Raw genomic sequence first — 285069 nt, forward strand, 5'->3', positions numbered from 1 at the left:
TAGAAGCTGTGGCAATAACAAAAAATAGCTCAGTTTTAAAGATTTGTTTGTTTGTTTGAACTGTACTGTGAGGATTTTATCATCTGCTTCTTTAAAAGATTCAGAGAAATCTTTGTTTGCAAGGATCAAGGCCAAAAAACAGCACTGAATGCCCTTGATTTCTGCTCTCTGAGATGCCATAATATTAAAAACTCACGTTTCTCTTCTGCAGTGGAAGCACTGCATGGACTCACTTCCAGGAAATCCTCAGGAACACAACCATTGTGAGCAAACACAGTTCATCTCTGCATCTACAGGTGTTAATGCAAATCTGTGGCATGCAGAGAGAGAGAAACAGATAAACAAGGTCCAGACATCCTGCTACCGTCTGTGAACCTGAGCATGTTTAAGAAAGACTCGGGTTAAGTGGAAAACTTTGTCGCGCTTTAATTTTGTTCCAAATCGCGGTTGCTGCCGTGTTCAAGCTAAAGACAAGAATGACCATCTTCAGTGTTATCACTGGTCAGATGGCATCGGGGTGAATTAACATGGTCAACTTGCACCTTTGTGATTTCACCTTTAATGCTGCACAGTACTTACAGACTTTGGCTCAGCATATTGCTGCCATACAGGTGAGTCTTTTAGAGAAGACCTTGCTTATGTTATCAAATCACAGTCTAGATTTTGTAAAAGTCCAAGAGATAAACTGGCGTGCCTGCAGTTCAGACCTCTAGCTCAGAAAACATTATGAAATGAAGAATACTGTAAAGAAGGACCCCTTTAAAAGTTGCTTTTAATATTATAGCAGATGGTCTCCACACTTCCTAAATGTTTATAGAGTGCTGTTAAAGAAAAGGAGATGCAGCTGCTAAAAACACAACAACAGTATAAAATGTCTTTATACTAGTTTCAGTTGAACTTTAAATTAATTATTTGACATTTTATACAGCAAATCCAACATGTTTGGACGCAGAGTAACAGGTAACGATGAATGCGTAGTGTTTCTGATGAAAATGTAGATTTAAAAGTACAGTGTGTAGTTTCAGCGTAGGACAGCAGTTTTTTTATTTTTAATTTTAACTGATAAAAGGTCTTAAGATTTAAAGAATTGTGTGTCTGTGTGCGTGAGTGTCAGTTATCTATCGGGTGTTGTGTTTTTTTCTCCAGAAACTGAGACTAAATGACTAAAAAATATCCACCTGAAATTCGAGCTCTTTCTATTTTCTCTCTGCCTCCAGGGTTTCACATAAAGTTTTACATATCAAAAGTGGAATGTCCTTTCATCTGCTTGCATGTCTTGTTAAGCAATATCAAACACGGCAAATTCTTTCTACATCCACATATAAAGGTTGAAAAATCCTAGCAACACATCCCAGCTTGTGCAAAAGAGGCCTTTTCTTTTCTTTTCTGTCTTTCTTTCTTTCTCGGGGAACTGTTAGCAATATCACCGGGCAATTAGCAAGGAAACGAGAGAGAATTGGAGAAGCCAATTACTTCTGCGAGTTAGCTAAAGGCCATTTTAAACTGTGTGCCCATGACATAATAATGTTTATGGTAAATATTATAGTTGGAGACAGTGAGTGCATGGCGTGAGAGGCAATGAAAAAAAAAGGGCATCAATCTCAGATCGAGAATAATTTATTAAGATCTGAGATGCGGCAATTACGTGGAAAGGACCAAAAAAAAAAAAAAAAAGAAGAAGCCAACTCTCCAGGAACCGCATACATGATTGCAATCTTGATTAAATCCCCCTGGATCTAATGAGTTGATTTTCTGCTGTTAATATTGCATTGGCTGATGATGGATTCGTTAAGATAATGGAACGAAGCTAAAATATAAATGACTCCCTGTCAAGGAGCAGATTTTCGTCATTTTCTGTCTGACACCTCCGCCGTGGGGATTTGGTGAGGCCTTTTTGTGTTTAGAACCATCAGGATCTGGAATACTAATTGCTCATGTGTGGACGCTTCTAATGCTTCTCCTCCTCTCCGCGCCCCCTCACCACCGCCGCCACCCCCTGCCTATCCTCTTGGTAAATATCTGCTCCACATCTCTACGCAGAAACAAAGAGAGCAGCTTCTTTTCTTCAGTGCTGATGAAAGTGTTCCTGTGCACGTTTGATATATTAAAACATATAACATGATACACCAGTTGCCACATAAGTCAGCTCATGTCCTGCGAGCAAAAACTGTTAAGTCACAGAGATATGACACAGTGCCAACAAAAACAGAAAAATAGCTTTTTTAGTAACATGGCCTCGTTCGGCGCATGCAGAGCAGCTGAGCCAGTCTTTTTGTTTTTTGCTCCGTCGCCCGTCTAACGTATAGAATATTGATCACATCAGACATGAACTACAATCCTGCGTGTATAATTTTACTCCCAAATGTGGTGGGAACCTGTAATAACCTAGAGCAATGCTCGGATATGAATGTCCTGCGGTGACGAGAGCGTCATTTCCAAAGAGAAACCCCACCACAGTATTTAGAGCTACAGCGAAGCGAGTTTTCAGTCGTCTGATTCCAGGGAAAAAAATCACACAGTTCATGTAAAAGAATCTGATATGTAGCTCAACGTAACACACCTACCAAATTCCAACCAGTCTTTCTTTCATTTTCGTAATTACCATTGTCGTCGAGTTTCATGCTTTGGCCTGACCCTTCCTTTGTGGCGATTATGATATTGTTTCTTTTCTTTTTGTGTTTTTTTTTTTTTTTGTGCGTTAGTACAGGGAAACCCGTCTGATTGGGCCATCCGCGAGATCCCTTTTCTTCTGCGTGTCACTTTTTGTGTCCTTTAACATGGTTTTACTAAAAAGTCTTTTTTAATCAATCAAGAAGCAGGCAGAAAATAGGCTTTGTCATGGCTAGGCCCAGGGTCGTGTGATGCCTGCTTTGCCTGGTGACAGGTCTTCAAAAGGGATAAAAAGGAATATTTTGGGGGCAAAACGGGGGTTTCCATGGCACCGGCACTTGTTGCACATGGATCACCATTCTTTGGTTCTGCATGAGATTGAGGTTTCAAAGGGCTGGACAACAAAAATTAGGCGAGGAGGGGACAGCGGAACTGTGTAGGTAGCTGCCCTCAAGCCCCTGACTCTGTCCTCTCCTAGGGGAAAAGGAGAATAGGAGCCAGAAGTGACAGAACAAAAAGGGGCCTACTAGGTGCTGTCAAATATGCATGAGTAAATGATCAGTTGCTCACTCTGCAGCGCGTTTAAAAACTCAGAAGGAAACAGGCTCGAGGACATAAAGTACAGACCTATTCAGTGAGAAGTGTATTCTTGTTGCGGCTTCCACTTCGTGTAATTAGAGGTTGTTTCATGTAGAATGAGGTCACGTAAACTAGTAAGTTTCTGAGTTTATGTGTGGGAAATGAAACCAGGAAACTCAGACAATGGACTGGCAGTCATTACAGCAACGAGGGTTATTATTTAAAACTGTTCCGTTGAGCTGAGTAGCTTTTCATGTGTTCCTGTTATTTATATTGGTAATAATTGCAACATTACAGAGGGATATATCTGCTCGTCTTGTGTACCATCTTTAAGTTTAGAGAAAGCTTTAGTGTATGCGGTTGTGGTTTGCCTCGTGTGCGTATACATATATATATATATATGCCATCGGCATACGCATGCATGAAAGCAGCTGCACAGTTCGTAGATGATTAGCTTGGAGTTCCTTGAACTTCTGTAAAAATGTTGTTCGTGCTGATTACCTTTGTGCTCCACCTTGAATTTCTCTAACAAATACACATTATTCTGACTTTGGGAAATGCCATTGCGAGGTCAAGGTTTTTTACGTGTCAGGAGTCCTTTAAGCAATTTGCAATAATTTCCATAGCATCATCACTGCCACCCCCAATAACAAACAAGGTTACACACGTGTTGCTCGCACAATCAACGCCGAACATGTTTTGGTGTTGGAGGGCTTCAGCTTGTTTGCACTTGGATAAAAAGAGGTCAAAAGCTCCAGAAGCACATTTACCTGCAGGTACTGATCCAGACCGAAGACTTTTTTGGCATTTCGAAAGAGTTGCATATCCCTGCCTTGCTATAACGACAACTTATAAGGGTGAAATTTGCAATGTAGGGATTGTGTAGCTGCATGCTTTTCTAATTTTTTGTATGTTTATATATTTATTTTGCTATTTCAGGTTCTCAACAATGAGATTCCAGTATGTTTAAAAGGTTGCTGCAGTTGGGATATGTTTCTTGATAGGATTTTATCATGCTAGGCATGCTCTGTTTCCTGATGAATATATTAAAATTATTACTGTGCAAACAGAGTTTCTAATTACTGACCTGCTTGCCATTGTACTGTGCATTCTGTATGCCCCCCTTCTTCTCCATGCCTTGTTTATTTATCTGCACCAGTGAATACAGAATAGTCTGTGCAATGTCATTTCCATCCACATGAAAATGATTTTGAAAATGCCAATCTTGCCTATTATACAGTGTAATTACTTGTCTGCTTTTTGATTTTATCATATCTTCAGCCAGTGGGAAGATACTTGGAGAGGCTAAACATCTTAGCAAAGCTTGTCAGCAGATGATTTGGAGTGGAAAAAAATATCCCAATGAAAGTGCTATCTGTCACATGTACAAAACCGATGACTGTAGTTTACTGAAGGGTTTACCCAGTGTGTGTATAGCTTCTTTTAAGACTCGGGCATCGAGTGAAGGCATGCCATTAAAGGCATGTATGTAGAAGGTGAGGTTTTTTCGGGACAGCTAATAAAAATCTTTGAGACGCTAAATTTGTGATTCTCATGAATGACGTTTTTGCCAACTACTTCCTCAACAAAAACATTCTTAAAAGGCATTTAAAATATGGGTAGATGGCACTACCTTAATGCATTCTTGCACTGTGCTCAAGCGTCTGTCTTTTACCTTTGTTTCCACTCAGCAGGTTTTTCAACTCACATGGCCAAAAACGATATTTTTCAAGTTCAATTCGTTTGTCGCCGCTGCACCTCCGACATGCCGTCTCACTGTTTCCTTGGACATAATGTGTAAATATCTGACCCTATGTATGCGTGTGCACTGTCACCCATGTTACCGGAGCATTTGCACTACATCCCAGAAAAGGGCAACCCTGTTGTTTACTTGTCTGCTTGCAATGTTGCACAGGGGGTTGATCAGCAGAGTTGATAGGAGCTGCAATTTAAAAAGAGGACACTGCAGCTCTGAACAAAAACAATTAAAGGAAAATGAAAGACGGCCCCCAAGGGTTAAAAATAGAAAATTATCAACATGCATGCTGGAATCCACTACCCCGCACACCACCTCGTGCACCAGCACCCACCCCCCCGTCAAACTTACTGGGCCTGCATTGTTATGTATGATCAGATCTGCCAGTTCTTCCTCTAAGCTCCTTGTCACATTTTGACTTAATGAAGTGCAACTTAGAAGGGAATTGGGTTCATCATGCTAGTCGCACGATGCTCCCTTGTTGTAGCAAACAGGAGTGGCATGGGACCGAAGCGCTACAGCGCGAGTCGTTATCATTCCGGTCAGTCTGTTTAACACAAAATTAAACAAAGAACTAATTAGTGCCTCATGAATTAATAACTGCACTGTTGCCGAGAAGAAGTTAGGTTGCTGAGGGGAGATATAAAATAAGTAGGAAGATCAGGTTAGAATTATTATTACTTTTTCTGGGATGCATGGGCTCTCAAGGTTAGGAAACTTTTGAGAGGATTTAAGAGTGACTCAACTGGTTCTGCCAAAGTCAGTTTCTGCCCTGATTTAAAACTTTGTCTGCGCTTATTGATGTCATATACGAGGGTGTGTTTGTCTCCGCATGAGAAAAAGCAGCAGGTTCATGTTTTAACAATGAATGTCATTTTTCCACAATATGAATATGGAGATATCTCATCACATACTCTGGCCCCGTCAGCTGTGTTCGTTATCTAAGTAGTATTTGAATCTCTGTATCTCTGCCAACAAGTAAGCCTTGCCCCCAAGGTTTCAAAGGGAAGTGATTTGTTTTATTGTTTGCTCTATAAGACTGTGTCAACTCACCTTCAGCTAAGACGTAGGAAGCTACTATTAGAATACTCCAACTTAATTTATTTCTGGCAAACGGCTGAAATATGAACAGACGTGGTTCATACACGACTGTACTCTGTACAGTTGCTCCCCGTGCTTCAATGGGCTTTGCAAACTATAGTCTCCTCCTTCAGTCACTGCTTTCCCCCAGCTGGGACGTCAGGCCCGGGTATCTGTGCACTATTATTCTGCATATCAAAAGGAAAGGAGTGAACAAAAAGTACCCATCTTCCTCTTGCATCATCTGGAGGCTCGTTACATTATGTCAGCCACTGCAGATTAGATTGAGCTGGGTAAATGTATGGATTTCTCCAGAACACGTATGCACGTGCATATACATCGGAATAATCAGTGCCTGGGTTTATTTATTTTTTTTAATGTTTTTCCTTTGCTCTTCTTTTTAGATGAGGTGAGCTCCTGTACGCAGTGACTCCCCAGGAAGAGAAAACGAGGTAGGACAAATCCCCAACATGACTGATTACTGTCCCCACCATCTCCCCTGTTCATATCTCCAACAATATCAGGCATCTTCATTAATCCCCGTGGATCAATGTGTCTGGGGGTTGTAAAAATTGACAAATGACTTATTAGAATCCCACCGTTTTATTTTCCAACTGATTAACTCACAGCGATGTTGTACACTATACAGGCTCACTGATGTATCTGTTTTCCAAAGAGGGCCCCCTCGCTCTCTCTTTCTCTCTCTCTCTGTCTGTGCCTTTCTTACTATGGGTGATCTATACAGAACCAAATGCACTCCTAACACTGTTTGTGAGAAACCCCGTCAGGCTGACTCAAAAACTCCTACAACCGAATTATTCTTTTTCCTATAAATACACCCATTTTGTTTCCTGACATAAACAGCTGTTGAGAAGTGTGTTAGCTGACTTGCTTATTTACATATAGAATATAAAAATACAACTAATAATCTATTAGAGAACTGGAACTTTGCACTGGCGGTAATAAAATCAGCACGTTATAGCGCTGCGGTTTCTCCATTTTTGCACGCTGTACTCTTCTTATCTGGGGAACCGTTCTTTTATGCCTGTTTTATGTTTAGATGTTGTTGTAGCAGCATCCCACCTTGTCATCTCGACGAAATAATATAATTTTTTCCACTTTATGGCATTTATTACTGTAACAGACATTAGACACAGACATCTAAGTACAGATGACATCCACCAAATTAACAAGAGTATAAAACCTTTTGTTGCTGATAAAAAAAAAAAAAAAAAAATCTGCCTCTGTACAATTTGACTCTCGAGAGGACACTAATGACTTGTGACTTGAAGAAACTGGGTTGCTTTTTTTTCCCTCTCCCTGAGATGAAACCTTCTGTGCTAATGATGTTAGCTGGTATGAGCACAATGCTGATGTGGGAGTCTGTCATAAGGATGCATACAACAGCCCTTGCCCCTGGCCTCCTAGTCAAGAGGGATCTAAACATTCAGAAGTGACAGTCTGGGCTGTCTCATGTCAAACCAGAGACCCCTCGCTATCACCGGGTGTGGGGGGGCGAGGGGGGTTGGCATGGCCGGGAATTGAGGTGGAGGGCTACACCAACACTCCTTTGTTTCTGGTGGTGTCACTCACGCACTAGAAAGAAGACACACTCCCTGTATCAATCAGAACCTAAGATGCACACCCAGCGCACTTGGATAATTCACAGCAAACAGGAGGGTCAGCTGAGATTTCCCTTTACACAGGTATGCGCACTCGGGGACATCTTTAAACAAGTTCCTTTGGAAGTCGAAGCAAAGTTAAGGTTCGACTGTTGTGCAGACTACTTACAGACTCCTGCCTCTGACCGCATAACAACAGCATAACTGGGTACAGTTTGTTTAATTGGCTTTTGATATACGTTAATGCAACTAATCATAAAGGCCAGCTTGCTCCAACACGGGGCTGGCATGACACACACACACACACCACCCCGCCCCCTCCTTCTCTTTTTGGCTCCCACAGACGTAGAGGCTAGAAAGTGGAGTCCCTCTCTTAGACAGTGGGAGGAAAATTAAACTGCCAAAATTGTTTTCACTGGTTACAGGGGGTCTCGGGGGACCTCAAGGCTTTTAATTGAGCTCACTGAGCAGAAATTTGTATGGCTGCTTACAAACAACATTGATGTCTCCCTTTTACTTCTCTTTGGTCGCGGTGATAGATGAGGCAGACTGGGTGTGATTGTTAAGTAAGGTGACGATCTGCTAAATTGTTTGTTCTATATTTGTCCCCTCCTCCCCCCCACCAGCACTTGTAGATCTTTAGAGAAAATTTGTGACTGGTTTGAGAACGATAGATAATTGAAACTCAGGCTCTTTGTTTGGTGTTTTGTTAGTTTTTCAGAATTTGTGTGTAGGAGGGCAATGATTCTGTAATAAACACGAGTTCATTCAGTCACAAATAAAAGTAAATAAAGCCCACAGTTCGCCGTAGGAAAGATAATTTGTCTCACTGAGAAAAAGAGCAACAACTCGTGTAACTCAATTTAGCATTATTGTATCACTCAGTATAGTATAATAACAAAAAAGAGAGGCTGCCTTTTCGTTTTCTGCGCTTTTCTTTCTCCTGCACTTTTTTTTTTGTCCTTTAAAATTTTTCCAGTGTGTCAAAACAAGCAAAGGCTACATGGAAACGGCAGCCCTGTGTAAATATTTATGATGTAACATCTCCATGTGAATAGACTTTCTTCCCAATCCATCCATCATTACCGGCATATCGTGAAAGCCCACCTCCCGGTGGCGGCTTAGGGCCTTAGGAAGCTCAGACAGGAGCGGCGTGTCCCCCTCTCATTCAAAGTATTTGTTTTTCTTTTGACTTGGGGCAGCCCAGCTGTGAGGGCATTTCATGTGTCAGCCCCTCCATTTTCATTCAGGGCTGACTTCAAAGCCCATTTTGCTCCATTGTTTGTGTGACGTGGCTGCTGGACCTGAAAATGCCCAAACAGAAAAATGCGATGTAGGTCAGGTGCCCCTGGAAAAAAAAAAGTGATTCTTATGGTCAAAACATAAAGCCCTGGTTACCGCCTAACACTAGCTCCTCTGCCTGTTGTTGCTCACATTCCTCTTTATTTGTTCACAGAGGAGCTAAATGGAAGTTAAGAGTAAGAATAAAAAGGCAGTGCTTCAGAGTGCTTGGCAGAAAATCAATGTTTTAAGTCTAATCCTTTTTTTTTCTTTTTCTAATTTATAACATTCCGCTCAGGAACAAAATGTCAAATAGCTTACTTGCTGAAGATGTTCGCTAAATTATATTAGGTTGGAGATTGCGCTGAAGCTCTGATATTTTTTGGCTTTATTTGCTCCCGCTGCTGCGAGGGAGACTAACAGAGAGACACAGAGTATCTGTTGGGGCCTGTGCGTGCACACTTCTTTACCTTGTGCAACGGTCTGAAATGTGAAACATGTCTTCATTTGGTACAAACAAAGTGGGATGAAGGATCTGCTGGAGTTTTTTCAGGCTCGACAGTCTTTAAGAATGTGAAGGTGCAGTAGATTTATGAGGTTGTGTGTTTGCAGAAGTAGGTAAGTCTACTGCCTTACCTAAGTGGATTACAAGGTTTTAGGCTTTTCTTCTTGCACAACTTATCGGCAGAAAATAGGCGTTGCAGACGTTAGCGAAATATTGCCACCCAGACTCTCATAACATTATCATTAGCCATGGAGGATTGCTGAAATGTGATTAATACATCACCATTTTGACAGAGTGAGGCTGAAAAGGTAATATGGATTATTACAACGGTTGTAGAGCTCAATACCGCCATCCAAGTTTATCCATTTATCTGCAATGATGAGACTCCTTTGTGTTGCATGGGATTGTAACATCTATCTAAATAACAAAAGATATCTCTCCCATACACAATTGTTGTGCTGTTAATATTCAGCCCATGCAACAATGCACATGGGAATGGAGTGCGGAGACAAAACTTGACTCAGAACGGGGAAAAGACCGTAGAACGTTATGAGCATTACGAATCGATGCTCAAGCCTCTAGTACTGGCCACTTTTTCCTTGGCTTAGGTATCTGATTACCTTCAAACAAAAATATTGCTCCTGTATTGTTCAATTACAACTGGTTGAGTGCTGGATGATGCAATTCACTATCTGAGAGCTATTTTTTCTTTCTTTTTGTATACACTTTGTGTGTGTTTCATTTAGTTGGCCTTGGACGATACACGTTGAATAAATGCCATTTTTCTGCCGTTTCAAGTGCCTCTTTTCTCTCTGGATCCATTCAAGCTTTCAATACCTTTTCTCCCCCACTCTTCTCCTGTCTCTTTTTTCCACGAGCAGGAGGGTTTTACTTTACTCCTTTGTCATCCTAATTGATTGCATTAACCTTTTGAGTATTGAATTTCCTGTGCATCACGCCGAGCACAATGTGGAATATTATCATAATCCTTCCAAGTAATGGACACAGGGCAATCAACAATGCTTTAGGAAAAGTACATCTTTGAAAGATGGAGCGTCATATTATTTTCAGCCCAAAGACCTGGATAGAGTAAGACTTTTAAGCTTTAAGAAACTTTGTCAATAAGTGAAGTATGCTTGTTTTTAACTAGTTAAAGAGGTTAGGAGGGCTGCTGCCAGTGTTTGTTTTGCAGGAAGTAAAAAATTACCTGTGTCTAAAGACTCACGCAATAGACTTTAGATTCACTTAAACACAGTTTTATCATTTGTTAGTGTGAAAATAATTTTTAAAAACACAGTTTTAAGAGTTTTATTTTTGCCTGCAAGAAATCGGATAAGCGGTGGGGTATGACTCGAAGACTGACATTATCATGAAATTATCCCAAATTAACAAAATTACAAGGTTATAGTTGGGCTCGCCATTATGTAAAACACTGGGAGTTCCAAAGTTCGCCTTCCTGTTGGGATCCTGTTGTCCAACTATATGCACAATTTTTCTAACAGAGCAATTATGTGTTGGAATTGGAGGGTCACTTGGTGTGTGAACACTGACTGTTGTTTGTCATTGAGAAACAGTAATGTGGACCCAAAAATCAGAGTGACTGCCACTGTGAATGGCTTTCAGCAGTCCCGACTTTTCTTAGAAATCTCCATCTCTTATAGGCTTACTGTCTAAATCTGGAAAGAATTTAATTGTGGCATAAACAGCACGACAAATTTTGTGCTGGTTCCAGATATTTTGGAACTCCAGTGATGGCGTGTTTCTGACTGGGACTCACCATTACATTGAGAAACTGAATGACATGACAGTTATTGCTAACTAGCCAGGTAGCATAATAGTCAGCTTAAGTATTCAGTACATTCAATTTATTTTTAAGATTTCAAAACAATTACACATTTTTGCTGCTCTTTCTAGCCAAGTTGCTTCTATCTTCTCATCAGATTTACTGTGTCACTGTTGGCTTTCCTCAGGTAGCTCCTCTAACTATAGCGATAATGAACCAGGACGATGTTTTACCTCAACAAAGTGTCACAAAATGTTTTTTAAGATGACACTTTGGTGCGTTGAACCAATGGCAGCTCTTTGAGTGTATGCACTGCCACAAAATGGTTTGCATAGATGATGAGTGGATGATTCTTCTGCTAAACTATAGCAAAAGTAATACAAGTGCCTATTGCTGAGCACTGCTAAGTTTTCAACTTGCTACAGTTGAAGAGAAATTAACACGTTATTGAAGGCAAATTATTCACGAATAACTCGAGAAAAACAGGCAGACATTTGGAAGAATCAGTCCAAATAGAGTTGGTTTCAAAGCATTATGGGGTCACCTTGGTTTGAAGCAGAATAAGGGAAGACAAACCAACTAATGCAAACGACCTGATGAGTGGAAGTATAGTCAAATCCTGAAATATTAACGGTCAGCCTGTTAAGGAATAAGGGAGCACTTACACAGATGTGTTGCTTTCCTGATCCTTTTTGTTGTTTGTTTATTTGTTTTTTTTTGTTTATTTGTTTTGCTCGCGTAATCGTCATGGCATTAATCACACGTTGATCACAAGGCAAGCTAGCCAAGCTTCACTTAGCAGGTAGCATTAGCAAAGCTAGCTGCCTGAACCAGCGACGTCGCTCCATGATTTCATTGGCTATCGGCTGCACTGGCATTTTTTTTATTGGCCGACGCCTGACTTCAGAAGTAGAATTTCTCTCAACTTTCAGTGCAAGCAGCACAAGCAAAGTAACGCATCATTATTGTCATTATTCAGTTCAGCAATGTGGGACGTGACACCATTCAAAGTGAATGAGAAGCGAGAGCACTGAAGCCTAAAAAGCATCCGCATGAGTCGGGCTTGTATTTAAATTCATTGTATTTAAATGAAATGCCTTTATTTAAATAAAATTTTTGTATTTACAGAACTTATTTTATTGATTTTTAAAAAATATATCTTTAATTTTGATATTTAAATGTTTTTATTTTTGTATTTCTATATACTAGGTGCCAGAGATATTTGATAAAATACTATAAAAATAAATGCTAAAATATGCAATTATACAATACCAAGTTGCATTACTTAGTGATTGTTTGTTCGGGAGGTTCGTTAGACTGACAGTGAATTAAAATGAGGACCCTAACCCTGCATTAAAAAAAATGTAATCCTAATTTTATGTTTTCATTTTAAAGTTTCATGTTGATGGGTCAGCACAGCCAAGCTTTTGTCCCAAGGTAACCCTGTGATTTAACACAGACTTTAATCTCTTTACCTGCTTTACAATAGGCTGTTTTGGTTGTGCAGTGGGGGTGTAAGTTGATTTTCCCTGTTTTCTTTTCCTTCGAACTATCCAGGGAAAATCTTTCCATATTGTGTTATTATTATCTGTCTTATCTGGCCCAGAATGATATAGATAAAAATTTGGGCAGGGACAGTGAGATAAATGTAAATGGACATCATTGTATTCCTTGTATGAAACTGCACCTAGGCTATTTTAATAATATTAAGGCCCCAAGCCTAAAACCTACAGAAGACACTCCAAGGATAACAGTACAATAATTGCTTGTTAACAAGGATGGAGGTAGCCTGTTGGCCTATTGAGTTTAATCTGTCGCTTTAGCTATTTTATTTAAACGCTATGGTAAAGGAATAAAAAGTAGTTTATGTTGCAAGACCAATGTAATACCCATAACTGTCTTATAAAGGCTTAATGTCAGAAGGCTTTAGGGGAAGTGTCAGTAGAATAACACTGATCAGCCTTGAGCTTGGGAATTAGCGACAGCAAATCTTAGAGCATAACGTGACAACTGGGAGAGTTTGGAGTGCTCAGAAACTTTTGCTGAACAAGTTATTTTATGTAGCTTATTACAACGTATTGTATTTATTCGGAATATTATACCTGCAAAGGCCACCACACTCGATGGAGTGTTGCAGAACAAAAGCATGACAGTAACCTGCATTTAGTCAACAGCCGGTATTATGCTGCATGTAGCTGAACATTAGTGGTAAGCAAAGATATAATTTTTTTCTTGCAGTGGAATGAAATGTTGTTGATCATCTACCATTCACGTCCCCCATATGTTTATCGCACAAACAGCCTAGTTGTTGTGTTGCTGACTTATACAGAGTGTTGTTTGCTTCTGTGTAAATATCAGCATAAATGCATTAAAGTAATTGATTGTTGAAAAACAGACAAAAACTGTTATCATGTTTCCCTGGTAACGGCAAGTATTATTTGGGCTGTGTTGATGAACTGAAGCAAAACACCCTGTAATTCATATCAACTCTATTATGTTTTTCAGCTCAAATAGGAAAAATCAATTGAAACAAGCTCTTATGCATGGATAGATGCTCGTTATGATCAATACTATTTTCACAGGGATGGTGCCTTTGAGCTTGATTGAGGCCAGCTTATACAAAGCTAGCCAGTGGTGCTCGGGACAAGTGTAGACACGCAGATATTCAGAGGGGATACAGTCACTATTTGGCCACATCTTTTGGTGCATCCCACCTGAGTTATATTGATCAAAACAGAATCATGTGATTGAGTGTGGATGTGGGTCAAAACATAAGTCAAGGTCAGTCAGTAGCACAAAGCATAATCCCGGTCCATCCTTTGTATTCCATCAGGCATCACTGGTATTCCACTGGGAACCTCTGTGCCCTCGGCATATGAAAACTAAAGTCCCCCCCCCCCCCCCCCCCCCCCCCCCCCTCCAGTTCAATTATACAAACCCATGAGCTTCAGAATATTGACATATCTCTGTATTCTGAAAATGTCATGGATAACGATCAGGCTGTTCACCAGAAAATGTTTCCACAGAAACCAAGATTTTGAGTCAAGATGTAGAACGTATTGAATTTGCAAACCGGCTGTAAGGTCAGGGATACCTGCCTGCAGGTGCGTTTGATAAGCACGAGAGCTCGTTTCTTCCAAGGCTATTGTTATCGCACATCCTTAGCCTCGCGCGGCGTTCGCAAAATAATACATATCTTAGTGTAAACCAGGTGTTTTGCAGAAGCTGTGATAAGTGGGTTGAGTGGTGTGTAGAGGTTACATAACAGATCTAGTTATGCTCAGTGATCACTGTTAATTTCCATTATCACCAGCCCGTTGCACAGAGATAGACTTTATCCACAGATATAACAAATTGTAAAACTTGAGAAATGTATTTCAGTTCATTGGTCAGACAGAGCTGTCTAATTGCTGACTATTGTAAAGAGGACAAGGTTGTTAAGTTTTCTGAATCAATTAGGACTTTTCAAATTTAAAAACTAAAATAAAAAAAACAGAACGCGGTCAACCGCTCGTGCAAAAAACATTTACCGCATGGAAGAAAGTGGCTTATTTCTGTCTTACCTGTTGCACTCCCGTTTGTTAATTTGTGGCGAAGATATGTGGAGAATTTCAAAGACACAGTTTATCCCAGCGTGGACGCACTTTCTATGAGCTGCCCTTGCAAAAAGAATTGGCTTGCTTATTCACATACCATAACCTGGCTCATTCACAAAAACATATCAACTCCCCTCCAATAAAGTGGACAATGTGGACATTATTTCTCCTGCTTGGTGTTTTGGTTGCTCTGTGTTTACGTGTTTAAAGCCTCAGTCTTGCTGTATGCAGCGACAGCTACAAACAGAATCTTAATTGATCTAATCTGGTTACTGCAAGCTATTTTCAACAGTTCCATTAGAAAACTCCCATCCTCCCCCACTCTTTCTCTCTCCCTTCACCTCCCACACTCTCTACCCCCCATCTGCCCTGACCTACATGGTTGTCACATGGCCCCGGCTCCCTGGCTTGGCATTTTATGGAAAATCTGCAGGAGATAAAGCCACAGGGTTTAAAGTGTTATCCCTGCCTGTCCTTTGAGAAGGGCTAAACACTGAATGAGGTGTTATTGCATCAATGCTGTTGGACACACACAGGCACCAAAGAGGATATCTTCCTCCCTCCTTCCCTCTCTCTCGCTCTCCCCATGTGTGTGTCTCTCCCTCTCTCTCCTCAGTTTGATTGGATTTAGTAGAGTGTCACCACTGTGACTTTGGGGGATTTCTCTTTCCCTGTCACTGTCTTCTGCATGCTTGCTTGGGTTATTTACTTAACTTGTCCAGAAAATGGACTGTGATCTGCAGCTTAACGCCAAAGCTAGGGAGAGACAAGTGCCTCGTGGTAGTTAAGATATGCTTGACAGGCACCTAGACACTCAGTTGACTCTCTGGCTTGCTTACTCCCTCGCTGGTGCTGAGGGCTTAGTTTTGCATTGTGACCGAGTCCCCTTCACACTGTTGTCTGCCTGTAAATTTTCTGCTGCCCTTGCTATTCAGCCAATTACAGCAAAAGAGCTTTAGTGATTTTTTTTCTTCTTCATTTTTTTTCCACCCTTCTCCCCTTCTCCTGGTGTTTTTATATATTTATTTTACAAGGGAATGACAAGCATTGCTGAAGGTTAAAAAAATGCTGAATTTCACAGTGCGTATAATGTCATCCTTTTTTATTCTGTAGCCGGACTAATCAATAAAAACCAGCTTCATCTTGTGTGGAACAAACACATACGGCGCAGGTTAATATAACTTCCTGGCCTGCTGCGTTTAAATTTTGAAGCTTTTGTGCTCCTGTCTCACCTTTAAATGAATGAAAGAACAAGGAGCAGCTTAATACAGATTTCAGTTATTTGTAAGCTTGTAAGCTTTCGCTTAATTTAAATATGAAAGATGTAAATATTCATGAATCCCAAAGGTGAAGCACATTCATAAAAATGAGCAGTTTACTTTTTGGAAAAGTGAAGATGCAAACTTAATGAAAAGTTCCTTTTGTGTGGGACTTGAATGGAAGAAACTGTTCACCAAGTTTAAGATTGTCAGAGGTTTTTCCCTTTTGCATATATTTTAACCATTTTTGTTCTCCAAATATTCCTCTGCTCTGTCCCTGGCCGCCAGCCTTACTACTCATAGCTATATATTCAGAAAACTGTTTCAAGAATACACACCCTTAAACCTCTCTAAACAATAATGAGGTGTACTGGATTTCAGCGCATACACCATATGTTCCTCTCAGGTAAGGTTTCTAAGTTGTTTAGTTTCTTTGGCACTAGGTCGTGCTGCAAGATAAGATGCGTGTTAAAGGCCTCTGAAAGACTATCAATGCGATGTCAAATGTAATGTGGAGCCACAAAGCAGTTAAAGAATGCATCCAGAGTGCTCTGCCATGTTGCATTCTGGTGCTAAAATGACCAGAGCAAATATCTTCCCAAAATACTGGATAAGATAAGGCAGTCGGCACAGCTTTGCATCACTGTGGTGGTTGGTTGTAGTAACGCCGGAGCTATACTTGACGGGGGTGAGTGCAGACTTACAACAGTCCCTCAGTGACCAAAAAAGGAACGCCATATAGGTTTTATTGTTCTATCTCTCATAAAAACAAAACCAGAAGTTACACAAGTGATAATTGTGCATAAAAGAAGTGACACCACAAAATGCGCAGTGTTCCAAAACAAGAGAACAGAAGAATAAAAGAGTCTTTCCACCAGTGTAAAATGAGCCACGCCTAGCAGTGGGAACGGAAAGCAAAACTGCTTAATGTGACAAAATAAAGACAGAAACACTCCAAGGGAAAGTTAGAATTAGGATCCTGAAAGATTTATGCCTCCTTTTTATTTATAATTTGTTTTCTTTTCCTTATTGGAATTGAGTTGCAACTGAATATTTGATGAACACAGCCTAGAAGTAAGGATGTTATGTCAGCAAGGAAACAAAAAGTAAAGAGAAACAACCAAGAAATGTATTTTGCAAAGTTTGCACTTTGGAGTAAACTAACATGCCTTTGCTTTCACAAGTGGCTTGTTAATTGACTGGTGGGTGGGGGGAGGTTTGGGGGGGAGGGAGTTCGCTATCTGCAGGTTGTGCTGAGCCCTAGCGAGGCTAGCTGCGCCTTTCCGTATGCACCGCGCCGAGTGCTGGGTACTCTCCGTGCACAAAACACCATCTGCATTTTGCTGTTAACGCGCCTTCACATCCAAGGGAGGATTAGGAGAAAATCCCCAGGTTTTTTTCAACCAGTTGACAAATATCAGATTTGTCTCTAAAAAATTAGCTCCATCTATATCTCCCACCATATGACACACAAAAAAGATTATCTGTAATACCCAGCCAGCTTGGGTGGGGAAAAAGCAGATTAAAGTTTCAGTTTGGTCATATTTACGCAGCCTCTTCAAGTGCGAGACTGTCTGCGATCCACAGTCGACAGACCTCTTCGCAAAGAGTCCTCCCCTCGTGTGTACACCCACCCCCAAGCTTTACCTTCCAGAAACAAGATGTCTGCCTTGAAACAATTAGACATCATACTTAAATAATTCATCATTTCCCAGTGACTCTTTCTCTTCTACGTGTCCTTTAAACAGAGAGAGTGAGCTGCCAAAAGGGCTAAAGTGAATAACAGCAGCAGGTGCCTTTTCAGATGGAGCTTTGTAGTCTGCAGTGGGTGCTGAGCTGTTATTTTAGTGGCCCACTGGTGAGGAGCAGGGGAGGGCTGGGAAATGGACCTGCTAGCTGACCCCCAGACCCCAGAGCTGTCCTGTTAGCACTCCCCCCTCCGCTCCACGTTACCAGGAGTAACTCCTGGCTTAAGTTGTTTTTTAAAATCTAACAACGCAACATGCAGCTGTGTTCACCTGTGAAGTTTAAGAACCTCGCTTCCTAAAAATAAACTCCTTTGACCCTCAAGGAGGTCGTTTGCGTCTGCAGTGACAGATTGTAAGGCTGGGCGTGCATGATTATAACACATCAGCATGCATCAGAGGGATTTAAACATACGAGTAAGATGCTCCTCTTTAAGCCTCCACTAAGTCAGTGTGTTCTTCCTGACCATTTCATTATCAAATACATAATCGTCATCTGCCGAGGACAGAACCGAAGGCCTAAGGCCCTACCTGGTGTCCTGGATGTTGACTTCCTTGCTTCCGCTCAAGACCACTGCCCCACCCAGAGGTTGCTTTATGAACACAGGAGCCCCATAAATGAAATTAAGGTGTCAATTAGTCAATTACAGCATAATAACTCTGAGGGCAGACATTTAGAGACAAAGAGAACCTCAGCTAAGTTCATTTCCTCCAGCCCAGGAGCCTAGCGTTTGGCACACGTCACTCCCCACCCAGACTCGCTGAATAAGGGCCCCAGTGCTCTCCCTAATGTTATTTTCCCCTGGATATCTTTTTTGATCAACAATTTCCTTTCATGGGTTTGTTTTTCAGATGCAGGGGATGCACTTTTTCTCTCCCCAATTTGGCTAGGGAGAATTTTATAATTTAGTAATTAAAATCTTTGTTAGGCTTTAGAAATTGCAACTAATTGAATTTAATGGGAAGATGAATTTCAATTTTATTTGATTAGCAAGACCCCTGGCATAGGTATTTATGGAAAAAACTCTACAAAAATATGCTGTGTGGGCTAAGATGGCATAATAGAATTACAGATAATCGGATTTCACTGTCATGAATTTCACTCTAATTTCACTATAATTTTCCATTAGATAGCTGGTTTACAAATATTTGCTCATCTGCGATGGGAAAGGCTATCTGTCTAAAATGATTACCGAGCGAGCCTTCAGAAATATGTCCCTTTTTTTTCCTCCTCCCTTTTAAAACCAGATTGCGAGGGATCAAAATTAGGAAGATTGCATTATGGATGTCTGCATCCGGGAGAGCAATGGGGGAGATATGATGATTACGGCCGGGGGATGAAAGCGGTGTCAAGAAAAATGTATGACTGAAAAACATAGGCCTATTCTATCTACCGAATCTCTGCTCTCAACACAGTGCCGCCGAGCAACATGCTATATCGTGATTCATGTAATATCAGCGCCCCAAATATACCTTCTACTTTATACGCGTTAATTGCTTTCAAGTATGTACCTTTAATGAGATTTTCATTGCGCTTTTCCTAGCGTATGTATGTCAACGCATATACAGCTACACAGCAATTATGAAAATCAAATGAGATTCGAAGGAATCATCGTCATGAGTCATGCAAATGATGATCATCAAAATGTGGTGTGTTGCGATCATTGCTGTTGTGGCTGCTTCTGCGTGTAAGTTTAATATTCCGCTCCTTCTCCGCTTAAAAAATAAATATATAATGCAATATAAACAGACGTGAGAGGGAATAATATTCCACATCATAGACAACCTCGAGGAACACCGAGGTGAACTCTTGTTGAAAAGCCCCTGCTTCAGAATTAAGCTTTTACACGTTCAATTTCCTGCCAATTTTCAACAACATGACAGTGAGTATCAGGAATAAACTTGCTTCATTGTCTGCTGAAAAACAAACTCTTTTTAATTTGTTGTGTTCAAACTTTAAGACGCAGAGTCGGAGAGGTTCACGCCGGACTGTTGCTCCTTCTGTCTCTCACACCCCCACCTGTGCACTCCACCCGTCATGACAGACCCCGGTACCCCACGCCGGCTCACACCCACTCCAGCCTATTCGCTCAGTCACTTTTTTGCCCCCCGAATTGCCAGAGACAGCAAGAGGGGTTCAAAAACACAATCTGACTTTCGGCAAAGGTCAGATTTCTCACTCGGCATGTCTCTGGGCTTTGGGCACAAAAGCCGCTGAATTCACATCTTTCAACTGGGCAATAGCTTTTGTCCTGGGGAATGGAGGACTCGGAGTGGGCCCTGCACCAGACCAGCCCCTCCTGGAGCGCACGGTCAGGGGCAGCCAAACGTCTGGCCCCAGCGGCCCTTTGACTGATGTACCCCTACCATGTCACATGCATAGGAGCGCGCGCACACACGCTCACACGCATACACACTCCACCTTGCCCTCAACATTCTCCCGCATGCACCATACAATACCCTCACGCCACATCAAACGAAAAGCCCCACAGCTCCTTTTGAAAAGTAATGGTTTCGCCCCCAAAGATGGCAGCTCGAGGGTCCAGAAGGCTGTAATGCATGGACGACAGACCCTGCCTCCTGTGGACATTGTTACATGAATAGAATTCACCCTGCACTCGCCCCCTTGATATCAAGTTTTTTGAGATACTGTGGAAGTTTTTATTGTTATGCTCCACCTATGTGAGACAAAAAGCATCACAGCGTTAGATCCAGGCAGATGTTCTCGCCACTTCAAAAATATCTACCACATCAGTGGCATGCGTTCATTTTTAGTAACTATTATATTTTCAAGTTTCAATCTAGCAATTCACACAGGCCACAAATCCATTAACAACATATATATTTATTTATTTGTACTGACACAAAAGATTTCTATCCAGCAACAGAACAAAAGAGCGGTCGCCAAGTCAGGTCATGCACAACAAAAACAATTCGATTTCATTAGATCACGGGCTAATAAAAGTAGTATTTACAGTACAAAGTTAAATCGAGGGTGGAACCTTTTGATAGAAACTCTTTTAAGGTCATTTTCCTTTATGTGGGTTAGGAAGGAGGAGACAAAGCCTTATTTTTTTCCATTATTAGCCAGGATGAGTCATCATAATTTCAGAATCAACCAAAACCAGTTTTATGTACATACTTCAGACTAACAGCACTCAGGAACTGAAGCCCGACCTATGTATTATTGTATTATGGTCCAAAGCCATAAAGTTGTTCATTTCCTCTTTTCTGTGTCCAGTAAATGCTAGTTACACAACACCTTTATTCAGTGTAAACCTGCCGTGGAAAACAGGAATATCCAGTTACCTTTGAAAGTTGAGACTTTCTTGTTATTTTGTGTCGCTCTGTAAATTCCACATTCTTGACACACCACCATGTTTACAGTATATGGGCATTATGTACAAATGGTCCCGAGGCGCTTTGCATGCTGCTGCGGAAGAAACTGCCAGGCAAATAAAGGGTTTGTCTTATAAAGTATTCATTGTCACCTGGTAACGGCCGTCGTTTATCATTTCACCTGAAATTACAATGAAAACTGATAGCTTATCAGAGGGAGGGAAGGAGAACCAGAGCGCTCTGAGTGAGAGACAGAGAGAGAAGCAAAGAAAGTATACCATGCAGGGCTGAAATGGAGAGGATTGCTATATTGTGAGGGAGTGAAAGAGTTCTTCGCTTTAAGCTAAAGGGCTGGAAAATGTATTTTGTGAAATCTTTTTCTAAGCTTAACGCTTCTGTGATAGACATGAGGACAAGCATATTTACCAAATAGAAATGTGCCTGTCTTTATCCTGCCCTTTGACTATGCACACATCAAACGTACAGTCTATGATTTAATAAGTGAGGACAAAATTGTGGAAATATTCTTCCACTTACTGTAGTTGTACTTTATATATAGAACGCTAATTAAATATGTGTTTAAAAGCAGCTTTTACATGTAGTCACACTGCATTGGATTTAAATAATTAGCCTCAAAGTATAATATGTTTTAATAAACGTATACTCTTATTCTCTAGAAAGCCCTTTTTCTTTTTCTCTTTTTTTAAGTGTTGTGTGCCCCCCCCCTTCGCTCATTTGAATAGAGGCAGTGGAGGCTCCACCCAAGAGAGTTGAAAGGCTAGAAGACCACAAAGATGGAAAGGCCAGCCCACTGAGGGAGGGAGAAAAAAAACTGCTCCGGTTCCTCTGCCATAATTTCCTATCAGCCTATTCAGACAACATCACCAACAGCTTTGTCTGTGTGTGTGTGTGTGTGTACGGGAGCAAAGCAAGAGAGGGAGGCAGCGCACGAGAGGCAGAGAGAGAGCGCCACAGAGAGAGAGAGAGACAGAGCAGGGAAGGGGGAGGCTCCATATTCTTTCACCTAACCCCCCCATCACCGTCAAACCACAGGAAGGAGGGGCCAGACCCTAAGCTGCCAATCAAATCCGCTCGTGGCAGCCGGCATTATCTCAGCAACAAACTATTGACAGATTACATGTCAAGGAGTTTAGTGCTTGATTGAAGGAAGCCTCTTTTTTTTTTTTTTTAAATCTAGTTACTTTTCCGCTGTATTCCCCCCCTCCAACAACCTACATTCGAATGACTTTCCAACAGAGTTGAGTAATATTATGAAAGTTACATGTCTGAGAGGATTTAACTTCGACTTCCCTGAATATGGTGAGTACTCTTCTTCTTTTCTGTCTTTGTCAGATGTGTTTTATTAGCTGACAGTTTAAGGTGTGCCTTTATCTCTGACTAAATATACAGAGAGGGGAAGTTGTTCACGATTAAACTATGTGCCAGCTCGTACGTATACCCAAGTGTTGCGACACCATTATTTATAGCTCTTTGACAGTGCCCAAAGGTGACTGCAGTATCAAATATGATTGCCTGTTTCCTCAGCACACGCTTCATGACACTGTGTTACATTCAGTACACATGTGAGGAAAGTTCACACAGCAAGTTTCATTTTCTCTTGACAGAGTACGTCTCTCTTCTAGAGAGCAGCACAACTCCCTGTCAGCCTGTTTTTTCTTTTCTTCTTCTCTTGCTTATTAGTTCTTCCTTTCAGCTATACTTTTTTCTTTTTTTTTGATAAGCCACAGTTTGAGTCTGTAGAAATAAAGATATTGGTTTGGCGCACACGCAGGAGCTGGCAATGCCATTAGGGTAACCTGAATGGCCTAAGGGTTTGTTGCTAAGGGGACAAAGCAAACAAACTGTTGTGTTGCTTATGTTTTCCACATGTAAAGGGAACAGCAGCAGTGTTAACACCTTGCCAGGTACTTCTAAATAGTGTACATACAGTGCACAGGCTATTTTCATGCATTAAACAGATAAATTAAAAGCATTAGAGGCGAGGTGAAACTGTAACAAAACGATCCATTCGTTTGAGTGATTTCATACGATGATTCTGATTCATCTCTCTTTCTATACACACACACACACACCTGTGAGGCAGGTTTTTTTTTAATAAAAACCTGTAGCTGCCAGGTTAACATCAGTGATTCTGCGCGTACTTTTAGAAAGATAAACTTGTCCTGTTGTAACTGGATTATACGTGTAAGCGTCACTCTCCTCGCCACTTATAAGACGGGGTTTTTTTAGTGGGATTTAAAAGAAGTCACATTTTATGGTCACATTTAGTTCTTTCTGTTTTGCGCGTGCAGTGTGTTCTCGTGTGTTTTCCATTCGCTTGCACACCAAGTGGTGTCTTCCTTTCATTGTGTGTGTGTGTGCGTGCGTGTGTGTGTGTGTGTGTGTGTGTGTGTAATAATACTCTCAGTATATTTCATTATTACCACATATACATGTTACTGCTCGGTAACTGTACAGCAAGTTCTTTTAGACTTAATCGGTCCTCTTTGATCAGTCTTATCTACCCTATTTTTAAAACGCCTTATTTTAAACTCACACGGTGTGAAAATATTTAGCAGACGTTGTGGTATTTTTTTTTTGAGTAGGGTATTTTTAAACTGATGTCAGTGTTGTAAATTACAGAAAGGTTACCATGAAAATATATTTATTCTTTTTTTGTCTTTTTTAAAATATTCCCTGAAAAAAAAAAAAACTACGCAAGTCATATTTCGAGCGAGCTTTGCACGAGGCTGTTATTTTTAATATGTTTGTCAGTTATGTCTGTTTTTATTTTCATCCTCTTCTTTTTGTTTTTTTTCTTTTCTCCCTTTTTCACGGCGCTGCGTTGCACTTCAGACACTTTTGGCACGACATCGGCTTTGACTTGTGCATCGCAGGATTAATGTAAATTAAAGATGGTTTTTTGCCTTATCAAATAAAACGCTGACAGACTGTACAGTAGACCACTGTGACCACAGGGTTTCACAAACACTCAGGAGAGGCAGACAGGAGAGAGCTCGGTTATTATGTCTGGTTATTTAAGGTGTCCTGCATTATCGTTTGAAATAACAACAAACAAGTTCAACTGTTATTGTGACACACCCTAATTTCAAACTTTTCGTCAGCTTGGAAAATGTTTTTCTCCCCTCTTATGAGTCATAATGTTGATTGCCTTCTCCCTCACTGAGTCGTCTCATTAACCCTTTGTGGCCCTCTCCATCGTTTACGGCCCTCCACAAAACTAGGATGAAATGAGGGAGAAAAAAACAAGCCCAGGTCTGAAGGCCCTCAATAACCTTTTATCACAATTTAGCAATAACCCGAATCAATTTGATGTCTTAAGCAATAAAATATGCTGTTGCACTCCTATTTCTGCAGCTCCTTGGATGACAGTAAATTTACATTTTTTAATTAAACTAGCTGGAATTTTTATTAGGGGGCCGGGCTATGCTAATGGAAATGTTGTGTACAGCAGATTAACAGAGTTTTGAAATAAATTTAACAGGGAGACGTTTGGAGGGAAAAAACGCGAGTCATTGTCTTTAACCTCTTTCGTGCCGATTTCTCCTGGGGGATCCTTGTATTCTAAGGAGCCTTGTCAGGGAAGAGTGCTTCTCAGCAACGAGGTGATTAGTATCGCCTTGTCAACCGAGGAAAAACACTCGCATTCTCCACATTTATTTATTTAATAAATGTTTAAAATTATACCAAAATGTGAGATTTTTCTTATCGTTCACTTATGTTATTTGAATGTAATGAGACCTCACTCTCTGCTACTGAATTTACAAATAGATGTGTGTTGTTTAGGTTTTTTTAAACAGCATCTGTTTTGTTTTCTTCTCAATGTTAAAAATGAAGATATTTTATTTTAGCATTTTACTGTATATTTAAAAAAAACTTTAAAACAACAAACCCCTTTTATTTTCCCTTACCCTTTAATTCTTTTTAGATCTTCAAATTCATTTTCTCTATTTTACAAAGTGTCACATGCAGTAGTTAATGGCAGCGTATAGTGTTTGTGTAGTTTTATGGTCCGCTCTCGGTATTTGATTGATGTTATGCGAGGCTGTGTGCGTTATCCCTGGTTTTAGCAGAGTGGCAGGGGTAGAGAAGGGGGGACACAGACAGCAGACAAGGGCAGGGAAATGTGTGTGTGTGTGTATGTGTGTGTGCCCGTGCACGCTGGTGTGTGTGAGTGTGTGTAAGGATGGGGGGGGTGAAGAAAAAGAGAGGGACAGCTGAGTCCTGATTGAGCCCGTGCCCAGTCACCAGACACAAACCACCCCACACCATAATTACCTTAACCCCCATCTTTTAATACACAAATCACACCAACTGGCCTTTTTTTTTCTTTTTTTGCCTTCACCGACAGGAAGAGGAAACATCAGAGATCAAATGATCAAATAAACTCCAGATGCACGTGGGCTGCTATGCATCTTGCCGCAGTAGCCAAAGTGTTCAGGGCTACTTGATATGGGCCAGGAGTAAGGCAAGTGGCATCACCACCCCCTTTCTTCACTCCTGTGCACTCATGCAGTGGCCAGCACCTAATTAAAACCTCAAAGCTCCCCGTCACCAATCTGGAGTAATGGCCTAATTAATACTTGGTGAAGAAATATTCCAGAATGATAAACAGGTTGCACCTTGGGTCTTCATTGCCTTTATTATCTAAAACATAACTTGCTAAGTTTTTATTGTCACGGATATTGCGTGTTTGTGAAGCTGCTGTACTCAGAATAGGAGTAGTGGAAATCCTGAAATATCCTTCGTAATTATGTTCCCTCAAAATGGAAGGCAGTCACTTATAAATTATACTGTAAATTAGAAAAGCACATAAAAGAAAAAAAAATGTTTTTAATATTTCCCCCCCACACACACACATTTTTATCATCATAACCAGGAGAAAATAAATCTTTTTTCTTTTTTTTTATCTCTCAGCTGAATGTGCCGTGTCATGTATTCTGGTGCGCAACAGAGTCAGGAGAGATGCATCCAGTAACTTTTTCCCCCCCCTAATCTTACATATGAAATTATAATTTCATGCAAAGCGAGGGAGTAGAATAATCTCTGCTTGTTGATATGCTATATAAGAGGGGAAAACGGGGAAAATGAAGAGGTAATTAGCAGAGTGCAAGACTTTGGCGCATTTGTCTGAAAGCATGGTCTCCACTGGCCATGAATGAATTTGCATGCTTCGCTTATCGGGGCGCACTTATTAGGCCAGCTGAAAGAGAGATTAAGCCGGCACAAAATGTGGTGACTAATCCTTTTAAATGTGGCAGGGGGTCTTTAAGGTGCGAAGCAGGCCGTACGTAGGTTAGTGGGCATGGAATGTGGCGGACCGCAACTTCCAGCTGAATGTGTGTGAAAGCAGTCAGCAAACGTGGGGTTAACTATCTAATGACAAGGACAGTGATTGACATGGGTAATAGATTAATTGTCTATCTCCTCAACCTCTTATCTCTGGTATAAATACAGCAGGTGGGGTCAGACTGGTTTGAGATAGTAAAAGAAATACTATCAATTGTTTTCCTTTACATATATATATATATATATATATATATATATATATTTACCACTGAGCACAATTGTTGGCAAGTTTAGTCAGTCATACATGTATGGAAAAGCAAAGCATAGAGAATAGTAGGTCTTCACACCTTGCTGCTGCTTTTTAGTGTTGAGTTTATCTCTCAGTTCTCTCAGTTTCAGTTTTCTGTCACCTTTCTCTTGACAGGAATTCTGGGCCTGCCGGGATATCTCTGATTTTATTTTCGATCGGAGGAAAAGAAAAGAAAAAAACAAACAAAACAGGAACAAACATTGAACCTTTTTTTTTTTTTCCTGTCACCTTCACTGCGAGCAACAAAATGTTTGCTCTGCCGGGTTACAGAGCCAATACTCCTGTCCTCGACCATAATTGACTGCAAACAGGAGCGTAGTGACGTTTAAACACTGCCCTGCTCTGTCTTTTGTGTCACCGACGCATCTTCCGCACGGTCCCCAACCCGGCACCCCTCGAATCCAGCTCCCCTTCTGCTGCCTGCGTGTGTGTTTTCATGTGACATTCTATTCACTTGGGTCAGTAGCAAGCAGCACCAGCAATAATTACTGTCTGTACATGATAAATCTGAAGCCCAGCTGTTCATTTCTGTCACAACAGAAAGAGAGGGGGAAGGAGAGGGGGAGAGGAGTTCAGGAGTATGCAGTTTGCCGGATTTCTTTCTTTCTTTTTTTTTTTTTTTTTTTGCCGGGTAACTTGATAGGATTACATGATTCTAGAGTCCACACCTGTTAAGAGGCTGTTAGCAGAACAGTTGGCAGTCCCGTAGTCACAGCTTAGCCTTTTTTCTGTCCATTCTGTATCGCCTTCAGGGGATTTCACCCTGCATGTATGACGAGAGTGTGTTTCTCCAGGCTCCTGCCTCGGGGAGGAGCGAAGAGGGGAGAGCGCTCCTTGTGACACGCGAGCGGTGTATGTTTGATGTTAGAGTGCGTATCCTACGTTCGTGTGTGTTTGTGTGTGTGCGCGCGCGCGCACGTGTGCGAGACCGGGTCGGCTGACATCTCTTTTTTCCCCCTCCCTCTCCGGAGAGATGTTGCCTGCCAGCAGTCGTGCTTCCCTCTCCAACCTCAGTCGCACCGGAGCCACCCGGGCAACAATGTATATACAAGTAACACGACAGCAAACAAAGAAAATTCATTTTGGTTTGTTTCTCACAAGGGTGTTGGCAGAGTCGCAAAATGCCCAAATACAGGTTAAACCAGACAATTTAAATGATGAAGGGTTAGGTTGAGACGTTTTGTACATATTTTAGGAGTGCCAAAGCCGTGCTGTCAATTAGAAATAGTTTTGGAAGGAGTGGAGAAATGAGTAATGCATAAAAAATTGTTGCCTGTTTTCGCTTGTTCGGTTATTATTAAAGTGGGGAAACTGTCCGAAGCAGCACGCTCACGTATAGGGAATACAGTCAGAGGGAGAATTGTTGACAGTCATCAGACTTAGAAAATGACATTACAGTAGGGTGTTTGGTGCTTTGGTGCAACGTGTCTCACTGCCTTATTTGGCATTCAGCAGCTACCCAGCTCTTGGGCTTCGTCACTTTCTGTGGGCCCTCAGCACCTGTTCCCCCTATTGTACCGGAATTTTCTATATTTGGCCAGAAACTGGACTCTCTCAATTTGTGTGTAGATCACTGTCAGTCTGAGAGCAATAAACTCCATAATCTTCAAGGTTGTTTTCTTGTTTTTCTTCTGCCGTTTCTCAGTTTTGCTTTGCTTTGTTTTTTTCAGACGACAATAGAAGAAAACATCATTCAACTCGGGAGGACTGCGAAGCGTTTCTCACCAGGGCTTTTAAATGTCATGCTGTCCCCTTGCATGTTATTGACACGTTGCGCTGCCAAAAGTGCAAATTATCTAGCCTCTCGAGCGCAGGAGAAATAAAAAAAAAGGAGCAAAGTTAATAGATATCTTGGGCTAACTTTTAATTGTTCTGATATGTAATCGCTAAATGACAATAAAAAAAAAGGAGCAGGGCCACGTTAAAAGCTTTATCTCTCCTGCTCTGTGCCCAAAGTGTCATGTCCATAACAGCACCACCTGATCTACAGAGTAAAATAACCGCTAAGGCTTATTGTTTGGACAATATTGGAGCCCCCCCCTCTTCCCTCCCCCGCCTCCCTCCCTCTTCAACACTCACCCCACCCACCCCCGCTCCCCCCCCGCTGCTCCTCTCCCCTCTCCCTTGATTCATTTCACCCACTGTCCTCGGCTGCTGGAAAATGGCGTTAATTTTTTTATTACCTGTTTGACTCTCCAGCCTTATTACTGTAGCCCCTTAATGTTCTCTGTAACCGTGGAAACCAGATGAATAAATGTCCGCCAAAGAAAATGAGATGATTAAACAGGTCACCCTTGCAAAACAAATTCGCTTGGTCGAGCGCAATTTGTGTACCAAGCGGCTGTCTTAACAGTTTGCTAACAAGGGGATTGTTTGCCAGACTAACTGACAGAGAAGGGAGGGGCGAGGGGGGGGCGATGAAGATATCGGGGGAAAAGGGTATGATTGAAGAGATAATATTTTAGATCACTGTGTTATTTTGTCTCATCTCTTTATTTTTCATCAGAGTGAGAAGTCTGCAAAACGGGCGAAGTTTAACCTTCCTTTGCCGTGTATTACTTCAATATTAGAGAGACAGTCAGACGCCGCAGAAACGACTGTTTTTTTTCCCCCCGGCTCTGCTGTATATTTAACCAGCATTTACAAGTAAGTCTAAAGCAGCCATCCATATTATTGTCAGAGGCATTTGGTCTGTGATCATCCGCAAGTGCACCAGCAAATAGAATTCCCCTCATTTATGTGGCAACCAATCATTACTGCTAATTGTCCTTGAGGCCATCTGTATAGAATGGCTCGTCCTCAATTGGTGTTGGAATGGTACTGGTCATGGATTTACTAGTCCAATAATGATACTTAACTCCTCCATAGTCAGCGCAACCGAGCCGCAACTGCAGTAATACACATGAAGGAGGTTTTCTTCTCAAATTAAACAGTAGCCCGAACAGCATCCTGCTACAAAGTGTTACTTAGTTTCTTTCCCATGATGCTCCCGCCCTTCCCTTCCCTTGTCCAAGTGTAATGTTCTCATATAACTTGTTTTAAGCAAAGCTCCCTGACAGCCATATGAAACGTCTGGTGTTTTCATCTGGGAAAATAAGAGAGTAGGTCGGGCAGATTTAGCCATGTAAGGATAGGGCAAACATGCAGACTTGGATTAGAATCAGGCCTGCGTTGCCATTCTGACCACAAATCATAAATGTCGGAGACATGGCGGTGGTGTTGTTTATGGAAGGATGCCACGCTGCGCCACTCAAGGGTGTTGCCTGTTTGCATTGATGCACCACCACCACTTACCGCCTCTCGCTTTAAAACAACTTCCGCGTCCCACTCAGCCCAGCCATTTTGTCCCGTTACCAAAGCAGATCCCGACTGTTCGCCGCAGCTTTAGCCTCAAGTTTAAGCAAAGGAGGGGCTGTTGCTCAAAGCGGGACTGTGGCTTCCCTAAGTCGTTTGTGCGACGGAAGATGGCGAGCTAGAAGTTTTTCCACTGACTGAGGGGGTATTTCATCCCAATACGGGGACACTATAGCTCAAAACTGAAAAGCACTTATGCATTATTGATGTTTTAATTTGTGCAAATGCCCAAGTCTTTGTTAAGTGATTATAGTGCTGGGGAGATAACAGGGGAGCTGCTTCTCTATGAAACAAGAGCTCGCTCGCTGGCCGCACTGGGAAGCCATTGGACTAAATCTAACAAGTCCACGCTCCCACTCGGCGGAGGGAGAGAGAGCGAGGCGGGGGTTGGTGAGGGAGTGACGAGAGTTGACTCAAAAATATCAACGTGTCTAAGATAAGGAAAAATTCAGCCGTTGATCTTTTGTCCTTATTTCAGCTACACCTCTCCTGTTTATGATGTTGGGTTTATAGGTCTTTTACATCCCTTATCAAAAATTATTTGATGTAAATACAATGGAACTGACCTGAAAAAGCCCCATGTGTAAATAGTCCTCGTGGCACAGTAGAAACTGACCTTGGGAGAAGAATGCAAAGTTATAATGCTTGCAAAACAAGCCAATAAAATAATACCCCGCTGAAAGAGGGGGAGTTTGGGTAAATATAAAAGAGGAGAGAAGCAATTTTCTTTTGCTGCAATGATTAACTCAGAACAAAGGTTATCAGGGATGACATTTTTTTAAACTCTGTAATTTATGTAATCACCTGCTACACTTACCTGCCAGATAATCAGTGATGGTAGGAAAGGTTGAAATTTTCCCGTTGAAACAAATGTTTGTGCATTTATGCTGCGAGCTGAGCAAAAAGCATTTCCCCCCCATGTCCCTGTGGAGTCAGTCTCCAACTACATCTTAGATCATTGTCACCAGCACATAGAAATCTATGTTTCCTCTATTGTGCCATTTGGTGTCTGTGATGCTTGTCCAAACTCAGCCTCAGCCTGGCTGCTCCCACACCTGCAGCTGTTCACACAGCTTGCCTTCCTCCAGCACCTAATGCATGTATAACCTGTAAATTATGCTGTATTCATTTAGCTCAAACTGCATTAATATGGGCTCTATGAATGTCAACCCATGAGATAAGTGTCTTACTTTTGGCTTTGGTTTCTGTATTAGTCATTCTCTTTTGTTCTCCGGCTTTATTCTTGCTTTATTCTTTTGGAAAATCTGCTTGAGTGTGTGGAACCAGGCTTTGCCTTCTGCTTTGAGGTCCCTGGTGGAGGTAAAACACAAGAGCACGCGTGTGCACACGGGTACACACACACATACACCCGTCCACAGTAGGCTCTCAGGCTTCCCCAAGCATTTACTGCTTTATTAAGCTGTCTCATGAACCCACTACCAGAACATGAGAATACAGGAAAAAAAAAAGAAAAGCCCATATTACTTAGATGATTTGATGTCATTTGTGGACTACAAAACACTAGGCTTTATTGTGTGTGCAGGGAGAAAGAGCGGGAGCAGGGAAAAAAAGAAGTTGGCTTAGAAATTCAGAATTTCAATTAGGGTACGTAATCTGAACCTGCCGGCTTTGATAGAGGCTTTTTTTTTTTTTTTTTTTTTTTACTAAGAATACAGCAGCACTTGTAAAACATTAATTAAGCAGGCTTGTTTTTTTAAAGCATGGAGTAAAGTGTGCTTTATGCAGTCCTTTTCACTGAACAAAAGGCAGTTACCTCACACAGAGGCCCGCTTCACCCAAAACCATTTGGAAAAAAGGGCAATTTGAATTGAAGAAAAACACAAAAGACAAAAAAGACAAGCCACTGAGAGTAATGTTCTGAAAGAGATGATATCATATGAGAGCGCGCAGCCTTTTGCTGAAGAATAGAAATGTATCCCTGCCTCAGTGAAACCTAAGCTTGGTACAGGAAAACGAGCCCCTATTTTAATGACTTTCTACCTGACAGATGACTTTAGACTGCCTTTTGGATCACATTGCTCTGACTTTGTCTCTTACATCACCAAATCATTGATTATTAATAGTTTATATGAATTGTTAATTTGTGGTAATGTGAGTTTTTTTTCTTCTTCTTTTGACAACCGCCTTCTAAATGTAAAGAACTAAAATAGTGTCAAACATATATATCTATATATCTATATATATAGATATAGATATATCTATATATATATATATAGATATATATATACATATTTACTAATTTTTTTTCATGGTGATGGTTTGTGGCAAAGCCATAGTGCTTCTATTTGTAGAGCATGAGTCCATTTGCAATTTTAACTCTTTTTCTGGTTACTGTGGCTATGTGGAAGTGAAAGCTGACATGAACGCTCTAAACAACACTGATTAGCATTAAAGAGGATTACAGTTCATTCACACGCTTTGGTTTTATTTTCCGTGAATGTATCAAGATAAAAAACAATGCTGTATATTCCCAATAGATCATTTACTAAGTCCTGGAGCAGATAATAACCAAGGTGATTCTTTTTTTTCCCACCTATTATAAAAATATGGTTTTATGGTTTCTGCTTCTTGGAATTTATAATAATAAAAAGAAAAAGCAGCAGAAAAGGATAAAGTCCCTGTCCCACGTTTGCACATGGTGCTGTATATGCATTATCCGCAGACTATTGTAAATCCTCTTGCAGAGGGTGATGAGTACACATACAGATGATACATTAAAACTGCCATAACTCGCACACCCAGCAAAGCTAAAAATCAATTGGAATGGATAGTTAAGCTGGCCCCTAAAAATCAATGAGCAATTCATGTCCTTGATCACAGAGTGTCATTCCTCTCAATGTTAGAGGCCGATGAGGGCTGAACATACACACGAGTACCACGAGTACTGGCATTCAGCACAAATAGGCAGAAAACATGCACACGCGTTCTGTGTACTGATACAATCAAGTTTACAGTAAATTAAATGCACCCTTCAAGGACGCGATCATTTTAATGTACTTTTTAAAAGCCGGTTTCAAATGCGCTCAACGTAAGACGGCGTCGTTCTTTTGAATGTTTAGGCAAACACGACTTAGTTTTGCAACTTTTTCAAACGTATGCTGTGATGGCGTTAAATGAGGTTTGGGCCACATATCGAAAATAGCAGGGAGTCAAATATCAAAGCTCGTTTTGTTGTTTTTAACCATGCAAAATGTTGCAATCCAACGACATTGTACAGCAAGCCTGGAAAATAGAGATGACCTTATAGCCATTACATGGTGGGGGCAGAGACGCACTCGCGAACACACGCATAGTCGCAGTCACCGGCTTTCCATGTAGGAAGAGTAGAGAGGCGATAAGGTTGGCCAAATGAAGAGGATGAAAATTCTGTTTCAAAATAGCAATTTTGCCCTTATTAATGCCATTAGTGTAACAGTCATAATGGATCAAATCAACGGATGACCGAAACAACTCCCCTGTCTCTTTGCTATGACGGGATCACGTCGAGAACAATTTAGGCATTTTGTGTTGATGAGTGAAGTTTCGAGTGCTGTAGCGTCCTGCAAACCTCCCCTGAATTATGCCCATAGTTGCCCGCTTTATCGTTTCTCCTTGCATGTCTTCTTCTTACGTCCAGTTTTAGTTTCTTTAAATTTGGGCCACATATCAGTAGAAGTGACCCCTTTGTTGGGAACTACTGTATTTTTAACCCTGATTTAGATAATGACGCTGTGACAGTCATTTTTGCTCCTGGGCCATTTGCTGCTTTGAGGCCTCTCTTGTCACTCACACTTTGTATCCCTTCGTTACCAATTATAGCCACACTGACCAATTCAGAGGAACGCCACAATAGAAGCTGTCTCAGTGCAACACTGTATGTTCAGCTCCGAGTCTTTTTCTTGTCCTTTTGGACCCTTTTCACTATCCCCTCCCACTGGCTGTGAGTTAGCAGTTGCTTGACCTTAACAGGTGGTCCTCTTTTTTACTCTGGTAACACTGAAAGCGTCATTCAGCCTCAGATTTGGGGAGAGGGCCTTCGAAACAGTTGTCGCCTGTCAGGGGGAAGCAAAGAGTCATAAGAACCGGTGGAACAGTTGCTCGTCCCCTCGTCGAGGTGGGAAATTTTCCGGCAGCTGTCACTCGACCTCTTTACCTCGAGTTTTTTTAGGAGGGGTATTTTTTTTCCTCTCATTTCCAATAAAGCAGAAATGACTGTTTGTGGCAACTGCAGGGGGGGAGGGCGGATTCCAGTGCTGTGTCCTGTCACTCAAAATCTCACTCGTGTGTGTCCTCCTCTACACGTTTCATCAGCCGCCAATCACGACACGCACGTGAGACGTGTCTTCGCTTATATGGCTGGACGGTTTCAGAGGCTCTCTTTTAATGTTGGGTATCATAAAACTCTTGGTGTTTGGCCACGTAAAGGAACAAAATGATACGTTTATTTGCCTCTGTTTTCCTCTCTTCTCGACTGCACTATGCCTCTCTCTCCCCTTCCCTGTCTCCCTCGCTCCCCCCTTTCTCCGCCTCCCCCTCAATCCATCTGCATCATGTCGATCTGTCAGACTGCCAGTGTCTGTTCCAATTAGATTCCACTTAATACACGTAACCTCGATTAACACGCAATCAAGCCCAGATAAATCACGTCCTTTAAGTCCCCCCTCTGCCTCTCCTGTGTTGCTTTGCATTACTCAGTTTTTCCCAACAAGCTTGCTTTGCCACAGTCGCCGTCCCGACGTATAAAATCACACAGTGACTGCACGAGCAGGTAACCTTACCAGATGTCTTCAGGGGTGACGCTCCACTTTAGAGACGAGCGATTTTTTTTCTCTTTTTCTCGCGTTTCACATCTGCCGTTTCCAGTAATGTGGAGTTCCTCCTGCGTTTCCAGCAGACGCTTGTTGGTGCCCTTCTCACCCAGGAAGATGAAGGTGTCTTAATTACATCTTTGGTTAAAAAGCTACAGAAGACACCCTGGGCTTTCTCTACATTGTGGGAGGCTGTGTAGTCTATTGTCTCGGTGACCTTTTTAGCTAGCGGACAATTGGTTTGACTAGATTACAAATTAAGACACAGCACCAGGCACTTAGAAAGCAAGTCTGTTAGAGAGCAGTTCTGCTGCTGCTGGCCTGTGAAAGCCACCAGACCATACATTTTAAGAAGAAACGGCCACAAAGTCAGGCATCGCGTGCGCATTGTTCCATATCTATAAAATATAAAGTTACATTCGCTTTAATGACGCCTGCAATGCCATTGTGAGTCTTTGCCAGTGGCAGAAAGCGGGCAAAAACACACAAAAGTACTACAGAGCTAAGGATTCATGGCTGATTATAATTCTTTTAACAAAGTTAATAATTTACACTGTTTATGCTAATAGGAGAAAAGAGGACTGTTGAATTACCAAACAGCGAAAACCACTAAAAATACAAACCAAATGAAAACAACCTGGGGCACTGAAAAAGCACACACAGCACTCTTGGGGTCTTCTTTTATTAATCGCAGCTAAAAGTGCTAACATTGACATGTTGAACAGATTAGCCTCTTTAATAACTGGGCAGGTCAACATGGCTACCACTGCTGATCCACGAGGATATCCTGTTGGGAGGTAGATAGCCTGTGCGTTTCATATTCTGACCCTTGCCTCTGCGGGATTAGCCGCTGTGCTAAATATACACTAAATTAGGAATAATAATAATAACTCCTTTTAATGCACGTGTAGTGTTTACGTTTTTCCTCACATTAAAAAAAAAGGGCAGGTTGAGGTATTATCATAATATCCGAGTGCCTGATAAGAGTTTTGTAGCTACGCTTTGTTTGAAAGTGGAATCTGTAGCAGTTAGACTTCTGGCTTTGCCTCATGCAGCAGCAGCTTGTGTCATACAGGTCCAGGCTGCCGCTGTACAGCGTTAATGGTTTTAAATATCTCAATGCTAGTTAGAGCTGACAAGGCCTCTCGGTGTGCCATGTGTAAACAGGGCTTGGATTTAAAATAAATTAAGCTATGAGAAAGGCTCACGTTGATCCATTTCTTATCTCCTCCGCTACCTTGCCAGCCCTAAGCCATTGCGAGATGTGTGGACAAGTTAAGGGAGCAGCAGTACTCATTCATGCAGTTTCTTGCGTGGTACTTTTACATATTTCTAACAAGCGATGCATACATGTAGCCACACATTTGGAGCTTCCTTGAAATTGTTGTTCTCGGTTAGAACCAGAAAAGAAAAAAGGAAAAAGTGGTGCATGTTTTATGTAATTAGTATTGGGTGCAAACAAATTGAATATCGAATGGATCTCTGATGGGCCCGTCCTGTCTTTTCTAAACTCTGTCCGCAGCCACAACAGTGTCGCCGCTGTCTCTTTAAAAGGGGGTGACAGTTTCGACTATATGTTGAGCTATTTTCTCTTTCCCAGAGAAAAAAAAATGGGAATAACGCTGATGAGTTTTAACAGCTTCAGCCAGGCGATGGGCAAATATAATAAGTGTTTTCGTAGACGTCACCAGTGATTATCTCATCTGCGCGTTTTGGGTGAATGTAGTGGATTTAGAGGCTCGTCTCCCATTGTGCTGACATCACCCTTTAACAAACCAAATTAAATCATGGCTAAAATCATTTGAAACTCTCCCAGAGTCTGTCTCTGTCTGGGAAACTTGTAAAGGGAGCACTGTGTGCATATGTATGTGTGGCTTTGAGTGTGTTTAGTCTCGGGGGATAAAGGGGGGTTGTACTGTGGAAATGGGGGCAAATTTACCCACACGCTGAATAATGGGATAAGAGGAGCTAATATTTAACAAATTCTTCAGAGAATTCAAAGGACGGCCGGTAACGTGCGCTCAGTGTTTCTTTTCAAGCATGGAATCGTGTACTTTATTTTCTGTATTTGATGTATTATTTTATTTAAACTCTAATGGATGTTTAAAAAAGAAAGCTTCAGACACTTCTCAGTTAGGAAAATTGGAGAAGCCGTGCAATACGCAGCCTGAAGTCACTCATGGTATGGCTGTAATTGCATGGAAAATCTGTTTTGATACACACACACTGTACACACAACAGGAAAGAAAAGACAAAATGAGACCTGTATATTTTCTAAACAAATTTTGGTGGCGTGCCATCACAACAGGTGACATGCATGCCTGTCTCTTACTGTAACAGCCATCATTAGATGGCCTCTTTAAAACCCATTAGATTGCATGGCAGTGCAAGTTGCATGCAGTCTGTTTGCAAAGAAACCACAGTATTGTTGCTGTTTAAAAAAATGGAAATATAGAAATATATTGCGATGTCATTAGCCATAAGATCGCACAGGAACACACAGAGATTCGTCAGCTGTCCCGTCTCATCACTTGCATGCCATAGTTGGCCAAGTGTGACCTTGTTAAATGAAACAAAGGTAAGAGAGAGAGAGAGAAAGTGAGTAACAGGAGTCAGTGAAGAAGTGGCGGCAAAGCAGGGAGGTGCATGGAGGTGGTTGTGGTCGTGTGTGCGTGTGTGTGTGTGTTGAGTCGGGGTGGAAGAAAGGCCTCAACTCAGCCAACCTAGCCTGATGTGACAGGATTAGCTAAGCCCCGGTGAACATGGATGGTACTTTGAGCCTCTGTGTGTGTGTGTCGGTGTTTGTGTGCGGCAGGCAGGAAGTGTGCACAGCAGACTGGAAGCCCAGAACTGCTGCTTGCCACCAGCCGAGCCAAGACAAGACATGGGAGATCAACAGCGCGTCGGCCCATCACTGCCAGCGAGCCTTAGCCCCCATCGCCCTCCCCTCCCACCAATGGTAGAGAGCCAGACCATAGAAGATGCAGCCAAAGGAGTCACAGATACATTGGGGGGAAGGGGGGGTTGGGGGGGAGACACAGTGGGGGACAAGTAGGCGGGCAGCTGGGGCTAAAGTGAATGTGGGTTGGAAAATGATCCTATTAAATTGAATTAAAGAGGCAGTCTTCATTTACCCCAAGAATGATGGATTTGGATAATTAACAGTGTTAATGGGTAATGGTAAAAGAGGGCAAGGGAAAACTGGTGGTCGCAGACACAGAGCAAAGAGGCCAGGTCAGACCTGCATTGTAGTCCGTCTGCGAGGCCATTATGGACGACACCCCTTCTTCTTCTCTTCTTTTGACTTGTTCCAGCCAATGGTTACTAGTTGGGAATTCTTTTAAGTTGTGAACAGTGTCTCTTCATCGCCTCTTTCATTTCAAAGTGTCCCCCCCTCGCACGTCTTTACCTTTGTAAAAGAAAACCATTTGTGAGATAATATGAGTGCAGCAGATCAAACACTGTTGTATTGTGTGGTTTTTCGCAGGGCAGGCTCAGTAGCATGCGCGCGAACAGAGGGGGGAAAAAGCGATAGGAAAGTGTCGCTGATGAGCATCTAGGTTCAGTGTCGATATATTTTGTGGTAGTGTACTGCTGCAGTGAGTGCATTACACCAGTTTAATGTCCTCATCTCAGGACCTAATTATGGCAGTAGTAGCGTGTGCACGTGTGTGTATGTGCGTGCACGCACATGGTGGTGTGCTTGTGTGTCTGGGTTTTCACTTTGGTCAATGCACAAACCCTATCTGCATGTCCTTAATTCTTGATGATGTGCAGGCCTTAGGCAGTGTGTGTGTGATGGAGAGGATGCCTGTGTGCCAAGTTGAAGCAAGGCAGGGCATGGGCCCTCATCCTGGCGAACAATCCAGTTGCTTTGCTCACAGCAGCCGACTGTGTCACTAGTGTCCAGAGTCTGGTCAGTCTAGTGACACCCTGCCACAAAGGATGCAGATTTATTGGGGACCACTTAGCCTCATTTACATGGACGCTGCCTTAATAATTCAGCTTATCCCTTATGTGAAGCGTCTATTTTCCTCTGCTTTCCCGCGCTCGTGCGAGGTCAAACAGTTTTCTTTTGACACGGAGTTTCGCCAGTTATAGAAGAACCTTGGGCGATGTGTACGACAGCTTACCTGAACCCTGATTAGGCAGGGAATGTCTTAAGTAGGGGGCTCAAATAATTTAATGCTACTTTTCTCCTTTCAAAAAAATTAACACCACAGTCGCATGCGTGTGTGTAACTGAGAGAGTGATAGAGTGTGTGGAAAAAAACAATCTCATCAAGCAGGAGGCCGTTTGCTTAGCAAGAGCTGACAGTCTTTGTGTATGTAAATGAAGAATTTAGACTAATGGAGTTGAACCATTTCTAATTTTGTGATGGCAAGAGGATTTTGATTGAAAGTAATTAAGCAAGCTAGCTGTAAAATTAATTAAAGCAAAAGGAGGGGGGGACTTTTATTGGATTGGATAGCGATATAGCTGCTGTCAGGCAGGGGGACAAATGGGGGTGACCTGGATTCTCTGCCCTCCCTCCTCCCACTCGGGACTTTTATGTCACTTTAATCTCCTTAGAGCGGCTGGTGTGCATTTGTTTGAAATAATCAAGGAAATATGGTCAGAAATTGTCAGCTTTCAGATCTAATTTACCTGACAGCCTCGCGAGTGCGTGTGCACGCGCAGGCATGCATGTGACAGTGGCAGGTCCCTCGTTTTTTTTCCCTTGGCCTCTCCTCAGCTTTGTGGAAAATGCTTTTGACAGTCTTGAAGCATCTTGGTTGTCGGAGGGCGGGCGGGGGGAGATGAGAAACTTGGGTGGTTTTAAGATGGACATTTCAATGAGGCATGTTTGGCCCAGCTTAGCACCTCTGACACTGTTGTGTGCGTGCACACACACCAACATGCTTAATTGCCTCTGTAACATATTCCGACTCCATTTGGCCACTGCACCGGCGCTTCTCAGCCTGTGTTGTGTGCAGGTAGCCTAAACGAGCAGAAGCAGATTACAGCCATGACAAAGCCTGTTACAGCTACTTAACCGCTGACAAATAAGATTGACCAATCCCACACAAATAGAAATGAAACTCATTGATCGGTTAGTTTCGAAAAGTAATAATATCTAAATCATGTTTTGAGTCGCTCCTGATTTCAGAATGTTTTTCCTTTGGTGTTTCAGACTGTGGTCTTTTTTTTAATGTTAGGCTTATAATTGAATAGCTGTGATATTAAAAATATCAACCAACTGTGCAGTTTGTGTTGGGCTAATAACCAGTCATAAAATAGCCCCGCTAATGTTCTGCGACATTTCTATGGATTTGACCTGCATGGGGTCCATATTACAGGTCTGCAGAGTTTCCAGCTATTCCACAGTGGATGAGATGCCACTTCCTCTTTAAGGTGCTGGTGTTTGTGGCATAGGTTCTCACTGTGGCCCTCAGTACCCCCTGAAGAGATGGTTAATTAAGGTCTGGGCCCAGTGAACACTGCTGGGACTGTCACCCACCACACCACAGGCTTCCCCTGCTTCCAGCCCTCCTGAGGGAAAGCAGTGCCAGGACAGAGCGCCACCATAGAAGCCCCTAACGGGATTAGGAGCCCTCTGAAAATAGGACCTCAGTACCAAAAGCCTCTCATCCACCTTCATCTGCCCAACGGACACCCCCCCCAGTTCATCCCAGCCCCGTTTGCTCCTCCTCCCCCCCCATAAGAAGGCTCCACCCGAGCTCTGTTTTATCAATTAATGTAATAAAAGGTAGAACAAAGAGCTGTCTTTCTCCCACTCTGTAATTAGAGGGGGTGATCTCTTGAGGACTGGCATTCCTTGGGCCTGAAAAACACGATTCTCTCTCTCACACACACACACACACACACACCCCTCCACTCTACCGCCACCACTCAAGTGGAACATGGCTCTTCGATGTATAAGAGTGATAATGTAAATGTAGTGTAGTCTGCCAGGCAAACCCGGCACAACCTATTTTGCAGTAGCTTTATCTAAGTGTGAACAAATGAATGCAACATTTGGAGGAGTGATACATTATTAACTCTAATTGATTCCTCTATAACACTATACATTCACTGTCACCTTCGCTTTGGCTCACATGAGTACGTGCGCTCCGAATCGCTCCTGTCGCTGTCCCTATTCTAACATGTTACGTGTCACCACACACTGTTAACAAACGTGATAAAACCACCTGAATTGAGAATATCAGGTATGGCGTCTGCCTATGTGTGTTTTTGTCTGTTAAGGTGAGATGCAGCAGACTGCGCCGTGTGTGCGCGTCTTGCGCTCTCCTGTGCTTAACTGTGTCTAGACGGGTGTGAAAGTAAAAGAGAGAGACTTTCACAGTCACTGGAGCTTTCGATTGGAATTAGTTTTACAATATATGCAAATATCCCCCCTTGAAAAAAGGGGTCTTTAAATGACAGGTTGATATGTGATTAAACGACAATTAGAGTGCTGAAAATAAGTGTCGGCGGTAGGTCAAGCACTGGGCGGCTCAGCTAAAAGGTAGCAGGCTATTGAGCAGAAAACATTCCCAGGCGGAGGCCGGGAACAAGACCCAAAACAAATTAGAGAGGTGAAGGGGGAAACGAGGGTGGCAGTGTGTTCCAATAAACCCACAACAAAAAAACAAGTTGTGTTTTTGTGCCTGAGTGACAAAAGAGAGACCGTTCGCCATTAGATCTGTTTTTAGTGAGCCGTGATGGACGTGGATTCATCCCTGTACTTCAGGTGTGTACGGTGAAGAACCTGCTCTGCTCCTAACACTGATTCAAAGGGTAAAACTTGAGCGGTGAGATGGAAACCTTTAGTCTGAGGGCTGCACCCCACACCTCTGCACTGCCCTTTAAGTTAAAGTACATAGACATGAGGGATTCTTTCTTTCACGAACACACACAGGCACACAAACATAGACGGAGACATAAAAGGGCTCGCGCTTATTCTGGCACCGATGGCAGATGGCCCTGTCCCTATAATCCCCTTTGATGCTGCAGTGGGCAGCAGCTCCTGAACATCTATGAAGCCAAAGCCCCAACAAAACTTGAGCTTCTTTTCCTTCAACTAACCCCAATTGCCAAGGAGCTGTTAGCTGTCAGACCTGGTTAAGAGTGCCTTTACCGGGCAGAGACTGAAGGGCAGAGTTTTCGCTCACTCTGTCCCCACTCCTCTTTCTGCTTCCTGTTTGTTTTCTGCCACAGAAGGTTCATTCCACCTCCACAGCACGGCTGTGAAAGCAGGTTGACTTTGTTACTCTAAGTCACAGACTAGATGACACTTACAGCTTTCTTTCTCATTCGCAAGCTGTATATTAGGGCCACAGATGGTAGGAGGTCGGCTAAGAGGCTTAGATTTTATCAAAGGCTCACCTTACATATTGCCACTTGCTTAAAAAGGGATATTTTAAGTGCTTGTAAGGTTAAATATAATTACATATAGAAATACAAAAAATTTATCATTTATTTTCTAGAATTACATTTTAAAAGCAATTTTTACAGATTAAATAAATCTATTGGTTTAGCATTCGCTACAAATTTGGACTCTTTAATGTTTTTTACAATTTTTACAGAGAAATAATTTTGAATTTTGTCACTTCTGTCATACTTATTATGAAGGCAGAGAGTTAAGTTAAACACCCCTGATTAAATTGAGGATCGCTCACCCCAATGTAGGAGTAAAACAGCACTACAAAGCACTTTCCTTATTAATTTTGCACTCTAAGTAGACCTTATTGTGGGCTTGTGTCTTAACTTTCACTTAAATCATTTTCTTCACCTAATGTAGGAAACTCCATGCTCTACCCTCTAATTGGAGGACAGTAGTTTTAATGTATCCTGAGACGCAGCTGTGCCGATCTTGTCTGTTATGTTTTTTTATTTGGAAAGGACCAGATTCTAACCTAAATGGGGAAACACAAATTAGCTGCGCGAATACAGAGGAGGGAAAAAACCCTGTAGTGTTCGATTATGTATTATCATTTGAGAGCTCTGACGGATAATCATCGCTGAGATTTGCTCACGTTTCCAGCAGGTCTGCTGAGATGTACGCTAGCTAATGGGATTGGGCTTTTTTTTTCTCCCCTAACCCTCTCCTGTGGCGATATGGAGCTGGCAGCTGAACTTGAACGGATGCGCATGGTGCTGAGTCGTGCACAGGACTATTTCAAGACTGAAATGCGATTGTTTTAATACTTTAATCCACCTGTCCTTGGCATTCAGGATGTTGCAGAAGTCGCCTAATTATTTCAGTGCCCTCTATCCTTCCTATTAGAAATACAGCAGAGACAGCAGCACTCTAATATTGATAAATAAACCTATCGCTAAATGAATTTCTTCTTATAATGCTTTCCGAATTTAAAAAAAAAAAGGTTTATAGCAGGAAAAAAGTTGATCAAATAGAAAAATATACAAGTTCTCTGAGAAAAAAAGGCATAGCATAATTGAAATTTTAAAAATGCATGTATGCAAAGAGGATTTGAAATACCCCAAATCACTTTAAAGAGCAAGCCATTTAACAGCCAGAATTCTCTGAATTGTTCCAGGTTCCAACAGCGATAGTATGCAAACACAAATATTTTCTTTTAATTAAAAAGGCCTCATCTCTCTGGATCCTCCCCCAAGCCCACTACCAGCTCTCAACATCCGCCTCAACCCCCCACGCCCCCCAAAGTGCTCATACACACACACAGATACACACACACACGCGTGCAGCAGCACGAATGCTTGTGACGCTTCATTCAAATCCAGAATCCCTCATAGCTTCATACATTCAGCCAAATCAACTGAGAGCTGGTGACCCTAGCAGTGATGGCTGCCCAGGTCAATAGTAGCCCACCAAACGGGCCCACCCACACAGTCACACACACACACACACACACCTGAAAAGCAGCTGTTGCTTTATTTTTCAACCATCGGAACCTGAGGTGGCACTAAAAGGTACGGAGCAAGGAGAGGTCTGGGGTGGTGATGTTGGTGTGTTTGGGCCAAAGGGGGGGGGGGGGGGGGGGGGGGTGATAGTAATGCATGTTGATGGTTTCTGAGATACTTCATTTCAGAAACAAGGGCCTCATTAACTGTAGTCTTCATCAGGCCAGCAAGCAGCAGGCACATTAGGGGTCCACAGGAAGTTAGAGTACAGCAGGAGAGTGCATTAGGGAGGCCTGGAGAGACACACACTCTCTCTTCCCCTCAGTTTCACTTCCACCTCCAGTGCTTTTCTATATCTTAATGTACCTTTCAGAGGAATTTGGATAGAGGTCAGTAATTATGCTTTTTAAATTATTCAGTCGAGGTCCTCTGTAATTGTGCTTTTTAGAGCTCGGACATTGACAACATGGTTTACTGCACCACTTTTGGGGCACGGTCTGACCGGATGAATGAGTATGGAGTAAGAGAAGGAGTGTCTGAGTGTGTTTCACTGCTCTCACCGACAGTTCGTAGCTGATGTAGGAGTGATCTTTTGAAATGTCAATAAGTGCCAACACCGAATGAACAAAATTAATCCCTTTGCTAACGGACTTTGTCCGCACATCAAGTTCAGAACCCTTTTCAAAAAATTTGGTTAGGCCTGAGCTGTGTGCGGTGGGTACGTTGTGCCGCATGCAGTCGGAGACCCAGCAGACTACCAGCCGCTGTGTGGGAATGTTTAGTTACGAACACAAGCGTGTTATTTTTGTTACATCGACGAGAGAAAAGCCTAAACTGCAAGGGTAGCAGAAAAAAAAATCACCAAACTTTCTCTACAAAGCCAGCTCCGACAACGTTTGACTGCACATGATAACATCGTCCATCCACACAAGTCCTCTTTCAGCCACAGATTATTAACACATCACTGAAAGCGGCACAGAGCGTTTCATTGTTGTTACAGGGTCTAATATTTATATTTATCTAGTTGGGTGAGGCACTGACAAACATGTCGCACACCTGCAGCTTTGTAGTACGTGCTACTGCAGTTTGGTGTAAGAGAAAGAGCCTGTACAGTAGAGTTTTGTTGGGGCGAGAGGAAGACTGTAATTACTGTCTGGCGATTCATCTAGTCACTGCATAAAATAGTGTTTATCCAGTCGCCCGTGTTTCTGTCGTGGCTGAGGGAGGGGAGGGTCATGTTTTGCAGAACTGAGACAGCTAGGGCAATCAGGAGAAGAATCGTGACTCCAAAACATTCAGCCTTTTCTTTCTTTTCTCTCCCTTTGTCTCCTTCACTTTCCCTCTCTCCCTCCCTCTTTCTAGTTGAGAACTGGTGCCTTAGAAAATGAGATCTGCCCCCCCCTAAACTACCCCCCCACGACACACCCACACACAAATAAACATAAAAAGCTAATTTGTTAGCGCCCTCATTTCAGAGGCCTGAGCAGGAGAATATTGTTGGGAGGAAAAGTAATGCTTTGTCAAATGTTGACATGTGTTGCAAACATGAGGCCTTCAGCAGCAGTATTTCGTGGAGAAGCTCAAGCACATTGTCGGCACATGAAGAGGATGCTTTGAAACAAGATTAGCCTCCAAATGCCCTCCCCATCCATACTCCTGTGCCAGATGTGTGTGTGTGTGTGTGTGTGTGTGCCAGCACTAAGATGCTAAATGATCAGATCCACTGAATATTTGTGGGCCTGTTTTCTCACATAATGAGTGTGCATAACATGCTCTGTATGCCACTGTACAGCTGAAGTTGTGTGTACTCATTTGTCCTGCTGCAAAGCCCCATTGTCTGGTGCGTGGTCTACGCTTGGTTTCGTGGGGCCAGATTGTGGCTACTTCCCCTTGGCTTCGGGTCACGGTGACACCGGTCAGGTGGAGTTTTCAAAAAAAAAAAAAAATCCATCACCTCCACCCCCGTGCAACCCCGCCCCCATAAAAATGAATAAAAATTGGAAAACAACATGCAAGGTCTGCCTAATACAGGAACACTTGCAATATGCTGATGTTTTCTTTTGCACACTGTGTTTGCTAAATTGCCTTTGACTGCGTGCATCAGTAATGAAACTTTATGTCCTTGCGGAGAGGGCAGCAAGTCCGTTCCAGTTAGGACCGGGACCATCTCTCCTGTCTGGCTTTTGTAAGATTTTTTTCCCCCTCTAATACACGTCCTTATGAATAAATGAAGCCCATGAAGTCATTTTTTCCATATTTGTGTAAATTGCTTTAAAAGCATTTTATCATGTCATAAAAAAGTGCAATTGATCTGCTGGGCTTAGCCCATTGGACAGCTGTGTGTTTTGTTAATGGCCACTTTGCTCCAAGCAGCTTATTAAAAAATTTATATAGAAATGCTAAAATTGCATAAATTATTTAGATACAGTAAGCATTTTTTTTGTTTTGGTTGGGCAGGGAGGGGCTGTTATCAGTATGGAAATTTACCATAGTATATTATCTGCTGAAATATAGTAATATATCTGCCCAGACACATATGTGTCCTCCTCACTGCACCCCCTCACATGCAGAGGCGCAGGGAAAAAAAGTATATATTTTTTGATGACTTCGTTTCAGCAACCACGGAATGTCACCCATATCCTGGTTGATTGTACTTTCGAGTTTTATGATGTTTTTCCATTGATTTGTTTCCCCGGCGCAGCTGCCGACCTCTATTGAGGGACGAACGTAATCAGCGCTGACGCAAATTAGATGGTTATTCGTTTCGAAAATTGACAGAAAAACAATAAAAAAGATGAAATGCTCCCAAATCAATAGATATAATGAAATTCAAATAATCCGAGAGATGAGGTCTCCATGGCAACTGATAATGTGGAAAAGAAAACAATTTAATAAAGGACAGACACGCTTTGAAAACAGATTGGGGAGGGAGGTGGCTGTAAAGAGGAGAGGAGAGCAGAGCAGAGGAGGTGGGGAGATGGAGGGATAGAGAGAGGGTGGGAGGGTGGTGGTGGTGGTGGTGGAGTGTTTGTGGCTGTAGTGGTTGCTCTATAGCTTGTTTCCCCCGGCGTGTGAAGGATCTGTGTCTGTCCCAAGGACGCCGGAATAATTAGAAAAGCTTTCAGGCCAGAAAGTGCAGATTCAGGTTTTAATACACAAAATTATTTCAGGGGCAGTGAATCGGAAAACCATTTGTTGGTGACCTTCCTGAGAGGCCTCCCCCCCTCCCCGGTACAGGGCAAGATGGAGGCTATGTGGCAGCGCTGCCTGAGTTATGGCATATTTGTGTTTTTATAGAGGCAGGGGGAATGGAGTTGGGGAAGTTGGGAGGGGGGCGTGGGGGTAAATGTGTGTGTGTGTGTGTTTGTGGCGGTGGGGAGGGGGTCATAGGGAGACCTTCATGTCTGTGTATGCGTATGTATGTGTGTGCGTGTGCGTGTGGATCTGGCAGGAGTTTGGGCAGAGGGAGAGAGAGAGCAAAGAGGAGAAGGGAGAAAGTGAAGCAGCGAGAGAAAGGGGGAAGTTGCAGATCCGGCTGTATTTACAGATCAGTTGTCAAAAGGAGCCATTTAAGGGGAATGCGCCCGTTCCTGTGCTGTGACAGGCGAAGTGGCTGTTTAAAAAGCAAAAGAAACTATGAACCAGAGAGGGAGATAGTCAAACACAGGCTTTTTTTCTGTTGAAGACAGACAGAGCAAGGGGTGGCGAGGGAACGAGTGGGTGTTAAGTGACTTCATTTGTAGTCTATTTAAGGTATGTTTTACTTGTCCTTGTGCTGCTCCTCCAACATTTAATACAGGGGCTGCGTTCTAGTTAGCACAACAAGGGAATAATGATTGAGCGCATCGTTCTTATTTCCTGTAAATACAAATGACTTTCCTTCATCTGCCTAAAAAACTGTATTTGATTTCAGTCTTGCTGTCAAGGGAGATTTGCAACTGATGCAAACAGTGATAAGAGTAAACCAAAAGCACAGCTCTGTTTCCCTCATTAGCTTATCACGACTTTAAGTATGTACACTTTCTGCTGGCTTTATTCAACATCCGTGTCCTGCTCTTTTAACATCCTATTTTCCTTATTGCCCTTTGTCAACGTTTTGAAGGAAGTCTGATTGGGCGTTGGAGGCTTGTCTGTCAAGTCGTGACTATTTTTGTGTCATTAGAAGGCTTTGTTTGACTCAAATAAAGGTGATCCACCCTCTGTTCAAATTATACCTGCGGCAGGTCCGGGATATCGCGTCTTGGGTGCAGGTACCCTTATCCTGTTCCAGGTGGCAATAAATGGAAAAACCTACTCACCTCAACCTGATAATTGCTGTTCTGATATTTTAACTGCTAAAGATCCCGATCAAGAACAGGGCTGTTGTACAATATTAACTATCATAAAAGTTGGGCAATATTTGATAAAATTCTGGGATCAAGTTCCATCCATTGTTAATCTTCTTTCACTTTGTGTCAATTATGACTTAATAAGCGAACAACATTTGCATCGACTCTTCTGTCTACTTTAAGACAGCAATTTTATATTTGTTTTAGGTTAATATTCACTTTTAATTGAGTTGTTAACATGTTTTCCTGCACAAAAGATAATTAAAAGCTTATTTAAACTCTTAGTTATAGTTAGATCTTCGCATTTTCACCCAGGGGGATTCTGCTCTTATTCAAAGGCAAACGGAGATCTGACATTCTTCAACAGGACAGCTAATATTCTCCAGTATTGATATTGCGATGTGAAAAGTGCCCCACAAGTCGGAGAGAAACTAGAAATTCCCCACTGTACACTAGCTAAGAGACTTCAAATCTAACATGCCAGTGTCAATGAAGACTGTTTTCTTTTTTTTAAATGATAATAAAAAAAAAAGATGGAATAGAGACCTGAAATATGAGAGCCGATAGCCATCTGCTATGTGTTGAATGTGTGTGTTTATGTGTGCATGTGCGCCGCGACACACACATAGGGCACAGAGCGCATGTTATCACTGTCAACAGCAGCCGTAGCAAACAGCAGCAGTTGTTCCGTGTGTGTCTGTGTAGCGTACCAGTGAAAGTGTGTGTGCTTGTGCGTGCCCACAATCTCTCGCTCTCTCGCTCCCTCGCTGGCTGCTGGCTCCGAGGGACCCACTGTAAGTCAATCTGTGCGCTCATATGCCCACGAGTGTGTTTGCGTGTCTGTGTGTGTGTGTGAGGGAGTGCGCTTCTACTGTACTACACTTCAGGAGCCAGGGCCGAGCCTAGCTCAACAGGGCTGGAAAGGGCCAAGGGCCAGCTCCCGGTGCACGCCACCCACTTCATACCTGTCTATCTCTCACACACGCGCTCGCACACACAGACGCGCGAACACATGCACGCAGCTAGTGCAGCCGCGCTACTCTGCAGAGGGCTCTCATTGTAGCAGTGACAGGAGGGCGCCCGTTAAGTGGCTCTCTCTTCCTGGGGCCTGTGTGTGTGTATGTGTGTGTTTTCTTCCCCCGTGTGGCTACGGGGTGGAGAAGGGCGCTGAAGGACCCCTACTGGTAAAGTGGGTAAACTCGCACAGCCTCGACATCTGTGAGGAGAGAGGGGGAGGGTAAGGAGGGAGGAGAGATAGACAGCAAGAGAGGAGGACAGAGTGGGAAAGAGGAAAGGAGTGTGAAGGAGAGAGGGAGGGAGAGAGACAGAGGGGGAGAGAGAGAGAGAGAGAGCAGAGCCTTGGCAGAGAGCAGTTGTGGAGAAAATGCCTTGCTTTGTGGAGAGAATTCTTCCAGGGCAGGAGGGAGAGGTGAGACAGAGCGCAGAGGGCGGTTTGCTGCCAGGTAAGACTCACACATACCTTTCTCTCTTTCTCTCTCTCTTCCTCCCTCCCTTCCCCTCTCTCTCTCTCTCTCTCTCTGTCTCTTCCACTCCCCCTTCCCGCACACACACACACACGCTCACACACGCTCACACACTCACACACAGGAGTTGAGTGCTACCTCGAGATGAACGGGTTTGCTACTATTTGCAGTTGGCATGAGTCAGGCACGCATGTGTAGTGATGTAGTGGGTGGTGTCAAAGTGTGTGCGCGTCTGTGTGAGAGAGTGAGGAAATAGCAGGTGTACTGTTCATTTTCTGGAAAAAAAAAAAAAAAAGATTTTCGTTTCCACGTATATTTGTGCGCATTTGCACCTGTAGTGCGCTAAATGTCAGTCGTGCATGTAAATTCGTCTTAACTGCATTTTTGCTCGGTCAAAAGTTTTGTCTCTGACTTTTCGTGCCAGGCCTTAGAGCACTATGAGCATCAATGGTGGAAAGTTTGTTTAAATTAAAATAATAATTGAATTAAATAATGAACACTTTTAAGGGCTGCACATTATATTGTTTTTAATGTGTGGTCTTTACTTGCTTTAGAGGGAAATATCATTAGACTTTATACATTAATATTTATGCATAAATAAACCTAACTAAAATTAGAAATTGTTTGAAAAGCACATAAATCCCTCTCCTCTGAAGTCAAGTGCGCCTCTTTCAGATCTGTTGTGAGGTAATTTGCGGTGTTGGTCGAGATTGATTTGGCTGTTTAGATACAGATGTTGTGATGGAGCGGTTTGTCATCGGAGGGATTTTCCACTCTGCTGATGTAAACAGTGTCTGTTGAAGAAAGGCTAAAGAGTCCTTTTTTTCCCTTGTGGAGACACGGTTCTGAGAGCAATAATCCTCCTTGTGTACAATTAGATTTTCTTCTTTTGGTTAAATAAATACTGTGTCTGTGAACATAAACACAGATTTACATGTGGCCCTGTGGGCGTCTGTCTCCCAAGCAGCACACCGCTTGAGCCCGGGCCTGATATTTCTTGTCGAGGCAGAAGTTGGCCGACACCAACTTCACACTCGCTGTTTATTTGTTTTTATAACAAATGGAAGCAGCAGAGTGAAAGGTGAGGTCAGAATTGAATTTGGCTTGCTTTACCGTAGCGATCTGGCAACCGCTCTGCTCCAATGTACCATAGAGCCTGCTTTGGTTGTAGTGTTTGTTATTCGACTGACGTGCGCGTGTGTTTGTGTGTGTGTGTGGGAGCACACATATATGTCTTTGAGTAGTGGGTGGTGGTAGCAGCATTCACGAGAGAGACATTTTACTAAGCAGACATTTCCCCCTCTGTTTTCACTCTGACCTGGTAGGAGATTGATGACTGAATTGTGGAGTACATGTTAACAGTAACTGGTGATTTATGAAGATACTTAGGGTAAGTGAGGCCGCACAGGCTGGAGAGGAAGAAAAAGATATAGCCTTTTAAGTTAATGCAAAAATATTGCCTTTTTAAGTAATAATTGTTATTACTACTGCAGGGGTTTGGAGCGAGGTCTGAGTTAGACTTGGATGTGCACAAAGTGCAGTGTTAAGCTTTTCCTTTTCCGTTGGCCAGGCCCCTTCCTTTGTTTCAGGCTTTTCAAGTCTGACTCCTCAGAACAAGACAAGTTTGTCTGTGAGAAAAAAAATATACGGCTTAGCTAGTTTGGTAGAATAGATTGAGATATATCAAATAATTAAACTGAAGAAAAAGTCCTACTTTTTTCCCTGGGTAAAGCAGAATGGAAAACTTTTCTTGGATGAACCCTTGCACTGCAACAAGTGCACTGTGTGTTTTGGCAGCTTCTCTTAGCCAAAGATCCCTCACAAAATCCGCATGCAATTTTAGAAGAATCAGATTCTTTCCCTTTCCTTGGCTCCTGAACTTGGTTGATATTATGCACACACACACACAGAATCCTCTTCTCTATTCAAATATGAGGTTCTGTCCACTTGGATGTGATCTATGGCATTTTTAAGGAATAAAGCAATTTTAGTGAATGTAGACTAGTGCTTCCCCTGAAAGAGGGATGGCTTTCATTTTTTTTCAAGGCACCTCTTAGACTGAGTGAAATGTTTCCCCCGTTCGCTCAGGGACGACTTTATTTCTTACCAGGGATTTAACACTCACTCAGTCCCCTCATAAATACAGCGTCCCTCAGCCCTTCGCTAGCCATAACTCACGCACTAACTCTCTAGCTAACTAAACTCATATAGCAGAGCCAACACTTGTTTGTCTTTTACCTCAGCCTTTCTCCCTCTTCCTCTTCCTCTCTGTCTCTTTTCCTCCTCTGTGCTGATTTATACGTGACACAATCGTCTCTGACTACCATCTCACCAGGCTCCTGCACTGATCTCCTTGGCCCACTGGTGGAGTGGGGTTTTAGAAGAAAAGTGCATTTGAATATGAGCTGCCCTAATCTCCTCCAGGCTATTTAGAGTCAGCCTAATGCTCCAAGAATGAGTGGGAACAACACCGGGGAAAACGCGGACATCCCTCTCAGCGTGTCACAACACAGCTCAGGTCTCCGAAGAACAAAACAAGTATTTTGATTGGCTGATGAAAATCTCTCTCTGCGAAGCAAAGAACATAAAATTCCAGATAAATTATCTCGGGGCACCTGTTGAAGCTTCACTCTTAAAAAATGTCTTTCTGCCTTTAAGGCACCTACATGTCGAACTTATCTTATCCTCGTGGTGCAGCTAGAAGAGCCGCCGCCACTAATAATAAAAAAAAGTTATCAAAGGCCACACTGCTTGAACATACTCTTCCTATCCTCCAGGTTTTATGTAGGTTTGGGGTAATCTTGGCGATAAACTGATAACCAAGCAGGCAAACAAGCAAACAGCAGCCATCACATACAAAGCTGGCATAGAGCAGCTGATAAACTTTTAAGCCATTTAACTTTGAACAGATGAAAGTGCTCAGGTGGGATATTACAGTATGGTGGAAGCCTTTAGTGATCTGGTGCCGACTGGCATTTTGGGAGGAGACGATCTTTCTGGCGTGGTTCCCGTATTGGTTGTTAACAGCCTGCTGGTACCTTCTGTTCTCTCTGTTCAGTCCCACTGGCTCAACACTGACAAGTCCTCAAGCATCTGAAGACCCTCTGAAGTCAAAATCGCCCATTTTGATGTCTCGTGGCAGCACCCCGCGTTTTGTTGTATTTGCCTCTGAAAACAGAGGCCCTGCTTGGAGGAATTACCCTCAGCAGTCGCTGGTGTCAGGCAGGGGAGGAGGGCATCATTCCTATTTCCCTCCGTCTCCCCGTTCTCCTCGCTGTCCTTCCTCCCTTTTTGATCTCACCATCAAATCTTCCCCCAGTTTTTATGAGTGACGTTTACCCGAGAGCAGCTTGGGAAATGGCTGGCTGAAGAAGACGTTTGAGAAAATGTGCCTGAGCAAGCTATCACCTTTGATAAAGCCATGGTTCCAGTGGGAGAGGAAGAAGAAAGCTATAGCGCGAGAGCATTGTTGGTAATGAAAAATGCCATGAAAGAGGGAACATCTCTCTGATCCCAGCCTGTTACGCCAACAATGTATAGTACAACAGATACTGCAGTGGTACATCAAGCAATTTCGCCGTTGCTGTACCACAATGAGCGTTCGCCCCAGCTGACTGATCTGAATCTGGGGTAGCACACTGCGCCTTTATTGCACATCAGCTGGGCATAATCTCATAATACGGCGCTCACACATACACGCGGGGAGTCACACTGGTACTGCCATCAACAGTGGCGTACCTTCAGCTGTGTCATCAGTTGGCAAAAAGCTGGCAAGGCACTTGAGTGCGCTGCATAAAGAGAAAGAAATGATGGGGAAGTGGAGGGTAGGTGGAGGCGCAGAGAGAAAGAAATGTTAGCTTTAGTAATTACTACCTCCACAGAGAAGCAGTGGAGAGGACAGTGAGGCAAGCAAGCGCATGAAGGAGGCCCCGTGTGCAGATAATGAAGGGGTATCATTGTAGCTCTGACAGTGTTAATCTTAGAGCGCTCCACAGTGTGACTGTGTGTGCGCCTATCAGGTTGTGTGTATGCCCTATGCAGCATATGTAGACACTGCTGGGGTGTATGGAGGTCGTGCTACGGCGCTGTTGACTCTCATCCTACCAGCGAGGCCATCCGGCCCACCTGACAGATTATCCAACCACTGACAGTCGCCGCCTCGCGCAGCTTCTGGAAGCCGATCCCGGAACTCCGCAGCTTCTCGTGTATCCATCGCAAAAAGCGCCGGGGTAGCCTCCCAGCACCCGAACGCCTGAACGCCTGAACTTTTTCTTCGCTGGGAAATGATTAAGAAACAAGGAAATGGGGGAAGAGTTGTCCAACTTTCTTTGTGCCCGGCTTTCTCTGTTTTCCTTTCCCCCCCCCTCCTTCCCATTTGAAGTTGTGATACACTCATTTAAGCCTCATCGCTCACACACACGAGAAAGTGTTATGAATATGTATCAACACAGCATATGGCAGCAGTAGCACTGGGACTAGGTGTGTCCAGAAGGTAGAGTGCTGCCGATGCATTATTCTCCATTCAAATTACCACAGTAAGAATGCAGCAGAGAGCTGGGAGGTTTTCACTCCGTCTTTAGACGGGGCAGGAGACGAACCTGGATCGTGCGAAACAGCAGGAACGGAAAAGCTGTGATGAGCACAGTAGTTGGCCATCTGAGTTTCCTTGATTTGTTAGATTTTTTCGGCAGGTTCAAACCCGGCACACTCGCTGACACGAGTGTGATTAAAAGCGATATTTCTGACACATTAGGATGCGCGCAGGAAGTAACCTCCTCTAAAGCGTTCATTATTAGATGCATGACAGACCTGAATATTTATAAAATAGGTTTTAATAATTAATAGCAGCAATCTGCTCCTGTAATTCATCAGATTTGCACTTCAACAGAGTATCCGTTTTCACTTTAAAATAATAATAAGAGGAATATTAATGTTGCAGAAATGTAAAGCGGGCAGCTGGTTGCAGCGCAAATAGGCAAGCGCTCCGCGTTGGCTTCCTTTAAACTGTCACTTTTCAAATAAAATTATACTTTAAGCCATCAACACTGCATCATTTTTAAAGCCTTCGCTTTGTTTGTGCTTGACAATTTACTGAGTGGCTTCTCACAAATGTGGCAAGTCATGAAGATAAAGACGCAGGAAACAAAGTGGGTTTGGTGTAGAATGCAAAAGTAGTCGCTGTGGTTTTATCAAAAGCAAATTTATTTGTTTGAGTCAACTTAGCGGCACTTCCTTTTGTATACTGAGACCCAAAATAGACAGCATTCTTTTTTCCTGTAAAGCAGCTTTGCTTCTTTCATTTTTATTTTTTCCCCTTATTGTGAGTGTCGTTTTATCACACCTTCAAATTCAGTCATAGCACACTCCTCCCTCCGCCGAACTCCCAGAAACACAAATGTTCCTGTTTTAAGTGAAAACTGCCACATTTATTTCTGCCTCAAGTTCGCGTTGAACTTTTTCAGTAAACCATGCTGTTTTTCCTGTCACGACTGACACAGTGGAGTATTTATTAAACCCACCGTGGATCAGTTTTTCCTCAGCTCGTTGAAATGTCAGTGTGCATTTTTCTGTTTTTTTGGCTTGTGTGGCATCTCAGTGCAAACGATGTGACCTGCAGCCACGACACATACAGGAGCAGGAGGAGGGCTCAGAGCGCAATGCCCTGCTGTTTACAAAGCTGCAAACAGGCATGCAGCACACCAGCACACACTTAATATTGGTTACAACAGTTTTACTTAACATATACAGTATGTTTACAGTGGCTTGTGCGCTGAACCACACTTTCCCAACCACACACGGTACAAATAAACGCTTTGAAACGTCTTGTATGATCACAAAACCCTGTAGTCACATCTATGCTGCTTGTCAGAAAAGTAGAGCATAGCAGTTGTGGCAGGAGAAAAACAACAAAAATGCAAATTCCTGCAAGCAGGAAGATTCGTTCTTATCACTTCCTCCCTTAAACTGAGAAACAGTGTATTTTGATCAAAATGCAATTGTGCTTCCTTGAATTATTTGAAATGCAAAACTGAAAAGTGGTAAAAAGGCCGAATTGTTGTTTTTTAGACCGGCTGCAAAAGCTGCCCACGATGACATTTTAACAGGCACCTGTGATTCATTCTGCTGCGTAGAAAGTCCAATAGACAAAACTCTGTCAGGCAGAGCAAATGTTTTAATGGTAGCCGGGGATCGATGTTGTCAGCGCAGGCATCCTGTCTGGAAATACGTCTTTCTTTTCTTTTTTCTTTTTTTTGTTGCTGTTTTTTTTTTTTTCTCGGATTAATGTCACCTCCTTCTTTCTTTTTCGAGGAGAGGAGGAGAAAAAAAGGGCAAAGAGGGGGTGGAAGAGGGAAGGAGGTGGGACGAGAGTGGGGTTCGGCAGGATCTGAGGCGAGCGGTGTGAACCGGGCCGAATTTAGGGGAATTGATGAAAAACATTGACTCGCGCTCTCATTCGCAAGGCCTCCGTAGCTGAAAAACAAATTTGAAACATAACCTTGGAAATCAATTAAGAAGTCCCTGAGAGCCGGGGGAGAAAAAAAAGAAAAAGGAGGGAAAGGTCCACCCTTCTCACCCCCCCACCTCCTTGTCTTTTCCTTTCCTCCACTTAACAGGAACTTGGGTCTGCCCATCAGAACGCTGCCGTGTGTGAGGAGGCTTTGTCAGCAGGGGCCTTATTTAATTTTTTTTTTTTACGGCACAGGGCCTTATATGCTGTCAAAATGTCTTAAGAGTCTTATTAAAGAAATGCCACAGCTCATTTCCTTGTAATGCAATTCATATGCTGGTGAAAGGGGGCATGTCTAAAGATCTAAACAGCTTTGCTTTTTAGGCTTCACATTAGGGGTTATCTGTGAGGGCTTGTCATTGATTGACATTATCTGGCCTGACAGGGCCTCATATCAAGGTTAACCTCATGGACAAAAGTGCCACCCGCACGGACACACAAACACACTCTCTCACCCACACTCGTAGTCAAATAAGGCACGCTCTCCTCGACTTCCTGTCGAGACTGGCGCTACGTACATGCGCCGGCTTCGTCGGCGTGTGCGTGCCAGGTGGAGATTTCCAGAATTAATTGATAACTAATGGAGCAGCGTGTGCTGAGTTTACCCTGGAGGATTGACACTGGGTGTGTGCGCGCGCCTGCGTGTGTGTCCTGTGGAGAAACAGAGGGTGGTAGGTGATTGTAAGAGGGTGTCGAAGACTTACTTAGCGGCGTACTTTCGGATTCTGGTAAATGAAATACGGCCCCAAAGATAATAATGTGGAGTGACACGCGTCAGTCCAGGGGCGGCTGACCTCTTAGGCGAGCAGATCGTTTACTTCACTGCTGAAGAACGAGCGCAACTAACACTGCGTGAGCGTAACACACGCGCTCGGCACACATCTCCCCTGCTCCCTCCCAACAAGCCACAAAGGCAAAGAGAGATCCCCGTGACCAAAATACAACTGAAGCAGTTAATCTGTACAGATATTAGCTCAAGGGCCCTCGAGAGGTGCACCGCTGAGCCCCTTCTGCACTGTACTACCCACACTGCCTTGCTCCCTCACCAAGAACAGCAACCGTGAGGGAGGGACACAGGGGTCGTCTGCTCATTTACCATGGCGGTTGGCTTATCAAATTGCACTCCCGGTGTCTTGAAGCTGAACAAGAGCTCCAAAACAAAGCTTCAAGAATAAATTTCCCTTGTTTCAGTCCGCGGAAGCACGGGGCCATGTGCAATTGGGTATTTTTAAAGCCTTTTTTATTATTTATTTATTTCTTTTTTTTGCCTCCTGCAACACACTTGCAAATTAAGTCATCATCTGGTGCCAGCTGTGAGTCCAGATTTGATGTACAATTTTAACAAGTTGGCCGTGTGTCCCATGAATTACCCTAAGCAGCAAACTGAATAAAAGTTGGCTGTTTTGGTGCGCAGCTGTCAGAATGACTCTTGTCACTCATGTCAGATTGTTTTTTTTTTCTCTCCCTTAGACCATTTTAGCTTGCTTGTCCTCTATTCTGGAAAATCCCATAATTACCCTGTTTGTGATGAAGCTGGAGGGCGTATTTGTCCTCAGATCTCAACTTTCCTGCCTGATTGCCCTCAAGTTTAGAGTCTTTCGTCCCCCGTCTACGCTCGTAATATACATTGTTTTCCTCAGCTATTGTCCCGTGCATTCGGCGAGTGTGTGACTGGGGCCGTTTGTGTCCGCCTTTGTCCTGCAGTGTCTTGTTTGTGTTTTACGGCGGTGTGACGGGAGCGTGGCACTTGGCTGAGGGCTTGTGTTAACAGCCTGTGGACTGAACTGAAGTGAAATAGTCCAAACAGGTCCTTCAAGGTCAGCAGCCTCAGAAAGACAGCAGACAATGTACAAGGTCAAATTCTAGACTAAAAGCAATAAGTGCTTTATTGATAAGAAAGAAACAGCAAAAAAAAAAAACCCAAACAAGCAGATGTGCAACCAACTGATTAATAATAAAATAGATCTGCGAGAGAGAGAGAGGGGCAGGAGGAGGGCAGGGTGGAGAAGAAGAAAGCTACCTCCTGACTTTATGTCAGTGTGTCTTTGCACTGTATGAATGTGTCTGCCGGCCTGCGTGTACAGTAGCTTTGGCAGCAAAAACATTGATCTTGTACTAAACCTAAAAAAAAAAATCCAATAGAAATCCAGTGGTTTATAAAAAGAACAAAATGTGACACATTGGTGCTGGTGGCAGTTTCCCGTGTGCAGCCTCTCTCTTCATGCCTGAATCATTTCCTATCATTACTGCAGTTTGTGTGATCTGAATAGTACAGTGTGAAAGTACTGTTTCAAAAAAGATCACAAGCAACTCACTTCTCCTGTTTTGACAGTAATCTACATATCACATATATCTCATCAGTATCGTGTTTTATGACAGAGACAACGTTCACCACAGGTTCCTTTTTTCCTTTCAGTCACTTTATGAACAATGTGCCTTTTGTATCGTGCCTACTGCGCTATTATCTTTTTATGAAAATAAGCAGAAGGCATTGGACTGTCGTCATCTTTTATGTGCCTTCATCGGTCGTTCACTTGCACTCTCTGTGTGTGTGTGTGTGTGGTTTTTTTTTCCTCTCCCTCTCTCTCGTCCCCAACCTGGCAACCCTGCCAAGTAAGGAGAGCTCCAAAGTGGATCAGGCAGTGGCAGATTTAGATTTGAGGTGGGGAATGCTAAGTCCCAGTCCCAGCCAAACCTGTTTCCTTAGGAAGACTCTGAGGGACAGAAGGGCTGGGAGATTTCCATATGCTCTGCCACCCCCCTCCACATAACCTGCAGTAGCCCCCACACCCACCCTGCTTGCTCCTTGGTAATATAAAGCCTCCTTTACGGCCCCTTTTGTAAATCTCTACTCTGCATAAACTCCTCAGATGTGCCCACCCCAAACCCCCATCTATCAACTAGTTGGCAATGGCATTGTTTTTAATCATCAGAACCTCAAAATTATTATTATCGCTTCTGATGCGGCAATTAAAACTTCAGGTCAGAGGCACAACGAGCGGTGATCAGCAGCCGAGCTGAGAAGTTTTAATTAGACGATCAGAACCATTAATGCACAAAAAAAGGTGTGCGCTGGGAAATTAACGGGAACGTCTTAATCAGGGTTAGCGACTCCGAAGAGGAGTCAAGTGAACAGAGAGCAAAAAACAAATCATTTCCGCACCACTGGGACAAAACTCAATTAAATATGCATGTGGAAAAATGGAAATTTCTCAGCATCGGCTGCACCGACTGTTAGAAAACTGTGGCAAAATCTCACGGCGGGGTCGGCGACCTGCTTATTGTTATTCTTCTGTAATAAAAATGAGAGAGGGGCCAGATGCTGGGGTCTGGGTGCAATGGCGTAGTTGTCCATCAGTGACTTTCCGCTTGACTTCCTTGCGGCTGCCGCAGCCTCCCTACCATACAGCGGGGCTGGGTGGAAGGGGTGGGGGGGAGGGTTGGAGGGGGAAGAGAGTAGAAGAGGAAAACATTCTCTTCCTGCAAGCCGTAAATTTACAAAAATAAAAACATGGTAATTTTCAAGACTGTCTGCGCGTGTTTGTGTGTGGCTCAGTGATTTCCCTGAAACACACATGCACGCACACTCGCGCATACATCTCCCTTGAGAGCCAGAGACATGAAAGGTTCACTGAGCTACACCCTGGGAGCTGCAGCCTTGTCGATTAATCTGCCATAGGTTCATGAAGTTATAACTAGACTTTTTCCTTTTTTTTCTTTCTTTTTTTTTTTTGAAGAGCTAATGCACCTCTCTGTTGCATATTGTAAAATAATCCTGAGTTGAATAGACATCTCCCAGACCCTGTTTGTATTAATTAACTTGAGATATTGCGGAGGGGTGGGGGGGTTGTCCCTGTGTCAGTCATGTTGAAACTCAGCAGGAATCTACAACAGGCCCTGTATCTGTGTTTGATTAGTTGAAGAGATAAGCTTCAGTTTAAACAGGTAATATCTACGTCTCTTATATACAGACCCCTCCTGTGTGCCTGCTCCATACAAACTGAAACGCTGCGGGGAGCTGGGCTGTTTATGGAGGGGCGGAGGGGTTAGCTGCTCTCTGAATTAACAATAAAGTCGAGTTATTCAATTCTCTATATGCTACACTTGTGGCTTTACATCCTCTGTAATATGACTATACACGTATTTTGGAACGAAAGCTGCCCACTCTTTCCTTTTGTGTGTCACGAAGAGGTAAAGCCGTGACCCCGCGCAGTCACGACCATTGTTAACTCCCACACCCTTTTACCCGTAGCAGCCTTGATTACAGTCTGTGCACGTTCACACAAATAATGCACTTCCAACAGCGTTATTAGGAGTTGAAACACCACTTGATTGGGCATGATATCATTCTGGCACACAAACAGACACTCTGCATCAAAAAACCAACAAGACCTGTGGGGCTCGGAGCAGAGGAGGAGTTATTCTGTCAGCGCGGAGGGCTAGACTCACACACAAGCTGTGTCATCCACCTCTGAGAAGAAGCAGGACCCGGCAGAACTTGCACCACTGCGCTTATTTTTGACTGAAGATGAAAAAGAACCCGACCTTGTCGAAATGTATTCAAAATAGCTTCTTGACTTTTTCCTCAGGTTTTGGCCTTATACAGACACTGCATGGCGCTCCTTCGCGGTCCTGCACTGTTTCCAGTAAAAATAATGTCACCGCTAACATAAGCAGTTGGGAAAAATTAGTTTCAGCTGTTGTGTTCGAATTCAGACCTGCTTGTTTTTTCCCCCAACTCCCAGTGCTTACCGAGGTGTCTCCTGCCTTGACAATTAGCACACCAGGCTAAAACCGACTGTAAATAATGTCCAGTGCATGTGACAGTGTTGTTTTTCTGTCTGATATTCATTAATAAGGCAGAACGCTCACTGGACTCTCAGGGAGGTTGGGGGAGTTGGTCCCAGAGGGAAAAGTTATTCTTTCATGTAAGTCCCCACAGATTTTATCTCATTGTACGGCATCATGCACACAAACGACTTGAGGTAAACAGCTTAGCGTTACCATAGTGATCCTTATTGTAAGCAATAGCAAAAAAAAAAAAAAACCAAAACCCACAGCACAAATAATAGTTCAGACTACTGCCATAAAGCACTGAATCGCAGCATGTTCTTCCTCGGAGGGAAACTCAGAATATTTAATTTGTTTTAAATCACGCCCTACCTTTAAAAGAAAACACTGAATATGTGCTTAAGATGTGTGATAATTCAGTTTAATGGCCCGCTTAGATACTGAATCTGTAGCACTCGGTGCGCCAGTCATTCTCCTCATTGTTAACACAAAATCATACATAAATAGGCGCTAATGGAAAGAAACAACTGTGTAGGGGTCATTTCCTACAAGGAGCTCGAAATGGCAATACACAGGAAATCGGTAGTTAAAGCATGAAATACTGAACACAGTAAATAGAAAGAATGACCTCCACAGCAACACCCAAATGACCTCAATCTTCCTTTGGAGAGTATTTCTGAAAAAAAAGAAAGAAAAACTTTAAAATTTATGTCTTCCACTTCCTAATAGTTTTTCCAGCTGATCCCCCACCCCCCTTCTCAAAGTTGCTGTCTTCTTAAAGGTGACCCTTTCACCCCCCGCCTGCAATTGTCTGACACTAAATTTGTACTGTAATGTGCCTGTGATATATGGGCCCCTCAAAACTACATAATTCCTGAAGTCATTGTTTCAGAGAGGAAGCCCGCAATGTAAATACTGTAACTGAGAAAGCATGTGTGGGTAGCACGGGGGTGCATTGTCTGGCGACGGGGGTGATCTGTAAACTCCCTCAAATTGCATATCCTCTAATGATTCCACAGCTTTGCAAAAGAAAATGAAAACAGGATTTTATGTTGCACCGATGTGATTTACATAATGCAGGCAATGGCTCACACATGATTGTGCTTGGCTTTATGGCTCAGGGAAAATGAAGAGGCTCGTACTCACTGATACAGAAAGTGAATCGAGTCTTTAAGATAGAACTTTGTTACCTCTGATATCGCGCATTTTTCTCCACTGAAACGGTGTATTCGTAAGTCAATATTGTGCATTATCTTAACAACAGTGTGGCTGAGTTAAGATTCAATACGCCATCACGCAAGAAGAAAGATCTCTGATGTGGTTCGGTCTTTAACTGTTTTTCGCTGAGCTGCAACACGCAGCACAATCCCTGGTTATTGTACCACCCTCTTTTTTTATATATATATATATATCATAAATGCTCTTTAGTCACCGTCACCTCAGACTTTTAAAAAAAACCTCTTTGCAAATTGTCCAGAAATTGCTGCTGGGTGAATGAACTTTTGCATGCTCTGGAAATAACGCGAAAGGTAACAGAGTGCAGTTTCTGCCCTAAAAAGGTAGCTCTGGATATGGAATGCCACATGCAGCTGTTCCTGCCTCATCACAGGACATGTTATAAAGATAGCCCCACTTGGGTTGAAATAATGCCACCCATTCCTGCCTCAAAGCACATACTATGATGTGCTATTGTTCCGAGAGGCCACGCCGGGGAGAAAAATAAAACGCCGAGACTCATTTAGATGCATAATTTCTTCTGAAGTAAAGATGTGCGAGATACAGAGACGGCGTTTTACGCGCGTCGTTTTTCTTTTAGGAAAGAGAAAACAGGACAGTCGCTGAATCTAATCTCGCTTAATAACCGGTAAGAGATCGGGGCTCTGAAAAAGGCCAAAAGTGCTCAGCATTTTCACTCCACATCCTGACAGCTTTAATGCTATACAGCCCCCCCCCACTCAGTGGCAGGGCCACAGCCTCTTGAGGTGAGAGTGAAGATAACATTTCACAGTGTCTCTATAGCGCTGTCATGTGCAGGATTATGTAGCCGTGTATTTGCAGCTTGTACTACTGTAGGGGGTCTGATATCTATCAGCCTATGGTTTCAGCTGCTTAAGCTTGTTTTTCTCTCTTTTTTTTTTTTTTCCAACCACATCGTGCTAAACTCTGAGCTGACCAAAGAACTGTGACTTAGAAAGATATGTACAGTATCTCTGGGTGTCCTTCCAGGCTCGAGCTGTTATTGTTAAGTGCTTTTTATGTTATTAATAGCAGCAGTCCCTGTTGTATATGTCTGTTTATTTTTCCATTGTGATCTTCAAAATCAGTACAAGTTAGTGACAGGAAAAAGCAGGTTCGAACGATGTTTCCGGTGACACTGAAAGCACGCCTGCTGCCGTTCGTTCAGACAAAAGTAATATTACTCGAGCTGTAACGCAGATAGTTGTGGTATTGAGCAACTTCGCTAATCTTCTATTTGTCTTCTTCTCGTTCCCATCAGCTGAAAGGAGTTTATGCACTGAAACGACCTCAGGAAAACCCAAGATGGCCGCCAAAAGAAAAGGTGGCCTAAAACTCAACGCTATCTGTGCCAAGCTGAGCCGCCAGGTGGTGTTCGACAGCAGCTCCCAGAATGCAGAGGGAGACCAGAGTGTAGCAGACAACAGCGAGCGCGGTAGCTCCCACTACGACGACAACGAGACCAACTTCCCCGAGAGCCTGAGCCTAAATCAGAGCCTAGAGGAGGACCAGAAGCGACGCGAGGCCATTGAGAAGTGGGTCAACGGCGAGTACGGCGACGAGCCCCCGGCTCCTGACGACGATCAGGAGCAAGAACTCAAAGTCAGCAATGACGAAGATGGCCCTCCCGAGGGCGTGTACATGGTACAGCCCAAAGGCTGCAGCGATGAGGAAGACAACGGAGAGGAGGCCGAGCCCGCGGCGGGCTCTCAAGACGGCAGTTACCCCGAAGACAAAGAAGCTGAAGACAGGCCTTCAAAAGATGACGCCTACATGCCGCCGAGTGAGGCCCAAAATCGCCAAGCACCATTCTCCTCTCCAGGTATATTTTCACAAGCATCCTCTTTCACACGCCGTCTTCTAAACGACCCTTTCACACACGGTACATCTCAAAGCGACACTACCTTTGGCCTTCAAAGGCTTAGACAGAGGAGAGGTGACATTGCCACATCCACATAAGCTTAAGCGTGTCCATTATTGGAAAGGGAAACTCTAGAGTTACATTATGAATAGTCAGTGACATTATTACTCTAAAGAGAGATTCAGCTGGCGGGCCAGAGGGGGGGGGAAAACATGAACTTAACTTTACGAAGAAATTCATAACTGGAGTAGGCTTACAACGTAAGGCATTTAGGCGTTTATGCATTCTCCCAGCAGCTGAGGGCTAAGAGCGCATGGCAGGGCCAGGCTAAGCTTCATATTACACCCAGGATTACATATTGAGTCTTTGATTTTTTTCCCTAAGCTCACTAAACTTAGCCACTGCTTCAAGCTCCTCTATTACATGGAGGAGTTTGGCTTTTTTTTTGTGTCAAATCCAAGAGATCAGTTGTCAAATAAGTCAGAAATGGGGAAGTTATATTGCAGCCGCGTATCACACTTAAGTGCAGTATTTTAATACCTTCCCACAAACAACTGTGGCTTCAACAGTGTATTCATTTAATAAATTTCTCAATACTGTGTGCTCTTGTAAATGACTCACAGTAAACCCTGTTTAATATTGACATGATGTTCCCTCGGTATAATTCACTGATTATCAAATAGATAAAGCTGGCAGAGACTTCACACTCTCCCCCGGAATGAGGTTGAGTGCGTGTGTTAACGCCACAAACAATCTTTTAAAGAAAGTGCTGTTTGGTGTCATACACTTTGTGACCCTTGAAAGTTGACACACACACACACACATTCGGAAACGGTGGCCTTGTAATAGCAGAAGTTGAAAACACGGAGCTGTAAAAAAAATGAAAAAACAGAGCTCGGTTATATGAATAGATAAAGCATTCTTCACAGACGCCCGTAGAGAGGAGGGGGGAAGAAGGGGGAAAAAAAGCAATTTGCAGGTGAGACCGGTTGTTGCGGTGCACAAACAAGTCTCGTTTTGTGCGTGCTCACCTCACTTTAACAGTTTTTGTGCTTTCATCTAGGTTTAAGTATGTACCTCGGAGTCGTGTACACATGCTCCTTTTTGTCTTCATTTCTTTTTGTTTTCACCCACTGTACAGCCGTGGCTCTGGCCACACACACACACACACTCATTCAGAATTGGGGGCAGGGGCTTCTCAGAAAATGAAGCAGGTTTCATTTCAGAGGCAAATGAAAAAAGGCTTTGTGGTTTTAATTAGTCATTTTGTTTATTTCACGGCCATAAAAAAGCAGGTCTGTAAATATGCATTACTGTTGTATAGAAGGCCTGCACCTTTCCCTTCACCGGCTCTCTTACTATTTTAAATCTCACAACAAAGCCGATGTTTGAAGACTGCGGGGAGAGCATTCTGCATCAGTTGCAAATCTTGTCTTTAGAGTTTTTTTTCTCTTTTTTTTCCGAGTTGCTCTTTGTTGATTGTAACTAGGGCATCTATATTGCCATGTTTCTGCTCAGCTCACAATTAAAACATCCCCCCCCCCCCCTTCTCTCTCTCTCCCTCTCTCCGTTTCCCTCTCTCTCGCCACTGTCTTTCAAAGGCTGATATGGAGTGCACATAATTATGCATATAAACATAGTGGCTTAATTATCTCTCACAACATCAGTGACAATGTAATTAACAAACATTGCAAGATCAATGAGAGAAACTGCGACCTTCAAAACATTTAACTCCTCACATTGAGGCATCGTGCGGATTTCCTATCAGTGCAAAACCCCAGAATACTTTTCCTAGATAATTTAGATGTCGCATTAGAGCCCTCATAAGCCAGTCAATGGAAAAAAAACAAGTCAATGAATAAAAACTTTGAAAGCAATGACAGAGATGCTCGTAGCGATGGATCAAACAGGCTTGACCATGACTTCCATTTGCAATTCTGGGTTCACTGTAAAAGGTTATTGTTCATTTCAAGCTATTTCAAAGTCCTCTCTATTTACTGCCTGTTAATTAACTAACCCAACAGTGAGGAAGTTTGAAGCCGCATAGTTTTTCGTGCGTGCATGCGCATGTGTGTGTGAGAGAGGGAGTGAGAGTGAGAGAGACAAATTACTCCAAACAAATGCACATAATGTCATTTATTCAAAGCTGCTTTTTATTAGCTTAACAGTGCCCATTTAGACAAAACACACTTAAACTCTATGGCATGAACATAAATAGCTCTATTTAAATTCTTGTACCTTATGAAAAAGCGTGCTTTTCAACATGTTTGCAGCTGAAACAGAAAACACTTGTTTTTCAGCCTTGTGGCTTACACTATATATTTGTTGTTCGAAACTGACACCGTTCAGAAGGTATCCAGGCTCTAGATTAGTCCATATATAGCTACTAGCATGCATCTTTATCATCAGCAACACCTCTGCCTCTCAGTCCTGCGAGCGCTGAAGCTATGCCACACTGATGGCCATGTTTGGTCAGCAAAAGGAGATATAATGCCCATCTGCTATCATTATCTGGGAGGGAAAATGCAGCCTAATTGCCTCAAATATAGACAAGACAGGTCTGTGTCATGTGTTGGCTTTTGTTTGCTTGAAGTGTCAAGATTAGAAACCACTTCTTTGTGGATTTTCCCAGCCCAACAAGCAAGTGCGGACAGAAATGTCAGGCGTGTTAGCGAGCAGTGAAATGGATGAAGGTGAAAGAGAGAGAGGGGGGGAGAGTATTTTATTTTTCTTTTAATTTAAGGTGGGGGGGGGGGGGGGGGGGGGCTGGGACATCTCAATCTCGATTCAACCCATACACAGTTTCCCACTCGGTGTCACATGACACGATTAAGAGGCAGCCAGATAGTGTTTGAGTAGAAACCTCATTTACATGGTGTTTTAGAAGGGTTATCTCCTGTTGGTCCCCGTCATAATCCCTTCAAGTCCAATCATTTGCCTTTCATTGATAACGCGTCACGTGGCTGCGCTGATGAACAAAGAGTCTAGGCTAATTTTTTTTGGTGGGGGGGGAGAAGTGGCGATAATACCATGAGGAAATATGAAAATAGGGACGTGGCGGAAACTACTCTCTTTGCAGTACTTACAGGTATCCTCCAAAAGGAATGGTGAACAGGCCCGAACCTCTTTATCTGAGGTGTTGTGTAATATATATTTAACTCCGAAAATTTTAGTAACGTGCTATTTTTGATTGTCATTCTTCAGTCACGGAAGAAGTGTAGTTAAACTTTGACTTATACTGGTGTGGGTGGCTCTGCCCTAACTTTAGAGCCAAATGGATATGCTGTGACCTGAGACGCTCTCATAAACGAAGTAGCAGTAAAATCCAACAAGTGCTAATTTAGCATATATTCAAATCCCATTTTAATATTTTTAAAGGACTCTTCACTCAGATGTGTTGAACACCTTATTTGAAAACTCAAAAGTATAGAAGAAGCTGTTGTCCTGTGCAGTGTTTTTCTGCGGTTCGCGTACATGTGAAAACATGGTAGATTTGATAAAACGATCTGAGGCAAACATGTAGGCATTTCCTCACAAATACCTGATCTATTTCTCTTAAATTTTTCATGCCCCTTTCGATCTGTTCGGATACTCTTTCATACCGAGCAGAGGAACAGCCCCAACACGGTGAATGGAAATTTGGGGATTATTTTACATGCTGCGCAAGAGATGTGAAAAGCAGGGCACGGCGACTGATTTAGCAATAACTGAGAAATACGAGACAAGAGCAGAAATATTTGTGTATTAATTACCTCGGCGATAGGTGATATTACCTCTCGCCAGCTCGTGTGTGCTCTGCTGATGAAAACAGCAATAAAATGTTTTTTTAAAAAAAGACTTTGGACCCCGTCCCTGTGACTGTGCCAGGGTTGAGTTAAGAAGGCCAAAGGTTTTACGTGGCTCAGTTGACATTATCATCTGCATTACTAGCATATCTGTGCTCTGGCCTCCTGTGTAATATGCAAACTGGCACAGCAGCATTTTTTTTTAAAGTTGGACCTACAAACACAAGTGTTTCCTCCTTCTCCCGTTTTTCTTTTGATTTCTGTCTCACTCGCATTCTCGCTGCGCCATTTCCTCCCTATCCACGCTCCTCTATTCTAAGGCAGAGCTCGGTCCGTCACTGCTTTTCAGGCCAAATCATCTTTGCCTTTTCCCCACTCTCTGACCCCATGCGTTAACTTGGATGAAAGTTAATGGGGCAGAATTAATCTCCACATAATGCAATTAAACTATACATCAACTATATTTCGCCCGTGTCCTTGGGGAAGTTGTCCAATTTAATGGACTCTTAAAATAAAAGTGATGTTTCAGTTTGCAAATGTGTTTTCATTTCTGAAGTTGACTTCAGTAAGACTGTTATTTTAAAATATGCTATTCCAAGTTTCATAAGGGGATGATATGAAATGCTTATAATATGAGGCTAATAATAGTGAGAATGAGTCATCAGATAAAAATTCAGGGTTAAATGCACTCATAATAAATGCACATTTCTGTATATTTTGTTTAATATTTTGGATGACTTTCAGTATTTAAGTATCTTGTATGCATGATATATATACATGCTTTTTATACCTAATTTTCTACTTCATTTTTATATCAGGAGCACAGTGATTTTAGAAAATTAGATTTCTCTGTGAGTCTGTCCTCTGGTACAGTCCCCTGCAAAATTCTGCAGGACTGGCTTATAGTGCAACCAAAACAGGAAGAGCATTGCCTCAGACTGCTTGTTTGTAGACACATAAATACACGAACATTTACAGATGCTGTAGGTTGCAGTGCAGAAGCACTTTTCCTGTTGTCAAATTTGCTATCGTTTGAAATAACCAGAAAAATAACATCCAGCTGTTTTAACCATTGATTGTAAAGGAACACGTGCACTCGCAGTAGATGCAGTCATATTAATTTAGTCATTTTGCATGACCACAACAGAGCATTATTGTTGACAGAATGTTGTTTCATTAGTTTGCATGACATAATATATTTTGCTCTTTTCCAGATTAATTCATTTGTAACTAGCAAACTTGATGAAAAAACACATTAACACATGTTTTAGCGAGCATCAGTAAGTATGAAGGGAGAGGGAATCATTTCATAGACTGATTGAGTGACCTGAATTAGACTACTGATTAAGATGTCTTGAGCAATGGGTTGACTTGTGATTAATTTCTCTGCTCGACAGATCAGTACACATTAAATATATGCTAATGGAAAAAACTTTAATTATCGGAATTATACATATTACATAGGAGATCTTTTCTTGTTGTCTTTGTGCAGGAGAAGCGTCTGCCCTGCGAGACTATGCAGCCAACACCATGAATGAATTTCTGGGAATGTTCGGTTATGATGACCAGCAGGTAAGGGATGAGCTGACCAAGAAGATCAGCTTTGAAAAGCTCAAAGCTGCTACCTCAGACCCCTCATCCCTCAGCAGCGAGGAGGCCTCACGGCGTGCCCGCTTCTCCAAGTACGAAGAGTACATTCGCAAGCTAAAAGCTGGAGAGACCCTACCTTGGCCCATGCACGCTTCCCCGCCTAAACCAGACGACCTCAACTCAAAACTGGCTCAAGATAAGAGCGCTACCATTCTCCAGACCTCTGGTTGTCTACCAGGAGCCGAGGCACAGATTTACCCCTCCAGCCTGGACCACAAACAGCCAGTAGCACCTCAGCTGGGTAATTCTCAGCCAGCTAATCCCTCTCACATGCAGAACATGGCCCGAGCGTCCAAGTATGACTTCTTTATTCAGAAGCTGAAGATGGGCGAGAGTTTACAGCAGCAGAATGGTAATGCTTACAAGAGACCCTCAAAGTACGACCTGGAGAACATCAAGTTTCTGCTCCCCTTCAAACCCGGTGAGGGTAACCCCGACATGGGCGGTTCCATCGCCTTTAAGACTGGTAAAGTGGGTCGCCCTTCAAAATATGACATCAGAACAATTCCGAAGCTAATGCCAGGAAACCCCGAGGCCTCACTGGTGCCCAGTGTCCTTCCTACGCCACCGGGGAACCCTGCAGCTCCCGGTGTCCCCGCTGTAGGCGCACCTGGAGCCAGCATAGCGCCAGGGCTTACAGTGGACCAGGCGGGCCACATAAGTTTCAATGCCTCTGACTACCTGAAGTCCAGCTTTTCCAAGACTGACTCCATCACCACTGGCACTGTGTCCTCTGTTAAGTGAGTGTCCTCAAACTTTATAATTTATAGAAGCTGTAAAAAGAATTTGCAGAAAATGTTTCTGATTCACATGATGAGATTTGTGTTTCACAGTGAACTAAGGCAACAAATTGTATATTTCTATTTGGGAGCCTTGAGCAACACAACAGGACCTTCTGCACCCAGTTAATTCTACAACTTTATGTCCTTAGTTAACAAAAGATGATAAAATATATGATAGTAGTTACCCACTTGCATCATATTTACAGTCTCCCAATTCCCTGGGAATTTGCTAAATGTGACTTAAATATTGTTTGACATATTGCATGTGTTATTTTGCACCAAAACAATCCATAACTCTGCTGAAATCTGCTAAAAACCTACATAGCCTGCCGCTGAATTTATCGTTTTAAGTTTGCTGGTGGATACCGCCTTGTCTGCCTCGTACACTCTGAGTCTCTCTCAGTGGAACCCCTTTGGAGCTAATGTGAGGCTCACATACACTTAACTGCTACTGTGAGTCAGTTAGCCTCACGCAAAGGTAATTGCTACCTTCACAGCAGCCAACGGGAATGTAGTGTGAAATGGCGCATAGCGCCCAATAGATCCACGACATGATGAGTTGCGAAGGCGCATGAACTGTTTACTCGCTGTAGCACTCCGTGGAGACTGATTTAGCACAGTCATCGCAAAGTGACTGACTTCCTTCGTTTGGCTAGGGTGTAACAACTCTCCCTTTAATTACTTTGGAGCCATGACTAACCTCCCAGCGAGTCACAGGGGCCGACTCAACACTGCCTGACGAGTGCACTTTAAAGGAACCAAACGAGGGGTTTGGGGAGCTAACCTACAGTCGTGTGCTCTACCAGTAGGAAACAGCTCCCAGAGTCTGTTTGATTGGTTTTGACCTTGTCTCTAGTTAGTCAAGACCTATCAAAGACACTGTTCAAGAGCCCTCAGGCACCCCTCCCTCAGGTTTTGGCCTTTGTCAGGTTAGGGCTCAGTGAAGCTGCAGCCGTGGCTAACTGACCCAGTCTGGTGCTTGTATACAGGCAGGCGATGGGGTACTAGGGAAAATGTCTGGCAGTGTATCTTCCCCTCTGGGCCAGATTAACCTCAGGTCATCCCTGTGTGGAGCTGCTCACATGGAGCTAAATGCCACTTGCTGCGAGGGAGCAAACAGGACCAATACTGTGTTATGACTGTTATTATACAGGCATTACTGCTGCCAGCTTCATAAAGGGAATCAAAACCAACACAGGTGACAAAAAAGGACCGTTCCTTGATTTCCCGCATAAAAATGAATTCATTTGACTCGAACCCGACGCGGCGAACTTGATCCTGCGCAGCTAAATCCTCGGTGTTGCCTTACATATTTGTTTGTGTCCGGGCTGATCGGAGACGACTTGACATCAACATTAGAGCCCGAGCCCCTAGAGAGTATCCGAAAAGGCGTTTTCAGAGCTTTTTCTCCGCGTGCCCATTATCCCGTTTTGCATATGAGCACTCACCAAAATACCCCCATAAAAGATTAATGTCCTTTTGCTCCTGCATTTTGCCTTTCATTGGTCGGAAGACCATGCATCAAAGTGTGTGTGCTTCCATCCTTGATTCATACTTCGCACGAAAACGCTGTTATGCCACAGGAAAATGTATATTGATAGTCCAAAGTTTGGGAGCGGCTTGTAAGTAAATATTGTGTCAGTTTGTTTTTATTAACAACAGGCAGCCCAACCTCACCATTAATCCTGTCTCCTTTGTGTTTGCTCTTGCATTAGGAATGGTCTGCCACCAGATAAACCCGCCAGCGACGACATCAACCTCTACCAGAAATATATTGCCAGGTATGCAAATCCCTCAATGTGCTGCACCAATGAAAAAAAACTGAAAACAGAGGCAACGCTTTTTTTTATTATCCACCTATGGTGCATTTTATTCAGTGGTATGAGAATGTCTGTGTGCAGTAAATTAATTAAGAAAAGACTGAAATTTATGTGCTGAGTGGAATCTGAAGGATGAGGGGGTAATGAAAGAGAAATGGCTTGATGATAGCTTACTGGAACTGGCTGAATAAATGCTCACAGTGTGTAAAGCACTAAAACATTAAGAAGAACATAATCCTCGCGCAACTTTGTATTATTAGCTGCGACTGACGTTGAGAGGATATGAGACGAGGCCGCGTTCTTCTCGAGGTTCTGCGGTTTATTGTTGAAAACGCGAGGAAGCGACTGATCTAAAAACTCAGTCATTCACACCAAGAGAGACAAAAGCATCAGGGGAAGCGGGCGGGAGGGTGGGTATCTTATGTTTCAGTGGACACGGAACAATGTCTTCCCAATCTGGATTCATCTTGAGCCGACACTAGAAAGGTGATTATCGCTTGTTTGTTTATTCCGTTTAAAAAGAAAGAAAAACAGCATTTGAAAAGCCAAAGTGGCTTTGGCGTTAATGATTACTTCTCCAAGCCATAACATGAAGGGCACAAATCAAAGCCTTGGCACTGACAGACACGCTCATACACACATCCTCTTCTGCGCATACACACACACACAAAACCCCTTCCTTGGACTGATTACATTTTGCAAGAAGATTTAATTAAGGAATTTTTAATGAGGCTTCTGCTGGCACTGCCAAGAACTGTTTTGATATTTGCGCTGCATAATGCATAAAATTTGTCTAAACATCTCGGCAGTTGATGCACGGGGAGGTTGCAGATAAGCCCAGATACAGTTTCAATTTCCGTGTTGGGGTTGAGAAAAAAAAAAGGGAAAGCAAAGAAGAGGAGGGAGGAAAGGAAAAAAAATGGAAAAGGAGGGCTCATAAAAAGGGCAAATGTAGTACCGAGAGGGGAGGTAGAAACAGGGGAGTGTCCTCTTTAGAGCCAAGGCTAATGAGTGCACAGTAACACTAAAAAGCAGCTTTGTAAATGTGTTTGTATCCACGTGTGTCGCAAAAGGGAGAAGGGGGGGGTGAAAAAAAAAGTTCATCTCGCCACCACGCTACAGTTTGATGATTTAAAGAGCTTTCGTGGTAGTGTTTAGTTGCAGTTTTCACTCTTTAAATGCTTTCATGCACCAACCATTGCCTCGGCACTTTGATCTGTGTATCTCTATTGTAACTGGAGATGCGCTGCAATCTCTGTATCGTGGCGATATTAATATTTAATCTGCTGCTGAATAGCAGAGGCCCATTAGGCCCCCTGACGCGGCAAGTGGGAATTGTCCAGAGGCAAAGTGATACAGCTGGGCACTGAGCAGAGGGGTGGGCCATAGTCTCAGGGGGATGAGAGGGGGGGCTTTGTGTGTTCATCGGTGTGAGCGTGCATGTGCGTGTGTGTGAAAGATGTAGTATAGAAAAACATTTATAGTTTGGCCATATGTTGCCTGGTTTGTCTTCTGGTTCTGCTTTGAGCTCTTTTAAAAGAGCCATCAGACCTTTCCAAAAGCCGCCGTCTTTCTCCGTCACTGTTTTCCAGCCTCGCGCGCACGCACGTGCTGCCAACTTAAAAACAGTAGTGGATATGCCGTTCAATTAACTTAATGAACTCAGCAAAGTGATCTGTAAATGCAGCTCTGGGATAATCCTAACAAGGAAAAAACAGAGAGAGAGATGGAAAAATATTACTTAGCCTCCTTTTCCCCCTCTCCTCTGCACTAACAGATGGAGTTCTTGGCAGAGGCAGCGCAAATGTTTATTTGTGTGTTTTCACTGGTAATTGGAGGATTTTAACAGTCATCATCGTCAGGCTTATAATCACCACCGTAAAAGTGGCTGTACTGTGGCAAGTAGCTGCCTTTTCTTTCTCTTTTTTTTTTCAATGTAGAACCAGACTAATATCTGGTTTCTGCACTCCAGATAAAAGAAAGCGAAAGGGTTTTGAAGAGGGCAAAGTAGACAGAGCCTTTCCTGCTCCTCGGGGTACCCGACCCTTTACCTTGCAGAGCAAAAGTGTGGTTAACCTGAAAGAACTGTGCATTGATTTGACAAGCTTTCTCACAGCAATGAGAAATAAAGTAGTCATGGGGCTCTTGGTGATTGAGCGGCTGCGTGTATGTCTGTGAAGGAAAAGGCTTTCGGTGTAATAAGGGTCTCTTACGGCTGCTTTAGAAATAAATGGAGATAATTCGGCTGAAATTGGTGTGACAGACGGGTAAATTGTTGCAAGCAGAAGTCAGTTTGAAGGCTTGAGCTGCGTTACCTTGAAGGTGAAATTGCGACATGAGCCTTTGAAAGCTTCACCGCCTGTGTTATTTGGTTCTGTTTCAGGTGTTTTATAATAATTTCTTCATTAATTATTCTTGATTCGCTGCCGATCTTTTTTTTTTTTCTTTTTTTTTGAATTAAACCGACCTCTTTGGAAGCTTCAGCTTTTTCCTCCTGATGTGTCCCCAGGTTTTGTTGTCCCTGCTTCGTGTGGCTCTTAAAACGTGTCCTGTAATTTGGTTTCAGGTTCTCTGGAAGTCAACACTGTGGACACGTGCACTGTGCCTACCAGTACAGAGAGCATTATCACTGTATGGACCCTGACTGTAACTACCAGGTGAGCGTGAGTACCTAATCTCTTATACACATTAAACATTGCTCAAGCATTCACACCTATTCACAGCTTAGAAAAGGTCATTTTGTTTACGGGGCCACCATCACTGGTCGAAACCAACTAGTGATGGTAAACTGCACTGACTATCATAGCACTCTTAGATGCTGGTGTCCAGTTTACCAAACAGCCTATGGGTAGTTGTATCTATCCAGTTTTCAGGCATCTTCGGGCACAGTTGGCCTTTTATTACAAAGGTTAATTGTAAGTATCCTTAAATATGGCCCCTTTTTAAAAAATCGATTTGTTCTTTGTTTTTCCTTTTCTGAAGACACTGCCACCGTAAGGGGCCTGGCTTTAATCCACTTTCACGGTATTAATCTTGCCCTGGTCCCATGAGGTGTCATGTATGGCACAGGAAGGAGAAAAAAAAACAACACAAAGCAGATCACGATACAGGCCTCGTGTTTGCTGTAGCATATGGCCCAAAAGAGTTAGACAAACACGGGTAGATTTGTCAAAAGATGTAGAAAAAAATCCACGCGCAGCTCGAGCCGTGTGTATTTTCCTTCCTCTCTTAACAAGTTTCTGAATTAAGCCATCTTCAGATGTAATCTACAGTCTGCTCCCGATCAAGAGAGATTACAGCTTGATAAATATTGTTTATGTGGTGAAAAGCATTACAGATCTAAGCTTTCATTTTCTGCTTGAATCCCACTTCACAGTCTGATGAGACACATTCTTGGAGGAATACAAAGGAAAATCATTTCATGTCATTATTTAGAGTGTTAGTTCAGGTTATCATGGCAATTTCCACGGTCAGGTCCACATTTCTCTGTTGCTACTGCGTCGCATGGAAACACAGATATGCTTTGGAAGCCAGTTCCCAGGATGTCAATACTGAAAAAAACAGGCAGGCAGTGATGAGCAGCCCCCTTTCAAAGCGATAACTCATGAAATGTTACATGACACACACTCCTGGAATATTATCCCACTGCCAGCCTCTGGGCGATTGGCTGAGTCTTAACATTCTCCTTTCATGGGCTTGTACATGGGAGAGAGTGTGCATCTTGCCACACTAGTGGGAATCCTAAAATAAATGTAGCAAGTGGCTCCCAACCTTCATCACCACTCAACTGAAAATGAGATCTTTTTCCCAGTCAGCTCTCTCCATGGCCTATTTTGGACGGCTTGATGGATCGAATGTACCATGACCACAGTTCAACCTGTCATCGTTAGATAACAGAAAAGTGCAGGCCTGAGATCTGTAAAAAAAAAAAAAAAAATTTGCAAAAAGAGAAAATCTGAGACAATCATCAAAATTTTTTTAATTTAGGTGTGTCAGAAATCTGCAGCGGGAAAACACCAACAACAGGGGAATGAACGGCTGTGAGATCTCGGCTTTTTACTTGTGTGCAAGTGGAACACATGACACAAAGCAATTACCCTACTTTGTACAGCAATTAGTTGCTCTTTAGAGTCGTTCTTTCTGATGTTTTTCCCTCAACTGGAGATAAATATGGATAGAAGACAGAACTGTCTCATTGATTTAAGCTTCTCCTGTTACAGTTTCTGTAACATCAGCTTAAACCCAATTACAGCAGATTTGGTTGCTGCAGGTCTCCGTGGAGTGACTTTTCTGTTTTACCCCCTTCCGGACTCCTGAGTCTGGGAGGGATTTTTTTCCTTTTTCTTTATAAGAAAAAAAAAAAGATTTATTTAGTAATTTTAAAAGGCGGGTGTCTTTGCATATTCATTTATATTTACAGGCGAAACCTGCACCAAAAGTGAGTGTTAATGCTTTAATTAAAAAGGGAATCATATCTCAGCGAATTGAAAGGGAAACAGTTTTTTGGTTCACTTGTTTGTTTGTTTGTTTTTATTGTCTTCTGTTTTCCCCTGTGCACGTCTGAGAAACCATCTGCATGGAACAGAATTTTCCCAGACACAAAAACATCAGAACTGTTATCTTGCATGTCAATTGATTCGTCTTAATTTCTAAAAAACAGAAACAAAGAGTGTATGGGGAACCTACTTTATGTTCCATGTGGAAGCATCTGCATTCAGAGAGTCTCGGGGCCTTTAAGCGCTGCATTTGGATAGGGCGCAACTTTGAGATATGCAAAGTAAATTAATAACCACAGAATGCATCATGTTTAAAGACGTCCTGTCCCTCTATATTGCCGTGCGCACATCCCTCCCCAACTGCCAATTGGCTCCTGCATGTTGCAGCTGCTGCTTCTACAGAGATAAAGTGACTTGTTGCTGATTCTGTGACTGGTTTAAATAAACACCAACCTGTTGCCGTACACCCCCACCCCCCCTCCCCTTTTTGCAGAGGTTTACCAGTAAGCAGGATGTAATCAGGCACTACAACATGCACAAGAAGAGGGACAACTCCTTGCAGCATGGCTTCATGCGCTTCAGCCCTCTGGACGACTGCAGCGTCTACTACCATGGCTGCCACCTCAATGGAAAAAGCACCCATTACCACTGCATGCAGGTACACTACACAGACTCGCGTCTCCTCTTCCACCTACACACATACCCACAAAATGAACCCACGAAAGCACATGCACAAACACGGAAACAAATATGCAATTATGGTTCCACATGTTTAAGCATTACATATGGAGCAAAACAACCACTGCTCACCCTGTTAAAGAGCACCAAATATAGATAAATGCAGGTAAATTTACAATTCGTAATTCAAATGATATTGCAGAGACACCACATGCTGTCCATAAAAGAGTGTAAAAGGCACAGTTTAAAAGCACTGGTTTTGTCCAGTGCCTTTAAACAGCCTTTTAGGAGCAATGACATCATTTTGTTTAAAACAGGTTAAGTCAGGCAAAAATGAGCAGCTCTATATAAATTATGGCCAACTTTGGAAAATCAGGCCACTTGCAATACGCATGACTTCAGGGTGTTTCAGAGTCACTCGGCTTACCTACATATTTGTGAAGTGGAAACTCACTTTTTCCATTTATACCAGAGTGTCTTTGTAGAGCAGTTTGCAAAACGTGTCCTCGGCTAAATAAAAGAAAACTGAAAAAAAAGGGTGAATACGAGTGAGGCTGCTTGTGCTTTCCCCATCTTTTTACTCTCTCGCTCCTTAATTGGCATGGTTAAAATTCAGTTAGGTGTTTATATAAACTATACATTTTTCATCTTTTAGTACCAAGCAGCCAGTTGAAGATTATTCCCCCTTCTGGATTTGTTTAATTTTTTTCTACATCTGCTTATTTTCAATGTCATTGTGCCGGGAGCTTCTCACCAGCAGGGCAGCAGCGCAGCGCAGGATGGCTTGAGATATATTCTTTTTTAAACCCCTGTAACAGCGTAATTGTTATTAGGACATTTCAGCCCTTGTTTTAACAGTCCCTGAGAACCTGCAGATGTTGGCATCGGCTCTCTTGATTTAAGGGGGAAAAGAATGGAGAGGAATTTTTTTCATTGTTTGACTCAATATGGAGAAGTTGCCCGGTTTGCGCGGGTGAAAAGTGCCACAGATGATATACAATTGCTGCTTTTAATTCAAACATTACCTGTTTTTTCCCCCCCTTTGTTGGCTCTGAGGGCTCATGTGTACCAGAGCATTTTAAACTAAAGACTTAACACAGTCATCTTACTCCTGTCTACCCCCTCCACTACTGAAATCTGTTCTCAGAGTTACAGTAAGTTTGTGGCGACTCACCGTTACTCTTCAAATATGAATTTCATTTTCTAAAAGGCTGCTTTGCCAGGAAGGTACTGTACTTTCAGCAGCCTTCTGCGGCCACTGTCTCTTTCAGTCACCTCCTTTTTTTTTACTTTCCAATTGTCACAATGGCAAGACTGTTTCCAATTCACAGGTTTGAGATGAAACTTGTAATGCTCTGGTGTTGCCACAAATTAAATCTTGAATGTGAGAAAACATCCTTCTTCTACCCATTTCTAGGCCACTAGCATTTTCTTAACCACAATGAGATCCCTCCTCTACATCTAGTACAGTATATCTGATCTTTTATAGCATTTTACAAACCATTCTTGCAAACTGAAACTCATGCATGCTTTGGGCCCAGATCTTGTTTTCGATTACCGTGCTCTGACTCTGCTTTTGCAGGTGGGCTGCAGCAAGGTGTACACCAGCACCTCCGATGTCATGACCCATGAAAACTTCCATAAAAAGAACGCCCAGCTGATCAACGATGGCTTCCAGAGGTTTCGCGCGACTGAGGACTGTGGCACGGTCGGATGTCAGTTCTATGGGCAGAAGACAACACACTTCCACTGCAGGTGGATAGACCTAATGTGTTTGTTTTTTTACTGTGTTAAAACCGACTTTTGGGAAATATTGTTTAAAAAAAAAATCATAAATTAAAATGGATCAACTTAAATTTTACAGCATTGTGACTTGCATGTGACAAAAATCATTAGAGCACTTTGAATAAAAAAAATAAAATTAATAATTATAAAAATGTACTTTTATTGTTTCATCATCACCTCCCAAGAATTTAAACCTCCACCAGGATGTGTCACCAGTTATTATTCCACTTCACTGTAAAGTATCTCAATCATGTGGATCCCCTCCCTGAATCCACACCTGATCCCATTATCCCGTTTGCTTTCCAGGCGCCCGGGCTGCACCTTCACCTTCAAGAACAAGTGTGACATTGAGAAGCACAAGAGCTACCACATCAAGGACGATGCTTATGCCAAAGATGGCTTCAAGAAGTTCTACAAGTATGAGGAATGCAAGTACGAGGGCTGTGTCTACAGCAAAGCCACCAACCACTTCCATTGTATCCGCTCCGGCTGCGGCTTCACCTTTACCTCCACCAGCCAGATGACCTCCCACAAGCGCAAGCACGAACGTAGACACATTCGCTCTTCTGGTGTCATGGGCCTCTCTTCCACCTACCTGGCACCAAAGGATGAGCCCGAGGAATCCAGCAACGACGACCTAATGGACTTCTCGGCCATTAGCAGCAAGAACTCCAGCCTGAGTGCCTCACCCACGACCCAGCAGTCCACTACTGTACCACACCTCTTGAGCACGCCCACCACTGCTGTCTCCTCCTCATCCACATCAGGCCACGGCCTCAAGCCGACCTCCTCGCTGCCCAGTGCGGGCCAGCGTATGTCCACCCTGCTGTCTCAGACCTTGCCCAGCAACATACCGGTGGCCCTCGCTCTTTCCAACAGCACCTTGGCCACCTCCAACCCGTTCTTCCCCCTTATGTCCAGGCTGCCTCTCCAGCCACCTCCTCAAGCTGCTGGCCTGATATCCGCTGTGTCTTCAGGGGCCCACTCCATGCCCACCGACTCACTCACCCAAGGCTGCTCCACAGTCGGGGCGGATGGAGCCATGCCATCTACCCCAACCTCCTTTGCCACCTCTTCCATTATGGAGAAGATCTCTGCAAGCAAGGGTCTGATTTCACCCATGATGGCCAGACTGGCGGCTGCTGCACTCAAGCCATCCTGCAGCCCAGACATAGGTCAGTGAGTGAACAGCCAAGTTTATCTCATATATTAATGATGGATCACATAATGTGAATATAAAAAATTCAAAAGAAAACTTTAGAGCTACATCCAAATCCACATGTTTATGATAAGCTGCGTGCTTTTTCGCTCTTTGTGGACAGAGCAAAGAGAGAGCACTCAGAGGTCATCTCTCTAACTAGCCTAGAGCGGTGAGAAGGGCAGAAAACCCTCTGCTTTCAAGCTTAAAGGGACATTCCGGAGGCATGGTCCTCTGCTCTCGGCTTGTTATTGTGTTGATCGTTTGTTAGATACCCACAATCCATTTGGAGATAAATGCGCTGACAGGGGAGAGTAGAGCCTGTAAAAGTCTCTTATGATGTTCAGAGTGGGGGCTCCTGGGGGTTGTGTTGAACATGTTTCCTCATCATTGGTCTCTTATCTCTGTCTGCGCCCGTTCCAAGCAAATGGAGGTGGAATGAAATTAAGTTCAGAAATTGCGAGAACAAAAAAAAAATAATTTTTTTTTCGTATCCTCTATGAAAACTGATAAAAAGAAAAAACAGAAATCACTCAGGCAGAAATGACTCAATGCAGCAGAGCTAAGAAACAGGCTTTTTTTTTTTCGCCGATGCAAGAACTCAGTCACAGATGCAGTCATCGGCAACGACGCACACTTTTTGAATTTCTGGAAACCTTCTGTTTCCACAAAAACATGTCACCCATAAATTTCAGAGGTAATTGGCTTGTCCGTGTTTATCACATTGCTCTAAACAAAGCCTCTGAATGAAAATGAAGTTAAAGTCTTCAATTGATAATGCACTGCAAGCGCGTGGTCTCGCATTCAGTTGCAGTGCATCCTCCTGCGCTCAGCCTGAGCAGGTGGGGTACGGATTGTAAATGGGACTGCTCCGGATGTTGGGACTGGGAAGGATTACAATTCCTGGTGGTACTCCTGGAGCAGGACAGGCCCTGGGAGAGAGCTGGGGCAGCTGCTCCGAGGAGCCGAGCTGAGCCCGGGCTGTCAGACTGAGCTCCACCTCTGGGCTTCCAGCAGGTAGTCTGGGCCTCCACAGATGGTGCCATCACCACCCCTCTCGATGGCTCACTTAGTTACAGCGTAGATCTCTTTACTGAAAAACAAGTTATTTTAAATAAGCTCTCCTATTTTAATCGCGCACATTTTCGTAAAAGTTTCAGCGCAGACACAGGATGGGGGGTTTGCTGTGTGGTTTTGTTTCTCATATTTGCTTCATAAAATGTGTGAACAGGACATTTGGGGCTAAAATGAGGAGGAAGTGGTTTGTGCTTCTCTGTCAAAAAGGTGTGAGAAAAGTCACTGTGTTTGTGGCTATTTTTCTCAGTGTTTATTTTTTCTTCGGGTTGTGAAACTTCGCCTCTTTTGCGGTGAATTGTGCATTTTTCCTGTTTCTGCCTTCAGTTTTTTCTCAGCTTTTCTTTTCTTTTTTCTTTTTTTTTTTCATTAATGTTCCGCTCTAATTTACCCCTAAGTGTTTTTCCCAGAGATTCGAGCATCTGAAGGGTTTACTAATTAGACACACAGTACAAATGATCTTTCACAAGCTCTGTATCTTATCCGGAGTAATTACATGGTGGTACATTATTCCTGGATAATTTCCAGAAAGAAGCTGCTTTGAGTCAAACTCATTTGTTCTCTCTCTGCTCGCAAAGTGCACGCAAAAAAATAAATAAATTTCAAACAATCCCGATGTGCTTTGCAGCGAGATTGTTTTGTACTGTGATCTACCTTGAGCAGTCAGCTTATCTTCTGATTGTATTAAAAATATACTTTACTCAGCGTGGCGATCATGTGTGGATCATGCAGTGAGTGGCTGCTCTTCATATAATGTGCTCTCATTTTGTCTGAGAGATGATTTAATTGTCAATGACAAGGCAGGATTTGTCTGGCTAGTTAATTTTGGGTATACTCTTATCAAGTTGGGGGGGTGGGCAGGGAAGGAAAGCTGGACAGACACTTGGTAAGCATTCAGTGACCTCAAACCAGCCGCAAAATTGTTTGACTACTGTTTTCCTTTAGCCCCACCCATGCCCCACCCCCAGCCCCTCCAACCTCAGCCATTGTCAAACTGAACTGACACTGACACTTCCCCATCTCCCAGCTTTCAGCTGACAAGGCCCAAGACTGGCTTTTCCACTTGTATTCTGCCTGATATGTCTCTGGGTCATCTTGTAGCGGAGGGAGGTGGTGGTGTGGGCGGGAACTCTGGTTGGTTTCCCCTCTTACGTTGGCTGGTCTTGTTTTCTCTGTAGCAAGTAAAAGGAGAGGATCCCCATCAGGCTCAGGGCCAAGGGCACACACTTGGTTGCCCATGACCTTGCCTGTCACAATCCCTCAACACCAGCCCTAATTTTTAAACAACAGATTTCTCACCAAACCAGTCGTGGCTGCTGGTGCACTCCAGTTTTAGTGTCTCAGAGGCTACGCTGCGGCTCCCACCCCCTCCCGCTCACATATATATTTTAAAATAAACGACCACTTATTGTCAACCAAAAGCTCTGCTTTCCCTGTATAGCCCCGGGATAAATTAATATTTCAATCCCGCGGGATTGGGAAAGGGGGGTCCAGAATTCACCTTCCTGTCAGCGTTTTTACCTCAGGTCATCCCCTGGTGTTTATTTATTTCAATTCAGCGCTCCTGTCCTCACTCACAGCATTCACTGAATACCTATTTGGAGGCGAATGTGATCGAGGGGTCACGCTATTTGAACCAATCTGATTGGCTGTCAGCTCCAATCTGACCGACATAGCACCCGTGTTCCTTGTGGGTACGCTCAGTGGCACTGGCTGCCGCCCGTTGTCAGGCCAACAAGGAGCCTGGGAAGGTGGGAAGGGAGGGGGTGGCCAATCTGAGACTGCCACTTTCCCTCAGCATTAGCATCTCACTTAATGACCAGTTAAGAGGCAGCCTGGCAAATGAGTTGTGACAAGTGCTGCAGAAAAAGGAGTCTTTTTCCCCCATATCTCCCGCCTCTCAATCACCATTTAAAAGGCTTGACGGCCTGACATAATTTCGCAATAATTATCACTCGGAGTATTCTTTTCGGGCCAGGACAGGAGTCAGATTGGATCTTGTCATAGAGTAATAATGCTGACCAACAATAACTTTGTTGTCTCTTCTCTCATCTGCATCTCTGACTTGGTCCTCAGGGAACGGGCAGCCGGCATCAGCCAGCCAGTTCAATCTGGTTCAAGTGAAGCAGGAGCCAGTGGACGCCAACTCCGGGGCTTCCCAAGACTCCACACAGGAGCACAGCCTGGACCTGAGCAAGAAAGACCAGAGGTACAGATGGTAAACTGATGGTTAATTCAAAGTGAAGGATGGTTAATTAGTGTTTCTTTAACCAATTCAGCCTTATTATTGGCAAAATAAACCCCCACAAAAAAGAACATCCAGCTTCTCTGAATGATAGATGATGTCTACTAGTTTGGCAGCTCTGGTTATATACAAAATATTTAATTTATATAAATGTGCATACAATTAGAAAATCCTCCACATATTTCTCCATTTATTTATTTTGCGTGTGAGTGAGAGAGAGGGATGTTTACATAAACCTTCAACTCCAATCTTCCCTCCAACCCACACCAGATCTTATTTCTTAAGAAGACAGCATTTTTCTTCTTCATTATACAGGCACACCTTGCGTGATAAATAGTAATATTTACTGTTCTCATGCAAATCTTGACTAAACATTGTTCATTTTCCTTGTTCCAGTAATGAATCAAACGGACACCCTGTACCAGGGAATACATCTCTTTTATCCTCGCTTATGAATAAGGTAAGATCCATCCATCAAACGCCTTTCATCCCAAGACAAATTAGCGGGACACGAAGGGGCCTGTTTGTTTTTTAATGTTTCACGGCTAATAAGATGAGTTTGTATCATTTAAATTTTCCAGCCATTTTTCATAGAGTGTAATTTTCGCTGCACCTCTCACAAATTAATACAATGAAGCAGTAGCTGGGTGCCATGCCAGATATATAGAGATGTTTGTTTTTTGATGAGCTGTTTTGAACTCGCCGTCCAATTTTTCCTCCTCCTTTATACGTTTTCTTCCCCCTGCCTCACTCTACATTTATTCATAGGGTTTATAAATTATTTGATTAAAAAGTCAGCGCAGGAAAGAAAAAAAAAAAGAAAAGCAGGAAGGCGCTGCCCTCATTTTTTAACAAGTCTAAATGTTAGCGTATGGAAATTTAAATCTGTATGGTTTTTCTGTGAAGATTAAAATGGACATTGTCTTAGTCATATATCTTATCTGACTCGTACAAATATGCCAGGTGGTTTCCATCATGTTGATGATGTCATGGCAGATCAGCCACCATTTATTTACTCTCTCCAACTGATCATGACTTCCTCCACTCCTTAACCCCCTGCAAGCTTCGCCGCCTCCGTGCACCCAAGTGCACGGCGTGGTTTTAACCTTTCTCGAGGACACCTTACCTTCACATTTGCAGTCGTTGCGCCCGAACGGCGGAGACGAGCTGCCGTCTAGCAACTCGACTGCTGTCGTGTCAGCTTTTTGTTGGTTTGCTGCAAGCCACCACATTACATAAAAGGGTTAAGAGTAGCTCCCAGAGGATGCTTGGCAAACACGCTTGGCCTGCACTCAAGCAAAAGCCCGGATGTTTGTAAATCTGGCTGCCCTTTTTAGCTTCGCCAAACCATGCATGTGTGTGTGTGTGTGTGTGAGAGAGAGAGAGAGAGAGCGAGAAAGAGAATTCATTCTCATACTCTCACTAACATACGAAAGTGCCCAGCTAACCCAGCGCCTGGTGGTTTTTGTGCTGTGTTTTTTGTAGATGTCACAGGTGAACCCTGCCCTCTTCAATGCAATGAACCTGAAGACAGAGCTAGAGGCAGGTGAGGGTGGTGACACCTCGGAGGCAGCACACTATCTCAGTAAAGTGCTGAAGAGGCCCCTGGCAGAAAAAGCCACCGAGATCTGGAGGACATACCTCCGCAGGTATAAAAAACAACAACAACACACATACACAGGAAGCGCGTAGAGACACTGGATTCATTATGAGAGTGAGAAAACAGTCAGAGTGTTAAAAAGTAGCGCACGTCCTTGGAAGGTCTTTCCTGTAAATACTATTCCTCACATACTGTATCAGTGGAAACCCCCCCCCCTCCAAAAAAAATAGAGAACACGTTCTTGCAATTGGAAATGACAGTGCGCTGGTTACAGTATGACGGACCGCAGACATTTACCGTCAGGTGAAGAGTTGAGCCAGGTGTCCTCAGAGGTTGCGTTTTCCTTAAGCAGCAGTAAATTCACAGTCTTTCTTATCTGTCTCTGTTAAGGTTTGACACGGATGACTTCTGTGAAGCTCAGTGCGACTTCCTTCACAAAGTTCACTTTCACTGCTTGGTAGAGGACTGCGGTGCCCTCTTCAGCACTGTGGATGGGGCTATAAAACATGCTAAGTGAGTGTCACGCTACCCTCGCTCTCTGCATTTTACTTTTTGGCTTTTATCGATCGGTATAAAAAAGAGCTTCCATCTTGTTTTTCAGCTTCCACCTCCGAGCCACCTTGAAAGTGAAGTCGGAGCCTTCGTTCGGTGAGGGCAAGGACTCCGGCGAGGGCGCCCAGCTGCAGCCCGTTGCCCCCGTCTCTATGGCCAACAACCCCTCCATGGATGTTGCACACCTCTCCTCCTCTGGCGGATACAGCTCTCCTCCCCCCTCCCTGCTGGCCTGGAAGCAGCTGACGGGCAGCATCCCTCAGATGCCAGCGTCAATGCCCAACCTGCCATCCAGTTCCCCTCTAGCCACCACCTCTCTGGAGAATGCTAAGCCACAAGTCAAACCTGGTTTCCTGCAGTTCCAAGAAAAGTATGTGGAAACCTCCGGGTTTCGTACACAGCGCCCTGCTTTTCTTCTTACCTCCCACAAGTTGATTAAACAATATCTTCTCTGTTTTTTTCCCTCCCCATGCAGTGATCCATGTTTGGCTACTGACTGTAAATACTCCAATAAGTTCCACTTCCACTGCTTGTTTGGAAATTGCAAGTATGTGTGCAAGACCTCTGGGAAGGCAGAATCCCATTGCTTGGACCACATCAACCCGAACAACAACCTGGTCAACGTCCGCGACCAGTTTTCCTACTACTCTCTTCAGTGTCTCTGTCCCAACCAGGTGAGTGTGGCTTGATAACTCAGCCAGGAGCTGAATCACCTACTGTCATCTCCCAGAGGTTTCTAAGCATGAAGTATGCTATCTATTAGACCAGTATTTGAGGTTATTTGACTCAAGGCTTTCACAACCACTGCTCGCCGTCTTCCATCTCTGCTGAGAAAGACAGTCGACTCACCCCAGTAATGCCTGTTTATATGTCAATGATGTCATTTTGACTGCCGCATTCTCCTCTCAGAAAAGGCCAATTTAGCTGATATTACCCAATAAATCATTGTCACTTGCACAGTAAACAAGGCTGTCTGGAATAGGGCAAAAATCAGGGGAATGCTTCGCAAATGAAACCTAAATGGCAGCCCCTGCCTGCTCTCGTGAGCCCGTATTTGGAAAACCGTTTAAATGAATTCATTAATGTGTTGAAAATCACCCCTCTCACAAAAAGCCCCCTCCCCTTCTCCTCCTCCCCCCCTCCCCCTTTAGTCTGCATCTCCTGAACTGAGAAGATCTTATTTGGCCCGGTCCTTTGGGATCTGGGCCCTGCAAACAGATGGTGGTGTACAGACATGTTAGAGCGGAGGGGTGTTTGTGGGATGCCTGGAAATGCAAAGTAATTGTACCAAACAACCGGAGAGGAAAAGACTGCGAGGTGTTGATTATGTTTTTTTTTCTTCTTCTTTTTTGGGAAGGAACTGTGTGTAGTCTTCGCTTAAACTTTGCACACAAAGAAGGATCAAATAAAAATTAATCAGCTCCTCTGGCTTTCAAACATTCACGACATTTGAGTCATGAAATTGGAAATTGTGTGTCTCCACTGCAGCACTGCGAGTTCAGAATGAGGGGCCACTATCACTGTCTGCGGCCTGGCTGCTTCTTTGTCACTAACATCACCACCAAGCTGCCGTGGCACATCAAGAAGCATGAGAAGGCAGAGCGTCGCGCCGCTAATGGCTTCAAATATTTCACCAAGAGGGAGGAGTGCGGGAGGCTGGGTAAGGAAAAAAAACACTGGAAAAGAAAAAAAACTTCTGATCCTGTAAAAGTTTTGTGTCTCGCTGTCTCCGTCGTTGCCTCGCATCAAGCTGTGTCAACCTGAGCGGCTTTTAAAAAATACTTTGCCAGGAGAGATCTGAGGATTAAAGGTGTTACGTTGAGAAAGATGTAGCCTAATTTGTGTTGTCTGTTGCAAGAGGATATTCCCCGTGTTTGCAAAGGGAGAGAGACCAGTGTTGGCAAACACAGTGTCGTGCATTGCGAGAGGTTTAAGAAGCATGAAACAAGTCTGCCTCGTAGGTTTTTGTTGGCGCATTTTGCATATTCACAATGGCACCTCGAGTCCCAGATGTAGCCTTGCCCGTGCTATATGAGCAATAATGTCAAAGAGGGCAATCACATCCAGGTTGTTTTCTTCTTTCTTTTGCCCCTGTCAGAAATGAGCAATTAGGTTTGTGTTTGTTAATTATCTGGCTTGTCTGGTTTAGCCTGTTTGTGTTGTGAAGCTGCGCCTCACAGCCACCGCTGCCATCACACAGAAATGAATTAAAAGTGATCTGTTTTTTTCAGGCGGTTACACAAGCTTTTCAGAGCGCAGAAACAAAGCAAACAAAACCAGGCCCTAAACAGCTGTTTTTTGTCCCCAGCCTGATCTGCCAAGTGTATTGTTTGGGCTGGAGGGGGAAAAAAACAGAAAGGATTACCACTGCTAGCTCTCCAGTTATAAAGAATTGATGGCTTGCCAGTATCCATGGCAGCAACATTAAACTGAGCACCGCTGCTGATGTTACCTGGTTTCTGTCTCACAAAAGGCCCTCCCGTGTCACGGGGGGGTTACTGTTATTTGCTCAACTTTGCGTGTTTAAAGCGTTGTGTGAGCAAAAGCTATTTGATGACACAGACATGTTGTTTTTTTTTCTCTTAAAGTGGGTGCCATGGTTACTGACATGCTAGCACCTGCCCAGCATGTTACTCTTTCAATTATTTCTGCCTGCTTTTATATAATGGTATTTGATTAACAGGCACAAAACGGCACATTCATTTAATTTGAAATCATAAAGCAATTAGAGCTAGACCGGTTAAAACACTGGAAAAGAGCAGAAGAGTATAGAACAGACGACACCACAGCGGAGAACAAAAGGGGGAAAAATGACAATGGAGATACTTTGAAAAATGAATTTAATATGGGAATAATTGTATATTTACTTTGGTTTGCAGGGGTGTGTGCATTATTGGCCCACAGAAAATGAGAATTTATTTATGTAAATTCCTAATTGAATAAAGCATGTCAGTGTAATAAAAGAGCTCCACAGGTTTAGTGCACAGAAGCCTTGACTTGCTCAGTATGACACCCGAGTGATCTAATATTCCTCCTACATGTACACTCCAAAACACTTTGAAACCCGATCCCTCTTTTGTCACAGCTATATCATGAAATTTAAAAAAAAAAACCCTAAAAATATTTCACTTGGTGTTTGATGTATCGCGACGCCATCACACTTATAATATTGCGTGTGGCGCGGGAAGCCTTTTTTTGGACGCCGCGCTGGGAGCCAAAGATAAATTAAGCTCTTACTTTATTCTTTTTTTATCCTGCAGGTTGTAAGTATAACCAAGTCAACAGCCACTTCCACTGCATCCGCGAGGGTTGCCAGTTCTCCTTCCTCCTCAAACACCAGATGACCTCGCACGCACGCAAGCACATGAGGCGGATGCTGGGGAAGAACTTTGATAGAGTCCCATCCCAGGTACGAGCACGCCAACGGCGACGTGTGATACATTTTGAAAAGCGGTATTATAAAAATACAGGTTAAACATCTCAACGGTCTGAAGCCTGTGTTGAATAGTTTGCTCAAACATATTTTAACAACGCACACACCCTTTTCCTGGAAGATTAAATAGTGAATAGACGTTCCCTTAACTACTCTACTACTACTATACTACATATTGTTGTTTTTGCTCGTTTACACTGTAAAAAAGAGGAAGGGCTAGATATTGTTCAGCATTTGGGAAACTCATTTCTATTTTTTTTTTAATAACACTGCATATCAGCTCACCGCGCTTACCTAAACACAGCATTGCACTACCAACTGGGCATATTATTATATCGGTCTTTCTTTTTTCACTGTACATTCAGATAAATACGGCACAGATCTTTTTTTCCTCCCATATTCACTTTGTTGTTCTGCTGATCTGCAGTTCTGCTTTTATTATTCTGCTAATTTCCCTCATGGGATTGATAAAGCATTTGTCTGTCTGTGTTTTTCATCGAAATTTTATGTTCTCAGAAACACACCATAGTTTGTGGTTTTTGCTGAAAGAAGATGAAAAAAAAAGCTCCTCGTCCATTAAGAACTGCTCTTAAAATCTCCCAATAACGTAAAATGAAGAGAAAAATAGGGATAATAATAGTTAAAGAAGTGTAAAAACAAATGTTAAGCAGCGGAAGTCCTTTCTCGTTTCGATTTTGTCTTTCTTTCGTTCTTTTTAAGGTCACGAATAACAACAGCTGTACTGGTGGTTACGCCGTCTTTGTAACTTGTGTACCTGGTTTGGTCGGTTTTTTCGTTGTATATCTATTTCTTTTTTAACATTCAGTTTCCTTTTTCTGAGTCATATTCAAGGAAAGGCTAACAAAGACGTGGTGTTCTGTAAAAAAGAGAGTACCGCTCATATCCTGTCATACCAGTCAATAACAAATCACTCATGGCATTCTTTTGATGAAGTTTCTTTTACACGCAATTTCCTCAGTTAACCTCTGCAGTAGGTGCGGGATGGAGCCTTTGTGGATATAAATGTGGATTTTCTCGTTCTGTTGAGGCAGTTTTGTTTGTTTTGTCCTTCATATAATGACAAAAGTATGAAGTTCGTTCTTTCAAAAAATACTTCTGACGTCTTGAAATGCTTGAGTGGATGCCAAGCGCCAACACCTGCGCTCATGACTCTTTATAACCCAAGATGTTTGTTTTGTAAGTCTTTGTGTGATCATTTTTTTAAGCTTTTTTTCTTTTTTATTACTTTGTTTTGTTTTCTAGATGATGTCACTCAGCCGCAGGGCGGATGAGATGCAGCAGCAGGCATCGGGTATGGTGCACGGGTCCATAACGATCCAGCCTGGCATCAGCTCCAACTTCTCCAACATCACGGATGAGAATGATGACTACATGGAATACATGGGTGAAGGAGGCAGCCCCTTGGGCCTCTCCTCCGAATCCTCCAACCAGGACCGAAGCTGCACCAGCACACCTGTGGGCATCGACAGCTCTCCGGCAGGTAAGCCCACGTGACTCAGGCTCTGACACGTCAGCATGTGAGGCCTTTAGCACAGTTTAGTCCACAGGTGTTGTCTACAAAGGTTTTCTACTCGTTGAACATCACGTTTCGCTCAGCCCACACGTCACCCAGAAAGCCAGCAACTCGTCATCTCATGCATCCTCCAATCACAACTCTGACTTGCAATCAATAGACACATTAGTTATAATATATGTGGTTGATGACAATGCTATATTCTTATGTTGGGAGCTGCGGACAAGACAGTTTCCAGTTTGCCCGGTCATCCTCATAAAACTTCCATTTTGTACATCAGTGGTTTGAGATATTGCACTGTATGTAGCTTATTACATTTTCCTCTGGCCAGAGATCATCCCTGTGGCTTTATGTCTACTTTAGCACTTTTAGTGGTCGGAGTTTTGGGAGAAAGGAAATGAGAAACAGCCTCTTTTCCCTCAAACTTATTGAATAAACGGGTTCTCCTCTATATTTTTTCCTAAATCTTAGCCTGTCTCTGATTTTCACATTTCTCCATGTGTTGCCAGAAATATCCACTACTCTCATCGTTGTTGTTTTGGCTGGGTTACTTTGTCTTGAATGGGCCTCATTTTGTATCATTCTCTTATCTTTTATCTTTCCCTTTTTGCCTCCCATCCCTCTGTGTGTGTGTGTGTGTGTGCGTGTGTGTGTGTGCGCGCGATTTGGACCCCGTGTTTGTCTTTGTTCCCGTCTGTGTGTGTTTTCTCCCTCTTGCCTGTCCTTCACCCTCTCTGGTCAACCTGTCTCTCCAGGACAAGGCTGCCCCACCACCACTTCTGCTCCTACCACCCCTGCTGACACTAGCGCTACCCAGAATGCACCTCCTTCCTTCTCTCCTCCTCCTCCACCACGACCACCGCCACCTCCTCTTCCTCCTCCTCCTTCCGCTCTTCAGCCTGGCCTGCAGTCCCAGGCGCCATCCCTCTCTCCTGCTCTCCTCCGACCCCCTCTCCCCTCACTCCCATACCTCCTCTCTCCATCCTGTCTGTCATACTCTCTGCTCAGCGCCTCTCTGGGAGCCACTCGGAGTGTTGTCATGCCAACCAACACACCAGCTTTCAGCCCCATCATTGCCACTCCGTCTCCGGTTAAAAATGACGTCCCTATAGTGCAGGATGCTGCAGGTACTTATCCCCGGCGCAAACCAACACTGCAGCTGTCATTCTCAATTACTGAGTCCTGTGCAGCATTTAACTGTGTGATCCAGCCTTTCTCACTCTGCACTGTTGTTATGAAAAAAAGAAAGCATGCAAAAAAGAGAACATTTGTGTTGAAATGCTGAAACTTGCATGCTTACTGTGTGGGTACAGTAACAGGAAGAAAAAAAAAGTCTGCAATCACTTGACTTGCACCTTTGTGCGTAATTTCCCTTTTAGTATCACTAGGATTTAGCGAGAGACAGCAGTAAATTTGGCACCTGTTCTGTGAACCCTGGGCTCTGTTTAGCTTCCATTAACAAGGCTGCATCAGCAAGCTCTTATTTAATCTTGCCCCAAGTTTTATCGAGGCCCACTGCTTCCTGTCTTGCAGAACAGGGAGCACATCATTAGCAGTGACCCCAGGGTGTTGCAAAAAGGTGGGTGCCCCTCATAAAACAAACATGGAGATAAGAGGGTTGGTTAAAACTCCCAGCTCCGCCTTTCTTTGGAGGCCCGAGACACCCTGTAAAAGTGTCATGTCTTACAGTCAATCTATCACCCACCCCCTCCTCCTTCTTCTTTAATCATTCTGGAAATTAAGGATTAAAAAAATAGCGGCTAGCTGTGCTTACTCAGCTGTGAACAACTTCTGGCTGAGCGGGGTCGGACATTAGGGTTTTAACCAGGACAGTCACTTGTTTGTAAGTCTGTGGACTTTATTATTTTTTTTTAGGATTCTTTTTGTTAATGTCCTTATCTCTTGTTTTTAGGCAACACCATCTCCATTCCCACGGCCACTGGTGCAAAGAAGCGCTTCTGGATCATCGAGGACATGTCCCCGTTTGGCAAGCGCCGAAAGACCGCATCGTCACGTAAGATGCTGGACGAGGGGATGATGCTGGACGGATTCCGGCGCTACGACCTCTACGAGAACTGCAAGGACTCCAGCTGCCAGTTTTCTCTAAAGGTCACCCACTACCACTGCACTCGTGAGAACTGTGGCTACAAGTTCTGCGGCCGCACCCACATGTACAAGCACGCCCAGCACCACGACCGCGTAGACAACCTGGTCCTGGACGACTTCAAGCGCTTCAAGTCGTCGCTCAGCTGCAACTTTCCCGACTGCCAGTTTTCAGGCAACAGCACCCACTTCCACTGTCTGCGCTGTGGTTTCCGCTGCACCGACAGCACCAAGGTGACGGCCCACCGCAAGCACCACGGCAAACAAGACGTGATCAGCGCTGCTGGCTTCTGCCAGTTCAGCTCCAGCGTGGACTGCGAGGTTCCTGACTGCAAGTATAAGCTCAAGTGCTCACACTTCCACTGCACCTTCCCCGAGTGTAAGCACACAGTGGTTGGCATGTCCCAGATGGATTCCCACAAGAGAAAGCACGAGAAACAGGAGCGAGGCGAGATTCCGTCTGTGTCGCCGAAGCAGGAAGCGGCGCACCACCTGGGAGGCAATGTGGCGGCAGTCCCTCCATCCTCCATGGGTCTGTCTACTTCCTCACCCGGTGGCCTCCACGGTTTGTCCCACAACATCATCACCAGTACTCCCTCCATGATCTACCAGACAGGCGGCATTGCTTCTGACTATAACCACTCATACCCGCCATCCTCCATCAACTTAGACAGCTCCCTCAACCTGGGCACAGACACCAGCAGCTCACTGTTTTTCCTGAAGAACGCCGCCGGTCTGGGCCTCAGCGATTCCCTGGACCTCAGCAAGAAGATCCACCACGACGCAGCACGATCAGCCCACAACCTCTCAACCCAGCTGGGCCTGCCGGCAGCTCAGGACGACACCACGGGAACATCCGGGGAGGCCGAAGATGACATGTCACCAGAGGAGGAGGTGCAGGCGGAGGAAGAGGACGAAGAAGAAGAGGAGGAGGATGAGGAGGAAGAGGAGGCAGAGGATGATCTCAACACTGACTCAAACGATGATTCAACGGCGGAGCCTGACGGCGAAAAAGACAATGGCCAGAGTTTCGATGCTTCCGTTAACCACACTGATGCTTCCCAACTGGAAAAGCAAGAAGATGCTGACCCATAAAAAAACAAAAACAAAAAAACAAACTGAGTTTAAGAACTGCAGAGAAATTCTGTGTACTATGATTAAACGAAAAATGAAAGTGGCCTCATTTATCACGTCGAGAGACTTCGGACGACGACAAAAAAAACAACGAGAGCGTGGCGAGAATGATGGCCCGAAACGATTTATTATGATGTTTACAAGATGACCAACATTATTAATTCAATTATGCATTAAAGGAAAAAAAAAACGATTACGAATGGAGACACACAGAGTTAGGGCCCTGTTTCACACATGGGACAGCAATGTAAAGCATTTTACTACACATCAGTCTTTTTGTGTGCGTGCATGTTTGACTTTAATTTATTTTCATTTTTTCACTTTTTTTGTGTGTGGACAAAAAAGAAAAAAAAAACACGTTAGAAAAACAAAAACAAATCTCTCTATATAACTATATATGTAAGTGTGTGTGTGCGTGCGTGCGCGTGTGTGTGAAAGATAATATACAAAGGAAATTGCTGGCACAGGCGACATGAACTGCAGAGCCGTGGATACATAGAAAAAGGGACATGAATCACTAAGGGAAAAGGATGTGTTTCAAACGTTTGATCTTTTTTCTGTATTATTTTATTATTAATTATTATTATTATTATTATTATTATTAGACACTGAGAGAAAGGGGTTACATTTTGCTTGTTCCCATCTCTTTGGTATTGTTTTTTCTCCTTTGTTCTCAATGATACGTGGACTCGACCAGTAGCTGTTCGGTCGGTCTCAGCTGCAGTCAGGCGTCCTTTCAAGCCGCCAACCTCGACAGTTCTCTCTGACATTCTGCTAGAAGTGTTTTCAACTAGCACCGACTCCAAGCTTAACCCTTTGTAATTTTTAGCCCCAATGTGGAGGAATCAAGTTTGTGCGTGGGTAGTGCACTTTTCTATTAGCTGACCATGATGATAAGATATACTTAGATAAGTCATAAGTATATTTAAAAAAAAATATTTTTGTTACCATTTGCATCTTTGCATTAAAAAAAAAAATTGTCCTTTTTGTTGTGTTGTTATAGTCAGAAGCATATCGATCTGTAAGCCGGAGAGGTCTTGATTAACGCCCGGCAAGTCACGCGGGGGGATGTTTGGTTGTTGGAGGGGCGGGTGGGGGCTTCAAGACTGACCAGAGGAAACGATGAGTCACTCAGATGCAGCAGCAGGAGGGGTTGGGGCAGGGGTGGGGGTGGGATATAGAGGAAGTGTCAGGGAGTGTGTTTTATGTTGAAACTGTACAGACCGAAAATGTCTCACAAAAAAAAAGACGGAAAAAAAAAAAAACGGCATTTTTTGTTTTCCATTCACTATGGCTGTGGTTGAGCTCCTGTTGTAATGGTTTTTATTTAATATTTATGTGACCTTCCAAATGAGAAATTTTTAGAGTGTTATTGCACTTTTTAGGTTCATTTTTACCATCTGGGGAATGAAAAAAAAAGGAAAAAAAACAATGATATATATCTTTTAACAGGGAATTTGCTTTAAAGATGTTGTTTTAGTTCACTTTTTTTTTTTTTTTTTTTTGCTTTGATGCACAAATAGATGTTAGTGTGACAAAGAACTGTTGTTCTGTGGTTTATTTAAAGATTGGTTTTTATTTTTTGCTTCTTCTGTGATTGGACAGTACAACGATTTTAAAAAAAAAGGAAGAAAAACAACGACAACATTAAAAAAAAAAAGGAAGGAAACGCGGTGCGTCGGGAAAACGGCGCTCCTGTATGAAACACTAATACGGACTGTGATTTCAATTAATTCTTAAGGAGTTCATAGCAATGCTCACTTACTGTAGTACTAAATTATAAACCTGTCTAAACCACCCTCTGGTTTTTATTGAGCGAATATGTACGACTGAGGAGTGGACACACTGATCATGAATTATCTCCTGAGCTTAGCATTGGATATAAATGATCACAATATAGGGATAAATAATGTGTGTAGATGATATTCCTCCAGATATTGTTTTGAGAAGAAGAAGAAGAAGAAAAAATAAGGTTGTACAGTATTTTCCTCTGTAAAAAATGACTATATATGAACAAAATGCTCTTTGATGAACAGCTTCCTTTAAAAAGAAAACGGTAAAAAAGGAGAAATGAATAATAAAAAGTTAAAAATTCAAATAGCCTCATCATAGTTTGCTTGTGTGCGTGACCTCTCTTAATTAGAAGTTGTTCATATTACAGCGGCGGCGGGATGCCGTTACATGCCGTATATTTTATTTCTTTTCTCTCAAACTAAAAATACACTGATTTGAATTCATTCATGGATGTTTCTCTTATTTATTGATTCATTTGATTCATTGTCATTTTTCTGTGCATGATATCTTCCCCCCACTCACACACACACAAACACACCCACTCCCACCCCCCCAATCCCTCTCATTAACTGAAAATCTTGGTTTGTATTTACTTTGCTGTGGGCGCAGACTGAACTGTCTCCCGGGACTCTGTTGCAGAGCAGAGGCATTTACTACGTTTGTTTTGTTTTCTCTTCATTTGCTGAGATAACTGCAGGGGCTGGGAGATGTTGTGTACTTGAATTCAGTTTAGTGTGTGCGCAGGTTTGTGTGTGGGTGTGAAATTTTGTTAAAAAAGAAAAAAAAAGTAAGAAAATAAAGATGCTGTAATTATTATGACGCATGATCGGTAATGATTCAGCCTGAGGTCGTTTTTTAGTCACATGTAGGGGGGAAGCTGCTGCTGCTGGACAACAGCAGGGCAAAAGCAGCACTCCTTTTTTTCCCCTCTGTGTCAGTGATACTACTGAAGTGTGTGTGTGTGTGTGTGTGTGTGTGTGTGTGTGTGTGTCCTACTGAGAGAGACTGATAAGCCGTGGCTGTTCTGTCCCACCTACTCAAACCTGCAGTTCAATCCATAACCTCATTTTCCTGCTTGTTCCTCTATAAACTCAACTTTTTTTTCACCAAAATAGATGAAAACACACAAACACACACATATAAAGACAAAAAAAAGCATCTGCATTCATGCAGGTAGAGGAATCAACAATATTTGTTGTCGGGGTTGTTCATTCTTCACATTCTGGTGTGAGAACAGGATCAGAGCGAGGACCATTACTGAGATTTAGAGGTCTGCTACTGCTAACAAGATGGCTCTCTGTGTCTTGCTCACTGGTAACAGGGCACATTTATTATTATTACTTTTTTTTTTCTCTCTTTAAGCCATGTGCTGGTGTCTCCTCCCAATATTTCATGTCACCCAGTGGCCAGTGTGCTGACTCTGTCCCCTCGTCTACAGCTGTTCCTGTCCTTACTCCTTCTCTTCCTTGTGATGTTTTTTTTTTAATAAAAAAAGAGAAAAAAAAAAGCACGGGTAAAGGCATCACCATCTGTCTGCCAGCTGGTATCCTGTATATAATCTACCAGGGAAAAAAAAAAAGAAAAAAAGAAAAAACATGAAAATTATATTACACAAAAACCAGACGGAAACGACCTCCAAATCCTGCATAGGCTGCTGCTGAAACGACAGATCGTTTTACTGTTTTAATTAACAGAGTAAAAAGGATGGTATAAAAAATGTGTGTGTGTGTGTTTGGGGGGGGGGGGGGGGGGGTAAACAGAGATGTATTTCCACTGCTGGAAAAATGTAATATGAAAGCAGCCTTCTTACTGCAGAGTAGTGGATAAACAGAGCAACAATTTAGACTTTGTAAAATATATTGCACTTTTGGACTAAAAGCCATCTCCCGTTAGCGTTCAATTTGGCTCGATTTATGAGACGTTTTATATGAAAAGTAGACAATGAAGCAATTTTTTAAAAAGTCTCTACTTCAATTTGTTGCCCTCAGCGCTACTATTCATTCTCGTCGTGTTGCTTATTTCCACTTGGATACAGTGCTGTTCATCTTCATTGTTCTATATTTATGTTTTTGCATGTCTTATGCAAACATTGAGCTTTTCACTCAGTGAAATAATAAAACTCATGCTGAATAACTTTAGGCCTGTTTCCGGTGTCAGTGTGTTTTTGAATTTAAAAAAAAAATGAAAAAACATGTGTATGACACATCTTTGAGCAGATTCATACCTTCTGCTTTCACACAAAACAACCTCGAGTTTTATGTTTTATAAGCCTCAACTGTGTGTTTGTGTGTGTTATTGTGCCAGGCAACACTGACAAGCATTTGGTTGATATGCCAGGAACAGGTTGAGTGAGTGTATGTGTGTGTGAGCAGCGTGGAGAGGCAACAGTTGAGGCTGGGAACATACACGACAGGTGTGCACTGCATATGTGGTCACATGATGCCTATAAGGCAGATTAGGGCCCAAACAGATGAAGCGCTGCTTAATGGCAGCTTTTATTAAGTTCACAAAGCATGGTGGGGTGGGAGGGGGGTTGAGCAGAGGAAAAGCAGGTGGCTGGGCCTGTGCACTCGTAAGATGAAGACAGATATTGTACAGTGTAGTCTGAAGAGGGTAGCCACTGTGGAAGGATTTATGGAGATTTGTCTATCCTGGACTTGCTGCCTGCCTGTTCCCCAACCCTGCAGCAATAGACAACGAGGGAGAGCTGGGAGAGAAAGAGACTAGCTAGCAGCTAGCCATGAAACCAAAGTGGGTGAACATGCATAATGAGAATAAAGTATAATAATAATAATGGTCAGCCACTGTAACCACACAGAAGGCTCAGAAAGCAAGAAAAAATGTGCAGCATATTAAATATCAGTCCCAGGAAATACACAAACTAAGTTAACATTTGAGAACATCCACGCACTTCAGAGAAATGCCAGCTGATTTGGGCAACTAACGGATAACACAACCTACTGTATATACACATTCCTGCCACTTCATTAGGGACACCTGTAGCTCATTAAAACAAATAGCTAATCCGCCAGTCACATGGCTGAAACTTATTTAGTGCATGCAAAAAAAAAAGGCATGTAGCCACAATTAAAGCTTAACGGAAAGTGTGGTCACATGAACACGTGCGCTGTAGTGAAGAGTAAATATTGTGCCTGTTCAAGTGCATTTACAAAATTAGCCTAAAACGTCAAAAGAACAGGAACTTATAGTGTGAGATATAGATTCGTGCTTTTTTAGGTGCAGCTGAAAAAAAAAAAAGGTGTTGATGTGCATAATCGTGTGTGTTCTCACTTTGAGTGTACTGCACTGAGGTAAAGTAAAGGTGTGAAATCCACAGAAAACTTTAGATCGGTAAGGCCAGCGAAGGCACACGAGATTGGTTGTTTTGAGTGTTTGCACTGTATGCACTTTGTGCGACGACTGCTGACATGAAAGAGCATCCACAGCGCCATGTGTTACGACCTCAGACGTCGGTACAGTGAGAGGTATCCACGGTACATTTCAGTTAAGTCCACATCCCTTTGCCAAAACTGCCTCCAGGCAGTTTTGGCACATGTCACTGAAACAAACAGTGCTCCTGGTCTGCTCTGCCTGTCTCCACCTTTGTTGCTTCCTGTTACTATAAGGCCACATATGAGTTACTGGAAACTGGCAAATGTTGATTTATTGGAGTGGAAAAATAAAGAAGAATTAAGCCATCATTATCAGGATTTTAATTTTAACAAAGGATAACATGGATCAACTAGACAGTCCTAACGATTAACTTATTATTGCTGACTAAACTCTGGAGTTCAACTTCTTTCCATTTTAGCCTTTATTTGCTTCGATTTTTTGACTCTAACTATCCTATTTTGGTTGTGTCTCCAGGATCATTTCTGGCTCAACATGGCATCATTTACTACTGAACACCAAGAAACTGGTGGAGACCAAAACAGAACATAAATTCTGCTCCTGTAGAAACCACAAGTTACTAGCCACGTTTTTCACATTGTACTTACAATGTTGTGGAGAAAAACTACTCTACCCACAATCAGAAATTGAAACCAACCAAGCAGTGATTGTAGTAGAAAGCAATAACACGGCTAAACTTCACTAAACACACTACATACTACAAAAGATATTTAAACCTATTGTTATACCAGAAGACACGGTAATGAAAAAGTATTAACTAGTATAAATATTAACTAATTCAATCTGATGGACAGGACATATATATATATATATAATATGTGTGTGTGTGTGTGTGCATGTGTATTAAAAAAATCCCAGTTAAGTCTTTTGTATGACCATGATTCATTTCAATCCTGGTTAGCTTGGTTCAATGCTAAAAACTCTTAATCTAAGGATTTTTTCATAACGTCAAGAGTGGAAATGAATCATTTCGAGAACCACAGCCCATAAAAAAAAGCGGGGGATCACTGTTGAGCTCTACAGGGTATGGTTTAGAGTAGTCAAATCCAGCCCTCGCTTATCTCAGCTCGAGGCTTTGAGTCAGGACCAGCTAACTAGCGGCTGACGTCATGGATGGATGGTGACTACATCCATTTTGTTCACACACAATCGATAGTATAAATAGGTAGCTGTGTATTTGTTTCCACTGTGTACAGTTGGAAAAAGAAAATCAGGTGAAGTAGTTTTGATGACCATTTTATTCGTGGTCACTTGCTAGTTAGCATGCTCGCTACCTAGCTTGCTGATGCTAGTGCTTCTGGGCATCCTTAACAAGTAAAACCTTTCATCTTGGTCTTTTAAAAAAACAAAAAAACAGGAACATGTTGTTGGGGTTTTCTGTAGATTGGCTTACTTAGCCATGTACTTGCTTCTGCGGTTTAAAAATTTCCTTGTGACGTTAAGCGAGAAAACACAAAAAAATTTGCCATGGGAGGTTGTTGTTTGAACGTAATAGTAATAGTGAAGTAACAAATACATCTTCACTCATTCTTTAAAACCAATCTGGTTGAACCACTGAAAACAACTTCACGTGGTAATGAGTACTTACAAAATCTTTTCTTCACCTGAGTTGATTTATAACACAAAAGACAAAAATTCACATGAACAACCACGCTAAGATGGTTTTAATTTAAAATAAAGACCTAACAATATCTTAGAGAGTAACTCAACAATTCCAGGTAGCGAATTTTGTTACATTCAGCTGGTTAACAGAATTCAGACAATGGACCTTGGGAGATTACGATCCTGGAAGAGTACATCTACTCAGAACTGGCGCACAGGACCTTGAGAACACCCAAAGTGCAAAAGAGGAGAACTGACTCAGCGATAGTCACTCAAGTGGTATATTTAATACAAACTTTTCGGCAGTGTAATTACACTGAGAAGCATAACTGTCAGTGTAGTCTTTTATATCACGTGACAGATGATGTCATTGCAACATAGGTAGAAACTGCAGTAGAGTATCATGGTCTTTATATCTAGATGGAAGTAGCACGGTTTGTTCTCACATATGTGTGCAGTTTGAAGTGCAGTGGCACCATCTTATTTTCTTCAGAGCCAGACTACACAATACTCAGGTCTGAAATATATGGTCATCATGTCAGTATAGTTGTAAATTCTTCCTGTGACTTGGCTGAGACACATATCAGGCAACAATATTGATCTACCAGTCATAGATCCAGTCTGTCACCACTTATGTGACACGGGATCAGCGGGGAGGAGCTATGAGTTGACACCTGGAAAAAAACCCAACATAAGTGCATATGAAGCAGTATGCTAAGATTTTCTGCCTCCCGTGAGCGTGTTGTTGCTGAAACACCTTTAAAAACCTACAAGGAAATACACAAATACACCACACAAGGCACATTGGAGCAAGTCTTTCATTAGAGCTTAACAGCAGACGGATTTAGACTGTGACATACTTTCAGCTACACCAGTTGACGTCTGCCTTAAATGTAGCAAGAAAAGTTATTATAAGCAAATCCTGAAGCTGCAAAATTGAGCTCTGGCCACAAATAGGGAAACATTTTGCATAAAATGAATGACCCGTCTTGAGTCACATTGTGTCATAAGAGCAGCTTCCTGTTGATAGGGCCCACAGGTATATAATATATTGTGTGTCGTGTATGTATGACATGTCTGCTCCTCTCATTTTACTACTTCATTGGCCCATTTATAGTTTATGTTTTGGGATGAGATGTTTCCGTCATCTCTTTCAGCGCTGTGCCCCGGTTAGACCTCTCTTTAAATCCAATGCCCTTTGCAATAGATGTTCATTTATCTATTTTTGCATGTGTATGAGCTTATTTTGGAAAGACCCAAGTCACATTGCAGAAAAGGGGGCTGTGTGAAAAACACTGCTTTGCCATTGGTAGCAGCTGTTGCTGCTGAGACACCTCTGAGGAAATGGAGAATTGGACACACACTCATCCAATTTACCATTAACAAGACCTTATTGGATGCATGGCCTTAGAAACATGTGGCTTTGCCTTATGTGGCTCTGTTTAGATATGCTGCTGTTGCTCTTGAATCTTGGGTCTGTGATATTATTGGCATCAAAAGTTAGATCAATGCAGAAATCTCAAGTCTGTCATTCAGCTTCAAGAATAATGTGCAAGAAGAAAAACATTAAATGTGTTGTCATCAGCTGACGGCAGCTCCTCTTGTATTTTCAAACCCCTTATCCCTTCAGTGTCTTGTGGCATAGATTCAGAAAATAAAGCTGCTGGAAACATTGGTTTATATTGACATGATAGCAGCACATTGTGCATGCATGGTGCCAATTTCCCGTTCCACCACATCCCGAAGGTGCTCCACTGGATTGAGACCTGTTTGAGTACAGCGAACTCATTGTCTTGCTTAAAAAAACAATCTGAGATTAATAGAGGTTTGTGAAACGATACTTTCTGCTGGAAGCAGCCCTCAGAAGATGGGTTCGCAGATGTAGATGGTCACAAAAGGATGGACAGGAGCAACACTCAGGTAGGTGTTGTGTTTAAACAATGCTAACCCCTAAAAGCGTGCCATGAAAATATCCTCAACATCTTCACACCCGCACCACCAGCCTGAAACACAAGGTTACAAGATACAAGGCTGGGTGGATCCATGCTTTCATGTTGTTTATGCCAAATTTTGTTACAGCACAAAGTCAAGACTCACATTTTAACGATCTTCTGTTGTCTAATTTTGGAGAGCCCGTGCAAATTGTAGCCTTAGTTTCCTTTACTAGCTAACACGAGTAGCACTTGGTGTGGTCTTCTGCTGTTGTTGCTTATCAGCTTCAAAGATCAGCGTGTTTTCAGAGATGCTCTTCTGTATATCTTGTTTGTAACAAGTGGTTATTTGAATAACTGTTGCCTCAAACCAGTCCGGACATGCTCCTCTGACTTTTGCCGTTTTCTCCCACTCACTGGATATTTTCTCTTTTTCAGATATTCTCTTTTGTGTGGGAAAATCCCAGTGTATCAGTTCATCAGTGCAGCTGTTTCTGGCACCAACAATCTCACTTTCAAAGTCACCTTTATTCCCTATTCTGCTCGGTTTAAACTTTAGCACGTTGTCTTGACCATGCCTGCACGACTGGACGCATTCAGTTGCTGTTGTGTGATTGGTTGATTTGATATTCGCCTTAATGTGCAGTTCAGTATTGAGTATCCGGTGATTGAGACTGTAGAAAGAAGCAACTGCTCACAAGATTTGAGTTGATTTTTGTATTTTTTTTGTAATTATCATTTAACAGGTCATATTATCTGGAATGAGACTGCTGTTATTTTCATATGTATTTTTGCCACTTACCATCCATCTGCGCCATTATGTTCAAAAGAAAACAAACATTTTTACAGCTGATACCTCCATCAAAACGATCTACATCAGGGGTAGGCAACCTTTTTGATGACGAGTGCCATCTAAAATAGACCTTAGAACTGAAGAAGCCTCTCGGATGAAGGTGAAACGTCTTCAAGTAACTTAAAGAAGTCCAGACGCTTTTCTTTGCAAGCTCCTTTGACTACGATGACCTGGATGACTGAGAACCTTCACAGACAAACCATCTAAAATTTCCTCAGAAGTCAATGTGCCATATAATTGCATTAGCAATAAATTTAATAACGCTGTATATCAACAATTGCTGTGCTGAGCGGACAGCTCCTGAAGCATTTGAAGTGTTGGAATGTGGAAATTTCAACATCGCTTGAAAAAACTGACAGCTAGCAACGCCCCTCTCACCAGTAGGCTAAGTGATTTTTAGCCAATTACAAGTTGAATCTGATAGTTGGGGTTGTTAGCTAAGATGCCGTCATTAAGAAGCGGCTCAACTAATGTGTCTATGCGAGCTAATTTGTGATGTGCACCGCTGGCTCGGCCATTTATTTTTTAATGCACCCTCTCATATTAATTCACTGCGTGTCGTGCCCAGGAATGGACTGGGACAAAAAAACGGCCCGGGCATTTTGACAAGAGACCACCAGGTATTATAGGAAAAGCCATAAAGCCTTTGAATGAAAACAAACGCTGTTGTGACAGTGATGCACAGTCTTGTTGGTATATGTATGATTTCTGTACGTTGTACATCAGATAAAAACTTTGGTTGTAAGATTCAGATAATTATTTAATAACAGCCAGACATTTTAAATGAGAATAAGAAAGAAAAGTATTTCTTTGTGCTCCCCTCTCCCTGTTAATGCCCCACCTGGCCCCCTGGCAAAACTTTGCTAGACCCGCCCCTGCACAGTTACCAGCTGTCAGCTATGTAAAAAGAACTGTCTCTCAGAAACAGTTCATAACTTCCCTTCAACTCATTCATGTCACCTAAAAGGTAAACCTGTTTCTCCATCACCTGTTCAGCTCTGATGATTCAGTAAGGACATCTCCTGGTTTCATCTTCATGTTTCCCTCTCACCAGATAACCAAACCGATATCATGACCAGCAGCTTTTACGGCTGTGGCTGCAGCAAACATCAGCTGATACTAGAAAGTAATATTAAATACATTCTAACAACAGCTGATCAAGCTTAAACGTGCTGCTGTTGTTTAGCGCGACATCCGCTGGTTTCCTCTTTCTGGCGCAAAGTGGGCGATAAACAAACAAGAGAGAAAAGCCGATCAGCTGATCATTGATCAGTTTCATGATTGAATGAGAGAAGAAGAGGCAGCTGCAGCGTAAAAACGCAGAATAAATCCAGCTTTGTGTCTTTTTCCATTCTAGCTGAAGTACGGGACAAACTGTGTTCCTTTTCAGCTCAACACGAAACGCGTAATATTTTCTCTGAATGCGGGACGATTCCGTCTTTTTACAGGACTGTTGGCAACTTTACTAACCAACCTTGTGAATAAAATAAAGTTCACTATCAGTAACATCATAGCACCCACCCAGCTGTATAGAAACTCTGTCATGCTAGCTAGCACGCAGTACGAGTTATTGTAACTGACTGTAAAAAGTCAGCACAACGAAAATAAACTTCACCTAAACTTGGTTTATATCTGACCCAGATATACTGCAGGTCATAACTTCTTACCTGAAGTTCAGTTCACCTGACACTCGGACCGGCGGCCGCCTCGGGTCTCTCCTCCTGCCTCCCCTTTCCCTCATCCACCTGGCCTCTTGTGGCAGCTCCGCCAAATCCGCCACCAAACAACTGAGTTATTTTTACACATCTGCCAGCATCTGGCCAATCCACCATCTTTCATTGTTTATATGGTTACTAAAAATAAATAAATCATCGGCCCATAAAAACGAAAAATCACCAGCGATGGCCAGTCCAACGATGGCCAGTCCAGCTATGGTCGTGCCATCAGTTAACCCTTCGCGTGCCAACTGTGGCGCGCGTACCCAGGGTTGCCAACCCCTGATCTAGATGGACAAACAAGCTGGAGCAAAACACGTAGCTTTGATTTTGTGATTTTCTGCTGATCTGTCCCTTTAAGAGTAAGACGTCAAGAACAGAACTGTAGCCAAGAGTGAAGTTTCCATGAGTACAGAAGAATCACTATTAAAGGCATTCATAGGAAAGTCTGACTTGTAACATGAGATAGTTTCAAACATCAAACACCAAAGCTGTTCTACAAAGATCTGCAAAAATCAAGCGATTTCCATCCGTTTTATATTTTCCACATTTACAGCCAACCACACAAAGAGAACTAGGATGTTTTTAAGCTCTTCAACATAGCAACCACTAGTCAAACAAGCGTTGACTTCATCCTCCTGCTCCATGATTTCATGCACTAACAAATATATAATTATCTTTTAAAGATCCTCTCCAGCACGGAGCTCTTGTGTACTTCCCTATATGCTCAGCAGATCTGAATTATCGCTCCTCTTGCACAACACCTATGTGTTTTTGTTTCTGGTCTGGTAACATTTTTTTTCCACTTTTTTTTTCCATAAACAGATCTCACATTCTTCTGAGGGCGGAGTATCTAGAAAAACGTCATCCTTAAACACTTTTTGTGTGTGCGAGGACCTACAGATAACAAACTATTCTATTCTCACAGTTTTGATGGAACATTCAGTTAGTAAAAACAAACAAATGGTGGTATGTTATTAACATCAAACACCAGAAAAACTGGATTCAAGTTTGACCAGTTCACACAGAAAGTGGAACAAACTGCCTGGAAACTGCTGATTCGATCTTCATGGTCATGAAGCAGATCATTTTTCTTCTTCTTTTTCCTCTTTCTTTCTCTGAAAAGCTTCATTCCTTTTAGTTTTTCTTATTGAGGGCGTGTCACAGGCAGGAATTCAGTGTTTTGTCTATAAGCTTTTGAATAGAAAAAAACAAAGTAGATGGAAACTTCATTGGCGATAGATAAATGTTGCAGATTAGCCGAGCTTTTGTTAGCCTATAAATGAAGTTTCTCCAAAAATGTTTGCGTTTATGCGTTTTGATGAGTCAGAGCCAGGTGCTTCCACCAGTGATGCATTTTACATGCTGACAATTATTTATTTATTTATTTTTAAAAAGCTGAAGCGTTCATGTCTTCAATTATAAGTTCAGATGTGACCGTCATGTTCAAAATTTAACGTGGTCACAGCGCTTAGCTGGGAACAAAAGCACTTCCCATATTTCTGTGAGCTCTGTTTGAAGTGAACACATTTTCACAAAGGGAGTTGGGGGGGGGGGGGGGGGGGTTGTGGAGGGTGGAGTGATGGTGTAACGTTACATGGGACATGTTATTTGGTAAACATGCAGTTGTCATCTTACAAACACAAACAGAATCCAGTGGAAAGATTAGCGTTGAGGCCCTTTAAACAGCTCGTGAAAAACGAGCCTCCTGTCAGCCCTGTTACATAAATGTTTACTAAGAAATACCAAACATTGTGTTCTATTTGTTTTACTTTGCCTCGAGTTTGCCCATCGCCACAGATTAGTCATCCGCAGAGTTAAACACAACTTTGCCAGCAGAGCAAACAACTAGTAGCAGACAGCGACCAGAAACAAGCGCGTAAAACGGTTGATCCGGGCTGGCTCACCGCCACGCGGCCATTACCCTTCAAGTAGTTCGCTTCAGAATTGGACCAGAGGTCTCCGGAGTTGAGTGGGAGCCTTTCATCACTCTATAATTCTGATCCAAAAGGAGAGAGCTCACAGCAAAACAAAAAAAAAGAAAAGTCAAATGGACCGGCGCTCTCTCTCTCTCAGAAGCTAGAGCAATTCTCATTCCACTTCATTTGCCACAGCGAAGCGCTGCTAACTGGCAACCGAGGCCTGCTGCTGCTGCTTTCTTGGCAAATGGAGAAGTTCTTAAGTGCTAAGCTGTAAATTTAGTTAATTTGACGTGAGTCCGAGGGGAACGGGATCATTTTCTTTCAGGGAAAAAGCCTGGCATATTGGCTGACAATAAGCTGGAATGGTCCAACATGGTGTTTCTGCTCAGCGATGACGGCTGGAACACAGAACAGACAGCGTTCGACAGAGCTGTAAAACCGTTTGACTCTGGCACCGGCACAGTGTGACTCATTTTTATGTTAATAATGTGAAAGCCTTTCAGCGGTAATTTCAGCAGAAAGAAAATGATGATGAAAGCGGCTCAAAGTGGTTTGTCTGTTTGTACATACAAGAGCGTTAGAAGTTATTGGGCGTGCATGTGCACCTGCATCGTTTTCGCCTTAATAATCGCTCTCGCTGCGAGCCGCGCAGTCTGAAACGATGTGAAGAAAACGGACAAAGTCATGTGGTCGCACGACGCAGGAAGCGTCGCTCGTTTCTCACTTTCGAAAATGAGCAGTTGTAGGTCAAGCTGGAAAAAAAAAAAAACCCCAACAAAAAAAAGATGAAGTTTTGGTCAGAGATGTGGAACCAAAACAGAAAATGTGTTTGTGCGTGAGAACTGGTTGAACTGCTCTAGTAATCTCCGACTTAAAGGAGAGCAGAAAAGGTTGACATAAAACTATGATGAGAAAATCCAGCGGCCTCCTTGCATGAATTACAGTCAATGGCAATAACTTTTGGTCTAAATCCTTCACAATGCCGAATAAACGGACAGTCTTTTAAAAAGCAGTCATCGCTTTTCTTTTTCTTCTTTTGTTTTAACTGCAGGGAAGAAGCAACAACACCGCCGCGCTCAACATTTCCCTCATTCAGCATAAACATAAGACCAAAACAGAAAGACTTGCAGCATGCTGGCAGTAGGCCGCAGATGGTGAATGATTGCCAAAAGATGTGTTAGTGTAGTTAGGCTTAGTTAATGTATAATATCCCTCTCAGACACAGGACTGAACATTAGTTTTGTTTGCCCTATTTTGACTACCTGACTGCATCTTAAGTTCCGTGACCTTCTTTGGGGGCTTTTTTAAGCCTATTTGCTATGAAAACAGGGGAAATGTACCATTAAGGTCACTTCTCTCATGTGGTCCACACTGGCTGGTTGCGGGGTCACGCTAAACTTGAAATAGCTCGGTTGAGCAGATATGTGACAACTGTCGCGTGTGGTGGAATCTGTTTTTAAAGATTTAAAAAACACTCGGTGGGTTTCAGTGGGTTCGAGTTTGAGAGTTTCGTGCCGTGTCTGGCCGGTGACACTGTAGCACATGTGTTGGGGGGGATTTAAAATTAACGTGTCACAATCAGCTTTATTTCTGTTGAATGACTCTTGAATATCAGCAGCCCCGCATGAACATCACGAGAGCCTTTAAAAAGACCGGTTTCAGTATCACAGCTGCGACCTTCATAAAACAGAGCTGGGCAACAGGTGGGCATCATGTGTGTGCTAATCTTCCACATTATGGTTGTTGATAACAGACACTGCTCAGCACAGCTCAGTTAAAACTCAGTAATTTAATATGGAATACATCAGCAACGTGATATTTGCAGCATGGAAGAAGCAAAGGTTGGGAAGATTCTGCTGATGCTAATAATAGAAAACGTCCATCATTCACTTTGGGTTTCTGTTACCAGAAGAATTCGGAGTACCGCAGACCCTCCAAAACAAGACATTGGGTGTCCACTGAGGGATTTTGGGATTATTTTTTTTACTCGCTCTCCTCCCCTCTAAGGGCTTGGAAATGTGGATTGTATTTCGCTGTGACAATCCATGCCAATTTTGGAGGACAAGGTCGATGAATGTACGGCCTTCCCCCTTTTTCGCAGACCCCATTTACTCATTACTACTCACACGTGTTTGGTGGGTGAACGCTTAGGGCTCTGGAAAACTCTGGAAGTGATTCAGCGCATACAGCTTGAAAGCTATAGGACATGATCTTATGAATCGTAAGTGTAGACTTTTGAAAGTTCTGCTTTTAATAGTACACACTAGCCTTCAAGAGAGTAGAAAAATAAAGTCTATTTTAAAGTATTTACAGTAAACAGAAAAAAACCTCTGTGTGACAAAAGGGACAAAACTGATGATTCATTCAGTCCTGTTGTTGTGTGTTATCTAACCTGACTGAAAAGCTTCAGCTACCCTCTTTTCTTTTCTTTATAGGTTGTGTTTACTCATATGCAAGACGCAGTAAATTCCCGGCAACTTCTGTGGTAATTAGGTGGAGTAGTTACATTAGCCAGATTTTCTTTGTGTGGTTGGCCACCGCTGCACACTACAATTGTTGCGACCAAGTGTAATGCATTTGTGATCGTGTTGCTTACCACTCGCCATTCACAGTCAGTTTCCATCTTTGTGGGTTAAGACGGCAATGAAACGGTGATGGGGTCAAGTGGACAGCTACATGCAATCTTAATATGATGATTAACTGTGATAAATTGACGAGAAATCCGACTTGTTTCATGTACATACCCACAATTTCACTTTTTAATTCAGCCAGAGCCTCACAGATTTCCATCCATCCATCCATTAAGACGGCTAGTTGTTGAAAGCAACCTTGCCTTTACAACTACACAACCAGCTGGCATCCAGTTAAGTCCCCTACTGCAAGATATGTGTCCCAGACAAGTTGCGCTCTTTGGTGCAGGCTCACCTTAGCTGTAGCCTACTTTGCATGCTAATTAGCATTATGTTGCTAATTAGCATAAACATATTATGTTTAGCATGATGAAGATGCAAAAATGGCCTACATGGTTTCGCATATTTCGCCCAATTTCGATTGCAGTTTTCCAAAACGCATATTCCCCGACTGGTTGTTGCCTGTTGCGAGCTTAAATCAGTTGCACCAAAAACCTCCTTGTTATTGCTTTGATTGCTAACAAATTTCCATGGTCACAACTACAGGTGACCGGTGCAAACCACTAGAGTTCGGGACCATGTAGGCATGTTCCCTTCTAGTGTCTAAAGCAGTGGTGGGGAGGTTTCTTCTAACCAGTCAAAGTATAAACATTTTTTCCTCATAACTGGTGGTTGCAAGGTAGTCTTGGAGCGGTCTTAAGACCTCTGTGAATATGGCAGACAAGTTTGCACCAAGTGGTTAGTAGTCACCTGACTACAGAACTTTAATAGGCATGAACAAGTCTTAATTAAAATACTTCAATGTTCTTCAACAGGCTGTTCTTACACTTACCCACCTAACAAATCACATAATTTGTCAAAAAAAAGTTGCATTTAAAATGTCTGAAAGCAGCAGAGCCTTGACCCCCAGCGGCCTGTGTCAGCACAATCACAGTGGCTATGTCTCTAATCTTTACAAAAGTCTTTAAATGGTAGAAAATCCAAACAGGCGAGTTGCAAAAAGCAAAAATTCCCCCCGTACTGAAATTACTTAGAGAGAGCAAAGCCATATTTTTTACCAGGCTGTAAACCTGTTAATTTTATAGCTGGAGATGGGAATTCCATCATGGGATTTTATGGGGGTGGACTCACTTTTTGGAGTTAGCTTCAAGTAGCCATTCAAGGAACTGCAGTTTTTGGCATTTCCTCATTGGTTTAAATTTTCAGCCTTGAAGGCTTCTGCTTGTGAAAATGTGAAATACGCTATAAGCTCATTTTCCCATCAATAAAAGCTAGTAAAGCTAATGAGTATTCATCACTCAAACTCACCACTTTGAGCTTTTTCAAGGCTTAAAGTTATGCATTCTTGGAGTCCAGGGCTGCTTTAAGTAACAGTTTGGTGCTGTTTTGACTTGTTTAGTGTTTTACTAAAAGGTTTCTTTCTATGTGCATCTTTTTTTGTTGTTGTCAGATTTAATACACTGGATCATGTGCGGCGTTAGGTTTAAGTGATAACTCCCTGGTTTTTGTCTAAACATGGTCATAAACACATTTTTTTTTTTAAAAAACAACAAAAAACACTAACTAGAGGGTTTCAAAACTTTACGCTCCAACAAGCAAGGTCACGGTGGCTTTGTCCCTCTGTTACGAGCACTCTGTGGTCTTTCGCTGCAGCTTTACAGATTAACCACAGTCAGTGTTTAAATGCTAAGAGAAATTCTGCATAAAGTTAAATAGCTGTCTAACAGAACGCAAGGCCCATTGTGATTGCAAAAACTGTAAGCCAGTGCTGAACTCTCCCCCTTCATTTTCTTTTTCGTTCCACATCTCCCCCCTCTATCCCCTGCCTGGTCACTAGCATGCTTCAGGTGTTCCACAGTCAGGCCCTGTGATTAGTCTAATTTGCACAAACGCTAGCAAGCGTCGCACCTGTTGCCCCTGCGCCGCCTCCAGCCGCGGTCCCTCAGCCGGCTGACAGGCCTTCCCTTGGATAATCCAATCTCTCTACGAGTGCAGGACAAGGGCATTTGTTTTTTCTACCTCTTGTCTCCCCTCATGTTCTCATGGCCACCACGCTCCCGATGGCTCATTATTGGACCATTCATAAATACTGCCAGCCAGTACCCACCTCCGTGTTCTTTTAACAGCTTGCTGCTGTTTTCCCTCATTGCTCCTTACCAGCGCCTTCCTTTACCTGTCAGTGAAGTGACTAAAGCTTTCCTTCAGGTTCAAAAGAGGCCCCACAGCCTTATACATGACAGCCCTCCAGTATCCACGTACTCCATTTGGATTTGAAACAGCGCCAGGAGAAAATCAAGTGACACGGGCCACACAAAGTGGGAGGGTGGGAGGCAGGGAATGTGATCCCACTTGATTGTTGAGAGTTTATATAGCGAGTGATGACAAAGTGCTTTATGACTTTGCGGTGTTCGCTGGGCTCTGCGATTGAAGCCTTATACAGGCAAAGCCCCCTGGTGACCTTGGCTTGTCAAATGTTCTCATTTTCACCAGGAAGGAGCCAGTGTTCAGCGGCCGCTCAGAGCTGGTAAGCTGCTTTTAGAGGGGCAGCCACAGAAAGCTTTTGGAGGTGACCTATGCTTCCTCACATTTATTGCTGAAGCACGTTTGAGAAATTGTATCATTCATAGAAAAAAACACTAACCTATAAGCAAATGTATATTATAAAATACAAACAGTACAGCCAGCAGCTCAGAGAATCTGAACTTACTCCAGAGCTTTGAGGTGAATGCTAACATGCTCACGCTGGTAAAGTTTTATCAGGTTTCCTTTTTAGTTTAGCACAGTAGCATGTGATCCCTCATGAACAGGCAATAAATGGCTGTTCATGATGATGATGGGAATCTGGAAAAGTTGCCACATGTATTTGTTGAAACAGCAACTACTACACAAGTAGACATTTTTAAACCAATGCCACCTTACAGGAAAAGTCCGAACATCATTGAAGTCCAGTTTGTAATGAGGGGGAACATGAACGTATGTACCAAATCTTATGTTAATCCACTGAACAGGTTTTAAGACCAATCCATATTATAGAATGTTATCTAATGTTTATAGAAGCTTGAATCTGACACTTCATTCTGATATAATTTGAAATTTTAAATGACCTACTGTCACTTGAAATTTCAAGTTATGAAGTCCAAGTTTTAGAGATACATAACTAACCCAAGTATTTGACTTGCGGATGGCAAACAGTTAAAAAAAAATCATCAGGGTTCATTTGCATGATCAACAGTGCTTCAACATGCAGATCAAAGGAGCCAGGGATCAAACCACCAACCTTCTGATAGGTAGAAAATATAAGTCTAATATACTCCATTTATATTTTGTGTGTATATATGAAGATATCTAAATAATGTTCTCCTTACAAATTGGTATAGAGCCTGAACGTGCAGTCTGAGCCCATTCCAAATTTGGACTTCAGTCTGGGTCAAAGCACTAGACCAATCAGACGGATCAATTTGATGAACTTTGATGAAAACATCTTGAAATAATTAGGGTACATCAGATGCCGTAAACACCAGCAGAAACATGGATTTCTGTGGAGAAAATGAACATTTCCAGGTGATAAGTCAACCGGTTTTGTTTTCAAAGGTCTGATAACGCATCACGTACTGCTGTAGATTGCTCCCAGATACATACAGCGTTCGCGCTATCTCACAGGGAAGAGGAACTGTCAGGTTTTCATCCTCTTCGGGAATTGTCCGTGACCTTTCCTATGCAAATCACAGAATGCTTCCCGTTGGAGACAGATGTTTGGAAACTGGGTGGAGCTTGATGCTTGAAGAACTGGATCTGTGTTGCTAGGATGTAAATTACCCCAAATCACTGTGATGCAAAAACAAAAACTGAGCCAGGATCAACACTCAGGTTGTCAAAGAGTTTTAAATGAGTGGAGATGATGTGCGCACGTGTGTGCGATGCTGACAGAGCCACGGTAGCCCTCTGCTGCTGCAATGGGCTAACAGCCCTTGCATTGATCCAAGGAGACACTCAGCCCTCTAACCTGCTGAGTGCTCAGTTCCAGTGAACAATGGAGTTCAGAGCACGTCGATACACTATCCTATTGAGTGCTCTCCGTTTAGCAGCAAGATTGATGAGGTTAAGGCTCCCAACCGGGGAGCCAAATGGTGTCAAAACCAAGGTGTTGCTTTGGACAACCAATCCTTCACAGCTCTACCACACAGAGAGGCTCTGGTTAGTGGCTAATATGCTATCCCTAACCAGGGAATACATTTAAACAGTCACAAGGTTTCTGAAAGGGAATGCAAATTGTTTCGGATGTTGTTGAAGCTGTTAAAATGCAGATGAGAATATGAGGGTAGGATAGATGGCGCTTTCTTGCCTGGAATGCACTGCAAAATCCCCAAGACACAAAATGATGTACAAGCGGATTTATTACTGTAGGTCCCTATAAATCTAAGGTTGGCCTGAACTCCAGGGAGAGGTTAATGGATTACAAAGGGATGTGGTATCAAGCCTCAGAGAAGTTTATACACCTCATCAATATGTGAAATGCTATTGATCATTTAGACTATGATAAATTAAATTCATACACTCGATAACGTATGGCAATAAGCAGAATGCCTTGTGTAGGTGGAAAAATGCTTTTTTTTTTTCAGCCCATCCATAGAAAACTACACATTTAGAAAATAAACTGTGGCAGTGATTTGATCTGTGATGTCAGCGCTTAGAAGGCCACATATTCATCACCAGCCTGAGCTGTACATTTAAAGGAAATGAAGGTTCACTGAATTGTTTCCAAAGATTGCCTAAAAGTTTACTACAGAAAGATATGACAATAAGCTAAAATGACTTTAGGAAACACAACAACTCAACTCAACAACTGACATTCATACACAGCTAAAGAAAATAAAAAAAATGCTGTAAAATCCAGTCCAGCTTCATCCGTTTGAAATATGGCGCCAAGTAGAAGCAGTGAGTCCAATACTTTTCTGCTGTGAAAGTGATAAATATCAGATTGCCTTCAATTAAAGGGGAACTCCACCAAAGTCTGTAAAGGAGTACTTCTGCAAATGTGCAAAAGGAAGGAAAGGTTTTATAAAATCTTTGAAGCTCCAGAGGAAGCAGCATGAAATGTGATGATAGCACAGCAAGTCAAGTCTACATTAGCCACCACTTACACACTCTTAATGCCAGCTATGGTGTCTGCTGATGATTTGCAGTGTAGGTAATGTAGGCACCAGGTTTTGACAAGGAATAACAACATATGGAAAACCTCTTGGTTTAATCTGACAGCGTAAAGCTGAGCGCGCAGATCTGCTAAAATAAACCTTTATGGTTTTAGATAACAGAACTCGCCTCCTCCGGTGTTACCTCAGGTCATCCCTGGCATTTTGTGGCCTGTTTTTGCTCTGCTCTTGAAATCCTCTCAAGACTTAATGTGTGGTAACAAACTCTGCGGTCATCATGCAGCAACCTCCAGGACTGAAAAAAGTGCCAAAATCTGCAGTTCCTTGAGTCTGGCTCCAAAAGTGAGTCGAGCCATGTGTTAAAATGCCCAACTTAACAGCGGACATAAAACTGCTTGCATCCAGATCCAAAAATATTTTCTCTACAGCAAATTTCCTCCATCATGACAACTGTACATGGGGTCATTTTTCATAACAAGTTTTAAAGTTACAGGCGTGGCCACTTTGACTGACACGTGGATGGACTTTCACTGCTGCAGACTTCTTTGTCGTGTTTGTGCTCTTTTTATAACCTCTGATTACAAAAACCTGTGATGGTGATGGCAATAATAAAAAACAAAAACAAAAAAAGGGGCTTTAAAAACCAATGAGCATCATCACAGTGGGTTTTTCCATCTTTCACATACAGCCTAGTCTCGGAAAAGGAAATTAGACTTTTTGTACAACCCCCAGACCATTATGAATAATCAAAATTTACTATTATCAATATATTGCCAAACTGGTTGCAATATTAGTTTATATCGTTAGAAAGGGGATTCTGAAACCCTTGACCTCCAGGTGGGGGACATGCCATACCACCCACAATGGAGGACTGGTTTTGGCCAGTAGTGGTGGCGAAATCAATCGACCCCTCTGAACTGGGCTCTGAACTTTTCTGCACGGTTTGATTGGGTAAGTATCAATATAGATGGTTGGAGTGCTTTGCTGTTTGTTTTTACAATGTGTATAAGTTAAAGGATTTTCTGCTTTTTATATTTATTGGCTGTGTGTTTGGTAACTAAGTAAAAAAAGTTTTTGACTAAAAAATGATAGCAAAATAAAAGTGTCATATTCACTGAATTGAAAACTGAGTAATAAACCAGGGCACACAATACTGAAAACCATAGGAAAGGCACTAATGACTCATCTGTAGAAATAAACAAACCTTCACCTATTTAATGTATAGCCACGTCCACTCATTTCTGGAGAGAAAGCTGAAAAAAAGTCCCTGCTATGTCATGCTTTCTGAAAATTAACTAGAGTAGAGGAATATGCACTTACAGTATACATGCTTGACTGGTGCTGGAGTTACAAACAGATTACAGCTGGTTATGAAAGGAAACCACACCCCAAAAGGAAAAAAAAGAAAGTCTAAAAAATTGATATACAGAGATTCTGGTGTGGCTAAAAGTCTCAAAATATTTCAAATCAAACAGAAAAAATCAGAGATATAAGAAAAACATACAAAAATAATTGTTACCTGATCTGCAACTGAACACATTAATCCATTTAATCTCCCAGACTATTAAAAGCAGCAAAAATTGAAGACCTAAAGGGCAAGTTCTGTGTAACTTGAGCTTGATAACAATTTTGCAATAAGTATGATCTATAATTGTACAGTTGCTTTTTAATACTAAAGTGCAGCGAAGTGTGTTCTGTGTGCACTGTTGGTTTTAAAATAAATATAGGAGATTCTTGTTGAGATAAATCAAATTTATTACAGTTAGAACTGCAGTGAAGACAGTGTTTATTCAGTAAGTTACAGGGAAAGGACCCGTCACTGAAACTACAGTGGTTCTGAGGCATACTGAGTACACGTACACACAAAAGGAAACAAAACAAAACAACCTTAACTGCAATGTTTCCTGTTAAGGTTAAGCTTAATGTCAATTCAAATCACTAAACATACAATCTGCAGGCCAGGACAGGATCTCAGAAATGTGCAGTGTCCCCTCTACCTTTTCTGTGTTCCAATGAAGGCCATGTGTTGGAAGTGGAAATGGCACAAGCTGATATCCCTTCTTCTCACTCATGGACTCTTCTTGTTAGCTAGAGACGGAGTGAGTAATTCAATAAGTCAAGTATTCATTTATTACTTTCCTTTTCAATCATGGGGCAATTTTCTTTTACTTCCCCCATCCACCTCCACACTGAGAAAGAAAAAGTGATACGAGTTCTGCAACTTCCATCTGTGGCAGCGCTCGTTGTCTTACTGCAGCTTAATTACAAAATATTGGCGCCGTTTTCTGTAAAGATTACTCACTGTAGGAGGCCCTACATAATTTGGACCGGAGGGTTTGTCACAGAAAATAATACAATGCAACTGGGCTTTCTGTATTAGATTTCCGCTTTTAGCCTCCTTGACATTTCAAGCTGCATGAACTAATACATCTGTTATTTGTTGATCATTTGATTATTAACATACTTCACAAACCAAATCAGCTGCCCTGCTGGAGACACAGATACAGCTCAGCAGACTGCCTTCGGTTTTTCTCCCGCAAACACGGCTCGCAAAGATGCACAATTCAGCCCACAGTGAAAAACGAAAGTGGGGGGAGAGAGAGAGAGGGAGAGAGGAAAAAAAACATTTATCTTCCCCTCCTTTGAGCGTATGAGCACTCTGACACCGGCATGGAACAAAGCCCGTCATCACATTCTAATCTCGAATTTCAGGGGTTTTATTTCACCCAAATGCCACCCTGCTGGCCTTGTAAATTATTGACAGACTGACACCAATGCGAAAGGACACATAAAAGAGGCTAAAAGCTCCGGCCCTGGAAGAGCTTGTCCTCTCCTATTCCCATCAACAGCGAGACAAACTCTGCTAATGCTCCGCTGGAACCTCACGGTAACACCGAGACTCAAGCACCACCTTATGATTCCTGACCCGCAGATGCGCTGTACAGCAGACATATTGTGTGCGGCGCTGCCTCTTTGGTCTGAGTCTTAGTACAATCACAAGGACACCGAGGCAAAGCTGCGGATTATCTGATCAAATCATGGAAATTAAAGGCAGTAAGTCACACATGGTTAGTACTGCATAAAGGCTGATAAAAGTCATTCTGATTTGACTGCTGCTTGTCACTTGTCCTTTCAAAGAAACATCACAACATAGCGCTCGGCTCGGGATACAGTCATTTAGTTTGAAGAAAAGTAAAATGTGGTAACCTGTGTGTCATCACACAGGTCTGGCTCTTCTTATACTTGCACTCCTACTCCTCCTTCTGCTCAACATTATGATGTGACGAAAGCAAGTGGAAACTGACAAAAAAAGAAAGAAAGAAAGAAAAACCTGTATGTGAGAGCAGCGAGAAACAAAGCTATCAGCAGGGATGAGAGGTGGTCTTCTGAAGTGTTTTTGTACTCTTATGTTGGTCTAATCGACTTCGCTCTCGTTGCTGGCACCTTCGGGCCGCCTCAGTTTGTCTACCTGTTCATTAATCTGTCCGTCCCCACCTCGCCGGTCCTCTGTCTGCATGCTTAGACCACCCTCCTCCTCCTCCTCTTCTTCTTCTTCTTCTTCTACATGGCTTACATCATCTTCATCTTCATCTTTCCTCTCCTCCTCTCCCTGCACCTCCATGCGAACCTGGTCGAGGGGCAGCACTGTGCCCAGGCCCACGGTGCAAATATCTCCATTGATACCATGGGCTCCATCGGGCCCTCCCAGTGCATCCTGGGGGCTGTGGAGTCCATTTTTGATGGGGGACGAGGTGGTGGACTCGTTGCTGAGAGGGGAGATGTCACTGCTGCTGTTGGTGTGGTTAATGGATGGTGAGCTAGATGCTGCAGGTGGCTTCAGGGGGATCTGCCATGAGGGGATCTTAGGAACAGAGGGAGTGGAGGGGAACTGTTTCCTGTAAGGGGTGACAGACAACAGCGTTGAACAGAATTAGGCCTGATTGCAACTTCATCACAAAGCTCGCTGTGATCAAAAGACGTGAAAAGAGCTTTCCCACGATGTAAACAACCATATTTGGACATATATGACCACAAAACCATGTATAACTTTCCAACCAAGCTCACGTCTCAACACTTTTTTGCATTTTAGCATGCAGCCGCACACTAACCACCCTATGTAATTCTCATAATTACAGCAGAGAAAATGTTTTTTTTTCTCCCCCCCGAAACAGCCAGATGTTCATCACACCTGGTAAAGATGCTCTAAGATTTTTTAATTACACCCACTGCAGCTTTTAAGATCAAAAAGACAATGTTGAATGGCTTTCAGCACTTCTTGGTGCTTAAAAAAAACAGTTTGGAGACAATTTGGATCATTTGAACAGGAAAGGAACAAGTTTGGAGACAGATGGTGATACGGAGCCTTTATTTTGTAATTCAATCCTTTGCCAGAAAACTCATTGTGACAGTCAGGATGAAGTCAAGAAAGCAAATGACAAAGGGATTATTACTGATTAGAATGTATGAGGGGAAGAAAACAAGCTCAACTACACAGTACTGAGGCAATTTTCGTCCTCGCAGGTTTTCTGATGTACACTCTTACTTCAGGCTTCATTATAGACACTAATACATAATCATGCATGCTAATGGGCCTGACTGAGCTGGGCTGTGGCTGACTAGATTGCGGAACAAAGCTGAAAAGAAAGAGGGGACGTCTATCACCACGCTCACAGAAAAGGCCTTGCATTTTTTTATTATTAACCATCACACTATAGGTACATCTAGACTTTGCAGTTAAGTAATTTTCAAAGTTTATAGCATTGCACAGTCTGTCCAACAGAGTAGCTCCAAGTCTATTGTTTATAATGCCGTCAGTGCTGAATGCAGCAGAGTGACATCACAGCTGACAAGACTGCGCTGCAGAGTGAAGCAACATCCTCTCAGTACTGGTAGCCAACTAGTTTTCAAATGACCTTGCTAAAGCATTATAATCATCAACTCTTTTCACAAAAAAGCAATATGAGCCATCGTATCGATATTATCAGAATGGTTTTGCTCTGTATCAGTATAAATGTTGGCCTACAAAGTCGGGTTCCATCTAGATTAGGAGATTTTCTCAGTTTTTACGATCTTATTTATTTTGTAAAAGATGAATATGACTTTTTTTATGAAGCTGCAGCAGATCAACTGGAGTATATTAATGGTCACATTTGTTACTAACACCAGTTGATGCCTGATGTAAGTTAACTGGCCCACCCAAGTCACAAAATGTTATAATAAAGACTGATGTGATTATCATGTGTTCTCTTGTTTTCTTATGTATTAGTACACAAACCTTCAGGTAATCTAAAGTAGTTTAGAACAAAGGTGTGAGTTCCAATTTTTTGTCTTAAAGAAAAGAAACAAACAAAAAAAATACTGCACAAGCTCATCAGGTTAGAACGCCACCTTGAAGCAGGCTCTCCAGTTTTTCTGTCACTGAACTGTGAAATCATCCCCTAGGGTCAGTCTGTCAGGGGTCTAATACAAGGTCATGAAGTGTCTGGGGGAGCACGCCTGGCGCGTTGTTCTGGCATAGAAACACAGATCTGGCATGTATCCCATGTGCAGCAGCATTTGGGAGCAGTCAACTGCTGCTCAACGTGACAAACTTGTAGTAGATATCAGCTAAATTTAGACCAGGCAGTTTTTTTTTTAAATTTTAGTTTTGGTAAGAGCTTTTGATGAGTGTGCAATGATCGCAAAAGAGCTTTATAGTTGCACGCTTTCTGAGAGTGTAAACTCAGACCTCCAGGGACAAAATATGGACTTTGAGTTTCGGTCCACTAACATTAACAACCATATCTCACAGCCTTACTCAGCAAACAGGCTTTAGTGATGTGATGACAACAGATCACTGTTCACTGAATGTAAATTTGTCAAGGTATGTTTAATAGTCACCAATTAACTGTCAGGCTCAAAGTTAATTTACAACATATGCAAATATGATACAATTGCTGCTAGGTGTTGCATTAGAAATACACATTTAAAAATATATATTATAATGTGTCAGTAGCTTCTATTAACCCTACACAAACCAAAACAAGTTTCAGGTGTAAACTTAAGGTGTTGGATAGGCAGTTTAAATTTGATTTCATGTGTGGTGTAAAAGACGTGCTGTCTAATGCTGGGTATCGTCACTGATTTCTAGAATCGATTCGATTCCGATTCACAAGGTCCCGGAACGATTCGATCCACGATTTGATTCAATTCGATTTGTATCTGGGAAATTTTGCCTCAGACAGTCAGAAATATTATAATTCAGATCAGTACATTTACATATTTTTGTATCTATAAAAAGGAAGCTGAAACTCGCAAGACTTTATCAAAGGTGTGAGCGTCACAGCAGATGCCTTTGTGTCAAAGTAGCTGAAGATAAAACACAGAAAAACATGAAGGTGATTTTCCTGGCCTGGGAAAATATTCTGCAGTACATCAAAAACGAAAGAAAACCATTAATCAACATATGAACATTACCTCTGAAGTTACAGCGGTTTTAGTAGAGACACGGCTAAGCGTTTTGCATTTTGCATAATTTTAAAAAGTTTCAATTTGTTCAGAAGCCTGTTGAACAGCAGAAATTAGGTTCTCTTTTCGGAAGTAAGTAAAAGGAAAAAAAACAGTGGCCGACAGCGCTGTAAACAACGGTAGACAAGCAAGCGAATAATGCAGAAAACAGATTTTTAGACAGGAAACTGTTCTTGAAGTACAGAGAGAGAGAGAGAGAGAGCTGTGCATGACGTGTGATTTTATCATGTTGGAAGCAAAACAGCAAAAGTCAGAGGGAATCCATGACGATGTTTATGTGAAGCGTAGTTGGGATCTTCTTTTGCTGCTGGTTCGGTCAATATTGTTTGAAGAGAGATAAAACAAACAACTTTAGAATCAGCGCAAAAAGGGCGTAAACACAAAGCGCGGATCCGCCGAAACATCAGAATCAGCGAGCTGTCGGCTTTCAGCCCCGACCGTGTCCGTGCCGTCGGGTGAGAAAGGCGACATCTCACTGATTCTGATCTGTCGGCGGGTCCGAGCTGTGTGTTTACATTTATGTGCAGAATCCGTGTTCCTGCTCTCATTCATTGTTTTAGCTGTTTGGTGGTTGTTGAAATTTTGTGAGGTTTCACCTGAGATTCTGGCATTTCAGGCAAAATAAATTTATATTAAAAAATCGATTCAGGATTTTAATGAATCGATATCACGTTATCCGAGCCAGAATCGATTTTAATCGATAAATCGATTATAAAAACCCACCCCTAGTGCTGTCAAAAATCACATCTGAATAAGAGCTACCACATGCTAACAAATGAGTTGTTTCATGAATCAAATTGCATATCATGCTGATGGTGCTTTGTCCCAGTTTTACACTGTCACACAGTTCAAATGGACTGCATTAAGGAACTCAAACGTGCAAAAAAACCCTAAGTCCTAAGCCTTTCAATGCACACACACACACACACACACCTGGCCTGTTTCATGTGACAGGGGTCGGGATAACTTTGTTACCTGCTGAGCAGTAAGCCCTTCAAAGAGATGATCTCAGCCTTCAGCTCTCCTACTGTTTGGCTGTCCAGAATGCGGCTCGTTGAGGACGAGGCCTGTAGGAAAAATACAAGTGAAACACGCACAACTGTCAAAAACACACACACACGAGCACTGTTCAGGGTTTCAGCACAATTGAGCTTTCTGTAGGACTTTCAACAGCTCCTCTATGATTGATTTCAACGATATGAGTTAATAAAAAAGGTTCTTTAAAGAAAAAAAAAAAAAAAGGCCGGCTGGTAAACAAACATGGTAGATGCAAATGCTAAAAGCCACATGTTTGTGTATAGTCAGGTCATCCGTCGCTATAACAACCTCACAACTGCCTACTGCCGGCGATGACAAAAAAGGACAAACAATCTCACTGTATCCACCTTTATGGCGTCAGAAAGTCCAGTGAGTGTGAATCATGCTGTTTTTACATAATTTTCCATACTATCTAGAAAAGATTAGGCCAGTGTGTTGTGTTTTGGATAATGACTATCTTGAACAATAGCCACATTCATGAAGGCAGACCAAAGCTTAGCAGTTTGTTTTGTCCTTTTTGTCTTTTATCAAAGGCGTGTGTAGCCACACACGGGCATTGGTGCAGCATGAAATGTTAAAGGGTATAATGGAAACGTATTTGAATGGCAAATTGCTGCTGAAAATCTGTCTCTGCAGCAATTTTTTAAGGAACAAGCTGGACTTTGACTGAGGCAGCTGTAAAATAGGGAGTTTTGATAAAGGCCTGGAATGATAAAACTACTAACTGAACAACAAACATGGAAATGAGGAAGAACCTGCAAGCCCTGCCTGCTTGCACCTGAATGTTTTCAGTGGGTTATGCATGTTAAAAAAAGAAAAAAGGAAAAAAGTGAGTCTTCAGAAGGAATCAAATAATGATTTACAAGGCAGGAGGGGGAAAAACAAAACAAAAGACATTTGTTACACAGAAGTCCATAAATTTTTACACTGCCCTTCAAAACTATTCAAATAAAGCTACCTGAAAAGGAAATGTCATTCTTTGGAAGAACTGCGCACAGATGTACGTAGCCTGCGGCGAGACTCGATTATCTAACCATGAAAATGTTTTGGAAGGTGTTAAGTAGATAACTGCTAACCATTCTTAGTCTAGTCCTGCACACAAAATACAAACATGCGTGAGGATAAACTGGCAAGACCAGAGGGAGTAGAAGGAGCAGACAAGGGAAAAAGTGGGATAAAAGAAAAGTAAAAACTGTAATTAAGACTCTCCTGACTCACCAGAGGAAGCTTGTTAGGAAGCGTGGACCCCCTATCGAGGGGAGAGGGATAACTTGGACTCTTTCGCTTGTAATTAAATCTAAGAGAAATTAATTGAATCACATCTGAAAGGGATCAGACTCATTTACAGTGGATGGAAGGAGGCAGAGGAGGAGAAGTGAAGGGAGACAGAAAAGGAGGCGAGTGGGAAAGAGGTTTTTTTGGGGGGGGTGGGGGGGTGGGGGCTCTTATCGCTCCTAAACCTTGCTGATAAGGAGTCATGTTTTAGAGGTGGTGCATTGGAGGCCTGCTGAAGACACTCTTATTACAGCCGTCACCTCATTAGAACCATCTTAATCCCTCGCCTCCCCAAGGCACCCGTATAATAAGGCTGAATTCTGCTTCTCTCTCATTTTATGATGGGAAAAAAATTAATTGCTGTGTAGGCTGAGCTAAAAGATTTCCAAGGCGCAGAATCAACTGAAGAAAAAAGGGCCGATTACTCCAAATAAGTGAATTGTAATGATTTCTATATACTTATGTCACATAACATTAGAAAAGAAGGCTTTAGAGCAGACTTGTTAACCACCAGCTACATACATAATATGCATTATCTACAGAGCAGCGCCATATAATATCTCACATCAAGGCTTGTCACACAACACTAACTCTGACATATGTCTTATTAAGTCTGAAGAAACCTAATTAAATGTTGGGCCAGGGCTGGATTTCAGCTCTGAGATACATTATGTCAGTATATATATATACACACACACATTGTGTAAGAATCGTGTGTTAAGTGCACTGGGTGTTTGGATGGAGGCTGAGTGGTGGGGGTATCAGTGACTGCAGAGAATTGAAGTACGCCTCGCTTTAAAAGCCCCACCTGAAGTGCTGACACATGTCCAATAGACCGCACGAGTGTGTCAGTTGTGATGTTTTAACAAACTGCTGATCAAAATATTTAACCGCTGCAATTTCTCAGCAGCTTTGATTACAAAAGCATCTTTTAAGAGACACTTCCAGCTCTTTCCAGCCATTACAGTGCAGAATCCGACCTGTGCGCTATTATACACCACGGCAGCCTTGGTTATGTTATTCATTTTTAAATATACTTTGATATATGTTGCTTTTGTTGAAATGCTTTTCTTATGCAAATGCATGCATCCTTGTGTTTTGTTTTAAACTGTATACACTTATATACCATATTTACATATATATTTTGAGATTCGGATACTGACTCGTCTGTCACTATAAAGAGATGTATCCAAAATTAGATTTTGGTTCCTAGTATGTGGACATAGATTGGATACATCTAGGTAAATAATTCATATTTTTAATTTTTTTTCAGTTCACTTCATCAACACAAATGCATGATTTGCTAAACTACTACCATAGCCTTGTATTCAGAACTCCATTTCTAGACTTTTGCTTTGTATGCTAAAACAAATCTTCAGAGCTGTGCATCCCCTCCCCCCTCGTGTTTGACTTTTACTGCACTTCCTGGTGTACAGGTGCAGGGCTCTGTGTGGCCTAAGGACTGGAGAACATAATTCTCCACTTGGCTCTTTAAATCGCAAAAAGCATTATGCATAAAAACAAACAACCAAAAAACAAATAAACCCAGCAACCAAAACCCAAATAACGCAAAGTCAATCTAGCAGGGAGGTGCCACCTATTAAATTATCAACCGCCTCTGTGCTGGATGGATGCGGTTTCTTTTACTGTGTAAATACTGCTCAAAGTAAAGATTTCCTCTAACTGGTTTAAAAGCCGCGTAACTAATGTGTCTCGGGTGGATGCGTGCGTGTGATGGGGTCTGCTGGTTAACTAAGTGCTTCAGGAAAAAGAGGGGGAAAAAAGAAAAATATATATTACAAGCAAAGAAAAAAAAAAAAGACCAAATCTAGCAGCACCCAAGGATGGCAGCGCATCTGGTTAAATGAAGATAAATGCCTGTGGACCATTAGCAACAAGATAAGATCTTTAACAAGCCTTGTTTAAGAGTGTCTGAAGGCAAATTAATTCACAGTTATTCCGCCGGCAGACAGTGTGTTTTCTTGTAACACATGTATATTTATGATGGAATTAGCTTCAAAAGGAACTCCCCAGAGGAGTGTTTTTGAGTGGAAACACTGGTACAGTGCAATTGATTTCACTCTATTTATGCACTTTCCTACTGGCAGTTCGTCTTACGCAAGCCAAAGAGACGGTTTCTAATCTTCTATGTAGTATCCACTAATAAAGAGAGCCATCAGTGAGTTGAGACAGCAGGGCAAACACAGTTAACAGGCAGATTTGTAATGATAATAGAGCAGAAATAGACTTGGCTGTTTAACATCAGGGATGAATTATCCTGAGGCAAATCTATGCTTAACAGCAGAAGTAGAATAGAACAGCATGTCTTTACAGGATCGTTTTAACGGAGAGAAAAGTGAAAAAGAGGGAAACTGTCCCAGGCAAATGTGCAGAATCAGCCCGTGTTGTGTATGTGTGTGTGTGCGAGAGTATTTAAACTCACATCCATAATGAGGTCCCCAGTTTAGGGACAGTAGACGCGCTCCGCAATTGAGCGGTTTCAGACTACGAGAAATGTTTACTTAGCAGCTGAGGAAACAGAAGTCTCCATGTGTTTTGGGTTAAAGGCACATTTCCGCGTTGAGAGGTATAATTGCTAAGCGTGGCGCGCTTTGAGCAGTGTGGCGAAGCAAACCCTGAAAGCCACAAACGGTGAATGATAAGTAGCTCCCCAGCTCCAACATGTGTTTCTCATCAAAAATGCCGGACCTGAAAACAATTTTCCAATTTCCCCCCGCGGCCTGAGACAACAGAGGGGACTGGTGCCGACTCGCAGGGAAAATTTAAGATCAACACTATAACTATAAAGCAGAGTTTATGATTTGTTTAATGGGTGTTTTGATGGGAAATATACTTTTTATACACTACTGCTGTCCAACAAGGCACTCATAGCAAATGAAGGGGACACTTTTTTAATCCAATCTGTGATTTAGAGATAAATAAAATGAATAACACTGCTTTGTGCCGGAAGAAAGTCATTGTTTAAACGGGGACTCCTGTACGCTATCTTAGATAGTTCTGTTTCAGCTCAGCGTGGGATCAAATCAGATCACAGGTCCCATCATACATGCTGATTTAGTCCATCAATGTGTTCGTTCTATGCTACATAGAGACAATGTGCAGCTCAGATCCTGAAAGAACAAAAACGAGCTCTGAGTCTTCAGTTTTTGATGAACCCCGTCCAGGGAAGTTATCCATATTTTTCCTCCTCGTTTGTGCCGAAGCAGATGTGTCCACATATGTTTTCCTGCCGTATCCAGATGCTTCACTTACACACCCATGTGCTTAACAAGCTGTGGACATAAAACATTGTCTAAGATTGTCTCTTCCAAGGCAATTTTTAGAGCCCAGAGATCATAAAGCAATTTATGAGCGCCGTTATAAAAAGCAAGCAACATTTCATCCCTGCACATAAGTTTTAGAACAATCACTCAGTCCGATTCTCCTAAACACTTACAATTCTGAGGAGATTATGGACAGCGACTATAAAAATCAAGGCAAAGAAGAACGATATGGTTAAAGATTATGGTCCCATGATGAGCTGCACCTTATTTTTTTGTAGCTTGTGTTCTGATGATATACAGTATAATAAGGCTGTCTGTCTTGGGTAGTTATGACTCAAAGATTTTAGTACACAGAGGCCTCGAGAAAACCTCCTCCCTCTCCTCATCAATCTGGAGATTTTGAGCTGCAACCTCACGTTTACCGAGCTCTTCTGCAATTCCAAAGTTACTGCCCGTCTAGCTTTCCTCAAAAACATCAATCACAAAATAACGGACCTTTAAAAAGGTGTCCAAACTGCAGCGTGGCCTCACTTACTGTCAGCACCGCAAAGTTGTTTCATTACACTGATGTTAGTCCACAATAAACATGTAATGAATAAAAACTTTCATGCTTTAATGAATGGACAGATTAAGATTTAACTTAGTTTAATTCTAAACTGGCCACAGCTTTATGTAGTATGTGTTCTAAAAGCTGACCAGTAAAACCGGCAAAAGAGGAAAGTGACGCTATCAGGTACAACGCCAGATTTCAGTATTGGTGGTCTTCTAACAAATTGCTGTCAAGTGAAGGATACAGAGTTCCTGATGAGCTGCTACCCACCTGTGATGCAGCTAGTTCCTGGGAGAGGTCCTGGATTTTCTGCTGCTGCTGGACCAGCACCTCCTGGATAGAGAGCAGGGTCTGCTGCAGCTGGCTGACTGTGAAGAACAAGCAGAGTAAGAGATGACAAAGTGATTCAAATTTGTCTTTTAAAAAAAGAAAGAAAGGAAAAAAAAGACGTGCAGCTTTATGTTTTATGATGAAGTTATTTAATTGATACAAAACAACTGTTTTCCTTCCACAATGACAGAACCGATGAGACTCGAGTCACTGATCAAAGCGGCCCTCTGAGAATTGTAATCAAAGCTAATACCGGGTAACTTTAGTCGCAGCTTTTTGGTCCGAGGCGTCGGGGGTAGATAGTGGGAAGGAGGGGGCACATAGGATGGAGGTATTAATCTCTAGTGTCTGAACTTAAATCAAATAACAGTCTCTAACCTTCCATTATCCACCCAGACACTGCCTTCTAATGCATCTTTAAATCCTCAAACGATCAACAAAGGAAAAAAACAAGGCTCTCATTTGGGAGGAGGCTGCCAGACAAAATGTCCCCCCTAATCCTAATAAATATTGTTCTTTTTCCATTGACTTTGAAGATTGAATTAGTTCAAGTGTTGGTGTTGGAGGAAGGTGTATGATTTCAAATAACACCAGGCACAGTTTGTTGCCCCTGCTTCCAGTCACGCGTGTATTACCAAACAATGCATTAAGTTTCCCCGAGCTGATTATATTACAGAAAACCAATAAACATTCATATAAATCATGGGCGTGTAAAGTGTTAAATCAAGCCTAATAGGATTAACATCAACAGATATTGTGGCGGTCCACTGCTGAGGTTGTCAGGCCAATGGTTAAAAGCCTGTGCTGCAGCCGGCTGGACGGGATGTAAAGAACCCCTGCTCTCACATTAACCCAGGCCAGGACAAAAGACAGAGCGCCTAGCTTTGGAGCTGGGCTTCTTTTGAAAAACCAGCACAGACAAAATATTTGATCTTTCAAAGACACTAATATCTTGCAGTGACACCTGTGTTTAAATGGGTGGAGTTGTATCAATATAGGTGGGGTGCTGAAACGTTTGATCTTTTCAAGCTTTCTACAGAATACGAGTTCGAGCAGGACTGCCGGTCGGGGCTGGAGACTTTTGTGCAAACAGTTTCAGTTTTTCAGTGAGTTTTGTGATCCAGAGTGCGACCAACCTTTCTAAAGACGGCAATAAAATTAAACGGTATGGCAACCCGTGCTTAAAAAGGTGTTACTATGACGGGGTGTGCACTTTAAACTGAGAGCTGCCCTATTAGTCTGCGATTCCACCTTACCACAAAGCAGCTTATCCAGATGTGTGGGTCACTCTGGCAGCCTGTAATGCTGCGCCTCCCGAATTACCAACGCCACTGCATTTTCAGCCGTCCGCAGCTAAACTCTTTTTAATGTCTCTCCAGAAAGTTGACTCTTTTGTACGGCTTAGACTCTTATTCCCAGTTATCACAGATATGAAGCCAGGAATATTAATAAAGTCAATGACTTTGGCCAGGCATGAATCAGAAGGAGGCTGTAGCTGCGATGTGTGCGCGTGTGCATGCATTTGTGTGAGAGAGAATCAGAGGCAAGATGATGTGTGGTGCTTGCAGCTGCTGTGAGAGGGATGCACATTGTGCATTCAGTAAATTATTCAGTAAATACCTCAATATAATGTACACTACATATGTCCAGGCCTGTCTCTGTCTTTAATGGCCAGCTGGTCACCAATATGGCTCTCACCAACAAAGAGTGCCCAAACAGCCGCACAATTCCATTACAGCCTGGGCGCGCTGAAGTAGTTCCAAGATCCATTCATTAATTGTCTGTGTGAAGTTGTAGGCAAATCATAATGGGAGTCAAGGCCCTTACTCTTGAGTTGAGGCTGGCGAGAGAGACTAATGTAGTCCCCATTCAAAAGGATACATCACCTCATTGCGCCTGGCACTAGAGAAACACATGAACTTTAACAAAAGGGGGTTCAAGCAATTGGCAGCGGCGAGGCAGTCGGTCGCTATTACTCAGTGCAGAGAGGAGCGAGAGGGAGAGGAAGACAAAGAGAAAGCAGGGGGAGAAAACTCTCAGTGTAATTGCAACCCCTCTCCCCAACTGTTAACTACAACAGTCATTAACTACAATAGCAGTGTGGCTACTGCAGTCATAGCAAATTAGTTCCCTCTATTGACTGAAGAAAAGACCTGTGGTTTTTTTTTCTCTCCCTTTAGAGTCTCACCTTCACACTGGGAGAAGGGAAAAAAAACTCCTACTGAGAAATCCTGTCTTTGGTAGCAAACAAAACAGGGTTTGCAAGTTGGCAAATCTCCAATCAGTGATAAGTAGAGCAAGAATGGGCAGTGAAGTAGCCAGAGGAAATGTGTTTGCATAGTTGGGAGAAAATGACCATAAAAGAACATATATTTGTTAATCAGATTCAGGGCGGCACACCTTGCACGCGATCCTACACAATTGCAGCCCTCCACCTACCTTTGCCAGCCAGAAAACAATAGCATGGGTGTGACTGGATAAAATGATAACAGCCATATTTTCATCTGCTCTATGTTGGTCCGTGACAGAAGCCATAAACTCAGATTCTCGATTTGTTTTCATTCGGAGATGACGGGAAAATCAAACAAAGGATGTCTGTATTTAAAATAATCAGATCGTATTTATAATCAAGTTCAGCCCCTCTTTGTCTCTCAGGCTAAAAAAAAAAAATCTACATAAACACAGGTCTCTCGCTATAGAGCCTGAAAAACAAGTGAGAGAAGTAAACACTTTACTAACAGATTAATAATATAAGGTTTACAGAATATAAGGTTTACACCTGTTTTACAAATGAAATATGAATTTTTAAAAATTCCTTAAGGCCTACCAAATATAATTTGAGACAAAGCTTACCTAAACAGTGCGACTTTCTTTTAAGAAATGGCATTAATGTTTCATTTAATACCCTATATGCTTGCATGTTTTAGAACATTTGGTTTAATTTAAAGAATCTGAAAAGGCACCTTAGAAATAAAATGCCTTTTAATTATTATCATTAACACAAAACAAACAATACGGTGTGCCAGAGCCACCTGTCTGAAATGGGGATTGGTAGCTTTCCGGTGAAAAACACACTCTAGTTTAACACTACTGCTAACGAGACCAAAGTTTCTCAGAGTGCCTCTCTCATTTACGCCTCCCTGGATTTTTAATTATACTGACGAAGAGCACGGAAAGCATCTCTCTCCCCGCTTCTTTCTCTCCCTCCACGTCTGACAGCCAGGTTGAGATTCCTCACCTGTCCAACATGGGAGCCGCACCTGTCACCATGCACTTAATCACACTAGGCCCAGCGCTGAGCCCAGACGCCACACAGTGCCACTGCGACTCGTGCACATCGTGCACACAAACACAAACAGACGCATACACGCGCGCGCAAAATTAAAATGAACTTTATGCCCACCTATGGGGAAGAGGGTGGATGATGATGATGATGGCGATGGAGGTTTGGATGGGGGGTGAGGTTGGTGCAGGGCGGAAGGGTGGGGGAGAGATGGATGGAAGGGGGGGAGTGAGACGGGATGGGTGGGGTGGAAGAAAAGTTGTCATTTCCCAACTCCTCATTAATATTCCGAGGTTAAGAGCTTTTCAGCGAAACGTAATTAATTGAGCCCGAGCCTGACAGTAAACAAGCAATTTCAAATTAAAGCGAAATGACAGCGGCGTCATTTGTTAAAAACGCGCAGGGCCCCCGATTTTGGCGACAGATAAATGAGGGAAAATGTTAAGGAGGGAGAAAGTGATGAAGATATTAATCTTCACCTGTCTGTGTCAGCGTGCCACTCATTGCCGCAATGTTGCTTTCCATCCTCTGCAGATGCTCCTTGTCCTCTCGGCTTCCCATAATGAGGGGAAGGATGTATTTCTGCAATTAAAAGCATGGCACAATATTACACTTCTCTCTAGTGGATAGGGGGAGAACGATGAGGAAAAGACAGGGCCACCTAGACGTGGCAGTCCAGGGTCAATGGCATTGTTTTATTGGACTTGTGCGTCACTGTCTAAAGTGCATGATTAGGTGAAAAGATTTCTAGAGCGGATGATAAAATAGGTGTGTACACACGCTCGTATTGAAACCATTAGTGGGTAAGAAAATCAACAACTGTGATAACAGATTAGTCATTTTAAATATAGAGCAGAAAAGTCAAAAACCTGCTGCTTTTCTAAGCAAATAGCTGCAAGCCTAAAAGCATATTTTCAACATTATAAAAAGAATGAAACTGTGAAAAGGACAGTAAAAGCAAGAGACCAGCCTACAGGGAAAAACATTGTGGTGAACACTGAAAATAGTCTTCCACAACCCAAAACAATGTCACGCTGTTTATCATCTCTGCCACTAAATAAACAAAACTCTACCAAATGATATGTATATCTGACAGCCAAATGAGGATGTTTGCTACCCAGTGAGAGGGTTACCCAGACGAGCAGTTTGTGAGCATCTCGCTCAGTCCTTTTCATGTATGTTTCATATAAAGCTAATGTCCACACATACATTTAGGGAACCACTGAACTGCCTTAAAATAATCTATATATCTGTGTTTGTTTATTTGCTCTTAAGGCTGAGTAACTGCCAGTTTCCAGCTCTCTGCCGGGTTTTCTCTCCAGCTCAGGTGGCAGGCAGCCACACCGGTGCAAGTAATAAACACTTTTTAGAGAAAAAGATTAAATGGGTGTCAACACGAGGTAATTAATAAGTGGGTTGCTGAGAGTGTGGTGTTTACAAGGTGCACCATAACATAAATAAAGTATGGGCACAAGCCTGGACATATGGTGCGACTGGCGCTACACTCTAGTGACATGACAGCAACCTGTGCCGTCCCACCAGGGAATCCCACCTCCCAGGTGACCGGTGGCTGGCCAACACTGCAGCATGTGGGAAACAGTGGACTGGTACAGTCCGTGAATGTGCATGTGCAGCTTTATGAAAAGCTCTGTAATGAAAAAGGAAATAATAGGACATAACAGCACTAAAGGAAAGCAAGTGCATCTGACATGGTCAGGAGGGCAATGTGTACATAGATGGTACCTGCTCCCCTTCTCTCTCCTCCATACACAAAGGAGCATGGGCTGTCACCTAGTCCAAGAGCTACTGCTAAAGCTCCTGTCCTCCTTTAAAACAAGAGTAATGGCTTCCACATGCCACTCAGACTACTACTAACAACTACTATGGGATTAATGTCAGCAGGGACAAGGGGCCTCCTGAGCTCTTGTTCAAGGGCTGCTAAGCCTGATAAAAAAAAATAAAATAAGAAAAACTGAATATTTTTAGACTGTAGAATGTCAAAAATAAATAAATGAAAAAAGTAGCTGTGTGTGGTGTCAGCAGATGTTTTTAAAGCAAAAAAAATCCATTTGAGGGGAGGAGAAAATGTGCTCAGATGACATCCTGCTTTGACGTAAAGCAGGGTAGCTTTAATAACAAGACCAAAGTGCTGTTACATAGTGCAGAGGCGTCTTCTATTCTAGCACCGTAGTTCATCATAAACTAACGCTAACCAATTTTAATGTGATATAAGGGAGAGGCAGTGCAGACAGATGTCAGGATGTGGCATATTAACAGCACGACAATTGGTCACATTAAAACAAATAAATCAGTGATGAAACAGACAAAATGAAGTTGTGTAACTTGCCTTGTAAAGCTGATAAAAACAGAATGTGATACCCCCCATAATGATGGCAAGGGCACCATAGTCTCTCCACCTGCAGCCCGTTGGACCTGGACATAGAAGAAAGATTAAACATTAAGCTTTCGACATTAATATGCATATGCACTACTTTGCCTGACTGTGCTAGTTCAACTTATTTATATAGCCCCAAATCACAGCAACAGTGTCCTCAAGGTGCTTTATACTGTAAGGTAAAGATCCTATAATAATAATAATAGTAATAATAATAATAATAATAATAATAATAATAATAATAATAATAATAATAATACAGAGAAAACCCCAAACGACCCCCTATGAGCAAGCACTCTTGGTGACAGTGGGAAAGAAAAACTCCCTTTTAGCAGGAAGAAACCTCGGGCACAGCCAGACTGAGGGAGTGGCAGCCACCCGACGTGACTGGCTGGGAGTGAGGGGAGGAAGACGGGATACAAGACAAGACTCTTTGTGTAACTCGAGCTGCACTAAAAACTTGAAATGCAGCATTAAAAGTATTGCATAATTTCTTTTAAGAGTGCTGACTGACCTTTGCACGATTAAACATTTAATATAACTCAACTAGCACTTCTTTCCATTAACAACCCCTGTGGTAAGTCTAGAGCACTTGCCTGTCATTGCAAATAACACATTGTCCTTGGCGTTGTTTTAGCGGGACAGCCACAGCAGCTCTGATTAGTGGTACTACAGCTTATTCTATAGCTCCTGATTACAGCTGAGACTGTGGTGCCACTGATTTTAAAAGGGTCATTGATCTTCCAGTATCCTTTTCTCAGAATCACATTTTCCAGTTCTTTTCCATGTAGCGCCCTCATGGAGACACGCATATACAGGAGAAACAGCCCAGAAGTGCAAAACTAAGAAAGTCGTGGCATTCACAGGTCATTTTATGATCATGCTAACACAATTAGGTCAAATGAAAAACACTTTTTGTTCAGTAATCAAAGATTATGCAAGTTGTGTATTGGTAATCACAAGTGTATTCACTTTTGTTGCATTTCATTTTTACTTAAAGCTTTGTGTTTTGCAAAATATTTTGGTTTTGGTAAAACAGTTGACATTTAATTGATATTGAACAGGACTGTACTCACCTCTCTTGTGTGTATGACATAATAATGAACCCTGTTTAAGCAGAACATCTGAACCATAAGGGTTAAGCCTACAGAAATAAACATGCACTCTTTATTGTGCTTTTCTATTAAAGGCTACCATTGTCTTCCAATGGTAGCCTTTCGGGTGGGGGTGACAGGGGCAGATACAGTGTTTATATATAAACCTTCAAAACTAAACAGAAAGGTAAGAGAGAGTGTATTTGTGCTTTTAGAAGTTGCTGTCTTGCTGAATGACAGATAATGTGAAAGTGTGTCATTGTGCAAGCTGTCATCTGGGTAGGCCAACTGTCTGTCAAAGTGGAAATTCCCCTCTTAAGAGGAGAAGCATTCAACTGAAAATGTCACTAAACAACAAACAGGTCTTGAGGAAATATATGAGTTTTTCTTTATTTACTCTGGTGGGGCCAAAATGAATAGGAAATTATTAGAGGCTAGGCCACTGAAGCACACCATTGATATTCTATTACAGGTCTGATTTCACCTAATGGGTTATGTGGTACATGTTTACTGGCTTGAAGTAAGTAAACCAGATTGATTTTGTGCCTTAGCACTTGTGTGATTTTTACATGCAAATAAAATGAGAGACCCGCTGTCATACAGGACTACATGGTATATTTCCAAGGTGAATGCTACTTTATTCTCCATCTCAAGGGCACATTTCATTGCTTTTGCAGCACACTGCAATGATCCTGTAACCTTTCCTATCGAAAATTTTGAATCAATCTCCAACATCCATATGGTAACCACATAAATTTAGGTCTTCGTCAACATAGCTGAGATAGACTTGTCACCTATCCCAGAATACGGCGCATCTGAAAGGCCTGGAAGTCCTTGGGATAGGTGTTTGACCCTGAACAAGCCTCACTGCATCACTAGGGGTCTTCACTTTCTCTTTTCTCCTCTTTTAGGACCTTTCATTCTTTCCCCCATCTCTTCTTTTTTCTATACCACTTCTACCTGTCCTTTTTTTTTTTTATTTGGTCACTTAAGCTGTGGAACTGTGGTCTCCATCCCCCGTTTTTCCAATCTCCTCTCAAATTTATTGGGTTCAGTGGAGGCCTTCCTGTCCTTCTACCGTGTGGAAATAGAGATCAGAGTATCCATTACTTCGACAGAGATGGATGCGGGTCCCTGTGCACCGTCCCCATAAGAAGGACATCACAGGGAGGTAGCCCCCTCTTTTCGGCATGACCCCCCATACAAGACTCCGCGCTCTCACCTCATTATGCAGTTCCCTTATAGCCGTTTTGATATAAAACCCTCCACTATGGACAGAGAGCTGCGAGTCTTCCTAACTACATGGCCATCCCATCAACATCACATTCATTACAAAACATGAGATGCTGGGGGAGTCAAGGACAGTGTGGTAATAAATGAGGGTGGAATACATCTGGAATCATTGTCATATGGGTTAAGCATTACGCGGACTTCATTCTGCATTGGTAAATCAGTGGACAGCACTCATAACCTCCTGAGGTAATAAAGATACAGGTTGTGGTGTGGGGTCTCGCCAGGAGGAACCCCTTGAAACAGAATGGCAAGAGACTTCATAAGCTTGTGCTCATATTTCCTGTGTCTAAATCCACAGTGCAGGAAATATATGTCGTATGCTAGGTATAACTGTAATACTTGTAAAGAGCGAGGTATATGAGGAGCTACAGATAATTTAAACAAACTAAACAAGGTTAACAAAAGCAAGAAGCTCTCTAACAACACATCTGCAAAGCACAAGGATCTCTGTTCAGTCTCAAATCTTTAAGTCTCAAACTATTTCTGTAGGGCACGCATGCATTTGCAGGTGCTAAAAAAGTTAAGAAAATGATATATGCACTCACTGAGCGGTGCAGGAGGGAGCTGAGCTGCATAGAGTGGATGTGCGGGCCCTGCAGGGACCAGAGGCAGTGCTTCTGTGGAGCCAGAACGCTGGATGGCCAACTCTACCTCTTCATCTGTCAGGCCTGTAATGAAGACACACTTATAAGGCATTCGCAAAAATGTTCCCTTAATGGGAAAAACCAAATGGCTCTTTGGCTATCATAATGTATGCTTAAATACTTCCCAAGCTCCCCACAAATCTTTCGAGTAGAATTTAGAGAAAGTATGTCAAATCTCATTCAATTTCACAAAGACTCTTTCTCAAAAATGTATTTTCATTTCATAATTCGGAAATCCCAGCGAGAGTTTTTGATTCAGGGACATCCATCAAAGGAAGAGAGTGCGGAAAGGTTCACACAGTGAAATCTGAAACTCTGCTAGCCTATTAACTGCCACCAAAGGCAAAGAAAATAAGAGTCTGTCCACTTCTCCAGTTATATTTCCCATGTGGAGATTTCATACACCCCAGACAGTGAAAATGCATTATTTTAATTTCTTCATTGTAATGTAAATGTATTACATAATTTTGCAAATGCCAATATAATTTAATCTTCAGATCTTTTTAATGATTTTAGTGATGATTAAATTGCAAAGGGCTCCCTGATGGAGAATCAGAGGGGAGGAGGAAAAAAAATCTAATATGAACATCTCCTTTTGTGGCAAGAAAGGATTTTATTTCAGCCACCATATGCTGCCATTGCTGTGTGTCTCATCTTTTAATGAGCATCTTAGTCTAAACAAAGAAAATAATTATAACTTTTGATGAAACATGCTGGGGAAAAAACAAAAAAACACATTTATAGCAGAACAAGTAAGAGAAAGCTGAAGACAAAAAAAACAAAACTGGAACATATTGTAGCTCTTAGATAGAGAAAAGCATCTTATAATGAAGAAGCAACACAATTTACATTAGGATATTTTATACTTCTCCAAGATTTTAGCCATTACTTCCTTCTGTAATTTCACTTACTTAATGATAGACAATCAGATTTGTAAAAGAGTCTTTTACTTAAACTATTCCCTCAGGATTTAGTTTCTCACATGCGCTGCCTAATGCTTCCTCCATCTTTTCAGAGATATTGAGAGAACGGAAAGTGTTCGTCTGCAGTATTTCAAGTGACTGCTTCACGTTTTCATTAACAGAACAGTATCTGCACAGAGATATAACAGTTCTTCTACTGACCTCCAGAGTGGCCTATACGAGATAGCATACAATAACCTCCATGTGGATTGACAGTTTTATGAGAAGTCAAATGTAAAGCAGAAAGTTTCAGTTCTGAACATGGACAAGATGTGATTTAAAACAAACAAAAAGGAAAAGAGAAACAAGTCCTCCCATTTGAATACCTGTTTAAGTGTTTAACTGTGAAGCAAATCTGAATTCACACTTGAGCATGTACCCGCAGGCCAAAAGAATAACAAATCCTGTGATAATCTAGCAGAAAGCTTATGCCAAGAGAGGTCCCTCCAGTCACCTATTTAAATGCTCAAAGGAATGGCCATGAAAATTGTTGAATAATTGAAGGCAAATATTGGCCAGCCTGTAGCAGATCAGGTCCTGAGTGCCAGGAAGTGGTGAGCGCCATGCGCTGAGTTTGTGCAGTCAGACTGCACTGTCAAATAAGCAATAATGTGTCCCTGGACTCCTGTTTCATCTGACCGCAGCAGACTACATGGTGACAGACTATTGAGTGAGACATGCGATGATCTCAGTTTCACCAAATAAGACAAGATATATTAAAACAAAAGAAAAGAGACCCAAAAAAAGGAAATTTCCCTTCACCTTGAAATTTAAGGTCTTTAAAAAGGAAACAAAAAACTACATTTAGGCTGCTGTTGAGACCAATATATGTACATGTTAATAGCTCTTCACACCTTTGATGTTGTTTACGCAGCAAATGAAAGGTTTTTGTTTTTTACCCAACATCAAAATAAAATACCTGGAAATTCCAAAAGCTGATTTCCTGTGAAATTACAGCTTGCTAAGTTGTGTTTGAGGCTCTGATCTGTTTATTGCCGTGGGGGAAGACAACAGCAAACAAAAGAGCCCTCAGATCCCAAAGAAAAAGGAACAAGGTGAAAGTGAGTTTTACATATAAAAGGAAAAGACAAAAAAGGGATTGTGAAATTTATTATGGGTTCCAAAACCTGTGGAATGACCCCTGGACCCCCATTTCAGATCGACCTGTGGGGAGATGAATTTTTTAAGACATAAATTACACCTAATGACGACACCATAAAAAACAACAATAATGGAAAGCTATTCTGTATTTCATTATACTGTATTATTTGGTGCACCTGATACACGCAGTGCCTGTTTATGAGTCACCGTATTAGCAGATGCTCTGCCAAAGCATTTGCTTTGACCTTGCCATTCTCATTGGGGCATGAAATTACGGTGCTGGCACCTCGATATTACAGCTATAAATACTGTAAACTGCATATCTGGGCTACGTTTTCTATTGTCTTTCAACATAAACCTGATCGGTATTTATTTAAAGGAAAACCCATTGCTCGTCAGGTTATTTACAGCTCTATTTTCACTGGCTCATATTCTCTGGGTATTTTTTAAGGGCAAAGAGGCAGCAGGGCGCTAGCATTAAATCTATTTCTCCAATTCTGGCACTTCTGGACTTTATGGGTCAAGACCCAGCCTGGACAGCCAATTATAAGAATTGCTTACTAAAATATTTTGTGTGGTAAAAGGTGAATGCCTTTTTCGCTGTCCTCCAAGGTCTGAACTGTGAAGTTGCCCTTGAGTGAAAATTACTTACATTTTGAATATTATGGAAAAAAAATGTAAGCCAGGGGTCATAAATAGATGGAGGTCAATGGGTTATTAAGGAGAGGTTCAAACTGTTTCCCAAGCTATACTGCCGAGGGAGATTCTACATGTCATTTGGTTCTGTTCAACAGCTTGAACATTGCCCCTAAATAATGACCATTCTCATAGAGTATTCATTTATGTATTAAAAAAGGGGACTCTGCTCTCATTTCCCTGCTTTATCGCCTTGTAGTGATGACAAAGTGGGCAAGGCCTAGGCTAGGTGGCGCCGTGGAGTAATTTATAACCACATCAATCCCTTTACCTTCCATGCAGGCCTTGGTCATTGTCATTTTTGTCCGAGAGGTGAGTCACATAACCCCACTTACAAACAGCATCCTATTAATATCTGGGATGATGAACCTTACTCTTACCTCCATAGCAGGTATGGTAATAGACCAAAAGCCTACCTCTGTTTCCCCTGACCCTCCATCACTGACCCACTTCTCAGGGTGAAATCTCTTAGGGTTATTTATTCAACTCAATAACAACTGAGACGTTATTAAAAAAATAAATAAATAAAAACGGTCACGCCATCATTTATATCTCACCAACTCCGAATGCCCTGTACCCATTTCACATGCTGAAATTACCTGTACTGCAGCAGTATGTACACTCCCTGTGTTTACTTTCCAAAACAAATTACCTTCAGTTTGTCAAACTAGGAGCGGCTGGGTGATGTCACCTTAGGTCCCACGGTCAAAGTGACACACTGAGAACTGGAAAATGTTGTTGACTTTGTCCTGAGAATTTGATTTTTTTTTGGTAATTATGTGTGTAACTGCTAATTGTCTGGGTTAAATGGTGGTGCCAAAGTGGAGGCCCAATGCTCTTTAGTTGCTGCATCTGTTAATTGAAAAAGACATAGATGGCACAATTCACTAGATGAGAGTCTAGCGCATTATATTTCACTCAAACACAATAAAATTTACTTGATCTTGGCAGTCAACGACTGCGGCAAAATTGCTTCAAGATTGCGGTATGACAGTTTAAAATGCAATTCATTTCCTCACTCCTCTGTAAAAGAGAGGGAAAAAAGCATCTCTGGGTTTAAATCTTGATTTATATTACATCAAAGTGACAAAGTTTCAATATTTCAGCCAGTTTATTCAACTTCAAGGACTCGAGAAGGGCAGCTTGAAATATTGGACTGCATAATTGCCAATTCATACCCTGAAATTGACAGTTGAAGGAAAACAGAAAATTATATTTTTCAATGAATATTGAAATAAACCACACTATTAGGCTCTCTTTGGAAAAAACAGACATGTAACCAGAGAGGCATCCTTCAGTGCAGATTAGGGCACAAATGCGCTGGGAAATAATATGCACGACTGAGATTATTGTGTAAAGATTCTGCAACATGCAATCAAAGTGGGCCCTATTTTCCCCTTCATCAGCTGTCCAGCGTAAGTACTGGCAGCAAGAGGAATCCAATTTAAATTCCACTCTACCAGGAGATGGTATTGTTTCATTTTATGTGTGCTTTGACATTTCTGGCTGTTAATATGGAGTAAAATCCAGAAGTATTTACATAAATATGACATTAAACTGTATTAGAAATTAAGACTGACACATTTGCTGTGGTGACTGTGGGAGAAGGAGGATGATGATTGAGTTTCTTTGTCAAAAGGTTGAAAGGACAATACATGCTGGGTACAGGAGCATGCAAAAGTCTGAGCACTGGCCCGCTGCCGCCTGTATAAAAGCTTATTGTGGCTCAGCAAGCAGTCACCAATGAACAAGATTACTAATCTGATTCAGCTTTCCAACGTGTTTTATGGGAGGAAAACGGAAAGTTTCAAAATCAAATTCTTGTCAGTGTTGATGTCGATGCTTCTGAGAAGATGAACAAAGGCTAAAAGATATTTTGTACTGATACTTCATTTTATTTTGTTACTATGAATGTAACCCAGAAGTGCAATTCATAGCAATAATTTATGAATTAACACAAACATCGGCACGATAAAGTTATTTTGTTTAAACTTCCACAAAGAAATATTTCAATCAAGAAATGTGGTATACTAATAAAAAAGGTCTGACAGGTGATTCATCACTTAAAGTACACTTTACTTTTATTTTTAGCAGTCAGCTAAGATTAGTTCCTTACTAAGCGCCATTGCGGTGCAATATCTGTGTTTGAAGCGCAGCTTAAAAAAAGCCTTTTCCTGACATAATTTCCTGTAATATGATCAACGTCGATTTCTAAGACAAAAAATTACTGTACTTAAATAAAATCACAAAAACACAAAGCAACTGATTTAATAAAGCACGATAGTAACAGTAGAGCTTTTTCCTGAAACAGGAGAAATCTCAAAGCTTGAGTATTGGATTTAAACAACTTCCAGGTTCACTGCTATATGACTGTACAAGTCAAGAGTTATCCTAAGAATACTGCAGAGTGCAAACATACTTTGTGCTTAGTGTTTCATTGCCCATATCTCCCATCTCTCTCTGTGTAAGATCGATGTCCTTATGCAAATCCAGAGTTCTTGTTTAGATCTACAGCGGAACCGATTTTCCAAAATAAATCTGCATTAAAGCATCATACATATTTCATAGACTTAAAGTGCAGTAAGAGCAAACCGATTTGGATAGTGGAGCTCCGTAGAGTTTGCATCAAGGCTGAAAGTAAGAAGAAAATAAGGTGCAGCATGGCATCCTTTGACAATAATGAGGCCTTGTTACATTTCAATTAACCAACAGCAGACTGATAACATGCCTTAGTTGTTAATAATGAAAGAAAAAGACAAAAAAAATACATTTCAAATGATATCAAGAGAGCCATATGAGATGAGTGTAGTAGCAGCCGGCAACCATGGATTTGGTTTCGGGTTACCTTTCCTAGTCACAGAGCTTTTAGGCTCACTTTTCACTGTTTGGCTGAATGCAAAGTCCCTAAGCGCTGTACAAGTACAGTCCCCACACACTGAACTGTCTCACTGCAAATTTAAATAAAAACACTCCCCACAAAGCGTTTATCCAAGGTAAAAGACACACACACACACAGGCTGACTGTTATAAATACATGGCATAACACTGCAGCTCTACTGCTGCATTATATTGAACTGACTTAAATGAGTTCAGAGTAATAAAGCTTTTTGCAACTTTTATTGCACAAACAATATTCTACTGTGTGTTAGAAATATCTCAATGAATTGCAAAGAAAGTGAAGAGCCAGCAAACATTCCAACCTGCCCTGCTTAGAAAACCTCCTCGTGCCGTGCCTCAAATTTACGATAACTGTTAAATTAAGTAAAAGGGTTAAAATGCTGGAAGGCAATATTGATAATTCCATTGAAAATGCAGAGGGAGTTTGTCAATATTAATTTTCCTGAACCCAAAGGAGCATCCAGACTGGTGTGTCATTTATTCACAGAGCCTGAATCATGCTCTCTGAAGCTAAATCGACCCCTATTAGACCCCCCTGAAGGCAAAGATCCATGGCCACAACCTTTGACCCCAACAGAATGATCTTACAAAAAATAGCATATGTATCTTTGCCAACTGCATTTTGTGAATAAACATATGGATTGTAATACCACAGCCATTTTCCCCCAAATTATGTATACTGTTCACAGCTTTCAGCTTTCAGCATAAATCAAGCAAATGAGAAGTCTCTCACCTTTTTTCTTCAAGAAGGTTTTTCTGAGGGCCAAGGGACTCTGATGTACTTTTGGGTTCTGTAGAAATTGTACAGCAGTGGTAATCTGGGGAGAGACAAATGTGATTTAATCCCTCGCAATGATATAACATGAGAGGAAGAAGATAAGCTTTGCAGCAAACTGATGCTTTTCACAGCACAAACAACAGTCTAGACCTTCTTTAAGAAAAAGGTTCATTATCAGTCCAACCCCACAGGAAAAAAAGAAAAACCTTAAATGGATTCCATTTGATAGTTGCTTTTACGCTCCCCCCACACCCAGCAGTGAGGAAAAAGACCACCTGACCACTTTCCAGCTAAATGTGGGGAATGACCAAATCAGCAGTTATAAAATTAGCCCATCAAGAGTGCTGGACAAATGGAGTATGGAGCTTAATTTGCTATTACCCTCTTAAAGACAAACTTCCATTCTTAAGTGCGGAGTGGAAGAAAATCTATACTTAATGCAGAGGTGATCATTTGTATCTAATAACTTGAGAATCCTAGGCTGAAAACTTCTGTAATTCTTCCAGTTAAAAACCTGCCATGATCAAATCACCCAGCCTGAATGTTGTAATGACTTGAAACGTTAATGCACTAGAACGTTAAATAGCATCAGAACACCAGTAGTTTTAAGTGCATTGCGTTCATCGATTCTATTATGTTTTCCTTCGAGATGCACCTTAATTTTCCACCCCAGTATGCATTTCCAAGAATTGGAGGGAGGGAAAAAAAATCTTCCTCAAATGGCATTAAAACATAAATTTGAAGTGGGCGCCATGAAGTGGCGCCTCCTAAAATAGATAAATATGTAAGAACACAGAGAAAGGGGAAACACACTAGAGAGGAGGTTTCGATGACTTATTATCGCACCTGTGGTCCCCGTGATTCAATTGTAAAAGTCATCCCTCTAATAGGTTGAAAGGTTTTGATTACTCTTCTTTTCTCTTAGTGTTGAAAGATACAAAGTGATTGAGCGCCCTGCCAGTGGTAATTCATTTTGGGTAATGCATTGCATATACTAAGAACCTGTTTCAATCCAAAAGAATTGCAGTTTAAACTTGTCCAAGTGGTAGGAGTGGCAGTGAAGCCATTTAAAAAGTGAGATTTCTGTCACAAGCACACAGTACAGTAGAGAGTTATAGCACAGGCATCTTTAAGAAACTTATCAAAAGCGGATTACAAACAAACCTAAAATGAACATCTGAATAATAATAACATTTCTTCTTTATACAACCCAGTGAACCTTTCATTAAAAGGCACCACTTTGATTTCATGAGATCGCTGCCACAGCTGATGTAGACACTAATCTACATTTTCACTGGGACACCACGGTGACCTTGATGTACACAAGGGTTACGCAAGAGGTGCGGAATTTCCTGGATCTCTATATATGCTGAGGGCTTATTAAAGCCAGTCACCCGGAACCTTCATTGTGACAACCAGATTAAACCATTTGCATGGTGACCCCGTAACTGATGTTCTGGGCCAAAAGATACAGTCAAAACACAGAGAAAATATCCCTTTGATAAAAAAAGACAAAAATCACTCTAGTGCCTGCAAGGCGCTCACTGTCCAAGTCAGTGAGCCATTACCACAAGACACAGCATGTGGTAATGGCGGAAACTAGAGATAATAAACACACTAAAATCGAATACTCTAATATTTATTACGGTAAATAACAGTTATATACAGGAGGCCCGCTGAGAGGTAATGACCTAACAGGGAAAGAATATGCTGAATGAGCAGTCCTTGTTTACATTCGCTTAAAATTTCAGTAGCACAATATTGACAAGAAAATTGTATCAGCGTTAACAGGCGTAAGTGTGACATCTTAGAAAGGACCGCAGCTAGCTCAGCGGCAAACTAATGAGGCAAATGTCCATTTGGTTAAAACTGTTGTGGTAGATCTTTAGGGAGAGGAAAAATGCACTTCTTAGCAGATGACATAGATGCTTTGCACAAGTTCCATCCAGACATCTCAATCAATTATAACCACATTGCACAGATTTCAGTCTTGTTATTGACTTATGGATCACCCCAGTTATAGTGTTGGGTAGCACACAACTGGGGCTTTTAGGGGGGCGGGGGTAAGATGGATAACAGTACAAGGCGCATTTGAGTAGACAGCATAAATAACTAAAACAGAAATTAGGTGAATTTCCTTTTTCCTTCTTAGCAGGAAACTGGTAAATGATTTTTGGTGCGAAGAACAATTAGGCTTCTTTGTAATACCTCTTGTAAAGGTTCGACTCCTAATGCACCAGAGTGCTCCATGTTAAGAGCGATAATCTTTGCAAACCAGATAACCAATAAAGTGTCAGGTAAAGCCGAAAAAGAGGTGAAAACTCAATCACAGAAAGAGATAACATTAACCAACACACTTAAAGAGAGTGAACTTGATGAACGGACAAGATTACAGAAATGTTATTGAGTTTGAATTGGACAAGAATTTGTACTGCACTTGTCTGAAAATTACAACTGTGATACCTTGAATTGTGAGAAATGAGGCTGCAATCCAATTACGTTCGAACTGCATGGATAGACGCCTGAGGGAATCCATGTAACCAGTTGTATATTTTTGCCCCAACTAGTAACGGCACTTAACCATAATATACCGTAAGACCCACCTATGGATATTTTACAGGAATTCAAGAGCAGGTGTGAGCATCTGGGAAATTCAGACTTTCGATCATCAGACACCAGTTCGTGGTATATCTTACAATTGATCATTTGGGCTGGTTTCTGTATTTGTAGCTAGTTTCAGTTTTAAAGTAACCAGAATTTTAACCACGAGAAATTAAAAAGACATCTGAGAAGAGAGAAAAGATTTGTGTTTTCAGTCTGAATTATTTAGGCCAACTCAAACCACTACTTATCAAGCAATTACTGTGCAATACGGTAAAAATGCAGTTTTAGGGTTGCAAACATTCTTGGAATAAACAAGAACACTTTGATAAAAGATACCAGAGTTTTAAAAAAAAAAAACTAAAACCAAAACTCAAGATTTTCCATCCACAGTCTTGTGGTATCACATATTCTTATCTAAAACACTTCAAACAATTCGAAAAAAGAAAAAAGAAAAGAAAAGAAGATGAAAAAAAAAAAGAGTGCAACATCAACTTTTTATATTTTTGAACAGGAAATGACTGGCATGTACTGAGCAACTCTTTGCTCCTTATCTGTTCTGCAAAAATATGTACACAATTTGTCTGCAACATTGAAAAGATTTGCAGGACTTGATGGAACTAGAAGCTGGGTGGGGGTGCAATTGAGGGTCTAAAAGGAAATCATTAGCAAGTATAGAATTCGGGCTCAGTGTGAATCAATTCATTCCAAATTGCCCTGGCCTGTACATTTGTGGAGAAGTGCCCCTGATATAATAACAGACTGATAGACATGAACAAAAATTGTGTTAAGCTAGTCTCAAATTTCCCCCCCAAACACACGTTTGGAGGACCAAAAGCAGGAGAAAGTGAGAGACGGCGAAAAATGAAGCTCTATATTAATTTGGTGCTTTCATGGATGATCTGCTATCAGGGGCAGCTGTCTTAAATGACTTAACCCAATACCTTTCTGATATTAGAGCCCTGCCAGAAAGGAATTAACTTTTAATGCAATTATTGTATTTCCTTTAGTTGCCTGACTGCTTGATGTGGCCAACAGTGCTTTTTAATCTTTTTAAAAGAGCAGCTTTAAATGCCCTTCTAATTGTGACAACCTTCTTGCCTTAATGTGACCTTTAGTGGAGAAAGCAAGGCCACTTGGGAACAGCTATAGGGAATTACTGACCCTGAGAGACATCAGGAAGTGAGGTGCAGAGCTGGCCATTTAGCTAACATCCACAGTTGTTCAGACACTCCAGGAGCTTCAAGGGCCCTGCTGGAGACGAATCTTTCTAACAATGACTGTACAAAAAGAACCCTTCATTTCTCACTCATTGTTGCTCGTCCCTTCATGTGCAGTGCTTTTTCAAAGAAGTTAGAATGTTACAAAATGAAATGAGAAGCAATTACTGAAACTTGTCTTCACCATAAGCAAAATCTGATAAAGGGTTACCGGTTAAACGTGGGCTTTTCTAAACTACTTTGCATCTGTTCACACGTTATTTTGAGTACGAGGGTAAATAAAAGTGGGTTGGCGTTTTGTGTGTTACACTCTGAAATGTGGTCAATCTTTATTGAATTATCCTAACTTTTGAAATTTAAAGGTCAGAGTCAACTTTTGAGCAGATGAAAAAGGGTCATGGAAAACTTCATTGACATTTGCTATGCAAAGGTTTAAAAATAACATGCGCTGTATCAGTGTCAGAGCCATGGGCAAGGCTACGATCATGACATCAAAAGCATATTATGCAATTTTTGTAAAGGGGGGGTTGGTGGACGGAAATTGAGCTTTTCTTTTTTTTTTCAAGACCACTGCATATAGAGAACAAACTTTCCATTCAGCAGCATTTCCCTATCAAAGTTCTGACATCACAAACATGGAAAAGTTGAGTGGTTTAGTGGTGAGAAAAACTGAGGGCCGCAGTAGACTGTATTCGACAAGGCCACTGACAAAAAGGTAAAAACGCACTTAATATGATATTGTGAATAACGCTACGCTTGTCAAATAGAAAGAAAAGGGGGGGGGGGGGGGGGGGGAAGCTGCCTTGTTATTTTCGAAATACAAGCAATTTTTAGAAAAGTGTAAAACTTTCAAAACTGTGTTTAATTTGCTGGAAATGTTTCACTTCCTTTAAACTTTAAGTTCAGAATTGTCCCCCCAAAAAAAGAAAAGAAGAAAAAAAAAGAAAAGAAAAATGTTTTATTGGTTCTTTTTTTACTGACTTGCAAAATAATTGAACTTCTTTCAAGAGCCGGTTGTACAGGGTAAAAAAAAATATCCTCATTCTGCAGAACGAGCAGAATAAGAAAGTAGCTGAAGCTACCACGTGTTCTAACGGAACATGAAGCAACAACAAAGTCATGCGCTTTGTTTATTCTTGCGAGATCTAAACATGAAGACAAACAGGTGGCACTCGGCCAATTCAAAACTAGACTATTGACAGATACGCTATAAAGCCGAATCTGACATTTCTTAATGTGCAACTGTCAGTCGTGCTGCCTGGGGTTGCCCTTGCTAAACTAGTGAGACAGATGACTGTTTAGATAAGGACATCCCCAGTGGGGCTCCGAGAGCCCCGAGAGCCCTGATGACTAAAGACGTGCGATTCTGTGAGTGACACCTCACTTTCACTTACTTTGGGCAAAAATACTGCCTAGCCCTATACATTCTTTTTAATTCAGGTAAAAGGCCCAAACCATGAGTTTGAAGCTGCTCTCAGAGATGAGGGTCATCAGAGATTAACCCATGGCACTTTAGCAGTGGGGGTGCAAGAAGCGAGTCGCAGCGAAGCACAACAAACTACTTAGCTACCACAAAACATTCCAGCCCCTTCTCAGCTGCAATCCAGTAATGGATACTTCCTCAGCTCCTCGATTGGTCAAAATGTTTTCATACAATAATTTAATTCAGAAACACATTTACAAAGCAGGAGTAATCAATTTTAATTAGTTGATTTTTTTTTTTTTTTTCATTCGCATAAAATTTAATGTACTGCCATCGATCTCCTTTGTTCTTTAATGCAGTGGCTCTTTCCTGTAATTCGAAGCTTTTTCTTTTTTCTTTCTTACGCAGTCAGTGATGACATTGTGTGACAAGCAGCTCGTGTGCTTTTCAGTGACCGTTTTCAAAACGTGAAAATGCTCACAACGCAACTTTATCTACGCACAGCGTAGCAAAAAGAAAATGTGGTCATAATGCGGTCTGTAAATGCGTCGAGTATGAAAAATGTTCTGTTTAGAAATGACTCCAGTCAAATATACGAGAAAAACGTTTAAAATAGAATAAAAGACATTAAACTGTCAGAAACTTTCTGATCATTTCTTGCTGATTTAAAATGTATCGTTAAAATGTTTTTGAAAAATCAAAAAGATAAACAAACAAAATAAACAAAGCAGCAAGAGTTTCATGTATGTTTTAACAACGATAAACAGTAGAGTTTACAATGAAAACTTAGATGAATGGAAAGCAATGGAAAGTGTTTTGGCTGTTATGAAAAAACAAAAACACAAACACTCTGTAGTGTTTTTATGGAACGTTTTAAAATAGCAAATTTCATAACAAAATCTACACTGAGGTTAACACGAAATGGCCAAACATTTATATTATGGCATATTTATATATGGCATACATATAAGTTCAGTTCTTCGGTAAAGAGAAATGAGACACGCAATTTGCTACGGTAACATAAAGAAGCACAGGGTCTTTTCTTAAACCTGCCACTGCTCTGTGTGTTGTCCTTCACATCATCAGGGCCTGCCGGCCTTTCACATTCAATTAGTTGATTGAGGCAAAATGCAAGCGGCACCAGCAGCAAACAACGTGAAGCTTGTGTCCAAGCGACACACCACAGAAGTTGTGTTGTGGTGTCAGGAGAAGAGCTGCTTCCGTCACGAGCAACTTACAGTGACAAGCCTATCCTCCTCTGTTCATCCAAAACTGCTCTGCTCACTGAGGAAGCACCCACCCATGGACACAAACCCATACACACACATCCTGCAATGCATACAACTGAAGCACTACGATAGGCAAATAAAGCCGAGAGCTGCGGTGAAGATGCAGCGAGTTGGCATCAGTTTTGTGTGCAGTCCTGCTCGCCTGCCAAATTGACTAATAAAACTAAAATAGAGAGACCAGTGACAACAGAGAGAGAGAGGTATCCTTTTATTGATCAAATTATTCCTTCTTGGGTACACTGTGCCACTGGATGAGCCTATGCTCAGAAAGACAACTAGACAGATTGTGACATTCCAGTGACATTGTAATTGTGTGTCAACCCTTTTCCAGTCAATAGGCTGAATGCACTAATCATGTGTCTTGGATCAGCAATTTCATGGTCTTCAAAGGGGACCAGGAATTGGTGGCATGACCCTGCATACAGGGTTAGACCCCTCTTTCCTCAGTGAGTTCCACAGAGAGGAGAGGGGAAGGATGGTGTGAAGGGAGACGCGCCAAGGAAGGCACAGAGCCAGGAAAGATGAACATCGCCATCTACTGGCCAGGGCTGGCAGAAGTGGCATACGAGGGGTGGGGTTGGCAGTTTACCCTTGCGGCCTGTCTTTCACTGAGACCTGTCAGAAACATTTAGACACACTTGCCAAGACAATGGGCCACACATCTACCGTAGAAGACAAGTCAGGCTGAAATAAACATCGAACCAGGGAGGAAACTTAAGCCAGCAGGCCTTCGTTTGGTTTTGGAGAAAGAGAGCAGCGGCAAGAGTCTGCTCCTGATCTCACTAAGTGACAAAGAAATGTGTTGGCTAATTCTCTTTTTTTCCAGAGGCATCCAACCACCGCTAAGAGTCTAACCTCGAGAGTAGGAAAACCATAAAGAGTGGGGTGCTGACAGCAAAAAACAGAACAAAACAAACAAACAAACAAAAAGCAGCAATCACCAGGGCCAGAGAAGAGAAGAAGAAGTACCACTTGTATTTCTTTTTTAACTCTGAAAGGAAAAAAAAGACAGCTCATAAAAAAACGCAATTTAGTTTAACCTAACCAGATAACAATACACGATGAGCGAGTTATAAAAAGTCACCGTGATAAAGCGATAAAATGTGTAACATCTGGTTTATACATGCCCCGCCTAAACGTTATCCTTCTCTTTTGAGAAATGCACACAGAATTTTCAGGTTTTGCAACATGGCTGCCTGGTGATCTAAACTTAAGAGACTCTCATACAGCACATAAATTTACACGATTTATGCTCCTCCTTTAGATCTCAAATCAACATCTTAACACTTTATGACTACGTGACAATCAGAGGCAGTGGTCAAAGTTTTGGCGTCGACACCCATCTTAGCTGAACATCAAGTCACGCGGTGACAGGGGAAAATACATGTTTTACCATGCGCCTCCAAAAGAAAGAGAGAGAGGAGACGACCCACAGTGAACCACTATAATGTCACACGGGGTGGCGTGTTACAGCAAAAGGGGCTGAGTTGGCAAGCAGCTCAGCAGCAGACGCGCACCTGTTCTGACATTTTCTGTCGACCTTGACACAGAAAACACACGACAATGCCACTCTCTGTATTTTAAAAGTACAGGCTGTTTGACGAAGCCCCTTCACTTCCCCTTTTCTCATCCCCATGATACCCAAAACCACTTTCCACACACTTTTGGAACCATGACGCAGCACGTACAGATGTGAGGGGGAACAGACAGGTAGCAGTGCCATTAAAAGAATGGAGAAAATCTACAAGGAGAGACAGGCGGAAAAAAGAAATAAATAAAAGAAAATGTGCGAGTGAGTGAAATTTGGAGACAACCGAAGGCCGCTGGGCGACTGTCAGAGTTGGCTGACTCTTTCCACAGGATTGCAGGCCGCCAATACCTCGCTTAAAATCCCACAGTCCGCAGTAAACACAATCTGGAAAGGACGGAAAGGCCTCAGCCTCGCCTCTATTTGTTCCATTTCTAACGTCTCCTTGTCACCCTTTCTTTTGAAATTCATGACAGAGCTACAATGCATCCATCCATCTACTATTTTAATCAAAGAGAAAGCAAAGTGCTGCTGCCAGGAGAGCTGCACAGGAAAACAAATGCGATCTTCCTGTTAATCACTGCATTAACAAGAAGTTGACAGTCTTGAAGCACATGCTGGGGAGGGGAGCCACTCCAGGTGTTGGGTAATTGTCAGTTGTGCCATTGGCTATTTATTTATTTATTTATTTAATTTATTTTTTAACTACTGTGTCAATGTCTGTTTGACTCCTGGTTTACAGTTGCTCTCTACCTTTAAATACAGACACAAACAAGAAGGAGTCTACCTATTACCAGTGCCTGATGAAGTGCTTAATTTTAAAGGTTAACAAGGGAGGCCTAAAATAAAATAACATGAAAACACACACAAGCTCCTTGACTATTCTAGAAAGAAAGAAAATAATAAAATCATATTTGGTGACTTTGAGGCAAGAAAATGTTTTAGAAAAAACAAAAAAACAACTTACCAACACACAGCAACTTGTCAGATTTATTCATTTGGCCCTTTTATTTAAAAGAAAATCTGTTTAATCTCTTTAACTGCAGCTGCAAGGATCCAGTTTCATTTTCCAACCAGAAACATTACAGTTTTTACTGGCATTACACTTCTAAGCCCCGCCTCTAAAGTCTAATTGGAGCGTAATATTTTCGTTCAAGTGCTCCATTTTAGCTCCATTTTATCTTAGTTTCTATATTCTGTCACTTTCATTTTAGCCTACAGAGTAGCATACTATCTTTTTTTCCCCAGATTTCTCAGATAAAGCCACAATCTCAGGGCGCCACACACAGAGAAACTCTGAAATCCCATTAGCATTTTGCTTTCATTATTTTTAATCAAACCCTGAAAACTGACACATATTAATTAATATCCATTACCAGTTTTTTTGCCCCCTCTCCCAGAGAAGACGTTCGGGGGGGAAAAAAGAAGCAATTAACTTAACAAAATAATCAAAAAAATTGTTACAGAAATCTCTGATAAATGTCATGTGAGGTCCCATCTAAATGTAAGAAGTGTAATACATTCTTGCTGTCATATTCCATTAAACTGCTATTACAGTCTTGATAGAACTATTAGTCACTACATTATTAATAACATTAATGTATTTACATTTTTGGTGTACAAGCCTGCTTTCATGCAATAATTTATGAAGGCGACTTCAGATATGTTATAATGTTCCCCATCGAGCCTCTTTTGTGCTTATTATTGATTGTGAAAACAGTCAAAAACTCCAAATCTAATATCCCTCTGCCCTCCCCCATACCCCTTAATGTATTGGAGTGGTCTGTTTACATTAAGGACTGGAATAAAGTGCATTTACATCTGAAGCATAAGTTCATAATTTACATTCTAACATTTATTAGAGGTGACAAACGAGCATTTGGTCCACTCGTGCTTTTCCACAATGCAGCACTCATTCAATCCATATAAATTACAGCTGGGATAGGGAGTGCAAGAGCAAATTATTTTATTATATGTATGCATGTATGACTCTATAGGGGGTTACTAAGACAAACAGGGAATTACTTGATTAGGCCAACCGTGGTTTACAAAGAAAGAAATATGAGACTGAGGGTTAGGCCAATGAAATTTTAGCATAAATGTTTGGCTCTTATTCAAATACCTAAAACACACAGACTGCTGTATTGCCGTGGTACTACACTGCACTACTGTGCATTTCATACAGGGTAGAAACAGCTCTTTTAAATATTGCCGTTCCAATAGCTTATCCTTAGTTAGCACTAATATTATTCAATTAAAAGAAACTTGCCTAAAAGGCAGTATTATATTACATAATTAGACAGGGCAGCATTTTCAGAAGTGTAGTTACAAATGCACTGAGGGGATCCCAGCATTTGAACAAATATCTAGCGCTGTAGGGGAGCTTGCCGACAAATTAACAGCTAATAACTTACTGGGAAGCAAGATAAAAAGAGAAAAAAAAATGTTCCCCAAAGTGTCAATTACAAATAATTTTTCCTCTGATTTCTACACTTGTGAAAGCACGATATGCTAAAAGGCATTTTTAATAGTGTGCCAAAATTGCAGGATATCCATTTCTTTTTCTTTTTTCTTTTTTTTTTTAACGCTCTGAATTTATTAAGAAAGATAATTCAGCATCGGCAGCAGGACTGTTTAGGATGGCTCCGAAAGCATACGACTCCCATCTGAGAGCATTTAGTGGACTGATAGGAGAGACAGACAGGTGCAGGGACATGGGAAATGAAGGAGGATTCAATCAAATTCGTGTTCATTAAAATCCGAGGACATCACAAAAATGAGAAAGATGCTGACAAATCAAAGGGTCTCAGTACCTGAATTACCATAGTCATTTACTTATTAAAGCCAGGATGCTTCGTGTCAATCAAGAGCCATCACATTCTCCATTTGCAGCGGAAAGCCACTGTAATTGCTTCTCATACTAATCAACACAACTTGTGTAATTATGCCTTGAAAGTGACATTGGAGGCTGAGAGCGATGTGAGCAGTCTTGACAGCAGAGACATCTCAGATTCATCAGGAGATTTCCAGCCTCGCTGCAAGGAGACAAGCCACTCTCAGACCAAGTTACTCACTCGAGCAGTTTACAACCATAAACACAAAGAAAAGATGATAAATCAAGCTGAAGTAATTACAAAGCAGAATAGAGAGTATAAAGGAAGCTCAGCTCAATAAGACCACTTTCCCAAGTATATTGAGGCAAAATGACTACGCTGTAATTAAACTGGTGTCGTATTTCTGTCATTTCTTAAGTAAACATATTGTGACAGTTCACTAAATTGTGGGAGAATAGGAAATTACAGCTCTGTTACCATGCTGTTTACATTAATATACTCGCAGAGACAAAAAACCCTGCAAATAAAGTTCTAAGTATTCATTAAAGTTTATTGAATTCAGCTTAATCACAGACTTTACATATGTCTCCAAAATGAACTTTGCGTAAAACTAACTTCAACATTCCTCTGCGCATTGGAAAACTACCCAAACCATATTCCCAGGCTGCATCTGTCACTAGTCACACTGCGGCCCAGCCAGGAAGGTCAGAGCGAGGTCAAATTACAGCAACAAATCAAGAGCCACGGTTATGACATTAAACTCCATCTACAAAAAAAAAGGTGCTTATTTTTGACATACAGTGGCAACAGCTGCTTCTTCATTTACTGGGAACTTTACAGTGAATTGAAGGCCTTGCGTCGCTTTCGTCAAAAGACTGAAAACGCTATTGTCTGGGGCTGGCAACTGGGATCTAGTCCGGCTCAGCACACAAGGCAGAAACCACAAAATAAAAATAATTTATAAAATGGGTTGGACTCATCTGTGCTCATCCTTTTCAAAGAGGTGGGTGGAACCAGCACCAACATCAAAAAGGAGTCGACTGATAATTCTGGCATTCTGCAGGGGAATAAGCGTAATGATTTCATTTGCGAACAGAAACGAAGATGAGGGATTTATGGCTCATAAAAAGTTCAAACGACAGAAAAACCAAAATCTTTGTCTGTGTCATTCCTCGCTCATGACCTCCAAACTTCAGCACGTGTTGAAGGCCAAGTAAGAAAATGCTCTTTTGTGGCCAGATATGAGAAAAACAAGTACATTTACTGACATAGAAAACAGAGGCTTTTACAGGAAAAGCCACCGTGATTCACCCCCTGCGTTCAACTCTAATGAGTCAAAAAGTGTGACCTGCACTTAAACAAGAAGTCACAGCCAGAAGCTGTAAACTCATTTTCCCCCCCATCCAAGCCAGCAACGTCGGCAGGACCTGGAAGATGTGCTCCGAGCATGCACGATAAATCTGACGTGAAATCATAATCATAAAAGCAATTAGCTGACCCTGCGCCACTCGTCCTTGGACATGACAGTGAGAATTCATACAGAGTCCTCTAAGGAGGCTGGCTGCCGGGTTGGGCGAGGAGGGGGAAAAAGTGCAACACAGCAACAATAAAATGGAGGGCCCTTCCTGTGTCATTAACCACTGAAACAAACAGCGCATGATGCACAATGAGCGCTGTGAAACAGAGAATTGAGCCTTGATGCTTTTCAAAGGGAAAACTTCCCCGCGACCACTAAACTCGACTGTGCCGTGCAGATGTTCCTTTTGTAAAAGTGCGGGCACAGAGACACGCAGACACAGTGCTGTACCACTTAATCCCCACCCCCACTACATTACATCACCTTGCACTACCTTGCAGTGTGAATACAGCTTGCAGATTACATCTTAAACGAACTTACTTATTTAGAATCACCACAAAAACACGAAGGCGGACGCTTTCGACACCTCTTTGATCTGTGCTTTTTGCAGAGTGTGTCGCATGTTTACAGTAAGCATGACAGGATACAGAGACTATTGACTATGAGATAGGTCCGATCAACCCGATCAACTGCTTTCTCTTTCAAGGAGTGCACTACTTTCCCCCCACCTTTGGCGCACAAATCCACACAAATCCACGCACACACACCCACAGAATATCTTGCCATCACTTCCCACTCAGTAATTACACCAAGGCCGAACTAGTGGCTGCCACCTAGTGACCGTCTTCCCCAATAATCATGAAATATCTCTATGGCTCGCGCCCCCACTCGGACCATAACTCTCCTTTACTGCAGACAGCTCCAATAAAGGATTACAATTACAATTAAAGTAATGAGCAAAGAGGAAAAAAGGAAAATCTCAAAGAAGGATCCCTTGACTAACTAAATGGTAGCCTAGTTCCTTGACAGAATGGAGTTACTATAGCAGGCTCATTACTGGCTCCCATTTCTTATTCTGCCCCAATCATTAATTTGGAGCATGTTGAAACCTGGAGTTGTGGAAAAAAAATTAAAATAATAGCTTTAAGAGTGATGGATGTGAAATGAATTGAAATGTGATTGTCAAATTAGAGATTCACTTCTTGTTATTCTTTGCTTTATGGTGGCTGAAGTGTAAAAAAAATCTACTGTATGTACATTTTTAGGTTAATCTTCAAAAGATTTCTACACTCACTCACATACGTGCATATTTAGGGTAAACTGATATTAAAAGGAGACATCTCCTTTAAACACATGTTCCATGGGAAAAGTCATTGAGGGCAAAAAATAACTGAGTCAAGACCCGAGAGTAACCTCTGACTTCCTGGTATCACCACTGTGTTACATTTGTGCTACACCCACGCACATGTGAGGAAAAAAAAACCCTCAAACATATGAGCAACATCTGTCTGCCTGCAACTCACGGGACTCAGCAAAAGACCCATCAGGGAAGGGAGAGGTGAAATGAGGAGAGAACGATCCAGAGAACAACAAAAGGGGACAGCGACAGCAGTGGTTCCTTCATGTCTTTGGCCACACCAATTACTGTTGGCAGGTCCTCTGCCAACCAGCCAGGTCCCCCACAACTTCTGCACTTAACACACTGTTCCTTTTATTCCCTCTCTGTAGCGAGATGGCTATTGCAGAGGGGCTACGGAAATTTGGAGACTGCTGAGCCAAAACAGATCACTTCAAAGCGGCTTATTTAACGCTTGCTAAATTTTTCATCACAGTCGCTTAATATCCTGGGGAAGGAGAGCTTTTGAAGTTGCTGTGAGACCGGGGATGTTCTTCTTACCGTTCTTTTTCCCCTCCCTCTGCTGTGCTAAAATCCCCAAACCTAAACACACAAAACACGCCCAGTTCACACTATCTGTGTCTACATGTGCAAAGGGTACAGAAGCACCTACTGCAAACAAAAAACCACACGCTTTCATACCCACAAACAAATATGCACTTCTTAAACTGAGGTTGGATTTTTTTTTCAGTGCAAAGAGTAAAGAACGGGGTAAACGGTAACCTAAATCTGTAAGAATTGCATTTAGCGATGACACATGACCCTTTAGTTTGTGATCCGAGGTAGTGAGAGTATTTCCAAAGAGTTCCGAGTTAATCGGCTCAAAGGAAATTAAGGAGCAGGAATTCTAATAAGAACTTTAACTTTATTATTCAGGACAATAATTAAAAACTTTTAAATAAAAATGTACCTTTAAAGTACACAAGTACAAAGCCAAATTCATCCTAACTGTTCTTTCATATCATATAGTTTCTAACAGGAGAAAAGAAATGTAAACATTTTAAAATATAAATGCATAAAAACTATAATGCAGCTTATTTTGGTGAAGTGACTTTTAATTTTATTCCAATGGATCTGGTTAACCTGTCAAAATATCTATATTAAGCCAATATATTTGCCAATTCCTTCCTGTGTTCTCATTTGGTCGGTGGAATTTTTGCTCATTAATAGCATCGTCATGTGTTTGGCTGATTTTAAAGGCAGTCAGAGACAGTGTCTGAAGGAGATGAGGGGTAAGCGCAGGGTGTCACTACAGGGAGAGAGAGCACAGAGACTGGGGAAAGACTAGTAATAGACTGGCTGGGGTAATGGTCATGGCAGGGATGAGTGGAAGGTGGGAGGGGGTGGGGATTTGAGATGGAGGCAGTCGGGGTAAGAGTGAGCAAACAGCAGTGCCAGGGGCAATAGCAGCGGCTGGCAGCGACTGGTGTACCAGTCAACCGTGAAACACACACTCACGCGGGCTCTCCCACCCCTTCTTCTCGCTCTAACCTGCAGGTCCAGATATCCCTGTCTGGCCTGGTATAGTGGCAGAGGCTGTGGCACCGACCCCTGAGCTGGACCCTCCTGCCACTGAGGAGGGTCCATGCCGTGCAGTGTGCCAGGGCCTGCTGATCTGGGCGAGGTGAGTCAGAACCTGTTAACATGACTGGTGTCCCCAGTCTGACATGCACATGTGCACATAGATGTTATGCAAATGTGTGTGTGTGTGTGTGTGTGTGTGTGTGTGTGTGTGAGTGTGTGAGTGAAAGAGAGAGAGAGAGAGAGACTGCTTTTCCTTCTTTTCTGCCCTTCCAACCCTGCCAGCACTCCCTTTCCTCTCATCCAGATAAAATCCTTTCAGACACAAATTTCAATTATTCACCTCATCCAAATAATGCCATGTGACAAGAATTATCCCTACTGTAATAATCCACTTAACTGGGAAAGAGCAGCTCATCAAAAAGAGAAAGGAGAAAAGGGGTTGGAAGTGAGGGTGGTGGTGGGACTTGTCAACCGGTCTCGAATTCCTCATAACAAGAATTTCTTCCCTTTTTTGAGGAGACAGTCTTGAAGCGCACTGGGATGATGAAATTGAAGTAAATTGAAAGAAAGCCTGGGAGAATGCTCCCACAATCAATAACCCCAGGATTAAATTAGCCTTGGCATGAAGGGATGATGGGGGGAAGATGAAGAGTGAATGGTGGTGAATGACATTGAGACATGTAGGCTGAACAATACAGCACTTCTATAACCTGCATGCTGTGCCTATACAAGGACAGTGAGTGTACCTGGGATGGATTCCATCCCACTTAGCAATTACCAAACATTCCTGGTTATAGTCATCGCTTGGGCCAAGCATGCCTTATAAACACTCTGCACATTACTGAAGAGAAAAACTGACATTTATTCTTGTTAAACACCACCTTATAACACCTTTTTGAGGGACTAACACCTTCAAGTGCCCTTTGGGTTTGCACAGGAGTCTACATGGCGAAGAAACTCCAAATTAGCAACTTTCCCGACCCAATTCTGACACAGACTAAAAGGATAAACAAAGAACAACAAAGATGTGCAGTCAAAGTTTTATGCTATGCATGATTAAAGAAACTGTGGAACCCATTGCTGCTGTTAAAATAGACCATTTTCCTCTCTAAAGACCAAGAACATAAAGTATACTCTCATTACAGCTTGGGGACATCATTGTGATGTATAAAGTGACTGTCTGCTAATTGGAAGCCTTTAATACTGGATCTCCCTGGGGAATGTGTAATACAGCCAAATAAAAGTCTTTAAATTATCAGATGTTAAGGTGGGGGGGGGGGAGAGAAAAACCATCATAATCTTCCTCAACTATGCATCACCAGATCAAGCCAAGAAATTAGAAGATTTTCATTCTTTCAAAATCCCACTAATGCTTGAGTTTTAGTAAAATCCACACTTCTGAGCACTAGTATTAAGAATCACAGCGTGTGCCATGTGAGAATATCTGAAATATTATTTCCAGCCATTATGATACCTTATTCATTGCTTTTTGTTTTCTTTACAGGAAATGTAATTTAATATTTGCATCGTTTGATCCAAGATGCTATTTCTTTCCAGCTCTCACTTACATTAGCTTCATTTAATGTTTCTGTGGTTACAGTCAATGTTTCCTTACCAATAATTCATGTAATTCAGATTAAGGAATAAATTCTTACCAGTTCTTCTCTGGGGCTACGTGCTCCATCTTTTCCAGGCAGAAGGCCAGGCTGAGAACATAAACAAACATTTGTATTAGAGTGCCATCTTGTGGAAAACAGAAGTAATGTCGGTTTGAAGCTTGGTAACTATGGTCGCCCTTTACAAGCACAGGGTATGTAACATTGCTGGCTTTATAATAATAATAATAATAATAATAATGGATTGGATTTATATAGCGCTTTTCAAGGCACCCAAAGCGCTTTACAATGCCACTATTCATTCACTCTCGCATTCACACACTGGTGGAGGCAAGCTACAGTTGTAGCCACAGCTGCCCTGGGGCAGGCTGACAGAAGCGAGGCTGCCATATCGCGCCATCGGCCCCTCTGGCCAACACCAGTAAGCAGTAGGGTAAAATGTCTTGCCCAAGGACACAACGACCAGGACAGAGAGCCTGGGGATCGAACCGGCGACCTTCCGGTTTAGCTGTTGAAGTGACAGTATTCGGTTATTCAGGTATGGGACACTTTTACAATACTAGGCCTCAAGGCTTCATTCAGGCATATCAACAACATTTATACAAAGTGCTTCAGCACTCTTTCACACTTGGCATATTTCTGCAAAATGATCAGGCAACTCTTACACTTAAAAATTGCTCCGTTTATTAGGATCCCCGTTAGTTAGAGACTGAACCCTGTCAGAACCTGTGTGAAGTACAGAACACAGTGTTATCTGCTGCTAGATCCTGATCAAAGCTGCCTGAATTTTGGGGATAATTCACTGTGACTGAAGTTACTTCTGTGGTGTCAGGTACATAAATGTGAGCAACTCTCGTGCATTTGAAAAGCTTTTGGATGAATTGTGCTGTTGTATGATTCTGCAGGTATGTAATAAACAGAGAAGAAAGAGTTCTAGAAACTGCTGCAAGTATCAAACTAACTACCAACCTAACTTCCTGTTAGCTTTTATCAAAAGTTAACTACTGTCATATCTCAGAAGTTTTTTAACCTGTTCTCATCATGGCAAAGAGTTTAGCTTCATGCTGTACTCCATAAACATTTCCCTATGTACAGTAACAGATGGGAAACTGTAGAAATTGTGAACAGGGGAAAATTCACAACACAAATAAAGTGATTGTGGAAACTGAAGGGTATCCATTTCACTGTGACGTTTATGGAGCAGTGCTTGTAGTAGAATGTGGACAGATTTTGTTCTATTGGCAGGAAAATAAATAAATTAAAAAAGGCTATTTTTCATTTCCACAAGATTGGGTAAGAAAACATTAATGACATAAATGGACTGGTTCTTATTTAGTGCTTTTGTAGTTTGCCATCACCAATGTGGGAATGTGTTTGTGAATGGCTGGATGACTGAATGTAGTGTAAAGCACTTTGGGGTCCTTAGGGACTAAGTAAAGCGCTATACAAATACAGGCCATTTACCACTTTCTATGTGAGCACTCAAAGCACTTCATTTGCCCATTCATACAAACACTTTTTTTCTAGGCCTTAGCACTTTCTATGGAACATTCACACACATTCTAATGAACACATTAGAAAGCAACTTGGGTTAGGAAATTGCTTAAGGATACTTTGGCAAGCACACTTGAGCAACAGTCTGTATGCCTACAATTAGTAGATGACCCTCTCTACCTCCTGAGCTACAGTTACTGTTTAGAGAATTTTAAAAACAATAAAAATGTATTTAAGGTGTTTAATGTAACTAAGCATCTCTCAAATATGTACATAAAAATCTTTTGCATTTCTCTACAGCATATATAAACTGATTTTTTTGTGAAAACAACAGCATCTCGGCTGTAACAGCAAAACGTAAAGTTGTCACTGGTGACATACATGAATAAAGACGCTCGATGACATTTGTTTTGGGGGGCTGATGAGTTCAAAGATAACACTGTGACTGCAACCCAACAGAAACCATCAGGTTTATTTGCCTACACTGACCTTTGAGTTGCACCTACAGTTATCTGCACACAGTAAGACGAGGCTACACGCTCAGATGCAATTGTACAGCTGTACCGTTTGATGACAATGGCAAATATAGTAACTATGCCCTATTATTTTCGACACAATATGGCAACTCTAAATGACGCCCCTTCCAGTCCACTTGTAAACACACTCATGTCTCAGTGACAACTTTTGACTCGAAACCTAGCTAGCATGCTAACTAGCAGGCATGCTAATCTCAAACTTGGTGAGCATTTCCAGGCACGCGATGCCAACGTTAAGACATCTAAAGCCCCGAAATATCTAAAACAGTTCACTACCGCACATGGACATTAAAAAGAAACCGCTTTTAATGCATATAGAGACCTGTGTTGTTGCCTCAGCTTGGTCGTTGGATGCCATCTTCTTCTTCTGTTCCTTCAGCCACACTTCTTATTCTGGTATATTTCTACCACGCAACATGCTTTAAGATGCACTACTGCCTCCTGCAGGTGAGTAAGGGACACTGCAGGATAAGTCTAACTCCAAAGTATCACTCACTATTCTTACTGTCTGTTATTAAAAACGCTACAATTTAAAAGCACATCAAGTTAGGTTTCAGCCTCCTCATAGCACATTTTCATGCTCACACACCTTCAGTAGATCTTATACTGAGACTTCTCCGTGGTCAATGTTGATCACTGTCTTTCTTTCATTGCCAAGAAAACTTCTTTTTTGTAAATTGTTTTTATTTGTTTTGTCTGTTTGTTTTGTTTTTGTCATATTAGAGCCTGTTCTACTTTTAGACTTAATGTCAGCTTCATCATTTCCTAGGCTGAACACACCCTTGTGCCTAAAGAACAAGAAAAAAATCTATACAACAAAGCCAACAGCTTAGTCACGAGGTGTGGTAAGTCCCTACTTGTTGAAACGGATTTGCATTCAGCCACCAGATAATAGCTTAATATGGCTTTGCCCAGGGCCCCTTCAGAAACCATAATACTTAATGAATTCACAGCAAGAAGATACTATTTATTTACAGTAGTTCATAAATAATAAAAATAAATAAATAAAACTATAAAGTCATTTGCTACAACAACCCCCTAAAAGTTAGACCCCTAAATACTAGACTTACAGCATTAATATTATTGTTTCAGGTGACACTGTGATGTAAGTGGTGCATTTTTGAACCATATAAAGCAGTCTTCTTTTCTCTCTCGACTACTCTCTTTAGGGGTTGCCACAGCGGATCATCTGCCTCCATTTCATCCCATCCTTAGCATCACTTCTGTCACATAACCCTCTGCATGAGCTGTCCCTATGATGTACTCATTTCTAACTTCTAGTTTCTGATTTTTAATTTCTGGTCAATTGTAATGAAAATTTTAACATCTTCAATTTTGCTACCTTCAGCTCAGCCTCCTTTGTGTGTGTGTGTGTGTCAGTGCCACAGTCTCTAAACCATACAGGTCTCAGTACCATCTTATAAACCATTACTTTCACCGCTGTTGCTATCCATCTGTCTCAAATCACCCCTGATAATCATCTCCACCCGCTCCACTCTGCCTGTACTCTCTGCTTTGGATGGCTGAACCTAGGTATTTAAACTATTTAAACCCACCCACTTTTCAGTATCTGTACTCCTGGTTTCACTGTTACACAAATTCTTTGATTCTGACTTTCATTCCCCTTCTCTCCAGACCATACCGCCACCTCTCCAGGCTCTCTTCCACCTACTCCCTAGCTATTTATTCTCACCACGCAATTAACCAACCAAATGTCCTTAAGAAAGAAAAACAAAAAAGAAAGAACTGAACTCCACTGTCAGGCCAGACTTTTGTTGGTCGCCATCTAGCGATCATTTGCGGTAGTCCAACTTTGAGCTTTTTAACAGGAGCTCGGAAGGACATGTTATTATTCTCATATTTCTTATGTCTAGAGCTTGAAAATAGTTAATAAAAGATGTTTTTAAAATCCACTCAAATTAACGCTATAGAGGTTATAGTGTTATATTCAAACTGTAAACACAAAGGCAGTTCTTTCTATGTATGTGCTAAACTACATATCCCAGATGCCATAGCGGCACGGCGGCAGTTCCGTATTCGAGGATAGTGGTAGCAGTTGATAGCTGCTGACGATAATTGTCAGTATTAAGGAATAAGAAAGCACAAAATCTGCTTCTCTAAACGCAGACTACAATGACGGATAAACCGTGTAAGGTGTGCAATTTCACACGACAACAAACGCATGGGCTAGTAGCTATTTCCATAGATGAGCTTAAGAAAAAAGGTAAGTTGTCATGACTTTACATTCCTGAACTTTATCATGCTAGAGTTTCTTTTTAATAAAAGCTGTGTATTCATTAATGTTGAACGGGTGTGTGACAGTTACGTGAAGTACCGTCTCACGCAGTCAAACGTTGTGGGTGCAATATTTAAATGTTTAGTTTGCACTGGTGCTGAGCGCTAAAAGCGGAGTCTCATATTGCGAAAGTGAAAGAACTTCATATGTTCAGTGATTTTTGAGAGTGTCGGGAGGCACTAACATTACAACTGAGGTGATTATTGCTATTCAACAATAGTTATTGCTGTCGATAAGCTTACTTATCTAGTCGTGTGTGGCAGAAGCAGCACCCCCATTTTTATCCATCGTGTTTAAACTTGCAGAAGCTTAACATGAAAAGTCATTGCTCTTCCTGCTCATTCCTAGAAGGCTAGTCACCAGGCGTTACCCCCAGACTTTTTTCTCTTTTTTTTTTGCATTTTTCTCTTTTTAATTTAAAAAAAAAAAGCTTTTTAATAAAAGTGTTTCTACGTCTTTGGTTGTTATGTGTCAGCAGAGTTTGGAGGAGATAAGGCTGGGTCCTTGATTTTGAAGCCACCTACATGACGATACTAGAAGTGTATTTCTGATTCTGATAAAGTCTCCTGTAACTGCCAGTGACAAAACTAGGATGCTATCTGAAAACCCCCCTCTTGGTTTTGAAGCTAGCTTAAAGTTATAAATTGCCTTTATTCCTATTCAATATACATAAATAAATACATGTATATGAAATATTGAGCTGGGGCACTATTAAACTAGAGGTGCTGATTCATAGCTGTACAATTTTAAAAGCCAGTGGAAGTAAGACATGTTTTGTATTGCAAATAGGAGCAGCTCTGATGAAAGGGCTGGTGACTCTTTAAATGGACTGACTTGTTTGACATGTGGAAGTATGCTGAATCACCTGATGAACAGGTGGTGTCTGAGGGATTACTGCTTTGAATATTTGGCTTATGGGATACACTAATACTGATTGTTTTCCTCTGAAATATGGGCGGCACTGTCGCCTTACAGAGAGAGGGATCTGTGTTGGATTTCCTGGTTCCCCCCCACAGTCCACAGACACGCATGTGAGGTTAATTTGATATGCTAAACTGGATTCGCGGCCACCTCTTTCCACAACAGTCAGCTGGGATATTGAATCGGATGGATGGATACAACCATATGGCTAAACACTTTGAAGTATAAAAATAATCTGGGACACTCTATAATATTTGTAGTTTCTCTGTTCTTTTAACAGGTCGACAGTGTCTTGGGTTCAACTCCAGTGACTCAGTCACAGTGGTCCTAGAGAATGATGGGACAGTAGTAGAAGATCAGGCTTACTTTTTGTGTTTACCCTCAAACACAAAATTCATGCTATTGAATGACAAAGAGAAGTGGTCTCCACCTTGCAGGAGTAAGCAGGTTTACTCTTATCTGACATTTTTCTGCATCCTTTTTATCATCAATCATTAATATCCCGGGAATGCACCACCTTGTGTTAATTTGATATTTACTTTTTAGTTGATGGTGGCACAGCTTGGATGGCTAGGGATTCTGTGATTCTGGAGACTGATACTGTGGACAGCTCCAGTACTGTAGCACCTTGGTATGAACTGGCTCAGCAGCTGAAGCAGGACCTGACTACCATTATTCTCATGTCTGAGGCGGACCTACAGGTACCAACATTATATGTCAAGTATAAGAAAGCGATAAGTGTGTTAATCAATCTAAAAATAGGAGCCGCCAATTGTATTTTATTGTTTTGCTTTGCTTTTTCAGACCTTAGTGGATGCCCCATGCCCTGAACTAGCCTCTGCTCTGGGCTTCCAAGAGAAAAAGGCCCAAGAGCTCCAGGAGACGCTGCAGAGGGTTTTGGATCGAAGAGAGCAGGAGAGGCAATCCAAGGAATTGCTCCAGCTTTACCTGAAAACTGTGGAGCAGGAGAACAAACAACAGGAAGAAACAAGTCAGCCTTCTCAGGGAGGTACGGCTGTGTCATTTTGAGGTGGTTGCCATGTTTACCGTGTGGAAATAGTTTGTTGAGATAAAGATATGAAAATCAGATTTCCTGATTATTGTAGTGTGACACGGATACACAATATAAACTCTGTAACAAGTTAAGTCTTGCATAGAAAGCTGTTTCTGTGTCATTATTCAAACTGGGATACAGAAACTTTGTGAACTGCAGTACTGTGCAAAAGGTTGGAGCCACCCTTTATTTCTTTATATTTTGCTTCCAATGAGCCTGACTTTTTTGTAATTCTTCTAGGTTGCCTTGAGCAACAGTTTTTCCAACGCTGAAGCCTTGAGCTTCAGCTTTTTTGACATTTTTCTTTGTCCATTGGCTGCTTTTGTTTTTACTCATTTTCAGTCCGTGTACCTGACCTTTTTTAGGGAAGGTTTTCCTCTGAGAGGTTTGTTAAGCCACTTAACGCTGACCTATGAGACAAGCTTTAAAAGGCGCCTAACTCGAGGGAGGAACCAGCGTTTTGTCTACACATAACAGACACCATAGCAAAGTATCAATGTTAAATTGAATCTTTGGGCGCTTTGTTACTAGCAGTGTGAGGCAAAAACACATCATTTGTTTCCATTTTTTTCAGTTGAATCAATGAAAATGCCAAAGGTAAAAATGTGCCAACATGGTGACTGCCAAAAACATGCCAAAGCTTTGGCTTTTCTTAGCATGGTGTGCAGTATGTTCTTAAAACATTTGAGTAAACTGGACAGTTGGCGGACAAAAAAGTATCTACAGCAGACAAACAGTCTATGTAAGTCATGTCATGAAGAAATAGAAGAACAAATCAGAGCTGACACAGGATGTAAGAGATGCTTCTGTGGTGCATCAGTTGTTCCATCTACTGTTCACAGAAGCCTCATCAGACATGGTCTCAGTGGAAGGGTGGCAGTCAAGAAGCCATTCTTATGGAAGGGAAACTGGGAGAAATGGGTGAGGTTTTCCAAATTATTCAAGAACTGGACTGAAAATCAACAGGGAATCTGAATTTGAGATTTTTGGTTCATATTGTCATCAGTGTCCACAGAGGACGTCAGGAGAGGGGTCCAAAACCGAGTGTCTGTAAAACACACTGGAGGCTCTGTCGTGGTTTGGTGCTGCATTTTAGCCCGTGGTGTTGGGGATCGTGTCAAAAATGATAGAATTATGAACACACAAAAGTTAGATTTTGATCCACCATGTAATACTGTCTGGAAAGAGTCAGAGTACTTTAATAATTATGTGGGTTACAGTTGCTCCAAGACAGTAACAGTAACGGACTAAACTAATTAAATAATACGGTATGTTACAAAGTTTACAAATGTAAGAAATAGTACTAACAAATACAAATCATTCAATTGATGATATCAAGAATATTACACAGGTGAAGTATATATGATTGACATTTAACTTTAACCTGTGAACTTTGTCATTTTCTATTTTACTGTAGAGCATGTGCAAAAGTGTGTAACTATTGCAGTGTTTACAGTGTATTAGATGGAGAAGTTGAGGGAGATGGGCAGGAATGATTTCCTGTGTCGTTCAGTGGTGCTTTTTGGTAATCTCAGTTTCTCACTGAACATGCTTCTGTGGCTAGCCAGCACGTCAGGGAGTGGGTGGGAGTTATTATCCAGTATTGTCCTTATCTTAGACAACATCCTCCTCTCAGACACCACCCTAAGGGAGTCCAGCTCCATCCCCACAACATTAAAGGCCTTGCGGATCACTTTACTGAGTCTGTTAGCATCTGTGACCCTCAACCTGCTGCCCCAGCATGCAATAGCATAGAGGATGGCACTGGCCATAACAGACTCATAGAAAATCCTGACCATTATCCAACAGATGTTGAAAGACCTCAGCCGCCTCAGAAAATAGAGATGACTCTGGCCCTTCCTGTAGAGTGCAACATTGTTTTGTCCAGTTTACTGTCCATGTATACTCCAAGGTATTTATAGTCCTCCACAATGTCCACATCGACCCCTGGATTGAAACAGGGGACAAGGTTTTCCTGGTCCTCTTAAAGTCCACAATTAATCCTTGATCTGATTGTATTCATTTTTCAGCATGACAGTGATCCCTGCCTAACAGAGCTCAGGTTGTGTTGAAGAGCAAAGGTGGTCAAAGTCAATTCTTCATATTTCACTATGAACATGGAAAAAGGAACAGCAATTTATTGAAATGTGCAAGCATAAAAGGAAATGCAGTGTTTTTGAGACAGGCTGTGGTAACAAAGTGTCCAAAGATACAATTTAAAATTGATGCTCATCTAAGATGTCTGCTATGTGTAGACACAACATGTGTAACTCAAGATTCATCCCTTGAGTGAGGCACCTTTTTATGACTAAATGATTCATAGGTCAGTGTTATGTGGCTTACCAAACAAAAAACCATTAATATGAAAAGAAAAGGGTGCTTATACAGTTCCCTCTGCGTAACAAACATGTAATCAATAGATGTGATCAATATGCACGAATACACCCAGCAAAATAATCAATATAGTCCCATGACTATGAAGCCCTCGAGATAGGTAATGGCCCCAGATGTACAGATGTTAGGTTTTGTACTCAACCTAAGCACTCAAAGCGCTTTATACAACATTCATACAAGCAGCTTTTTTATTTCGATGCCTGTTTCAATCTAACATTTACACACATTCAAACACAGAAGGGCAGCAAAATAAATAAACTATCTTAAAATATGTATTTTTATTTCTAAGTGAAGGAGGTTCAAACAACTGCAGATGTTATTAGTCAACATGTATTATTTTTCTTTCTTAATTTGTTATCGGTTCATTCTCTTAATTTCTCATGAGGGAAGAGCTGCACTTCTATCTTTTGGTCACTAGGTGGACCTGTTGTTGTTGTTTAATAACCCCACCTGAAATAATCATTTACTATGTTTAAAATGTTTTGAAATGTGTCAAAACCTGTTTCAATATCTCAGGTGCCGGGGATGTGGATGTGCCAGATGGAACGGAGGTGGATTCTGCGTCTGGATTTATGTCCAGGACTTTGATGGTCCTGAAAGGCAAAACATCGCCAGAGACCAGGCTTTCCACTGAGGATCTGCAGGTAGCCTATTCACACAACTCTGATTAAGTCTGCCTCAAAGCATCAGCAAATAAAAACACCCCAAATGTGTACTTTTACATCTGTTGTATTGTAAATGTTGCAGAAAATCCACTCTTTCTGAGAACTACCAAGAAGTTCAAACTGCAAATTTAAACAGGCACCAGCAAATGAGGTGCATTTACATATCGCAGAAATGTGGGGCAACTCCATTCAATGGTCCTACGTCATCATATTCCCACGTCACTCCTTCTGCTGTAAGGCTTGTGTCGTAACACACCCCAGTGAGTCTGCTGCAAAATGATCAAAGCAAGCATGTGAAACTGCCCATCCTGACACACTTAAAACACACCCCTGCGTCATCAGTTCTGATATAATCCCATTTACTTTAGGTACAGTGTAAGCACAAGACTTTGTCAACCATCTCCATTTGCATTCATAAACTTATGTTAGTAGGGCAAGCCAGTGTATCGCCTCATATGTTCCCATATCCACTATATGGAGCTCCCGTCTGTGTGTCTTTAGATGGTGGTGGCCAGAGGGATGGGAGCTATGGAGCAGGTGCTGGGCTGGGACAGAGCGAGGACGTCCGCGCTGCTGCAGGCCTGCGAAGCTGAGCTGACCACACGTCTCCAGCAGATTCAGGCAGTGCAATCTATCAGGAGCAACACACAGCTGCGCGGCAGCCAGCAGTCCAGCAAGAGGAGGAAGGTGGAGGGCGTCGAAAAGCAAGCCCAAGGCAGCAACTAGGCCGAGACTCTACCTGAGCACAGACTGATAAGAATTCACTACCAGCCTCAGGCCCAGCAGAGTAGGATTTTTGCCCTGCGTTACTGATAATAACAAAACTGCTGGAATACATGAATCCCAAGTGTTGACACTTTGTAAGATTTCAAAACCACTTGAATGCTTTTGCCTCAAGAGGAAGCTGGATGATTTACACAAGTCATGTTTATCAAAGACCTTAACCACTTGGGTTTATTTTTTTTAACTGGCTTATTTTGTGTTTCATGCTGTGAGAATAACTACAGATAAACAAATCTAAACTTAGAGCTATAACTCAGTATTTGGGGAGATTCTCTTATTTCCGGCAACCTCGCTAGTTGACAGAAAAGTTGCTGCGCCTCTAGGCCAAAGTCCAAGGTTCACTGTTGTGTATTTAAATAAAATGGGTCTTCTAATCTAACTCACATTTATTTGCTTTATCACAGTGAGAAAGTTTTGAAAAAGAAAAAGAAAGAAAGTGTTTTTTCTCCAAAAATGAAGAACTGTTGTTTTAAGGCTGCCTGTTACATTTATAGTCATCATTACACATATTTTTTCTTTTCAATTTTGCCTTCTGCTGCCCCTTAACTATTGCTATGATTGAAGGGATGCACTGCATTTGAGATTATAGATCTTCAGTTTACACAGGTAAAAACTTACTTTTAATTAGTTACAGAAAGCTAAACACATAATTTACCTTCTGCTGTCCTAAAGTGAAAATCTGGTATCCAGGTCATCCTGATATTGCCTTGTTAATGCATTTTTTAAGTCATATTTTTTAGCTATTTTTGGAAACTGCATTAAAAGTCAAGGAGTTTTTTAACGAGTGTGCTGAAAAATCTTGAAATATTTGTCAAAACTGTGCACCCTAATGTGAAATTTCACTGTGTGATGTTTTATGGAATCTGAAAGAGGAGAAGAAATACCTCATAAATAATGATGAGTGCAGAAACGGGAATAAATACAAAAGGGGAGCAAAAATTGGCCAGATATGTTTGAATTGGTTACACAGACACGTTCGTTGCTTTAATAATAAAAAGTTAGATACATGTTCATTCATATGACCCCCGTGTGTGTGTGACATTGTAGCTTATTATGCATGAGGCTGCTGGCAGTGTGATGTAAGAGGGTGTGGACAGCGTGTGCAGTGTCCATGTGACTCATGGGGATGTATCTTTTCTCATGCCTGTCATCTGTGTCCTGAACAATGAGCACAAATGAAGGATCTGAATTTACAGAAAGACCTCTTCTTTTTCGTGTTGTGGGGAAATTACAATGTCACTGCCAGCTTGTACTTTCATACTAGATACCCTTTAAGTGCAGCATTTGTAAGCAGCTTATAATTACTCGGTATTGTGTCCATGTATGCCCAAAAAAAATAAAAAGTTGTGCCTCAGCTCATCAGCAAGAAAAACTCCAGGTTGTAGGAGGCTGTTTTATATTAATTTTCCAAAAGTAGCTAAAGGAAATTGTATATGGTGGTACATATTTATACATGTTACATGGTGGAGGAGGGATTTATATTTTATTTCTTTCATTAAATGTGCCTTCAGACTTTCCATAGTGCTGTTGTCCCACATTATTGTGACAGATATTGAAAGCATTTAGAATCCAATACAATCCATATGGAGAAAAAAAAAAGGAAAAAGTTCAGTACTTTTGAGATTTCCTCAAAGGCTTTGCACTGTCAAGTGACACAGCAGTAGCGTTTGGCCTTAAAACCAAGGGATCTCCTTAGTGATATTGAATTTGAAGACTCTAAACACCTATTAGTGAAGGTGAAGGAGTATGCGTGGTCAGGAACATTATTACCAATGACAAAAAAGCAGCAGTCTCTGATATTGAGACTTTATATTTCTCTCTATAGCAACTTAACTGAGTTCGTGCACTAGTGTAATAGTGATGGGCATATTAGCTATAAGCCTGACAGCCTACTGGCAGCGTGCTGCGGCTGGATATTTTTCAACAGCTGGTTAATGGGTTTCATGGTGTGCGTAATTCCTGTGGAATTAGCTCCAACTAGGCTGGACAGTTAGGAGTGAGCGCGCGAGAGCACAGGAGCGGTCAATTGCTCCGTCATGTCTTACACCTTCCATGCGGATTAGATTATGACTTAACGGCGCTCAGGTAAGAACTGCAGGTTTGCTCGGTAAGCACACAGGAACCCCGAGGGGCTGTCTGGTATTTCATGCTGTAAACAAGCCTTAATCCCGTGTGGGCTGACGGTTTACAGCGCACATGTCCACACAGGACCTCGTATTTCTGTTGGGTTGAAAATGACGAGGTGATCTGTGGGTCAGTAGCTACACATCATGCTCTGGGTTGTTTCCTCCAAACTACAAAATATGTGGCTGAGAAAAACAGCACAATCAAAGCTAACAAACTGTGGTTTAAGAAAGTCACACGTTCACTGAAAAATTGCGCTGACCTAATTCTGCGGGAGAAGGAAGAAGGAAATCAAAACACTGGAGCAGAAGAAACAATAAAGATAAATCGGCACAAGTATTTTTCTGTCACTCACTGACACCTTCAGACATGCACTTTTGAACCATCTGAGGTGCACACGGCTGGAGGAAATGTTGTGTGGATAAGTCATTTCTTTGGACTAAATAACCCTATAATGATTGTTTTGATAGAGGAGCGTAGCCGGGATTGTTTAAGAACAAGCTGCATAATGTATGAAGGTTAAATGACTAGCATACAGCGCTTATTGGACCAGACTTACTGACATCTAGACCCTCTTAAATGATTTTCTTATTTCTTCAATTCCTTGGCTAGATTAGCGGATGACTGAAATCCCCCACAGCAATTTGAGGAAACCCAAGTTAATGAAAATGCTCGTCTGACTGCACACTGTTAGGTTAAAAGTTGGACACATGGTATTTATTGTAATGAGCAAATAGGATCTAAATAACACAACAGTTTTATTTTAATCTCTTTTTATTTGTCTATGTAACAGAGAATAGCAAGATCTTACACAAAATAAGGACAATTAGAAACAGAGTCCATGAACTGTAGTGCCATCAGTCTGAAGTCAAAGAAAGGGTCTCTGCCTCGGTACTGGTGTACTTGATCTTCCATCCCTTGTTTTTTCCACTAGAGTCGGACCTGAACTCAACGCGCACGTCATAACTTCCCGTGTGAATCCGATCTGGCGGCGTTGGGCCACAGAAGGGCCCATACTCTTTTCCAGCTGTTGAAATCTTTCGTGTCGGGACATTAGATAGAATTAAAAGAAATAAATAAATAAGCAAGCATGATTCAGTCCTAACTGATGTCTGGCTAAATATGCATGAAACCGCAATAGCTATACAGTATATCACCCAAACAGGACAAGTCAGTGGCAAAACCACCTCCACGAGCATGAGGAGGAATACATTGCTCATTCATTAGCTTGTGTGTGTTCAGACTTTGGAGTCACACAACTGACCTTCAACATATCATACGGACAGGGGGCTTCTGGATGTCCTTCTATGTCAAAGGGTTCCAGGAAGTTCAGGATTATTCTGGAGCCCTCTGGCAGACGGATGGTGTGGTTGCACCGGCTCATAGGTGGGTAGGGGTTCGGATAACCCGGACTACTCAGAACCCCCGAAGGAGACGTCAGCACCTGGCTCTGGCACGGCACTGCGAAGAAGACTCATGCACTAAAAGTGATCATTTTGAGGCACTGATTTAACCATTTTGTAAAGCTGTACCGACAGCTGCTGGGTTCTGAAGTGCTGGCTTTAAAGAGTTTTTGATTAGAACAAAATAATTGTTTCACATCAATTGAAACATTTCCTGGCATCATAAATGATGAGATTCATTTAGGTTTTGCCTTTTTGTCCCAGCAAATGTGCAGATGTTGCCTCAGACAAAAACAAATGAGGATTGCAAAGAGGCAGAGTTGCTGTAATTCATATAATTAGTACAATCTGTAGGCAGATAATCATTTTTGCCTATTCATCGCATGATTTGTTTTGTCACCCTTTTTCCTCTGGCAAAGAATAATAATTTAAGGCACATCAGCTCGTAATTGTGATTAATTACCTTGTGTCAGTACATTATTAGTGCTGCACACAGGTATCAATTTTTAATGCCATTTTGAAGTCGCTTTTCCCTCAGGAATCGACAGTAATTAACCTCGCCTTACACCAGCTGGCAGAGATCAACTACTTTGTGCATCAGTATGCTTTTTCAGTCTGAAATTAGTGAGCACAGGCCAGCTATGACAAAATGAAATCCAGTACGGAGCACCGGCAAGTGTGTGCCCTGTGTGAAATATCACCAAATTGTTTTTTTTGGGGGGGGACATGTTTTTTTCATGCAGTAGTTGGAATAATGAGAGCATTTTGAATGACAAATGACAACAATTAGACTTAAATACAAGTTTACAACGCAGCAGTCTGATCCCATTTCTACGCTCGTCTTCAAAAGTCTGATAAGGAACTATTCGTATTTTAATGGCCTTAAAAAAACCCAAAGACACTCTGGGGTGTGCTGCTGTGCCAACTGAAAGATTAGGCCATTTCATGTGTTTACATCGTCAGTGAATGCAGGGAAATTGAATGCGTTGTTGCTGTCTCAAAGCAGAGGTCAGACACCTGCTTTTCTTCACTGTAAATAGTGTTTGCTGTTTCAGATTTGAGAAGATCTGAGCAGTAGCGTGTTTAGCTCCAGAAATACCCTAATTACAAATCAATATAGTCAGACAATGTATACCAAGTTCTTAACGCTGCACCCTGCTAAATAGCTTTTGACCCACAGTGATTGAGCTCAGATAAACATGCCTCTTGAGCCTCGCTCTGTATCGTTCTTACCTGTGCAGGATCTTCTGTTGTCATGGAGAAGGTATCCTTGTCTGCACGTGCAGTAATAGCCACCGATGTAATTGTGGCAAAAATGATCACACACTCTCTCCCCTTCTACCTTGGACAGGCACTCATTGATGTCTGTGACAGAGTAAATCAATAAATATGCATCCCCTCCCCCATCCATGAACACACCTGAGAATGAGTAGAAATCTGCTAAAACCTTTAGCCTACCAAGCAATCTGATGATTATTTCCTTGATTTACATCGCGCTGAAGTGCAAATGCCATCATGGCCTTCAAAATAAAAGACACTTTTCTAACTCAGGTGCATTTACTTCAGTGGTTCTCCAACTGTGGAGTCCCATTGGTGGAGTATAGAGCCAAAACAGGTGGAGTGGAGTGTGGAAACCAAGAGAAAACTGGACTGAAGCTAAGTTAACACACTCTGATGCTCTTCTGATGGTTCTGATTGTGGATGTCTGATTTTTGTTTTAAAAAGAAGAAGAAGAAGAAGAAGTGGGGATGTGATCAGTGAGGGGTCTTTTTGGCTTCCAGACTGGGGCATAAGGGTAAAAGTTTGAAAACCACTGATTTACTGTTAAAACTTACACAGAAACTAAATGAATCTGGTTCATGCTAAATCTGACTCCCAATTAGCTGAAACTAAACAATGATCACAAAAACAGTTTTTTCATAGGCTCTGCAAAAGTCTCTTGGGTGTGCCACTGCAGCCAATTAAAATAACAGTTTAACTGTGGGAAAACACATTTTTTTGTTAACTTCAGAGTCATTTAAATCCCAAGAGAAGATAAAGAGGAGGGCCTGTAATGAAAGCACCATGAATAAATAACAGTTACATTATATATAAAATTAAGAGCCTTCTAAAATAATTTCTTGATGTGGGGCATTATTCCTGCTGTTTTCTAAATATTACATTGTATTTGTAGTTTGGTGTCTGACTTTATTAATGTGAATTAATTAAAAGAGCTGCATATACCTGTGAAGACTGCATTTCAGTAGAAACCTCACTACTCTTTGTTCTGTGTAATTACAACTGAGAAAAATGTGTCTCCCTTCTGGCAACAAATGTCACTATTTTGCATCACCTTCTGAGGTGTAAAATGCTTGGAAGCCGGTGAATCGTCCCTCGTTAGAGTAGTCACTCCTAAAGACCACTGACATGAGGTTTCGGGCTGACAGGATGATTGTATTCCTCGGGGTGCTTTCATGGTTCTTCCCTTCCTCTCCGCAGAACCGCAAGGTTTCATTCCCCTCTGCCAAAACCTGGTTTGACAAGGTCAGAGGCCTTTTAGTGAGCAAGCTACTGATGCCAAGTCAGTGCACATAATGGGAGGCTGACTTCCTCCTACATGTACCTGGATGTAGTCATATTCACACTGGTCTGAGAGTTCCATGCTGAAGTGGGTAAAGTAGAATTTGACCCTGTGGCCATCTGGGACAGTGATGTTCCACACTACGTGCTGGTTGTCAGGGTAAGGCTGGGGGAAGTTGGGAGAGGTGAAGGTGCCGTATAACCCTGTCATTTCCACACTCAGCGAGACATGGAGTAGAGAAAAAAGAACAACAACATAGAGGCCACTGGGAAAAATTAGGTGTGATGGCATCAGATACAAGGATTGCTTTGTAAAAATGAATAACTAGCACTCACCCGGTCATGTTGGGCTCTCATTCCCCGGACAGTGCCTGTGTAGAAATGGTTTGCTTTCACTAATCTGGGGGTAAATGAACTCAGCTGTCCTGCCTGGTTGACATTTAGGTAAACAAAGTGAGCGGGACACATGATCACTTTGTTTTCATTCTCCACCTTCTTCGGTTAGGAATAAATCAAACGGATGTATGACAGCAGATTCATTTCTATGAGACATTTTATACCGTTGGCCACAATATTTTACTACAAAGATTAGAACATGTCCTATGTATTAAAAGTACTGCACTGCAGTGAATAATATCTCTCTAATAGACTCCAGCTTGTCTTTACACATTAAGAATAATTACGGAGTTCCACAGGGTTCTGTACTGGGACCAGTTCTATTTACATTATACATGCTGCCCTTAGGCTAGGTTATTAGAAGGCATAGCATACATTTGATACCAAGCTTTATTTCTAAATGAAGCCACATGATACACACCAATTAGTTAAATTGCATGGATGTCTTAAAGACATAATGACCTCTAACTTAAAATAGTTAATGCATTTATTACTTCTAGGCTTGACTATTGTACTTCATTATTATCAGGCTGTTCTAGGCAAGGCTACTGGGGACTTCCCTTATTGCAATGAGTGATTTTTCTTTACTTCTCTCTCCTGATTCCCTCTTCTCTTTTCTTTTTCATTCACCCCCAACTACTTGTGACAGATGGCTCCCTCCTTGAGCCTGGTTCTGCCAGAGGTTGCTTCCTTTTAAAGGGGAGTTTTTCATTTCCACTGTTGCCAAGTGCTTGCTCAATATTAAGTGAAGCAACTGTTGTTTTAATTTGAAACTATATACATAAAATTGAATTAATTGAATATATACTGCGCCGAAGTGTTGTATCACTCTCAATCAAATATCACTTGTACTACACACAAATGTTTAGACAGTGATGCTGACCAGACTTAGACAACTAATTATTTTAGACGCTGCTCTTATAATGGCTAAGCTGCGAGGTTGTTAAATAAAAGCCACAGAAAAATAAATACACTATACCCACAACATTTACCAGGCTGGCCCTTTTGTTTGCACCTAATTACTTCATTAGGGGTGAAAACATTCAGTGGTATATCAACAGCAGTTTCCCGGCGGATGAAACCAGATTGCATCAGTTTTTTTCAGCACTTCGCCAAATGCTTTGGGTCAGACTTCATTGTAAAAGCTATTATAATGAGGGAATAGCAGCGTATTCATGCTGTTTTGATGGAATATGTATATTGATGTTATTCAGAAGGGACTGAGGCCTTTCACCCAGCAACAGTTGTACAATAAACTGCTTATAATAACCAAACCCACATTTTCCCTAACATTAAAGCTCTAATGGCTAGTACTCAAAGTGAATTACAATAATTATCCACATGAAACATCAAAGTTAAGTTCCCTTCGCACCTTTTTGATAGTACTCTTTTTCAACCATTACCTTGTTGTTTTCCTAATTGCAAGCCATAATGCTGGGCAACAGTAGAGTGTGTGCTCATGCCAGATGTTCTCCTGCTGGATATCATCCTGCTGCCACTCAGGCTTTTAGAATCCAGTGTGATGCATCAACAGCAATGACACCCTCTGACTAACTTCATCGTGAAAATAAACAATTAGTAGCTATGCTCGCTGATTCATCCTGACCTGGGGTCTTGTTCTTTTTTTGTCTCTGAGAGTACAATTTAATTTAATTATTAATTTCAAGCTTCTGAGCTTTTATTTCCAGTGAACCCACTAGGATAATGGAGGTGAAAATAGAGAAAAATCCTGGGCTATTTTCACTCGGTTTACTCTCCAAGGAGCTGCATCATCTATCATAAAACTATAAACAACCTGATAGTGTTCTTATTTCGCCAGCCCCTGTGAATGTTTCACTGTTGGCTTAAAAGTGTTCTACCTAGTTTTAATCTTTGGTATGGCTTCTTAAATAGATACAGCATACATAAATATATATATATGCTGTTGAAGGCAATGCCAAGTGTTTTTAAGTTTTGATCAGCTTTTAGTTTTGTGTTAGATTATAGAGTATTTTACTTTAAGAGGTCACTGCCCTTTTAAACCAAACCTGCCCTTTACATTTTATATGTTTCACCTGCTCTTTTCATATGAGCATGCTCTATTGTATCTATTGTATCCATTCATTGTTATATTGTTTTATATTTTTAAGATATAACAACAGGATTGACATTGACTTAGCATTTATTTACATATGATGGGTGCTAACAGCATAAAGCCAAAAACACCAAAAACTTAAATGTGCCACATGAACTGAATAATTTGAGTTCAAAATCCTTTCTGTATTTATACGTTTAACTTATTGTGCTCACCTTACTTCCACTGGTTTAATGGAGTAGTTTAGCCTGATATACAGTTTCAAATGTCATTATTTATCTGATACTGGGCCTTAGTGGCAAATAACACCAGAATGTTAGTGCTTCAATTTTAGTGAATGAAGTTCTGGTATTTTACTACTTGGCATTATTTAGCAGTCTCCAAGCCTTTGCATTGCACCCATATAGTTTATGGATGCAGCTATATATTGGCGCTCGCTAGCTAATAGCTTTGACCTCCACTCTGTGTTTGTTTTATATATATTTAACAGGGGTGCAAATCAGTGCTAGCATAAGTGTTTTCTTTGAAAAATATGGTACCTGTGGATTCTGATGGTTGTGAAATTCCAGGATAAATCAATCAGGTAAACTTTGAAATTAATCTGTCTTCTATTGGTAAAATATGTAACAGAGTTGAAATGGTTGCACAGACAGTCTGGTCAGAAAAGCTTGGGGAAATACAAAGTCCAAATAGGACTGACCAATGGGCTACCATTAGTGTTAGCACAGGAATAAATGTCTATTTGTCTCTGTCCGGTCAATCACAGTTTTGTCTTTCCCTTTTCCTGGCTAAACAGATTTCAGTAACAGGGTTACATGTATAGTGGTGTGAATAAGTGTTTGCCCACTTCCTGATTTCCTAATGTTTTGCATATTTGTCACACTTACATGTTTCAGATCATCAAACAGATTTTTATATTAGACAAAGATAACCAGAGTAGATGCAGTTTTAAATGAAGATGTCATAGATTAAGGGAGAAAAGTTATCCAAACCTACCTGGTCCTATGAAAAGTAATTGCCCCTTTTGTTAAATTGTGAATGAAATGAAAACTGTGTTTAACCACATTTTTTGGAAACCTGAGTTCAGTTTCACTAAACACAATGACTACTGGCATAACCTGTTGAATGGAGAAATATGCATGTCCCAAACCAAAAGATGACACTGTCCAAAAATATACAACAATGTGTTACAAAAATAAAGAAAACAAAAAGTAAGTCAGTCACTTAATGTGGAAAGGATTTTTTTAAGTTACGCCTTTGCTGAGAGTGAGTCCACATTTTAATTGACACTGCAACAACTGGCACTGAAATGCCATAGCAATAATTAAAAGTTGCAAGACAGCTAATCCCTCATAATGTACTGCTTGTTTGTTTTATTGACGGGACTAACACAGATTTTTTTTTCGTGAGTCTTGGGCGGTTATCTGCTGCCTTTTCTGAAATATGAAAAATTAACCTCACCATACTATTAACATCCTTAGGTCCTGCCTTTAGGTGTGCAAAAAGTTTCCTTTTGTTCTGACTGGCAGTGGACTGGAGGCAGTAATTATACATAGATTGAAAAAGGATCATCACATTAAAGGTTAAAGTGGAATTTTCATAACATTTCTATTTGTTTGCTTGGATCATGCTGGTTGTTGTAATCCCCTGTGGTCAACAAACTACACATCAATACTCATTTTGTGGTTGAGGGATATTTCTCCCTTCTCTTCTTTGCTTTCTTTGCTGTTATAAATGCTACTGCCAATACATCTGCATTTTATTTACAAATAATAAAATAATAATGACTAAATAAAAATATTATCAGCCAATAGTGCAGTTTGTTTATTTGCGGTTCTATTTATTATTTATTGTTTTAAAACAAGGATTTATGGCTTGCCTGAGGAGCTTACATGTAGCTTTAATTGTGCAACTCTGATTTCCATCCTTAATGCACTCATTATACAAATATTATAAAGGCTTCGGGATACATATTATTACTGGGGCAGGTACTGTACACGTGCGTCATGAAAAACGCACATCGGCAAGACTCAGGTCAGTGTTGCGTTTGTGCATGTACCGTAGATAATTTACTCACACACAAAGCTGAGCATGCACTCAAAACGTGCAGCGACACAAAGCTGAGGCTGTTTTGATTTCAGCATGATCAAATCTTGACTGGCCATGCGCGCAAGACAGACACCGCCCTCACAGCACTGTTCCACCTGCTTGCTGTGCCATGCAGTAATGAAGTGCATCCTTATAGAAAGTCAGCTGGTAACTGAAGAAGGAATAGGTCCGATCAGTTGAAATGACTAAGAGACAGTGACTGGAGAGTCAACATGTGGCAGTTATGGAGCTTTAGAGAGAGCTCAGTACTAATACCAGATGGTGGAAAGAGGAAAAGGAGAAAATACTTTACACCAAATATTTACACCCCTCTCTGCTGGCACTTCAGTGATCTCAACATGCTGCTAACACAGTTTTCCCAAGCTATAGTAGCTCTCCGAACATCTTGTGTGAACAAATTATACTACTAGACATGCTAGCATACTTGGTGAGTGTATTTACCCTCACTACGACACCCTTGTGCCATCTTCATACACACTCTCATCCTCTTTCTCCTTTCCACCGGCTGCAATCAGAGCAGTCCCAACCACCCACAGGCTGTAAACTGTAATTAAGGACTTGAATAAGTGGGGATGTGTCAGTTGATTTGAGCACGAAGGAACAATGTAGAGTTAATCCACTGTAATTTGCTCGTCCGCTGTAGTTACATAGAAAGTTAAAGCTTCCACAACTGTTGCAAATAACAGATGATTTAAAGACAAAAAACAAAGGACAGGCCATGACGTCTGTCGGTGTCAGATACTCATTCACTCATTTGTCCGTCTTACAGCGCAGCGATGTAAAATGTTGCAGGCACTTCAATTTGTAGAACAGAGAGGAAGGTTTCAGATATCATTCCCCACCTCACATTTCCAGAATTTCACTCTGTCGTCACACTCCTCTTGAATCCTCGAGGCCAGATATTCAGGAGCTAAAGAAATAGAATTGATGGGCTGTCGTCAGCATAGAGCACATTAACATTTTTCTTTGTTCTGAGGGGAGCAGAAGAGCAGCAGGTTCAGTTTAATGTTTCCATTAACGTTGCAGTTGTTCATGTTTCATTGTGTGTGGGCGAACAATAAATGGGATTTTAAACACCTGGAAATGTCTTACGGTGATTTCTTGTTAAGGACTCACTTCAGTTTTCTCTGTGGGGTGGTTTAAGAGGAAATGGAATAAATACAAAAGTGTGAACACACAAATAACTGCAGGGAGCAAATACTTCACCAATGTTCAACAACAAATAAGCTGAAAGATGAGACTGATGAGTAAAACTAAATGATGGTAAAGCAATACAATTTTAATGCTGTCACAAAAATGTAATTGTTTTAAAAATATTAAATTTGGCTTAGAGTTTCTTTGTATCACAAGATACAAGTCTGACTCTTTTATAGGGTGAATAAAATTAGTTCAATAAAAGTCATTAGTCATGCTAGCAAAATCTTGTCCTGTGGGTGGTTTTTGTCAGGCCTGCTGCACTTGTTAGCTTCGCTCATATATGAAAACACAGACATTAATTCGAAGTTATCATATTATTCTTTTGACCTTCACTGTATATGGTAAGGTGGCAAAAACAGCTGTTCATGAACACTAAACAAATGAATAACAAAAACACATTTATTGTTCTTCTTCGCTGCAAGCTACATTGTAATTGTCTAAGTCAAAGTAATCGATTACAGTGTCACTGTTTGGTGAACACTTATACAGTGTACAGATACTTATAGACTTATACACTTATACTTTTACAGATATGCATAACAACCCCAAAGTGCCACTGCACTAAAAATTGTTTAGCAAAATGTATTTACAAAAGAATTACACATAATGTATGCTGCATTAGATCAAGATACATGTAACATATATATATAATCTCATATACTCATATACTAATATACATAATCACTTATAACACACACAGATATATATCAGTGTTTTTTTATGGGCCCAAATTGTGGTCATAAATATTTTCTACTTGTGAATCAAATGTGTATTTGTCTACTGAGTTTTGTAACCTTGTAAACCAACATATCTGAAAGTTTTATGTTTGTGTATCTACAGATGAAAATTTGTGTGTGTGTAAAAAAGATTTGTGTTTGTAAAAAAAATATTTACCCGAGTTAAAAATTTTTTTGTTAAGCTCTGGTTACAGATACAAATCAAAAAACTACGTGTAAATCTCTGCGCTCAGGTTCCCCGGCTGCATGTGGATTTCAACTTACAAGTCCAAATTTTGACCCGATTTTTCTTCCTTTCAGCTGATTGGTCAATGTCATGTCAATCACAAATTTACACAAATTCTCATCTGTAGATGCACAAACATAAAACTTTCAGATATTTTGGTTTACAAGGTTACAAACCTCAGTACACAAATACGCATTTGATTTACAAGTACAAAATATTTATGACCACAATTTGAGCCCATAGTTTTCTGTAAGGACATCGCTGTCAATTGCGATGTGCACCCATCCCTTACACTATTGCCATCTTGTCGCCGCAGTTGACTATCCGGTCGTTAAGTGATGACGAATCCTACTTCCGGGCCTAAAGTAGTCTGCGTTTAATATGGCTTTTGTGTTGTTAACATGTTTAATGTTGTGTATTTTCTTCTATTTAATCTCAAAAAGCTCCTAAAACAGTCAGTGATCACTGTTGACCTCCCTCGGCTTTTATTACCGCTAATCATTTATTTAAGCTCAGTTTTTAAAACCTTAGGATGTAACTACAGCCCAGCCCATGCAGCAGTATATGAATGACTAACCTCGTATTGTGGATGGATTATCTCAGTTGTTCTCCTGGCTGAAGTTTGGTCCTTTTACAGCATCCTGCCATGCGATTACATTTGTTCCTGACCACCGAGAACACTCACGTTAACTTTTAATGAGTGGAAAAAAAGTTAGGTTGTTTATATTATGCTAACATAGCTGTGTCGCTAGCGGTCACGTAGCACATCATTATATACCAGCTAGCCAAACTTCAGTAACCCTACAAACGTCACTGCTGTTTAGTTTTCTGTCTTCATTTATGTTGGAAGTGATAACAGAGCTGTACTTTTTAATTTGTTTCCAAAACCCCGCAGTCAGGACATGCTACATTGTATTTAGATAGAAGCTAGCGAGCGAACTTCCTGCTAACTTCTAACTCCGTTAAATGTCATAAATTCCGTTTTCATGGATGCCTGGATGTTAAACTCAATTGTTACACCTGGTAGAGCATAACGGTGATCGTTTTATTAAAGATGAAAGACTTTAGACAGTTTTTCAACTCTCAGTAATGCCATAGTGATTGTTTGATATATGGACCTGCAGCGGAGTTTAGGCCTAGACACAGCTAGTGACGTCAAACTTAACGACCGGATTGTCACTGAAAGCGGTGCTTATTTCAATCTCTTAGAAAAGTGTAGTCATGTCTGTGAGGCCAGCAGCCTTTACTGGTGGTTTGCACATTCACGTTCTGGATAAAACTCTGGTCTGTGACTGTAAATTGGTCTGCTTTTGCTGCTCTGAGATCAGTTACTAGCTAGTAACAGCTAGCAGCTAGCATTAGCAAGTAAAACAGCGTCAGTGATTTAGCATCGTAACACACGACTTTCCTCTTGCTAACAAGCGAAGCCAACATGTGTGATGTAGGGAAGTTGGACTTTGAAAAAGTTATTAATGATTGCTTAAGTAAATTGGCAAGGAAAGCTCTGAGGATGATGGGCAGCTCTGACCATGTCTGGTTCAATAAAACAGGCAAGTTAAGCAGGTGCAGGTTCAGCCAGCACTGATTCATATTTCTCCTTAATGTAATTATATAATGTATTTTAATATAAATTTTAAAAAATTCAAGATGTAGGCCTGTGTTTCTGAGCTGATGGACAACAGAGTTTTGGATAGATAAGTAGTTCTTACAGGACACCCACTATAAACATACGGTGTGATTTATAGAATATGATGCTGGACATTAAATAGAATATTACAGATTCTGTAAATACTTTAAAGTAAATTTACATTCAAGTGAATGAGCTTAATCTTAAACATATGCAGCAGTAATGTTATTTCATTTAACATGGATTGGGAACATTTTTCTGCAGAATAATTATTTTTATTTTTATATTTACAGGTTTTTTTTTATAGTGGTTCATTGTTTCTTTTCCTAAAGGAATGTTTAAAAAAAAAAAATCCTCCGCCACTAGTCAATTTCAGTTGATAATAAATAACCTTTGGTAATATAGTAGATAGTTATATAACTCTTGTATTAATAATTGTACAATATTAATAATAACTTTTACAATTTTTCAGCCAGGGGTGCAGAAAGGTGAAGATGTCCATATAGAGTGCAGACAGGCAGCACAAATGGTATGTTTTAAACTGTTTAGAATGATCACATGATTTAATTATCCAAGTTATGTTTTACAAATAATTCCCAAAAGCTATCTAGATGTTGATAACCCTGCTACCCTAAGAACTTTATACAGTAAGTTTCATCCTGGTTGAACACATCTAGGAAGATTTAGGGAACAAACATGCATGACACTGTTGATGATTTCTTAGGTAGTTTTATGGCTCTAAGATTTTACTCATTATTGATATGGTTCATATATTAGTTAACAGTGCATAATTTAAAGGTTTTTCATTTAAAAAGTATAAAAAAGTTGTGTCTGGACAATATGTGCACCATCTCAGAATATAAATATAAACACAGAAAGCACAAAATGTAAATAAGAGATGTGTGTGCCTCGCTGGATTTACTGCTAAGTGTCTCAAACGCTAAGCCCATGTCTTCAGTGTGTAATTTATTGTTCATCTCGGTTTCTTGCATCCCCAGATGCTAATCACTAAGAATGTCTCCTGATGAATTGATGCTGAGCCTTTTGTTCAGGATTTCATTCCTGACATCAGGCCCATTACTCTTTCAATTTAGCCCGGTGTGGCTCTTTTCCACAGATAACAAATATGGTCATTTCCTTGCTAATTCAAACAGGCTCCAGCTTTAGCAATTCAGTGGGCTGCCACAAGGCAGGGGAGCAGTCAGTGACATTGGTGCGAGAAAGCAATGATGAGAAATGGCATGCAGGTGCCACTGAATCCTTTCCTTAATTATGGTTCCTCACTGCCACCGGTTTGCCCTTCGTTATGTTACAAAAAGACTTTTTTTTCCCTCCTTATAGATGGACTGAATTAAACTACTGAATTTTAACTTAAAAGAAAAAAAATAATTGCCTTCCAAATATAACTTTAAGAAATCAGGAAACTCATTACACTTTTGTTTTTATTAAGCCTCTAAGCGATGCGCAGTAAAATAAATAGAGTCATCATAAGCATATCCAAAATATATACTGTGTGATATAATAGTGCTGACAAGCTACGACTCACATTACTTTAACAGATACATGATTTGGGGGTTATTTCTTGTGTAATTGATTAAACATTTTCAGCTCTGTTAAGCTTGGGAAAAATTATTATCAACCAAAGCATCAAACATAGATTTCCAATAAGAGTAATGGCATGACTCTTTTGCAGCAGCGACAACTTCACCAGCCATTAATAACCAAAAGCTATCACTGTCTCCCTTAATGCTGTGGTGACATTTAGGCTCTCGCGTCGCCCCTTTTTTTTTTCTTTCTTTGCATCATAACCAGTCTATTTGACACATAGGGGAATTTCATGTTGTTAGAGCGACTGCAATCAGGTGTATTGCCATCCCACAAGGGCCCAATTGTCCTGAAAATAGTCAAAAGCGGCACTACACCCTGGGAGAAAATATCAGTATTACTTGAGAACCTCATCTGCTGCTGTGGCAACGCATCTATTACAGGTGCAAACGCTGAGCCAAACAAGGACGCTTCTAGTAGCTAATCACGGCTATGTTGTTATTGTGATTAGAGACCTATATTGTACACAATGCTGTGCTTAAACAGGGCAGCTGATATCATCTCATCATCTTTCTTCCCTCCCTGAAGTCCTAGTCTTAATGACACTATCAACGTGATTGGCTCCTGGTCATGACACTCAGGATAAAAGGCAAACTAATGAACTGTGATGGAAACTCCCACTATTTCAATATGACAGATCATGCCCATTCTAATGGTGATACAGTGGCACTCAGCTGTTATAAGGTATAGAGAGAGACTAATCCATTGTGTATATTACTGGGTATATTACTCAAGAGTATGTTTTTCGTTCTGGAAGCATCTTTGTTTTACATTCTTCATCATGCAATTTATTTTCTACAGTTGTGGCAGATTTCTATCCACCACGACCTGAGTGGAAAATGGTCTTGAACCTGAAGGATTGGAAATTTGTTCTTTGCGACTTTGTGGCACATAGACAGCAATATATATTAGATGTAGGAAAAAAAAACATAAAATGACGAGCGTATAAAATGATTAGATTAGTTGTCAGTGTAAAGAATCATTCAGTTGGTCAATGAAGCACAAAACAATTAATCCTTACAAGTTTGCATTGTCACTCAATTACGACTCCACCTCCACATCGCAATTCATCCGCTTCACAGCTCAGACTTAACCACTGCTGTGCTGCTTAACTTAAGAAAAATTCAACAGTTTAAAATTGGGGAAAAAACTTTGCTAAAAGTGAACACCCGAAACACATAATGTGTAGCTGGCTCCTGAATATTTGGCCCATTTATCTTTTTTGATGATTACCATACATCCATCCATCTTCTTCTGCTTATCTGGGGCTGGGTCGCGGGGGCAGCAGCCTAAGCAGAGAAGCCCAGACCTCCCTCTTCCCAGCCACCTCCTCCAGCTTGTCCGGGGCAACACCAAGGCGTTCCCAGGCCAGCCGTGAGATATAATCCTGGGTCTCCTCCCAGTGGGACATGCCTTACCCAGGAGGTGCCCAGGAGGCATCAAGGATGCCCGAACCACCTCAGCTGGCTCCTTTCGATGTGGAGGAGCAAAGGCTCTACTCTGAGCCCCTCCCGGATGGCTGAACTTCTCACCCTATCTCTAAGGGAGAGGCCAGCCACCCTTCGGAGGAATCCCATTTCTGCCACTTGTATTCGCGATCTCGTTCTTTCGGCCACTGTCCACAGCTTGTGGCCATAGGTGAGGGTAGGGGCGTAGATTGACCGGTAAATTGAGAGCTTCGCTTTTACACTCAGCTCTCTCTTCACCACAACAGACCGGTACAGCGTCCGCATCACTGCAGCCGCAGCCCCAATCTGTCTGTCGATCTCCTGCTCCCCTCTACCATCACTCATGACCAAGACCCCAAGATACTTAAACTCCTCCACTTGGGGCAGGAACTCGTCCCACACTCGGAGTGGGAACTCCACCCTTTTCCGGCTGAGGACCATGGCCTCATATTTGGAGGTCCTGATTCTCATTCCCACCGCTTTACACTTAGCTGTGAACCGTTCCAGTGTGAGCTGGAGGCCATCCCTTGATAAATGGAGTTTTATAGTTTAAAAATAAATAAAACTGACAAATACAAACTGAATGCATGCATGTAGCCGCAGTCAGTGGACTTAATGACTTTTATCCTCACAACAAAATATACAGCTATCATCACCATATACTCCATCTTGTTCCCGGTTATTACATCTTATTAAGACATTTAGTTGGATGTCCAGAGGTGGAAAAAGTACATTTGGTACCTAAGCAGAAGTACAAATACTAGTGTTAAAATAGTCCAGTAAAAGTTGAAGTACTGATTCAACTTCTTAGCTCAAGTGAAAATAAAAAAATGACAGGCTCTGAAATGTACTCAACGCTCAAATCAGTTAAGTAGAACAGAGGTTCTAAGAGGAAGAAAAACATTCATTGAGCTGATGGAACAGGTACAAAACAAAGACAAAAGTCCAAAGCATAAACCACTAATGAAAACCTAAACTGGGAAAGACACAAGAGGGGAACCAAAGAATAGGGACAAGGGGACACTGTCACACTGAGAGAAGGAGGCCTCTCTGAGGCTGACGTCAGTGTTGACAAACCATCAACTGGTCCTTGATTCTATGGGTGATGGTTTCTCTGGCTCGAATTCTGGCGGAGCAGGACCCTCATGTGCTAGACCAGACGGAGCAGGGCCAGGCAGGGCAGAGACCTCTGGCAGGCCAGGGGTGGACAGCAGTTATCTCCACCTCAGGAACTGGTACAGGTGCAGGGAGAAGCTTACTCTGATCCGCTCTGGGAGCAGGAACAGGAGCAGGGACTGGCTGGGCCCTACCCACCCTTACCCAGGGAATTGGAATGGGTGTGGGAGGTTAAACGCATGAGGACTTACATGTAAGCTTTAAATTTCCAGTTTATTAAACACCACTAAAAAGTTATCACCTTTAAATACAACCCCTCTTCTTCTTCTCCCATCCTGTCTTTCTAATCTTTCTCCATCTGTGAGTGAAATCTGTTAAACCAAAAGTCAGAGCCAGTTTTTAAAATGTAAGAAGTCGAAAGTACAGGTAGTTACGGAAGAAGATTAGGGCCATGGGAAAAAAAAAGAATTCTGAGATTAAAGTCAGAATTATGAGATTAAAGTCAGAATTATGAGATTGTTCAAATTCTGTTGAACTTTTCTGTTTTTGTTCAAATTATGTTGTTTACATGCAAATTCTTTTGTTTTTGATCAAATTCTGTTGTTTTCGTTCAAATTCCATTGTTTGTTCTCAAATTCTGTTGTTTTCATTCTAATTCTGTTGTTTGTTTTAAACTTCCATTGTTTTCATTCAAATTCTGTTGTTTTCATTCAAATTCCGTTGTTTTCATTCAAATTCCGTTGTTTTGATTCAAATTCTGTTCTATACATTCTAATTCCGTTGTTTTCATTCAAAATCCGTTGTTTTGATTCAAATTCTGTTCTATACATTCTAATTCCGTTGTTTTCATTCTAATTCCGTTGTTTTGATTCAAATTCTGTTCTATACATTCTAATTCCGTTGTTTTCATTCAAATTCCGTTGTTTTGATTCAAATTCTGTTCTATACATTCTAATTCCGTTGTTTTCATTCAAATTCCGTTGTTTTGATTCAAATTCTGTTCTATACATTCTAATTCCGTTGTTTTCATTCAAATTCCGTTGTTTTGATTCAAATTCTGTTCTATACATTCAAATTCCGTTGTTTTCATTCAAATTCCGTTGTTTTCATTCTAATTCCGTTGTTTTTGTTCAAATTCTGTTGTTTTCATGTAAAATCTTTTGTTTTTGATCAAATTCTGTTGTTTTCATTCAAATTCCGTTGTTTGTTTTCAAATTCCGTGTTTTTCATTCTAATTCCGTTGTTTTCGTTCTAATTCTGTTGTTTGTTTTAAACTTCCATTGTTTTCATTCAAATTATGTTGTTTTCATTCAAATTCCGTTGTTTTGATTCAAATTCTGTTCTATACATTCTAATTCCGTTGTTTTCATTCAAATTCCGTTGTTTTGATTCAAATTCTGTTCTATACATTCTAATTCCGTTGTTTTCATTCAAATTCCGTTGTTTTGATTCAAATTCTGTTCTATACATTCTAATTCCGTTGTTTGTTTTCAAATTCTGTTCTATACATTCAAATTCTGTTCTATACATTCTAATTCCGTTATTTTCATTCAAATTCCGTTGTTTTGATTCAAATTCTGTTCTATACATTCAAATTCCGTTGTTTGTTTTCAAATTCCGTTGTTTTCATTCTAATTCTGTTGTTTTCATTCAAATTCCGTTGTTTTGATTCAAATTCTGTTCTATACATTCTAATTCCGTTGTTTTCATTCAAATTCCGTTGTTTTCATTCAAATTCTGTTCTATACATTCTAATTCCGTTGTTTTCATTCAAATTCCGTTGTTTTGATTCAAATTCTGTTCTATACATTCTAATTCCGTTGTTTTCATTCAAATTCCGTTGTTTTGATTCAAATTCTGTTCTATACATTCAAATTCCGTTGTTTTCATTCAAATTCCGTCGTTTTCATTTTAATTCTGTTGTTTTCATGCTAATTCTTTGGTTTTTGATCAAATTCTGTTGTTTTCATTCAAATTCTGTTGTTTTCATTCAAATTCCGTCGTTTTCATTTTAATTCTATTGTTTTCATGCTAATTCTTTGGTTTTTGATCAAATTCTGTTCTTTTCATTCAAATTCTGTTGTTTTCGTTCAAATTCCATTGTTTTCATACAAATTCTTTGGTTTTTGATCCAATTCTGTTCTTTTCATTCAAATTCTGTTGTTTTCTCAGAATTCTGACTTTAATCTCAGAATTCTAAAGTTAGAATTCTGAGAAAAAAAAATCAGAATTCTGAGAAAAAAAGTCAGAAAAAAAAAGAATTCTGAGAAAAAAAGTCAGAATTCTGCCTTTAATCTCAGAATTCTTTTTTTTTTCTTTTTTCCATGACCCTAATCCTCTTCCGTAGGTAGTTGTTTAAAAATATAGGGAGTAAAAGTAAAGAGTTGTCAGAAAAATCAATACTCAAGTAAAGTACAGATACCTGAAAATTCTACTAAGTACAATAATGAAGTAGTTGTACTTTGTTACTTCTCACCTGTAGTGGCATAAATGCAAACATTAAGCCATTGAAGGAAGTTCTCAGGGAAGATTCAGTCTAAAAAGCACCTGAGAACTACCATAGTATGATGTTGCTACGTCGTTTGCATGTATTAGCCACATGATAAGTAATGGGTGGTGCTTTTAGCTATAGTGGTTGAAGGTCAGCCCAAACAATTAAGCTTCTGAATCATCAGATCACAAAGTCTTCTCCAGCTTCTCCCTCATGTTTTCCCTGGGTCTTTAAATGCCTTTTTCGAAAATGTAATTTGGCGTCTTCTGTCGAGCTGTGTGGTACAGAAACTGTGCTCCTGAGATGGTTGCCCTTTAAGCAGGTTCTCCCATCTATGAGGACATAGTGAATTCTCTGGACATCACAACTTAGTTTATAGCTTTACATGGGTGTAAACTGTGAAATCTTATTTACACAGTGGGCCATTTGAAACTCTTTCAAATTATACCTGCTTGCTAAAGGTGGGCTGCAATAAGAGACACATCTAGACTCATCTCCTAAGGTAAATTGACGCAGACAGGACACATTTCCTCAATTTGCAGTGCTACAGTAAAAGAGTCTAAACACTTTTGTAAATGATTCATCTTGGGGTTTGAAAAAAAAACAACCCAAAGTGAGGGGAAGTTATTTTCATTAAAATGACATGTATAATGAAATAAAGCAAAGTAGTCTAAAAACTATCTGAAGCAACTGTAAGACCACCTACCCTGTAAAATAATTCCAGTCTAACATCACACAAACAGCTTAGTGTTCTGATCCAATACAGACAGAAAGTAGCCGTATTCGTTTTGCAGGTCTAGCAAGTGTAAAATTACCATCACCTGCAAAATCAGCAAAAAGACCTGCTGAGCAATTTTAGGCTAATTTGCCATCACAGTGGTTATAGCCCTCTTAGCTAAAATTAGAAGTCCATAAAATTGAAGGATGTCCTAAAGTGCATATGATATGGCACACACATATGCAGCATTATGTCTATCATGAGCTAGTGTGTGTGGCTGGTGTTTGAAAATGCTGCACAAGATTTTCAGATGGGAAAATGCTCAGTTTCCAGATGTGGTGCCCGTATATTAGTTAAATAAACAGATACCAAAATAAAGAAAAGCTACCTTTTTGATATTTGACATCACACAGGATTGGCAACATATTAAACTCTGTTTTGAGTTTTCTGTAACCTGTTCGGGTGAATGGACCCATGGCTGGAGTGGTTAGTTTTAAACTAGCACTGCAACACACTAAACCAGCCTAGTTAATGTTGCAAATCACGTATCAAATCCTGTAATAACACCACTCCACACATTCCATTTTACCTTGTTAAAGGGTTTGAATTTACTGCATCTAAATATCAGTGTCAACTAAAAGCTTTGAGAGTGTGTTTTACTTTCATGCCACAGACCTGCCCAGCTGCCCAGTGTAGTGGCATCCAGAATAAACAGGGTCACTATAGTGACCACCAGCGTGCCGCATCCCTTCTTTAAGCCAGTGACAGCTCATTTTCTGAGCCATGGCTTTAGCACTGAAAGAGCAGAGGGCCCTATAATGATCAGCTTTTAGTGCTGGCACCGGGCAGCTGAATACGCCATCAGGCATCATTAAGCCCTGCTGGGGAAAACAATCTCTTCATTCCCATTGGTGCTCCTAAACAGGGGAACTCTTTGGTAGAAATACACTAGAGATGCTTGATTGTGTGTGGCAAAGTGCTTTTTGGGTGTCATTCAGCAGTCAAAGACTCCATATTCTTGATGATGGAAGTTTTAATGACGCATTTAAAAAGTGCAGTTCATTTGAAAGATCTAGTCGTTGATTTTTTTTACCTCTTAGAAATCTGCACCAGAGTCCGGTTTTTCTTTAAAAAAAGGAAGCAGTAACTGGTCACTAAGATGAAGACAGGAAATCACAGAACTTTCCTTTGAAATGAGAACAGCCCCCTTCAAAAAAAAAAAAAAAAAAAAAAAGCACTAATGATCTCTCAACAGAAGCAAACCTGCTGCATACACAGAGAGACAGGTCCATTATTCCTGGGCATGTCATGTCTCTGGAACAACAATTTTTAAAAGGGTTCTTTATATATTTATTTGACTTCAGAAAGCCTCAGCTACTCAACCATACTGCGTTTGTTCACTGCTTCACTGTTCACAACCTAAATCTAAACTGTCACAACTAAACAAATTGAGTCTGGCTGACGGGGATGAATAAGCCTGCTACAGGCATTGAGTCCAGAGCTGCTGGGTTGATAAAGTACAAGTGCCCGTTTATGGACGGCAAAGAGCTTCCATCCTCGTATTTAAAGCGAAACATGTACCCATGAAAATTGTAGTTATATTGTTTTATGCTCTATTTAATTTGGCCTGCTCATTCCAAAATCTTTTCAAATGATTTTCCTTCAGCTTTCTTAAGATCACGAGGTATTGTGGTCAGCATTTGTTGTGCACAGGAGTGGACCCAGACTTCCTTTCAGCAGGGAAACTGCCACACAAGCCCGCCTGTTCACACCTTTTCTCAGAAGCATTCAGCCAAGTGCTGGGTGTTAATTTGGCCTGTCTTCTGACTGATGGAAGGCCCTGTTAGGTAGGTCTTTGACGTTAACCGTTTCTAAATTTCCACAAGAGCAGGATTCAAATCGGTTCTGACACATCTGTGAAAAACAGAAACAAACAGGGTGATCACATAGCTTCAGCTTGGCCAACACAATTTACAAGGTCAGCTGGTAGATAAAGGTAAGCTAATCTGTTTGTGAAATAAAATATATAAATTAGTACATTTATAGAATACTGCAATTTTTTTTTTATCATAGTTTTTCAGGCTTTCTGGAGGTGTTTCACAGTTGTTTTTTGGACACTGGATGCATTTTCATTCATTTTTTTTCTTCCAGCTGATCACTTTCAGGGGAATGTTTTCTCAGTTGCCACTTAACAAATGAACACTTTGACCTACGAATCATCAAAGCATAAAAAAGGACCTACCCAAACAGGAACCAGTGTTACGTCTAAGACAATTTAGCAAATAACCAAATTTAAATGGTATCTTTGGGCACTATGTTAGTTGCATCCTGTAACAAAAACACACCATTTGTTCCAGTTCTTTTAGTTGAATCCATAAAAACACCAAAAATAACACAATTTTACATAAGATCACAATTTCACATCAACAAGATGATTCCCAATGAGCTATTAGCTGCGTTGTCAGTGGTGTTGGGGATCTTGTTAGAAGTGATGGAATTACGAACACCATCGTATTTTGAGCCGCCATGCAGTACCATCTGGAAAGCTTCTGATTAGCAACAACTTCAGCATGTCAGTGCTGCGTGCATATGATCATGTCCGTGATCATATAAACAAGCAAAGGAAAAAATAACAGTTTCAGTTTCCTGCCTCATATTTGTGCTGCAAATGGTTATAATAAGGCTACATCTCAGGGTGACTTCCTGGGAATATTTAAAAGGGACATGTTAGTTCCAGACTTTTATTTAAAAGTTGGATCAGCACTCCTGTAATAATAGTCCACACACATCACATACAGGAACAGATTAAAATAAAATAATCATATTTCTCGAGGGTTTCTGAATGTTTTTGAACCGCAGTTGATTCAGTGGGGGCAATAAATAGAATCATTTCACAGAGTTTATAATCTTGAGAAAACTAAATCCATGGATTCAGATGTGTCTTCTTCCCTGTGAATGTGTGGGATGTGTATGGAAGTTGTAGCAGCACAGTTTCTAGCACACTCTCAGAAAACCCTGGCATTTAACAGCTTTGGTCAGCCTTGTGGATGAGCTCATAGCCTTTAATGTGTTCAGTTTAAGAACTGCTTCAGGAGAAAAACAAAATTCCCACAAAACTGATGGGAGTTGTTTCAACCACCAATCCGCTTTGCAGCAGAACAGTGGAGCACTTCACCCTTTGGAAAAACTCAGTTGTGTATGTGTAGCACTTTTTAAAGAACACAGTTACAAAGTGCTTCAAAATGTGAATAATCATTCAAGAGATGTAAATATATCAACATACACCATATCCAAACAAATATAGCAACTTAATACAAATTTTAAATTTGCATTGATCACCCAATAAGACCTGTTGCCGTAGAAAACGAAACCAATACCCAAAGAAAAACTTCAGAAAACCTGATTAACCATTGGATTATCAGTGACTACGTGAATTCCAGCTGAAGTGATTTGAATTAGCAAATCTTTAGTCCAAAAACACAGATTAATGGGTTGAAAGCACAGGAGCTGTCTCTCGCAGCTGCAGGAAAGAGCGATGGTTAAACCATGTAGTAAATGTGTGTAGACCATAAATCCCTGCTGAAATCTGCCAAAAGCCGAATGATTATTTTGATGGAGGTTATTCTACAACAGACTGCTTTCACAATGAAGCTCAACACAAACATTCAAATTAGGACTTTTGTCTTTAATGAAGCAATAAAGTGGAAAATGTGTTTCTTCACTAAATGCCCCAGTTGTTTTCATAGCTTATCGTTAATATGTATTTGGAGCTGTGTATATTTATCTCTCTCTATATATTATAATATCACATAAGGTCAACAAGGACTCTGTATGTGTCGATAGTGGGTTCACTTTGAAGCAGTTTTTGCTCCTGTGAGGTGCACCAACAATACCTAAAGCTTTGTTATTTTTAAAGAGTGGCACATGGAGTCACATTTAAATTTGAATTACACAGTTTGGCCCGAGCACTCCTTTCACTCCCTCTTCAGATCAAAAGGAAAGCCAATAAAATGTGTTACTTGCAGGCATCAGCTTTGAAGTTGCTCCTCTGCATGCTCATTTGAGCCCACGGGCATCAAGTCAGGAGCGGACAGCGCCTTTACTGACATCAAATTGTACTGTGTCGATAAACCCAACCCCAGATAATGATTGGCATCTGATATATTTGAAGGAGCAGAAATGTTTTTATGTTTGACATTTTTCCTTCATTCTTCAAACCGATTCGATTCTATTGAAAAACAGAGTCTAGTTTTCTTACAGACTGTAAACCTGCATTTTTTTTCCTTTTCCTTTTTCAAATACAAGAATGTAAGATGCCAGGTGATGACCTGTAATCAAGACAGCTCACAGGAGCCTTTGCCTATTCAGCATCATTAAAAGAAGCGACAGAGCAGAGTTCCCAGCGGTTGTAAGAACCGTGTAATTATACAGCTTTGAAATTCACGGAGCGATAACTCGCCGTCACGTGGTCCTTTTCAGCGGATTTTATATTGTCTTGTTCAGTTAAAACCTAGGATAGACCGACGAGTCTTTCCTCTCACGTAGTTTTAAACGCATGCAATAAATGGAGGAAGAAATATCCTCACAATGGCCTTTAATGTTTCATCAGAAGTGTGAATGTTAACTTCGCCGCAGTAAAACAAGTATGATTATGAGTCATTTGGTGCTATTCTTTCTGTGCAGGATGACGAGTAGACACTAACCCAGTTGAGACGGGTGCATGGAGACAGCACCGGAGCTTTGCCTTTCCTCTGAGTGTTCAGGATTTCTGTGGACTGTGGAGTAATGAAATTTAGGAATTGCCGTTTTTCATTTAAGTCTCTCATTTATGTTAGTGAGTGTAAAGCATTGAGCAATAATTACTGCTGGCAGAGAAGTTCAAACGGCCCATTCTCTGTGGGTTAGTTGGGTAAATGTTTTGATCCTTCATATGTACTTTGTGCTGCTAATGTGCCGTTTTCTACCAAGTCTCAAATTTGAATACAGAACCAAAGCAACTAAAGTATTCCTCACGCTTACAGTTTTATCATTTATGTAACAGACAGCTCGATGTGATCAGCATCAGAGTTTAACAAGTTGGCAAAACTTAAAGGAAAAGCCAGGGCAGTTATTTTTAAAACCCTTGAACGGGCGAACATAATAATCATCAAAAGGTTCTCCTGTGATCGTTGCATTATTCAGCAGTGCTCTCTTAAACTGTTTGTTTTTGTTTCTCCGTTTTTATGATTGTTCATTTATTCATGTGTGAAAATAAACGGTTCGCTTGAACGGGCGCGAACAGCAGGACATTTCACCTGCATGTCATTTATCACAGGAAATCCATCAGTTCGCTAATAGGGGCCGTGGGCCCGAGTTGGAAGTCGATATTTGATTGCGGCCAGCACCAACTTCACTTTTTCCCTAAATAAGTGGTTACGAAACACTCATTTTACGGTGGTTGAGCGTGCCTGAAGGGCTGGAGGGTGTGGAGCAGTTGTAGCAGGACTGATTGAGAACTGGGCAGGCATCCAGCTGACTGGGAGTCAGAATCAGAGAGGGTATTAGCAGGTTGATAGAGGTCTCGCTTCATTATCTTAACATGCAACCAAAGCCTTTTCTGGGCTTTTCTATTAAACGCTGAGGTCAGACTGTCATCAGTGCAACATGATTTTTCTTGCTTATATTGACTTTACGCTCTTTTCATTTATTTCCTTCATTTATTGTTTTTTGTTGATGTGCTTTGACAGCCTCTCCTTTTTCTCCTTTTTTCCCCTCTTTGCTCATAATATTCTGAAACAGAACATCATGATTGTGTGAACACGGGAGGAGCTTCTGATTTATATACTTTCCTATTACGCTGACATGTTTAACGATCTGTGATAAGTCACTGAAGCGTCTCCCTCAACCTGTGGTGAGGCATTAATAAGGACTAATACTCAAGCTACTTTGACTTAATTCACTTACGGTATAGTTTTATTTATAGATGAGTAAAAGGCTATTAATTTAACAGTTTATTCCTTTTTTAATGCTTCATAGTTATAGAAAATCCGGTCTTTGTAGCAGTATTACTTCCCCTGGTTATTATTGTGTGTATGCTGGTAAAGTAGAAGGACTTAAAAGAAAATAATGTTTGATGTGCTTTTGAAAAAGAAGTTCCGTATCCACAGGGAACAGCTGCACCTTAATGTTTCTTAGAAAGAAAAATATTCGCACACAGGAAAGCCGTGAAATATTTTAGTCCCAATGAAAAATACAGCTACAACACTTCTAAGAAATCTGCCTTTGCATTTGTTTTACAGAAGCAGGAGAAGGAAAATTTGACCTTCAAAAAACAAAAGGTAATTAACTGTTATCACCATTTTAAATATTATATCCATGCTTTATTGTTGACCCTGAAAGAAACTGTTACATACATTGTTTACATAAATAGATACATAAATAATTAATATTCAAACAGACACACTGTCTCAGTGAAGTCCATCGATGTTGCATGTGTGACAGGTGTAGATGATATGTACAGCTGAGGTCTACCACAGTTTATGTAGAGCTGGAACAGAAGGAGTACCGGAGGCAGTCGGAGCCGAGTGGGTTTTTTTTTTTTTTTTTTGGGCACTGTTAGCAGGAGGTGAAAGTTTTCCAGAAGAAGTTTTTACAGGGAGCTTTGCGGTCACGCTGGGGAAGCGATAGCCTGTTATACACAGCTCTCTCCTCCAGACGAGACTCCAGCGGCTCCTCGAGCTCCACAGGTGTCGCTTCTCCCGGCAGCATGTTTGTGTCCAGAGCTCCATCCAACAAGCCGGACACCAGCTTTAGGATCAGCTCCTTGCGTTCTTTGCTCAGCTCCTAACCGGGAATCAGAAAGTAGAGATAATATTATCACGGAGGAAAAAATCATGGAAGTGTGACTTTAAAACACTTGTCTGTGATGCTCACAGATCATTAATACTTTTCCCATTTTAAATTATATATACTGACAATATTAATCATGTCAGTTAAAAGCAATTTTAATTCAATTTTAAAAAAGCCATTTTTAAATATCTTACTATTTATTTACATAACCACAGATTTTGTTTTATTGTAAGTTACATTTTTGTTTTAAAAATGCATTTCCCATGTAGTAACTGGATACATTTATTAATAATTACACCTCAAAGTCATAAAACAAAATACCATCAACCTAATATGAGCAATACAAACAATCTCCTCACCCTGTTCACATGGATGGGGCTCCTATCCTCCACAGGAAGCACGGCAGCTGCTCTAACGCTGAACACAACCCCCATGAGAGCTGCTAACACCACCAGGAGCTGCATGCTGTGACGGGAGTGCAGGTGACCGACCAGAGCTACAGTCACAGGAGCAGGAGGCTCACAAAGACAGTGTGACTGTGTGTGTCTGTGTGTGTGTGTCTGAGCAGGAGAGTCTGAGCAGCTCAGACTAGCCGGAGATCCAGAGAAGAACGGTGGGGGAGAAAAAAAATGGAGTGCAGTTGGTGGCAGCTGCTCAGAAGATTTGATGTTTCTTCAGCTCTACCTCTAAAGCCCCTCACTCTTTTATACGCCTCTACCCCCTTCGTGTTTGCCACTGACGTAGAGGGTGGTGGGTGTGTGACGGAGGGTGGAGGGTGTGCGCGTGTGTGTGGATGTTGTTGGGGGGTGTGTGTACGAGAGCATGAAAGAGGAGGAGAGATGAAGAGGTCAGGACACAACAAATGGAACCGTTTAAAAGTTAACCTTTTTGACAAATTGTGAGACGGCTTGCGTACGTGTGATTCATCGGGAGGAAACATCTGCAGCGCACGACGACGTCAATCGCCCGTTACCAGGTTTTGACATCAACTAATGCATTCGCAGTTACGATAGACAATCTCAGAGAATACCTGTCAGACAGGTGGACGGACAATTCCACAGCTCATCTAAAGTGTGATACCAACGGATATGCCTGAACCATTTTTAGCACTTAAATAAAGCGGCCACATTTCCCTGTAGCAGGAGTCAAAGTAGATCTAAAAGAGATACAAATTGACCACGAGCCAGCTTATCTTCCACTCCCAACACAGGCCGCTGTTTGGCACCCTACCCCGGGCAAAAATCCTATTCCTGTCATATTGCTTCTATATGCCTCTTTGACACCTGCAGATTGCAATTGAACGGTCTGACACTCCCACTGACTCGCCGAAATCTCTTCGGGAAATGCACATCACCAATCTCGTGGAGTTAGCATAGCTGTTAAAAAGGAAGAAGCAGTGTTCAGTAGTTTAGTGCTGATCCATAAGGATCTTGTGGTTATCTTTGCATTAACATGGGCCCCGTGATTTGATGCATGTGACGTCTCTGAATCGAAAACAAATTAATGTCCTTTGCTTCACAATGGATGCCAGACCCACTGCACGACAGACAGATTCTAAAACTGCCACTGAGGTTTTCTACACAATACCATTAACATACATTATAAGTAAAAATTTATTCCTCAACTCTTTAACTACTAATCAAGTTTGCTTACATAAAAAGTAATATTTTATAGGTCTAATATAGTGACATAACGTAAACTTATTTACCAAAGAACACCATAAACTGTATTTTATGGCTTAACAAAAAACAAAACATTTAATACTATATACATTTAAAATGTGTATGAGGTAAATGTCTCACTGAAGTTAATTATACCATCTTGTCTGAGATGACATTGTTTCAAAGTGTTTGAAAATCTGCTGTCCACCTGTGAGACATTTCCTGAAAAAGCACAATTAAGTTGAGTTTACAAGATTCACTGTTTTGCTACTGGCAGGGAACATGCGGCGCTCGTATTCCCGTATGCCTCGCTTGATATGTTCAAATGGATTTCTCATGCTTCCACAACAGTCTCTGGGTTGATTTCTGCAGATCTGAAGCCGGCCCAAAGCAAATCCAAAGGTTAGCTGACTGTTAAAAATTGTTATATTGGCAGTTCAGTGTGTTTGAGGAATATACAGCAACGTCAGCTTAAAGGGATCTGCAGATGACACTGCAAGAGACTTCAAACGCTTAAGGATCCCCAGAGACTACCATAGGTGCTCCGAGATTGCATTAATGTGCATTAAAATTTCTCATTTTCATTATTACGTGTTGTTGAGTCACCACCTCAACAAGTAACTGAAATAGATGGCTGAGAATTAGTGACTCACAGATCATATAAGGGTTTTATGCTTTTGTTATCCAACAAACAGGTGAATCTGTACACGTGGGAACAAGCCACCAATTTAGCTGTAGAAGAAATAAATTTTAATGTCAGTCTATTGTATCCCCAAGTTTTGTTCCTGTGGTATGGAGATTAAAACCCAGTCAAATTAAAAATTCATGGCTGTCGCTTCATTGGTGCTAACACAAGCCCATAGAGATGTGCTTCATTTCCTATATTACAGTATTAACGCTCACAAGCACAAATGATCTTTATCATCCAGCTACGGGCACAGCTGTGTAAAAGCAGCGTGACAACATAGTACTGAACTGCAGGTTGGTCCCATTATAATAAAAAAATGAAAAAATATTAGTGAAGACTGAGCTTTTACACAGTAGTTTGAGTTGATGCAACTGAATGGTAAGTTCCACAGTGACACTTCCCATCATAAAACACCAAACAGCTCAGAGGGGCCGACTGCTTTTTACTCTAATTCAAAGAATTTCAGCAGTATAATTCCAACGCGGAGACGGGCCTAAAACATAAAAGAGTCAAGGATGCCACCTGGTGCCTGAATACCAAAGCTGCACGTGTCTCAACACTACACTGCTCCCACAGAACCTGCTCACCATTTGCAGCAAACAGCAGCTTGAAAGCGCGGTTGGAAAATGCAGACCTCGAAAAACAAAACATAACCCAGCCATTGATCCATTAATTTTGCGTTACCAGTTTATTACAGTTCATGATTCTTATAAAAAAGACAAATTCATTCATTCAGGTATAACACCATGTCCCAGTAAAGAGTCAAGGTAGCCATAGCTAACAGTAAATCATGTCTTACATTAGCTCAAATCACCAAACTATTACATTTCCATTTAAAGAAACGATCTCACATCCTGCAGTCAGACTCTTACCACAGTACAAACAGCACACCCAGTAATCAAGACCCAATACTGCATGCTATAACTGCATAATGAATTCATATGTTAAGATTATTCGTGGACTGGAAAGCTCTGGTAACATTTCTAAGTTTGCATGTAATGTGATCTCTTTACAGTATTCTATAACTGACGCTCAAAGCTGAGCCTTAACTAAACCAATTAGGTGCTTTTTTGTTTTGTTTAAAGGGATCTTTTTCCTTTTAGCTTCTGAGTAGGAGACCATAAGACTGGTAGGTTATGCGCAACCAGTTTCAGGCACTATAGGGTTTCTGTGTAGTGGACAGTATTCTGAACCATGATTGTGACAAGATATCAAAATAAATGTGCAGTAGAGGATTACATACACCAATCAGCCACAATAAAATTGAAGCCACCTGCCAAAGTATTATTCACTTGACCTGTAAATGGTAGATCGGTTCCTATACTCCATGTAACAATTACACATGTTGTGCCATGTGTAATTTATTGTATTTTACAGTAAACAGAATTAAAAACAAAAAAAACAACATTTCAGAATGAGGTTAGGTTTGCTTCACAAAATGCAGATAAGACAATTACATGAAGAACTGAAAGACAACACAAGAGTGTGCAAGACCGGCTCAAAATCAATATTTTCTCTGAACTGAAACTCTTGGGATGACGTTTAACTACGTAGAGTTCAAGAAGCCATCGAGAAAGGTTGTTTATCCATGTTCTAAGGGTTGGCTGAAGGATGCACATGGCCCTTTGCTGCTGGTCATGCTTCTCTGAGCACCTGTCAGACAAGACACCAGGTGAAAAGCAGAAAATACCCGTCGGTTGTGTGGATTGCACTCCCAAGTGTGGGACAAACTATTAAAATTTGAAACCAACTTACCTTTCTTGCAAACTCTGGGAGAACGAACGACGCTTTGTGAATTTCAGGGTTGTAATATTTAAGGCTCATTCTTTCCTTCTCTTCTTTTGACAGTGCTTTCACTGGTTCCCTGAAATTTGTTTCCTAAAAAACAAACGAGGTACAAGGATGATCAGGGAGAAACTGTAATGCTATGGAACATTTCTACATTTTATTTTTTTACTTTTTTAGGCAATCCAAGAACACTTGGGGAAGTGTGGTGGATGACAAACTGAGAATGACAGTTTAACACCTACAGGATTTTTACTGCAGAGCATGAATCCAATTTGGCCGCTGGGATAAGTTGGAATGGTGCTGTAGGCGTAGTCCACCACAGGGAATAGGGTTTTGCAGAAGGTCTGCATCTCCTTTATCAGCTCCAAATGGAGCCACTGACACTCGCCTGTCAGTTACAAAAGCAAGAGGCAGGGAGAGGGAAAAAAAGTGTTACTTTCCCATCTTTTGGCATTACTCAATCTGAAGGGAACAACTCAAAGTAATCCATTCACTAACATCTTTAGCAGACTCAAAAGGTTACTTATTAGCCAGCTTTTAATGCACAAGTCCAGTGAAATATAAACTTACCCTGGGAACAAATAATTCCACCACTTCTCAATGCTGCCTTCATCAGCTGGTAGTAAGACTCCTTGAACAAGCTCTCAGCAGGTCCTGAAATAACGATTAAAGAGATTCTAATTGAGACTGCCTCCTTAAAGCGTATCCCGTATTTGTGTTGTTTGATAAGTTCTTTGGGCACACAAGGATTGTGGGACTTTAAGCAGCACCTACCCACTGGGTCTGATGAATCTGTTATTATTATGTCAAAGGCGTCCTGATTCTGCTTCATGAATTCAAAGCCATCACCAATGTGGAGGGTGATCTTGGGACTGAAAAACCCTTTGGCCATCCCTGGCAGGAACTTCTTTGACACATTAATCACATCCTAAAGAGAAGACAACATAAAAAAGTCATCAAAGGCAGCAGAGAGGACAATTCCTACATCATAAATTGACAGAGTTGTTGCTCCCACCTCGTCTATCTCACAAAGAACCGCTGATTCCACCAGCGGATGCTTCACCACTTCCCTTAGCACACCCCCGTCTCCGCCACCAATGATGAGCACCTGTGAAAATGCAAATATAACCGTCACAGCTTGAAATATCCGGAATGTACTGTTGTTTCACATTTACGAGAAATACCTTTTTAGGACAAGGATGGCTACACAGGGGAAGGTTGGCAATCATTTCCTGATAGGCAAACTCGTCCCTCTCTGTGCACTGGATCACTCCATCCAGCACCAGCACGTTTCCGTAGGTTTTGCTGGAAAGTAGCATTACAGCACAATATGAGGCAACAGGAGCACTTTTACATAAGAGCTTCCCTAGGATTCAGATGTGTAACCACATGCTTAGTACCATTAAACAAATGCATGTACCGTGACTTAAATAAATCTAGCGTTACCCTTAAAGTTTACACTCAAGTTTCAATGACATGCAAATCACGAGCCAAGCTTAAAAACGTCGTATCTTTCAACCATCTGGGGAAAAAAACATGCTCTAGGTTGCTCATTCAGTGCGAGCACAGCTAACAGCTAGCAGCGTTAGCTAGGTGAAGTTAGCCTCACTGTACTCACCTCTTGAAAACCATAACATCTTGAAATTTGGATTTCTTGTGGTAGAGGACCTCCTCTACTTGGAGACTCATTGCTTGCCCTGGCCATAGCGTACAAGACTCTGTAAACCATCCATCTTTAATGTGGTCCATGACAGCTGCCTAACGTGTTTGGAAGCGTGGCAGTGAAGAGTGACGACAAACGCGTTGCCTAACCGCGAGACTTGACGCCCTCTTCTTAAATCGAATGGGAGGGCGCTGACGTAGCTGGGTCTTCACGACGCTAACCAATTGCGTGGCAGGTTCTCTCGTATAGTTTGTTTGACTTCACATCGGCCGCACCGCCCTGTCTGCACGAGCTGAGCAGCCCACGTGAAGCGCAAACAAGTTAGCGTGTGAACACACCCGTGAGTTTGAACAACAGGGTGCGGGAGACAAGTGTATGCCTGTTTGATAGTTTCAAGGAAATTGAACAGTCAGTTGTTATGTTCACGAGTACTTTCCAGGGGCGGATCTTGTGCCACCCTAGTTTTGCGTATGACAGTGTTGTTTATGAAAATAAGATTCATAAGAACATTTAACAGTGAAGATACATTCTAAAACTCCTTTGAATGAGCGTGCGTGAAAAAAAAAGTAGTACTCCATCCAAAACCTTTTGAGCAAATGCAAAAGAGGTCAAAGGTCTGAGTTTGGTTCATTTCTGCCTGTAAAACAAAACACTGTAAAGTAATAACTGTGCTCTGAAGCTTTTTTCAATCTAACTTTCGGATTGTGTCAGTCAAACATTACAGAGAGAAAACTTGTCTTAGCCAAGATTCAATTTACTCATATTCTAATTGTGACAGAGCTAACTTCACACAAATGACTGCATAAAATAAGAATAAAACAACAACAACAAACAACTCTAAACACTGTTCACTCTCTTGGGCAACTGACTCTAAACTTTGGCAGTTACATGAACTTAGTTATATAAACAAGACATTGAAGGCTTAACAGCCAACACAACCACATTGGCTGTCTTGTGACAAATAGTGGTTGAAGGAAAGGGGGTGCTGACCAAGTTGGTAACCAGCATGAGGAGGAGGTGGCAAGCCATTGTAGCTTTTTACGGTTCTTCCACATGCAACAGAGGCCCCTGTTTGTTCAATCAATAAATTGTTAAATTGTCAGTGTGTCTTGTTTCTTTAGACTGTAATCATCCAATTCGGCACAGACGACACCAAACAAGGTGTTTGACATTCACAGAGAAAATATGTTTTTTTTTCATAGGCGCAACCCACACATGAAATTTTCCTTACAAAGGTGGCACCGTTTAAGGAAAAATAAAAACCTGGTTTCCAACGGTATAAGATTTATTGTAAAGAAGCATCGTTACAATAGAGTAATAATCGACCAAACATGAATCTTGTTACTTTTTGTGGAAAGTTTAGATCTTCTGTCCTGCTGGGTTGAAGATGCCTGTGTTAAAATCTATGTTTTAGAATTTGTAGCCTCGTTGTAGCGACGCCCACCTTTTAGAGTATGGTTTACTGTCATGCAAAGACATACAAGAAATCTTTTTTTCCTTTTATTGTTTTGTTTCTTTCAAACTTAGACTTTAATACAGAAGACATACTGCACAAGTAAACAACAGTAAATTTACATCATGTTTATTTATATATCAACATACCTGCATATGACTGGCTGATTATGGAAACTTGTGTCTGACGCAGAATTTGTATTTTTATTTATTTATTTATTTAATTTGCTGTGACTGAACAAAAACTGGTCAGTTTGGAGATATTTTTCTTAATAAGTCTCAGACCAACCGAAACCCTAATCCTAACCCCAATCTAACCAGAAATGATGGTAGTTACTTACTTGGATTAATTTCAATAGCATTTGAGTTTAAAACAGTAAAACGATTGTCTCAGACTGAAATGTCAATATCTGCAATTCCAGACATTCCAGTTTGAAATCAGAACAGCCACTCTAAATGGACTGTGAGGACAGATCTCAACTGTTATACTGCACAAGGCAACAGTGCACTCTTAGTCTGTTTACATTAGGCTCAGTATCTCCATGACAGAGTGTTATACCCAAAGGCAAAAGTTAGCTGAGCACACAATTCAAACTTGTCTAGGTAAGCCAAGAAAATTTACAACAAAGTTCAAAGCTAAATAAAAAAAAAAGGCACCTCGACGGCTGCTGGCGGAAAAATGGAAATCTAATCCTCATACTCTAATCCTCAAACACAAACCTGAAATTCACACAGGCAGAGGCGCTTTATTTATATCCCTGTGAAAGTATGTTTTTATCTGTTTAAACAAGAACCTGTCATTGCTCAACAGAAAGTAAAATGTGCTAAAGGGGAGCAAACAATTCAAACTTGAAGGGGCAAGCAACGAAAAATGTAAGCGAAGATCACAATCATATTAAAGTTTGTAACCTTAAGGCCATGTGATCCAAAAGGTGCAGCACAAACATAGTGCTTGCAGTCTGTTACCAATAAAGCATTTTTAATGGTGCAGGCCAACTAAAACACAGCTAATAGGAGAAGACATAGTACTAGATGTTGTATCAAAGCCTGCTGTTAATGAAACATAAGATCCATTGTGCTGAAAATGAAAAACAGCAGTTATTTTATTAATTTTTTCCGTTTGGGCCATGTGGTGAATTTTTACTTGACTCTCAAAGTAAAGCTTGGGACTCAGTCAGACATTAATGAAAGGCCACCTTGCGTCAAATTTGACATCTTCTCGCAATCATTTGTAACTAAGTTTTTTGTGACAAGCACAGAATCTGTAAAGGCTCACTGGCCATTTCATTAGGCACACCTTGGTACTATGAAGCTTTCTTTGCAGCGCAGATTCAACCATGCTTGGAAATATTACTCTGAGATTAATCTTCCATTCCACAACATCCCACAGGTCCTTTCTTGGACTGAGATCTTGTGATTTGAGTACAATGAACTAAGTGTCGTGTTCAAGAAAGTAGTTCGAGCTTTGGAACATAGTGTGTTATCCTGCTGGAAGAAGACATGAGAAGATGGCTATACTGTGGGGTGGACAGCTTCTACTAAGGGCCCAAAGTCTGCCAATAAAATATCCTTCACACCATTACACCACCTCTAACTCACCACTCACCAATTTTTGAAACTCAGAACAACCCATCTGACTCCAACAACCACGCCATGTTCAGAGTTACATATCATCTTTCTTCCTGATGCTCAGTCTGAGCTTCAGCAGGTTCTTTTGACTTTGTCTACATGGCATGTTATTGGTTGATTAGATATATTAGATGGATGCAGATATTATATTATTTTCCCAGTGCTTCTCTACATAGTGTTGGCCCTAATGTTTGTTATTTCCAGAGGTTAAAATAAGCACTAAGTCAGCAAACAAGTTAAGTGCGCTGACCTTAATTCATGTTATAAACCCAAATTTTCAGTGTCACGCAACAGTAATGGGACTGTTTACTGCAATATTTACATTTTGTAAAACAACTTTAATGAAGTCAAATTTATTTGTTGAGGAGTCGTGGAACAGTTTATTGAAATATATGAAAACATACATGGAAATACAGAATACAAGGCATAAACAGAGTCTGGGCAATTCTAACAATCTTGAAAGTCAATATTTGTTATGACCACCTTTATTCTTTTACAGCCTGATCTTAGGCAGCTGTAGTCTTCAAGAATTGTTCTCCAGGCTTCTTGAAGGACATTCAAAGCTCTTGTTTGGATGTTGGCTGCTTTTGTTGCATTCTTTGTCAAGATGATCCACACTGCTTCAATGACGTTAGGGGCCTGGGCTCCGTGGAGGCCAATCCATGACTAATAGTGTTTCACTGTCTATTTCTCTATCCATGTATGGTTCTACTGCACGGAGTGTTTGGGATCACTATCATGCTGAAAAATCAAGCCAATCACATTCTTTCCAGGTAGTATTGCTTGGTGGATCAAAATCTGATGCTATTTTTGCACATTTATCCATTTTAAAAAGATCCCAAAACCACAGGCTCAAATGCTGCTTGAAACCATGATCGTCCATCTGTTAAACAGATGGCTGCAGACATTCATTGTTGTACCCCACTCCTGACCTCCTCTGTACATACTGATGACAATATCGACCAAAAAGCTCAAATATTTATTCATCACTCCATAAAACCTGTCAACTGATCATTTCAGGCCAGTTCTTGAATAATTTGACATAACTCAGCCTTTTCTCACAGTTTCCGTTAAGAACGGCTTCTTGATAGTCACCTTTCTACTGAGATCATTCTTGATGAGGGTTCAGTGAAGAGAAGAGGGATCAGCTGAAGGTCCAGATGCGTCTCAGGTCCCGTTTCAAGTCTTTACTGGATTGTTTTCCCTATTTCTTAAGGACCTGCCATTCAGATACTCATCATCTGCTGTAGACAGGCCTGAAATTTCTTTCATGTTTCACTTGTCAGTTGTCTGTTATGTATATACAGGTGACTTTTTAAAGCTTGAATGTGTCATAGGCCAGTGTTAAGTGGATTTACAGCCAGAAATAAAACATATTCCTTTAACCGTCAGGTACAAAGACTGAACTGTAAATGGACAATGACAGCCAATGAAAAACTTAGAAAGTCATTCAGAGATTTAACGATCCATTCACTTAACCTTATCAGCGTCGCAGGGGGGCTACGATAGGGCAAGAGGAGGGTATACCCTGGACAGGTCGCCAGCCTGATGCAGCAGGGCTAACAGAGACAAACAACCATGTGGACTCACATTCACAACTATGGACAATTTCGATTCACCAACTAACCTAACCCCACAACCTGCATGTCTTTGGACTTCCAGAGGAAGCCAGAGTACCTGGAGAGAACCCCCAAAAACACTGGGTGAACATGCAAACTCCACACAGAAAGGCTTCAGCTGAGTGAAATTAGCTGAACTCAAGACTTTCTTGCTGTGGTGCAACAGTGCTAATCGCTTTGCTGCCCTCTTCAGAGACCTTGGGGAACTATTGAACAAAACAGCTTAAAAAAACAAACAAAAACAAACCAAGAAAGTTTGGCTACTTGGAAGCAACATATGAAGAAATGAAGTGTGGCTCTAGACTTTTGCACACTAGTGTCCACCATTTTTAGTTCATTCTTAACAAATGACTGTACACTTCCATCCATCCATCTTCATCCACTTTATCCGAGGCCGGGTCGCGGGGGCAGCAGCCTAAGCAGAGAAGCCCAGACCTCCCTCTCCCCAGCCACCTCCTCCAGCTTATCCGGGGGAACACCAAGGCGTTCCCAGGCCAGCCGAGAGATATAATCTCTCCAGCGTGTCCTGGGTCTGCCCCGAGGCCTCCTCCCGGTGGGACATGCCCGGAACACCTCACCCAGGAGGCGCCCAGGAGGCACCCTTGTCAGATGCCCAAACCACCTCAGCTGGCTCCTTTCGATGTGGAGCAGCAGCGGCTCTACCCCGAGCCCCTCCCGGATGGCCGAACTTCTCACCCCATCTCTAAGGGACAGGCCGGCCACCCTTCGGAAGAAGCGCATTTCTGCCGCTTGTATCCACGATCTCGTTCTTTCGGTCACTGTCCACAGCTCGTAGCCACAGGTGAGGGTAGGGACGTAGATCGACCGGTAAATTGAGAGCTTCGCTTTTACACTCAGCTCCCTCTTCACCACGACGGACCGGTGCAGCGTCCGCATCACTGCAGCAGACTGTACACTTGTAAAATCAAATCTAATAAAGAAGCTAAGACCGGGAACTAGATTGATGCTGACACTAGTGCTTCAAAGAACACATGCAGCATAATCCACACAAGCTAAGAAGGATAATGACCAATTTTATTAACTATTTATTAACTATTATTTTAATATCTGAGTTGGTAGTGATAATTCTACATAATACTGTTGCACAAATAAAAAAAATAAGGCAGGGTTTACTTCTAAAACAATCTTTAATTAGGAAGTGTGCACAGATAGAAAAAGACTTTTTGATTCAAAGTTCATTAAATTCAGAAATACTTGATTTTACTTGGCTGCACAACAAGGACAAAAAAAGACAAACACTGTTTCTGGAGGGTGAAAAGGTTTTAAAATGGAGACAGAAAATAGCATCAAAGACAGCCTATCTTTTGGGCCAGTTATGCCGGAATCCTCTGTAAGGGGGAAGAAAAGGACAGAGTGGTTAATATTCTGTGAGTTTGAATTAGCAAGGCCAGAAAAATCTCTGTACGCTGAATAAATTTACCGATCCGATTTTCCAGGCAGGTACGACATACTTCGGTTGCCAGCACCAGTGTTGTTTTTCTGTCCCTTAGGAGTTTTCTGTTACACAAAATGTAGCAATGCATTATTAAACATGAATATATTTACATGTGGTTCGGTTAATAAATGTTTTTAACAGAGCCATACTTTTCTCTTAAAATCGTGGGCTTGCCGGTTTGGATCAAACTGTGTGTTATCCTTTGATGTGTTACCTGTAGAAGAAAAGAGAGTGCACAGAATTTAAATGATTTTTTTTTAGATTTTAAAACAACTGCAAATGAATGAAAAATAAGCCGTGGTTTCACCCAGTGTAATAAAAAATGATATGCGTACCAGCAAAGACTTTGAGGTCTGACTGACTGTAGTCAAAGGGCTTGAAGCTGTCTTGAGGAGTTACTTCTGTCTTCTGGGGTTTCTCTGCAGATTTCATTAACTTCTTGCTTGGTTTGGGAGTCAGGTCTCCAACCTCACTGTCGACTCGCTCTCTTTTCTTTCCGCCGGCGTTTGATGATTCCTAATTAAATAGGTCAGTAACACTGCATTCAGTAAAATACAAAAGAATTATCACTTTAATGAACACCTCTGTAAATGTAGACACTGTCAAACTAGTTAGAGTTTATCCCCAGTCTTAAATGCATGTGACCCCTTAGTCTATATCTGATGATTTTTAGTTCAATGTTTTGCTGTTTAAACATTTCACAGAGAACGGTCAAATTAAGCAAAAATATCCAATGACCAGACTGCTTTGAGCTGACAGAAAGTCCAAAGAAACTATAAAAAAAAACACTTGCTACAACTAAAAGAAGAGCATCTCTGAATGCACAGTATGTTGAATCTTTAGGCAGATGGTCTTCAGTAGCAGAAGACCAGCAAACTGGCTACAATTCACCGAGGTTCACCAAACCTGGACAACAGGAGATTAGAATAAGACTGCCTGGTCTTCATTTCTGCCTCGACATTAAGATCTTAGGGTCAGAATTTGGTGTAAGCAACATGAAAGCACACATCCATCCTGCTTTGTATGAACATTTCAGGCTTCTGATGGAGGAACATTTCCTTGGCACACTTGTGTTGATGATCCGCATATTTAATTTGGCCAAGATTTTATTCTGGATGCTTCCTGACACAACCCTCCCCATTTGGCACCATGGATTGGCACTATGGAGTACACTTCTTTGTGTGAAAGAGGAAGATGCCAGGGATAAGGCGATAAGGTGCTAGGGATAAGGCTGCGGCAGAAGATCCTCTGTGACAACCACTAAAGGGAGGAGCTGAAAGAAAACGAGGAGTACCAGCTGAGCATGGTTGAAATGCCACAGCTTGAGTACTGCTGCTGACTATCTCCACCTCTTTATCACCGTAGTGTACTCTCTTCTGCTTCCAGCAGGACAACACAGCATGTCACAAAGCTCAGATGTTCAACATGACATCCTTTTGGGATGTGGTGGAACACGAGCTTTACAGTGCAACATGCTCTAAACGCTCTGCTGAGCTGCATCTATGCTGTGCCACCAAAATCTAAGAGGAATATTTCCAGCACCTTGTTGAATAAAAGGTGGATAACAAAAGAATTGAGGCAGTTCTGAAGGCAAAAGAGGGCAAGGAAGGTGTACATAATGTAGTACCTGGTGAATGTATATATTTATGGTGTATACAAGCCTTACACAAGATTGGAGAATTACACATTAATGTTACAATGAAGATTATATGTTGTTTTTACTCCAAAGAAGCAGGACACTTGGATTTAAAGCTTACAAAATGAAAACATTATTGTGAATAATTACCTTATAACCTAAAACACACATTTCTGTTTACATTTAAAATGCTACAGCAGTGCTTCCTTAAGCTAAACTTAATTTGCATATTTTATTTCCCAAGCAAATTAGTCTGTTCAGCTCATTTCATTTTGCTCACTAGCAAGTTGTATTTTTCTCATGCCACTGTTGGTGAACAACCCTGCACAACCCTTTTGTAATATTATTTATATCAGAGCAGCAGGAGATTCCGAAAATCACTGAGCTTTCTTTCAAAATTGTAATTAGACAAGAAAACTTCATTGCCCAAGTGCCAGCTGAAACTGACAGTTAGCCGAAACGGCCAATGTTCTGCTGAAGTTGGCAAGTTGACGACTGTTACTTTCAAGCGTTGCTGCCAACATCGCCGACTACGATGCACGCCACCAGATGGTGCCAACGTGCTTATATGAGGGAGCCAATTCAGCAGGGAGTGCCTTAAAACCAAGTTTTCACTGAAACAGTCATCACACAGAGGATTAGTCTGGTGCACGCCATTAGTGTTCACTCAAACAAATGATGGCAAAGCCTCAGATGGTGAAAGGTAGAGGGGACAGAGTATTTAAAAAAGAAGAAGGAAGCACTATGGTGGAAAGACTGTGCACGAGTAACCAGGTGGGTGTAAAGCAGTAATCCCGGTAGATGGGCTTTTGGGCAGAAAGGAGCTATTGTCGCTCTCCAGGGGAGGAAAAAAAAAATCATGTGATAAGTAAAGGATGAGTCTCTTAATGCTCTAGTCCCACGCTGCGGATTCTGTTTCCCCAGACACATCATGTGACAGACATAAATATTAAAAGGCCACTTCAATGCCAGTGCTGCAGACTGGTAAAAGTGCTTTACTCGCTTATGACTCACTGTATTTATGTGCAGAAAAACCAAAGGCATCATCAGAAAATGGGGGGCAATGCAGAGGGTTAAACTGGCCATTAATGTAGAGGCTTTAACATGTTCTTGAGCGAGTATAACTCAGCTCTCACGCCACAGGGACACCGAAGCCCATCTAAAGTTGAAAAGAGAAGATGGCAGGAACAGAAAGTGAGTGACTCACTGCTACTTGCTGGCGAACTGTGGCGACGTTCTTGAGAGACTCCTGATAACTCTGTTTAGCCTTTGTCCTTTCCTCTATGGAAGTCAACATTAAAAACAATAAGGAACATGAATTATGGGTGAAAGAAAATGATCAATTTAGAGTAAATCAACCCTGTTACCTGTCTGCTTTTTCGCCATTTCCTTGGCTTCCTGCTTGGCTTTCTTCTTGGCCTCTAATTCAGTCTGTTGCTGTTCAACACTCTGTAGTTTCCACCTTTTACTGATCTGTCAAGATGAGAAGTTTGTAGTTGTGAATGTTCAAACAGGGACGAGGTAAAAAAAAGAAAACTAAAAGAAAAAAAAAGACGAAGAAGAAAAAAGAGAAACTAAAAAGAAAGAAAAACAGGATATGGATCGGTGAATGGAGCTCTTTGATTACCTCGAATATTTTTGAAGACGGGTCAAACTTGGCATTTTTGTTGACGTGCACATCAGTGGAGGGTAAATACTGAAATCCCAAAAGGAAAACAAATGAATACTGAACCTCAAGTCCGGTGGCACACAACCAGCACCGAGGGTAAATCACTGCCTGCCTCTTACCATTCTAAAGGGGTTTTCAAAGGACTCAATAATACGTCTGGCTTTCATCTGAGCCGCTGAGCTTGACTCCTGGTCATCCTTTATTTCCACCTCCTTTAACATAAAGCAGAGAGCTCACATTTCGCACCACAGTTACACACAAATCATCTCACTCTGAATAAACTAAATGTTAATCTCCACCTCAAACAGTGTGATTTTTGCTGATGCCACGAGACCGCTTTCTTTCTGTACATCCACGTCCTCATCCTCCGAGAACAGCAGCCCCTGCTTAACTGGCAGTTCTGAAAAAAAAAATGGATGCATCAATACAAAGCCTAATGGGCTGAAATCTGCTATCAATTGAGCGACACAAAGCACACATGAGCATGAAGCTTACCATCAGCAGAAATTTGAGGGGGGTCGCTCTCGGAAACCCTGGATGTATCATGGGGACCAAACAACGGGACCTCAGGCTGGAAAATGATATAAAACCACATTCATTTCCCCTGCAGTCATTCACCCTCCAAAATCAATTGGAATTTAAGCCAACCTTTTTAATGGGCGTGAGTCCTTTCTTCTTCTGCGCAGCAATCTCAGCCTGTGTGAAATGCAAACGATATTGCAATATTTGACCGATCCTGGTCCCTCAAATCATCAGTGACATCTCAAACATTGAACTTATAATACCAAAACATCCCCCCTGCTGCCACTCATCTTTCCTCACCTTAAGGAGGGGCATTTCTCTGGCCTGCTGCACTAACAAATGGAGCTCATTGATGTACTGCCTCACCAGTGGGGGCACGGGGTTACAGCAGGCAATGATGCCCTGAGGCTCCCTGAGTAGGTAAAGACAAAATACTGAGCTGGAGGTTATGAATAAAAACATTAAATTCATCTGCTCCACAGTGAAAACAACAAGAACCGGAAAAAAGAAGAAGAAGAAGAGAAATATAGTCAACTTACCTTGGCAACTCCTCAGATATTTTGATCATCATGTGAGTGGGCAGGACGTATCTAAACACACAGGTAACACTGGATTAAAACATGTTACGACTTCCAAACCCTAAATCATTTGGACTGTAATATGTAGCTGGACAGGAAGGATAAGCTAGAGAGAGGGAAAAAAAAAAAAGCTACAGCAAATTTCCAGAACAAGTCGTCCATCCATTTCCAGGCTGCCTACCCGGTGCTTTCATCTTCCTGCCTGGCCAGTTTGTCCCTCCAGGCAAACAGCAGTCTGAAGGCAGTGAGCTGCTGGGTGTTAAAAGACTTTTTCTGCTTCCTCTGCAGCTCCAAATATGACTCTTCCGTGTAGATAGGCTTCACATATTTCTGTTTGGGAAGAGAGAGGGGGGGGCATATGGCGAATTGTGACAAATGTCAGAAAATCTTGGGAGGTCATGGCGTGGAAATGTAAAAATTATGGAAGCATTAAAGACTCCAATGGAACTAGAACTGAACAAGACTATTAAGGTTGATTTAGAAGTGTCACTTTAATCTTCATGGTGTATGACGTGCACACCTTGAGGGAAATGCTGCTGCTCTTGTTCCAGACACTCTGCAGCAAACCAGGCTGTCCGTGGTTGAAGTCGAGAAGCTGTACCCTCACGCAGTCGTAGATATAAAGAAGGTAGTGGGTGTCTGTCCGGGCATACTGCACCATCTCATCTGGCAAGGGGCTATGTGGACAAATGTGGACTATATTTAATTCCCCCAAAACAATCGTACAACGCTTGAAGCTAAGTGAAAAGTATAAAACTATGCATTCGATAACCAGGAGTCACCGTACCGAACCCTCCAGTCAGCCAGCTGGTAACGTTTGTCAGAGTCCACGCTGCAGAAGTGTTTTAGCAAGTGGTCGAGGGAATGCCTGGCCAGGTTGAGAGCCCGGCTTGCCTGATGTGTGTCAAAAAGGTTGACAACATACAAGCCAAAGTCCCTCTGGAGCCATTCGATGTCAGAATCTGCACCGTGAAAAACCTACGAACAAAAAACATAAAGTGTTGAAACCTCACCGGTGCAGAACCAGCTTATTTAATAAAGAAAAACAATTAAGACTCATTTCATATCTATATATTTATATTTTCTTTTGAAAAAAGTGGAGACATGCTATGTAACATTTGGATCATTTTCGCAAATCTTTCAGTGGTTTAAAGCCTACGCACCACACTTTTTTCACAGGTGTCCTACAGTGAGTGAGTCATGTCTGCTCCCACGCACACCGCGGGACGCCTGCCAACTTTATCGGATGTGTTTGAAAATAATAAGGACACCTCAAACAAATTCAGGCTCAGGGGGGTTTTAACTTTACAAACTTATAATCATTAAACTGGTGAAGATTCTTTTTTTTCCAAAAGGCCTCCATGTAATATCAAAAAGGAGATGATGAGATATAGCCCCAAGGAAGATATACTCCCTTGGGGCTATTTTAAGTGCATTTTCAGTTCTGAGATGTGGGAAAGTAATTGCTTTAAAAAACAGAAAGACAAGTAGTTAGACCACCAGACTGCTTCTCTTTAAATATCTATTTCACATTACAGGGAAATCATTCACATGTAGCTACAAACACCAAAAACTGGTATGTTAACCCATTTATGATTACTTTATTGATAGAGCAGGTTATATGATTTCTTCCCAAGATACAGTAAACTGGACTTGGCTTTTTGAATGACCTTAGTGTCAAATCATGCACTTTTAACCAATCAAAAGTCATATCAGGTCAATTCAATTTTATTTATATACAGTGTTGGGGAGTAACGGAATACATGTACCGCCGTTACGTATTTAAAATACAAAATATGAGTAACTGTATTCCGTTACAGTTACCGTTTAAAAAGGTGGTATTTAGAATACAGTTACTTTGTTGAAATAAATGGATTACACGGCGGTACTTCCCCGATTCATATTGTGGCGGGTCAGGCCTGTTTGGGTTTTGTTTGAAAGCTGTGTTCTGTTGTTCCAGGTGGCAGCGTTATGGTTGCCATGGTTACAGGGTGACGCTCTCTGCGTGTTTCCTGGGTGAGAGAGGCCTTTTTGTTGTTGTTGTGCTAAGCTAATAGGCAGAATGCTACAGGTATAGCTCTAAAGAATGTAGCATCATAGGCAGTGTAGTCCGTGCTGCAGGGAGAATGGACTGCCATACACGTTTGTGTCTGTGAGCGAGGGAGGGAGACAAAGGAAAAGTACGAGCTGTCATCGAGCAAAAACGGGAGCTGGAAGCATGTAAATATAATAATAACCACTGCAGCCAAGAAGAGAGCCTGACGAGCCCAGTTGTAAGTAAGCTATTAAGACTCGACTGTACACCATGTTCGTGTTTTCCTCTGAAACAATAAGTTCCGTTGGAGCAGCCTTTCAACGCCTCTCTCTGTCTCTGCTAGCAAAGTTGACCCAGACAACAAAGTAAAGCTAGTTTTCGGCTACGAGCCCGACACGGAACCGACGTATTAGCCAGAGGTCCCTTTACTACGGTTCGGAGCCGCGGACCTTCAGTAACAGTAATAAATCACAGCAATAGTACATTCACGTAGTTGTAAACAGCATGATAATATATTAAGTAATCCAAAGTATTCAGAATACGTTACTCTCATTGAGTAACGTAACGGAATACGTTATAGAATACATTTTGGGGCATGTATTCTGTAATCTGTAATGGAATACATTTTAAAAGTAACCTTCCCAGCACTGTTTATATAGCACCGAATCCCTACAGCAGTCATCTCAAGGTGCTTTACAAACAAACTGGTGATCATAAGGTGCCTGCTGGTGTGACAGTAAATTATTTTCCTGCCTCTTTGTGTTGGCCTGTTTAAAAAGAAAAAACACTTAAAGAAAAAGAAACTGACAACAAGAGCTGAGCAAAGGATAAGAGAGTCTTCATGAACAGAATGCATGAAATTCACTGAGTTGCACAGGAATAAATTGGCACCAGAAGGATGTTAACTGGCTGAACCTAACTGTATGCATCATAGTGCTACCAAAGCTGTAAAAGGCAATCCTTGACCTGCATGACACGCTGGTGCTGCAATTGTCATTGGACCGCTGGAACGACATAACAGAGTATGCAGCAGAAAAAAAGTACATTTTCACACTAAAGACAGATTTTTTCTCCAGTTATCTGCTGCACTGATCATGTACCAGAACAACAGGTCATGTGTGTCCACTGCACTGTAACGAATTCAGAACTGAGATTAAAATTAAAACAGCCGCCGACTGTGCAGCTGCCCACCTCAAACCAAATCTAACCAGACATGTAATCTCATCTGCTGTTGATAGAGCAGAGCAGGATACGGAGGGAAAATGATTGGGGAGTGTCTCCATTACCTTGACAATGGAGGGGTCAGTGAATGCCTCATTCAGGATGTACATCTCGCTGCGGAGCTCCAAGGTGTCGATGATGAAGTCCTCCTCTCTGGTGGAGATCTGCATCAGACAGGTGAGGCCGAGGAAACTTCTGTAGGAATGATGCTGCGATGAACAACAAAGAAGAAAGTGAGCAGTGAAATTTGTCTGAAAATGTCCAAATTAATTAATTTGTGATGCAAAATTTTTACATTACAGGGACCCCAACACTATGAATATGCGCTCTGTACCTCCAGGTCCACCGCAAATTCAGACAATTTGCACAGCTTTTCATTTAGAGCTACCAAATCCTCCAGTGTATCAACAAATGACAACTTCGTCTCAGCTACTGGTTTGTGCATCTGAAAAGAAACCACAGATTAGACAGAGGCCTAACCAACAGTGACAGCATCTTATTACAGGAATCACACATTAGACACGAGTGTATTACCTGAGGTTCTGGCTTAGACAGGAGATTTTCTGGTATTGTAAGATGGTCCAGTTCATATTGGTATGGGTGTGCAAACCTGCATGGATCAAAATCCCAAGTATAGTTGCACAATAAAAATAAAAAATGGAACAAGATATGACGTGTATATTAAACAAGGTAGAATGCTTACATGTCATCAACATGTTCCTGAGTTCTTTGCTGGTGGATGAAGTCAGCCAGGGCAGCTGGGACATCAAGGTCCTCAGGCCTCTCTTTACGCATTTGTTTGTTGGTAAAATCTATGGATGGAGAACAGGAAAGGTAATAAGTTTGACACGCTAAAGCAGGAGGGTCAAACATAAGGCCTCGGGGTGAGAATCAGCTCAGGAAGGACGCCGCGCTCACCCACTGGACAGCTTTGGAAAATTAGACTTTTTTTTACTTTAGGACAGTGGTTCTTAACCTTGTTGGAGGTACCGAACCCCACCAGTTTCATATGCACATTCACTGAACCCCTCTTTGGTGAAAAATAAAATATGATTTTTTTTTTTCAAATTCAAGACAGATATGTTTTTTATTGGTGCACAAAATGAGCCGTGCATGTCACAGTGGAGGCTCTGCCGAACCCCTGAGACCGACTCACCGAACCCCTAGGGTTCAATCGAACCCAGGTTAAGAACCACTGCTTTAGGAGCATGCATCAAGACATTACATTTATAGTTGGACTTCTTTTCACTGACAGAAATGAGAGTTTCACTGGTATAAAATGAGTTTGACGTCCCTGCGTTAAAGCGTTTATATTGTAATCAAAAGCTAACACGAGAAAACAATAGGATGAGGAAGAATATGAGAGTGAAAAGCATGTCTTACAAGATGGAAGTGGCTTTACTGCATTTGGCTTGATGAAGATCTTGGGTATAAAAGGCGTGTTGCTGTTGTCAACTTTTTCCTTGAATTTGAGCTGAGGTCGTGTGATGTTCTTGGCATGGAGCAGTCGAAATGTCTCGGAACGACTGCTAGGACTGGAACCCTGATCAATAAAAGCATTGTTTAGAAAAAGTGTAGAACAAACATACTACTTTCAAAAAACTTTTTTTTGTGTGTGCGTGAGATTTAAGAAACGGCTGCCAGGTCTGGCACATATTGTTTCTTCTTGAATTTGGCCCAGAGCAGACACTGGCATCTGCAGTGTAATAGCGGAGAGGTTAATTAGCCAACCTTGCGATTCCAGCTGGAAACGACAATTTTTGGAGGCTGGAACCCTGCAGGCATGACAGGCTGCTGGCTCCTGTTCACCCCATCAGCTTCATCAAGAAGAATCCCCTGGAAATCAGACATGAGAGCTCAGGGTTACTTTGCAAAGACTTTTTCGTGTAGAAACTCAGTTCGACACCAAAGCTGCGGGTCATACCACTCTTTCGAGGATAACGTCATTTGAGTCCACGACCAAGTCGAACCTCTCCTCCAGCCCTGTCAGCTTGTTCCGGTCTCTCATGTGAGATCTGCATCCATGGTGCTGCATTATCTGACTCATACTAACACAGAGGCACAGTGAAAAGATTACTTTTTGATTACTGATGCGCAGCTAGTGACAGGTTAGTTATTCAATAAAACAACTCATCTGCATGCGTGTCAAAGGGCACGTCTGCACTAAAGCCTCGTGGGAGACGTCTGGAAACCTTTGCTGACCCCTGTTTAGTTTGAAAACTGCTACCTTGTGTTTTAATCTAGAGGTCCAGCAATTACGAGTTTCTAATAACAAGGCAGCCAGCCACGTCTGCATCCTGGATGGGTCTGATCGCTTACTAAGGCTGATAGATCTTTTGTTATGCTGCATTATTCATAATTATCACCGTGTTTTCGCTCTACTTGTGTAAGAAGTCCCAGTGCCATATGTCGCACAATTGTTTATCCACCTTTAGGAATCACCAGTCGATACACTTCATCTTTTTGTGTATTTATTAAAGCACTGGATGATTATGAATTGGTTCTGTTCAGAAAACCGTCTGCAAGCAGTTAGTGGCAGCCAATTTCCCAAAAAAGAGGAGCTATCTAGGCATTACACAAAGTCTTATCTGAGAATGTGCATCTATCTGATTGGTTAAAACAGGTGGGGAGAGTTGGTTGTTTTGCAGGAACTGAGGTGGCCGTGACCGAAATCAGGCGCCAGTTATCGTGTCTACAGCTGCCCTCGTGCATTCTTTTACACTGAGATGTCAGCAGATTTCTTATTAGTGCGAGCGACTAAGCAATAACTATCAGTCAGTAAAATACTACAGATCCTACTAATCCCAAACACATATCAAACCCAACACATAACAACTTAATACTGGTGTGTTACTTTCAGTTACGTTTATAACCCACCATCAGCCGAAGCAAACGATCACCGATCTTGTTTGCTAGAAGCATCACACGTACATATTTTATGAGCAAAAGTCTTGAGTTCATTTCTTTGTATTTCGTTTCCAAGATGCCAGACCTTCTTGCTATTTTTTTTTAAAGTGCTTTTCTCTTGAGCAACAGCTCTCCAGGCTTTCTCGAAGTACTTCAAAGGCTTTCGGACACTGGTTGCTTTTTTACTGATTTTTAATCCAGTACTTGTATCTGATCATGTTCAGAGAAATATTTTTTAAGCCACTTAACACTGACCTATGAATCATGCAAGCTGAAACCCAACTGAAACGATGAACCAGTGCTGTGCCTACACATAGCTTGGCAAACAGCCAACTGTATCTTTAGGCATTTTGCTACTAGAAGCCTGCTTAAAAAACATCCTTTTGGTCTCATTTCTTCAGATGAATCTATGAAAAACGCTAGTTTATGCCCGTGAAATGAAATGTCTGACATAAAAATAGCATTTTTGCGCCAACAATGTGATTCCCACTGAGCTATTAGCTGAAGGTTTGGCATACCCTGGCATGGTGTGGAGTATGTTGTTTAAAAAAAAATAATGAAACTGGAAAAACAGAGGCCCAAGAAAATAGTGGTAGGCATTAAAAACTATGTACAACAGGTAAAGAGTATTAAAGTAATCAGAAACTGTGTCAGTGGAAGGGTGGTTGTCAGGAAGCCATTGTTAAGGAAAACAGGAAGGGAAGGGTGAGATATGACAAATTACACAAGAACTGGATTGAAAATCAGTGGCAACAGGTCTTACACCTTGAGTGTCTAGAGCCACCTGAAAAACATGGTGGATCCTCTGTCATGAAACAGAGGGCAGCCAAAGACGAGCCCTGAATGTTTTCCAAGAAGCCTGGAGAACCATTTCCGAAGACTACTTAAAGAAATGATAACAGAGCTTACCTAACAGATTTCAGGCTGTGTTGAAAGATAAAAACGATCATACCAAATGTTGACTTTCAAACTCATAAGAAATGTACCAACTGTCTCTGTCTTCTATACTGTATTTGTATCTACATTTGCATATTTCAGTAAATTTCTGCACCGACATGAAATGACTGGTGGCTTGAGACTTTTGCAAAATACACTTTAAAAATAATTATGTAAATGTAATATACATTTACAGGCAAGATAGATGGAAATTACTTTTTAAAATGAGTTAATATATGCTTGGTATACAGATATGGTTTAAGAGATTCATGTGGTCTGATTATCATTAAGCTCGGTTTTCATTATAAGTGGAGTGTGCTGCTGCAAAACTAGTGTTCCCACACTTCTTGGACCGAATTTGCCTCAAACTTCAACAACATAGTTTGTCAGGACTTACTTCTTGTATTGTCTGTTTTTGTTACTGTTTGTACTGGAGCACTGTAATCAACATAATTTCCCCCAGGGATCAATTAAGTATTCTGATTCTGATCAACTCACTGAATGCATTGTTGAATCTGTGAATTAAAAAAAAAACAAAAAAAACACACTATATTCTCACCAGTGCAGGAGCTTATCTCCTTGACTTTCACAGAACTCCTGGAATCCTGGGAAGCTCCGATAGAAATCATATTCATCCCCAGCTTGAGGTAGGCCGGCAGATGCTTTGGTGGCTGATAATACAGCACCAAACCCATGCTGTAGAGGAAAAGATTGAGCTGTTAGTTACTGTTTAAAGTCATTTTCAATATATTGAAACTGATTATAATTAAAAATAAAGGGCACGGAAACACTGCTGTTCCTGTTATTACATCATATTGAGGAAACCATAAGATTTATCCACAGGGAAAAGCAGCATGGATATAGTGCTTATTGCACAATTTAAAATGCTCTTACTTTGTCATTGCTGGCTCTGCTGACTTTATATAAACAGAGGCTATTTAACCAAAGACTTTAATAGAGTATGTGGTTGGTCCCAGGAGATACTTTAGGACTGGATTTCTATCACTTTTCGTCAGTTACTATATAACACTGCATGATAATAACTGTTAACTACAGACCTCCACATTTCTAACGATTTAGCAAACACACTCCAGACTCGTAAGGTCGACCTTTACCTTTACAATCACCTGTATAAAAGTCATCTTGTCTCAACAGCTTGCTGTGGATGTTTTCAACCAGCTATCAGGCATCCACGTTGCTTTCTTGCCTGCTAGCATGAACTCCGGATTTGTTTACTTACTTTAACAAAAGCGTCCACGTCTCTGAAACCGGGGCACAATTCGGTTTTGTCCTCGTCGTTGGTGTCCAAATTACTGTCCTTAGGGCCACTGCTCTTTAAATCTTTCTTCTTTGAAGAAGCCATCATTTAATTTGGTGCTATGTACATGTGTAACGCAGGAAACAACTCGCTTCTTCGATGTTTCTTCTGGGCCACTGGGAATGCCGAGGGACAGACAGCACCACCTAACGGTGTGGGGTGGAAGGGCCACTACCAGGCGGGTCGTATCACAGACCATCAGCCGAAGCAAACGATCACACATATATTTACTTTAATTATGCTGCACTAGGCTTAGACTGCTGGGCCTTCCCATGATGCACTGGTAAGCGTTTCTTTTTCATTCATCTATTTTCACACTCTGTGTTTATACACCACACCACAGCTGTTAATAATGTCTGGCTCTCCTCCACAGTGTCTTTTCTCCTGACTTCCTCCCATCACCCCTAACAAATCGTGGCAGATGCCTGCCCCTACCCGAGCCTCATTCTGCCAGAGGTTTTGTCTTGTTAAAAGGTGGTTTTTCCTCCCCACTGTTGCCAAGTGCTTGCTCACAAAGGATTGGTTGTTTTGGGGATTTTCGCTTTATTATTGTAGGGTCATCATCTTAAACAAGAGCCTTAATGAGACTGTTATTGAGATTTGGCACTGCATGAATTAAATTAAACTGAACTGTCTTCCTCCCATCACCCCCATGATTGCCTCTCCCTGAGCCTGGTTTTGCTGCTGGTTTCTTTCTGTTGAAAGGGAGTTTTTCCTTCCCACCGTCACCAAGTGCTTTAACATAGGGGGTCGTCTGTTATTGTAGACTCTTTACCTTACAATATGAAGCCCCTTGAAGACACTGGTGTTGTGATATAACCTTCACTTAATTTCTTCAATTCTATTTCAATAATACTTTAAATATGTAAAAATTATGTACATATATGTAAAAATTGTGTATGTTTCTGTTCTGTGTCTTGTGTACTGTTTGTTTGTATATGTGTCTTTCTTGGTGCTGTTACACCCAAATTTCCCCTTGTGGGACAATTAAAGGATTATTCTACTGATTTTCTAGGTTAACCTCTACCGCTAAAACTGTGAACCGACTCAACATTGGGTATGAATCAGAATATGACTGCCTGTTCCGTCTCTGGTTCTCAGTGTACCTGTTCGGTGCAGTCATACTGCAGGCACTGCCTCATGTCCACTTTACTGCCTCACCCTGGAGAGATGCACTGGGATGGTGGGACCATTAGGGGGCAGTATTGACACTTGCAATCCGTAGCAACCGTGCCACAGCATCTGCTGCATTGGGAGGCAATATACACCAATCATGTCTCAGCCAATATCTCTCTAAGGGATATTTGAATGCGAAGCACTTTGCAGTTTTCGAGCTAAGGTGACCACCATGAGTATACTAATCGGACATAAATACATTCCCCTTAGTCTGGTGTAAAATTCCACTAATTGCAGACAAGTTACACTGGCCTGATGCTCTTTAGTGGCCAGTGGTATGCGAGGAGCCCCGGCCAAAGTATTGACACACTAGCTCATTACGGATGATCTGTGGTATGTAGGGAGAAACCTATCTTTTCTTCACTTCCCCTTCATATTGATCTCTTCACAGGGTCCTCTCCCTCTTATTATCTTAAAAGCATCTCTGCAACACTGGGCTCAATCAATATTTCACAGCAGCTTTCCCTGTCATTCTGTTGTTTTAGTGGAAGGTATCGGAAGTTCAGCAAATACATGCTCTAATAATCCAGAAGAAATTCGGCAGTACTCTTTGTGAAGGCTACAGTAAAAAAGCCATCTGCTTGATGTGTGCTGTAGACTGTGTATTTTTTTGATACAGCGTGACGTTAGTATTCATAGCATTTCATATCTGTGAGGGCAGTCCTTATTACACAGTGTAAGAATACAATTAGTATATGCAGCAAAAAACCAACAAAAAAAACCCTTTAGATGTGTTCTTTAGCCACCGAAAAGGACATTACCGCTGACATTTACTTCCATTTATACGCTTTTTCATAATATTATGCATTTTATAGCTTTGACGGTGCCCCGAGGCACCACTCAAAGTCTTCCTGCAGTAAAACACACTAAAACTGCTGATGCTGTAAATGACAGCAGCACACATATAATTCAGAAAAAAAAATCCAAGACAGGAACCTTCAATGAATTGTTTTTATTAACTCCCTCATTTAGAAAACACAAATGCACCAAACGATATCATACATGCACAGCTTCAGCATATCAAGATCAGCTGATGACTTTTCAATGTGAAAACGCTGCTGCCACGATCTCACGGAGATCACCTCGACATGAACATATTGAGGAGTCACGACAGAAAGGCCAAGCGTTGTAACCCAGAGCTGTAATCGTAAAGTCTGTCCGCACTTAGAAATCCAATGAAACTACTCGCACTTGTTTTAGGATCAAATTAGCCTTTTCTGAAAACCGTAAAGCTGTATTGGTATAAAAAGACAAAAAGTACTCCTAAATAATACCACTCGTATTATCCACTGTGCACTGGCCGGCTACCTTGTAACAGGTAGGTGTTTGTGTCACTGCACCAAAAGGCTGTGTGTGATAGCAGCTGCTAGGAAATGTTACTCTCTGCTCATGTATTTTTCAGATTCGGGGGTTTGACTGAGAATTACAATTGGAAGCAGCACTGTTTGGTTTCCCGGTTGGGGGAGGGCGGGGACGTTGCTAAAAAAGCCAAACGAAATACATACACTATGTACAGCATCATTTATGAAGGCAAGGGAGATCTCAGCGCACCAACTTTTGATTTAGAAATCTCTGGCTCTTAATTGTTCTGTTAAAAACAACACTTGACCTTTGTGCAGAATCTTTAGGGGGAAAAAACCCAATCAGTAACCATATCAAACATTAAAAAAAAGAAGAAGAAGATCAAAGTCAAACTCAAAACATCTCCACAGTACTGATACGTTACAAAACAGAGGTTGGCAATGCTTCTATGTACCCAAAGACACAAGTTGTTTTTTTCAGTTCATATAATCAATAAATTAGCCAGAATAATGCATTTCCTGTGTAAACATCTGTTAGTCTAACAATGTCATTCTGCGATGAAAGAATGTATACAGATTAACCACACGTAGAGCCACGAAAACAACGAAACACGAGTCAAAGACAGCTTCAACACTCATCGGGGAAGTAAACCTTTACATTTAATGTGAGCTTTACCTGCAACATGCACCTGATGTGCCCTTGGATTTGGGTCCCTTTCTGGTTTTTAAATCTTACTTAGTCCTTCGCTCTGGGAATCTGCGTTAATTGGACAGACATTTCAACTCCTCCCTGAGTCAAACTCACTTTTTAAAAATCTCTACCTCCCACATTGACCTTGTTTTGCTCTCGTTCAATGTCCGCAATGCTTCAGTCGCACAAAGCTTTGAACCATAGCACAAGAAATGAGTTTAACCCCCCTCCTCCCTCCAAATAGATAAATGGTTGTCTGAAAGCACTTGTCCATGATGTGGCAGACTAAGGTAATAACCGTGCACAATCATGCTCGTACACATTTACGCACGCACCTTTCATCGTGTCGTCTTGATGAGATTGTCCTGATTTAGTCTTCCCTAAATCCTGATATATTCGCCTTCTGTGAGTGTCATTAGTACCATTACTCCTATGCCCTTTCCCCACAGAAACCCCGCAGGGCTGCTCTAATTTATTAAGATGTTTTAATGTCTGCTAAATCTTGGCACACATCAGGCTTTCCGTTCATCAAGTCAGACTGTTAAATAGACCCCTGTGTCCTGCGCTGACACATTTCAGATCTATCCGCTTCTGCCATCTCAGAGCTATTGAGAGATGAAGTGAAGCAGGTCTGAATACCTGAGCTGCGGGGATTCGCTGAAATACATAAATAAACAATGACAACACGGACCACATAAAAAAAACACAAACAACCAATACGACTGACAACAAAGGACAAATTCACAGAGTATTAAAAACACCGCTGACCACACATTTAGCCAAATAATGTCTAAGCTGGTGGCTAGATTTCAATTATCAGACTGGCACAATTGGCAGCGCTTTAAACCTTTCGTCCCGACTGCAATGGCTGTGTGGTCCCAGATGGATGTAGACTGGGGCTGCAACTGATGATTATTTTCGCTATTGATTAATCAGTCAGTTGTATTTCCCATTAATCACTCAGAAAACTGTGAACAATGTATATCCCTCTTACTCAGAGCTGGAGGCAACATCCAAAGATGGCTCATTTTGTTTGTTTCAAAGCTCAAACATATTTGGATTTTCTTTTTCATGCCATACATTAAAGACATGAGAGTTCTGGATTGTGATTGGCCACTAGGTGTGTCTTCGTGTTTGGTAACCAGGCAGCTGCTTTATTATAAATTAGCTCATCAGCATTAAACTGGTTTGACAAAATAAGCTTCACTCATGGAGCTTTCAGTCGACATGAGGAGAGAAATACAGCTGAAATCTTCCAGACAAGCAAAGAGACTCCTTAGTTCAGATTCTTTGTGTCATTTCTTTAAACTGTATTACCTTACCTATATAACTTTATCATAGAGATGCTATACCACCCTTGTGCATGCATTCACAACAGAACCAGTGCCAGGCTCTGTTAGGAAAGAGCAAATTCAACCATGTCGGAAGCATAAGAATTTGTCTTTGACACTGCAGTGAGGTGTAAAATGCAATAATTGTCCAAGAGAGACTTTGAGTCTTTCACTGAAAGTACTGGTAATGTTTCAGTGTAAAAACCAGGTGTTTAACAAATAAAAAACGCGACAGAGAAGTTCAAACCCAGCTTACTTTCTCACCTCCACACGGCTGGCAAATCACAGCGTGAAGTGGGTGTGAAGTGATTGTTGATATTGTCAGTTTAGTCAGATAGAGAAATTTGTTTGTTTCGACTACCTGACGTGCCCCATCCGATGAAGTAAACAAATAAGTAAGCTTCAGAGGTGCTGGCTGTGAATACTGGACATAGTCAAGCTGATGGTTTGCTAAGCTATGCTTACGCACTGGTCCCATTGTCAATGTGCTGACATGAGAGTGGTATCAGTCTTCTCTTTTAACCAACCGTGGAAATATCCATTTGAATGTGACATTAGACTCAATGACATTTTGCTTTGCTCCGTGCTATCAAAGGTCAGTAACCAGCGGCCTGTACTACAAAGCAGAGGATTTCTATCCAGGTAACTTCAGGTTAACCCTGGGTTTTCTTTACTATGAAGGTGGTTCGCTTTTTATCGCCATAGTAACTCATGCTGTGAAGCTAAAGAAGCTTTTGTTCCATTTCAGCAACCAACAGGTATGAAGTCACCTCCTACTGATTGATCAATTCTCCAAAAAAGCATCATGATTCCTGAAACATCCCTCACATCTGTGGATAGCAGGAGGGTCTAAAGGGAAATCTGTGAATTTCCCTGATCAGCATCAGGAATAAATTTAACAACAATTTTATTGTTCTGAAAGCGTTAATATGTGATCCTAAAATCCTAAACCAGAGGAGCTACTTGACTATTTTTTATATTTATTCTTAACTCCTCGACCGTTAAACACCACCAGCGCTGCAGCAGAAAGAATAAAACCTAAAACTGTCTTTTAAACATTAATTAAAGGGAATATTCGATTATAATCCATCAGATTCTCCTGTGTTTTAATGATAGAGCTGTGATATCGATAATTCAGTAAAGTTACACAGTGGGAATTTTTTAAGTCCTGGCTTCAAACAGGCTAAACGCTCACGCTTTTATACAGCGCGTTTAATACTAAACTACTGTACAGCGCTTTTCCTCACGCTGCAGCAGCTGTGTTGGTTTCAGACTTCATTTTCTTTTCTTTTCCAATTGCATAGTTTTATCTTCTTTTCTCTGTGATTGGTCAAACGTGCAGATCATTTTGCGAGAACGTGCTGGTCGAACCCTGGGTTGACTTATCAAGTTGATAACTAGCTTACAAGCGTAAGGGTAACTGAATTCTGATACTGGAGAAATACCCGGAGTATGCTGAACTCACTTTGTAGTACAGGGTCCTGGCAAAACCTTTAGCCTAGCGAGATAAAGGAAATCCTGCATATTTCAAAAATTAATGTGAAAACAGGAAAGTGAGATTAGAAAATCGATACAAAAGTAACTAGATCACCCTCTAATTTTGATTTCATATAGTGGTTTGTTGGCAGATCATTGCAATCCCATTCAAAGTTGAATACTGTGGAGGGAAATATAATAAAAGGTACACCTTGCTGTGTTTTACATCTTAAACAACAAGTCTCACATCTGAGAAGCTGAAGCCGGTGAACATTTGTCATTTTCCTTTGATAAATGACTTCAATGACTGCTGTTTAAGTTCGCTGAAGCGCTGGTGCTGGAAAAAAAGGAATTACATTGGCAGTTACGCACCTCTGCCGGTACTACTGTATACAAGCAAATGTAAAATTTGTGAACGCAGAGCAAAGTCAAATCCATCATTCGGCAGGCTATAACTATAACTAGCGTGAGGCATTAAAATTTTTAGGAGCTTTCATGGTACATTCAGCTCCGCACAATCAAAAGATAAAAGGTAAATGGAGGACAACGGCACTATGAGGTGTTTTATGAGTTTCATCTGGGACACAACCGACTTTTAAAGGATCACGTAAAGATGGAGATGGCTGCAGTATGTTCTGAAATGCTAAGTACCACTAACCAGTGTCTATAAGTGACGCCGATACAAGAATCTCCAAGGCACGGGCGCAGGTGAATGAACGTGTCCCTACTTTCTGATTTTGGAGAGGAGAACTGAAAACTCAGAAATACAAGGAAACAAACAAACAATCATAAACTTCTCTGCAGGGCTTTCTGCAAGGTTCACTGAGACCTTCGTGATAAGAAAAGTGAGGAATAAAATGTTGAGGAAAGCATGTAGCTATCTTAGCAATAACAACGAGAAGGCTGAAACTACTTTGGCACATGAATGGAAGTAAGGCATCTGTATCATTCTAGAGTCAAAAAAGAGTTGAAATGGAGCATTGTTCCCAACCAGCAAAAGTGTCAAAACAGACTTATGTTAGAAAAAAAAAAGCAAGCGTTTACTGTTAATTAAGTGTCTGACAGCACACTCGTCTCTTGTGCTGCTGCATACTTGCAAAATAACACTGGGAGAAACATATGCGGTACCTTAAAAAAATGCAAGAAAAGAAAAAACCTTGACCACCTTCACAAATTAAAGAAAACAAAACAAAACAAGAGCCAATAGTGAATGCTGAAAAACAGAGCAGAGTCTGTTTGTGTCACAACGATGACCTGAATGAGGATATTGCGATGGTGAGGAACAGGGAGAGGGGGGAGATCTCCACACTCCAGGCTCTGGAGCCACGGGCGCTCATACCTGGGAAACAAGAAAAACAAGGTAAAAGCACCGTGGCTGACATCCGTCTGAAATACACATCTCTAACCCAAAGTTTCAATTCTCTGCTCTGTCAGCTGCTGAGAATAACACGCTTAGGTTGTCAAAACATAAAATATGCATGCTGACGTTTCATGGGGTTACTTAAAATGTGGTGCAAACTCATTTGTGTGCTGGCTTTTAAGTGCATGGGTAAAAAATGTATTAGAGGAAGTGAGTGTAAAGGACCCAGAACACTGATGCAGTTTGCTTCAATTGCTGCTTTCTCACTACATAATATACTTGATAAAAATGACTCTGCTAGACAGCGCGTTTCATGCTCCTCCGGGAATGATGAGGCCATTTAACAAAAAAAGCCATGTTGAATTCTACCTCTTTCTGTTTTCAGGGATACGACACAAAAGTTCAACAATGCAAAGTAGCATTTAGGGCAGGGGAACAGCCCCCGCTGGAGTCCCACAGGACACCAATAGCACCTAGCCAAAGCGAGTCTGTGACAGAGATGGATTGTGTTGCATATTTCAGCAAACTATAAGCGCAGAAGAGCGCAGGGGAGGTGGGATGGGGCCTTGAGTAAGGGTGGGTCAGGGGAGGACAAAATGTCCCTGTCAGATTTACAGTGTTAAGTGACTTTATTTACAAAAATGGGCAAAAAAGAAAGAAAAGGTCCCAGTGAATTCATATGTCAAATTTTGGCATTTGTCTATGTTCCTCTGGAGTATGAGAGCAGCATATTTTAAAGGGAAGGGCGTGAGGAAAACTCAAATTATTCTTTCAGCCTTCAGTTTTTGACCATTTAACCACTGCAACTTCACAAAACATGAACACCGAGCTTACTTAGCTGGTGGATTCGTATGGGATCTGATGCCGGCCCTAGTCCTCCTTCACTCAGTGTCTGCACAAAGATGATGTACTCCTCATCGTCCTCAGGGAGGGTCAGCTCTGCTGTTGCATTGACCGTTGTGAGTGTGATTACCTCTTTGTGTCGCTGCCTATGGTATGACAGCTGAAAGGGGAACACAAACAAGGTTGTAAATATGTTTTCTAACACCATGACAACTTCAAACGCATAAGCTTTGTGGTTACCCAGTGTACCAAGTTCCCGTTGTTGGATTATAATATTATTTTATGCCATGTTAGACCCCTAATTAAAGATTGTGAATTATTATGTAGTTTTAGTTTGCATTATTCTCCTGAATTAGAAGAAGGTGATAACTATTACATTTGTTAAACTGATTTGCATTACATTAGACTGCTGATTTATTGTGAATGAATGATATTGTTTTATGATGCATTATACCGCTGAGTTATAAGAAATACTGTTCGCAGAAAGTCATCGCCTTATTTGTCTGATTGTCTGAAAGCAACTGAGAAAGTAAAACTCACTTGATAGCCCAAAACTTCTGATTCTGATTCCATTGCCACCACAGGTTCCCAGTAAACAGACAGCTGAGAGCCCATTAGGTTCCATCCCACATTCATTGGTGGCTGGGAAGGTGCTGCGTGATATAAAAATTATTAACAATTTTATATCAGTGCAGAAACATTAGTGCCACATTGGTGTATAATCCCAATTTCAAAAATTTGGGACACTGTGTAAAATATAAATAAAAACCAATAGTGTATTCACAATAAAACAAGGCAAACATAACAGATAATTAAACTGAGACATTTTAATATTTCATAAAATATAATAGCTCATTTTGAATTTGATGGCAACAACACAGCACATCAAAGTTGGGAAAGTAAGTGATATTAAAAAGAAACTACTAAACAGGTTTATGAGCAACAGGTCAGTGACTTGACCGGGTATAAAAGGAGCATCTTAAAGAGGCAGAGCTCCTCTAAAGTAAAGTAAGGCAGAGGTTCATTGATCTGGGAAAAAAAGTGTGTCTGCAAATTGTGATGTTTGTCAAATTGTTAGGATCTCATCATCTGCAGTACATGATGTCATGAAAGATTCGGGAAGTCTGAAGAAATCTCTGTGCGCAAAGGATAAGGACAAAAATCAACACTGCATGTACGTGATCTTCGTGCCCTCAGGCAACGCTGCACTAAAATCAGGCATGATTTAGTCATGGAAATCACAGCATGGGCTCAGGAACACTTCCAGAAATTGTCTGTGAGCACAGTTTGCTGTGCAGGTTAAAGCTTTATCGTGCAAAGAAGCTGTATGTGAACACGATCCAGAAGCATCTTCCCTGGAAAACTGTTCTGTGGTGAGACAAATTCAAACCCGAAAATCTTTCTGCAAAACACGGACACTACGTCCCCAGATTAAAAAGGAGAGGGATGATCAGTGATGGTATGGGGCTGCGTTTAGTGCCCATCTAGTACAACCGGAAATGAAACATACGACAAACAAGACCCAGAAATGTTGAGCACCACGAATCTTATATCAGACAAGAATAGGACAACATCAGTCCAGCAGCTCCTCTCCTCAGCTCCCAGACATTTATGGGCTGTTGTTAAAAGAAGACAGGATGCTACACAGTAGTAAACATGGCCCTGTTACAACTTTTTTGAGACTTATTTCTGCTGTCAAATTCAAAACGAGCTAATATTTTTTCAGTTTAAACTTTTGAAATGACTTCTATGTTCTGCTGTGTACTAAATATGAGTTTATTGGAATTAGCTAACCATTGCATTCTGCTTTTATTTGCATTTTACACAGCACCCCAACTTGGTGAGATTAAACAAGAAAGATTTTATTTCACTTAAAGGATAACACGACTTTAAAAAGATTGAATTAAATACTATTATTATATGACACTAATCTTTGCCCAGTTTGGAAGTACAAATAAAGTGTGGATAAAAGCAGAATGGAACCAGTTCACTTTAAGGTGATTTGCTTTGCAGCTTCAAAATCATTTTGATGCTACACTGATCGGTTAAATGGCAGGTGGCGTCTGTTTAATCCCCACTCCCCTGACTACATTGCCCATTTTGGCAGTTAGTAAATTCAGTGAGAGGGTAACACCTCTTGGGAAATGCAAGTTGCCAAGGATAATAAAGGCAAAGCCCTGCAGATTGTGACTACTGAGGACACAAGGCCCTCGTCAGGGGACTGACAGATCAAGGTCCGGTTGCACAGACTCAAGAGGAAGCAGTGTGCTTGGAAGCAGAAAAGATATAAGCGGGTCGGGCTGATGACTAAGCTAAAGGCTAACAAAACCATATTGGCTATTCCTTCGGGGGGGTTTTGGAGGCAACTTTTGCTCACAGGGCATTAAATCAGACCTGCTTCAGCTCTTGTACAAAGCAAACTAATGGTGTATAAAACAGCTTTATTCGGGTTAAGCACGCTAATCTGCCTCCTGCTGCTGACTTGAAATTGTCGGCATTGAGATGAAGACTCTGTGTTTGTTACATGAACTGTTGCTAGTCTTGTGTTCCATCACGTCTCTAACCACTGCTCAACAAATCTTCATACTCTGCTTTAAATCGAAACTACTATGTCAAATGTGGTAAATGAGATGACTTAGTGTTTTTGAATAATATGCGATCATTATGAACTTAATGTGTTTTTAAAGATTCGCAACAGGGCAACGTTTGCCACTACATCTCCTTTTAACAACACTTTGCAAGCATTTGGGAATAAAGGGAGGCGGCAGTCCTAAGAAAGATATGTTTTTTATATTTTTTTGCATTAAATAGAAATCAACTGCTCGACAGCTCTGCGCCTCGATTGTTTGCTATGTGATAAAATATGCCATCAACCTGGGAGGGACCACATATAAAAATGAGTCTATGTGGTTAAATCTGGAATATTTATATGAATTTAAGTGCTCATAGAGAAGTACAAGCTACTCACGCTATGTACATGGACAAGCATTTTTTGCATGCAGTGAAGAACCACGTCTATTTTGAATGCCGTGATACCCGAGGGCCTGCAGAGCATGGTGCTACCCAAACTGGTTTTCAGCCCTCTTCCCCTGCACACAAAGATTTCTCTGGGTTCTCTTAATCTTTTAATATTTTGTCCCGTCGATGATAAAATCCCCAAAGGCTTTACAATTTTACACAGAGTGATAAAACCCTCCCTATCTTTACATCCTCTCTGGGACTTTCCTTTTATATTTTTTTGATCTAACTTTTTTGGCACGTGTTCCTGTGAAAAAGACCATATTTTTTCACAACAATACAATCTCTCCGATTTAGCCTTTTATATTTGCATCGTTAACCTTTACATGCATTCTGTTTTTGTAACGCTGCACTGCGTTACTGGACTTGTGTGACTTCTGAGGATGCGGACACGTTTCAACACATTTCCCCAGCATTATTGGAAAAGCTAAGAATAGACTTTAATTAAACCACTAAATGTTTCCACCTCTCAATTCTAAGCAGTGTAGTCACAAAAATCAAACCCTTGAGCAGCAGTATTGTGTGCCGCAACTTACGTGGCTTTTTTGTGGTGACATTGATCGCAGGGAGGAATGGGCTAGTGCCTGCTGTATTGAAGGCGCTGACTGTTAGGAAATACTGTGTATTTCCTGCCAAGCCACTCACTGTGGCCGAGGTTTGGTTCCAAGGCACTCTAACTTTCCCCATGGTCTCTGGTTTAGTGTCATCTTCCCAGTAAGCCACCTATTTTCAGAAAGAGAGCACGTCATTCGGGATAGAAGGCTTTGGCTTGGAGCAAAATGTGTACATCTATTCTTTATGTGCTTTCTAGCCCACGTGGCATAAAAGGATGCTTGCAAATACGCTACATTTGATGTCTTGAAAGAACTGTGATAATTTTAAATAAAAGGCTTTGATTGTATTCTCTGAAGAAAGATCACAGTTTCCAGCTGGATATTTGATATCTCACATTACAAATCCTTACAGCTCCTAGAAACGGTTTAAAATGTACATACATTCAAACATAGATGAATGATTAGTCTCCTCGCTGATTAATTAACATGTATTAATTGCCAAAAAATAATAAAAATATTCAGTGTAAAAGTGTTTTTCCAGCAAACGCCAAAAAGAGAAAAGCAGCAAATACTCCCAAGTGTGGAGCAGGGAACTATAAAGCCTCTGTACTTAATGACTGAAACTATTCATTGATATTAAATTGCCAATCAATTCTTTTGATTGTTGCTTGACTATCTAATTGTTTCAACAATACCTCATGGCTTTGTAATGTGGCAATATTTTTTCTTTAATGGAAAGCTGCCTGATTAAAAATGGCTTTTAAACAGTTATGCTACAGATCGAGTGCCAGCAAAATGTATTTAAAATAAACGTAAGAGATTTTTGTTATTATCCAAACCATTAGCCTGGAAACAAATGATCCCAAATGAAATCCTTTTTTAGCAGTCATTCACTTTCCCGTCATCATTATTCATCTAATATCATAGAAGCAGCTCAGATATAAACAGCAAAAAAAGATGGAGTTATGGAAACAACTTTGACTTTATTGAGCAAAAGAAAAACAACATCTTTCATTAAAGCCTTTTGATCATCCTGATTATTCCATCAGAGGTATGTGGACGAGGCAATCAGGGTGTCCTAGTTTTAAAGGTAAGACAGGATGAAATCAGCAGTTCCTGGTTTGAAGTGTAACAGTTTAATTTTTTACTCAGAGGAAAGTAAAAACACACCAGACCCTGCTGTGCTGTGCTCCATGCATTTCCAGTGTAGCATTTCCCAGTGCCGTGACACAAGGCCCGATATTGCTATCATGATATCCCATGAATGACAGCAACATGAAAAGGCATGTGGCCAGGCAATTTTCTTTTGTTCTCTTGAAAACGCTCTGACATGTTTTCCTGTCGTGTTGCCACAAAGAACTGTATAATTTTTGGCAATAACAGTCGGCCAAGTGAAACAGCCATTTCCATGGCGACGCAGAGTTTGGAAGTGATGGTTTTGAGGTACAACAGGGGTTGATGGTGAGCATTTGAATCGTGTTGCTTGTGAGAATGTGTGTGTGATTTCTATTTCCATTTAAAAGAGTAAAATGTACCTCATAGCCCAGAACCCTTTCAGGGATGAAGGAGAGAGCCTGCCAATTCACCTCAATCTCAGAGGCTGAGACACTTCTGGCCCTAACTCCCGCTGGCTTCTCACTTGGCTCTGAAAACAGACAACGGGAGACTGAGCTGTGCCGCCGTCTTCCAAAAGCACAGAAACGAGCAGAACAAATCTCTTCAATTTTTACATTTATAACTGTGCGCATTCTTTTGATCTCTACTCAGATGAATCATCACACACAGGTGCTGCTGGTAAATTGACTAACACTACACTACACACAGAGACACCCCCCCCACCCCACCCCACACCCTTCAGCATACTGAGAGGTAGCACAGATCTAAATGCCAACCAGTTTTTACTGTGGCGCAGCATTTTAATACAGCGGTGATATTTGAAGGCAATCTGCTGGTTCGTACATAAATGTGTTCCCATGATTTTGTACCTCGTTCATATAAAGATATTTCTGCAGATTTATTTTGCTGCGTGTGTTTTTATCTACCGAGCACTTTTAATCCAATCCGATAAAAAAACAAAAAAATCTACTTTGGGGGGCTTTGCTCAGATTCCACTCACGTCCACTCTTTTACCTGTCTCCGCAGAGTAGATGGTGACCACGGGGCTGAAGGGACCCTGTCCTTTGCTGTTGTAAGTGCCAACCTTAACGTGAAACGGAGAGAAGGGCGCAATGCTGTCGTTGCGGTACACGTAGCGCGACGCGCCAGGGGCGGAGGTGGCCACGTGAGTCCAGCTAGCTTCTCCGAAGGCGCGGAAAGCGATGATGTAACCAAAGCTCTCACCATTCTGTAGTTCTTCGGGAACAGGCTGAGAGTGAAACACAAAACTATAGTGATATTAAAACATATACAAACCACTCACGTTCACACCACAGCCGGGCTCACGCAGTCACCACCGTCTCTCATAACGTCAAAAAAAGTGCATGACCCACAAATTGCTTTCGCAACCCACCTGATGAAATAAAAGGAGCAGTAAAAATGCCATTTTAAAACTCTGCGCTCATTACCGAGCATCCGTGCAGCTTTTAAAATGAAAAGTTATTCTGTATATAATGAAATGGGAAATCTCCAATGATGAGATAACATAGAAAGTAATGACTTGTACAATGCCTGCACTGTTATTCTTCCATTCGACTCCTTACTGCTATATTTGAGCATTGTAGATTAGTCTGAACAGTAATTCATCACAGATCCGAGACTCACAAATGAGAATATCTGTCAGATTTACTTCTCTGTTGTATACGCTGCCGCTGCCTTACATGCAAGCAATTTGAGAAATTACAGCGACGACAGACTCCCATTGACCCCAAATTTATGACACCCACAAGCAAAACAGAGCAGGTGCTTTGGTTTAGCGAGGAATATTTAGAACCTCGTTTAAGATGAAAACGACACTGACTCCGGGCACTTTGAATAACAGACTAGAGCATAAGACTGATGATTTACCTCCCACGTGATAACCAGTTCATATCTGCTTCCACCACCTCCACCCACATCACCTGGCACTGCATCTGGAACTACAAAACACAGACCATGATCACATTTCAGTATAAAAACACATATATATAAAACCGCATAAAGGCAAGTTACAGCACAAAAAGGGAAATCAATACGCTGTACCTGCATCCTCTGTCCTGGTCTTCACGGACACTGGGCTGGGTTCTCCGACACCAACGCTGTTTTTTGCCAGTACCCGAAAGTCATATTCAACCCAGGCATTGAGGTCCACCACGGTGGCTGTCAGTGTGTTCCCATCGATTATCTCCGGGACTAAGAATAAAAGCAAACATTGCAGATGGAAGGTCTTTGCAAGAGCCTACATGTATACAAGTGAACAGCTACAACTAAAGCAAGAGAACAATTATGCACGCATACACTGTTTAAGCAGCGTAGACTGGTCAATAAAGTGTTGAATGCAAGCTGGTTTTGAGTCATGACTGTAGAAGGTGGCTGGAGGATAGCGGATTTCAAAGGACAAAGGACAGTAAATGGTTTAACTGTCAGCCCTGCTGTGTACAGCGGCGTCTTCCTTGATAGTAACGCTGAGGGATCCAATGAAATGCCAATAAAAAACCTACAGCCATTGGCTTGAAACGTGCAATGACATTTGTTCGCTACTTCGGTACAGCACAAACAGCTACAGTAAAAAAGCTGACTCCTTGTGGTGTTCTCAAATGTCCATCTATCCATTCATTATCTTCGTCTTGGGGTCTGGAGCCTATCTGAGCTACGCTAGTGCCAGAGGCGGGGTACACCCTGGACAGGTCGCCAGCCTGACGCAGCTTCTCAGCAAACAGCTGCCAATGTTAGACATCATAAGTGATTTCTCAGTTGTGTTGATCTCCAGTGTTTTCTCTCCTTTTAGCTTTGCTTTGCTCTCAGCTAATTCCGGAGGGAAGCATCTAAGCTTTTTAGATGTGATTTTTTTTCCCCCACCGCATTAACCAAGCAGTTGTTTTTTTGTGTAATGCAGCCTTTACACCGTTTTTACTTCAATTACAGGACTGTTTTAGCCATAATGAGATTGGATAAAACCAATAAGAGGGAACTAAAACAGGTGCAGTCCAGAAAACCAGAACAAGCTCTGTAGTGCTCAGAAAGTTCTGTGATCAGCATTTGACTTCGTCAATTCATCATGCCCCTTTTTTGTTACAAACAGTTGCAGGATTGGTAAAAATTTGATTACAGGAATTTTACCGTGAAGCAACTCCTACTTTCTCATTTAGGTCAAACTTTTTTATATAAAATCTGTACAATATACTTTTAAGTTAAACTCAATTGTCTCAAAAAAAGCCTCACACATGCGACGATCCCCTGTGAGCAAGCACTAGTTGACAGTGGGAAGGAAGAACTCCCTTTTAACAGGAAGAAACCTCCAGCCGACCCAGGCGCAGGAAGGGCCGGTCATCTGCCATGACTGGTAAAAATCTGCCTTTATGCTCACCCCAGCTGATTTATTGTTATTATAACTGTTATTATTTATACTGTTTATTATTATAAGCCTTACCCTTTTTAAGTAAACAAATAAAAACAACTGCAGTATATGCATTCAACCTTTTCTAGACACTTGGACCCAGATCATTAAGAATGCAGAAAAAGCCTGGTATTTGCCTTTTTCATATAAACTCACATTTATAAGAGACGAATAAAAAATGACAGCATGTGCACCTATTAGGGCTGCACGATTTTGCATAAAATGAGAATCACGATTCTCTCACGATTTTCTTTTCCAGTATAAATATTTATTGCACTTATTAACTGCACATCAACTTCGTAACAGTTGAGACTGAACATAAAAACAATAAATAAACATAAAAACAACAAATGTCTCACATTTTGTCGTTGCCGCAAAATGTTGTACTGCTTGAAATTGCGTCTCCACCGTTGCTCGACACTGCGTGTATAGAGCAGGTAGTGCAACAATAGAAAAATAGTGGCGGGACGGCACTGTGTAGCGTTTGTCTAGGGTGTTGATCATTTTCCTAAATCCCTCGTTTTGCACAGTGTTGATGGAGCCATATCTTTGGTCAGGTGATAAGTAATAGCCTCCGTAATTTCTTTGTGCCTGCGGGAGCTCGATGGGTATAGGGAAGCGCTGTATAAGGTTCCCGTTATTGATGTTTGGGTGGTTGACCGGGACGGATTTTCTCCAGTCACTTTCTCGTCATCCCTGACGTGCTCTCCGTTGTTTTTTCCCTGCCAATTTTAGCAGCCAGCTTCTGTATCACGTGGTATAAGGCTCCGCCCTTGTCATTTGTTGAGCAGGAAGAGTGAGCGCTTGTTTTCATGCAGATTACGTCCCGGATCAAAATGCGGTACAATCGTCGTCGTCTTTTTTTCTTTCTTTCTTTTTTTTAAAAAAATCGTTGTCATTTGGAAATGAGATCGCACATAAGTATGAATTGAGATTGTGATTTTCTAACGATTAATCGTGCAGCCCTAGCACCTATGTTTAAGTTTTCCCACATAAGTACAATGTAAAATGTTCCATTTAATGGAATCTGGTCAAATGAAATTTACTTGATTGCAATGCATTGAGTTTATACCTTAATGATTAATTACTTGAATGAATAAACCTTTCGTTTTGTGCATCTCAGTTGCATTTTAATCAAAATTATTGCTTCATGTTTACTGAGGGTGAAGAACATTTTTTGAGTGTGTTACATTTTGAAAACTTTAGGAAAAAGCTGCAGCTGTGCGTAATGACTGTCTGTCTTTCTCCAAACTCCTCTTGCCTCTGGTCTGTAGTGCCTTTTCTTTCTTTGTTTTATTTTCTGCTAGGGTCCTTTTACTCTGAACTTAACAGAGTTGATAGCTTCAGTTCTTTTTTCCCATTCAGTGGGTTTGATTCTGTTTGTATTTCCAAAGCTGAGGGCACCAAATAAAACACATTCCCTTTTCTCCACTTCTCAGATGAGTGTCTCAGTTTCACATTCAGTGAAATTGCTTGTTTGCTGCTTTGTTTCTTTGCTATGTCCAATAACTTCTGGTGGAAATGGCAATTTTATATGCAAATGATGTTTTCATCCATTCATGGCTGTGGATGGGAGTAGAAATTAGGCTTGTGTAGATGCTTCAGGACCAAGCTGTGACAAAAACAGACTTGACTTGAAAAGATGAAAAGGACGCTGGTGTTGACTTAGCATGAGTACACAGAAGGTCATCGAAGTGGCTAAAATGAAAAAGTAATAATGAAAAAAATACGGAGCCACCAAAACAAGCCTCATCTCTTTATATTTTTCCTAAGTAGCCAGATTTTCTTGTCATTTTTAAAGTGGTCTTGAACAACAGCTCCCCAGGATTTCAAAGCTCTCCACTGGACACTGGCAGATTTTTCACTCTTTTTTAGTTCAGACCTTGCACCTGACCATATATATGTTTTTTTGTTTGTTAAGACACTTATCACTAGCATAAAAAGCCACCTAAATCAAGGGATGAACCAGTGTTCTACAGACAACTTGTAAATTTTTTATCGTTAGATAGTTTGTTACCAACAGACTGTCATAAGAACACATAATTTGTTCTCATTTCTTTAGTTGAATCTCCAAAAAATGCCAAAGATAACAGTTTGACAGGCATCAAATCATATTTTTTGCAGCAACAAGGTGATTCCCAAAGTGCTATTAGCTGAAAACTTGGCATATCTCAACGTGGTGTGCAGAGTGTCCTTAAAAGGACAAGTGGAAGACAGAAGAAGTGACAGGCCTAAGAAACTATCTACAGCAGACGAACAGTATCTGAAAATCATGCCCTTAAGAAATAGGAAAAAAATCCACCAACTGATAGACCTGAGAGATGCATCCTGCCCTTCAGCTGATCCATCTGATTAGTCCAGATGATTTTGTTTTGTACCAGTAAATAGTTGGTTTTCAAACACATGAAGGTCTCTGTGTGGTGTTTGAGAAAGAGAAAGAGAAAGAACTAGTGACCTAAGTGACTGTGTGATAGTAATAGTATAATAGTAATTGTTTAAAATATTATTTGCAGGTATTTGATTCATTGAGATATTATTCTTATTGTATCTCTTATATTTCTACTGTTCAGCACTTTGGTCAGCCTTGTGTGTTTTTAAAGTGCTATATAAATAAACTATGATGATGATGATATCAGGTCGCAGCAAAGCTGGTGCCAATCCCTGCACAGATCACTGGTACATCACAGGGCCAACAGTTCACACTCTTACATGATCTAATACTTATTTGTCTTTCCTGAACAAGTTTGCGCTTAAACTTAACTCCACTCTTGGAGTGTGAATCTTAATCTGCATCTTCTCAGCTCTGTTGAGAACAGTGTTGGTCAAGTTACTTGAAAAAAGTAATCAGTAACTAATTACCGATTACTTCCCCAAAAAAGTAGTCCAGTTTCTTTACTGATTACTTATTTTCAAAAGTAATTAATTACTTAGTTACTTAGTTACCTTTTAAAAACACAATTTACAACCTGAATAGGTGATAAAGCCATAGATCTTTCAGCCCAATTCTACTTTTTCTGCATAATTCATCATATAAAATGTAATCAAAGGGAAAAGTCTCTTTTTTAAACTTGTTTTATTAGTTTTAACCTTTTAACTTTATGCATCAAGCAAAAATTTAATTAAATGCAACATTCTCTGACTGGAAGAAATTAGTTTAACATTTAAACTTAATTTCTGCACATTCCAGCACATAAAATATATATTTTTTTGTGTTTACACTCAGTCTTTCAAATAGATGCAAGTAAAACACAGCAGAAAATAAATAACATCAAAGACTAGAGGTCCTGTTGCTCTATTTTCACCTGTAAAGCAGGAGTGGCGTAGGCGGAGGTTTACACTTGTGCAGGTGTGCCGCGGCGGTCAGTGGAAGAATCCACGAGTTTCTCTGTGAGTTTCTCATTACGTCGTAGCTACTCTGTGCTTGCTTGGAAGTTTAGGGTTTTTTTCGCTGTAAAAAGAAGTTTTCTTCCCACGCACAACGGACACTAATGTTTTTGTCACTTTTTATGGAATCAAACTCAAAGTAAGGTCAGTACTTCCACGCTTTAAACGCTGCACGCTCATACTCTCTCCGCACTCGATATATAATCCACTGTTGATCTGCACACAGCTGTTATTATGAACGTCGCACTCGCTTACGTCACTGTCATGAGACATTCTCGCAAAAAAATCACGGTTTTAGTAACGCAGTAACGCAGCGTTCCTACGGGAAAGTAACGGTAATCTAATTAACGTTTTTGCAATAGTAATCCCTTACTTTACTCGTTATGTACCTTATGTACCTATTTTCAGTGATATCAACTTTAACAGCAGGAAACTAACCAGGCATATAATTCTTCTTTTCTCTATATTTGACAACAGCATAATAAAACTGGAAATGTTGTTTTTGGTGCGCCACCCCAATATTTTTAAGGGGTCCCATATGGCCACTCCTATGAAAAAATTCTGGAGGCATCCCTACAGGTCTTATTGAGACTCTGCAGGTCCAAATTTGACATTTTAGGTTCAAATTGTCATCGATAGGTAAGAAGGAGGTCAACAGTGAGTGTCTATAGCCATCTGCAAAACACAGCAGAGGCTCTGTCACGGTTTGGGGCTTTATTTTAGCCAGTGATCTTGTCAAAAATTAATTGAATTATGAACAGAGAAAAGTAAAATTTTGAGTCACCATGTAATACCACTTGGAAAGCTGATTGGCTTTTTGCAGTTGCCATTGCAGGAAAAATCATACCTGGATTGAAAAACACACAATGAAACAATATCATTTATGGACTGGTCTCCTCAGAACCCCAACAGTGAAGCAAGTGTGGGATCATCTAAAGGTATCTAACATGCAAAGAAGAGCTTTGAATGTCCTTCAAGAAGCCGAAAGAGCTATTCCTGGAGACTACTTAAAGAAATGACAAGAAGGTTTGCTTACGAGAGGCGATCATACCAGATATCAACTTTTAAGCTCATTAGAATTGTACAAACTGTCTTATTGTCACGGTTCTGGGTCGTTCTGACCCAGCTTTTTGAGTTCTTGTGTTTTTATATTATGGTTTATGTTTTGAGTCCTTTGTTGTACTGTGTTTGTTATTTCCCTAGGTTTCAGTTATGGTTATCATAGTTTATTTCTTAGGTTTTGTAATATGGCTTCCCTGTGTTCCATGTTGTGTCTACTGTGCCATGTTTCAGGTTCCTATGTTCTGTCTCCCCAGTTGCTGTTAAGTTTACATGTCTAGAGTTCAGTCAGTGTGTTTCCTGTTTTACTTTGAAGGTCCGTGTCTCATGTCAGTGTTTCTAGTTTTGCTTCCCTTGTCTCGTCCAGCCTGATTACTCCCAGCTGTGCTCTCCTTCTGTGTCTCATTCCCTCGTTATCCCTCAGTATATTTAAGCCCTGTGTTTCTCTTTGTCAGTGTCCTGGTCTCCCTCATGGCTGTGTTTTTGTGTGTTTTAGTTATCCATGTCCCTGTTTAGTTTTGTTATATTTTTTTACATTCTGCAATAAAGCAGCTTTTTGGGTTTAATTATTGTGTGGTGAGTTTTGCGTTTGGGTCCTTCTCCTGCCTGCACACAGCCGAAACATGACACTTATATTTTCATATATGTTTCCAATTTTCTCAACAACATATGAAAGAATCAGTGATCGCTCAACACTTTTGCACAGTACAGCAGCAAGAAGGACCTTTCACTGTCTTGAGTAAGAACATGAATCTGCACCATCTCTACCCTTTTTTCTAGCTGACCCCATACTCTGACCCACCTGCCAACAGGGGAAGAGAAATAACAGCATTTCCCTGTGGACATCTGTGAATTATGTGAATAATATCTCATGTGCTATAAGATGAAAATTTATCGTCAAGTAGTGTGTCACCTGTGTTAACCCTCTGCCAGCCCACAGTGAAGGGAGTTCGGGTTTGAATGAGGTAATTGGTGATGGGGCTGCCGTTGTCTCTGCCGGGGCTCCACGCCAGCTGGGCTGTACTGTCTGTCACCTCCTCCACCGTCACTGAGTCTGGAGGGCTGGGAGGGCCTGGCTCAATCACAAGAACAGATATTGTGAGGTATTCGCACATGCAGAGGCGCAGACGACGCTACAGACTGTGGACGGAAATGGGTATACTCGCACGTTTTGCAAGGAAAACATGACATTTAGTGGCATATAAAGGAAAAGCACACACACACACGCATCGGCCAAAATGATATCGCTATATAGCCTTCATATCTTTCAATCAACATCAGCGAGAGAACATTCTGAAAAAAGCTTTCAGCTGAGAAGATGTAATGCCCTTCACAAAGTATTAAAAGTTAATTCAAGATTTATTCTCCAATATTCACCCAACTTGTAATTCTCCCCTTTCCCCGTAATCCTCCCGGTAATTGATCGATGAAACAGCAGACCTAAGTGGATGCAGGGAGTCAAATTAAAAGGTAAAAGATGAAAAAGGGACCTCACAGCCCCAAGGAAACAGAGTTTTATCATTTATTTTTATTATCCCACCAATTAAGCGGTGTGATGTTTTACTTTAGTTTCATCTGCGGGTTCCTATTCTAATGAAGGTGTCAGCTCATCAGAAATAATAGACCACTAGAGAGCTGTGAGATAGACCGCAGAATAATAACGCCCCTTGCTCTGCTCGCACTCCCCACCAGCTCTGAAGTGGTTTCTAATCTGAAGCAAAATATACTAATTATTAAAGTGTAGCATGATTATTTTAGTAAACAATCAATTGTCTGGAAGCACAAATCCTTTTGTTTTCATATCTCCTGCAGCATGTATGTATATGTCTATGTATGCAAGGATATATTGGATTAAGCTGAGCAAGTAACTGCTGAGCGACATCCTTTTGTTTACTGAAGCCTTGGACGTTACTGCCCTCACACATTTGGCCTTAAAACCGTGGCTTTAGAGATATTGATCTCTGTAAAACTCATTAGTTGCTATTGATGAAAAAAAAGCAACTTTAATACACTGGCCTCATTAATACATATTAATAGGACACACAATCAAAGATCAATTCCTTATCCTCTTAATTACATTTCATTGGCTGAGGCAAGAGGCTCCTGTCAGTGTCTCGAGGGTGTTCAAATAATCTGTTATTAATATGGACAGACTATCTGAGCTTTCATTGTGAACTTGTCTGAGGGAAAATTAATAACCGGCTGTATTTATTGACACTGGCAATATTATTCCGATATCAACCAAATATTTCCCAAATTCTCAAAATGTGCTGCAACACGTGCCAGAACTAAACAAGAGCATATCATAAGCGGGTTGAAATAACAGTGTGAAAACACATCGTTCTGAAGTGTTACATTGACTGTCATGAGTTGTATTTCCCTAAAAACTATCTCTCGGGATAATGATGATGATGGTGGTGGTGCAGCTGTCAAACAAGCACAAGTGTTCCCCAAGTGGTTCGAATGCTAATGACTGTGATATTATCCTTATATTGTGACCTTCTCCAGAGCCACCATCACCACCCAGTGGAGTGTTTGTGAGGCATCTAAAACGGGTTTTTTTTCCACACCCATTGTGAAAAACAAGAACCCAGATGATCACTCAAGAGTCTTTGTGTCAGGAGCGATTATCATTGACCTTCAGCGCTGCGAGAGGAAAGGAGCGAAACCCGATTGTAAATAACACCCTGCAAAATTATCGAGCCAACTAATATACATGATTGTAACAATATGTTTGATGCCAGTAATGCCAACGATCACTGTTACCATGATCGTAAACGGCCATGCGTGCTGCTGCAGAATCCCGGTGAAAGGAGACGTCTTGCTGTTGTTTGTCTTAACATTAAAATAGATTTTTCTTTTTTTTTTTAAAGAACATGCAAATGCAGCCACTGGGGGAAGCTGGCTACGCTTTCATGTTTCCTCACCTTCCTCTTAAATTATACAGCCACGCAGAATGGTTTGATCTTATTTGTCAAGGTTTTGAGCTATTTATCTCTAACATTTCGGCATCCTTCGCAAAAGACAGGGGAGTGAATTTAAATTGGAAGAAAAAACTCTTTAAAAAAACATAAAAACAAAACCAAACAGCAGATTCAGTCTACCCCGATGCTTTAAATATTGCTCACAACATGGGACAGTGTCTTCAGACAAATTAGTTCAATTAAAATCAGGGACAGACAAGGACAATTTCTCTGGGAAGATGAGAGGTGGCAGACAGTGCATTTAGTTGTGAATTTTATTTAAATAATTGGTTAATTGAGGTTCTTATTCTTTAATTGCCTCTTTGAATGATTAAAAAAAAAAGAACTGTGCTACATTTCAAATGTAATGCGAAATAATCTTTTTTATAAGTTCAATAAGGGAGCCTCTGCTCCTCCTTACTGATTTGGACTATTACTACTATTTTTTTGTCACTTTCATTTTCCCACGCTGTCAAAATCTGCTCTTTCTCAATTTCAACTCACTACTTTTGCCCAATTAGCCCGGAGACACTGTTCTCACTCTGCCTGTCAGCAGCCTGTCTATCACAAATGCTTCTTCCATTTCCACAAGTTGTCCAGGGTATCTTAACTGAACTCCTCTGATTACTCTGCTCCACCATCAGCAGGGTTTAGTCCTGTCACTATCTTCCACTTTCATCTGAGCCTCCGCTCTAAAGTTCTTATTAGATTTGATCAAACTGTAAATACTTACACCTGCGAGGTACATTTCCTTTCCTTCCAAATGACCTCTTTTCATTTATCAACACGTAGCTACAAGCTACAACAGTTTGAAGACAAACACCTAAACTGCCAGACATCCAGAAAGGCATGCTATCCTATATCCCCCCCCCCCAAAAAAAAAAAAAACAAAACAGAAAAAGACTAGAAAAAATCTCAAGTACTAGCATAGACATGTATTATGATACTCTATCGATACAGGGACACTAAATATCAATATTTTATTACATAAATCTAAATATTCTAAAATCTTGAGTACACTAAAATCTTGAGTTAATGTTAGTCATGCTTACATCTAAGAATTAACAAAAGCAGCCGCCAGCTGTTTGTTTTGAATTTTCTTCACTTTCTGGGACCGATTTCAGCTTCCGGTGACTGTCTTCCTTCTCTCACCCCAACCGGTCGCAGCAGATGGCCGCCCCTCCCTGAGCCTGGTTCTGCCGGAGGTTTCTTCCTGTTAAAAGGGAGTTTTTCCTTCCCACTGTCGCCAAAGTGCTGCTCATAGGGGGTCATATGATTGTTGGGCTTTTCTCTGTATCTATGAAGCGCCTTGAGGCGACATTTGTTGTGATTTGGCGCTATATAAATAAAATTGAATTGAATTGAATTGAATTAAATGGTTGCACAGAGCAATGTTGCACACTCACTACACATTTTGATTGCAAAGTGATTGCACAGGTTGCCTGATAGGAGGTAACCTTTCTGCAAACAGTTGCAGTCTGATTTGGAGTGACTGCAATCACTCTCAGAGAGAATGTCGAAGGTTTTCTGTCTTATTGGTAACATGTTGCCATCAGTCTGAATGAGTCTCTGTCAAAGAGTTGAATGTTGTACTTTGATTGGTATGCTTGATCTAATTTTGCCTTAAAAAAAACAAAACAAAACCAAAAACAAAATTGCAGCGCGATAACGTTATCTTCTTGGAAAAACATTGACAAAGTTTAACTTTGAGGACATCATTTGCAGTTCAAAAAAATGTTGATAACTCACAATATATGTTATTGCAATGCTCATAATGCAATAATAATATTTGATTGTGCATTAAGTGTTGTGATAATATTGTATCATGAGATATCTGGTGAGTCTTACCTGTATGAAAGACACCATTTTTGGAAAATAAAGAAGAATTTAATGCCCCATGTTACCATGAAAATGACTTCAAATATATCTACGTTTTATGCAAACCGCTGCTTACACATTGGTGCTTTGATAGTAAAACTATCATTAATCCATTTTTCTGTCAAGCCACAGTTTTTTATTTATTAGTTTTGATATTTTTCTTAAATTGACTATTTTATCATCACTGCATTACTGCTTTCACCCATGTAAAAGGTGCATTTGAAAACTGGCTCTTATCTGTTGGTTTCTACTCCACGTGTTGCGTTAATATTTTGTATTTTGGGATGTCAACGTTTGCTTGCTGAATGGTTTATGTGGTGTTTTCCACCCATAATTTGAAGCTATTCGATCCAAACTTTGAGACATCTGTGACAGCTGCCGCGAGCAGGAAGTGTAAATAATGCACAATCTTGAGTCACACTCGAGCTTGTCTCCAGTCAGGAGGCCAATCCATTTCCCTGGACTTCATATTGCTCCAGCTGGATAAACAGCATTACTTCCTATTTTCTTTGTCCGCAGTCATTCGTAAAGAAATGCTTATTAAGAAGAGCTTCTGCATGTCAACTTAAATAGCAACTTGTTATCCTTGCAAGATAAAGCTATGGATTCAACCTTTTCAAACCCTGACACTAAAATCATCCCTCACCTCATCTGACATTTAGCATATTTGGGTGGTGTCAATTTGCTGGGCTATTTGGTGTATTGATTCCACCCCGAAACATCCCTCCTCCAATTCCACGAGCAACACAAACACACCCCTCCCTGAAATAAATAACAAAAGTTATTTTGTTCTGCCAAATGTAGCTCTCGACAATAATGTCTCTCAGGAGCTATACATACTGCATGAGTGAGCGCAGACAGGCATGTAAGCATTCTGCTGTCAAGTACACTGCAACAATATTGAAAACTGGTCATTAAAAGACAGGGAGAGGGAGAAAAAGGAACACATCCTAAAAAATGCATGGCTCGTACTCTTAGAATTTCACACAGTTTTGTGAAGTTTTCTTCCAAAAACATCTCTGAGTGCAAGAGAAAAGGAAAGCGGCTTCCTCTGTTTGATGTAATGAAGCGCCCTGTAGTAGAAATAAACACTCTGATGATATCCAGGGTGATTCTGATGAGAATATGGGCACTTTGGTTGCACTGCAATCTCAATCTAAAACAAACCTATTTGAGTTTAAAAACCCTATCGAAAACTGCACGCCTCAAAAGATTTTTTATTTTAATTCTCAGCAAAGCATAGCGATGTAATCTCTCTGAAATCTCTTTAACACTGCTCTGCTCAGTAACACTTAAAGACTACTGACTTCTTTTTACCGAGGCTGCATCCATCATCCACTTTACGTTGAGTCTACTTTTTTTAATTTCTCTCTCTCCCTTTTTTTTTTACCCATTAAACATCCCTGGCTGTAAGCCCTATTTTAATTGGTAACTGCAGAGCAGAGATGAGCTTTTCTTACCTTTCACAATCAATACAGCCACGGCTGATAGACTCTCCACGTCCGTGTCCACCACACAGATGTATTTGCCAGCATGGTAAAGCTGAATGTTCCTGATCATAAGATCTCCTGCTGTTCTCTATCAAAGGAGGAAAGAGAGCTTTATGTAGCATGAAAGATAATGGACCTCGTGACAGCTTATTAAAAAAGGTAGCAAAGCATATATAAAGACACAGTAAATAGCAGCTCTAAAAACCGTTTGCATATCCTTTAGTTACAGTACTTAGCTCGGAAATTGCTGAGGAAAAGTGGCTGCACAGTGTTTCTGGGAGAAATTCTGTGTATATACAGTATCAGGACACAAACAGCTGTTCAACATGAGCTCGAATGAAAAAGAAAAAGGCCAAAATTCACAAAAACAACAGAGAGTAAATTGAGTTTTTGTGTCTGACAAGGTCTCGACTGCTTTACCCGCCTTTTGCAGAGGTCAGTGCTGTGACCTTCAAGACCTGTTGCAAGCAAGTACATAAATAAGCTTTTACTGCTGAGTACAGCAGGCAGCTTTTGCTCATTTGGAGAAGAAAACAAAAAAAAAAGAAAAGAAAAGGCTCTCATCTAAGAGGACACCCGTAAGCAGAAAATGGTAAATTAGTGGTGAAATCGTTCTCTTGGCTTTGGCAGGAAAACGTGGCAGCACAGCCAATGTGGTTTAATTATGGAAATTAAATTCCCTGAAGCAGCAAAGTTAAGTTGATAATCTCTTTGGACTGGGGACATTTGAGCATTTCTGGGGAAGGAGTCTCTTTTCAGATAAGAACATTGTCAGTCAAAAGCATACACACACACACCCAAGAAGAATGGTTAATCTCAAAGGGTGCGAGGATGTTCTCAAAGTGTTTTGTCATTTGGGTCTCTGCCATGCTTTGATTCCTTTACAAGGCACCTCTAATAATACGTATTTCTTCCTGTTATGAAGAGGCTGTGCAGCAGGCCATGTCAAAGCAGAATTTGAAGAGACCAGCCAACATATTAAAAAATAGATGACTTCAGAAGACTGAGCAAGAGTAAGAGAAGTGTGCTCAAATAGAAGACAACCTGGCTGAGCAACTAGCGCATTACCTACATGATGATTTCTATGTAGGAAGTGTATTTTGACACGACGGCTGCCGTGTTTCCATTCACAAGAATACAATTAGAAGCTAAGAGGTCTTAAATGATCTAATAACGCTTCATTCCAAAGACTTTTCCCCAGCCTTCTTTGCCACCAGAGAGAAATTTAAAATAGCAAAAGAAAAAGGATGGTATCACAGCAAGTGCAGCAAAACTTGCCATGCTCTGTCTCTCCAAGAAATACCAGGGTGTCAAACCACAAGCTGTCGCTTTAAACTAATGGCAGGGATGAAGTGAAGCAAGATGGGGAGAGGTGCCAAGTGCCCATTCGCACATAAGAAAAAACAAAAACAAAAAAAACTACGGCTGTGGGTCACTCACCCCACCCACAAATTCAAAGTGACTGTCTCCCTTGGCGATGAGCTGTCCATTGAAGGCCCAGGAGAAAGAAACATCAAGGACGGGATCGCTGGTGACCTGGCAGGGTAACACAATGCTCTCGCCCACAATGATCTCTGTGTCCACTGGCCCCTGGATGATTCTGGTTGGATCTACCCAGGAAAAATAAAAATGTGAGAGCCAGCCATTTCTAAAGGGGAGGGTGACTTTTCACTTCCAGCAGATGAGCAGCCCTTGTGTTGATTTTCAGGAAATAGGAGCAGAGTAGTGACACAACACTTCCCGAGACACAAAAATCATACTCCACAATACAGTGAGTCACAGGCAGAGCAGTCCTGTGTATATAAAAGAAGGTCTCATGAAAAACTCGGTCAAATAATGTGTGATAACATGCAGCCTTGCCACCACTAAAACGGCTCACATAATCTTCAGAAATCCTGATAGCAATTACAATACACCATGGATCAGATAAAACTTCATGTAATGAGCTGCTCTGCACAACCAGTACAACAACAAAAAAAAAGAAAAAATGAAGAGCGCTGCTTTAAAGTCTGCTATAGCAATCATTTGGCCTTCCATGCTTCAAAAAGTCAAGATAATGAACGGCAGGAATCAAATCAAGAAGATACAACACAAAGCAAGTGGATTTGTACTCTCACATCTTACCTTGGAGAAGCTGTCAAGGGATAAAAAAAGTGTCCCCTCAGTTCTCAAGCTACTAATAATCAATGTGTAGGTCATGGCTCTGTGCCTCCGAATGCTTTACGGCTGTGAAAAAATACTCCGGTAATTTAAAAAAAGATAACTGGCCTTGGCAGTTACAGCGGCAGACAATATCATTCAGCACATTAATAAAAACCAATAAGAAACTCACAGAACATTCAACTCCAATGAACAAAACAACAACACGCTCAACAATAACAGCATCTGTAACACCACCTCACTAATGTGCTCACCGCTTCCACTCAGGGCACTTTCATTTATTGCACTAAATTGGTTGCCTCAACTGCTTTGAGGAAAACAATGATCGAGTGTTTCGTCAAACGCCTTCCAAGCACATTACTGCAGCCGCTGCAAAATGCGTCTGGACAAAACGACTCAATAATGCGTGCGTAAAGTTTTTTTTTGTTTTTATTACCTCCCTTTAAATAAAAACAAAACAATCAAATGATTATCTGAAATATTTAGTCTACTTAATCGCAAGACTAGAGACCTTACAAAGCATAGACACACACCTCAGCACAAAACTTCAAAGTTTATTTATTTATTTTTTTTAAGTTAACTACAAGTTATTGACCCGGGTCCTTGCGGTACGCTAGCTCTCGTGTGTTAATCCATAGTCTGCATAAAATTCTGCTTACTAAGTGGAGCGCATAAACAATCTGCTATTTAACAGGAGAGCTTACCGGTAACAAGGAGCCTTCCAGTTGTACTTGACATGCCAAATCTATTCCTAGCAAAGCACGTATAGCTGCCTGCATCAGACTTGCTCACGTTGGCAAGCCTCAGCGTTCCATCTGGGGACAGTGTGATCCTATAGGAGTGCACAAACAGTGAGAGCAGTTTACAATCCGACTGCCAAGAACAAAGACTCATTTTACCATCAGATAAACACTGACTTCTGGATTTTTCAGCATTCTACATAATGGACATCTTCCAGTTAGGCAGCATGTGTGTGTGTGTGGTGAATATTGATTAGACCAAAGATGGCTTAAGATGAGTGTAGCTGGGATAGATAACTGGCTTATATACGGAAAAAAACAAGCCTATTAAACTGTGTACATTGACTTTTTCAGAATAACGTTAACCCTGTTACTACCTGTCATTTGTGTGGATTGGCAGGTTGCCTTTCTTCCATAAAATGCTAGCGATGGGATAGGCCTGGGGTTTACATTCTAAAGTCACTGTAGTTCCTGTCTTGGCTTTGAGCAAAGCTCTGAGGAGGTTCCCTGTGAAGTCTGGAGGAGAAGCTGGTGGGAAACAGCAAACTGGCGTTAGTGCAAGACTGCAGCAAATCTCACTGAGCATTTCAAGCACCAGTTTGATCCATGAAAATCATCAAATCTTACAGTAATTGAAACACATCGTTTTCTAAAACTGACGAATCAAACAGACATAAAAATTGAGGCTGAAACTGTGTTTTTTTTAGCCAGTTTTATGTATTAATAAAAGAAGAAGAATTGAGCAGAAAATATTGTTATAACTTTTAATTGGTTTTGCAGTAAAAGTTCATGTTTACTATTCAGCTATGAGTTTGGCATCTATTACACCATCTTCATTCCCACTTCAAAGTAAAGGGGGGAAAAAAATATATATATCTAAATGTGTCTGACCCCACAAAAACATCCACATTGACCCCATTATCTGCTAATCCAGACAACCTTTAAGAATGACAGAAAGATGACCTTTAAGATCCTTTGGCAACAAAGATTTGAGGATTTAGAAGAGAGATAAATGCCATCCTACCTAAAACCATTAGTTCAGCAGCAAAATATATGACACCGTGTTTATTCTCGGCCACACACTGGTACATGCCAGCGTCAGACAGGGTCAGCGCAGACACTGACAGGACTCCGTCCTCCACGTGGATCCTGTCCTGTGAAGAAAAGGTTGAAAGAAAGCAATTATTGCGTTACACTTACAGGTAGCTTCTGCTTTCTGCGGCGCGCTCTGGCAAAGCTTGGCAAGTGCTGGATTTGTTTAGAGGTGCTGTCGATGGACGCGGATCAAATCAGGATGCTGTTGCAAAATAATTTATCGCTATGAGCACAAAGCACAATTTTGTTTTCTAAGTATGGGACATTCATTTTTTTTCCTATCCTGTGCACTTTTGGTCCAGTCTATGCAATATTTGAGCTTTTTGTATTATATCTGCACTTTTTAATTTATTTTCTCAGTATTAACCATATACAGTACAGCACCTACTAGTGTTTTTTTAATCATTGGCTATATTCTGTACTATAAATATGAAACAAATTAGATAAAAATGCAACTTTCGTGGTGAAAATCATATTCTGAATCGTACAACAGTAAAAACAATAAACCTCAAATAAAAGAAAGATATTTAAACATTAGATTTGAACAATATCAGAATGGTTATTGCTACAGTATAATGCATGTAAGAGGTAAGAAATTAAGTGTCAGAGGCATATCGAGGTCAGCCAAATTTAAAAATCTCAAAATATGCAAGACCACATGTATTTCTCTGGTGGTCTAGAGTTAGGTGTAGTGCTATATACAGTATATTTCACAGAAGATTAAACCCATTGTCCCTCAATATGAAGGAGCTTTAACATGCACCATGAATAATGAAAAACAAGCACTGACTCCATTCAGATAAAATAGAGCAATCTCTCGGGAGCCGTACACATCCACTTTCTAAGACTCTGTAATCTGCCAAGGTAAAGCAGAATACGAGACAGTTACATCCATGTCTCATCACTGGCACACCTTAGTAAGATGTTTACCCTCTCCTCTCATCGCACTCTGAATTACACTCGGGAAAACAGCAGTGTGTTTTATGCCAGGCTCTCGGAAATGAAAGGAAGAGCTGAAGCTGAAGATTAAGTCTTTAAAATGAAACACTTGTAGGTGGCAGACGACAGCCGGTAATTTACCTCTGAGAGGAGCTGTTGGCCGTTCTTCAGCCACGTGTAGGAGGGTTTGGGCCTGCCGTTGGCTCGACACTCCCAGTAAAGTCTCTCCTCAATGGCTAGAGCCGTGTCTTTCATTGTCTGGACCCACTGAGGCTTTGCTGAGGACACAGAATTATCCTCGAGTGAATTATCTGACAAGAACCAGAGGGCAGATTTCGAGGAAGGAGCATTATCGTATTAAATAAGCTGCATCTAAATAAGTTCAAAGGAAAGCGTGTGCAGATTGGCAGCCCAAATTAGGGGGGGGGTCGTCAATGGGTTTTCCTTTAAGAGGCTAGAGGAGAGAAAATTGAATGCAGTCTATCAGTTACATCTCTTAAATGTGTCAGCAGCCCGAGGCAACCCAAAGATTAACATTAAAACCCCGAACCACAAAGGAAGAAGCTCTCATGACCGGCGAATCCGATACCAGCACTCACCCCCCCCCAAACTGTCACCTTAATTCTGCGTATAATAAATGTCAGGTCCTGCTTGTTTTTTCCATCCAGCACACAACCCCCCCTACGTCTCTCATATATTTACAGCTTTCAGGAAATTTCATGGGTTTCATGAGTGCAATGCTCATAATAAGCACAGCTCACTTCGGTGGCACTGTACATACTGTCACTTCCAATTTCACAAGTGTCATTTTTCCCTCTTTCACAGATTCACAGGAAAACACAGCGGCTGAAGCAAGCCAAGAACCCAAAATGTAATAGCTGCAGTGAAACGCTTAAAATGCAGGAAGAAGGCAGAGATTTGTGTGTGCATTAAAGCACCGTGTATAACAATGAGCTCTTGCTATTATAAAATTACTTATAGCTTTTAAACGATCACATTACAATTGTTGCCATTTACAAAGTCTAACGACGTGACAATTGTCGACGTTGCAGAAAGAAGCAGAGATATTGAGTGTTTACCCATTTTGTCTAACTCAATTGTCTGTGGCGTCGTCTCAAAACTCAAACAAAAGTCGCAGTACCATAAAAAGCCAGCCGACCGGTGACTGTGTTCTTCCCCATCTTGTTCTCGGCCACGCACTCGTAACCGCCCGTGTCGTCCTGCTGAAAGCTGGGAATCTCCAGCACGGCGTTCGAGTACTTCATTTTAACTTTGCTGGGGAAGGGAACGCCGTTGGCCCTCCTCCAGGTGATTTCTGGGACGGGGCTGTGAGACACATGCGAAGGAAGAGCTCAGCGGGGAATCAGGTGCAGGTGTCTGTAACAATCTGGAGCAATAAAGCGTCAGATGGACTGCAGTACTTATTTTTTTCGTTTTGCTGATAAATGGTCAAGACCACGGGTGTCAAAACAGATCGGCCCAGCAAAGACTCCAATCTGGCCCACTGAGTGGTTTGGAAAATAATTTTTGGGGACCTTTAAGTTTATTTTTATACATTTTACAGCTTTTCCCACTGATGAAGACCTCCCTCACTGTCATTCATACTAAAACAAAGTAATGAAGTAACAGATAAACAATTAAACGATCTTATCTACTACAGAAATGTCTTTATTTACAATGGGTGAGTAGAAAAAAAAGACATTCTCTTGACAAAACCTTTGTTTTATAATTTATAATAATTTTACACACCTATTTCTTACAATTTAAGCCCAAAGAGTCATGCTGACACATTTCCTGTGGGCTGTATGTGCCCCCAGGATATAAAATGAGTTTGACATCCCTGGTCTGGACTTAACCCATTCCAACGACACTGCTTTCAGACCAATCATGGCTTGATGCCATGCTCTAAGAACCATAATTGCTTAGAAATCCAGATGTTCCTTGTAAGGAAAGAAAAGACAGTGAAAGATTAAAAACATGCTTGAGGAAATCCAGCTTACTTCCCAAGGGCGAAACATTCCAGCGTAACTGTTGATCCTTTCGCGGCGGGTACATTGTCTGGGAAATTAACTTCTATTTTCGGCTCGTATTCACCCATCACTCCTATGAGGACCAAGCACAAGAACTTGCTCAGTCTTCCATTATGCATGAGTTACAAGCATTACGGCTGGCATTATGGACCAAACAATAGCACTGGAAGGCTAACAGAGGAAAAAATGAAATGCACATGAGCAAACGCTCTCTCATGGGTAAACTAAACTCAAAATCGTGCATCGCTTAAGAGTACAGTCACCAGAGTGTAGCCAAAACCCAGCTAGGAATAATTTAAATACACTGAGCATTATTTTTCATCTAGAGATTTTTTTTTAATCTGCTGTTTCAAAGCTCGAGATGGCAGTTCCTAACCTCTGTTGTGTTTCATTCTTAATATCAGCATTCAGGAAAGGCACTCAAGATCGCGACCAGAAAGTGATGCAAGGGGATTTAAATTTATGCAGCTACATGTACAGTACACTGAGTAGAAACTGGCTGAACCACCAGAACACTCAATGTAATGGTCCACTGACGTATGACTTATGTTTAATTCATTCCCAAGGCAATCTTTATTCACTCGTTCTATGAAAGCATAACAGAGAACAGAACAACACGCCGCTGAGAACAGGCCCGAGAATTCATGTGAAAGCAAAGAGAAAGCTTTTAAAGGGACCGCGAATTATAAGAGAAGCTAAGTCAGCAAAGAAAAGATTTGGGTGCTTTGTTTGCTGGCCTACATTGAGGAGCAACTATTTACTTACAGGCATTAGCCCTTTGTGACTCAACTTCAGTGAGGTACAACGAGATAAAGAGCACTCTCGCTGGCGTGATGATTAAAGCCACCTTAAAATGAAAGGCCCATAATGCGAGGCTGAAAGGCAATACTTGTCACGTCAAAGGCACAAGCTGTGTCTTACCATCTGTCCTGAGGATCAGAGATGTGGGGGAGCTCTGAACCTTGCCCTTTGTGATGCTGTTCATCACTACACACGTGTAGTTGCCCACATCAGAGGGCTCCACCTTGGCAATGTAAAGGTTTCCCGTCTGCTGGGAGACGAAGCGCCGATTGTCTTGCTGAACGAAGTACGGGTACTCATTGAAGATCCATGCATAAGTAAGGTCTGGAAGGCAAACAAGGAAGCGCATGAGACGATCCTGGATGCTCTCTGATATTAAATGTGATTAAGAGAATTAACTGTGATTAGAAAAGGGGCTAATCAGTGGCAGCAAGATTATGTTTTAATCACACTTCAGCAGGACTCAAAACAGCAGCAGAGTTTACCTCCTGAGGAAGTGGGCGTTCCACAAAGCAACACCACTCCTTGTCCCTCTCGGACGGACACTGCGCTTCTGGTGTGAACTTTGAAATGATCTAAGTCTGACAGGGGGGAAAAAATGAAAAGGAAACTTACTGTAGGATGTCACATATCAGGGGAGTGGAAAAGAGGCTGAGTAAAAGCTTTCTCCAAGACACTGACACAAACCCATAAGAAAGCTGTAATGAAAATTGCACTTCTGCAAGGCCCGAGGGAGAACAAACGCAACTGAGACAAGTGAGGCTCTGAAACAGAAGAGTTTAGACAGACTGCTGAACCCAGGGCCTGAATGAGATATGAGCGATATGCCATTTTATGAAAAAAAGGAACTTGGATGTGAAAACCCGCCACTAACTTAATTTATGTACATGTTTGTGTAAGCGCTGTAATCACAAGACTTGACTTAGCACAGAATCTCAAATAGAAATCTATCCCGCAGCAGCAGAGATGGCCGAACAGGTAAACACACGAGCCAATCATGTTGCTGAACTGCGGCTCGTGCACAGAAGAGGTTCATGGCGGTTCATAGCCTCTGTGTGAATCGTGTAAATTAGCCTGGCATATGTTCAAGGCTCTGGTGGGAGAAGCGAGAGCCATTCGTTACATCTGCACTCTGAATTGAGTCGTGATGAAGTCTGTAAGGCTGTGCAACTTTGCATGTGCCAAGCAGAATTACAATTTGAGGCTTTATAAACTTCATACTTCAACCTTTACAGTTTTTTCTTAAATCAGTGCTTTACAAGGTAGAGTCTGTCCATTGTAAGAATAAACTTTTGGATCTCTCTCTATTCATTTTATATTGGTTTCAAAATAGCTGCCCAAAACTGCCTGAGGGGGACCAAGACATTAATATACCATGACGAGATATGCTGCAAGAGCTCATAACACTATAAGAAAAAAGTTGAAACGACTGAAAACTTTTTTTATTGAGCTACACCTTAAGGTATATATATATATACCTAGTAATATTTTTTTCTTGTTATTATTCTTTAGTGCTGCATCCAAATATTGATAAGAGAATCTGAAAAATAAAAAGAACTATAGTTTTTCATTGGAGGCTCCTTTGAAGGTTAATAAAATGACTCAAACTTTTTTCAGAGAGGTTAGATTATCCATTATCCGGTCATTATTCTCAAGTCATTGTTGTTAAGTTATTAAAATGTCATTATTCCATTTTTTCTGAACCCCCCCATATCTTAAAAGCTTGTCAAAAAAGACCCAAAACATCTGCACGGCCAGATACCACCACCGAGTGAAGGTGTGAAAAGGCGCTTTGTTGCGATCTGCATGAAAGGAAGCCTTAATGAATAGTATAGAAGTAATAAGTATTCATTTGGTTATTCATTTGAGTTGTTTACCTGCTTCACCAGCAGAAACGTGATGTGAAAGTACATTTTTTTTACTGCCTAAATTATTATTTTTGTAGCAATGCATTGTAGTATAGTTTGCACTGCAGCTTTTATTCATTTGCTTTGTTCCTTCTTTTTCATAAAAGTGCATCCATATTCTTTTTTTTTTATTCTTCAGGCTCCAGTCCTTATTAAGTTATTCTTCAAACACTACTTGTGCAATTTGGTAGACTACTTTACCCCAGAGTGCATCCAACGAAACTGGAATGACTTCTGATTGAAGCAAACAACACAAAGTGAAATAGCAACTCTTAGTCTGCATGACCATAAGTAAGGCTGCGTCATCGCACTCAGATTCTTCCCATGTTACGTTAACATTTAATGCGGCTGCCCACTAAACTTGCTGCGTGCTGATAAATACTGCAAATAAAGCGCTTCCATTTTAGTGAACGTCTGCATTATTTGTAGTTAAGAGCATTTACACACCCGTGCTTTTTTGTAGTTAAAACTCTGACTGTAACTTACAGGCAAACTGGAGACTTGCTCTTCTGCTGAGGATAGCTCCTACTGTGTTGTAGGCCATACACTGGTACATCCCTACATCCTGGTAGCGGTCCAGGCTGCTTATAATGAGGTTGCCCCCAGACAGACGCCGCCGACGATCCAGACCCAGATTTATGAGAGTCCCATTCAGTGACCATCTGTGAGGGCAAAGACACCATCAGTCCCTGGCAAAACACGCAGTCCTCTTCTTCCTTCCAACCAAGGTGGTCTGACAGGAGGTGAGTGGAGAACACAATTCACTGTGGTAACTCACTTGGAATAAGAATAATACACTTTATGTGGTGTGATTTGCGATGGTGCCGAGGATTTTAAAAGGTTGCTAGTTGAAATGAACTCTTGTGGTTGGGACTTTGGCCAACGATTCTTTTCGGCTGTGATTAAACTTCCTTAAAAACAAACAAATCTGCAAACACAACTGTGTTGTGTTCAGGGTTAAGGACAATGGAGTTGATACATGTGTGACTGCCAGCAAATTATGGACAGTTCTGTGCATCAACTTGATAAACTTTACTTGCAGTCATTTGAAAAGAAAGTACGCCCTCTTTAAATTCTAAGGCTCGTGCATCAGGACACAATGTAAATTAATTGATTCAAAGTTGATACAAGGTTACTACAGGCTCAGACAAACAGATGATGACATATTATGCCATGCCATTATATATTGAAAAAACCAAACAAATCCCCACCCCAGCAAAATGCAGAAGCATGAAAAAACTAAGTACACCCTTACTGATTCCCCAGGAATTAAGAGGATGAGAAACAGCCAAGTGCTGCTAATCCAGTCCACTTGATTAAGCAAGTGTAAGATTTTTGGCAGTCTGTTGGTCTGTAAAGTTCAGGTGTGTGTTAGCAAAATGCCAAGGAGGAAAGACATCAGCAGTGACCTGGGAGAAGCTGCTGACCATTAAACTAGGAAGGGTCTAAAGGACATTCCCCCACAATTTTAAGTCCATCATTCTACAGTAAGAATGATTATTCACAAGTGGAAAAAACTCAAGACAGCTGCTAGTCTTCCCAGGAGTGGGAGTGCCAGCAAATTCACCCAAGGTCAGACCTGCAAAAACCTCAAAGCGACATCTGAGTTAGCATAAAAAGTTAAAGTTCATGACAACTCAATTAGAAAAAGGCAAGTATGGCTTGGTTGGAAGAACTGCCAGGAGGAAACCCTCTTCTCTCTAAAAATAACACGGCTGCTCAGCTAAAGTTTGCAAAGCTGCATCTGCAGAAACCACAAGACTTCTGAAACAATGTCCTGTGGATAGGCAAGACCGTTGTTAGGCCACATTGCACTGTGCCACATTTGGAGAAAACCAAACACCGAATATCAGCACAAACACCTCAAACCAGCTGTCAGTGAGTCGACAATGAACTCTTCCAGACTTCAAGCTGACTGAAACCCTGTGGTGGGACCTTAAGAGAGCTGTGCATAAACAACAGTCTGCAAACTTTGATGAACTGAATCAATGCTGTAAAGAAGAGTGAATCAAAATTCCTCCACAACAATGTGAGAGACTGATAAAGTCACGCAAAAAACTATTCATTCATGTTATTGTGGTTATAGTTATTACCAAAATGCAGAAACATTTTGCAGAAACCAAAATGTTTAGCATTTTAGCTTATTTTTGTTAAAATAAATAAACAATATATCATATATTGTTCTACATCTGAGGTTGTATTTAAGTAACTTTAGAAGCTGATAAGGACCCGATGAGTTTATTATCTGCTGAAATTTACCACCTTAGGATTAAAAGAGAGCGTACTTTGTTTTTCGAGACTGCATGCTGCTTGAGGGAGTCATATTTTTTTGTACCTGGAGTCTAACAGTACCGTAATCATGCTGCCATGTCCATATATCATTAATTTATTCACCTAACAGATGTCCTTTGTGTCTGTATAAACCTTGAAGTGCAAATTTCTTTACTGTGTTGTATTTTTTCCATTTTTCTTTATTTAGCTGTGCTACTACTTGCTGCTGCAGTTATCCCATTTCCCCCACAGGGATCATTAAAGTTTAATCTAGGGGTATCATACACAAAGCTGTCCTTCGCTATTTAAGGGGAGCGGAGGACAAAGGTTTTAGAAGCCATTCTGGACAATGATCATCAGTCTAACCATAATCACCTCGTCTCTGTCACATTAGATTTACATAATGTGATATTATTCCACCTTTGACTCCTCATCAGGACTAAACATTACCACCTGGCAAGAGGTAACAATGGCTCAATGTATCAAAGGAGGCCTTTTAAACTCCTTTTCACCCTTTATTATATCTTTCCAACACTTAGCAGGAAGAAGAATTAAAAAAAAGAAGCTCTGTGAAGCAGGTTAAGACGGTGCTATCAAATAAATGAAGCACCTAAAATAACTCTTAAAAACTTAAGGTTAATTCATTGATTCAAGCAAGTCTCATTATTCATTTTCATTCCCCGCCACCGCAAAAACTCTATCTCCTTTTAAATGCTATTCAAATGCTGAGCATTGATGGGTTCAAGGACAGAGCACTTTTCAAGAATGTTCCATCGTTTGTCTTTAAGAAAAAAACATAACCCTTTCTTTCACTTAGCAACACACTTCCTTTCTTGCTTTACTTAAGTGGCAACAAGTGGCAACAGACATGTGGGAAACACAATGGATGACTTTTCAAAAGCATATATGTTTCGCTTCCCAGTAAAAGAGAGAAGAAAAAGAAAAATTAGCGATCAGGTGCAACAATATCAACATTAGAATAACACTGGTCATTAAAATGCGTCACTGAATTCATGTGGATTTTACTTTAATGCTTTACATGGTTGCAGACTCATGACAATTGCAGTGGCTTCCTCCAGCCTCAGTAGAGCAATGCGCTCCACTGCATTTAAAAAAAAAAAAGGTGGTGGGAACATTTTGGGAGTATTACAAAAATCGTTTTCACACATAAACTCTGGAAAAAGTTGGGAGTGCTTGGGAAGATGCCGTCTTCTCTCACATGCAGTACACATGGAGATCGCTCGTGCCAGCCATGTTCTCGATGCTGGAAATATTCAGTTTGGTTTAGAGTAGCGATCTTCCTGTGCAGAGCATCCACAAGGTAGCACATAGGGCTCGCTAGCTGTGCATTCACCAGGGTATTATCTGTGCTGTTCTCACAATCTGTGCAAACCAGAACCCACTGTGTGGGACATTTGCATTCTCACATGCACCTCCATCAGGTAATATTTCGAAAAGTTGAGGGCTCATATCCCAATCTGTTCAAGCATCTGTGGGATGCCCAATCCAATAAGAGCTCTTAACCCAGCGGACCTCGAGGATCTGCTACCAATGAGCTAGACTCAGAGGTCCTGAATCCATGCCCAAAAAGGTCAGTGCTGTTTCGATGCATCTAAACAATAGAGGTTTTAATGGCTGATCAGTGCACGTTTATCATGCTGCACAATGAGTGTGTGACTTAACCAATGCCTCTCTGCCTGAAATATTTCCACAGATTGCTTACACAGAATGCAGACTGGCAGATCAATTTGCTCTCACATCTATGGTTTATGTGTATGTGGACATCCTGGAAAGGAGAGAGTGGTTGTTTATTTGACACCGGAGCCTGATTGACAGCTTTCCCACCAACTTGAACAAAAAAAAAAGCAAGCGCTCGATAACACCTTTGTTTTTTAAACTAATGAAATATGACTCTTCATGAACCGTCTGTGCTGCAGAAACAAAGCAATAAAAAGGGCAGAAACTTGAAGTGGCAGGCAAAACTGCCCACTGGTTTCAGAAACACCAAATAACTTTGAAAAAGAAAGCAAAATATCTCCTTTACAAAGAAAGGGAAGCATAACAGAAACATTTGTGCGAAAAGACAGACATAAACAAGATGATGAAGTCGCTGGCGACAGAAAGGCGAAGAAAGACTCGACTACAAATATCCTGATGCCAGACAGCACAGGACTTCCCCAGAAGTCCCACGTCCATGCTCTGAGGGGACCGTGTTGCTTTGACGCCACGAGGCAAACCTACACAAGATCAGACAGGTGGTTTTAATGTTGTGGCTTACGATGAATACCTAAAGGGCTGGAATGACTAGTGATACATGTTTGTGTAGGTGTCCATGTCCACTCTTGCATTCAGCTCTTAATCCCTTAGCCACCGTTTTCACCTCTTTTTGACCTGCTCTGAAGTGCCTCTGCTGTTCAGTGGTGCCACGAACATAGGGCAGGTGATTGAATGGCAACTGGAAAACTGAATTACTCCGCTTGAAACTCATTTTGTGAACACATGTTGTCTGACCACAGAGAAACTCGAGTATTCTGGATGATCTACCGGTCTAGAGCCACAGACTTCAAACCTCAGGTCAAGTAAAGGGTAGACAAGTCACCTTCTGTTTACGTTTAAGACACTCACACAGTGTAACTTTTATAGCCTGCAGCGGCAACGATGCTTTTCTATAGAAGATCTGATTTTCTCCCACGAGTTTTTAAATCACTGCTGTGCGCATCGTATGAAAGTCTCATATCTCTGTGAGTGACAGGAGTGGCAGAGGAAAGGGAAAAGGGGGAAAAGAGAAGAAGGGGGATGGGAGAGAGCAGTGTGAGCCCATTTACACTTCAAGAGAGGAGCCAGAGAGGTGCTGAGGGCATACAGAGCCTAGCACAGCCAGCGTGACAAGACACCCCGTTAAACATGCTCATCTCACCTTTAATCAGTACATGGAAATACCTGGTCTTAGATGGGGAATGTGAAGAGCCTGAAATAATGAATGTACATACTCCACACCACTGTCATTCATTTCATCTGCGCCGGCTGTGCTGCAGTAATTCCAACGTCGAACGCCAAAGACACTTGTAATCAATGTCTGTTGGTGCCAACCGGTGTCTAGCAACCTGCATCGGCCTCATTGTGTTTTATAAGAGGAGACGATCATTAAGATGCTACACATGTGTCACTAAGATACTATCTGGTAAGACAAGAGGCAGATTGGTGGTGTGTTAGTCAATATGAATTAGTAAAGCCATAATGACACTGCTGCACAGAGTGTCTATGTGCATTTCAGTCTAATTTGGAGAAAATTAATAGAAGCAGCTTGCTTTTCCACATGAAAACTATAATCTAAATTGGCTTTGCAAGAATGGCAAGCTGGGAGCAGCCAGGAGTATAAAAAGGTGTCTGCATCTGTATTACTTTTCTTTTCTGGGGTAAAAAGTCACTGAGAATATCCAGATGAGTACATCACTTCTTCCTTTCCCTCATCTTCTTTTTCCATTTAGATTGCGATCATGTCTCAATGCAGCTTTTATGTTTGCTCAACTAATCATTTACTTTAAACAAGCTCCTCTTTTGACGTTGACAGTTGAGAAAATACCGTCGGTGATGAAAGCGAAAGAGTGGAGAAAGTGCAAGTAACCGTTTATGAGGTGGAGAACGAGTCCGCCTGTGTTATTTTAAACAAAAGAGCAATACGGCGTTGATAATGTGCTAACTGAACTGCAGTTCAGTTAGGACTCTGGATCTTTATTTCCATCAGCTGTGTTCTGGCATCTCACTCCCATGAGTGAATGAATGTACTAAGCTGGAAGTGAGCAACACAAAACAGAGTCATGCATCAGTGACTATAGATGGGACATTTAATAAGTCAGGTACAGCACAAGACAAAGTGATGGGGTGCAGGCGGGTTGCAAAGCGCCTTGCAGGTGTAAACATTGGGGAATGAGGCAAACGTGGGCAGGCTAAAACAGCTTTAATAGTGTGTCCTAAGTGAGATTTGCCAGTTAAATGTATGGAAGAGCATCGGCAAGGCTGTCAGCTGATGTTGGCGAACGTTGAGATCAGCTGAGCTGATAATCAGCTCGACTTCTTATAAATGACTGCTACGTTAAACCCAACGAATTCTTGCAAATAATGATTTCTAAATCAGTCTTTCTACCATTTTAATAACCCCAAATTAACATTTTTGGAAAACCTGAAGAATAAAAACCTAAACGTGAATGTACTCCTACCTGTACTGAGGAGATGGTGTTCCCTTTGCGTCACAAGTCAGAGTAGCTTCCTCTTCTATGGAGTCAATGGGAATGAACAAATCACCCGGCTCCATTCTCCATCTCGGACCATGGAATGATCCACTGTCCAGGCAATCTGACAGAGACACAGTTCCAGCGTGAGCATGAAGACAGAATAGAAATCACTGTAATGGAGTCAGGACTCCATTATTACCTGATTTTTCTTAGATGGAAAAGTGTCATAAAGAGGCTTTTAAAACAGGGAAGCGAGTCTCATATCTTTGCAGGTGTTGCAAAGTGTTCTTGCAAACAAATAGATTTTTAAAAAATGAACTTCTCACAGCGTTCCCCGGTACCAGGATGCCATTTCTGTCATTTTAAAAGTGTCACTGCTCCAGCATTAAAAAAAATAAAAATAAACACCTCTAGTTTAACAAATTCACAAGAAAACGTTTTTAATCATTTACTAACAAACTTTTTGTCTATGCTTGGTAAATACAAACATTACATGATTATATTCATAGAAAATCATTCCCAGCAGAAGGGGAAACCTTTGCTCTCTTTTTATGTTACTTAAATGTTTTTGACTAAGTGAAAAAAGAAAAGAAAAGTAAAACGCCTCATCATCAGGCGAAAGTGATGACGAAGATTGAGAGTATTGTGTCTGGATTGTGAGTGGAAGCCAATACTGCAGAGTGCTCCTATAAACCTGAGCCATCATCCTCTCTGACACTATTTTTGTCTCATTCCACAGCTGTAAATGTCCAAACGTGAAGACACACACACACACACAGACACACAGACACACGTGCACACGCACCAGAAACCCCCCCAAAAATCCATCACTCTAAAAAAAAAAAAAAAGGTAGTTTACCTGTCAAACAGTCGATGATTGATAACAGTAGAAGCTGTTTCCATGGCAACGTCATATTTGGCAGCCAGGGGTAAATGAGACTTTCATCCAATAAGCTTTGAAATGGCACTTGTGTTCTCCGAGAGAGAGGAGCTTGACCTGTTGAAACGAGAATCTCTTTGTAAAATACCAAAAACTCCACCACTGCCAGCGTGACATCTTTTAATCACCTATCAAGCTAAGACAGGGGAAGTGTCAGAATTTTTCTGTCAGTGGAAACATAATCACTGTAAAACTGGACGAACAGTTTGGTGCCGGATAGCCCTCAAATCTCTAATCAGCAATGATCCAGGCAATGTCGCTTTGCGCCCTGTAGTGTGGCCAACTTGAACCCAGAGATGTCTGAGGGTGATACCAGAGGCATATGGGAGGAAGTCCATGCCAATCTATTAGGGGAGCAACCAACGCCTAGGCTCATCCTTCACTTGGACAGATTCACTCTCTGGCTGCCTGAGGAGACTTGGACCTGGGAATTGGGTGCCATCCAATCAATTAGATTCACCCACAGCAGCATGTGTCTTCCCACATGCTGGGGTGAATCAAGACAGCCTGATGAGGAAGCCATTCCACCCAGGTCCGTAATCAAGGGCAAGAGTCTGACTGCTTGTAGCATGTGTTGCAAATTGCGATGCGCGCGCTTCTTGCAGGAGGGGACTGAGCGCGTAATGATGCAATTACAAAATGTCAAACATACACACAATGACGAGCAGGCAATAACACAGCAAATAAGGGAGCGGTCTCATACACACACACATACACATATTACGAGTGCGCAGCGTATGGGAAGATTTGTGTATATTACTCTGCGCAGGCATAAAAGGGAAGCGTATATGAATAAGTCGGGTCTGAAAATACAAGTTTCTTCAAGAGGTGTTGCGGCCGTATTAAGGGCAGGGGCAGATAATACCATCAATCTGCTAAATGTCACACAGCCCACACACACCTACACACTAAAGTTGCTTTCTCACCATGTACGAAACACATGTAACAGCCAGCCAGCCTCCACACACACACACACACACACACACACATACCCTCACTTTCCATTTAGAAGACATAAGCTGTGACGTGCGGCTCATTTGTGGTCTAATCCCAAGGCGAGTCTGGTTCAGAGTGCTACTTATGGAGGGTCTAATTGTTTGTTAGCTGCCTGCATGTCAAATCAGACACGTGGGGGTCTCAGCCAAGATTTTATTTCCTACCTTTCATGTTTTCTCCCCCCCCCTTCCCAAAGTCTGCTAAATTGGATTGGTATGCCTCCTCTCTAGAAGACTCCTGCATGCCTTACCTCAGTAATAGGCCCACAGTGTACAAAGTGCTGGCATCTCAAGACTGAGAATTGGTATGGAAGGTATTACAGTACAGTCAACTTCGCATGTTGCATGGTTTGCATTTGCAGCGGGGTTTTACAGGGATGGCTCTGAGTTACGTGTGTTCCTTTTTCCCCCCTACACATCCAATAAATCGTTAAAAAATGCAAATTGGAGGATTAGAGAATTACACCAGTGTAACACATGCTGTATAGAGCTGTCCACACACAGATGCAAGCTGACCCACCCACCCACTCACACAGACACACACACACACACACACAAGCACACATTCACACTGCTTGCAATAATGGTGCTAACAGGATGGTGACAGAAGGTGGTGAGAAAGCTTCGGGGGAGGGATAGGTCTCAATCAAGAAGGGTACTTTCTGGAACCAATACACCACTGGCTTAACTGACACTTAAAAAAAAGAATAAATGTATAAACACATATCTACCACCTACATCACACTCTGCCTGCATCCAAGTAACATGCTGACTGAACAAACAGCCCAGCTGGAAAGAGTAGGAGTGTACTTAGTTTGAAGGCCTGAGCTGCATTCATCACAGATTGTTCAGCTGACATTGTGGCATTAAAGTACGCAATTACCTTGTGAACGCTGCAAGGTAGAAACTGAGTGTGTGTGTGCGTGTGTACACCTTTGCACTCAGTGTATCACATAAAGGATAAAGCTCATAATTGCTGATACTTCTGAAGTTTTTCTGTTTTTTGTTTTTTTTACTTAAAATACAGCCAAAAGAACCGTAATTACACGTTTCTTACTTTTCTTTCTTCTATGTTTTAGTGCATGCAAGTCCACCCAAGCCCCATTCAGCCCTTAAAAAATGTACTGGTCTTTGGCCTGTAGGTTAGCTCTATTTCACGGGGTGAGCTGCAGTGTGGCACCACACCAGGTAAGTACCACAGGAGCGGTTAGGGGGCTGAAATGTCAGGCTGTGACTAACTGCACCCCTTACATCACTTTGACAAAGAAAGGCAGGCATGTTGGAGCCAACTCCTTAATAAAAAAAAAGAAAAGAAAAAGAAGTCTCCTCTTTCTAGATTGCCTCTTTAAAAAAATAATAAATCAGCCTGCTCAGTGTGCAGGAATTGGCCGCAGTTGGGAGGTCACGTCACGTTGCTCGAGTCTAAAACAAACAATTATTCTCAAATAAAAGGCATTAGGAGCGGACGGTGCAGTCGGGAACAGCATAAAAACAGGCCGACGTGGTGGCAACAGCATGCCCGTCGCTATTTATATAAATTACACACTGTCTTACCTGTTATCCCGAAATATCTTGACACCAATAGGAACCAAATTCAGCCCTCACGGATAAAACGACAAACTGCTCCTCCATGGAAACCTCGTTAGAAGAATTTCGGTCGCAATTGCAAGGTCGTTCGTACAGGTGCAACTGAGCCGGTGGTCAGTCACAGATAACGGGTAACGAAGGAGACATAAACACACGCGTTTCATATCGCTGCTCTCTCCCCACCTCCTCCTCCTTCTCCTCCACTCCCCACCAAAAAAAAAGAAAAGAAAAGAAAAAAAGAAAAAGCACACACGAGCGCGCGCGCGCTCGCACGCACAACACCCACGTTGTTTGCTGTGCTGAATCACATTTGCTACATCCACAGTTACGAGGCTTGACTCTCGCCCGTGTCTGCGCTCCAGTGCGAGTAAGTATGAAATGGGGCTTGAAAAAGGAACCTCGCGAGGATGATTTATTGTGCGCGTCAGAGTCCCGCTCTCCCCGCGAAGGAAGGAGGAGTGGGCTGCACGGCGGGGAGAAGGTCGATAAAGCAGCCAGAACGTGCAGCGATGGGATGGGAAGGTGGTGCGGGGAGGGAGGCAAGGAAGAAGGCGCACCTGGCGGGGAACTGCGCCCCCCTGCGTCTTCATTTGGTACAGTCCTCCTGGCACACGTGCAGCCTACAGACATTAGTTTAAATTAAGCTAATTCTCCCACAGTGCCTGTTTGTGTAGTGTTTAGAAATGACAGAAAACATTAATCAGAAAACAAACACAAAACCTGGATAAACAGTTAAAATGACAAGTAGCGTTGTACAAGTATCAGGAAGTTTCTTTTATTTTGGTACACGGGGTCAGACTTCTTTAATTTATACCGCTGCACAGGAAAACTTTAATTTAAGAGTGATAGATAAAGTCACAAAAACAGACGTTATTAATTCCAATGAGAGAAATTCACATGTTACAGAAGCACAGGGGTCTGCAAGAAAGAGTGAATTAGAGACATATTAGACAAATAAATAAGGAAAAAATGTGTAAAAGTGTACAAATACAAAAAGCCAAAAGTGATAGATAGATAGATAGATAGATCTCTATCCATTAACAATGAAGCTACAGTGAGGAGGCAGAGAGCCTCTGGTTCGGGGTAACACAGTGCACCAAACCTCCTAAACCACAATGAGATTGAAACGAGGCAGGAGCAGCAACTTGTGTTTTTTTACACTGCCGTTTTTGTGCAGATTAAACAAAGGAGACGACAAAGTGTTAATTACTGAGCTTTAAACATGTCACTTCTGTTTTTGTGTTAAACAAGCTTAAAAGCTGCTGGCTCTCTCTACTCATTCATCCAGTATTCACATCTTTTCTGAAAGAGTTTTTGAAAACCGTGCCGAACTATTCGCTTAACAATGTCCACAACAGAATTTTTGTTCTCACACCTGTAGTGAAAATATATATCCACCTTTGTCTCAGAGCAGATATTTTGACATGTTGTAATAGGTAGCGCACAGGTGCAGTTATAAAAAAAAAAAAAAGTTGATTTTATTTGTGTAGTTACTTTGCATCATGCTGGAGTGATTTATTGCAGTAGCACTTGGTAATGTTATTAGTTCCACCTGTGCTCTCTCTGTCATTTGATTTTTATAGGTTAATATAAAAAGAAAAGCTTAATGCATCTAAATATAGAAACAGTATATAATACCCCAGAGACCCTCTGTTAAAGAGAATAATTACTTTGTCAAACATCAGGGGATAATCTGCAATTTTGCTCCTTTGCTCTGTAACATTGCGTGTTTGTCTAATAGGAATTACTCGTCAGTTGCCTTTCCTCGGGTCTGTTTCCTTTGTTTCTCTGAGGAGGAGCGATTTCACTTCCAAATCAAGGTCTGCAGGGAGAAGACAGTGAATTAAATGTCTTTCAAGCAAATTTGTGCTATTAGCCTACCTAATAATTGACTTTACTTGTCCTATTTTCAGCAAACTTCAAATGTTCAAAGACCCTAATAGGACCAAACTTATTACTTCTTTTATGACTTATTTGTTTTTCTTTGTTCTTTATTTTCTTTAAGGAAGAACAGATTTTCTACCACCAGGGGTCACAAAGTGTTAAAGAAGAAAAAGAAAATTAGTTCTGCTCTGCTTTGTTTTTAACTTTCTTTATCATTTACTTGTTTATTTCAACAAGCCTCTATTTTACGCTAAACAGGCGGCATAAAGGTGGGTGGACTTGTGCAAGCTTTTGAGATAGGAGTGGCTACCTGTCATAATATGTGGGGTTGGTGAGAGCCATTAGGACTCAAGTATACATGTACCAGAAAACCAATGTAATGAGCTGTAAGTGGCTGAAAACATGGCAGAGTGGGGTGTTCAAATTACTCCAAAATATGTCAATGTGGCTTCTCCTTTGTGTGCAGTTGGGGCATGCATGGAGGCCGAGTGACATCCCTCAAACTAGCTTCTGATGGGATGAGATTGGAGTGGTGTGGTGTAGGTACAACTGAACCTCTCTTTTTCCCACAGTACCAATCACGGTACAGAAAAAGCACCTGGTTGTCATGGAAATGTAATGGAGCCCTAACCCGTGGTCAAAAGCTATTAAAAACAATATGATAGTTCACCTGAGCTTTTGTGGAGATACAGCATGGACAGCATAGATAAAATATAGAGACAGCGAATCTTCCACACCCTCAGACATGCAACTTCCACTACACTCTGAAGATCTGGATGGAAGACAGACTGCATAAACTAAAAGCTGCAAAGTTGGCCAAAGTAATTATTTGATCCCCTGCTGACTTTTTAAAGTTTGCTCAAGAAATGAACTCTCTATTTATGGCAGTTTTATTTTAATGGAGAGAGACATAATATCAACCAAAAACAGAGAAAAAACACACGACAAAAGTTATAAATTGATTTGCATCTCATTGAATGAAATAAGCTTTTGGTTCACTGCAACCCAGCCAGAATTCTGGCTCTGGCTGTGTGCCCATGTGGCACAGAGATTCCAATCAATCAATCAATTATAGATATTGACTAAACTACACACCTCTCCATGTAATCAATTTCCATTTTAATATTCACCACCTAAGCGCTGTCAAAGGCAAGACTGTAGACTTGCACAATGGTGGAATGGGCTAAAAGATTAGCAGCAAGAAGCTTGGTGAGAAGCTGCTAACTGTTGGTGGAAGAAACAGAAATTGACCTTGACCTTCGGTCTGGAGCTCTATACAGCATTTTGCCCAATGGGGTAATGATGATCATGAGAAAGGTTGTGGATTTGTTCAAAACTACCAAAGTCACTAACAACAGCACTGGTAGCACACTATGCTGTAGTGGGCAATAATCGTACAACATCCACAAAGTCGCCCTGCTCAAGATGGCACACGTACAGATCTCTTTTAGGTTTCCCAGTGAACATCTAAATGATTCAGAGAAGGCCTCAGAGACAGTGCTCAGTGTCAGATGAAACAAAAAAATTCTCTTTGGCATCAACTTGAACCACTGTGTTTGGAGGAAGAGAAATGCTGAGTATGACCCAAAGATAGGGTGACTAACCGTCCTCTTTTCTACGGAGGAGAAGGTCGACAACTAAATGTGTTTCAAAGTATGTCTAAAAACATTCTGTCCGTGTGTCCAGGGGGATTTTAGACTGGGTCTGGGTTTTCCTATAGGCCTAAAGAGGACCTATATGTGTGACGTTATTTGATTTGATTTGATTTGATATACCTTTATTAGTCCCACAAGGAGAAATTTCATAAGGCTGCCGACCTATTGCACCCAATGGCGGCGCCAACTTACCCTCCGACCATACATACATTACACAAAACATCACATGGGGAAGACAGGTCAGAGAGGTATAACAATGGAAAATGCACCACATGAGGAAAGATAAGGAGAAAAAAAATAACTCCCCCCAGACTGAGCTCCAACAGGGAGATCAGTTTGAGAACAGAAAAAAACACCTCTGCACATAGCACATGAAAAACTCTTAATACACCAAAGAAACACATGACAAGCAACAGGGGTGGGTAAAGGGTGAGAGACAGCCGATTTAGACAGTACATCTGGGCCTGCAGCCTGTCCGCTGGTCTCCTTGATCCACCGTCAGCATCGGAAGGGAATAAGCGTCGAAGGTGTTATCCCGTAGTCGCTGCTTTGTGAGTGGTTGTTCTGAGCTCACAGATGGGACAAACAGCATGAAGCAACGCGCCTGATGATGTTTAAAAGATGCCAAAATGCAAGTACATCTTTTCAGATGAACTACAAAAGAAATTTCCCTCGTACCATCCCAGTACTGGTCATTTTTTTAATACAGATGAGGCATTATTTCTGTATAATTATTTAATTCCAGAGGGTTATAAGTTATTTTTTGCACTTGTTAACTTGTAAAAGCCTTTATGACATTTTGTATTTCACCATTCGTTAACCGCAGCGTTTAAATATGTTAAAATTTTCTTTAAGCAAACAGTATTATTAAAGTTCTTCACGACTGGGGCAAGTGTCCTCTTTTTTGGAAATCAAAATATGGTCACCCTACCAAAGAAAACCAACCCTGTTCATACGGTAAATATGAACATAATTTCCAGGATGAACATCATGCTGTATCGAAGAATACTTGAACATATCAACTCAGACTATGAGCTTCTTAGTAAGATGTTAAATGAGGCATTAAATCAACTAAAAAGTAGAATAAATGGACTCATAGACCTCTATACGATCACACCTGATTTTGCAATCATAGGAGTCATCCCCTGCTGGCACTTGTTCATGGACTGCATTGACTTATTTATTTATTTTTCAACAGCGCCCAAGGCTATGTCTATCCTTTAAATATAGTCTATTCCTCAGACACACAGGAGGAAAAACTCAACCGATCCTTTCACCCACGAATAAAAGACATCATGGTCACATGAGACAAAATGAGAGGCTGAATATTCTCCAATCTAACACCCCAAGATTTACTCATGTTTATTGTCTTTGCCACTGAACTCTAGCACCAGGAGAAACCTGTGCTCTCACTGCCCAACTCTCACAAGTGCCGACCCACAGAGAGTTAAACTCTGACCTGCATATATAAATTCAATATAACAGAACACAGAGAAACAGAGATAATTCATACTTCATGGTAGAAAATACAAAATTCAATTGCAGCTCTGCTGATTTAAACAGTCTGTAGGTTTTAACATATAATTGCAGCTCCCAGCAGCCTTTGCTACCAGTTTTAAAACTGGCCAACCTCTAAAACAGGATTTATTGCTCACTGCTCCTTAGTAGGTTTTACTTTTTCCACTCATTATTTTTTCTCTTTGCTTTATCCAAATCTATGGATAAAATGAAAGTTTAAACTGCACTGATTCTAAAGTCGTCTGAAAGAAATTTCGAGCTGCAGAAAGAAAACTTATTAGACTATGATTCAAGTTTGTTTCGCCGACTGAAAAGGCCTGTTGTAGGTACTGAGTTGCAGAAGGCTGATGTTTGAGTGTTCTTGATAAGCATCCGCTGACAGCTTTGGTTCATTGTGAAAGGATGCATTTCCCATGACAAAGACTGCAGGAAAACTGCTTTCTCTTCCAGTTCCAGCTCTCTCGGCTTCTCTTTCTAGTCACATTCTCCCGCTCTTACAGATAAACAACTTCCCTGCCTCTGTCAGTCTCTTCTTTTCTATCTGTCTGTGTCTTTCTCTCAGACAAAAACACTGAACGCCCTCTTCCTTATACTACCGTAATCAGGTTACCCTTTTGGACGTTACCAATCTTCCTCTCAAACACAAACACATGGGTCAATATCTTCGCTGAACTTCAGTGAAGTCTAACTATATTATTTAAGCCTCGTAGTCCCTCAGTCTAATAGGAACCCCATTAAACTTACATTGATCATCCTCATTCCAGGCCCAGGTTTCTTTAACATGTCCAGAACATCGTTAATAATGTTCCATACAGCAGCCATTTGACATTTCCTTTAATTAGGCCTGTAATTTATTCATGCACTTGATCCTAGGAGCTTGTTGTGAAAAGCTTCCTTGAGGAATATTTTATCCTGCTCCTCTGGAGGCTCGTGGATTAACCATCTTAATAGCAAACCCCTAAAGGTATTACTTTCTTCTCTGTCTGTATGCGTGCGTGTGTGTGTGTGCGTATGATGGCAATGAGGATTGTGCCTTGAATGCGTGTGTTAAGCTGCAAAAAGTCATTAGGTCTTATTTCTCAACCATTCAGGAGACTCAGTAAATTCTCTCTTATAACTCCTGTCTTGTCTAATTTTGCGCGAGAGCATAAAGAAAAGAGCAAACGGTTGCAAGATGTGCGCTTATCGCACAATGCAGCGACCCCCATGTTTAACCCAGTTTTTGCGGAGGAAAAACATCACTGCTTAATTTGCTCACTCTGCAGGTTGGTTAACAGACAGCGAAACACAGCAATTTCCCACAAAGTAGAGCAGGAAATCTCAAATGCACGCACACACACCGGCGCATGCACACACACACTTGAAATGGGATTTAAGATGTTAATTATGATGTTTCTTGATCATAGAACATTGCTCAAATCCTGCCTGCACACCTGACAGAATCTCTTAAGGCTGTGAGGGGGGAAATGCATGCATTCAAAGATTGGGAAGTAAAGGCTCTTGCATGAATGGGACACACACATACACACACACACACACATAGAGGTAGAAAGGAAGGCAATTTGTCACTCGTAAATGGAATTTAATTTGACAATTTGTCATTTGTCGGGAGTGGAGGCAACACTATAGCATACTTTATTATTTCATGAAAAATTTAACAGCTATTGCTGCAAATATGTAAACCTATATCATCTTCACCTTTTTTATGTAATCATTTTTCACAAAAAACATCAATCCTCCTCCTGTTTTTTTGTTTTTTTTTACATCCATTTGTTCTGTGTGGTAATACATCCAGACACAAAAAACATCTCTCGCCTTTACAGCAGTCAATCTAAAGCAACTTGGGTGTTTTCTTCACACCACTTAAACGTATATCACACAGCCACTTTGTGGGAGGGAGGGCTCGCTCTTTCTCTTTCTGCTATCAACTAACACAGGCTTTTTTTTCTTTCTTTTTTTTTTTAGCATTTCTGGTAGCTTTAGTTCATTAGCTAGCTAGGCTCCTTTCAAGAGCCTTACATAGAAGACTAATTGGCCAGCATACCTTTTATTGCATACAGCAGTTCCACGGCTGTGGAGGATCAAAAAGGGAAAGATCCACTTTGAGATAAATCCGCCTCTTTTTCAATAAGAAATTCACTTGCCTACAGAAAACACCTGCAATTAGAAACCAGCTTGTGAGGTCTGACACGGGGTGTACCGAGGAAAAAAAAAGCAATGCATCTGTTTATCTATGGAAATGCATATGAAGGCAATTCATTTATTACAAGGCAGCAGAAATAAATTTAATATCTTATGGTAAACAGCAGCATGCTCCTTTCCAACAAGAAGAAATACGGCTTATAGAAATGGGATAATCACATAGACAGACATTTTGCACCACTTAGAAGAGATACTGTTTTGTAACATAAATTGCTGCTAATTGTACATAACACTGCCTTGTTAAAGATGTCAAGGTAAGTGTATGAAGTATAACTATATTCAATATTGATAACACTGCTGTTTAGTTGCAGCTCTAGATGACATTTATTTTCCTTTTACACACCAAAGGCAAAGTAAAGACAAATTTGGGAAAATTCATAATGAGTCGATGTGCCAGAGACCATGGGAGGTGTTGTTTCAGCTCAATGGTCATTCAGAGGATACGGTTTGTAGTGTCATTAAGCAACTGTCCTGTTAAGTGTTTTCAGTCGATTGTTGCAGAGGGTGTACTTGTGACTGCTGGTGCACCTTACTATAGTGTTCAATATGTTTATTGTGACGTTCCGTTTGGTGTATTATATAATTTCACGGCTCGAATGATGCCCCAGAAATTTTAGCAGCGACAACTGCTAAAACAAAACAAAACAAAACAAAAAAAAAGCCGGCTTCACACAAGTGAGTCATTTTTTAAGCTGAATACCAACCAAGCAAGAGTGTTGCCTGGTGTAGTGTAACAGTGTTCTGACAATCTCAGTTTTTATAGTAAGTTTTCAATCAGCATAAGGCAGCTTAAAGAGGCACAAAGACACCGAAAAGTCTCTTAAGCAGTACATTACCCCTGCAGTAATTTGGGGTTTAGTGCCTTACTCAAGGGCCCTTTTGCAGTGTTTGTGGTCTGTAACAACTGACACCTTGCAGTTGATAGCTTGCACAGTTAATAGCCTACACTCCTTTCCCAGTGCCAGAGATGAAGCCACCACAGTATCTTACAGTAGTTTATTGATAGCCAGTATCACTATCTCTACGCCAACCTTGAAGTTTTGACGAGATTAAACTGCGCTGATATCATTATCGTCATCTCTTGGTATCTTTACGGTCCTGGTAAGAGGTCCCTAAATCTTAAACTCGTGGTGCAGACAGAGTTAGACTTAACGCCTGTAGCTTCTCACTGCTGTGCAGCATCACTGGGAAAAGAGCAGGTGGCAGGAGACATCACTGCCCACGTCCTCATGCTACTCTGAGCAGGCATTTCCAGTGCAGCTGATTTAGATATAAACTCTGCCAATGGCAACACATGAAGTGATAGCCGTGTCAAAATTGCCTTAATGCTTTCGTTTCAGTTGAGAGAGGGGAGGGGACGAGAAGGGAGGCGTTAAGTGTGGTAACGGGTGAGAAGAGAAAATTGTTAAATGGGACAACTCGCCACGTGTTAGGAATTTTCAGAGAGGCAGTCTGTTCTGCTTTCAGACTTTATGTGACATTAAGAATGGGATATACAGCTCTAACAATTTTTTTTTAAGACAATGAAACTCTTTGTATCCGTAGCGACTGACAAGTCTCATAAACCGCGTGTATACACTCATGTATACATCCCACGCTTAGGTTGTACGGCAGTCCCATTTATTTAGGCATCCATAAATATTTTAAAATGTATTCTGGTGCGAAGGCATTATACGCAAGCAGTCTCAGCTGAATATTCATGACCTATAAATATTTTAGCTCTCATTTCACCAGCTTTCCATTGACTCATCTTATATGGATGTGTTCGCATGCGTGCGTGTGTTAATACCTATGAAGGTGATGTTTTCAGTGTTCACTTTGTGCTGCCTGATATCTGCAATCAGTAAAGTTACTGAACCAACAAAGTCAGGCTTCCTCACATGATGCTGTCAGATTTCCTCTCACAGAGAAAAAAAAATTGCACACAATTACACGTTCTTTGGTTGTGTGCATGTTTACATTTATGTAGAGAGTCAATATTTACTTCGCTCATGCAACGAGGTCAGTGAAAAGAGCAAATTGATGCATTAATATTTATTGTTTTGTACTTACATAAAACTTACAAGCAAATTGTTTATTTTTGGATCCACAGAGAAGAAGGCTCAGTGCTATGAAAATGAAGCAAGACCTATTTGCAGGCAATGTAATGTTACAAGATTTTTGTCTCCAGCTTCATCCAACTTGCTTAACCGAGCATGTGCTGCCTTGGTCCCGTTGCGTGCCTCCTTAAATGAAATGTTTGCCTCCTTCATGAGAAAACAAGGCAGTTTGGAGTTGTGTTTGCTTTCATTTTGAGAGCATTACGGGCTTATATGTATGTGAACCCTGCTATATAATGGAGCAAACAGTGGGAATGTCACCCAAGCGAGGCATCTATACCATCCATTTCCTTTTCGGAGAGATCTCCGACACAGAAACACACATCACGAGTGTTCACCTAACACACACCCATACGCTCCCGCTGTTTGCCTTCACACATTGCTCTCAAGTGTTCAATGAAAAGATCTACCCCGGGTGACTGAGATTCAGATATGTAAAGATCCATGCAGCAGGCAGCTTCATGGATTTTCAATAGTCTCTTCTCAGCGCGTGTTTTCACTCGGTACTTCCCAGCGACACGATGATCCCCTGCATTTAGCACATTTAAGAAGCTGGGAGCATTAACAGCTTGAGCATAAAACCAAATTTTTCAGAGATGTACTTCGGTCGCAATTAAACGCCAACATCGACACACAACATGTGGCGCTCGAAACAGTCTCTTCAGCATGCTCGAGAAAATGAGGAGTTACAATTAACCTCAAACAGCTGGTAACAAGTGACTACGATGCAATTCTCAAGTGTTAAGTTGCACATTGGAGACAAATGAGCCAGAAATAGGTTAAAAAAAACTTGCAAAGTTTGATCATTACAGCCACTGCGAACGGCATTTCTGCTTGGCTCTCCAATTTTTATGGACAGTCATTAGCCGGTTAAGGGTGAACACATCTGTTTCCTGATGCTTTTGTCTAGCTTGACATCTTGGTGTCAAACCCATGAATTATTCAAGCGTCTTAATTAGCATAAAGGGTACGATGACGCTAACATGCTGGATAATAAGTGTAAGGTCTGTGCTGAACGAGTATTAGGATTAAACTCTGGTGCACTGACAACACGCTAGTTATAAATATATATGAAAACAACGTATAAATGTTGTATTAGTTCATATTGATAAACGTATCAAATTTAATTTTTCCCCTGGGGACCAATAATCTTATGAACTGCCTGTAATATTGTTAAGTGGTGATGATGTAAGTTCTCGTATTGCACAGCAACACTGATATCACAGCACTCTCGCACACATTCGCACTCCTGGGTATTGAGTCAATAAATGAAGGCAGCTGCCTCTGACTGCACTTATCAGTCAACATTTATTCCCGGTCCGTCTCCATGTAGCTCCCACTGCATGGTTGTTATCTCAATTTCTTTCTTTTTTTTTTTTTCTGTGCATGATGCTCACAGTGTAGTCTACACAAAAGGAGCAGTCATTAAAATACCCACACAGCGCAGGCATTCTTTGTAAGTATGAGACACATCTCTCTTTTTTCCGACACCTTTGTCTTCCACTGTGACTCTCCTTTCTCAGTCACCTGACACGTTGGAACCCCTCGGCTTCTGCATTATAGTATATCAGAAAAATCCCTGACATCTGCAGGTCAGCGTGATCTGCAACACAAAGAAATTAATAACCTGAAGAGTTTATAATGTATGCAACAATACCGCTTTGGTTTGAATAATCACTGAAACACTGTTATTATTCCCAGCCTGCCCACATGACTAGCCAGTGTGTTTGTAGCTGTAGTGTCTGTGATTTTACTGCACCAACACCTTTTTTTAAAATTATTTGTTTATTTTTTGCTTTTTGATAACATTGTTTATATTTATATATCTCTAAATTCCTTATCTTTGTGTTCACCTCTTTAAATAGATGGATGAGCAGCAAAATATCTTCCTTAATAGTAATTAATGATAAGAAGAGTAGTTTGGAGAGCTGCTTTAACACCTGGATGTCTGTGCTGTGACTACACACAGTGTGGCAAAGAAAAAAGAACTCAGGAGCTCCCTCTGGTGTTAATACATAAAATATTTCCATAACAGACCAGTGGAAACAGAACGAAACCCAGAATTTCCCACCTATCAAAGGCTAAAACAGCGGGAACGGAAGGGCTTTTGCAGCTTCTGGAAAACATTATTTTCTACTAAGATAAAGTCCACCCAGTGAGGTGCAGCGAGCCTGTGAAAGAGCGTTAAATCTCATTTAGATATCATTCAGATTTCAGCTTAATTAACCAGTTTGCGTCTCCATGCCCGTCACCGCAGATGGCATCAAGGAGTAATGCTTGTATCCCGCACACAGACACACGCATGCACAAAGAGGTCTGGTTAAACGATTTCAAAGCTTTCCGAACTTACTGAATAAGACGACTTCGGATTGTGCCTCTGCTTCCCCGGTGTGCAGAGCCATCTAAGATATCACTAGGGGGCATTGTTACACCGCAGGAGGAAAGGCCGCCAATCAAATATAAGTAGATTTCCATGGCAACTACATTTTCTACACTCCTTTATCTGTCGAATATATTCCGTGTGTTTCCACTGTAAGTCAAAACCTTAGGCAGAGTACAGTGTGACCTACCATTGTGAACATCCTTTAAAAGAATGCAAAATTATCAGATTTATCACTTTGAATAATGAGCATTCGACTTGGGTGAAGCGTTGTTTTTTGTTTTTTTAAAAATATACATTGGAAATAATGTTATTATTAGTACTTGGGTCTATACGGACTCAGATGTGGAGAGGTATCAACAGCCCTCGCTTATTTGCAGTGAAGTGTTTTGAGATGGAGAGAAACACAACTTGAGGTCAAGATTACAGGTCAGTGCAGCACAATGGCCCCATAATGGGTGAAAATGTGTGATGTCCTGGCAGTGTTCTGGTGCCTCTCTCAATTGGGGCTGATGTCAAGGTTCAGGACTCAGTGTTCACTGCTGGTTTGAGTGGTAATTGGAATGTAAGCTACTTCTCTATAGCTCCACGATTGAGCTTAGTCCTTGTGGGAACAGAGAGTGGCACAAACTTGAGAGTGAAGAGCTCCATTTTCTTCTCTTCTTATTGATCGGGGTGCTGTTTTGTCTTTTTTATTCTCTATTTTTACTTCATGAAGGGCACTAGATTGAGATCAATGTTTTAAAATTAAAACATGCGTATTCGTGTTTCCATTAGAAGTGTAAACTTTGGTTTTGTCACAAGGACACAGTGAGGTACCTGCAAATATAAAACTTCTTAAATCTGATTCTGAGCAAGAGTTAACAGATGTGAGAGAGGCAATAATTTACATGACTTAGCTAGCAATAGCAATGATGCATCAACACTATGCAGATTGCATATAGTAACACTTTTATTGTATAGCGTGGGTTTTTTTTAGCATGTGCATGGCAAAATGAGCACAATGAACAAACTGATTTATTGTCTCCAGGTGTCTTCAAAACCTTCTGTGTGCAGGGTCACGCAACATGCTTGGCAATCAACAAATCAATCAGATTATTAAATCTGGCACTGGTGCTCATCTTTTATACAAATATCCAAGAAAGTCTTTGCTTCCTCAAAATTAAAAAAAGAAAGAAAAGATGACATGAACTGTGTGATGTGACAGTTGAATTTTGATACCTTCACACCAGCCCAGCCTTGACATAAGCATATACTATACCATGTGTTGTATAATGCAACATACACTCACCATGTGCACCTTGCTAGTACCAACAGGGACCTGGTTTTGCCTTAAGAACTGCCATAATTCTTTGAGTCATAGATTCAGCAAGCTGCTGGAAACATTCCTCAGAGATTTGGGTCCATGGCATCACACAGTTGAAGCAGATTTGTGGGCTTGCACATCAGTGATGTGAATCTCCTGTTTCACCACATCCCAAAGGTGTTCTGTTGGACTCAGATCTGTGGAGACCATTTGAGTACAGTGAACTCAGTCGTGTTCAAGAAACCGGTTTGATACGATCCGCACTTTGTGACATCCTGCCGGAAGCAGCCATCAGAAGATGGGTACACTGTGGTTATAAAAAGATGGACGTGATCAGCAGCAAAACTCAGGTAGGCTGTGGCATTAAAATTATGCTCAGTTGGTACTGAAAAGTCCAAAGTGTACCAAGAAAATATCCCCCACACCACTGAAACACTTATACAAGACAGGATGGATCCATGCTTTCATACTGTTTATGACAGTTTGTGTAGATGCTGTAGCTTATCTGCTTCAAGGTTTGATGCCCTTTAAGTTCAGAGAGGCTCTTCATCATACCTCGGTTGTAACAAGTGGTTATTTGAGTTAATATTGCCTATCAGATTGAAGCAGTCTGGCCATTCTCCTCTGACCTCTGGGATCAACAACACATTTCCTCTCAGGGAACTGCAGCCTACTGGATATTTTCTGCTTTTTGGACCATTCTCTGTAAACCGTAGAGATACTCAGACCAACTCTGGTACAAGCAGTGCCACTTAAATCTCCTTTCTAAGCTATTCCGATGCACAGCTTGAACTACATGTATACACTGCTTTGATCAGTTTTTTGTGTTAAAGTGTAAAGAACTAAAATAAAATGTCCTGTTAGCACACTTTGAAATTATTTCATTTATTGTTATGCAACATAACCCAGCATCGTCACAATAATCATGTCTTATGCTACAATTTGCCTAAATCAAAGTAACTGATAGATTAAAATGCTCAGAATCCGAAAGTTTAATAATTTGAGGAAACTTTAAATTAAACAAACAAAAACATCTAAACGCGGCCTGCAGTTTAGTACTTATAATAGCCTTTGTCCACTTGTGTTTATGCCAAAGAATATTCCACACACTCAATAAATAAATAAATAAATAAATCTGTCCAAAATGCTAAATTTGACAAATTTAATTGCATGTAAATTTTATATGTCATTTTGTCACATAGGTACAGTCTAAAATGTTGCATCTAATGGTTCCTGGTCAGATGAAATTTACTTGACATTCAGTTTATACCAGGCACATTTTCCTTAATGATTTTATTATATGACTTAAAAATCAAACAAACATTGTTTTCATACATTTCATTTGGACTTAACTCAAAACTACTGCTTCATGTTTGCAGAGGGTAAACAGTATGTTTTTGTTTTTTCAGTGCATATCTGCACTTCACATTCTTGTTCATGCTCATGAAAAACAACTTCAGGCGACAGTGTCTGTCAACTGTATGGTTGCAGACAGTTGACACACACAGCCCATCTTTATTTGCGTTTGTAACCCTTATTATTCACTTATTACGCTGATATCAGTTGCACGTGGGTGTGGACTAATACTGTACAAACCTTTTAACCTACATCCACTCTGTGGACATAAAAAGAGCAGGACTGGGCAACTGTATTCTCTAGCGGTATCGACTTCAAATTCAAACAGGTAAAATGGTTGATATGCGTCGATGGGGACAGTAAGGTCCACTCAGCAGACATTCACCCTCTTTATATATCGGGAAAGGGCAATTACGTGCATGAATGAGCAGTAATTGTGCTTTGAATTCACCAATAAAGAGGCTCAACTGTTTTGAATATTAGAAATGGGCGCCCCGTGTGTGTGCAGGTACAGTATGCGTGGGAGTGACGAACC

General features: G+C 41.3%; 8 protein-coding genes across 11 annotated transcripts; 2 read left to right on the forward strand and 6 right to left on the reverse strand.

Moving 5' to 3' along the window:
- The first annotated feature begins 22027 nt into the window (after positions 1 to 22027).
- casz1 (castor zinc finger 1) lies at positions 22028 to 97402 on the forward strand. Of its 3 annotated transcripts, none has more exons than XM_006785521.3 (19): positions 22028 to 22475; positions 63411 to 63971; positions 69288 to 70185; positions 71943 to 72008; positions 74614 to 74704; positions 77037 to 77201; positions 78804 to 78976; positions 79313 to 80181; positions 83355 to 83487; positions 83920 to 83983; positions 85009 to 85172; positions 85514 to 85636; positions 85725 to 86045; positions 86151 to 86349; positions 87164 to 87335; positions 88936 to 89084; positions 90372 to 90609; positions 91398 to 91769; positions 92555 to 97402. In XM_006785521.3, exons 1-19 carry the CDS (start codon positions 22427 to 22429, stop codon positions 93838 to 93840), a joined length of 6093 nt encoding a protein of 2030 aa, XP_006785584.2. In that variant the 5' UTR covers positions 22028 to 22426; the 3' UTR covers positions 93841 to 97402. The 3 variants fall into 3 exon arrangements, with proteins under 3 accessions (XP_006785584.2, XP_035761350.2, XP_035761351.2); XM_035905457.2 differs by lacking the exon at positions 22028 to 22475 and adding an exon at positions 49470 to 49593; XM_035905458.2 differs by lacking the exons at positions 22028 to 22475; positions 91398 to 91769 and adding an exon at positions 49470 to 49593.
- Positions 97403 to 116627: 19225 nt separating this feature from the next.
- Positions 116628 to 162247, reverse strand: pex14 (peroxisomal biogenesis factor 14). The gene is made up of 9 exons (XM_006785520.3): positions 162156 to 162247; positions 159843 to 159893; positions 142971 to 143055; positions 136482 to 136604; positions 133502 to 133587; positions 131634 to 131736; positions 127812 to 127909; positions 122370 to 122461; positions 116628 to 118783 (listed from the first exon to the last, which is right to left on the reverse strand). The coding sequence occupies exons 1-9, from the start codon at positions 162189 to 162191 to the stop codon at positions 118303 to 118305; spliced, it is 1155 nt and encodes a 384-aa protein (XP_006785583.2). The 5' UTR covers positions 162192 to 162247; the 3' UTR covers positions 116628 to 118302.
- Positions 162248 to 163861: 1614 nt separating this feature from the next.
- dffa (DNA fragmentation factor, alpha polypeptide) lies at positions 163862 to 170004 on the forward strand. The gene is made up of 6 exons (XM_006785519.3): positions 163862 to 164057; positions 165331 to 165489; positions 165597 to 165751; positions 165855 to 166059; positions 169015 to 169142; positions 169665 to 170004. Exons 1-6 carry the CDS (start codon positions 163967 to 163969, stop codon positions 169887 to 169889), a joined length of 963 nt encoding a protein of 320 aa, XP_006785582.1. The 5' UTR covers positions 163862 to 163966; the 3' UTR covers positions 169890 to 170004.
- A 2840-nt stretch (positions 170005 to 172844) lies between these two features.
- Positions 172845 to 176430, reverse strand: masp2 (MBL associated serine protease 2). 2 transcript variants are annotated; one of them, XM_087833685.1, is made up of 6 exons: positions 176369 to 176430; positions 176076 to 176198; positions 175806 to 175983; positions 174707 to 174838; positions 173335 to 173531; positions 172845 to 173107 (listed from the first exon to the last, which is right to left on the reverse strand). In XM_087833685.1, the coding sequence occupies exons 1-6, from the start codon at positions 176387 to 176389 to the stop codon at positions 172928 to 172930; spliced, it is 831 nt and encodes a 276-aa protein (XP_087689811.1). In that variant the 5' UTR covers positions 176390 to 176430; the 3' UTR covers positions 172845 to 172927. The 2 variants fall into 2 exon arrangements, with proteins under 2 accessions (XP_087689811.1, XP_087689810.1); XM_087833684.1 differs by having other exon boundaries at positions 176076 to 176298; positions 176369 to 176428.
- Positions 176431 to 197982: 21552 nt separating this feature from the next.
- Positions 197983 to 199275, reverse strand: sst6.1 (somatostatin family member 6.1). Its single transcript, XM_006785518.2, has 2 exons — positions 198964 to 199275; positions 197983 to 198598 (listed from the first exon to the last, which is right to left on the reverse strand). Exons 1-2 carry the CDS (start codon positions 199066 to 199068, stop codon positions 198371 to 198373), a joined length of 333 nt encoding a protein of 110 aa, XP_006785581.2. The 5' UTR covers positions 199069 to 199275; the 3' UTR covers positions 197983 to 198370.
- Positions 199276 to 201618: 2343 nt separating this feature from the next.
- srm (spermidine synthase) lies at positions 201619 to 204538 on the reverse strand. The gene is made up of 8 exons (XM_006785517.3): positions 204360 to 204538; positions 203926 to 204046; positions 203757 to 203849; positions 203516 to 203669; positions 203312 to 203395; positions 202984 to 203129; positions 202709 to 202831; positions 201619 to 202606 (listed from the first exon to the last, which is right to left on the reverse strand). The coding sequence occupies exons 1-8, from the start codon at positions 204488 to 204490 to the stop codon at positions 202589 to 202591; spliced, it is 870 nt and encodes a 289-aa protein (XP_006785580.1). The 5' UTR covers positions 204491 to 204538; the 3' UTR covers positions 201619 to 202588.
- Positions 204539 to 210244: 5706 nt separating this feature from the next.
- On the reverse strand, positions 210245 to 223485 carry exosc10 (exosome component 10). The gene is made up of 25 exons (XM_006785516.3): positions 223305 to 223485; positions 222624 to 222760; positions 220146 to 220269; positions 219953 to 220057; positions 219605 to 219764; positions 218925 to 219033; positions 218756 to 218831; positions 218556 to 218666; positions 218287 to 218430; positions 215753 to 215943; positions 215486 to 215642; positions 215147 to 215295; positions 214927 to 214977; positions 214688 to 214799; positions 214514 to 214561; positions 214361 to 214436; positions 214165 to 214265; positions 213985 to 214077; positions 213824 to 213892; positions 213564 to 213669; positions 213404 to 213477; positions 210896 to 211076; positions 210710 to 210774; positions 210546 to 210622; positions 210245 to 210453 (listed from the first exon to the last, which is right to left on the reverse strand). The coding sequence occupies exons 1-25, from the start codon at positions 223428 to 223430 to the stop codon at positions 210423 to 210425; spliced, it is 2673 nt and encodes an 890-aa protein (XP_006785579.2). The 5' UTR covers positions 223431 to 223485; the 3' UTR covers positions 210245 to 210422.
- Positions 223486 to 225502: 2017 nt separating this feature from the next.
- On the reverse strand, positions 225503 to 270337 carry cntn3a.2 (contactin 3a, tandem duplicate 2). Its single transcript, XM_087833621.1, has 23 exons — positions 270102 to 270337; positions 267472 to 267609; positions 266598 to 266733; positions 260596 to 260771; positions 258688 to 258783; positions 258323 to 258526; positions 257372 to 257474; positions 256513 to 256697; positions 255513 to 255649; positions 254362 to 254491; positions 253715 to 253865; positions 253302 to 253429; positions 251878 to 252047; positions 250408 to 250525; positions 245020 to 245178; positions 238310 to 238459; positions 238136 to 238206; positions 237263 to 237497; positions 236668 to 236777; positions 235115 to 235301; positions 232101 to 232213; positions 231552 to 231720; positions 225503 to 230696 (listed from the first exon to the last, which is right to left on the reverse strand). The coding sequence occupies exons 2-23, from the start codon at positions 267524 to 267526 to the stop codon at positions 230599 to 230601; spliced, it is 3081 nt and encodes a 1026-aa protein (XP_087689747.1). The 5' UTR covers positions 267527 to 267609; positions 270102 to 270337; the 3' UTR covers positions 225503 to 230598.
- Between the last annotated feature and the right edge of the window lie 14732 nt (positions 270338 to 285069).

Source organism: Neolamprologus brichardi, chromosome 20 (genome assembly GCF_056152115.1).
Source record: "Neolamprologus brichardi isolate AB-2024 chromosome 20, ASM5615211v1, whole genome shotgun sequence".
In the NCBI taxonomy this organism is placed as follows: domain Eukaryota; kingdom Metazoa; phylum Chordata; class Actinopteri; order Cichliformes; family Cichlidae; genus Neolamprologus; species Neolamprologus brichardi.

Bases quoted from the DNA above. Each gene is read 5' to 3' on its own strand.
- pex14 (XM_006785520.3), bottom strand. From the start codon at position 162,191: ATGGCATCCAACGACCAAGCTGAGGCAACAACACAG. The intron at 143,056-159,842 runs GTAAGAATTTAT...GTCTCTCCCCAG, and splicing joins GTAGCCCCAGAGAAGAACTG to ATTACCACTGCTGTACAATT. The intron at 118,784-122,369 runs GTAACAAAGTTA...CACCCCTTACAG, and splicing joins AAGGGCTTACTGCTCAGCAG to GAAACAGTTCCCCTCCACTC.
- sst6.1 (XM_006785518.2), bottom strand. From the start codon at position 199,068: ATGCAGCTCCTGGTGGTGTTAGCAGCTCTCATGGGGGTTGTGTTCAGC. The intron at 198,599-198,963 runs GTGAGGAGATTG...ATTCCCGGTTAG, and splicing joins GCCCCATCCATGTGAACAGG to GAGCTGAGCAAAGAACGCAA.
- srm (XM_006785517.3), bottom strand. From the start codon at position 204,490: ATGGACCACATTAAAGATGGATGGTTTACAGAGTCTTGTACGCTATGG. The intron at 204,047-204,359 runs GTGAGTACAGTG...GCTACTTTCCAG, and splicing joins GATGTTATGGTTTTCAAGAG to CAAAACCTACGGAAACGTGC. The intron at 202,832-202,983 runs GTAGGTGTTAAA...TTTGTTTTTTAG, and splicing joins TGCTCTGCAGTAAAAATCCT to GAAACAAATTTCAGGGAACC.
- exosc10 (XM_006785516.3), bottom strand. From the start codon at position 223,430: ATGATGGCTTCTTCAAAGAAGAAAGATTTAAAGAGCAGTGGCCCTAAG. The intron at 218,667-218,755 runs GTAATACACTCG...GTTTCTTTTCAG, and splicing joins TGTCTAAGCCAGAACCTCAG to ATGCACAAACCAGTAGCTGA. The intron at 213,670-213,823 runs GTAATCAAAGAG...TCATCTTGACAG, and splicing joins CGTCTTCAAAAATATTCGAG to ATCAGTAAAAGGTGGAAACT.
- cntn3a.2 (XM_087833621.1), bottom strand. From the start codon at position 267,526: ATGACGTTGCCATGGAAACAGCTTCTACTGTTATCAATCATCGACTGT. The intron at 253,430-253,714 runs GTAGTAACAGGG...GCACTCCTATAG, and splicing joins CCAATCCACACAAATGACAG to GATCACACTGTCCCCAGATG. The intron at 238,207-238,309 runs GTACAGCGTATT...TGTGTTTTGTAG, and splicing joins GACCAGGACAGAGGATGCAG to TTCCAGATGCAGTGCCAGGT.
- masp2 (XM_087833684.1), bottom strand. The intron at 174,839-175,805 runs GTGATGCAAAAT...ACTCTGTCACAG, and splicing joins AGCATTTTACACCTCAGAAG to ACATCAATGAGTGCCTGTCC. The intron at 173,108-173,334 runs GTCAGTTGTGTG...CCGACACGAAAG, and splicing joins GTCCGTATGATATGTTGAAG to ATTTCAACAGCTGGAAAAGA.
- casz1 (XM_035905457.2), top strand. From the start codon at position 49,515: ATGCCTTGCTTTGTGGAGAGAATTCTTCCAGGGCAGGAGGGAGAGGTG. The intron at 63,972-69,287 runs GTATATTTTCAC...GTCTTTGTGCAG, and splicing joins AGCACCATTCTCCTCTCCAG to GAGAAGCGTCTGCCCTGCGA. The intron at 83,984-85,008 runs GTAAGATCCATC...TGTTTTTTGTAG, and splicing joins TATCCTCGCTTATGAATAAG to ATGTCACAGGTGAACCCTGC.
- dffa (XM_006785519.3), top strand. From the start codon at position 163,967: ATGACGGATAAACCGTGTAAGGTGTGCAATTTCACACGACAACAAACG. The intron at 165,490-165,596 runs GTAAGCAGGTTT...TTTACTTTTTAG, and splicing joins GTGGTCTCCACCTTGCAGGA to TTGATGGTGGCACAGCTTGG. The intron at 165,752-165,854 runs GTACCAACATTA...TTGCTTTTTCAG, and splicing joins TGTCTGAGGCGGACCTACAG to ACCTTAGTGGATGCCCCATG.